Consider the following 288,358-nt stretch of genomic DNA (forward strand, 5'->3'; position numbering starts at 1 on the left):
GTGTCCTGCGCTTGTTCAAAACTGCCCTAACCTGTTTGTCTGTGCTAAGTGTGGTCGGGTCAAAACAATAGTCTCCTACTGCGTCTGCGGTTGCTTTTTGTTGGGTGGTGACTGGGTTCATTGATGCGGGTGCTATCTGATCTGTGGGGGGTTGGGGCGCTTTCCTTTTCTGCTGTGCTGCTAGCGCACATGCTCCCTGAACATAGCGCTGCGCTGTCTCACTTAACTCCTGCCAATCTGGGGCATTCTCTTCTTCTAATTGTGTTCCAAAGGTTTCTTGGAAGCCATTCTGCACAGAAAACAGAGATTGCAGCTCCGCAATCTGCTTCCTACATTTTGCATGGTCTACGGCAGGGGTGGGCAAACTACGGCCCGTGGGCCGCATGCGGGCCAAAGGTATTTCTGCGGCCCACCAAGTCATTAAAAAAAAAAAAAATTTTTTTTTTTAAAGGTTAATGGGGGTGGCTGTTGGGTTACTTACTGGTATAGGGTGGATACGTTGACTTGAGTAGGGTGATCATTGCTCGGCACAACATCGAGGGCCGAAGGGCCTGTTCTGTGCTGTACTGTTCTATGTTCTATATGAGGCGCCCAGAATCATAACCAGGTGAAGTAATTATTTTACTTAATATACTATGCGGCCCTTTGTGAATTGTGAATTTCTGAATGTGGCCCTTGCACGGAAAAGTTTGCCCACCCCTGGTCTACGGTGCTTTGCCTTTGCTCAGTGGTGGCAGCATGGAGTGCCCTTAAAGCTGCCTTCAGGTCGCTACACTGCTTCTTCAGTGTCTCTACCTGTTTTTCTGATTCTTCTCTTATCAAGACTGCACGCTGCACATCTTGATAGGCTTTTTCGTACTGTACCTGGGAGCTGCTCAGATGGGCTAGACAAGGCTGATGTGACCTCTTGGCATCATCCACCTCTCTGTCCTTATCTGCCAACCTTTCCCTTAATTCTGAATTCTCCTTCTCGATGTCCCTGACATCCATTTTGCTCATTCTGTTTTTCTCCTCTAAATCTGCTCAGAGCGTCCTGACGACCTCCTCTGTGCCTCGCAATTGTGCCAAGCAGGACACAATTGCCATCGGCTTACGTGCTTTACTTAAACTTTCTTATGAATTTCAGACAGGTTCTCCCACCAAGTTTGCCCTATACTCCCGGGACCTGTCTCCTCATTCAAACAAAACTCACTCCAAAGGGGCCATCCTTTCCCTTTGAGGTACTTCCTGAGTTCCAGCTCCCAAACGGGACACTGACCTACTCTGCTACTGCTGGTCGCTGCGACCATGAACTGCTCTGGGTTCATGAGGCGTTCCATTGCCTGCATGGCCATTTCTTCTATCTTATGCTCTCTTAAATTTGGAACGAGGGATAATAAGGCAATGCTATAAAATACGGGTACGGCTTTCGCTATTTTCCGAATTATAAATTCCCGCCAGTTTGTTGCAACAAAAATCTCTCGGTTTTACCTTATAACCCTGTTAGTTACGCATGCAAAAACACACACTTCCGAATTATGAGGATTGGGTTGAACTACTTGAACACTTGTGGTTTTTCGTTTTCCCAATTGGATTTCAGATTCAAATTTCTGGGTTCTCTTGGAGTGGGGGGGCCACTTCTAGTTGAATCCCGTCAGAGGTCGCCACTAAATGTTGCTCGTTCTGGGTGAGTGTGCTTTACACTCAATTTGGCTCTGTTTCGTTCCTTAGCTCTAGAGTCGCCAGGTATCGTTAAGATACCGCCACAAGTTTCAAGTTCAAGTTCAGACCAATAACTCCATACACCAGTTAGTAAGTTCAAACAAGACACGTTTATTATAATACAGTTATCTACTAATTATGCATATAAACTACAGGACTAGGCTAATCCTACCACTAACAGGCCAATACTTATCTGGAATAAGGGAACTGCCGGATCAGGGAACAGCGGCCTCTAGCTTTGTCCTGGATCCGCAGGCTTCCAGTCTAAAGGGGTCAGTAGTGTCTACTCTCGTAGCGTGCGTTGTGTGACACTTACTTGGTGGCGGCTGCTGGCCAGGCCTCTCCTCTCCGTGGTCAAGTTCGAGAGCTGCTACAAAGGTGTTCTTGTTGGGAGGGCCGGCAGAGAGAGAGAGCTGGGGTCGGGGTCTCTGTCTTATACCTCTCCCAGGGTCTCGCACCCACCTGGGCGGACCCTCTATACACTCGAAATCGATTGGGTCTCTTCCCAATCGATTGATTTGAATTTCTCCAATAACGGGGCAGTCCCTCGATCACTGGGCGGTTCTTGGGGCTTATTGTTTTGGGACGTCTCTTGGCGCCGAGAATTCTGGCCTTCTATTCACTGTAGCGATTTGAGTTAACTTGTTTCCATTGTACCTGGGAATCACCCGGTATCGCCTCATTTGTATGCTAACTTGTTTTCTTTCACAGTGCTGTCTGGTTTCTGCAGCAGTCAGAATACACAAGTGCTTTTGCAAGCTGCTTGCTTTTGCAACATGTCCATTTTCCCTACATTCTTTGTAATCTTCCATTTTGTGTTGGGCAGTGGCCACCCCAGGTGGCTACAACCCCCACAACCCAAAAGATGTGCAGGACAGGTGGATTGACCATGCTAAATTGCCCCTTATTAATAATTTTTTTTTAATGTCTGTTTGAGTTCTTTGAGGAGGTAACAAGGAAGTTAGACAAAGGAGCGGACGTGATTTATTTAGATTTCCAGAAGGCCTTTGACAAGGTGCTGCATAGGAGACTGTTAAATAAGTTAAGAGCCCAATAAGGGTAAGATCCTGACATGGATAGAGGATTGTCTAACTGGCAGAAGACAGAGAGTGAGGATTAAGGGGTCTTTTTCAGGATCGCAGCCGGTGACTAGTGGTGTGCCTCAGGGGTCTGTGCTGGTACCACAACTTTTCACAATATACCTTAATGATCTGGAAGAAGGAACTGAAGGCACTGTTGCTAAGTTTGTAGATGATACAAAGATCTGTAGAGGGACAGGTACTATTGAGGAAGCAAGGGCTTCAGAAGGATTTGGACAAGCTAGGAGAGTGGGCAATGAAGTGGCAAATTAAATACAATGTGGAAAAGTGTGAAGTTATGCCCTTTGGAAAGAGGAATTTAGGCATTGACTATTTTCTAAATGGGGAAATGCTTATGAAATCAGAAACACAAAGGGACTTGGGTGTTCCTGTTCACGATTCTCTTAAGGTTAACGTGCAGGTTCAGTTGGCAGTTAAGGCAATGCAATGTTAGCATTCAGGGCAAGAGGGCTAGAATACAAGACTAGGGATGTGCTTCTGAGGTTGTATAAGGCTCTGGTCAGACCCCATTTGGAGTATTGTGAGCAGTTTTGGGCCCCGTATCTAACAAAGGACGTGCTGGCCTTGGAAAGGATATAGAGGAGGTTCACAAGAATGATCCCTGGAATGAAGAGCTTGTCGTATGAGGATCGGTTTAGGACTCTGGGTCTGTACTCGTTGGAGTTCAGAAAGATGAGAGGGGATCTTATTGAAACTTATAAGATACTGCAAGGCCTGGATAGAGTGGATGTGGAGTGGATGCTTCCACTTGTAGGAAAAACTAGAACCAGAGGACACCATCTCAGACTAAAGGGATGATCCTTTAAAACAGGGATGAGGAGGAATTTCTTCAGCCAGAGGGTGATGAATCTGTGGACTCTTTGCCGCAGAAGGCTGTGGAGGCCAAATCACTGAGTGTCTTTAAGACAGAGATAGATAGATTCTTGATTAATAAGGGGATCAGGAGTTATGGGGAGAAGACAGGAGAATGGGGATGAGAAAATATCAGCCATGATTGAATGGCGGAGCAAACTCGATGGACTGAGTGGCCTAATTCTGCTCCTATGTCTTATGGTCTCATAGTCTTAATGGGTCACAAGGACCAAACAATTCCGCCTCAAGCAGGAGCCACCAAATGTGCGCCCACTCACTTCATGGCCGCCACCAGAAGTCCATAGGGAAGTCGTGTTGAAACTGTACAGGGCGTTGGTGTGACCGCATCTGGAGTACTGTGTACAGTTTTGGTCCCCTTCTTGAGAAAATGCATAAATGCAGTAGAGGCGGTTCAGGAACAATTCACTAGATTGACTAAAGGGAAGAAGGACTTGCCTCATGAAGAGCAACTGAGCAGTTTAGGTGCATACTCGCTCAAGTTTAGAAGAATGAGAGGAGATCTAATTGAGGTATATAAGGTGCTAAAGGGGATTGACAGGGTGGACAGAGTGGATGATTCCCCTTGTTGGACATTTTAGAACAAGAGGCCATAGTTTTAGGCTAAGCGGTGGCAGATTTAAAACGTTGAAAGGGTCATGAATCTGTGCAATTCTCTACCCCAGCGTGCAGTGGACACAGGGACACTAAACAAATTAGTGGAGGAGATAGATTGATTGTTAATTAGCAGCGGGATAAAGGGTTTTGGGGAGCAGCCAGGAAGGTGGAGATGAAGCCAAGAAGATCTTGACATTCTGAATTCTCCCTCAGCGTACCCGAACAGGTGCCGGAGTGTGGCGGCTAGGGGATATTTACAGTAACGGCATTGCAGTGTTAATGTAAGCCCACTTGTGACACTGATAACGATTATTATGAAATGAGATCAGCCATGATCGGGATAAATGGCGGAGCCGGCTCGAGGGTCTGAATTACCTACTCCTGCTCCTATTTCTTATTTTTTTATGATTGGGAGAGAGAGCGATAGACAGAGAGAGGAGGTTTGGGAGGGAGAGGTGGTGTGACAGAGGGAGATTGGGGAAGAAGAGAGAGTGAGAAAGGAAGATTGGGAGGGAGAGGTGGAGAGATAGAGGGGGAGAAAAGATGGAGGGAGAGTTGGGGTGCAAGAGAGAGAAACTGGGAATTGAGATGGAAGAAGTTGAGTTTGGAGATGGCAGATGAAGAGGTGAGATGGAAGTGAAGTGATGGAGGGAAAAGGGAAAGCTGAGAGAGAGATGGGAGGAAATGGCATGGATGTTGTGGGGAGATATGGGGAGGGGGGCAGGGATGTTATTGGGGGGTGGGGAGGGGGCAGGGATGTTGGTGGGGGTGGGGAGGGGGCAGGCATGTTGGTGGGGGGCAGGGATGTTGGTTTGAGGGGCTGGGATGGGGAGGGGGGGAGGGATCTTGGTGTGGGTGGGGAAGTGATATTGATGGGGGTGGGATGGGGAGGGGGGGAGGGATATTGATGGGGGTGGGATGGGGTCAGGAAGGTTGGTGGGACTGGGGAGGGGGCAGAGATGTTGGTGGGGGCAGAGATGGTAGGTGAATGGGGAGGGGAGGGGAGGAGGGAAGGAATGTCGGTGGGGGATGGGGAGGAAGCAGTGATGTTGGTGGGAGGATGAGGAGGGGGGAAGGGATGTTGGTGGGGAGGTGGCAGTGATGTTGGTGGGGGAATGGGAAGGGATTTTGGTGGGGGGATGGGGAAGGGATGTTGGTGTGGGGATGGGGAGGGGAAAGATGCGGGTAGGGGTAGGAACGTTGGCGGGAGTGTGGTGGGGAAGGGACAGAGATGTTGGTGGGAGTCAGAGGGGGAAGGGATGTTGGTGTGGGGATGGGGAGATGACAGTGATGTTTGTGGAGGATGGGCGGGGGGAAGGGATTTTGGGGGAGAGGGGAAGGGATGTTGGGGGAGGGGAGAAGGGGAGGAGGCAGTGATGTTAGTGGGAGGAGGCAGTGATGTTGGTGGGAGGTTTGGGGAGGGAGCAAGGATGTTGGTGGGGGTGGGGAGGGGGCAGGGATGTTGTAGGGAGGGGCTGGGATGGGGAGGGGGAAGGGATCTTAGCGTGGGTGGGGAAGTGATATTGGTGGGGGTGGGGTGGGGTGGGGGCAGGAAGGTTGGTGGGACTGAGGAGGGGGAAGAGATGTTGGTAGGAAGAGGCAGTGATGTTGGTGGGGGAATGGGAAGGGGAAGGGATGTTGGTATGGGGAGGGGGAAGGGATGTTGGTGTGGGGATGGGGAGGTGGAAGGGATGTTGGTGTGGGGGAAGTGATTTTGGTGGGGGGATGGGCAGGGGGAGGGATTTTGGGGGAGGGGGGACGGGATGTTGGGGGAGGGGAGAAGGGGAGGAGGCAGTGATGTTAGTGGGAGGAGGCAGTGATGTTGGTGGGGGAATGGGAAGGGGAAGAGATGTTGGTATGGGGATGGGGAGGGGGAAGGGATGTTGGTGTGGGGATGGGGAAGGAATGTTGGTGTGGGGTTGGGGAGGGGGAAGGGATTTTGGTGGGGGGATGGGGAGGGGGGAGGGATTTTGGTGGGGGGAGGGGGAAAAGATGTTGGTGGGGGTAGGAATGTTGGTGGGGGTGTGCTGGGGAGGGGGTAGAGATGTTGGTGGGGGTGGGAAGGGGTTTTGGTGGGGGGATGGGGAGGAGCAAGTGATGTTGGTGGGGATGGAGAGGGGGAAGGGATGTTGGGGGAGGGGGGGAAGGGGAGAAAGGATGTTGGTGAGGGGCAGGGAAGCTGGTGAAGGGGTAAGGAGGGGGCAGAGATGTTGCTGGGGGGAAGGGAAGGGGGCAGGGATGTGGGGGGGGAATTGATGGCCCTTTATATTTTGGAAGTCGTTCATCTGTAATGTGTTTTCATTTTCCAACCTTCACATAATGGGAACAATGAAGATGCAATTCTCTTCATAGCCACTAGGTGAGAGAGGAGCAGTCTGACTGTTGATATGAAGGTTCTTGCAAGCCTTCACATCGTTGCGATGGTGGTATAGTGGTGAGCATAGCTGCCTTCCAAGCAGTTGACCCGGGTTCGATTCCCGGCCATCGCAAGCATTTTCATAAAAACTGAAGCAGAATTGTGTGTATTTTTTGAGTGTCAGACTTGGTGTCCGGACTCGGTTTCTGAAGTTTCAATTAGTCTGTAAGTCTCAGGACTTTGTAAAAGTCAGTGGGATCTATTGCCGCCCGGTGGACATTGTCAGTAACGCAGCATTCACACCCGGGATCGGGCTCCTGGTCTCTTCCCTGCAGCAGGAATGCTGTAACCGGGATGACAATCTCTGGCATACCAAGAACCTCCCACCAAAATGTTAATTTTCCTTCCTTCTGTCCTGATTTGATTTATGTTCGAACTGTATCGACGCGGATGTACCTCTGAGTTTTTAGAATAGATAGAGCTATTTGACTACGGTGGGCATCACAGACTGCATCTACCCGATCTGTTAACCTGTTAATTAATTACCCAGTGCCCTGGTTGGACGGGTGGGGAAGGGATACTCAAATCCTAACATCTGTTTTTTCCTGTGGTTCCGGTTTTGCGAACATGGTAAAAATGGAATTGATGAGCGGCAGGTCAGAAGTATTTTCCGTCTTATTCGAAAAGGCCTTAAAAAGCTTGGCCCTGCAGGGAATGAGGCTGAAAATCATAAACTCCAGAAATATCGATATTTTATATGACATATTTATTGCCCATCGATGCTTGACCTGAAAAGGTGGCAGTCAGCCTTGTGAGAGCGACAGGGATTTTTCTGGTTGACCTGCTGGGGGGCTGCGAGGGAGTTTAAGAATGAACCGGACTGGAGTCACATGTAGACTGGGGAAGGATGACATTTTTCCTTTTTCATGGGACATCGCTTGGATTTTTATTAATGTCAATTCCGACAGCTTCATGGTAACTTTTTACTAATGACACTAAAGAGCCGCATTTTGCTGTTAACGCGGAAATTAATGGGGGTGATTGAAAAGTGGGGCTGATTGTTGACAATGGCATGGAGGAAACATGTTGGTACCAAAGTTCCCTTTGATGGTAAGGTCCTGCTTAACTTTACTGCCCTCCCAATATTACAATGAGGAGGACACTTCAAAAGTATCTCATCGCTTGTAAATTGCTTTGGGACATCCTAGCAGATGCTGCAGACCTGCTGAGATTTCCAGCATTTTCTCTGTGGTTTGGGACATCCTAAGGCTGTGAATGGTGCTATATAAATGCAAGCTTTTTAAAAAATCCATATGATTTTTAAGTGGAGACCGACATTTCAAGCCAGCACTGTTTAGCTTGGGGGTGACTGAACAGAAATTTCTATTTTCTCTCAGCCATGGCGAGCAAGGATTACATTTGGATGGTTTACACCATTGCAGAGTTATTATAGTCATAGAGTTTTACAGCACAGAAAGGGGCCCTTTGGCCCATCATGTCTATGCCAGCCATCAAGCACTTATCTATTCTAAATCCATTTTCCAGCAATTGGTCTGCAGCCTTGTATGCCATGGTGTTTCAAGTGTTCATCTAAATGCATCTTTAATATTGTGAGGGTTCCCTCCTCTACCACCCTGTCAGGCAGAGTTCCAGATGCCCACCACCCTCTGGTTGAAAACGTTTTTCCTCAAATCCCCGCTAAATCTCCTGCCCATTACCTTAAATCTTTTCCCCCTGGTTATTGATTCCTCAATTAAAGGGGAATTTTTTTTAATAGCGAACCTATCTATATTCGATCATGGCTGATCTCATCCTGGCCTCACCTCCACCATCCTGCCCGTTCTCCATAACCCTTCAAACCAATACCAATTAAATATCTGTCTAACTCCTCCTTAAATTTACTCACTGCCCCAGCATCCACCGCACTCTGGGGTAGCAAATTCCACAGATTAACAACCCTTTGGACAAAGTAGTTTCTCCTCAACTCCGTTTTAAATTTGCTACCTCTTTACCTATGACTATGATATCGGCTAATAAAGGCCCTCTTAACCATCTCTACCTGCTCTACTGTCTTCAGGGATCTTTGGACATGCATCCCAAGGTCTCTCTGGTCCTCTGTACTTCCCAGCGTCCGGCAGTTAGTTGTATATTCCCTTGCCTTGTTGGTCCTCCCAAAAAGGCATCTCCTCACACTTTTCAGGGTTAAATTCCTTTTTTGCACTACTCCACTGGCCTATCTGATCAGCCTGTCTACATCACACTGTCATCTAAATCTTTCCTCCTCGCTATTTACCACATCACCGATTTTCGTGTCATCTGCAAACTTACTGATCATGCCCCCCCACATTCCTGTCTGGACCATTAATGTACATTACAAGCAGCAAGGGACCCAGTACCAATCCCTGTGGTACATTACTGGATACAGGCTTCCAGTCACAAGAACAACCTTTACCATTATCCTCTCCTCCTGCCACTGAGCCAATTTTGGATCCAATTTGCCAAATTTCCCTGGATCCTATGGGCTCTTACCTTCTTGATCAGTCTCCTATGCAGGACCTTGCCAAAAGTCTTACTGAAGTCCATGCACCTACCTCCACTATCGGCCTAGTCACCTCCTTGAAAATTCAATCAAATCTGTCAGACATGGGGCGTGATCCAATGGCCACGCTGCACCTTTGGGCTGACTGGTGCCCTGGCACTTCTGGTGCTGCCTGGGCACCCTGGCAGTGCCAGTCTGGCACCTTGGCAGTGCCAGCAAGCCACCCTGGCAGTGCCACCTGGTGTCAGCCTGGCACTGTCAATGTGCCCAGGCATCATTGCCAGCTGGCATGGACAATGCCAGGTTGCCACTGCACACACTCGTAATGGGGTGCCCTCCATGGGTGTTGGGGTGGGAGGGCTGGGGGGGGGGGGGGGGAACCTGGGGACCCTCCCATAGTGCGTTCAGACTGGGGGGGGGTCAGGTGTTGCTTAAGGGGCCTTGGAGTTCCGGCGAGTGGAGCGCCTCAGTGCACAAAACGGGGCCATGTGTGGCCTCGGCTGCACGTTCCCCACTGAGACCCCTTATACAATGTGAGTCACTTTGTATAGCCGTTTGTTACTCACCGCGGTGAGTGCTGGGAATCACATGGCTAAATGTGCTCATTATGGGACTTTGCTCCCAATTAGTTGAATCGAGTCCATGATCTCCCCTTGCTTAACCTTGATGTGGAGATGCCGGCGTTGGACTGGGGTGAGCACAGTAAGAAGTCTTACAACACCAGGTTAAAGTCCAACAGGTTTGTTACAAACACGAGCTTTCAGAGCACTGCTCCTTCCTCAGGTGAATGAAGAGGTTGGTTCCAGAAACATATGTATAGACAAAGTCAAAGATGCCAGACAATGCTTAGAATGCGAGCATTTGCAGGTAATTAAATCTTTACAGATGCAGAGATAGGGGAACCCCAGGTTAAAGAGGTGTGAATTGTCTCAAGCCAGGACAGTTGGTAGGATTTCACAAGCCCAGGCCAGATGGTGGGGGGGGGGGGGGGGGGGGGGGTGAATGTAATGCGACATGAATCCAAGGTCCTGGTTGAGGCCGCATTCATGTGTGCGGAACTTGGCTGTAAGTTTCTGCTCAGCGATTCTGCGTTGTTGCACGTCCTGAAGGACACCTCGGAGAACGCTTACCCGGAGATCAGAGGCTGAATGCCCTTGACTGCTGAAGTGTTCCCCGACTGGAAGAGAACATTCCTGCCTGGTGATTGTCGCGTGATGTCCATTCATTCATTATCGCAGCGTCTGCATGGTCTCGCCAATGTACCACACTTCGGGACATCCTTTCCTGCAGCGTATAAGGTAGACAACATTGGCTGAGTCGCACGAGTATGTACTGCGTACCTAGTGGGTGGTGTTCTCACGTGTAATGGTGGTATCCATGGCGATGATCTGGCACGTCTTGCAGAGATCACCATGGCAGGGTTGTGTGGTGTCGTGGTCTGTTCTGAAGGCTGGGTAGTTTGCTGCAAACAATGGTTTGTTTGAGGTTGCGCGGTTGTTTGAAGGCACGTAGTGGGGGTGTGGTGATGATCTTGGCAAGATGTTCATCTTCATCGAAGATGTGTTTAAGGCTGCGAAGAAGATGTCATAGTTTCTCCGCTCCGGGAAAATACTGGACGACGAAGGGTACTCTGCCGATTGTGTCCCGTGTTTGTTTTCTGAGGAGGTCGGTGTGGTTTTTTGCTGTGGCGCGTTGGAACTGTTGATCGATGAGTCGAGTGCCTTATCCCGTTCGTACGAGAGCATCTTTCAGCGTCTGTAGATGTCTGTTACACTCCTCCTCGTCTGAGCAGATCCTGTTATACGGAGGGCTTGTTCATAGGGGTCCTGAAGGCTGCCTTGGAGAACGCTTTCCCGGAGATCAGAGGCTGAATGCCCTTGACTGCTGAAGTGTTCCCCGACTGGAAGGGGACAAGGCAGAATCGCTGAGCAGACGCGCGACAATGCAGAATCGCTGAGCAGACACGTTAGAACACCACCCACCAGGTACGTGGTACATACTTGTGCGATTCGGCCAATGTTGTCTACCTCACACACTGCAGGAAAGGATGTTCTGAAGCGTGGTACATTGGCGAGACCAACCAAACACTGCGACAACGAATGAATGGAAATCGCGCGACAATCACAATCAGGAATGCTCCCTTCCAGTCGGGGAACACTTCAGCAGTCAAGGGCATTCAGCCTCTGATCTCCGGGTAAGCTTTCTCCAAGGCGGCCTTCAGGACGTGCGACAACGCAGAATCGCCAAGCAGAAACTTATAGCCAAGTTCTGCACACATGAGTACGGCCTCAACCGGGACCTGGGATTCATGTTGCATTACATTCATCCCCCACCATCTGGCCTGGGCTTGTGAAATCCTACCACTGTCCTGGCCTGAGACAATTCACACATCTTTAACCTGGGGTTACCCCTATCTCTGCATCTGTAAAGATTTAATTACCTGCAAATGCTCGCATTCTAAGCATTGTCTGGCATCTTTGACTTTGTCTATCTATATGTTTCTGGAACATATCTCTTCATTCACCTGAGGAAGGAGCAGTGCTCTGAAAGTTAGTGTTTGAAAAAAACCTGTTGGACTTTAACCTGGTGTTGTAAACCTTATCCTTGTTTAACCCTTGCCTCTCCAATTGGAGATTCATTCTTTCCATTAGAATTTTTTCCATTGACTCTGTGATTGAGCTGTCCACATCTGCAAGAATCCCAGATTATTGTTGGGGGTGAGGGGTGGGGCAATGGTGATATCCGATTAAATACCAGCAGGGAAATGCCAAAGCTTTGATGGGTCAAATTAAGCATCATCAATGTGGAACATCACAGCCTATTTGTGCTGGGCATTATCCCAAAACCAACTTCAGAACCAGCCAGGCTTCCTCAGGTACTAGACCCAATTTGCCACCTTCCCTCGAGTCTCTTTTCGTCACCACTTCTCTGTACCGTTACTGCCAACATAATAACAGTGAGTACTTGACTAAGTAATTTATTAGTTGCGAAGCCCTTTGGGACACCCCAATATGAAATATGTTATATAAATGGACGGTTCATTCCTGCTTCAACTGATTAGAACGGAAGTCATGTTAAACATTAAAACAAGCAACATTTCTTCTCTTGCCCCAACCCTCCATCCCCAACCTTAACCTTGTATATGTTAGTGAATTGGTTTCACTATTGTTGTCTGCCACAGCTCTGTTGTGCATGACCTGTGTGGGTGCATGTACGCATGAGCCTGTGTGTGTATGTAATGTGTGCTTGTGACTATGAGTATTTCTGGGCGCTATCTAACGGAAATATTTTGTAAGTGTAATTTCGGGCCGGTTTGGCTGGGAGTTTCTCCCCGGCTCTGTCAGTGAGTTCTCCACCGCTATCTAACCACGCTTAGTCACTTTTCCGGGTCCTGGGGAGCTTCCCACCGGGCTAGCCCACACTTTGAATTATTTTCATCACTGGGGAGCTGAACTTGCCAGTGAAAACGGCTCCTCACAGACCGGGCCACCATTTTGAAATGGTGCCCCGATTTTCAAGCGAGTTTGAGAGTCCCCCACGCCCCTCACCCATGGGCAATGTCACCCCCCACACACATGGGCATTACCCCATACTGCCCCCAAATGAAGACACCCCGCTATGGGACTGCTGAGGGCCCCACTTTTCAGGTCTTCCCATGTCCCCTTTCGACCCCCCCTTCCAGGATCCCTACCCTTAACCCCCAACCTTCCGGAGGGCCCTGCACAGCTGCCCTTTACTCCCCATTCTTCATACACCCCCATCCCTCCTTTCATGAGTTTGGGCATTCTTGCAGGTGTCAAATGAAATATTTAAAAAAATTTTTTGGGTACCTTGAGTACCCAATTCATTTTTTCCAATTAAGGGACAATTTAGCGTGCTCAATCCACCTAACCTGCACATCTTTGGATTGTGGGGGCGAAACCGATGCAAACACGGGGAGAATGTGCAAACTCCACACGGACAGTGACCCAGAGCCGGGATTGAACCTGGAACCTCGGCGCCGTGAGGCAGCAATGCTAACCACTGTGCCACCGTGCTGCCCAAATTAAATATTAAATCACTTCAACTGTCAACCTTTGACCCTTGTAGGATATGAATCTCCATCCAGCATGCTGTGAATTTGCTCATTATTTGAGAGATACCTCCTGCTGCAAAGTGGAACAAAGGCTGTTAGTAATAGTTTTATAACAAAATGTAGATTGCCCAATTCATGTTTTCCAATTACGGGGCAATTTAGCGTGGCCAATCTACCTACCCTGCACATCTTTGAGCTGTGGGGAGGTTGTGTACATTATTTTATACAAGATTGCTTTTGCATATCATCACGTCCCCTTTCCTTTGGAAATATAGTTATTTACATTCATGACTTCATTTTTACAATGCAATATGATATGCATACATCTTTCTCATGTTTATCTATTTACAGTCCGTCACAAATTCAGTCTTTCAGGTTTACGTCTTTATCTTATAGATCTTCTGAGTGGCGGTTGAATTTATGAAGTTGCTTCATCTTCCTTTGTCGCTGTGGATGCTGCTTGTTCTTCTTCTTGTATTGGTGTGTCTTTATCTTGTTGCTGCTGAACTGTATCTTATTCAACTGTCTTAGGATTGCTCACAACTTCGTCTTGCGGTCGCATTACAAAAGGTTGCTGAACTTTCAGCAGAGCTCTTCTGTTATTTCTGTTTTCACTCTGCTCTTATTTCTGCTCTTCTGTTTCTTCTTAAGACTGTGCCATCATCCGTGAAGATTAGACACGAATTTGGACCTGCTTGTCGCAGTACCTTCGCATACTTTGACCATCCATTCCCTGTGGAATCTTCCAGTCTGACTGTGTCACCTCTCTGCAATGGTTGGAGTCTTCTCGTGGATTTATCATCAAATCTCCTTGTGGATTTGTCGTCAAATTTCCCAGGGATTTGTCATCACATCTCCTTTGCCTCCTTTTTTGAAAGATTGGTTTCCTCTCTAATCTTGGAGTAACTGACTCTTTCGGCAGTTTGAACTGAAGCTTCCTACACTGTGTGCAGTTTCTTACCATTGCTTCAATATCTCAGTTGATGCCCGGCCAATAGACTGTGTCTTCGGCTCTTTTCTTACACTTTTTTCTTCCCAGGGGCCCTTCATGGATTTTGCTTAATGATTGCGGAATTACAATTCTTTGATGTCGAAGCAAAAATCCATTTGCATCATTTAACTCTGCTCTTATATTATAACTTGAGCAGGAACCTTTAGGCCATCCCTTGTGGAGATGTGTTATCACCTTTTGCAAGACTGTGTCTTTGGTCCTTTCTTTATTTTGACACAAACCACAGAGTTTACCCAATCAAAAGGTTCTTCTATGTGTTTAATTATGCCTAAAGCTGTCATCCTTTTGAACTCAGCTTTCAATTTGTCTTTCAATGAAGTTGATACACATCTTGGTACGTGTATTACTGGCTTTGTGTTGTCCTTTAACTGGCTTTTAAAAAAAAAAAAATTTTTATTCAAATTTTTCAACCACAAATTTTCTCCCAACAATAAAGTAAACAAGGTGTAAAATTAAACAGAAAAAGAAATCCCCCCCCAGTACAAAGCAATAAATTAATAACTTAATAACAATACAAAAAAGAAGATAATAGCGAACACACCATCGCCAAACCAAACCCCCTTAACAAGCTTTAACTGGCTGTTATATGTGTACAGTAAAGTGCCAAGGCCTTGACATATCTCAGGAAGTTCTTGTAGTATCGAATCTACTGATGCATGTTGGCTGATTGCAGAGTTGTCTGCACTGTAAACCCACTTAAGTAGCTTAAGTTCTTCACACACTTCCACTCCTCGTAGCGATCCACGTTCCACGTCTACAATGGAAAATTTTACAGCGTAAATTTTGTTTTTCACATTTAAACCAAGCTCACATGCTCCTAGCATCGTAATTACATTTCCGTTGTAGTCTCTCAGTAGTACTGCTTTGTTTAACACTTACACTTTAATTCTCAGCTCTTTTAAATCTGACAAACATATAAGGTTGGCCCTTGCTCCTGTGTCGTGTTTGAAGTTTATTAATGTGTCATTAACCATTAACGGAACTGTACATTTATCTTTTGGAGTATTTGCTTTTAATTCACGATTGCTGCAAATCGTCATGAAAATGTTGTCATTTTGGATTTGGATTTGTTTATTGTCACGTGTACTGAGGTACAGTGAAAAGTATTTTCCGCAAGAAGTTCAAACAGATCATTTAGTACATGAGAAAGAAAATAAAATAAGAAGAAAATACATAATGGGGCAACACAAGATCCACAATGTAAATACATAGACATCGGCAACGGGTGAAGCACACAGGGCTGTCGTATTAATCAGGTCAGTCCATAAGAGGGTCATTTAGGAGTCTGGTAACAGCGGGGAAGAAGCTGTTTCTGAATTTGTTCTTGTGTGTTCTCAGACTTTTGAATCTCCTGCCCAATGGAAGAAGTTGGAAGAGTGAGTAAGCCGGGTGGGAGGGGTCTTTGATTATGCTGCCCACTTTCCCCAAGCAACGGGAGGTGTAGATAGAGTCAATGGATGGGAGGCAGGTTTGTGTGATGGACTGGGCTGTGTTCACGACTCTCTAAAGTTTCTTGCCATCTTGGGCCGAGCAGTTGCCATACTAGGCTGTGATACAACCAGATAGGATGTTTTCTATGGTGCATCTGTAAAAGTTATGATGTGGAGATGCCGGTGTTGGACTGGGGTGGGCACAGTAAGATGTTTTACAACACCAGGTTAAAGTCCAACCAGTTTGTTTTGAATCACTAGTTTTCAGAGCACAGCTCCTTCCTCAGGGCTCTCTAGTGATTCGAAACAAACCTGTTTGACTTTAACCTGGTGGTGTAAGACTTCTTACTGTAAAAGTTGGTACGAGTCAGTGTGGACAGGTCAAATTTCCTTAGTTTCCTGTGGAAGAATGGGCGTTGTTGTGCTTTCTTGGTGGTAGTGTCGACGTGGGTGGACCAGGACAGGTTTTTGGTGATGTGCACCCCTAGGAATTTGAAGCTGTCAACCATCTCCACCTCAGCTCCGTTGATGCCGATAGGGGTGTGTACAATACTTTGCTTCCTGAAGTCAATGACCAGCTGTTTAGTTTTGCTGGCATTGAGGGATAAATTGTTGTTGTTGCACCATTCCACTAGGTTCTCTATCTCCCTTTTGTATTTTGACTCGTCGTTATTCGAGATCCGGCCCACTATGGTCATGTTGTCAGCAAACTTTTAGATTGAGTTGGAACCAAATTTTGCCATGCAGTCGTGTGTGTACAGGGAATATAATAGGGGGCTAAGTACGTAGCCTCGCGGGGCCCCGGTATTGAGGACTATTGTGGAGGAGGTTTTGTTGTTTATTCTTACTGATTGTGGTCTGTGGGTCAGAAAGTCGAGGATCCAGTTGCAGAGTGAGGAGCCATGTCCTAGGTTTTGGAGCTTTGCTATGAGCTTGGCTGGGATTATGCTGTTGAAGGTGGTGCTGTAGTCAATAAATAGGAGTCTGATGTAGGAGTCCTTGTTGTCGAGATGCTCTAGGGATGAGTGTAGGGCCAGGGAGTTGGCTTCTGCTGAGGACCGGTTGCTGCGGTGTGCAAATTGCAGTGGAGCAAGGCATTCTGGGAGTATGGAGTTAATGCGCTTCATGACCAACCTCTCGAAGCACTTTTGCATGAATTGACTATCCTTGTCCTCACTAGAAATGATGTCGATGAAGAATGTGTCTTCGAGGCACACTTCATCAACTGTGTTAATTGATTTTGTTTGCTCCGCTTTTTTCCTGGAAAAGCATTGCGTAGTAAAATGATTTTTGCTATTATATTTGGAGCATACCTTTCCAAATGCTGGACATTGTCTGAGATTCAGAGTGCTAATCTGATGTGCTGCAAGCTCGCTAGCATGACATATTTTAATAGCATCATCAAGCTGAAGCTCATTTTCTCTTAGTAACTACTTAGTAACTTCTCACGTAACTTGTCGCTAGAAATATCGAACACGATCTGATCGCGGAACATCGACGACTGAAGGGTATTAAAATTACACGTCTGCGCCTTCAACCGCAAGTTGGTTAGAAAACTATCAAATGATTCACCTGCTTTAAGGGGGCACGTGCAAAATATGTAGCGCTTGAATGTCTCATATATTTTAGGAGAGCAATGCCTATCTAATTGCTTGAGAACTTTGTCGAAGTTCTTGCTATCTGCCTCGCTATCGAAGACAGACATGTAAAAAAATTTCAATTGCTTGGGGACCTGCAACAGTGAGCAGCAATACAATACACCTCTCATCAGGCTGCTCCTGTAGACTAAGGGCTGCAACATAGAGTTTGAACTGCTGTTTGAACACCCTCCAATTCTCGTCTACATTACTGGTGATCCAAAGCTGTTGAGGTGCCTTCAGACCTTTCATCCTGGGCTTCCAAGTCTTACAGTGCGTCGAGTATTAGTTGCCAGTAGCTAACAAGGTTAGTAGAAAAACATTTGTCTTCTTATTGTACCATCTTCTTCTTCTGAGTTATCTTTAATTGTCCGGATCTTCACAGAATTTTTGTGTGCTTAGTCGATCTGCAGACCTAGTACCTGGTCATGTTCTTGTGCACTAGCCAGTAGGAATGATGCACGACAGAACACCTAGTTCTAGACTAGTTAAAATAATTTATTATAAAACAAATGTGTGGTACAGATAACTGGAATAAATATATTACAAACTACTAACACTAACTAATTATTGTTGAGCTACTGCAAAATACTTCTGTCTACCAACACAACTTACCCCCAACTCCCCCAGGCACAGAGTCCCATGGCAGTGCCACCTGCTGGTTGGAGGTCATGTACATTATTACATACAAGATTGCTATGCATATCGTCACACCTCCTCCACCCATTAAAAAAAATGTTTTTATGAAGGGTTTGTCGTATTATATAAAGCAAAGATAACATAAACGCACATGGAAAAAATATATGTACATCAGTGGGTATTCGCTGTTCCTGAGACTAAGTGTTGACACCGGCGCAGGATTCGTGGAGTTCCAGGACAGCAAAACTGGTGCTGCACCTGGACCGATTCAGTGACTGTTGTGGGGCTAGCACAGGTGGCACGTGAAACACAATTGATTCTAATGAGAAACAATGTGGGATTTGCCGGATTCACGATCGACACTTAGGAGGTTGACAAGTTGTAGCCGCACATACACACTGCACTCCCCACACACACCATTCCAGCCAATAAGATGGCAGTGAGGAGAGCAGCCCCACAATTTACGGACGTCAAGCTGCTGACCCTGCTAGACATGGCGGAGAAGCGGCAGGCCACCCTGTATTCCGGCCCGGGAACAAGGCTGCCACCTGCCACCATTTGCCGTGCCTGGGCGCAGTGGCAGAGGCGGTCAGCACCGTGAGCAGTGCCGGAAGAAGCTGCACAAACTCCTCAGGGCGGCCAGGGTGAGTAGGCAACACTAAGCCCTGGCATTAACCCCCACCCCACACACCTGTAACCCTACCCCTGGAGCCCCACTGTGAGCCGACCAGCGATGAGGAGAGCAGCACGGACGGGAGCCATATTGCTGTGACCCAAGACACCCTGAGGCTCACGTCCGAGGATGATACTGATTTCCCGTCACAGCTGTCTCCAACATCTTCCACAATCCCAGAGACACTCACCTCAGTTGGGCACTTTAGTAAAGAGGCTCCTGGGACACTATGTGGTGCACACCACACAGCTGATCTGCTACAGCAGGTGGAGGTAGGACCACCCGAGGGGGCGGACGGTCAGAGGGCAGGCCGACCCCAGGAACTAGCTGCCGTCCAGATGGGTTTTGGGCTTCTAGAACGGATCGTCCCATCGATTGTGGAGATGCAGTTGCAGAGCCAGGGACTACATGAGGGGTTGTCGGCGAGCATCCAGCACCTGCAGGTGCAGTTGAAGGAGTCCAACCACTTGCAGGAGTAGGAGGTGGTGCTGACCATGCGTGCCACCCAGGCTAACATCACACGGCTTGTATCCGCGGTGGAGTCATTGGGGGCGAGGGTTTTGGCTGTGGATCAGCATGTCCGAGACTTGGGCATTCAGTGCAGACGCTGGCCGAGGCCCAGGACAGGGTTGTCACCTCACAGGGAGCCATGTGCCAGAGCTACCTGGACATTGGAGCTGCGTTTCTGAGCGTGGCCCAGTCGCAGCAGGCCATGGCTGGGAACGTCAGCAGCATTGCCCAGGAACTGGCCGACATGGCACAGACACAGAGGGAGATGGCGAGTCACTGGCTGATGTGACCCAGTCCCAGACGGCAATGTTCTATTCCCTGTGCTCCTTGGCTGCGAGCATGCAGAACCTGGTCGAGACCAGAGGGGGCCTCCAGGACTGGCAGCACCAGGTGGTGGGGGAGCCTCAGGGGATACACTTGTACCTCCATCCCGGGGTCCATTGAGCATCCTGAGGGAGGAGGAGGTGATGTGGCCTGTGCCGGTGACTCCTGCAGGGGTTTGTGCCAGAACACCGCAGCACCTTGGGCTCCCCCCTTCCTGTCCCTGGCAAATCTGGTGAGACGCAGGCAGAACAGGATGACACCACACCACCTGGAACACCCGAGCTGCAGCCGGGCCCATTCAGGCCTGGTTGCCCCAGAAGACGACTGCCAACAGGTCACAGGGTGGGCATCACAGCAGCCATCTGTACCATCTGGGGATCCACCTAGACATAGCGTTAGGGTCCATAAGGCCAGAAAGCTAGACACCAGTTAAGTCGGCACGGGTGACGGGCAGCAAGTGGCACTTTGTTTAGCACCACTGCCTACGCCGCTGAGGACCAGGGTTCGATCCTGGCCCTGGGTCACTCTGTGGAGTTTGCACATTCTTTCAATGTCTGCATGGGTTTCACCCACACAACCCAAAGATGTGCAGGTAAGGTGGTTTGGCCACGCTAGATTGCTCCTTAATTGGAAAATAAAGTAATTGGGACTCTAAATTTATTGAAAAAAAAGGTTGGCACAGTTGCAGGGCACAGTTTAGTTATTGGGGCTAGAATGGTGTTTTTCAAACTGTTTTCCTGGTGATCCAATGGCTGCCCCTCGCTAATTTACACCACTTTCACCTACTACTCATGTGAGCCTGTCCTGACTTTTATGCATTTGAAATTAATATAATTGGTCTTCCTCATGTATTATGGTAAATTGCATTCAGTTTTGAAATGAAAAAAAAAATGAAAATGAAAATCGCTTATTGTCACGAGTAGGCTTCAATGAAGTTACTGTGAAAAGCCCCTAGTCGCCACATTCCGGCGCCTGTCCGGGGAGGCTGGTACGGGAATTGAACCATGCTGCTGGCCTGCTTGGTCTGCTTTAAAAGCCAGCGATTTAGCTGAGTGAGCTAAACCAGCCCCTTTCAGACTTAAAGTGAAGATGTTGCATGGGATCAAAATGATTCCACCTTGTATTTTGCAAATTAAACTTATCAACAGTTTTACATCTCCGACACTGAAATCGCTGGTTTTGCCCAATTGGACATTTCCAACTCGAAGCTGAGATTTAACTCTGGGCACCAAAGTACCAAAAGGCTGCTTAATCAATCTGAGGATTTGACACGTCGTGTACCATCCCACCGACATGAACACATTCGCTGATCTCAGAGTGCTGTATCATCACCAATTCAGCTGGAAAGAAATACGATCAATCTTATTCCTCTTGTCAACATATAAATTGAAAATAAATGTCCAACGTCAGACAATACACTCATTTACAGTGCATCAGCCATGCATGTTTTTGAGATGTCATCTGATTTTGAAATTGATTCAACTGCAAAATATTTCAGTGTACACAGGGAGAAATAATGAGTTGGGGTGTGAGGTAATAACAATGCTCATCAAATTCTGAAGCCATAGTCTGCCTTCATGGCGGGAAATTCGAGACTCGGGCAGAGTCCACTGACCAGGAAAGAGGCTACACTGCTCCTACAGTCGCAATCTAAATGGGATTCACTGAACATGTAAAAATACACCTCCCTCCCAATTGTTACCTTTCCTTTCATAAAGTACACATAACTTGTAGGAGGCAGTACTAAGCTTTTCCTCCAGATCAAAATACCTTATATACTGGCTATGTCATTGAAAGGTTTTCAATATCCTGGCTGGGAGGTTTGCTAGAGTCACTTGAGAGGATTTAAGCTAGTATGGCAGGGGGATGGGAACCAGAGCGTTAGCTTAGAAGGTGTAATAACTGAAGGGAAAATAGAGAACAAAAATAATTGAACAACATCACCCTGTCTGCTCAAACGCAGTGGTTTGAAGTGTATTTGTTTAAACGCCAGAAATATAGCGGGTAAGGCAGATGAACTTAGAGCACTTGTTAGTACTTGGAATTATGATGTTGTGGCTATCACAGAAACATGGTTAAAGGAAGGGCAAGATTGGCAGCTGAACAATGAAGGACGTAGATGCTTCAGGAAAGATAGAGAGGGATGTAAAAGGTGTGGGGGAGTAGCATTACTGGTTATAGCCGTACTGCAGGAGGACACCTCGGAGGGTCCATACAATGAGGCAATCTGGATAGAGCTCAGGAACAGGAAGGGGGCAAACACAATGTTGGGGGGTTTATTACAGGCCCCCAAACTGCCAATGAGAGATAGAGGAGCAGATAGGTAGAGAGATTTTGGATAGGTGTAAAAGTAACAGGGCTGTTGTGGTAGGGGATTTTAACTTCCCCTATATTGACTGGGACTCATTTAGTGCTCGGGGCTTGGATGGGCCACAGTTTGTAAAGTATATTAAGGAAGGCTTCTTGATGCAATCTGTAGATAATTCAACTAGGGAAGGGGCAGTACTGGGCCTGGTATTGAGGAATGAGCCTGGACACGTGGTTGCGGTTTCAGTGGGGGAACATTTTGGGCATAGTGACCACAATTCTGTAATTTTTGGGTACTTTTGGATAGGGGTGAGGGTTAGGGTGCTAAACTGTGGAAAGGCAAATTACAATAACATTAGACAGGAATTGAAGAATTTGGATTGGGTGCGGCTGTTGGAGGGTAAATCAACGTCGGACATGTGGGAGTCTTTCAAGCGACAGTTGATTAGGATTCAGGAAAGTCACATTCCTGAGAGAATGAAGGATAAGTATGGGAAGTTCAGGGAACCTTGGATAACGAGGGATATTGTGAACCTCGTCAAAAAGAAAAAGGAGACTTTTGTATGGTCTAGAAGGGTGGGGAGAGTCGAAACCCTTCAGGAGTAAAAAGAAAGTAGGAAAGTATTGAAGCGGGAAATTAGGAGGGCTAGGAGGGGTCATGAAAAGTCCTTGGCAAGTAGCATTAAGGTGAATCCCAAAGCTTTTTATTCATATGTAAAAAGCAAGAGGTTGGCCAGGGAAAGGATTGGACCACTTAAGGACAGTGGGGGGAACCTATGTGTTGAGCCAGAGGAAATGGGTGAGGTACTAAATGAGTACTTTGCATCAGAGTTCACCAAAGAAAAGGACTTTGTGGAAGATGATTCTTGGGTAGGGTGTGTGGACAATCCCGGTCATGTTGACATCAAAAAGGAGGAGGTACTGGGTGTTTTAAAAGCATTAAGGTAGATAAGTCTCCTGGGCTTTACCACAGAATACTGAAGGAAGTAAGGGAGGAAATTGCTGGGGCCTTAACTGACATCTCTGTATCCTCATTGGTTACAGGTGAGATCTCAGAGGACTGTAGAATAGCTAATGTGGTACTGCTGTTTAAGAAAGGTAGCAGGGATAATCCAAGAAACTATAGGCTGGTGAGCCAATAGTAGGTAAACTATTGAAGAGAATTCTCAGGACAGGATTTTTACCCATTTGGAAACAAATGGACTCATTAGCAATAGACAGTATGGTTTTGTGAAGGGGAGGTTGTGCCTCACTAACTTGATCAAGTTTTTTGAGGAGGTGACAAAGATGATTTATGAAGGGAGGGTGGTGGATGTTGTTTACATGGACTTCAGTAAAGCCTTTGACAAGGTGCCTCATGGTACAAAAGGTGAAGTCACACGGGATCAGAGTTGAGGTGGCAATACAGAACTGACACAGTCACAGAAGGCAAAGGGTAACAGTAGGATGTTTTTCAGATGGGAAGGTTGGGACTAGTGGTGTTCCACAGGGATCTAAGATGGGGCCTCTGTTGTTTGTCGTAGACATAGACGATTTGGAGGAAAATGTAGTTAGTCTGATTAGTAAGTTCGCGGATGACACCAAGGTTGGTGGAGTGGCAGATAGTGTTGAGGATACAGCAGGACATAGATAGGTTGGAGACTTGGGCAGAGAAATGATAACTGGAATTTAATCCAGACAAATGTGAAGTAATGCATTTTGGTAGGTCTAACATTGAGGGGAAATATACCATAAATGGCAAAACTCTAAGGAATATAGAAAGTCAGAGAGATCTGGGCGTGCAGATCCACCGGTCTTTGAAAGTAGCAACACAAGTGGGCAAGGTAGTCAAGAAAGCATACGGAATGCTTGCCCTCATTGGTCGGGGCATCAAGGATAAAAACTGGCAAGTTATGCTACAGTTGTATAGAACCTTGGTGAGGCTGCACTTGGAATATTGTGCACAATTCTGGTCACCACACTACCAGAAGGATGTGGAAGCTTTGGAGAGGGTGTAGAGGAGGTTTACCAGGATGTTGCCTGGTCTGGAGGATGTTAGCTATGCAGAGAGGCTGAATAGACTAGGACTGTTTTCATTAGAAAGTCGGAGGTTGAGGGATGACCTGTGTTATAGGAGAGGCGTTTTCAGAACCCCAAAATGTATTATGGAGTTCAACCAACCTCCCCCTTTAATGTATTGTTGCTTTTGAAGCACACGGCTTGGCCTCCAGGTGAGGTATTACAATTATGGACACGTGGGTTTTTAAACACAAAACAATGTTTATTCCATGAATTCAGCTTAACCTTTTAAATAAACATTGGATCACTCAACACCCCTTACTTCAAAGATAACCTCAAAAATAATACAAAGGGTGGTATCATGACCGGTATAGGATTGGAAGGCCGGAGAGCCTGTTCCTGTGCTTTGTTCTTTGTTCATTGTAATACTGCCTTCTACAAAATGCATGTTATAAACAGAACAGAAGCATACATATATGTAACGCCACACCAGTGTCAATGCTACAGCCATCCCAAATAACAGGTTTCATAATGAAACATTGTATTTGTATATTGGATAGCTATTAAACTTAATCTTATGTATGCGTACTTTCTTTTCGAACAGGATCACATTATCTTTGATCTTTGAGGTCTATTTTTGGAGACCCGTTTTTCAACACCTGCGACCCACCTGCCGGTCGTGACCCCCACTTTCAAAAACACTGGACTGGGGCATGTATCTAAATATTTACGCACATTAAACACCTGTTCACACTGTTACAATCTGCCTCGGTGCTCTGTCAAATGGGTGTGGGGGGGAATGGCGGATGTCGCGGAGGGCTAGGCTCCCCGCCCTACCCCCCCGACCATCCCCACCACCGTCACCCCGGGGATCTGATGGGACCATGTGATAGAATGGCCAGCTCGCATGCAGGGATCACCCTGCATGGGAAGAGCTACCATGGGCAGGGGAGTTGCAAGCGAGGGGGAGGAGGGGGGTGTGGGGGTGCCGGGGGGGGGTTGGCATGTAGTTTTCGTCCCCCTAGTCAGTTTCCCCCCCCTCCCCCACCTGGTCGGTGAACCTGGAGGTGATCAGAGCGTCCCATGCACGTTGGCCCTGGCGCACACGTCGTGCGATCTCCCATGCCTGCCCGGCCCCCATCTTCTACCCACCCTCGCCCACCCCCACATCCTCTTCGTCAGACGAGACCTGGTGTTCATCCTCAACCTCCAGCATGTCGCCCTCTGCTGCGCATCTGCATGGGCATCGTTTTAGCGGGTCTCGGTGCTAGTCTTTGGCCTCTGGATAGGCATCATTAGCCACGAATGCAGTAGATAATCCCTGTCTCCCAGGAGCCAACCCTCCAGCCAGGAGGACTACTCGAACATGCCAGGAATTATTGAGTGTGCCAGGAAGTAGGCGTCATGCACACAACCCAGGTATTGGGTGCAGACGTTTACGATGCGCATCTGAAGGTCACATATGGGCAGCAGGGTAGCATGGTGGTTAGCATACATGCTTCACAGCTCCAGGGTCCCAGGTTCGATTCCCGGCTGGGTCACTGTCTGTGTGGAGTCTGCACGTCCTCCCCCTGTGTGCGTGGGTTTCCTCCGGGTGCTCCGGTTTCTTCCCACAGTCCAAAGATGTGCGGGTTAGGTGGATTGGCCATGCTAAATTGCCCGTAGTGTCCTAAAAAAAAAAAGTAAGGTTAAGGGGGGGGGTTGTTGGGTTACGGGTATAGGGTGGATGCGTGGGTTTGAGTAGGGTGATCACGGCTCGGCACAACATTGAGGGCCGAAGGGCCTGTTCTGTGCTGTACTGTTCTATGTTCTATATCAGCTGCATGTTTACTGAGTTGAACCCCTTTCGGTTTGTGAGGACTGGCCTGTCAACTCCAGGCGCTTGGAGGGGACACACATCCTGTCGATCATCCCCTGGACCCGGGGCATCCCTTTGATGGTGGCAAACCCTGCTGCACGTGCACTCTGGTGGGCTCGGTCCACATTGAAAAGGATGTATTGTGCTGACTGGGCATATAGGGCCTCCGTGATGGCACGGATGCACCTGTGCACTGAGGTCTGTGAGATCCCAGACAGGTTCCCACTTGGCGCCTGGAAGGACCTAGTGGCGTAAAGGTTCAAGGCAACGGTCACCTTGATGGCCACTGGGATCTGGGGTCCTCCACCATTCTCCCGCGGTGCAAGGTTTGCCATGATCTGGCTGATATGTCGCACTGTCTCCCTGCTCAGTCGAAGTCTTCAACAACATGCCCGTTCCGGCAGGTCCTCAAATGACAGGCACTGCCGGTACACACGAGGCCTCATTCGGCACCTCCTTTGCGGCTCCTCCTCCTTGGCTTGTTGGCATCTCCCTCCCTATCCTGGGCGGCTACCTCCTGTTCCTCTGTGGCAAGCTCCGCTGTGCACGCTCTGCTGTTGCAACTTCCTCCTCCTTGAGCAGCGCCTGCCTGTACCCCCAGGGCTGCAGTGACAACCACCATTCCAATATCCATTGTCGTGTCCCTGTGCCCAACCAGGTCTAACGGGCTACATGGTGGCCCTGGTTGGCACTGCGGGCTCTGCCCCCGTCTACTCCCCCCCCCCCATCTTCTCCCACCGCTGACCACATTGGTGCCTGGCACTGTGGGAGCCTCTGGCCCTGGCACCAGTCCCTGCTGCTAAGGGTACCGTCAGCTGGTGCCGCCCTTGCCAGCGATATGGTCCACAACCCTGTCCGGCGCCACCATAGGGGTTATAGTGAGCATTGTTTTGGGTGGGCTGCCTGATGCCCCGCCGGTTGATGGTGGGCGGTATGGTGGAGGGCAGGGTGCGTGGGTGGTGCGGTGGTGGAGGGCGACTGGGGTGTGGAGGTGGTATTGCAATTTGGCGCCAGATCGACACTGCCGCAATTTTGGCGTCGGCTGACGGAGAATCCCGCCCGTCGTGTTTTATTATGTACATTGGTTGCCTTTCATTATGGCAGATGGAATACAATGTTGACAAATGTGAGGTTATCCATTTTGGTAGGAATTACAGCAAACGGGATTATTATTTAAACTATAAAATATTAAAGCATGCTGCTGTGCAGAGAGACCTGGGTGTGCTAGTGCATGAGTCACAGAAAGTTGGTTTACAGGTACAACAGGTGATTAAGAAGGCAAATGGAATTTTGTCCTTCATTGCTAAAGGGATGGAGTTTAAGACTAGGGAGGTTATGCTGAAATTGTATAAGGTGTTAGTGAGGCCACACCTGGAGTATTGTGTTCAGTTTTGCTCTCCTTACTTGAGAAAGGACGTACTGGCACAGGAGGAGATTCACTAGGTTAATCCCAGAGCTGAAAGGGTTGGATTACGAGGAGAGGTTGAGTAGACTGGGACTGTACTCTTTGGAATTTAGAAGGATGAGGGGGGATCTTATAGAAACATACAAAATTATGAAGGGAATAGATAGGATAGATGCGGGCAGGTTGTTTCCACTGGCGGGTGAAAGCAGAACTAGGGGGCATAGCCTCAAAATAAGGGGAAGTAGATTTAGGACTGAGTTTAGGAGGAACTTCTTCACCCAAAGGGTTGTGAATCTATGGAATTCCTTGCCCAGTGAAGCAGTTGAGGCTCCTTCATTAAATGTTTTTAAGGTAAAGATAGATAGTTTTTTGAAGAATAAAGGGATTAAGGGTTATGGTGTTCGGGCCGGAAAGTGGAGCTGAGTCCACAAAAGATCAGCCATGATCTCATTGAATGGCGGAGCAGGCTCGAGGGGCCAGATGGCCTACTCCTGCTCCTAGTTCTTATGTTCTTTACAACGATTATAGTTTCTTGTTTTTCATTTTCCAGTGCGCATTTAGTTCTAGTTGGGTCCCCTGCTTCCCTCGCCCCCCTTTCTTCCTGACCCCCCCTCCCCTTCTAGTCGCCTGGTGTGCTCTCTTCCCTCGTCGGGTCCTTTATCCTGTTCGTGTTGCGGTGGCGTGAGGTCATGCATTTTGTTATGTGATGGGCATGGTAGGGCTCACTGCCTCTTTATTCCCTCCCCGTTCTCCTCCTCCCCTCCCCCCACCTTTTCATTTGTGTGGGTTACTTTACTGTGGCTTCCCCCTTCCTCCCTCTGGCTGATTGGATGTTGGCTACAAACCCAGTCTTGGAGCAACTGGGTGAATGGCTCCCACGTTTTGTGGAAGCCCTCTTCCGACCACCAGATAGTGAATTTAATTTTTTCCATCTGGAGAAATACCAATAGATCGGACAGCCAACCTGCAGCTTAAGGTGGTCGCCAGTCAAGCAGGATTCTCCGGTGGAGGGATGTGGAAGGGCAGGATCTGAGAGGCTGGGTGGCTGGCAGAGCAGGGAGGTGAGCAGGTGGTGAAGTTTAACGAGAAGTGGGAGGGGGAACGGGAAGGGAAAATAAACTGGGAAGTATAGAGTGAGCCGCTACAAAGGGTAAATGTGACCTCTTTGTGCACAAGGACGAGCCTGATACAGTTCAAGGTGGTACTCACAGTACATGTGACTCAGGCAAGAATGAGTGGATGGGTTTTTCCAGGGAGCGACAGACGAGTGTGAGAAATGTGGGCGAGGACCAGCGAATCACGCACATATGTTCTGGGGCGGCGAAAGTAGTGAAAATTTCGGTGGGAGTGTTTGCGGCAGCAACAAGGATAGTGGGAGAGGAGGTTGAGCCGATATTTGGGACATCGGAGATGCCAGAGCTGATGGAGGGGAGGAAGGCCGATGTTGTGGCCTTCCTCTCTCTGATTGCTCGGCGAAGAATTCTGCTGGAGTAGCTGTCAGTAACGCCATCGGGGGTAGCGGTTGGCAGTTGGAAAAGATTAAGTACGAATTAACGGGTTCAGCGGGGGGCTTCAAGGCAATGTGGGGCATGTTTGTGGCCATGTTCGAAGAGTTGCTCATTGCAAGAGAGGGAGGGGGTGAGGGGGGAGGGAGGAGGGGGGTGAAAAATAGGAACATTTGTACAAACTGTATAGTTGTGTGTTGGGGAGTTTGTTCCCCGAATTATTTATGTTTTGTAACCTTTCATATATGTTTGGAATAAAATACATTTCAACAAAAAAGGACTCTCCGGCGGGCGATTAGGGAGGCAAAGGCAAGGGCGTCCGCCCTCCTCCCCATGAAGAGACCTGGCTGTTCTGATACCCCTAAGACCGCCACCCTCGGCCATGGCTCCATCCTCACCCCCACCACCTTGGAACCACCTCGAAGAAACTATCCAGTATCTGACTAATCTGGGGCAAGACCAGAACGTGTGGATGTTGTTGGCCGGGCCTCCTTGGCACCATTCGCATTTGTCCTCCACCTCCAGGAAGAACCTGCCCATTTGGGTTCTGGTTAAGTGAGCTCTGTGTACCACTTTAGGCTTAGCCTTGTGCAAGTGGAGGTGAAGTTGACCCTGTACAGTGCTTTGTTCCAGAGTCCCCACCCTATTTCATACTCTAGGTCTTCCTTTCACTTATCCCTTGTCCAGTGGTGTGCGTGCCCTTCCCAGTAGTCGCCCATACAGGTTGCCGCAGTTCCCCCTCTCTAAGATGTCTGTAGGTCCTCGAACAGCGATTGTTGCGGTGGTCGTGGGTATATCCTTGTTTCCCTATGTAAGATGTATTTGACCTGCATGTATCTTAACTCATTTCCCCCTGTCAGCTGGAACTTCTCTGTTAGTTCCTCTAGTTTTGTCAATCTGTTGTCTGTGTAGAAGTCCTTAACTCAACGTTCCCCCCGTCCTGCCTCCACCTTTTGAAAGTAGTGTCCATTATGGCTGGCATGAACCTGTGGTTGTTGCAGATGGGGGCAATAATGGACATTTTGGTTAATTCGAAGACATTCCACGACCGGAGTGTGGGTATTACCACTGGGCTCCTTGAGTGTTTGATCGGTGGGGCTGGGTGCGCAGCTGTGGCCAGGGCCCGGAGGGAGGTCCCCATGCAGGAGCCCTCCTCCATTCTCACCCATTCGGCTTCTGGCTCTTTTCTCCACCCCTTTACCCTTTCTGCTGTTGCTGCCCAGTGGGGATATTGCAGGTTTGGGAGGGCTACTCCCTCGTGTTTCTTGTTCTTTGCAGGACCTTTTTGGGGATCTCATCCCCATTCTCATGTCTTCTACCCATAACCCCTGATCCCCTTATTAATCATGAATCTATCTATCTCTGTCTTAAAGACACTCAGTGATTTGGCCTCCACAGCCTTCTGCGTCAAAGAGTTCCACAGACTCACCACCCTCTGGCTGAGGAAATCCCTCCTCATCTCTGTTTTAAAGGATCGTCCCTCCTGTCTGAGGCTGAGCCCTCGGCCTCTAGTTTTTTCTACGAGTGGAAACATCCTCTCCACGTCCACTCCATCCAACTCTCGCAGTATGTTGTAAATTTATTTATTTTTAAAAATATTTTATTCAGGCATTTGTATAAACAAACAAAACAAATAAGAGCAGAAGTAAAATTGTCCAACACAATAAATAACCAACACCCACTCTCCCCTTGCCCTACCTCTCCTCCCTTATCCACCCCACCCCGCCTTTCCCCTTTACTGACACCTCAATCCTCCTTGAAGAAGTCAATGAACGGCTTCAATCTCCGAGCGAACCCATCAACCGACCCCTAAAGACGAACTTGATCCTCTCCAGCCTCAGGAATTCCGCCAGGTCACTCACCTACACCCCGCATTCGGCGGCTCTGAGTCCCTCCACCCAAGTAAAATCCGTCTCCGGGCTATCAGGGAGGCAAAGACTAAAACATCGGCCTTTCTTGCCCCCTGGACTACTGGGTCTTCCGACACCCCAAATATTGCTACCTCTGGACTTGGGGTCACCTTTTCCCCCAACACCTCGGACATTACGTCCGCAAGCCCCAGACAAAACCCCCTCAGTTTTGGACACGCCCAAAACATGTGGACATGGTTCACAGGCCTCCTTGCGTATCGCCTATACCTGTCCTCTACTCCCACAAAGAAACTACTCCTCCGCGCTACCGTCATGTGTGCCATGTGGACTACCTTAAACTGGATAAGACTGAGTCTTGCATATGACGAGAACGCATTTACCCTCTGCAGGGCCTCCTCCTAATTCCCCGCCTTCAACCCCCACCTTAGCTTCTCCTTCCACTTCCATTTAACATCTCCCTTCAGGGCTCCCGCCCACTCCATCAGCTCCTTGTAGACCTCGGACAGGCTCCTCTTCCCTACTCCCTCCCTTGAAAGCACCTTATACCAGGGGTGGCAACTGGGAAAGGAAGGTACCTCCCACCTCACAAAATTCCGGACCTGTAAGTGTCTAAAACTATTCCCACTGAGCAGCTCCCACAAAAACCATTCCCACTGAGGACCTGGAGGATGAGTATGAGCTGCCCAGGGGGGAAACATTTCAGATACTTGCCGATCCGGGGTTTTCGTGAGGAGAGAGGTGCCATCCTTTCCCGGGTTGCCACCCCCCTGGGGCTGCAGCATAAAGTGCTGTCAAGGGACGGGATAGGGGAAGGGATGGTGTCCGAGGTCTACAAGGAGCTGATGGATTGGAAGGGGGCCCTGGTGAAGGACAATAACAGAAGTGGGAGGAGGAGTTGGGGGGGGGGGCAAGTGGAGGCTGAGACGTGGGAGGAGCCTCTGCGGAGGGTGAATACGTCCTTGTCGTGTGCAAGAATCAGTCTTATTCAGTTTAAAGTAATCCACAGGGCGCATACGATGGTGGCAAGGTGAGTAGGGTCTCTGAGGGAGTAGAGGATAGGTGTGGGTGGTGCGCAGGGGGACCCCCAAATCATGTCCACATGATTTGGCCATGTTCAAAGCTGAGGGGGTTCTGGCAGGGGTTTGTGGTCATAATGTCCGAGGTGTTGTAGGTGAAGGTTGCCCCGAGCCCAGAGGTAGTGATGGTGATGTTTGAGGTGTCGGAAGACCCAGGAGTCCAGGTGGTGAGAGAAGCCTTTGCCTCCCTGATAGCCCGGTGACGGATTTTGCTAGGGTGGAGGGACTCGGAGCCGCCGATAGTGGGTGTGTGGGTGAGCGACCTATCGGAATTCCTGAAGTTGGAGAGGATCAAGTTGTGGGGGGCGTTAAGGGAGCTGAAATGGGGCAGGCAGGACGGGAGGAGGGGGTAGGCGGGGGGGGGGGGGGGGGGGGGGGGTTGTGTGTGGAGTGGGTGTTGGTTAGTTATTACGTTGTACTATTGTACTTCTGCTTTCATTTGTTTCGTTTGTTGTTTGTCTATGCAAATTCATGAATAAAATATTAAAATAAAATCTGCCCCGCAACTCTGGCCGGTCCGACACCCTGAATTATGTCCGCAAGCCCTTGCCAGAAGCCCCTCAGTTTTGGACATGGCCAAAACACGTTCCCCTTTCAGGGGACCCAGCTCCACATCCACATGCAGAACCTCCAAAATGGTGCTGAAAACCCCCCTCCAAAACCTTTCCCGCTTCGAGCAAGATCAAAACATACGTACATGGTTCGCAGGGCCCCTCCCACATCGCTCACTGACATCCTCCACCCCCTCAAACAGCCGGCTCAACCTTCACTTTGTCAAGTGTCCTCTGTACACTACCTTTAGCTGTATCGGCCCCAGACTCGCACATCGAGGCATTCACCCTCCGTCATACCTCGCACCACAATCCCTCCTCCAGTGCTGCCCCCAGCTCTTCCTCCCACTTCGCCGTAATCCCCTCCATAGATACCTCATCCACCAAAATCCTCCCATAAATCACTGATAAGGCCCCCCCTTCCCAACCCCTCCGCCGATAGCATCGCCTCCAGCAACGAGGAGGCAGGCGCTATTGGGAAGGTTGGGAAGACCTTCCTCACAAAGTCCCGCACCTGCATTTACAGGAAACTCTCCCCCCGCGCCGACCCAAACTTCTCACTCAGCTCCTCTAAACTCGCAAACCACTGTATCAGAAACAGATCCTTCATCTCCCTAATCCCCATGTCTTCCCATCCCCAGAACCTCGCATCCATCCTCCCTGGCTCAACCCCCTGATCAGCATCCCCTCCGACCCTGCTCCCAACCTAAAATGCTGCCGAAACTGCCTCCAAATCTTAGCGTGGCCACCACCACTGGACTCACCGAAAACTCTCCTGGGGCCATCGGGAGCGGTGTTGTTGACAGCGCCCGTAACCCCGACATGAACCTGATCCATCTTCATCCATAAAACCTCACTCCCAATTCCATCCCTGAACCTTCTCTGCATTCGTCGCCCAATAATAATACATCAAATTTGGGAGGCCTAACTCCCACCCCCCTGACTGCCGTCCCCTCTACGGCATCAGCCTCCTCATCCCAGCCACCTTCCCCGCCCAGACAAACAAATAAACCAGCCTAACCACCCCCTTAAAAAATACCTAAGGCAAAAAGACTGGCAGCACTGAAACGGAAACAAAAATCAAGGAAAAATATTCACCTTAGCTGCCTGTACCCTGCCCGCCAATGACAGAGGAAGATCTTCCCACCTCAACATATCAGCCTTCACCTTCCCCACCAAGCTAGTGAAATTGAACTTCCGAAGACCTGCCCAATTCTGGGCCCCCAGATACCTAAAGTGAGACGCTGCCAGATAAAATGGCAGCCCCATCCCAGCTCCCGCCCCTGGAGAGGAAACCACAAAGTACTAATTTTTCCCCAAAATTCATCTTATACCCAGAGAACGTCCCAAATCTTTGAAGCAAATTATTATGTCACCCACAAATTATGATTAAACACGTTACAAGGTATTAACTAATAAATTAGACTATACTATATCTAAGCTACAGAACTCTGTACTACTGATCTATCTTAGCTCACACCTACTCTAAGCTTCTCCTTACTCCTTCTTACACCTTCTTCCAGACGTTTGAGAGGCATTCCCTTTTATGGGTCTGCTCTCCAGCTCCATCTGGTGGTAGAATACAATATTACATTAACTCTTAATGTGACAGACACTACACATAATGTCACAGTGCCCCCCCCGGACAGTAACCCAGAATTGAGAGCTGGATGTCCAGTCTCCACGCACTATTACTGTCCAGAGCATGGCCAATCCACCGAACCTACATCTCCTTGGGGTATGGGAGGAAACTGGCGTACCCGGAGGAAACCCACACAGACATAGGGAGAATGTGCAAACTCCACACTGACAGCCACCCAAGGCCAGAATCGAACCCGGTCACTGGTGCTGTGAGGCAGCAGTTCTAACCACTGTGCACCGTGACACCCTATTTTGTTCGGAAAAACATGGAGAGACAAATTAAAATAAGGGATACAATTCTAAGGGAAGTGCATGAGGAAAGGGACCTGAGTGTATGAAGATGGCAGACAGATTGAGAGAGTGGTTAATAAAGCATACAGTATCCTGGGCTTTATTAATAGAAGCGTAGAGTACAAGAGCGAGGTGTTATGTTGAACTTGTATAAGACGCTAGTTTGGCCTCAGCTGGAGAACTGGGTCCAGTCCTGGGCGCTACACTTTCAGAGGGATATGAAGGCTTTTTAAGAGAGTGCAGAAAAAAATCATGAAATGGCTCCCGGGACAAGGAACCTCAGTTATAAAGGTAGATTGGAGAAGTTAGGTGAATTCTCCTTGGAGAAAAGAAGTTTGAGAGGCGATTTGATAAGGCCTTCAAAAGCACGAGGGGTCTGGACAGCTGGACAGAGTAGAGAGGGAGAAGCTGCTATCTCTCATGAAAGGATTTGAGAACAAGACGGCACAGAGTTAAGATAATTGACACAAGAAGTAAAAGTGACAAGAGGAAAAACTTTTTCATGAAGTGAGTGGTTAAGGTCAGGCTTGCACTGCCTGAGAATGTGGTGGAGGCAGGTTCAATTGAAGTGTGGTAGTATGACTAGGGAGATCATATTACCTTAGAACCAAGTTGCCATTGGTACAGCAGTCCCGCTGCCCATTGGCCCAGGCAAGTCATGTGCCTCTCTGCCAATTGGCTGTGGCTAGTCATGTGACTCCCTGTCGATTGGCCAAGAGGATGGTAGCTCCGCCTACAAGGCGGGGTATAAAAGCTCGTACCAGCTGGCAGTCGGCCTTTCCTTGTACGACCACTGCCGAGCTCACATCTAGCTTATTAAAGCCTGATATTTGGATCCTCTCTACAACTCGTGTCCGATTGATGGTACATCATGGAGCGTTCAAAAAGGAATTAGACAGTTACCTGAAGGATGAATGTACAGGAGAATGGCACTAAGTGAATTGTTCATTCGGAGACTCGGTGGCGAGTTTTTATGGTTGATTGAGACGATCTTTCAAGGTCCCTTTATAATATGACATAGTTTATTCTCTGCCTCCTTACTAGTCCCTTTAAGCAAACTTCACGGAGGAAGTAGTTTGGCCTGGGCTCAGGTGGAAGGCAACTTCTTGTTTGTCTTTTTCTCTTTTCGTGCTGCCCACGAGCCTCTCTCATTTCCTCTTCCTTGCTCCTGTTCTGTCTCCAGGGAGATGGATAGAAATGCTAGTGACCCTGTGGTGAAGGCTTTTTGACAGAAAGGACCCTGCCTGAAACTGAGGAAAGATCACCTTGGACCTGCAATTGCAAAACTGAGAAAGGATTTTCTAATCACTTAACTCAGCACTATTGCTAGCGATAAAGTTTGTGATTGTTGCTTGTGAGACCACATCCTGCATGGTTTAACAGTCACACATGTTAACCAACACTTTCCTTTCTACAGATTTAGATTCAGTAGTGCCAGTCTAAGTAGCAGAATTTCTTGGCCCTGATCATTTCTCTCTCATTTGAAAACTTGCACCACATTGGTGTCAGGCCCATTAGCTCCACTGGATTTTCATATGTATTTGAATACTCCTGTAACTCTGGTGAATCTGATTTAGGGCCCTAAATTCCATCCCCTGACATAATCCCTTCCCGTCTTCTAAAATTGAAGCCTCCCCTCTGTTGCCATCGCAACACTGGACCCCCAGTTTGGACTGCAGCCCAGTATTCCTCTGGGGAAAGTAACAGAAAATGCATTGTTTTTTTTTCTTTTTTTTATAAATTTAGAGTATCCAATTATTTTTTTCCAATTAAGGGGCAACAGAAAATGCATTGTTAAAATGGAGGACAGAGACTAGCAGATGCATGTGGAAGGTATTAATTTGCTAATGTCTAATTCACACTGATTGACTGAATTTGCTAAAATAAGTCACAAAACACTTTAACTGAACTTAAATTATACAAAAATACATGGAGGAACCCCTTTGCACTTTCTGACCCACCTGGCTAGTTTTAATCCGCATCCTGCAACTTATTAAAGATTTATTAATTATTATTGCTGCTGCTCACATCTCCCTATGAAGGCTGGCCACTCAAACAGAGACGACATGAGATAGCCGCCTGGTTGTTTGGTGGTTCCCAGACATGCCTCCGGCGCGTGAGCTTCAGAAAACAGAAAACAACTCTCAGGTTCACAGAACATAATCGGGTGCTGCACTCACATGCATTCTCAACAGACCATTTGTCCACATCAAGGGTGGTCGAAATGGTCAACGGCAGCACTGTCAAACCTTACACACCATCAACCAGAATTTAATTGGCCATTGGAGGTGAACGCCTCTTAATCATTGACTTTTGAACTCTACAGGGACAGAGCTCTTAAATCCTCACCTAGATGGCACAGTGGATAGCTTCACAGCACCAGAGTCCCGGGTTCGATTCCTCACCTTGGGTGACTGTCTGTGTGGAGTCTGCACGGTCCCCCTCTGTCTGCGTGGGCTTCCTCTGGGTGCTCCGGTTTCCTCCCACAGTCCAAAGATGTGGAGGTTAGGTGGATTGGCCATGCTTAAAAAAAAAATTGCCCTTTAGTGATTTGATTTGGTTTGATTTATTATTGTCACATATATTAGTATACAGTGTTGTTTTTTGCATGTTATACAGACAACGCATACCATACATAGGGAAGGAAGGGGAGACTACAGAATGTAATGTTACAGTAATAATTGGGATGTAGAGAAAAGATCAACTTAATACGAGGTATTTAAAAGTCTGATGGCAGTAGGGAAGAAGCTGTTCTTGAGTTGGTTGGTACGTGACCTCAAACTTTGGTATCTTTTTCCTGACGGAAGAAGGTAGAGGGGAATATGTCCAGGGTGTGTGGGGTCCTTAATTATGCTGGCTGCCTTTCCGAGGCAGTGGGAATTGTAGATAGAGTCAATGGATGGGAGGGTGGTTTGCATGATGGACTGGGCCGCATTCACTTTTAAAATAATAATGGGCGTGATTCTCCGCCCCCCACGCCGGGTGGGAGAATAGCAGGAGGGCCTCCCGACATTTTTAACGCCCTCCCGCTATTCTCCCCCCCCCCACGCCACGAATCGCCGCTCGTCATTTTTTATGGCGAGCGGCGATTCTCCGAGGCCGACGGGCCGAGCGGCCGGGTCTTCTCGCCCGTTTCAACACGGCAGCAAACATACCTGCTCGCTGCCATCGTGAAATGGGTGCCAGATGCCCGTTTGGGGCATCTGGGGGCCCGATTGGCACGGCAGTACCAAGGCCGTGCCAAGGGGGGCATAGGCCTGCGATCGGTGGCGACTGATCGGACGCACTGTTTTCCCTCCGCAGCCCCGCAAGATCAAGCCGCCACGTCTTGTGGAGCGACTGAGGGAAAAGACGGCAACTGCGCATGTGCGGGTTGGCGTTGTCCAACCTGTGCATGCGCGGCTGACATCATCGGCCGCTTCAGCCGGCGTGACGCTTGACGTGCGGCCTTGACGACCGTTGTCAAGGCCGCGCCACCGTGACGCACAGGGCCGCGCTCCTAGCCCGCCCGGGGGAGGGGGGGGGAGAATCAGCCCTGGAAGTGGCCGTGAAGGCTGCCGTGGGTCACGCCTGTCCCACGGCAGCCTTTACGATTCTCCGCATTTGCGGAGAATCTCGCCCAATATTTTATTGAGGTATTTGAAAATTTTTAATAACAGTAACATAAACAATGACATCAACATGGTAAAATAAACATCCCCCCCCAGCCCAATCTTCACGCACCTCAACCAAACAACAACAATCCGCCCCCTCCCCCCCCCCCCCCCTTGGAATACTGCATCTGCTGACATTTTAATTTTCCCTGAGAAAGTCGACGAACGGCTGCCACCTCCGGGTGAACCCTACCATTGACTCTCTTAAGGCGAACTTTATTTTCTCGAGACTGAGAAACCCAGCCATGTCACTAACCCAGGTCTCTACACTCGGGGGCTTCGAGTCCCTCCACATTAATCAGATCCGTCTCCAGGCTACCAGGGAGGCAAAGGCCAAGACGTTGGCCTCTTTCGCCCCCTGAACTCCCGGCTCTTCAGACGCTCCAAAGATCGCTACCTCCGGACTCGGCACCACCTGTGTTTTTAGCACCGTGGACATTGCTTCAGCAAAACCCTGCCAAAATCATCTGAGCTTCGGGCATGTCCAAAACACGTGGACATGATTTGCTGGGCTTCCCGCACACCTCGCACACCTACCCTCTACCCCGAAGAACTTACTCATCCTAGCCACTGTCATGTGTGCCTGGTGGACTACCTTAAATTGTGTCAGGCTGAGCCTGGCACATGATGAGGGGGTATTAACCCTGCTTAGGGCATCCGCCCATAGACCGGCCTCTATCTCTCCTAGCTCGTCCTCCCACTTGCCCTTAAGCCCCTCCACCGGGGTTTCCTCCGCCTCTGAAAGCTCCTGGCAAATATCCAATACCTTCCCCTCTCCCACCCAGGTACTGGAAACTACTCTATCCTGTATCCCCCATGGCGGCAGCAGCGGAAAAGCTGGCACCTGTTTTCTCAGCCTCACACCTGCAAATATCTAAAACCATTCCCTGCTGGCAAATTTAAATTTATCCTCCAAAGCTTTCAAGCTGGGAAAGCACCCGTCTATAAATAGATTCCCCCATCCTTCTTATTCCTGCCCTCTGCCAACTCCGGAAATCCGCCATCTAGCCTAGCCATACAAACCTATGGTTATTATAAATTGGGGTCCAAATCGATGCTCCCGCTACTCTCTTATATCTCCTCCATTGCCCCCAGATTCTCAGAGCCGCCACCACTGAAGTGTTGGCTAGTGTTGACTTGAGAGATGAACAGACACTTCCAACACTGATGAAGGTTCAACTCAATTTTATTAACTACTTCTAACTAACTAACACACGATGACTGTTGGTCTAAATGATGCTAACTTAAACTAGAGACCTAAGCCTTGTCCGAACCAGTTGATTCTCTCAGCACGTGGTGTGAGTCTGTGCTGGGCTGGATGAGTTCTTGTTACACTGAGAGGCAGCACCCAGAATGAACAGGAACCGTGGTGCCCTCTGCCTTTATAGTGTATGTATTCTAACTGGTGATTGACTGCGGTGTTTGTACATGTTGATTGGTCCCTGTGTGTGTCCATCAGTGTGTGTCTGCACCATGATATACTGGTGTATATTATGACATCCCCCCTTTTATAAAAAAATGTTGATATAGACCATGTGATAATAAATAGTGTGGGCGTATGGAGAATGTACCTAGCTACGTGTGAGGTGCAAAGACATATGTACAAAGCTATATACAGGGAACAAGACTATTTACAGAGGAAGGTGCCTGGTGCAGATGACGACCATGAACTGGAACAACCAACGAATCTATTTACAAATCACTGGATAACGAATGCAACAATAAAGGATATAGGAAAAAAAAACATTTCAGAGAGTCCACATGTGTACAGAGTTCATAAGTTCAGACTCTGAGGTGGGCGACGAACTCTGGTTGACCGCCTCAAGGGTGGGGCAATGGCTGGCGCCTCAGGAGCCGGGAGGGCTTCTGCACTGTCAGGGGCAGGCAGAGTGACGGGAAGCGCCACACAGTCCACGGCAGGATCAGTAGAAGAGCTGGTCGGAGGATCCCGTGACGACCCTGGAACCAGGCGAAGCGCACGCCTGTTGCGGCGCCGGTAAGCGGACCAGGAAGGAGCGGGGGGCCATCTGCATTAGAACGACAGCAGGCGCAGACCAGCCACCATCCGGGAGGTGGATACGAACCTTGTCGCGTGGATGGATGTCGGGAAGGTCAGCAGCCCGTGAGTCGGAGGAAGATTTCTGCTGCAGTTGAGACATGTGCATGCGGTGGAGCACGGGGACATAATCGAGGTTGGGAGTGAGAAACGATGGCACTGTCGTCCTGAGGGTGTGGTTCATTAGTAGCTGAGCAGGCGGCATTCCAGTGGAGAGCGGGGCGGAGCGATAGGCCAGCAGAGCAAGATAGAAGTCAGAGCCGGCATCGGCGGCCTTGCTGAGTAGCCGCTTAACTATGTGGACCCCCTTTTCCGCCTTCCCATTGGATTGGGGGTATAGGGGACTGGATGTAACGTGCTCGAAGTTGTAGTGTTGGGCGAAGCCGGCCCATTCCTGGCTCGCGAAACAGGGGCCATTGTCTGACATGACCGTCAGCGGAATGCCATGTCGGGCAAATGTCTCCTTACACGCCCTGATCACAGCCGAGGGTGTGAGATCGTGCAGCCTAATGACCTCCGGGTAACTGGAGAAGTAGTCGATGATGATGACGTAGTCCCTGCCCAATGCATGGAACATGTCGATGCCCACTTTGGTCCAAGGCGATGTGATGAGCTCATGGGGCATCAGGGTCTCTCGTAGTTGGGCGGGCTGAAAACGCTGGCAGGTAGAGCAGTTGAGCACCACATTGGCGATGTCATCATTGATGCCCGGCCAGTAGACGGTTTCTCTGGCCCTGCGGCGGCATTTCTCGATTCCTAAATGGCCTTCATGGATTTGCTCCAACACTAGCTGGCGCATGCTTTGTGGGACGACGATGCGATCTAATTTCAGGAGCACCCCGTTGACAACCGGCAGGTCATCGCGGACGTTGTAAAATTGTGGGCATTGGCCCTTGAGCCACCCATCTGACATTAGACACATCACCCGCTGCAGAAGTAGATCAGCCGCTGTCTCGCGGTGAATTTGCATCAGTCGTGCATCCGAAGCTGGCAAATCGGAGGCTGCAAGCTGAACTTGAGCATCTATTTGGCAAATGAAGCCGTCATGATCACACGGAGTTGTGATCAACCTTGAGAGGGCATCGGCAATGGCAAGGTCCTTGCCAGGGGTATAGGTCAGTTGAAAGTCGTACCTGCGCAGCATGAGTAGGATACGCTGGAGGCGAGGCATCATGTCATTCAAGTCCTTTTTGATAATATTTACAAGGGGGCGGTGGTCGGTTTCAACCGTGAACTGCGGAAGTCCATAGATGTAGTCGTGGAACTTCACGACTCCAGTGAGAAGGCCGAGATACTCTTTCTCAATTTGCGCATAGCGCTGCTCTGTGGGAGTCATCACCCGCGACGCATATGCAACGGGGGCCCATGACGAGGCTTCGTCTCGTTGCAGCAGCACGGCACCAATCTCCGACTGAAATTTTGGTCTCTTTGGTCGGGTCGAAAAAGGCCAACACTGGGGTTGTGGAAAGCTTGGCCTTCAGCTCCTGCCATTCACGCTCGTGAGCAGGGAGCCATCGGAAATCTGTGGTTTTGCGAATCAGGTCTCTGAGGGCCGTGGTGTGTGACGCGAGATTCGGGATGAACGTCCCGAGGAAATTCACCATACCCAGGAACCGCAGGACTATTTTCTTGTCCTCGGGCGTCTTCATAGACGTGATTGCTGCAATCTTGTCCTCGTCCGGACGCACCCCCTGGTGGGAGATGTGACCCCCAGAAACTTGATACTCGACTGGCCGAAGGAGCATTTGGCCCTATTGAGGTGGAGGCCGTGTTCGTGGATGCGCCTGAAAACACGCTGAAGGTGGGCAATGTGTTCCTGCGGGGTGGTTGACCAGATAATGATGTTGCGACATATATCCGGACGCCGTCGATCCCCTCCATCACCTGCTCCATGATCCGGTGGAAAACTTCGGACGCAGAAATGATGCCGAAGGGCATCCGGTTGTAGCAGAACCTGCCAAAGGGTGTGTTGAATGTACACAGCTTCCTGCTTGACTCATCTAGTTGGATCTGCCAGAAACCCTTCGAGGCATCCAGTTTTGAGAATAGTTTGGCGTGGGCCATCTCGGACGTGAGCTCCTCACGTTTCGGAATCGGGTAGTGCTCCCACATGATATTCTGATTCAGATCTTTAGGATCAATACAGATCCGCAGTTCGCCGGTCGGCTTCCAGACGCAGACCATGGAGCTTACCCAGTCTGTGGGTTCTGTGACCCTAGAGATGACTCCTTGGTCCTGGAGGTCCTGGAGCTGTTGCTTCAGGCGGTCCTTCAGGGGCGCTGGGACTCTGCCAGGTGCGTGAACGACAGGTGTGGTGTTGGGCTTGAGTAAGATTTTGTACGAGTACGGGAACGTGCCCATGCCTTCGAAGACCTAATGGTATTGCTGGATGATGGAGTCGAGTTGCGCCCTGATGTCTGTGTCAGAGGATGCAGACACATCGCTTGAAGAGAGAGAGTGTACTCTCTGCACTAAGTGGAGCAGCTTGCGTGCCTGCGCACCAAGTAAGGTGGCTTTTGAGGCGGCAACAATCTCAAACGGGAGAATGACTGGGTGAGCACGATGTGTCACCTCAAGGCGGCAGGAGCCGCTGGTGGCGACGGCATTGCCATTGTAGTCCAGCAATTTACACGCAGATGGCAGGACAGCAGGCTGTACGCAGAGCTTGCGAAAATCAAAAGCGCCAGTGTCCAGGCGGAACCTGACAGGGGACCGGTTGACCGTAAGGGTGGCACACCACTCATCATCCTGGCTGACGCTGTGGACGTGGAAGGGTTCAGTGCCATGCTTGGGGGACATCCTGTTCGTGGTGTGGTGAATGTGATTCACACTATATATAGTTGCCAATATCACTCCATGTATATATGTTCGTTATCTACCAGTTGTAAGATCAATGCTGTATATAGCTGCCAATATAACTCCGTGTATATATGTTCACTATTCACCATTGTAAGTGCAGTTGCACTATCCGACCACCAGGGGGAGTCGCTCTGGGAGTACGCGAGAGTTTGTACTGGGCTCCTCCCTTGGCTCCGCCCAGGACCCCTCCCCCTGGGACTGATGTATAAAGATCAGTGCCTTAGAGCCAGCCTGCCAGTTCATCTGAAGTTCAACGGTGAATAGGCTGGCTCTGTTGTAAGTGTATTAAAGCCTCTGTTCAGATCCAACTACACGTGTTTACTGAATTGATGGTTCCATCACATGGTAATGACGCCGATTTGGAACGGGACCTGTGGGTCATTGCAGGCACATTCGGAATCAAGGTCTGGAGTAGGTTCATTAATGGCAGGCTGGGTAGCCCTGACGTCTCTGTGGGGTTGGGTGGACCTCCTAAAAACAGCAGGCATGGGAGATCTGTACATTGTAGCATTTGCCACACTGCAGGCAGCGTCAGGTCTTCGCGGGACATTGCCGCTTTAAGTGGGCGGAGCCGCAGTTGCCGCACGCCGGAGCATCAGAACATTTGTCGCACCACCGCGCATGCGCGGGGCGATCCAGCGTGGCGTGCACCTGCGCAAAGGGGTCCGTGACGTCAGCACGCTCGATGCGTGTAAGCACGGGACTCCGCGAAAAGCACGCAAAATGGCCGCCATCGTTCAGATCCAGAGCCTGAAAAGATTTAATCATTTGGACCCATACTGCCTCGTAAGGGGCTTGCCGCGCCGTTTCAGCAGCCTGGATGCAGGAGTAGCGCGTGGAGGCATGTTCATGAAGTACAATGGCCATAGAGAGAGTGAGCTGCTTTACATTTAGTAGCTGCTGGCGCAGGGGCTCAGATTGAACACCAAAAACAATCTGGTCATGGAGCATGGAGTCAGAGGTGGACCCGTAGTTGCTAGACTGCGCAAGGACGCGGAAGTGGGTAATAAAGGACTGGAAAGGCTCCTCCTTACCCTGGATTCGCTGCTGAAACATGTATCTCTCGAAGCTCTCATTGACCTTGACCGCGCAGTGGCTGTCAAACTTTAGAATTACGGTCTTGAACTTCGATTTGTCCTCCCCCTCATCGAAGGTGAGCGAGTTGAAAATGTGCAGAGCGTGGTCCCCGGCTGTGACGAGGAAGAGAGCAACCTGGCTTTGAGGTACAGCTGGAAGTGCTGTTTGAAATGTTTCCAGTTCGAGCCCAGATTCCCTGCAATGCGGAGAGGCGGAGGTGAGCGAACGGAATCCATTCTGCAGGATGGCGCGAGACTGGTGGGAGGCAGATCACTGAAAGGTAGGTCTCAGAAGTGCGAGCATCCCTCAACTTCTGGTACCATGAAGTGTTGGCTAGTGTAGACTTGAGAGATGAACAGACACTTCCAACACTGATGAAGATTCAACTCAATTTTATTAACTACTTCTAACTAACTAACACACGATGACTGTGGGTCTAAATGATGCTAACTTAAACTAGAGACCTAAGCCTTGTCCAAACCAGTTGATTCTCTCAGCACGTGGTGTGAGTCTGTGCTGGGCTGGATGAGTTCTTGTTACACTGAGAGGCAGCACCCAGAATGAACAGGAACCGTGGTGCCCTCTGCCTTTATAGTGTGTGTATTCTAACTGGTGATTGGCTGCGGTGTTTGTACATGTTGATTGGTCCCTGTGTGTGTCCATCAGTGTGTGTCTGCACCATGATATACTGGTGTATATTATGACAACCACCACCGGACTTGTGCCGTATCAGGCTGGCGAGAACGGACGTGGTGCTGTTATCAGTGCTCCCAAACTGGTGTCTTTACATGACGCCGCCTCCATCCGCTCCCATGCCGACCCCTCCCCCACTACCCACTTCCTAATCATGGCTATATGAGCCGGCCAGTAGTAATTGCAGAAGTTTGGCAGCGCCAACCCACCCACCCACGACTGGGCTCCAGCAACATTTCCTTCACTCACGGGGTTTTACTCGAAGCCCGAAATAATCTTATTCACCCGCTTGTAAAAGGCCTTAGGGATGAAGATGGGGAGGCACTGAAAGACAAACAGAAATTTGGGGAGGGCCGGCATTTTCACGGTCTGTACCCTCCCCGCCAGTGACAGCGGGAGCATGTCCCATCTCTTAAAGTCCTCTTTCATTTGTTCTACCAACCAGGATAGGTTTAACTTGTGCAGTGCCTCCCATTCCCGGGCCACCTGGATTCCCAGATACTGAAAGCTCATCCCGACCATTCTAAGCGGCAGCTCTCCCAGTCTCTTCTCCTGTCCTGTTGCCTGGATTGCAAACATCTCGCTTTTCCCCATTTTCAATTTATACCCCGAAAACCTGCCATATTCCCCCAAGATTCACATTACTTCCCCCATCCCCTCCAGCGGGTCCAGAATTTACAAGAGCAGGTAATCTGCGTAGAGCGAGACCCGGTGCTCCCCCCCCCCCCCCTCGAACTAGCCCTTCCCAGTTCCTAGAGGCTCTTAACACTATGGCCAATGGCCCTATGGCCAGAGCAAACAGTAGTGGGGAGAGGGGGCACCCTTGCCTCGTCCCTCGGTGTAGTTTAAAATACCCCAACCTCAGTCGGTTCGTACGCACACGAGCTATTGGTGCCTGATAGAGCAACCACACTCAGTCAATAAAGCCCTCATGAAACCCAAACCTTCCCAGTGCCTCCGACAGGTATTTCTACTCCACCCGATCAAAAGCCTTCCCATCATCCATCGCTACCACCACCTCCACCTCCTCTCCTTCTGAGGGCATCATAATAACATTGAGAAGCCTTTGAACATTGGCCTTGTGTTGCCTGCCCTTAACAAATCCCGTCTGGTCTTCCCCTATCACCCCCTGGGACACAGTCCTCTATCCTTGTGGCCAGTATCTTAGCCAGCAGTTTGGCACCCACATTCAGTAGAAAAATCGGCCTCTAATCCAGCTAAAGGTGCTGCATAGGGCGCATATGACTGGGACCAGGCTGAGCTGGTTCTTTGGGGGTGAGGACAGATGTGGCAGATGTTCGAGGAGCCCAGCAAATCACACCCACATGTTCTGGGCGTGTCCGGCGTTGGAGGGTTTCTGGAAGGGGGTGGCGGGGACCTTGTCCAGGGTGGTTGGCTCCAGGGTGGAACCGGGCTGGGGGCTCGCTATTTTTGGGGTAGCATCGGAGCCGGGAGTGCAGGAGGCGAGAGAGGCCGGTATTCTAGCCTTTGCGTCTCTAGTAGCCCGGCGAAGGATCCTTTTGCAGTGGAGGGACACGAAGCCCCCGAGCCCGGAATCCTGGGTCAGCGACATGGGCGGATTCATTAAACTGGAGAGGATCAAGTTTGCCCTGAGGGGGTCGGTGCAAGGGGCAAGGGTTCTTCCAGCGGTGGCAGCCTTTTCTAGATTTCCTGGCGGAGCATTAGAGGGTGGTCAATTTCAGCAGCAACCCCGGGGGGGAACTATAGGTTAGTTATGAGAGTTTGTTCTTATGGTTCTATTTGTTATTACTCTTTCTTGTTGTTAATTTATTGTTTTTGTACTGGGGGGAGGGGTTATTGTTTTTCTCTTTTCGTTGTTGGGATAAAATTTGTTGTTGGAAAATTTGAATAAAAATTATTTTAAAAAGAAAGTAGAGAAATCGGCCTGTATGACCCGCATTTCTCCGGATCCTTCTCCCATTTCAGGATCAATGAAATCAAGGCATGCGACATTGTTGGAGGAGGACTCCCTTCTCTCTTGCTTCATTAAATGTCCTCACCAGCAGTGGGCTCAATATCTCTGAAAACTTCCAATAGAATTCCACCGGGTAGCCGTCAGGTCCCGGGGCCTTGCCCAACTGCATGCCCTCCAACCCCTTGATTATTTCCTCAATCTCAGTTGTAGCTCCCTTCCACCAGGTCCTCCTCCACCCTCGGGAACCTCAACTGATCCAAAAACTGCCTCATCCCCTCCACCCCAGCCGGGGGTTCCGACTCATATAATTTACTATTGAAGTCCTTAAACACCTCGTTCACCCCCGCTGGGTCCAGGACAGTATTACCGCCTCTACTCTTTACTTTACCTATCTCCCTGGCCGCCTCCCTTTTCCTGAGCTGGTGCGCCAACATTCTGCTTGCCTTTTCCCCATACTCATAATTCGCCCCCCTTGCCTTCCTCAACTGGTCCACCACTTTCCCTGTGGTCAACAGCCCAAACTCTGCCTGTAACATCCCCCGCTCCCTCAGTAGCACCGCCTCCAGGGCTTCCGAGTATCTCCTGTTCACCTGGAGTATCTCCTCAACGAACCTATCCCTCTTAGCCCGTTCTGCCTTTTCTCTGCGGGCCTGTATTGAGATTAATTCCCCTCTGACCGCTGCCTTCAAAGCTTCGCAGATCGTCGCTGCAGAGACGCCCCTCCCCCCCCATATCATTTGTTTCCAAGTAATTTTTTTAAAAAATAATTTTTATTGAGATTTTCACAAAATATCAAAAACAGAAAATATCAACAAGAAAACAGTATTAACAACAAAAAAGAAAAAAACACATAAACCCCCAAAATCAAACCCCCCCCCCCCCCCTCCCCCCCCCCCCCCCCCCCGGGTTGCTGCTGCTGCCGGCCTATTTTCCTACCGTTCTGCCAGGAAGGTAAGGAAAGGCTGCCACCGCCTAAAAAAACCCTGTACTGATCCCCTCAGGGCAAATTTCACCCTCTCCAATTTGACCCGCCATATCATTGATCCAGGCCTCCACGCTTGGGAGCCTCGCATCCTTGCACTGAAGCCAAATCCTCCGCCGGGCTACTAGGGACACAAAGGCCAGAACACTGGCCTCTTTCGCCTCCTGCACTCCCGGCTCCACTGCAACCCCAAATATCGCGAGCCCCCAGCCTGGCTCGACCCTGGATCCTACCACCCTCGACACCGTCCTTGCTACCCCCTTCCAAAATACCCCCAGCGCTGGGCATGCCCAGAATATATGGGCATGGTTCGCTGGGCTCCCCGAGCACCTAGCACACCTGTCTTCGCCCCCGAAGAATCTTCTCATCCTCGTCCCGGTCATATGAGCCCTATGTAGCACCTTGAACTGTACGAGGCTAAACCTCGCACAAGAGGAGGAATTCACCCTTTCCAGGGCATCTGCCCACGTCCCCTCCTCAATCTTCTCACTCAGCTCCTCTTCCCATTTACCCTTCAGCTCCTCCACCGAGGCCTCATCTACCTCCTGCATTAAGTGGTACACGTCCAAAATCCTCCCTCCTCCAACCCACACCCCCTAGAGCAACCTGTCCCGTACCCCACGTGGGGGCAACAGAGGGAACCCCTCCACTTGCCGCCTGGCTAACGCCCTAACCTGCATGTACCTAAACATGTTCCCTGGGGGGAGCCCAAACTTCCCCTCTAACTCACCCAAGGTCGCAAACCTCCCATCTACAAACAGGTCCCCCATGTTTCCAAATTGTTCTGGATGGACTTGTTAACCCGTCCACAGATTGCTTCTTCCGCTAGCAACCCCACATCCAGTCTCCACAGCGGGCCTTGCCCTCTCTCCACACTAACCCGTAGATCCACCCAGTGCGGGGCATGATCCGACACTGCGATTGCCGAGTACTCAGTATCCACCACCTTCGGTATTTGCGCCCTGCTCAGAACAAAAAAGTTGATTCGAGAGTTATCTTGTGGCCATGAGAAAAAAAGGAAAACTCCTTCGTCCTCGGCCATGCAAACCTCCATTGGTCTACGCCCCCTCACCTGTTCCATAAATCCCTCCAATTCCTTTGCTGCAGCTGGCGTCCTCCCTGTCCTGGAGTTTGACCGGTCCAATTCCGGATCAATGACTGTGTTCAAGTCTCCTCCCATGATCAGGTTATGTGATTCTAAGTCTGGGACCTTACCTAACACCCGCCTCATAAATTCCACGTCTTCCCAATTCGGAGCATATATGTTCACAAGTACCACACGGCACCCCCTGCAGCTTCCCACTCACCATTATGTACCTACCCCCCTTGTCTGACATGATTCTCACTGCCTCGAATGCCTCTCGTTTGCTGATCAAGATCGCTACACCCCCCTGGTCTTTGAGTCCAGTCCTGAGTGGAACACTTGACTGACCCACCCCTTCCTCAATCTCATCTGGTCTGTAACCTTTAGGTGTGTCTCTTGTAGCATTGCCACGTTCGCCTTCAGCCCCCTCAAATGCGCAAACACGCGAGCCCTCTTGACCGGCCCATTCAGTCCTCTCATGTTCCATGTGATCAGCCTGGTCGGGGGGCTTCCAATGCTGACCAGCCATCACCCTTTTTAGGACAGCCTCGAGCTCGCGCCCTCCGCTCCTCGAGTCCCCACTCGGGCATTCGCCATTCCCGATCCCCCATTTGTCCCCTAGTAACAGTTCCTCCCCTGTCAGCAAAGCAGCTCCCCCCTCCCCCCCAGCAACAACACTAGAAACCCAATCCCCCAAGTCAAGCTCCAGCTTAACACCTGCTCACCCCCCTCTACGCTTCCGAGAGTCAGCTGACCCATGCTGACTTGATAGCTCTCGCCCCTGGCACCAAGCAGTCGGTCTCCCTATTGTTCTCTCCCCTCTCCCCCCACAGGAATAAACATTTTAAAAGCATCACATTCCCCAGTAGACAAACATCAGAAAAAACAGTGAAGAAACAGTCACTTTAGAAAAATAGTCACCCAAAAAGCAGATCCAAATTCAAAGCCCATTGCCCCCCTAACCAGCTCTCTGCAAGACAAAGCAAACTTTAAACCATCCACACAGCCCATTATTTCACATAGAGCTACTTAAATTTATACAATTCTGCACAACAAATCGCCGCCACAGTACTTCTCCAAGGCTTCAGTGTCTTTTAATTCGCCTCCAGCTTCATTTCTTTAATAAAGGTCCAAACTTCGTCTGGTGTTTCAAAGTAGAAGTCCCGTTTCTCATGTGTGACCTACAGACGGGCTGGGTACAGCATCCCAAACTTCACCCTCTTCTTAAAGAGGGTCTTTTTTGCCCGATTGAACCCAGCTCCCCTCTTGGCCAAATCCACTCCCAGGTCCTGATAGATGCTCAACTCACAGTTCTCCCACTTGCTGCTCCGTTCTTTCTTGGCCCACCTCAAAACGTGTTCCTTGTCCATGAAACGGTGAAAACGTACCACCATGGCCCTTGGCTACTCATTTGCTCGGAGTTTCTTCGCGAGGGCTCTGTGCGCTCTGTCCAATTCCAGGGGCCGAGGGAACTTCCCAGCCCCCATCAACTTCTCCAACATGTCCATCTCATAAGCCCTCGCATCCGATCCCTCACTGCCTTCAGGGAGGCCAACAATTCTGAGATTCTGCCTCCTGGACCTGTTCTCCAGATCCTCCAGCTTCTCCTGCATTCTTTTCTGGCGGTCGTTCATGATCCCCGTCTTGTTATCCAGCACGGTTATATACTCCTCGTGCTCGGACAACTTTTGTTCCACCTCCTGAATCGCTCTCCCGTGGGTTTCCTGATTCTCAACCACTTGATCAATCGAAGCCTTAATTGGGTCCAGCGTGTCCTTCTTCAGCTTGGCGAAGCAATCCTCGAAAAACGTCACCAGCTGCTCCTTCGACCATTGTGCCGTCTCCCCACAGCCCTGCTGCCCCGCCATGCTGTCCTGTGTTACCAGCTCTACTTGCATCTCCCTTATAGGACTTTGTCGTCTCACACGGCCACTTCTGGTCCAATTCCCCATACACCGGAGCGGAATTTCTTCTTACTGTCTCGCTGTTCACCGATTTATCCCATAAAATCCGGACAAAAAGGGGGAAATGGGTCCAAAAGTCTGTTACAGTCGGGAGCTATCAAATGTGTGACCTACTGCTCCATGGCCGCCACCGGAAGTGACTGGGCTGCATTCACAACCTTTTTCTATTTTCCTGCGGTCTTGGGCAGGGCAGGAACCATTCCAAGCTGTGATATAGCCAGAAAGAATGCTTTCAATGGTGCATCTGTAAAAGTTATTGAAAGTCGTAGCTGACATGCCAAATTTCCTTAGTCTTCTGAGAAAGTAGAGTCGTTGATGGGCTTTCTTAACTATAGTGTCAGCATGGGGGGACCAGAACAGGCTGTTGGTAATCTGGACACCTAAAAACTTGAAGCTCTCGACCCTTTCTACTTCGTTCCCATTGATGTAGGCAGGGGCATGTTCTCCACTACGCTTCCTGAAGTCGATGACAATCTCCTTCGTTTTGTTGACATTGAGGGAGAGATTATTGTCGTCGCACCAGTCCACCAGATTGTCTATCTCATTTCTATACTCTGTCTCGTCATTGTTTGAAATCCGACCCACTACAGTGGTGTCATCAGCAAATTTGAGAATCGAGTTAGAGGGGAATTTAGCCACACAGTCATAGGTGTATAAGGAGTATAGTAGGGGGCTGAGGAGACAGTGTTGTGTGGCACCGGTGTTAAGGATGATCGTGGAGGAAGTGTTGTTGCCTATCCTTACTCATTGTGGTCTGTGGGTTAGGAAATTCAGGATCCAGTCATAGAGGGAGGAGCCGAGGCCCAGGCCACGGTGTTTGGAGATGAGTTTCGTCGGAATAATAGTGTTGAAGGCTGAGCTGTAGTCAATAAATAGGAGTCTGACATAGGTGTCTTTGTTATCTAGGTGTTCCAGTGTTGAGTGCAGGGCCAGGGAGATGGCGTCTGCTGTGGATCTATTGCAGCGGTGGGCGAAATATGGTGGATCAAGGCAACCCGGGACGCAGGAGTTGATTTGTGCCATGACTGACCTTTCGAAGCCCTTCATAATGATGGATGTCAGATCCACTGGACGATAGTCATTAAGGCACGCTTCTTGGCTTTTCTTTGGTACAGGGATGACGGCCGTCTTCTTGAAGCAGTTAGGGACCTCAGATTGTTGTAAAGAGAGGTTGAAGATGTCTGCGAATACCCCCGCCAGCTGATCCGCGCAAGACCTGAGTGCTTGTCCGGGTACCCCACCCGGGCCAGTGGCTTTCAGGGGATTGACCAGCAATGGTGACCTTGGATACAAGTTCATCTGAGGCTTCCAGGGTGGAGGGCGTGCTCTCACTGACCTCTTGCTCAAAGCGGGCGTAGAATGCGTTGAGCTCATGAGGGAGGGGTGCGTTGGAGCCGGTGATTTTACATGCCTTCATCTTGCAGCCCATTATGTCTTGCAGGCCTTGCCATAGTCGGTACAGATCCGCGTGGCTAGCCTGGGACTCGAGCTTGGTCCGGTATTGTCTTTTGGCATCTTTTTTTGAAATAAAGTTAGAGTATTCAATTCATTTTTTCCAATTAAGGGGCAATTTTGCATGGCCAATCCACCTATCCTGCATATCTTTGGGTTGTGGGGGCGAAGCCCATTCAATCACGGGGAGAATATGCAAACTCCACACGGACAGTGACCCAGAGCCAGGATCGAACCTGGTACCTCAGTGCCGTGAGGCAGCAATGCTAACCACTGTGCCACCGTGCTGCCCTCTTTTTACATCTTTGATGGATTTCCTTAGATCATATCTGGCTTTCTTGTATAGGTCAGGGTCGCCTGACTTGAATGCCTCAGACCTAGACTTCAGCAAGCAGTGGATATCCCTGTTCATCCAGGGTTTTCGGTTGGGAAACACGCGGATTTGCTTCTTTGGCACACAGTCTTCTACACACTTACTAATGAAGTCAGCTACTGTCGTGGCATACTCGTTCAGGCTGGTCGGAAAGTTTATAAATACTGACCAGTCCACTGACTCTAAGCAGTCCCATAGGAGATCATCCGATTCCTCACACCAACATTGCCCGATTTTCGAAGACTTAGTGTTCACAGATGTTACAGGTTAGGCGGGGTTTCAGGGATCGGGTGGGGGTGTGGGCCTGGACAGTGTGCTCTTTCAGAGGGTCGGTGCAGACTTGATGGACTGAATGGCCTCCTTCTGCACTGCAGGGATTCTTGAGCATTCTATGAGATGCCTTTAGTGATAGTGCCAAATGGCCTTGCAGAAAAATACAAACCATATCCCCATTTAATTGAACCCATTAACAAAACCATGCAGTGCTGCACCTGCTTTGGATGTTGCTGAGGACAGTTCTCTAAGACGGCTGGGAATTAAACAATGCGTCCACTTACACCAAATGAACAGTCATTAATATATTTGAATTTACAGTATTAACAATGTAGGTGTATTTCAGTCCAACCTTCTCCTGGTTGCTCCTGAATGGCCTGGACTCTGCTGCGTGGATTGGCAGGTGGAACATTTATGCCTCTCTGAGATTGACATTAAGTTTTTATTTTTTCATTCAAGGGATGTGGACACTGTTGGCCAGGCCTGCATTTATTGTCCATCCCTAATTGCTTTTGAGAAGGTGGTGGTGAGCTGCCTTCTTGAACCGCTGCAGTCCATGGGGTGTAGGTACACCCACAGTGCTGTTAGGGGGAGAGTTCCAGGATTTTGACCCAGTGACAGTGAAGGAACAGCAATATATTTCCAAGTGAGGATAGTGAGGGGCTTGGTGAGGAATTTGCAGGTGGTGGTGTTCCCATGTATCTGCTGCCCTTGTCCTTCTAGATAGTAGTGGTCGTGGGTTTGGAAGATGCTATATTGAAGATCCTTGTTGAGTTCTTGCAGTACACCTTGTAGCTGGTACACACTGATGCTTCTCTGCCTTCGTGGTGGAGGGATTGAATGTTGAAGATGGTGGATGGGGTGCCAATCAAGCAGGTGGCTTTGTCCTGGATGGTGTTTACCTCCTTGAGTGTTGTTAGAGCTGCACTCATCCAGGCAAGTGGAGAGTATTCCATCACACTCCTGACTTGTGCCTTGTAGATAGTGGACAGGCTTTAAGAAGAGTCGGGAAGTGAGTTACACACCGCAAGATTCCTGACCTCTGACCTGCTTTGGTAACCACAGTATTTATATGGCTAGGCCAGTTCAGGTTCTGACCAATGGTAACCCCCAGGATGTTGATAGTGGGAGATTCTGCAATGATAATGCCATTGGATGTCAATGGGCGATGGCCAGATTCTCTCTTGCTGGAGATGGTCATTGCCTGGCACTTGTGTGACATTTATGTTACTTGCCATTAGCCACTCAAGTCTGGATATTGCCCAGTTCATGCGGCATTTGCTTCAATGTCTGAGGAGTTGCAATGGTGCTGAACATTGCACAGTCGCCAGCGAACATCCCCACTTCTGACCTTATGACAGAAGCCGTTCATTGATGAAGCAGCTGAAAATGCTTGGACTGAGGACGGTACCCTGATGAACCAGGACTCAGATGATTGGCCTCCAACAACAGAATCATCATCCTTTTTGCCAGTTAAAGATTTTGCCTCCTGATTCTCATTGACTCTAGTTTTCTTTTTAAATTTAGATTACCCAACAATTTTTCCAACTAAGGGGCAATTTAGCGTGGCCAATCCACCTATCCTACACATCTTTTGGGTTGTGGGGGCAAAACCCACACAAACACGGGGAGAATGTGCAAACTCCACACAGATAGTGAACCAGAGCTGGGATCGAACCTGGGACCTCGGCGCCGTGAGGCAGCAGCATTAACCACTGCGCCACCGTGCTGCCCCATTGACTCTAGTTTTGCCAAGGATCTTTGATGCCATACTCAGACAAATGCTGCCTTGATGTCAAGGGCAGTCACTCTCACCTCACAAGTGTTGACAAACTTTTCAAACCATGGTCTTATCACTGCTAAACCTGAACCGATTCGCGTGACATCTCAGATGTTCACTTCCATCAGTAGATGGGTTGGGAACCGTTGTCAATTTTCTCCGTTAAATGTTCTTGGGTACCGCCCTGTTGTTGGCGAGGGTAGAGGAGGGGAGTGCTCAGGAATTTACGGGAGGATCCTGGTGGTGGGCGGTGTGTCATTGGGGGGGATTACGGTCAAATGGTGGCGGCATGGTGGCACAGTGGTTAGCACTGATCGATCCTGACCCCGGGTCACTGTCCGTGTGGAGTTTGCAGATTCTCCCCATGTCTGTGTGGGTCGCACCCCCACAACCCAAAGATGTGCAGGGTAGGTGGATTGGCCACGGGTTGGAAATAAAAAGAATTGGGTACTCTAAATTTAAAAAAATTAAAAAGGAAGAGTTGGGAGGGGAGGTGGAGGAGGGGATGGGTGTGAAGTCCTATGGAGGGTGACTGCCACGTCTTCTTCAGAACGTCTTCCTCCATGTTTTTTTTAAATAAATTTTTTTATTGAGTTTTCATATTTTATATCCAACAAATTACAAATTATTAGAGAGAAAAAAAACACGCAAAAATTAACATGTATATTTACAGGTAAGCATCTTCATAATAACAACTGTGGCTGTCCCCTTTAGCCGGCATACATATTTTACATTCCCCAATATGGCCGAGGCACATGTTATAGGCATTTATTTACAGTTTGGTTTTGGGCCTTAGCTAGCCATCAAACCCCCCCCCCCCCCCCCCCCCCCCCCCGGCTACCTTCCCCCGATTCCCGTCCATTTTCCCCTGATTCTTGGCCACCCGACTATTCTTCCTCTTGTACGTTGGCCACAAACAGGTCCCGGAACAATTGCACGAATGGCTCCCACGTTCTGTGGAAGCCGTCGTCCGACCCTCGGATGGCGAATTTGATTTTCTCCATTTGGAGAGATTCCGAGAGGTCGGACAGCCAGTCTGCAGCTCTGGGCGGTGCTGCTGACCGCCAGCCAAACAGGATTCTACGGCGGGCGATCAGGGAGGCAAAGGCAAGGGCGTCCGCCCTCCTCCCCAGGAATAGATCTGGCTGGTCTGAAACCCCGAAGACCGCCACTATCGGGCATGGCTCCACCCTCACCCCTACCACTTTGGACATAGCCTCAAAGAAGGCTGTCCAGTACTCCACAAGTCTGGGGCAAGGCCAGAACATGTGGGCGTGGTTGGCCGGGCCTCTTTGGCACCGCTCGCATCTGTCCTCCACCTCCGGGAAGAACCTACTCATACGGTTTCTCGTTAAGTGGGCTCTATGTACCACTTTTAGTTGCGTCAGGCTGAGCCTTGCGCACGTGGAGGTGGAGTTGACCCTATGCAGTGCTTCACTCCAGAGTCCCCACCCTATCTCCATCCCCAGGTCGTCCTCCCATTTCCTTCTTGTTGCGTCCAGTACGGTGTCGTCCCTATCTACCAGTCGGCCATACATGTCACTACAGTTCCCTTTCTCTAGGATACTTGCGTCCAGTAGGTCTTCCAGTAGTGTCTGTTGTGGCGGTTGTGGGTACGTCCTTGTCTCCTTTCGTAGGAAATTTTTGAGCTGCAGGCACCGTAGCTCGTTCCCCCCAGCTAGCCAAAATTTCTCTGTCAGTTCGTCCAGTGTTGCGATCCTGTCGTCCGTGTATAGGTCCCTGACTGCCAGTGTCCCCCCGTCCTGCCTCCACCTTTTGAAGGTGGCGTCAGTCAGTGCTGGTGTGAACCTATGGTTGTTGCAGATGGGAGCCTTGTCCGACATTTTGGTCAGGCCAAATTGCTGCCGCAGTTGGTTCCAGGTTTGGAGGGTGGCTGTCACCACTGGGCTGCATCTTCCTCCATGTTGACAGTCATTTTGGACTCAAAGGGCAGGATCCCCCCCCCCCCCCCCCCCCCCCCGTGTTTTACAGGGAAGGAGGCCACCCACCATTGGTCAGTGGCAGGACCTTTTGATCCTGCCACTCTCAATGGGCTTTCCTGTTGTTCGCACCCTCTGCTACTGGAGGACCCTTGGCAGACGGAGGGGCATCATCGTCTGCAGGACCGGAAGATCCCATTGGTGGGGATGGACGGAAACCCCTGCCCATTAACCCTGTTTTCTTCACAGACGCTGCCCGACAGTTGAACCTTTCAGTTCTTTTATTTCAAGTCTGCTGTATCTGCAGTATTTCATTTTTAGTCAGCTGACGTACTTCTGCTTTTAAATAAATGGCCCTCTGGATTTGACTGAGCTTGATAGAATTATTTTGCAATTAAAGTAAAAATGTGTCTGATGATGCATCACATGATAGTTAACTTATTTTCACTTCTGTGACACATCGGTTTAGGGGCATGAAATCAGCAGTTAGTGAGACCACAAACCAATGTGTGGAGGAATACCTAGTTGTGATCTGAGTGTCGTAACGAGCAATGGCAAAGATTGAAGTGGGGGTGTGATGTTTGTGGGAGTTGTACTAACCTGGAGATGCTCTCCTTGTCAGCAAAAAAACTTATGACCTAACAGAGAATGTGTTTGAAACTGCTGTAGAAGAAATCATGCAAGGCTCAAGTGATAGGGGAGCAACTGCAAAGTATTACTTTGTGGTCAGTGGCCTCTCTGAGTGGACTAACTCAAATGCCTTAGACCCCACTGATTTAATGGGATCTGTGAGTTGTTTCATTTACAAGGCTTCACAATTACACAAAGTCCAAACGATGGGGCCCAACGACGGAGTGAATCCCGCAGACTGTGTTTAGATTAGTAAGATTATGTAGTTAATGGGAGTATCCAGGATTGATGCAGTCAGGTTTGAGTTTTCAGTTTGAAATTCAATTTAGATCTCTTTGAGCAATCGAGCAGTTTTGAGAGAAACAGTAACTTTGATCTGTCTGTGAACAGACTAGCTTCTTCTCTCACAGAAGTTTAGTTTAAAAGATTTTACTTCTGAACAGAACACCAGTTTCAGAAAAGACTGGCAGATTAAACAATAGTTTGACAGAGGCAAGAAAGTGCAAGCTATTTCCTCGAGGATCTCTCTCTCAAGAGTGGTTTATCACAGACATCTCTTTACAGCAAGTATTCCTGGGTTGGATAACTGTATTTAAATGTGGATTTTGACCTGAGAAGGGGTTTGCTTGAGTGGAGCTAAAAGATAGCAATCAGGAATTAATGTTTCATTGTCATTGGTAAGCATTGTTTAACAGGTAATTGTAAGCTATTGTTTTTATGATATTAAAGTTAATAATACTGTGTGAATAATTGGAAAAAAAAAATCCAATTAAGGGGAAATTTAGCATGGCCAATACGCCTACACTGCACACCCTTGGGTTGAGACCCATGCGGTCAAGGGGAGAAAATGCAAACTCCACACGGACAGTGACCTGGATTCAGGATCGAACCTGGATCCTCGGCACTCAGCATTGCACCACTGTGACGCCCACACTGTGTTAATAATAAGATCTGTTTTAAAGTATACCATATTCCTATTTGTGCATGGAATCAGTCCTGGAGCGAAGTATCCTTTCCTCATAGTCTTACAAATTAAATAAAATTTTGGGGTTTCTGTCAGGTATCCTAGCAACGTTTGGAGTCCAGTCCGGGATTGTAATCGTGGGGAAGAGGTGTATTGGTGATCATCATGCAGAACATTGCCAGGAACCAGTGACACTTTGAAGGTGGATTGGGCTTGGAGCAGATGTACCCTCCCGTATTTCAGATCGCTGTTGTCTATTCACAGGAAGAGAAATGTCACGATGCCAAAAGCTATCAAATAATTTAAGTGGTATTGGTCTTAGAACATAGAACATTACAGCACAGTACAGGCCCTTCGGCCCTTGATGTTGCGCCGACCTGTGAAATCACTCTAAAGCCCATCAACACTATTCCCTTATCATCCATATGTCTATCCAATGACCATTTGAATGCCCTTAGTGGTGGCGAGTCCACGACTGTTGCAGGCAGGGCATTCCACGCCCTTACTACTCTCTGAGTAAAGAACCTACCTCTGACATCTGTCCTGTATCTATCTCCCCTCAATTTAAAGCTATGGCCCCTCATGCCAGACATCACCATCCGAGGAAAAAGGCTCTCACTGTTCACCCTATCTAATCCTCTGATCATCTTGTATGCCTCAATTAAGTCACCTCTTAACCTTCTTCTCTCTAACGAAAACAGCCTCAAGTCACTCAGCCTTCCCTCCATACCAGGCAACATTCTGGTAAATCTCCCCAGCACCCTTTCCAATGCTTCCACATTTTTCCTATAATGCGGCGCCCAGAATTGCACGCAATACTCCAAATGCGGCCGCACCACAGTTTTGTACAGCTGCAACATGACCTCATGGCTCCGAAACTCAATCCCTATGCCAATAAAAGCTAACACACCGTACGCCTTCTTAACAACCCTCTCAACCTGAGAGGTTTTAATTTTAATTTAATTTTAATTTTAATTTTTTAATTTAGTTTTAATTTTACCTTTACAGGAAACATGTAAGTTAAATAACAGCTTTCTAGACAAAGGAGAAAACCCACTCACTTTGGATTTATTCTTTCGTTTGATGAGGCAGCGCTTCAGTAAGAAGATGGAATCTATAGGATGAGGTAGTCAAATCTTGCAATCGATTTAAAATGAAGACAGAAAAATGCTGGAAAAAGCTCAGCAGGTCTGGCAGCAGCTGTATCGAGAGAAACAGAGTTAACATTTTGGATTAGTGTGACTTTTTCAAAACTACACCGTTGGCTCTGAAGAAGTCATACGGATCTGAAACGTTAACTCTGTTTCTCTCTCCATAGATCCTGTCAGACTCACTTCGTTTTTCCAGAATTTTTCTGTCTCTATTTCAGCTTTCCAGCATCCGTAGTATTTGCCATTAGTCTTGGGATGTATTTGCTAAGCGTGTTCCAGCTCTGACAAAGGGTCATTTGGACTCGAAACGTGAGCTCTTTTCTCTCCCTACAGATGCTGCCAGACCTGTTGAGATGTTCCAGCATTTTCTCTTTGGTTCCAGCTCCGAGATCCATGTCCATGAGAGATTCGAAAAGGGGGAGTGAGGCAAGATTGTCTACTGTCAATCATCCCATTCAGTATCTCTATCTACCATCTGTTGAATGATAAACAGGAGCCATTGGGCTTGAATTAGAGATCTTGAAAATGCGTATGGTTTCTCAAGCATGTCAGACACCAAGCTGAACAAAAATAACAATTTATTTCCAAACTACTGTTCTCATTTCATTTTTTAAAATAAAGTAAGAGTACCCAATTATTTTTCTCCAATTAAGGGGAAATTTAGTGTGGCCAATCCACCTAACGTGCATATCTTTGGGTTGTGGGTGCAAGACCCACGCAGACATGGGGAGAATGTGAAAACTCCACACGGACAGTGATCCAGGGCTGGGATCGAACCCGGGTCCGCAGTGCTGTAGGCAGCAGTGCTAACCACTGAGCCGCTCTGTTTGTTCTAATTTCTCAGGGTTAATATCATCCCCACAGAGCAGAAGGAACCCATTCGGCCCATTGAGTCTGCACCGAACCACCAAAACAGTACATTACCCAGGTCCCACTCCCCTGTTCTATCCCCGCAACCTCATCTAACTCTCTGGACACTGAGGGACGATTTATCATGGCCAATCCACCTAACCTGCACCTCTTTAGGCTGTGGGAGGAAACCGGAGCACCCGGAGGAAGCCCACACATACAGGGGGAGAATGTGCAAACTTCACAGTCACCCAAGCCGGAATTGAGCCCAGGTCCCTGGCACCGTGAGGCAGCAGTGCTAACCACAAATGGCTTCACCTCACCCTTTCACATTTTAAACGGAACTGTGAATGCACCTCAGAAAACAAAATCTTAACTTAAATCTTAAATCGAAGATCAAACAGTGCTTGGCTCCAGAAGCAAGGTTGTGCAATGAGATCTCACCAGGGCGCAAACAGGAAAACCATCTCAATAGGGAAGTGGAAGTTTGGCAGTCAAAAACCCTTCACTTCAGTGGACCAAACATTTCACAAGAAAAACCTACCACAGTCACATGAAACTTGTGTCAAGATCTGGGAGGAGTTTGAGAGCGTAAACTGATAAACTGTTCAAGCGTTAAGCAGTCTGGAAGCAGGTTGGAGTTGAGAGGAGGGGAGGATCATTGGCAGGTAAGAAGCTCAGAGGAGGAAATGCCCCTCGAAATAGATTTCTGGTGGGAATTGGAAGATTTGATTGAGATCTGAGAGCAAGGCGAGTGAAACTGACAGGGATTTGTTGGATTTTACTCAATGGGACTTTTCTACAATGGGCGTTGGGGAAGATCGTGGTCGCTCTTCTCTCTCCCAGAGTTTTAATCCTCACTAAACGTGTAAACCTGGAGAATCCCGAGAGCTCTTCAAAGAGAATGCGAATTAAAAATTAAGAGGGAGGTAAGCCTCCGGTCGGGGACTGTAGGATTTCAGAAACTTTTAGTTTCATTTTGATGTGGGTCCATGTGTCATTTGCCAATCCACATCGTGTCCCCGGCGTTTTATTTTATTTTTTATGCGGAGTGTTTTGTTTTCTAACTTTAGTGCGACGCAATGGGAATAAACAGACACAGGAAGAGTCAAAGAAATCTCTTCCTCTTCCCACTTATACTTTCAGGGAAGGGGCAGCAATACTTCACTGGGGGCATCTGGGGCCATGACTGGCACCCTGGGGCATCTGGAACCTGGACTGGTACCCTGAGGGCATCTGGAACCTGGACGGGTACCCTGGGGGCATCTGAAACCTGGACTGGTACCCTGGGGCATCTGAAACCTGGACTGGTACCCTGGGGCATCTTGTGTCTGGGCTGGTACACGGGGGTATTTGGATCCTGGATTGCTCTACACTGGCAGTGTCTGAAACCAGGATTGCTCTCCCAGCCTGGGCTGGTAGACAGGGATGTTAAGGGAGTGATCATCAATGGAACATAAGGACTGAATGTTCCCATTAGGGAAGGATCGATTCCCTGAGGGCGCAGATTTAAGGTAACTGGCAAAAGAAGCAATGACATAATGGGAAAAACATGAGGTATGGTTAGGATCTGGAATGTGCTGCCTGAGAGTGTGGTAAAGGCAGGCTCAACGCACACACAGGGAGGATGTGCAGACTCCGCACAGACAGTGACCCAAGCCGGAATCGAACCTGGGACCCTGGAGCTGTGAAGCATTTGTGCTATCCACAATGCTACCGTGCTGCCCCAATATGTGCTGTAACCATTCTTTGTTTCCACAAATGGTCTTACTTCTTTTCCAATCCAATCAGGGATTGAACACAGAGCCTCCCTCAGGCTGTTGTGGTACCATTTATCACTGACCTATCAGGATATAAAATCACATTGTGTCAAAAACAACAACAACATGCATTGATGTAGAACCTTCAATGCAGCAAAATATCCCAGGATGCTTATCAAACAAAATTTGAGCCCCAACCAGAAGACATATATTCAGGTCAATGACCAAGCGCTTGGCCAATGAGATAAATTTTAAAGAAGGAAGAGGGACCGAGAGTTGAAGGGGAGCAGATTCTAGAGCTTGGGGCCCTGATAACTGAAAGGACAATCACCAGTAATGGAGCAATTAAAATAGGTGAGATTGAGACAGTATAAATCTTTACTCTATCAGTCACTGCAGCAGTCTCTGACAGAAGCTCGACATGACCATCCCTACCAACTGCACCAGCTTGCTAGGTCCATCATACAATATAATAATAATCTTTATTGTCATAAGTAGGCTTATATTCACGCTGCAATGAAGTTACTGTAAAAAGGCCCAAGTTGCCACATTCTGGCGCCTGCTTGGGTACACGGAGGGAGAATTCAGAATGTCCAATATACCTAACAGCACGTCTTTCGGGACTTGTGGGAGGAAACCGGACACCTGGAGGAAACCGACGCAGACACAGGGAGAACGTGCAGACTCCGCACAGACAGTGACCCAGCGGGGATCGAACCTGGGACCCTGGCACTGTGCAGTAACTAGACTAATCACAAATGAAAAAATGAAATGAAAATCGCTTATTGCCACAAGTAGGCTTCAAATGAAGTTACTGTGAAAAGCCCCTAGTCGCCACATTCCGGCGCCTGTTCGGGGAGGCTGTTACGGGAATCAAACCGTGCTGCTGGCCTGCTTTCAAAGCCAGCGAATTAGCCCTGTGCTAAACAGCCACTGTGCTACTGTACCACCTTTGTAATAGATATAAATTTTTTAGGAACAGAAGTTAGGCTATTTCGCCCCTTGCACTTTTTACCATGAGATTATGGCTGATCTGTGATCCAACTGAATGTGTTCGCCTATTGCTCATATCCCTTAATCGCTTTTGTTAACAATAATTTCAGATTTGAAATTTACAATTAACCCAGCATCGTTTTCTGTTTGCAGAATTCCAACCTTCTATAATCCTTTGTGCATGGAACTATTTCCTAACTTCACCCCCGAAAAGCCTTGCTACAATATTTACATTATGACCCTGGTCCGAGGTTTGCCAATCAGCAAAAATAGTTTTTCTCTATCCAGTCAATCAGTTCCTCTTCACATCTTGAAAGCTACCCCTTAACCGTCTAAATTATTGGGAATTTAACCTTGGTTTGTGTAGTCTGTCCTTGTAAATTAACCCTTGGGGCCCAAGTATAAAGGGACCAGGTAGGGGGGGCATAGTGGTTAGCACTGCAGCACTCATGAGGAGCTGCTGATTGCATATTAGTGCCGATCATGATCTCCATAAACTTGAGATTATCCAAACCTCTGATGCCTTTATACGAATGAGTACAAAGTCCCATTTCACCTAACATCCCGTGCTTTCTGAACTACACTGGGTCTCAGTCCACTGGTGCCTCGATTAAAAAAATTCTCATCCTTGTGTTCATATCCTTCCATGGTCTTTCCCCTCCCTGTCTCTAACCTCCTTCAGCCCTACAATTCTCTGAGAACCCTGCATTTTTACAACTCTCACATCCCAATTTCACTCTTTCCACCATTGGCAGCTGCGCCTTCGCCCATCTCGGCCTAAGCTCTGAAATTCCCTTTCCAGACCTCTTTGTCTCTTCAACACTCTGCCCCTTTAAGACACTAAGAATCAACCTCTTTGACTCACTGAATCGGTCAACTCCTACTTTGCTTTGTCTTTTTTGTTCGTCTAATATACCCTGTGAGAGGACCAGTTAGCTGGGTTGGTGAGACAGCTAGTGTGTGGTCCAGAATAATGCCAGCAGTGTGGGGTTTGATCTCTGTTCTGGCTGAGGTAGGATTGGGGCTTGCTTCATCACTCCAGCTCGTAATAAAATCATGGCATAAGCTATCATTCGATAATCCCCGAATAATCAAGGATGATTCCTGGAGAAAAGATACTCTTGCGAGGTCCCTGAGGATGGTGTTCTATGTTAAAGGGGCTACATAAACATTGTTGTAAATATATCAATTGTTGTTGTTGCAAGAGATACATTTTATTTAAAAATTAGCAAGAATTCAACTCCGGAGAATAGTATTAAAGTCTACATTGCAACACCCAAAGGAATAAATAGTATCTGAATTATGCATATCATTTTCAAGTTTTTACTTGTCAAGCAGACAACACCTGACCTTTTCCACCAGAGTCTGATCTATCAGCTGTAAAATGTTGGCACAGTTTGCTGTTCTTGGTTTCCTGTTGTAACAATGTCCAATCTAGTTTCTATACACTGCTACATCACACATATAACTTACAATCAGTGCGGTCTGGGGTTTTCTACTCGATAAGGGGCTGGTTTAGCCCAGTGGGCTAATGCAGAACAAGGCCAGCAGCGCGATTTCAATTCCCGTACCGGCCTCCCCAAACAGGTGCCGGAATGTGGCGACTAGGGGCATTTCACAGTAACTTCATTGAAGCCTACTTGTGACAATAAGCGATTATTATTAACAATGACCAGCCATGGTGATTCACTTTCCCCCGCCGGCAGCGCAATCCTGCCTGCGGGTTCCCCGGCGGGGTGGCCTCAATGGGGAATCCCATTGACAAGCGGCGGAAAGACAGAATCCCGCCGCCTGCAAACCAGCGCACCGCCGAGGAACACGTGGCTGGGGAATCGTAGAATCCAGCCCAATATGTGAGCAACGTCTGAGATTGCTTTCGCTTTGTTCCAAACCTTTATGGAGAAAATGAATATGTTGTTTGTTTTCTTGATCGCAATCTGGTGTGAAATCACCACCAGTCTATCCACTCTCTTGTAATGTTGCTGACAGTCGTACACTTAATAAAATTCACCAGCAGCGGGTAACCAGAACTCCATTTATGACCACAATGGTTAAATTGAAGATATTCAACTTGATTTTAAAGGCAGCTTAATTTTGGTCTTATTAACACCAGTTTTGAAGGTGCTAAATAGTCTTTAACAGTCTCAAATATTGTATTTTATAACTGTCAACAAATATATGCACCAAGAATTTTACTGAAAAGAGACTTTCTACTCACTGCTAAACAATTAGATTTACGATCAATTCCACTTATTTTTCCAAAGATAAAATGGATTTTCTGAAATGCTTTGTTTATTTCACAATTGCTTAGGAAAGAAAAAAATGTTCTCATGCAGCCCAGAAAGAGGCCATTTGACCCATTTTGTCAATGCTGGCCACTTGAAAGAAATATCGAATTAGACTCACTGCCATTAGCACTGCCAAGTGCAACTAGAAATTATAATCCTGCTTTGCACATCAAATTCTCTTTACAGCCAGTTAAATACTTTCTGACACATAGGTGGTGTTGTGTGGGCAAATGTGGTAACCAGTGTGCAAACAACAATGTTAAACAAACAGCAAATGTTTAACCTGCTGACCTGTGTGTGAATTGGATTCTGTACAGGGTGTTGTTGATACGGAGGCATTGAGCCAGCTATGAGTCTCCCTGCAGAGTTAAATCTGGGTGTGGCTTCTCAACAGGAAACATCTTTTGAAATCCCCTATGTTGTAATGTTGTAAAGTTCCTTTTCCGCTTATCTTCCACCAAAGTGCCAGTGGATGATTGGGCGAATCCTTGTGATTCACCGCTAATATGTATTTACGTCCTCGTTAGCATTCATGATTTTTATGATTTTGTTGCCTGACAGGGAACCATTATAGAGTTCCAGTGCTGTCTGCCACTGTACAAAATTCGGAGGGACATAGATTTTTTTTCTTTGTCTTTTATTTTCTTTTATTTACTTTTCTTTTCACGTACTTAATGATCTGTTGAGCTGCTCGCAGAAAAATACTTTTCACTGTACCTTGGTACATGTGACAAGAACCAGATCCAAATAAGGTAGGTAGCAAGAAACTTTTCCCCTTAATAGAAGTCAGAATCCCTACAGTGCAGAAGGAAGACATTAGGCCCATCAAGTCTGCACCTTTCCTCTGAAAGACCACCCTACCTAGGCCCCATCCCTGCCCTATCCCCGTAACCCCACCTCACCGTTGGACACCAAGATGCAATCCAGCGTGGCCAATCCACCTAATTTCACATCTTTGAACAGTGAGAGGAAACTGGAGCACTTGGAGGAAACCCAGGCAGACAAGGGGACAAAGTCCAAACTCCACACATGAGAGTCACACAAGGTTGTAATCGAATCCAGGACCCTGGCACTGTGACACAGCAGTGCTAACCACTGTGCCACCATACATATGATGTGGAGATGCTGCCGTTGGACTGGGGTGGGCACAGTAAGAAGTCTTACAACACCAGGTTAAAGTCCAACATGTTTGTTTGGATTCACTAGCTTTCGGAGCGCAGCTCCTTCATCAGATGACTCACCTGATGAAGGAGCCGCACTACGAAAGCTAGTGATTCCAAACAAACCAATTTTAAATTTTTTTATTTTTTTATATATCAATTTTGAGTACCCAATTCATTTTTCCAATTAAGGGGCAATTTAGCATGATCAATCCACCCACCCTGCACATCTTTGGGTTGTGGAGGCGAAACCCACGCAAACACGGGGAGAATGTGCAAACTCCACATGGACAGTGACCCAGAGCCAGGATCGAACCTGAGATCTTGGCGCCGTGAGGCAGCAGTGCTAACCACTGGGCCACCGTGCTGCCCATATTCCAAACAAACCTGTTGGACTTTAACCGGATGTTGTAAGACTTCTTCCTGTGCCCACCGTACATAGAGATTGGAGAGGTTTCGGGAGAAAATTCTAGAGCTTAGGGCCTTGCTAACTGAAGGCACGGCTGCTAATGGTGGAGTTATTGAAATGAGTGATGTGCAATCAATGGACATGGAAACGAAGGAGTAGTCCATTTCAAAGGCTTTAATCTACAAGAAGTGTGCCCAGCAGCAGGAGTACAGAAATGACCTGGCTGCTGGGGACACGGGTTCTTATACCCTGCCTCGTGGGCGGAGCTACCTTCCCCTCGACCAATGGGAATGCAGAGAACACAATACTTGGGCCAATGGGCAGCGAGCCTTCTGCACCAATGGCAGCTCACACTCCCACGTACCGTAATACCCCTAGTCATACTACCACATTGAGGGATATCCAATACCTGAATTGGAGAATTGTAGAGGGTCGGGGGGGGGGGGCTGCTGGAGCAGATTCCTGAAATGGGACAGGTCCTGAAAACATGGTTGAGAATTTTAAAATCGAGGTGTTGCTTCACCGAGAGCCAGTGTAGGTCAGAAATCACAGAAGGGTTGTTTGAGTGGAATATGGTATAAGGTAGGGCACAGCTGCAGGGTTTTACATGACTGCAGGCTCATGGTGGATAGATGGCACTAATTGGCCAGGATTACATTGGAACATACAAGCCTGGGATGAAAAAGGCATGGGCAAGGGCTTCAGCAGCAGATGAACTGATACAGGGATGGATAAGGCGATGTTACCGAGATGTAAATAGCCTTAATGCCTCAACATTATCTGCTCCAACCACTCCATGCAAAAGGGCACCCTGCAATCGGAACACTCCCAGTGTAAAAACGTTTCTCCTAAATTCTTTAGTTGATGATTCCTGGGCATCCTATATTTATGTTTGCTCATTTCTGAACTTGCCCTCAGCTGAAATAGTTTCTCCATGTACACCGTCGTGTTAAAGCTGCTGATGCTCTGAATTTAAATTGCAAAGTGAAAATCTGAGCACTGGGCAGTGACGATGCAGAATTCACCCTGCAGATGATTGAACTGATGCTGCAATTGAACATGTGATGCAAGAAAACACTTTTTCACACAGCGAGTGGATGGGGTCTGGAATGCACTGCCTGGAAGTGGTGCAGGCAGGTTCAATCAAGGCATTCAAGAGGGCATTAGATGATTTTTTGAATAGAAACAATATACAGGAATACAGGGAAAAGGGAGGGGAATGGCACTAAGTCGTGATGCCCGTTTGGAGAGCCGGTGCAGATAGGATGGGCCAAATGGCCTCCTTCTGCACCGAAATAATTCTCTATTTGTGAAAATGCCACCTTAAAACAAAAGGGACCATGTTTGATTTGATTTCACTTCCCAGTGTCACTTACAGCTTCAAACTCGTCAGCATATATTTACCCAACATTAGTGTCGGACACACAGAGGTGGGAATAGCAGATCCCTGCCACCCGTGGTCAGAACTCCAAGTGATATGCATCCTCCAACATCGATGGCAGCATCTATCCAGGGTTACCTGACCACCCCTGCCTTGGGTGGCACAAGAAGTTACCTGCAGTGTGCCACCTCGTTGATATTACACTGGAACCAGGTGCTTAGTCCAAATGGACCATAAAACGGCTGCAGTTTCTTCACCTTGGAGATTAGAGAGGCTCGGGGTGAAACAGTTCGATGTTGGACATAAGCTGCAAACTATCACAAGCATGTCATTGTCTATGAATAGTTATCAATTGTCTGTCACTGACCCTGGTGTATTCATTCTATTAGGCTGTCCAAAATGAAGGCCTCCTTCCTTTCCATTTGCTTGGTGGTATCCATTCTGGCTGTTGCCCTCGCGCACACACACGATCCTTCATTGGACGATGCTTGGTTGAACTGGAAGTCATTTCACAACAAAGACTATACTGAGGTAAGTGGCGGAAACATGAACATTTCAGCCAAACACCAATATCTGAATGTCCATAATGATGCCCATAACCAGAAACTGTATCCAAGTTCCATGGTTTAATCTTGAATAGCTTGTGATTGTATAATTAGGGAATTTATTTTCAGCCAAAAGAAAAGGCCGCAACGCGGCATACAGCACACATGTCCCATTGGGACTACGGATCATACCGGTCCCAATCCAAGCCGGCTTTTATGAGGTGATTTCCATGAGCCCCAGTTGATGGGCCTCCTCCCATTAACAGGGAGCTGGTATTCCATGAGCCCCATGGGGGGACCAATTGGGTTGCCCCCTTAGATCTCATGAGGGTTATTACATTCCCATTATCTGAGAATCTTCTAAAAAATACATTTAGAGTAACCAATTATTTTTTTCCAATTTAGGAGCAGTTTAGTGTGGCCAGTCCACCTACTCTGCGCATCTTTGGGTTGTGGGGGTGAGACCCACGCAGACACAGGGGGAATGTGCAAACTCCATACGGACAGTGACCTGGGGCTGGGATTGAACCTGGGACCTCGCTGTCGTTCCCACAGCACAGAATCTGAGAATCTGGGCTCCTGGATTATCACATACTTCCCCAATGCATTATCCTAATTTCTTTTGATTTTGTGAGGTTCTGTATACCACACGCTGGCCAGCTGCCAAGTCAAAGCCAGAAGGGGAGAAGAAATACCTCCTTTTAAAACTTCTCAGGTTCAGAAGAGCTCTCTTCACTTAGTTTGTGTAGAATGGGAAATCTTCTCTCCGATTGTTGTTGTCCCTCATGGACAGGAAGGGAAGGAAATGAGGTGAACCATTAAATCCCAGGCAGCATCAGAGAGTGAGTGAGGGGGGTGCTAAAGGACTGAGGGGAGGGGAAGGGCATCAACAGCAAGGGCAGGGGGTTGGCTCTCAACTTTGCCCTCCACTGGTGCAGCTCTCCTCATGTCGGCCACAGTTCTCTATGGTGGGAGGGGTCAAGGAGAACATTGATTTTCCACTGCTCTGTTCCTTATCAAAATATTCCTAAATCTTTAAGCCAGGCTTGTACAACCTCTTTGCTTGATGATGGGGGAGGGGTAGGGGGGGCAGTTAAGAAGAGAAACGATTGTTGAGCAAAAGTAAAGCAATGTCTTAGCATTTGTTTGACAAGTTAAGAAAGAGTAGTTGATAAAATTGACCAGGTGAGAGGGTCAGTGTGTGCGTATCTGACTCACTCCCTGTCTCAGGGTTTTCACTGACTCACTCTCACCCATTGTGTGAGTGGGCGCCTGGGAATGTGTTGGTGTGAGGCGGTGAAGTGGAGGGAAGTGGAGCGAAACCTGAGACTGGGAGCAAGGCACACTCACTCTCTCTCCACAACCCCAACCCCCACCTCCTGTGTTGACCTGTCCCTCTGAGCTCCGCACGCAGAAACCGAAAATTCTAATCTACCTGGCAACTGACTGCGTGCCCTCACCCAATCATAAGCTGCTTTCAACCTGTGTTGACTGTTGATAGGCTCACGTGAGCCTATCAGTTGCCAATGCCTAGAGAAAGGAGCCTGGGATTGGACGAGTAAGCATTTATCAAAATTCTGTCCCTGAGGTCTTCAACGGTTGAGTCCAATGATGCGGTGGGCCGGATCAAAAGGCCTTAATGGCCAGCGGGCCGGAGGTTGGGCAAGCCTGCTTTTAGAAATGTTCTTCTTTCTTCATCTAACAAAGCACAAATTCTGTTCCAAAAAGCCTTTGCAATAATAGCATGACTTTGATCAGCCACGACTGACCATTCTTTATCTTGCCTCAGAAAAAGCAGTAAAATGTGGGAAATTACTGTGTTATGTCCTTTGTTGTAGCTGCAGAGAAAGAATCAAAGGTGGCATACGTCGAGTTCGTACAACATAGTGAAAGGGATTTATTTACACGTTGCTGCTCAAACAGGATACAATGGTGAACTCCACAAAAGCCCACAAAACGCTCTGATGACATCATTGCGTAACATTGGACATTGCACCAGCCAATGGTGTTATTCTGATACATAACAGATTGGTACTGGTCTAAGCAGGTCTATTTGGATCCCTTCAAATAGGGTGGCACGGTTGCACAGTGGTTAGCACTGCTGCCTCACAGTGCTCAAGTCCCAGGATCAATTCCAGCCTTGGGCACTGTCTGTGTGGAGTTTGCACATTCTCCCTGTATCTGCATGCTCCGGTTGCTCCGGTTTCCTCCCACAATCCAAAGATGTGCAGTTAGATGAATTGGCCATGCTAAATTGCCCCTTAGTGTCCAAAAAAATGTTAGGTTGGGTTACAGGGATAGGATGGGGGCGTGGGCCTACGAAAGGTGCCCTTTCAGAGGGTCAGTGCAGATTCGATGGGCCAAATGGCCTCCTTCTGCAGTATAGGGGTTCTATTATTCTATGAAGTGGAACTTCAGTTCGGAAAAGCAGCAGTAATTTTGAAGTTCTACTGGTTTTCTTTCTGGGTATGTAGTAATTAGACATGTTTCAGAAGATCCTTTTTTCTGTGACAAGCTGCCAGTTTTTATTTGCATTTGGCTGAACACAAAATGGCTTCCGGACAGTTTCACTTCCCTATTTCCGTTTATTCATCGAACTTGATATACGGGATTTTCAGCCTCTGCTAGGGGATTTCTCTGTTTCAATAAACAAAAGCATCTCTGTGTGTTTCAAATACAGGGAAGTGTTTTGATATATATATTATTTGAATATTTTAAAAATCTCCTTTGTTGGTGAAGACTCTGACTGGCTCACGCCCACCAAGCTACAAGTGCACTTGAATACCTCAAACCACCTGATGAGCCATCAATTGCACGAGAGACAAGTTGCATTACAAAGGTTAGGCTTTAATAAGCTAGAACTTAGCCCTGCGGTTGTCTACACTAAAATGGACGACCGCAGAGCGTTTCGACTATATATACCTCGCAAAGGAGGCGTGGTTAACTCAGCCTCTCGACTAATCGGAGAGCTGTCACATGACTGGTCTCAACCAACTGGTCGAGAGGCACATGACCGACCAGGACCAATGGTAAGCCGGTGTTCTGCCCCAATGGCAGACAGCTATGCAAATCATATCACCACATTCACCCATTGCGGAGACAGAAGCCGGGAGGGGGGGGGGTATCAACGAGAGCCGGGGCGGGGGGGAGGGGGGGGGAGAGAGAGAGAACTGGTAATATGAGTAGCAGCCGGGAGGGCAAAAATTTTCTCTCCTTTCTGTTATTAAATTTGGGGGCTTCCCACTGGCTCAGACAATAAGCAATATTATACAAAGTCCCAACAAAGTCCATGGAGCTGTTGGAATTTAGATCGATTCAATCAGTCTTTTCGTGGCCCGTGACGTTCTGGCAGACCGCCGCAGTGGAGGAGGTGACGTCAGGTCAGCCGATGGTGGTGGTTCCGCTGACGTCCTGGAGTCCGGGAGCGATGGTCCTTGAATCGTCTCCGTCACCCGAGCTGGCTGTGGAGACGCCATGGATGGGGAAGGGGTGACCTGAGTGGGGTGCTGGGGGGAAAAAAACAGGGGGGGGATCTGTGGTGGAGGGGGGGGGAAGGCCGCATGCCGGCGGGTGCCAGGTCCCGGAGGGAGACCGTGTCCTGCCGACCGTCGGGGTACTCCACATACGCATACTGCGGGTTAGCGTGGAGTAACTGGACTTGTTCCACCAACGGGTCGGATTTGTGCACCCGCACATGCTTCCGGAGCAAGATGGGTCCGGGGGTGACCAGCCACGTTGGGAGAGGGGATCCGGAGGACAACTTCCTGGGGAAGACAAGAAGACGTTCATGAGGTGTCTGATTTGTTGCGGTACAGAGGAGTGAGCGGATAGAATGTAGGGCATCGGGGATAACCTCTTGCCATCGGGAAATAGGGAGATCTCTGGACCGGAGGGCCAGTAGTATGGTCTTCCAGATGGTACCATTCTCCCGCTCGACCTGTCCGTTACCCCGGGGGTTATAGCTGGTCGTGCTGCTAGAGGCGATGCCGCTGTTGAGCAGGAATTGACGCAGCTTGTCGCTCATAAAGGAGGACCCCCGATCGCTGTGTATGTATGTGGGGTAGCCGAACAGGGAGAAGATGGAGAGGAGGGCGTTAATGACGGTCGATGTGGTCATGTCGGGGCAGGGAATGGCGAAGGGGAAGTGGGAGAATTCGTCAATAACCGCCAGGAAGTAGATGTTGCGGTTGTTAGAGGGAAGGGGCCCCTTGAAGTCAATGCTGAGACGTTTGAAGGGGCGGGATGCTTTGATCAGGTGTGCGCGCTTGGGGCGGTAGAAGTAAGGTTTGCACTCGGCGCAGATGTGGCAGTCACGGGTTACTGTCCTGACTTCCGCGATGGAGAAAGGCAGGTTGGGGGCCTTAATGAAATGGTAGAGGCGGGTCACCCCTGGATGGCAGAGGTCCGCGTGGAGGGAGCGGAGGCGGTGTATCTGCGTGCTGGTGCAGGTACCGCAGGACAGGGCATCAGGAGGCTCATTGAGCTTCCCAGGACGATACAAGATCTCATAGTTGTATGTGGACAACTCGATCCGCCACCGTAAGATCTTGTCGTTCTTGATCTTGCCCCTTTGTGCATTATCAAACATGAAGGCTACTGACTGTTGGTCTGTGAGGAGGGTAAACCTCCTGCCGGCCAAATAGTGCCTCCAATGTCGCACCGCTTCGACTATGGCCTGGGCTTCCTTTTCCACAGAGGGGTGGCGGAGTTCGGAAGCCTGGAGAGTTCTGGAGAAGAAGGCCACGGGTCTGCCCGCTTGGTTCAGGGTGGCCGCCAGAGCAACTTCTGATGCGTCGCTCTCGACCTGGAAGGGGAGGGACTCGTCGATGGCGCACATCGTGGCCTTTCCGATGTCCGCTTTGATGTGGCTAAAGGCCTGGCAGGCCTCTGTCGACAGCGGGAAGGTCGTGGTTTGAATGAAGGGACGGGCCTTGTCGGCGTAATTGGGAACCCATTGGGCGTAGTAAGCTAAGAAACCCAGGCAGCGTTTGAGGGATTTGAGGGTATTGGGAGAGGGAGTTCCATTAAGGGGCACATGCATTCGGGGTCGGGGCCTATCACTCCGTTACGCACTACGTAGCCGAGGATGGCTAGACGGTCGGTGCTAAACACGCACTTATCCTTATTGTATGTGAGGTTAAGGAGTTTTGTGGTTTGGAGGAATTGCTGGAGGTTGGCGTCATGGTCCTGCTGGTCGTGGCCGCAGATGGTGAAATTATTAAGATACGGGAAGGTAGCCCGTAATCCGTACTTGTTGACCATTCGGTCCGCCTCCCGTTGGAAGACCGAGACCTCATTTGTGACACCAAATGGAACCCTAAGGAAGTGGTAGAGGCGCCCATCAGCCTCAAATGCGGTGTATTTGCGGTCACTCGCGCGGAGGGGAAGCTGGTGGTAAGCGGACTTAAGGTCCACAGTGGAGAAGACCTTGTATTTCGCGATATCGTTAACCATGGCGGAAATACAGGGGAGAGGATACACGTCCAGTTGCGTAAACCGGTTGATGGTCTGGCTGTAGTCGATGACCATCCGGTTTTTCTCCCCAGTCCGGACCACCAGCACTTGGCCTCGCCAGGGACTGTTGCTGCCCTCGATGACCCCTTCCGTCAGCAGCCTCTGGACCTCGGACCTGATGAAGGACTGGCCCTGGGCGCTGTACCGTCTGCTCCGTGTCGCGACGGGTTTGCAATCGGGGGTGAGATTAGCAAACAAGGAGGGGGTCCACTTTGAGGGACGCGAGTCTGCAGACAGTGAGGGGGGTATAGGGCCGCCGAATTGGAAGGTCAAGCTCTGCAGGTTGCATTGGAAGTCCAGTCCTAGGAGTGCTGGTGCGCAAAGGTCAGGGAGGACAAGGAGTTTATAATTTTTTAAAACCTTCCCTTGGACCGTGAGGTCCGCGATGCAGCACCCGGTGATGTGGACGGAGTGCGAACCTGAGGCTAACCCCATTTTGTGTTTTACAGGATGGACAGGGAGCGCGCAGCGTCTTACCGTGGCAGGGTGAACGAAGCTTTCCGTGCTCCCGGAGTCCAGCAGGCAGCCCGTCTCGTGGCTGTTGAGGTAGATGAACGTCGTGGACGTGACTGGTCGAGCAGAATGGCCGCGAGCCGTGGAGAAAATCCGTATTCGTTGTCGTCGTCCGAGTAGATGTTGGAAGGACCTTGCGTGCCAGTTCCGGAAGGCGGTGGCCAGGACCCGCACGTGGAGTCGGGGCCCCAAGATGGCGTCGCCCAGGACCCGCACGTGGGGTCGGCGCCTCAAGATGGTGGCGCCCAGGACCCGCACGTGGGGTCGGCGCCCCAAGATGGCGGCGCCCAGGACCCGCACGTGGGGTCGGTGCCCCAAGATGGCGGTGCCCGTGGGGCCCTCGTGGTTGCTGGAGGCGGGGCTAGCGGTGCCGGCATGCCGTTTGGAGCGGCTGCGAGCAGGGGCAGCGAGGCGCGCAGGCCAGGCGCGGGGGCCCGGGGGCGGCGAGCTGGGAGGAGCGCGGTGCGCTGGAGGGGCCCTGGAGGAGAGAGAGAGGCGCGCAGGTCAGGCCCGGGGGCCGGGGGGGTGGAGAGTTGCGCGGCTTCTAGGAGGGGACCGGGAGGGCCCGGAGGAGCGAGAGAGGCGCGCTGGTCGGGCGCCGGGGCCCGGGGGGAGAGAGAGGCGCGGCAACCAGGAGGGGACCGGGAGGAGAGAGAGAGGCGCGCAGGTGAGGCGCGGGGGCCCGGGGGAGAGTGTTGCGCGGCGGCTAGGAGGGGACTGGGAGGCCCCAGAGGAGAGAGAGAGGCACGCAGGCCAGGCGCGGGGGCCCGGGGGGAGGGGGGGGGGGGGGGGGGAGAGTGTTGCGCGGCGGCTAGGAGGGGACCGGTAGGGCCCGGAGGAGCGAGGGAGGCGCGCAGGCTGGGCGCAGGGGCCCGGGGGCGGGGGAGAGAGTTGTGTGGCGCTCAGGAGGGGACCGAGAGGGCCCGGAGGAGAGAGAGAGGCGCACAGGGCGGGCGCAGGGGCCGGGGGGGGGGGGGGGGGGGGGTGGGGAAAGAGTGTTGCGTGGCATCTAGAGGAATCGCAGCGACCGTTTTGGCCTGGCAGACAGTGGAGAAGTGGCCCTTCTTCCCGCAGCTCTTACAGAGGGCGGAGCGGGCTGGGCAGCGCGGGCGAGGGTGTTTCGCGAACCTGCAAAAGTAGCAGCGGGGCCCGTGGACTTGTCGGGGCGTCCCGCGGCACAGGCCGGAGGGAGGTCGGGAGCGGCGGATGGTGGTGGGGAAGCGTGCCAGGAGACCCAGGATGGTGCCGCAAGGCTGGGGACATAGGCACGGGCGTTTTGATCGGTGACCTCCAGGGAGGTGGAGAGAGTCCGTGCCTCAGTTAAGCTGAGGTTGTCTCTCTCCAGCATCCGCTGGCGGATAGCGGGGGACTGCATCCCAGCTACGTAAGCGTCTCTGATCAGTAGTTCCATGTGCTCCGTAGCTGCGACTGCGAGGCAAGAGCAATTCCTCCCCAGGATAGCGAGGACCTGGTAATATTGGTTTAGTGACTCACCAGGGAGCTGTTGTCTGGTGGCCAGCAGATGTCGGGCGAATACCCTGTTGACTGGTTTAATGAATTGTCCATTCAGCTTTAGTCTGGCTGCCTCGTAATCTTTTTCCTCCTTGATTATCGCGTAGGCGTCGATACCCACGCTGGAGTGGAGGATGTGCAGCTTCTGTGCCATGGTGGGGGGGCTGGTTGCAGATTCCAGGTATCCTTCGAGGCATGTCAGCCAATGTTGAAAAAGTTCTGCAGAGTTCGGTGTTTGCGGGCTGATGCGGAGGCATTCGAGCTTGATCCGGAACTCCATCTTCAAAAATCTAGCTTATTAAATTGATGAGCCATCAATTGCACGAGAGACGAGTTGCTTTACAAAAGTTAGGCTTTAATAAGCTAGAACTTAGCCCTGCGGTTGTCTACACTAAAATGGACGACCGCAGAGAGTTTCGACTATTTATACCTCGGCAAGGAGGCGTGGTTAACTCAGCCTCTCGACCAATCGGAGAGCTGTCACATGACTGGTCTCAACCAACTGGTCGAGAGGCACATGAACGACCAGGGCCAATGGTAAGCCGGTGTTCTGCCGCAATGGCAGACAGCTATGCAAATCATATCACCACACCACCATTTTCTTAAACGTATGCCAATGGGTTAATTCACTCTGGGCGCATCCCAGTCAAAACCCACTCTGTCCTCACCCATGGCCCATGTTTCTCCAGCAGAGCTTGCAGTACAGCAGAAATCGGGGCCAGGTCCCGAGCCGAGAATTTGGCCCATACCAAGGACCAGTCTACCTGCCCATATCTGGGCAGGGGGCAGATGCATGTCAAACCCACAAAGTCACAGGGAGAAAGTGCAAACTCCACACAGACAGTCACCCGAGGCCAGAATCGAACCCGGGTCCCAGTCGGCTGGTCGGAAGACAGTCACGGCCGTGAAAAGGGTGTTTACACTGTGGCCTGTCAGACTCTTAATCAGCCTTTGTATCCTGACACTATTTGTGTCTCTGAGAAACGTGTACAAGTTTATAACAGGAACTTCATTTTAGGAACTGTTTAAGGTATTTTTGAAATATAAAGGTGCCGTATAATTTGTCACATGATTCATTTCTTTTCCTCTTTCTCTTTCAGGATGAAGGGTATTACAGAAGGATGGTGTGGGAGAAAAATTTGAAATTAATCCAGCTTCATAATCTGGAGCACTCGATGGGGAAGCACTTATTCCAGTTGGGAATGAACCACTTTGGAGACTTGGTGAGTATGAATACAACTGTTATGTTGCAGTACATAATTTGGCTCCTATGATACAGATCAGAACATGTAAGATTGAGCCACGTTAACCAACAATGCCCGAGGCTCAATCCCGAATCTATATTGTGTTGACCAGAGTCAGGTTGGTAATAGGGGCAATATAATGGATATCAGTGCCCCAGAAGCCCAATCACTACCCAGTGGTCGCTATCAGGTGTCATATTGGGTGAATGGTCACCTTCATCTCACACCAGTTGGGTGGTTGCTGGGGAGATTGCTCTGGCAAGGTGCTCGATTTTAATGAAAGGGCCTCATTTAAATACAAGAACCAGCTTCATACTGTTGATGGTAAACTCGGCATTTGAGAGGGCAGGAAATCCATCCCCAGTCTGCTGCGGCCCTTTAAGAGCAGAAGCACCGGGGGTGAGGGAACACCGGAGTGAGGGACAGCAAGTTGCAGCAGCAGAGAAACTTTAGCAGTAAAATCTTGGGAATCCCCTCCCCAACAGCACTGTGGGTGTACCTACACCACATGGACAGCAGCGGTTAAAGATGGCAGCTCATCACCACCTTCTCAAGAGCAATTAGGGATGGGCAACTAATGCTGGCCTAACTTGTGAAACCCTCATCCCATAAAAAACAAGGAGGTTAACATATGGGAACCTTTAATTCTCAAAATACATGAGAGACTGAAGAAAGACAGAGCATCACACTTTATAAATAAATAAATAATCTTTATTGTCACAAGTAGGCTTACATTAACACTGTAAGAAGTCTTACAACACTAGGTTAAAGTCTAACAGGTTTGTTTCAAACACGAGCTTTCGGAGCACTGCTCCTTCCTCATTCACCTGAGGAAGGAGCAGTGCTCCGAAGGCTCATGTTTGAAACAAACCTGTTGGACTTTAACCTGGTGTTGTAAGACTTCTTACTGTGCTCACCCCAGTCCAACGCCGGCATCTCCACATCATGGCTACATTAACACTGCAATGAAGTTACTGTGAAAAGCCCGAGTCGCCACATTCCGGCGCCTGTTCACGGAGGGAGAATTCAGAATATCCAAATTACCTAACAGCACGTCTTACAGGATTTGTGGGAGGAAACCAGAGCATCCATAGAGCATTCACTTGTTTCTAGTATTCATTGGCTGCAGCTAAAGGTCGTTTTAAAGATGTCAAAGTTGCCGTGGAATCATAGAATCTCTACAGCGCAGAAGGAGGCCATTTGGCCCATCAGGTCTGCACCGACCCTCCAAAAGTACAGCCTGCCTAGCCCACGCCCCCACCCTAACCTCGTAGCCTCACCTAACCTTTTGAACACTTTAAGGGGCAATTTAGTAAGGCCAATCCACCTAACTTGCACATCTTTGGACTGTGGGAGGAAATTGGAGCACCCGGAGGAAACTGACCCAGACACGGGGAGAACGTGTAAACTCCACACAGACAGTCAACCAAGGCCCAAATTGAACCTGGGTCCCTGGCGCTGTAAGACAGCAGTGCTAACCCCTGTGCAACCGTGTCTAAGGAATTCCTGCTTTCTGATCCGTTAAGTAGGTAGCAGTCACATTGGGAACACTGACACCTCCTGTTGAGCCTGATCTGCTTCTCCCAAATGGAAGCATGGCCTCCTCCTAAATTACAATAGGCCCAAAATTCAGAACAGCTGGACCACCAGCAGTAAGTTAGCAGAACGATTTTCCAGACTTCCCTCCCAATACTGTCTCATTTATGCCTAAAAGCAGGCAAAAAGGGTTCTCCTATGTGTATGGATCAAGCTTGGTCTCAGCGTTTGAACAGACTGCTGATATTTAATGCTGAGGTTTGTGAAAGGACACACACACCAGCCACTGACCCTCCTCCAAACTCTCTTTCCTCTCAAAGTCCCATGAATATTTCATCACTTTTCAACCCCATGTCTGTCAAGGTGTGGCGATCTGAGGTGTTGGCAGATTTAACAAATATTATGATCCCGGACCAGACCCCAACATTTTCTAGGATACAGGACAGAAATCCAAAAGCTGTGAGGAAAGGAGATGTCACTCCGGGACTGACTCCATGCACAATAAGGAGATGGTATATTGAAACAAACTTTATTACTAACACAGTATTAATCTACCTTTAGCAGCACAGAAATATAGCTTATCAGTTAAATAATATTTAACAATAACATGAAACACTTTAACTCCTAACTGATCCCTTCTTTATCCAATCAAGCAAAACCCATCACAGGTCAAAGCCCACTTTTTAATAAAGTTAGCAAACACATGATTACTTGCCAGCCTCTTTATAAAGAATTCCTTCAAAAAACTGTATGGAGGGAGAGAGCGGAAAAAGCCTGCAGATTCCTGTCTGCGTCAGGCTATTGCTCAACCCGACAGCCTATTGCAGAAGCTGCTGGTTTGTTCACAGCCAAATCTAAACTGACTGCTAGAGATCTGGTACAGACCTGGCTCTTCTCATTACTACACCATCTTTATCCCACTCAAATCACCTAATTACTTAACTTTAAACTTAATTACTTAAGTTTAGAGGTCTAATGGAAATAAAACGGAGCCCCGTGTCGAGTGCGTTTAGCCGGGTGTTTCCCGTTGCTCGTAGCGCTGAGAAAGACCCTGCTATCTAACGAGACGCGTTTTATTTCAGGGCTACAGGGGGCTACAAGGGGTAACGCCTCCCCAAGGCTGTACTTAGTCTCACTGGTGAGCGGAATTCCTCAGTGCAGGAAGAGAAATGGTGCCCTGATCTCAATACCCCCTAACATGACCCCTGGACCCCCAACTCAGCTATAAGGAGGGGTAATTGGGTCCCCACACCCCACCTAACAAGGACAGGGTAAGCCAAGACCCCATCCCCGGTGCGGGAAAAATGCCACGCGGGTACCTTGGCACTGCCAACTTGGCACCCTGGTGGTGTCCCTGACAGGCTGGCAGTGCCACCTGGGCACCCTAGCAGTGACAGGGTGGCACTCAGGCAGCACTGCAGGGTGCCCAGATGTCACTGCCAGGATGCCAGGTTGGCAGTGTCAGGGTGCCCAGGTGGCATCAGTGGCACAGGTACCATCCTGCCCAGAGTCCAGCAGCCCAGAGGCCCCTGATCCTAATGGGAGGCCCTCCCAAGTGCCGGTGCATCTGGAACCTGTTTGTGGAGACCAATACTAACCAGCGCCTGTCGGGTTCTCCAAGGAGAGGGTGTTAGATCCTGTGGTGTGGGTAACTCTGGCGAGAGCATATTAAAGTATGCCTTAATACAACACTTTAATATGCAGATCAGCCAGATCTGGGTCCTACCTATTGTGTGCTGGATTGTGACATCTCGCGAGATCCCATGGTGAGTCAGATAGATCCCGGAAGAGGTCTCTCCCAGGATCTACCTGCCGAACCGCATCCTGATTCCGGTGACATGTGGCCAGTAAATCATGCCCAATGTCTCTAATTATCTGCTTCCCAGGAATCATAATAAAATCCATTAGCCTCTCCTTTTAAATGTAAGCATTGTTTCATATAACAATGTACTCACTTTTACAACATCTTAATTGCACCCTTTTGCAGTCACAGTGTCTGTCACTCTTTTTGACCAGAATTTTAAAAAAATTACTGCAACAGACCGTAACCCAGGCATTTAAAACCATTACTGCACCAGATACATATAATACAATATAAACACCAATTTATTATATTCATCACACAGGCCTCGACAGGGGGATTTCCAGAGAGAGTTCTTACTCCAGATCCCCATTGAACAATTCCCAGCCAACATTAAGTAAGAACAGGGCTGGCCTGAACGGTGATGCTAACATGGTAAAATAACCTGCTGACATAAGGCTTATACTTTAAGGAATAGCTACTTGGAATGTTAAAAATGGCAATACAAATAGAGTCCAATATAAGTCATGATCTTTAGAAGTGAAGAAGAATGGGGAAAGCCCAGGGCCAGGAGGAATTTCAATCGCATTACTCAATCCAACCTGCTTTAATTATATACATAGGAAAGAATTAACATAATTGATAGGGGCATTACAGGTTAACTGGCCCCAGGCTTTATTCAGTCTGAAGTTCATGTTTAATTCTGGGCTAGCCATCATTTCCAGCTGCAGATTGGACCAGTCGCAAGCTTCTAATGGCTGTAAAATCACAGAGAGAGTAATTGGGCGGCCTCGTAGCACAGTGGGTAGCACCGCTACTTCACAGTTCCAGGGTCCCAGGTTTGATTCCCGGCTTGGGTCACTGTCTGTGTGGAGTTTGTACTTTCTCCCTGTGTTTGCGCAGGTTTCCTCCGGCCGCTCCAGTTTCCTCCCACAAGTCCTGAAAAACCTGCTGTTAGGTAATTTGGACATTCTGAATTCTCTCTCCGTGTACCCAAACAGGCACCGGAATGTGGCGACTCGGGGCTTTTCACAGTAACTTCATTGCGGTGTTAATGTAAGCCTACCTGTGACAATAAAGATTACTTTACTTTAGGGTGAGATTTTCCAGCCCTTCCCATCCGTAATGGGTTACAGGCGGTGGGACAGGTGTGCCACGCAAAACGCCTTTGTCATCAGTGGGACTGGAAGATCCCACTGCTGGCCTATGGCGTGCGTCCTCCTCCACCAGAAAGCAAGCCACCGGAGTGTTGCAGAAAATCCTGCCCGTAGTGTCTGATCTGCCTCTTTGGTTTATGGGTTTGAGGAGATTTTGGTTCTGATCCTAACTGCAATGATCTACCTGTTTTACAGACAGCTGAGGAGTTCCAACATTTTATGAATCAGCTGCACCTGCTTGAAATTAAAAATTCAACCAGGAAAGAGCCTGCGTCAACTAGGCCCAAACCATTCCGACTTCCTCAGAGTATTGACTGGAGGGACAAAGGTTACGTTACTGCAGTGAAAAACCAGGTAAAATGACAAGGATGGTGGCTAAGCTATCTGAAGAGAATATTGTCATGTTACAACATAGAACAGAGTCATAGTATTCTCCGGCAGTGCAGAACAAGGTCAGATTTCCACAAATCCTCCAACTTGATACTTGGAATTCACCTAGGAATGAAAGACCAGGGGCGGGATTCTCCGACCCCTTCCCCGCTGGGTTGGAGAATTGGTGCCCCCCCCCCCCCCCCCCCCCGGCTATTCTCCAGCCCGCGATGGGCCGAGGTCCCGCTGGTTCTATGCCAGTCCCGCCGACGTAAATTCAACTAGGTCCCTTCCAGGCGGGACCTGGCAGCGCAGGTGGGCTCCAGGGTCCTGGGGGGGGGGCATTTGGCCCCGGGGGGTGCCCCGTCGGTGGCCTGGCCCGCGATCCGGGCTCACCGATCCGCAGGCGGGCCTGTGCCATCGTGGGCACTCTTTTCCTACGCGCCGGCCGTGTAAGCCTCCGCCATGGCCGACGCGTAGGTGAAACCCCCCCCCCGCGCATACGCGGGATGATGTCAGCAGCCACCGATGCTCCCGCGCATGCGTGGATCCGCGCCGGCCAGTGGAGTCCCTTCGGCCCCAGCTGGCTTGGCGCCAAAGGCCTTCCACGCCAGCCGGTGGGGCGCCAACCACTCCGGGGCGAGTCTAGCCCCTAAAGGTGCGGAGGATTCCGTCCCGCCGTGAACCCCCGCCCCGCCGGGTATGGGAGAATCCTGCCCCAGATTTTAATCCCAGTGTGAGTAAGTCTGGATAGGGGCTGAGCGTCAGGCCCTGGGATTTTACCAGTGTGCGTAATCTGTAATGGTCCCCATCAGTCCCTTGCCAATCCAATTGGAAGCGCTAACCTGAATGAACAGGCCAGGGAATTCAGGTAAGTGGTTAGACGGGGGATTGGGAATGCAGTGCAATCAAGGAGAGGGGCACAATGAGGCCGAGGTTTTCTTCTGAAGTCCTGTGGCAGGTTTCAAATCATGGCTTCAATCCTCAGAAATCTATAATTGTGCACTGATTCTCATCTGGTTCAGCTCACTTGGCTAAATCGCTGGCTTTTAAAGCAGACCAAGCAGGCCAGCAGCACAGTTCGATTCCTGTACCAGCCTCCCCGGACAGGCGCCGGAATGTGGTGACTAGGGGCTTTTCACAGTAACTTCATTGAAGCCTACTCGTGACAATAAGCGATTTTCATTTCATCTTTCTGTTGACTGATCACTTTATCTGTGATAATGTCTTGAACAGGGAGATTTACCTCATGCCTGACATCAATCCCAGTTTGACAGGTCGACAGAGAAGCCCCAACCCTCTGACTGAGACATTCATGAGCTAACAGTCACACAGCAAGGTCTCAGATGACTCTCCATCCTTCCGTCTAGAGATAGTGGGCTGGATTCTCCCAAAATAGGACTATGTCCCCACGCCTGCATAAATACGCTGGCGTTTCACTTTGAAGATTCCCGTGAAAAAGTGGAGCAGATTCATTGACCTGCAGGGGGCTATCAGGGACCCAGAGTAGTTCACGCAGCTTTAGCTGCAGATATAGGCCACCGCACTTCCGGTTTCGAGTCCGCACACGCGCACAGCGGCGGCCTCCAGCGGCCGGGCGAGCGCCGTGGTGGAGTCGGACCACGGAGGTAGATGAAGAATGTAGACCTCCCTGATCAGCCGCATGCCCGAAGATCCGACCGTGCTGATCTGTCCCCCGGCCGCATATGAAGGCCCCCTCCTGATGTCCGATCTCCCTCCCCCCACCAGGACTGAGTCCGCAGCCGCCATGCGTGCATCCCGACCAGCGATAGGTGGTTAGAACCACGTCATCGGGAACTCAGCTGGTCGGGAGCGGAGGATCGCTGGACGGGCCGCGCGGAGTACTCCGTGAACAAGGCGATTCTCTGGGACTGGCGCTGGGCCCGATTTCAGCGTGAAATTGGATTCTCCGCCCCAGTGCCGAACACGATTTCAGCGCGGGGCTGCGGAGAATCCAGCCCAGTATCTGTCTGAGCACCATTCAGATATTCAGAACATACCATGTGGAAAACCAGGGGCATAGTATTAGACACATTTTATATTTCTTTCCAAGTTGAGTCTGGCAAAAACCTTCATTAACCCAGGCCTTGAAGGATGACATGCAATAAGGCCTCCATCAGTGCTTCATTGAGACTAACTCCTTGGTGGAAGCACCAAGATAGCACTGTCTCTGACCTTTCCTCGATCCCTGACTTCAAAAAGATGTTTTTCCAAACAAGTTTTTTGTTTTAATTTAGAGCACCCAATTAATTTTTTCTAATAAAGGAGCAATTTAGCGTGGCCAATTCACCTACCCAGCACATCTTTTTGGGTTGTAGGGATGTGACCCATGCTTCTCTGAACATGTTTAATCGAGATTGGAAGATCATGGGCGATATTCTCCGTTTGGAAGACTATTATGGGCTGGACTCACCGTTTTGGAGGCAAAGTGCCGATGCCGGCGAGGGGACTGTGGCGTTTTACGATGGAAAAATCGGAGGCATGCGACGCATTTATGCCATTTTTGGGGTGCTGGAGGATCCTGATTTGGCATCAAACCAGCGCCTACCGCGATTTTGGTGTCAAAGGCTGTTCTCTGCCAATCGCGTTTCGCGATTTCGGCATTGGCCAATGGTGAATCCTGCCCTATGTTCTTCCACCGGAGCTGAATTGCACCGGATTTGCACTCTCGCCGGAAGCGCGAATCAGGAAGCGATTGCCAATCCTTCCTCATGCAAATATTGCACGGTGAGGATTGCAAGGGATTCCCTAGGGAATCGTGCTATCAGGCAGCCATTTTGGGTGATAGCGAGGCCCTGTGAGGTCCCCGCAGTGCAATTGAGCCCCCAACCCCTGGATTTTCTGGATCACCACCCTCCCCCCAGTACAGGGGTGCCCTGACCTCCCCCTGACACAGAGATCCCCTAAATAAATAGATCCCGCCACAGACACCTTAAATAAGGAACACCGCAAGAGACCCCCTAAAAAGACCCCCCCACAGAGACCCCCTAAATAAGGAACACCTCCCAGAGACTTAACAAAATAAACAGACCCCCCCTCCACAGAGACCTGCACAGACCCCCAAGAAGTATTATTCCTGACGGGAACCCCCCCAGAAGAGAGACCCCTGCCTGGAAGCTAGAGAGCAGTTCTGACATAGGATGTAAAAAGGATACTGCTTTAACAGTCACCTGGGCAATACAGCGGTTGGCTCAGGCACAGGAGCCTGTTATTCCTGGAAAGAGAAAACCAGTCACCTGTATTTAAACACCCTCAGATTTTTTATCTGCAAGCCATTCATTAATTTCTCTTTGATATTCATTCTTCTAGGCTATGATTGACAACTTCCACAGTCCTCAGCTGTCAGCATTGTTCAATTGATTGCCCTTCACAATTGAATAACCCTGAAGTGCTCTAACTGCAATGTTTATAAACATCAAGCTTTGATCGACAGCTCCTGGACCACTTCAAACAGAGTTTTTTAAAAAATAAATATTTTTATTCACCTTTTTCACAATTTTTCTCCCGCATTTACACCCAACAACAATCAATAACCAACAAGAAATATCTCAAACCCCATAACAGTAACAACGATCCCATCCTCCCACCATGCCCAGACATCAGCCCGCATGTTAACATAAACAAATGACAAAGAAAAAAAAGGAATCAGGGATTACCCATAGCTATCTTCAACATACACAGCCCCCCTCCCCCGCACCCCACCCACCCTTCCCCCCCCAACTAATGTTCGATGTTATCCAGTTCTTGAAAGTGCATAATAAATAGTACCCATGACATGTAGAACCCCTCCGAGCTTCCCCTCAGTTCGAACTTAACCTTCTCAAGGGTCAAGTATTCCAACAGGTCCCCTCGCCACACCAGGGCACAGGGTGGAGAGGCCGCTCTCCATCCCAGCAGGATCTGCCTTCAGGCGATCAACGAGGCGAAGGCTATGATATCTGCCACCGCACCCGTTTCCAACCCTGGCTGGTCCGACACCCCGAATATGGCCTCACGGGGACCCGGGTCCAGCTTCACATGCACCACCTTGGAAATTACCCTAAACACCTCCTTCCAGTACTCCCCAAGCTTTGGACAGGACCAAAACATATGAACATGATTAGCGGCAGCCCCCCCACAACGTTCACACACATCTTCTACCTCTTCAAAGAATCGGCTCATCCTTGCCCTCGTGAGGTGTGCCTGGTACACCACCTTCAGCTGTATCAGCCCCAACCTCGCACACGAGGTGGAGGCATTCACTCTCCGGAGCACCTCACACCAGACCCCCTCCTCTATAACCTCTCCCGATTCTTCCTCCCACTTTGCTTTGATCCCCTCCAGTGGTGCCTTATCCTTTTCCAACATAGCTCCGTATACCGCTGACACTGTCCCCTACTCCAGTCCACTTGCCGGCAGCACCTCCTCCAACAACGTGGAGGCCGGTTCCTCCGGGAAGCTCTGTCTCTCCTTCCTGGCAAAGTCCCGAACCTGCATATACCTAAACACTTCTCCCTGCTCCAGCCCATATTTCGCTTCCAGCTCCCTCAATCCTGCAAATCGACCCCGAGGAAACAAATCTTTTATAGTCTTAATCCCCTTCTCTTCCCATTTCCGAAAGCTTCCGTCCCACCTCCCTGGCTCAAATCTGTGGTTCTCCTGGATCAGCATTTCCCTCGACCCTGCCCCAACCTGAAGTGTTGGCGAAACTGCCTCCAGATTTTCAATGAAGCTATTACTACCGGACTCCCTGAGAATTTCCCTGGAGCTATCGGGAGCAGCGCTGTTGCTAGTGCCTTCAGCCCCGACCCCCTGCACGAACGCTCCTCCATTCTGACCCACTGGGAATCAACCCCTCTGACCCAGCTCCGCACCTTCTCCACATTCGCCGCCCAGTACTAGTACATCAGGTTCGGGAGACCCAAACCCCCTACCTGCCTTCCCCTCTGTAGCAGCAACGTTCTCACTCTGGCCCCCTTCCCTCCCCATATAAACGAGGTAATCCCCCCCTCAATCTCCCTGAAAAAAGACTTTGGCAGGAAAATCGGTAGGCATTGAAAAATAAACAGAAATCGCAGCAACACATTCACTTTAACCGCCTGCATCCGACCCGCCAGTAACAGAGGGAGACCATCCCACCTCGCCAGGTCGGCTTTCACTCTCCCCACCAAATTGATGATGTTGTATCTGCGAAGCCTCCCCCACTCCCGGGCAACCTGCACCCCCAAATACCTAAAGTGAGTCCCTGCCCTACGGAATGGCAGCCCCACCACCCCTGCCCCCACCTCCGGTTGAGACACCACGAAATACTCACTCTTGTCCAAGTTCAGCTTGTACCCAGAGAAAGACCCAAATACCTGCAGCAACTCCAATATTCCTCCTATTGGCGCACTCGGCTCCGGCACATACAGCAGCAAGTCGTCGGCATACAAGGACACTCTATGCTCTATCTCCCCCCTCACTATTCCTTTCCATGCTCCCGAACTTCTTAATGCGATGGCCAACGGCTCAATCGCAAGCGCAAACAGCAGGGGGGACATAGGACATCCCTGCCTCGTCCCACGGTGGAGTACTTCAAACAGAGTTAAGTGCTATCAATTTCTAGCTGACCATTTCAAAATCACTCAACCGTGAAGGGAGGTGATTGGAAACCACTTAATTCTGTTTCAAATGGTCCAGTAGCTCTAAATCAAAGCTTGATGTTTATAAACATTGTTCTTTGCTTCCAGATAGGGATCTCTCTCCTCGGGGGTTTGCTGATAGGGATCTCTCTTCTGCAGGGCTTCTTGCCAGGGGTCAATTTTCGAGGGGGGCCTGTGGGGGCTCTCTTTATTCAGGGGGTCTCTGATGATTTCCGATGGTGGACATGAGCTGAGCGGTCGCATGTAAGGTGGTTCTTGTATGAAAATCTCGAATTCGATCTTTTAACTCCATCAAATAAATTAATGAACCCCACCCAACCGGGCCTAATCCCCGCAAACCACATCGAGAAATAGAAAAATAGAATTGGAAAGAGCCAACCTCCCAGCCGGAAAAACCAACAAGGATGAGGAAGGAAAACCTCAGCCTTGGAGCGGGCACCCACACGAGTTGGCACAGAACCAGGAAGGACTGATTCCACAGAGTTTTCAGTGCAGGCCCAAGCGCTGATGGACAAACGTATGGCCTTCATCACCTCCCAGCTCCAAGGACACAGAGAGCAGCTGAAGAGAGACCTCCTGGCAGCTGTCGAGACAGCCGTGGAGCCAGCAAAGGCCCCCAAAAGGAGTGGCCAAAATGGAGTGGCGGCTTGAGGCCCAAGAATCGACGGTGAGACACCTTAAGAAGGCCTCCACGGACCAAGGGGACCAGATTGTGGCGCTTGAAGCCAATCAAGACCCAGAAGGACTTAAAAGCAAAAATAGATGGCCTAGAGAACAGGTCTCGATGACAAAAACCTATGAATCTAGGGGCTGCTGGAAGGTTGGAGGGGAGGAACCCCACAGAATACGTATCGGCGACGCTAGGGGAATTGGTCGGCGAGCAGGACTTCATCAAGCCCCAGAGGTGGACCGTGCCCACAGGTCGCTTTGGCAGCTGCCCAGAGCCAGGCGATAATTATAAAGTTCCACAAGTATCAGAACAAAGAGCGGATCCTGAGGTGCAAAGGGCATGAGAGGGTGCAAATGGGAAGGGCATTCCACCTGCTTGTATCAAGACATTGGGGCAGACCTGGTCAAGCGCTGTGCCGAATTTAACAGCGCCAAATCTACCCTATACAAAAGCAAGCTACGATTTAGCATCTTTTACCTTGCCAAGTTATCGGTCACATACCAGGGGAAAGAGTATTATTTTGATGCCCGGAGGAGGCCAAGAAAACCATCCTAAAGAATGGGGAGAGGTGGCAGCCCCCTATCAGGATAGTTACATGGAACGTGAGGGGCCTCAATTGCCCAATGAAGAGATCCAGAGCCATCAAAGGTCTGAGGGTGGACGTAGCCTTCCTACAGGAAACACACCTGAGAGAGAGGGACCAACAGCAAGTAAGGATGGGCTGGGTTTCACTCATGTTTCGACAATACTACAAGGGTGGGGTGGCCATATTAATTAACAGGACAGTCTCATATACAGCGACGGGGCAGTGAAGGACCCAGGGGGATGTACATAATCGTCAGCGGGACCCTAGAAGGGGCTCCGGTAGTTTTGGTAAACATATACACCCCAAACTGGGACGATGCAGAGTTCATTTCGAAATGATGGCTGAAATCCCGGACTTGGACACCCACTGACTAATCATGGGGGACAACATTAACTGTGTACAGGTCCAACACCAGGACAGGTAACGTGTCAGGCATGGCACAATAATTGAACACCTTTATGGAGCAGATGGAGGGGATGCAGACCCATGGAGGTTCCACCACCTAAGAGAAAAATAATTCTCCTTCTTCTTCCACGTGCACAAGGCCTACTCATGGATAGACTTTTTTGTGGTAGGGAAGAGGATGCTTCCAGGAGTAACAAAGGTGGAATACTCGGTGATTGTAATCTCCGACCATGCGTCGCACTACATTGACCTGTGGTTGGAGAAGGGATGTGCCGAACGCCCCCCATGGAGTCTGGATGCATCTCTCCTCGCTGATAAGGAATTCTGTACATAGGTGTCCCAAGCCATTAACAATGATCTATCCTGCAACCAGATTAGAGAGGCCTCACCTTTCATGTTCTGGGAGGCACTAAAGGCGGTCATCAGGGGTGAAATTACAGGTTATAGGGCCCTAGTGCCAGGAAATAAAGGGAAGTCAGGCAGCGGCAGATCGACTCCATACTGGAGGTGGATCGGCAGTACTCCATATCCCCACCGTGGAACTGCTGGCGGAAAGGAAAAAGCTGCAGATTTGACCTGCTCTCCAAACGGAAGGTAGTCCACCAGCTGTGCCAGGCAAACATGGAGTCAAAGCCAGCCGCAGGCTGGCACACCACTTGAGAAAACAGGAAGCCACGAAAGAGATAGATCAAGTTAGGGACAGTAATGGTAGTATGGTAGGGGACCTAGACAAGGTCAATAAATCCTTTACGCACTTTTATCGAGAGCTATACACCTCCAAGCCCCCGGAAAGGGTCTTGGGGATGGAACAGTTCCTCGACAGACAGGATATGCTGGTGCTGGGGGAGGACAGGAAACTGGTGCTGGAAGCACCGCTGGGGCTGGACAGAATTGTGGAGTGCATCAATTCCATTTAATCAGAGAGAGACCCTGGAGCGCACGGATTCCCAGTAGACTTGTACAAAATATTGTCAGCAGCGTTGGCCCCGCACTTGTGGGAAATGTTCAACGGCTCACTGTCAAAGGGGACCATGCCGCCCACACTGGCACAAGCCTCAATCTCTTTGATTTCCAAGAAGGACAAAGACCCGACAGAGTGTGAATCATATAGACCTATCTCTCTCTTAAATACTGACGTGAAAATCTTTTTAAAAATAGATTTAGAGTACCCAATTATTTTTTTTCCAATGAAGGGACAATTTAGCTTGGCCAATCCACCTAACCTGCTCATCTTTGGGTTGTGGGGGAAACACACGCAGACACGGGGAGAATGTGCAAACTCCACACGGACAGTGACCCAGGGCCGGGATTCGAACCCGGGTCCTCAGCGCCGTGGGCAGCAATGCTAACCACTGTGCCACCGTGCTGGCCCCTGATGTTAAAATTTTAGCGAACGCACTGGCAAGGCGACTGGAGCTGCCGTCCAGAAGTGACTGCGGAAGATCAGACCGGGTTTGTTCAGGGGAGACAGCGTACGGCAAACATCAGATGCCAGCTGAACGTAATAATGACCCCATCCGGGGAGAAGACACCAGAGCTGACCGTCTCCCTGGACACTGAGAAATCCTTTGATTGAGTAGAATGGAGGTATCTTGTGGAGGTGCTTGAACATTTTGGGTTTGGATCAGGGTTGACGGCGTGGGTGAAGCTCCTGTACAACGCTCCTATGGCGAGCGTACGGACGAACTCCACCAGCTCCGTATATGTCCAGCTGCACGGGGGAACGAGGTAGGGGTGCCCGTTATGCCCGCTCCTGTTCACACTGGCAATCGATTCACTGGCCATCACCCTTCGATCGGCGGATTGGTGGATGGGCATCTGGGGAGGAGACAGAGAGCATAGAGTCTCGCTTTATGCGGTTGACCTGATCCTCTATGCATCAAAACTCCTAGCCAGTATGGGAAAGATAACAGGACTCCTTATGGAGTTCAGCACCTTCTCAGGTTACAAACGCAACCTGGGAAAGAGCAAAATCTTCCTGGTGAAACCCCGAGAAGGAGCGGAGCTGGAAGAACTACCGTTTAAAGTGACCCAAACTACCTGGGGAAAGAAGCAAATTACTGCGGAATCTGGAATGGGAAATCAAAAGAGAAAATGCTTGAAAATCACAGCTGGTCTGGCAGCATCTGTAAGGAGAGAAAAGAGCTGACGTTTCGAGTCCAGATGAGCTTTTAACAAAGGGTGCAGCTAATTAGGGAAGGGGGGCAGAAAAGGAGGGATAGGGAAAGCTATTCAGAGGGAGGGGAGCTCGGGAGGAACAGGGTGTTGCTCTGTTTACTTGCTATAAATATGGCGCCTCCCTTAATCCTAATTATGTTTGCTTTAGAGTCGCCAGGTATCTCTCGAAACCGCCACAAGGCTCAAAACCGAATACTGATCAAAGAGCCAATAAACCAGTTAGCTAGTTCAAAGTCAATACTATTTATTTACACACACAGTAATATCTACTCATGCACAAAGTACTACAAACTGAACTATCTCTAACGCTAACGCCTATACTTAGCTTCAGGTACCCACTCAGTCAGAGGAACAATGGCCGTTGTTCGGATCTGAGGTTGTTGGGTTCGAAGAGGTAACAGGAGAACAGCTAAGGTCATCTGTCTGGTAGTGAGCGTTGACCTTGGACTTACGTGTTTCTGGTGTAGCTGGTGGATGGGTCTCTCCGCTTTGAGAGCCAAATCCAACAGAGCGATTCTCTCATGGGGGTTCCTTCTTATACCCGGAGGGGCTTCGCGTGCTTTTAGGCGGGCCTTAAACTTGGCCCCAATTAATTGGGTCGCTTCTCGATCACTGGTATTGATCTTGACCAATAAAGGGATGGGTGTCCTGATGGCTGGGCGTGTCCTAGGTGGCCGTTGGCCTGGCTTTGTTTACACTTTTGGTTTGGGGAACTGGCGCCGGGGTGTCTGGAGCTAGATCGGTTGCTTGAGCGTCTTTCCTTTGTTCCCGGAGATGGGGCATCAATATGCTAATTGACCTATAGTTTCAACTCCGTTTGGCAGCTATTCCCCCAATATGCATGCAGGCTCTGTGCCTGCTTGCTTTCCTAAGATTGTCCACAGTTCCCTACATTCTTTGCGAGTGTCCATTTTGTATTCTGGAAGTGGCCATCCCAGAAGGCTAAAAGGGAAAGAATGGAGAGGAGGGCCACTCACTGGAAGGATCACAAGCCTCCACCACACGGGGAGAAACTGAGGTAACGAGCAGACCCACCCTCCCTCGAAAACCCAAGCTCACAGGGGGAGGGTGGCCTCCCCCCACCCCCTTCCCAGCTGAACGGAGTTTACTGATGAACAAGGGGAAGGACCCCAACTGCACCTGTGGGGGTAGAGCTAAGGGCCACCCCTACCGTCAAATGGCAGGAGCTCTGGCTGAACCTCAACAGCCACTGTAAATACCGAACACTAATGTGTAGATGTAAATATTAAATAGCGTTGGAGGCCCAGTCACGGTTACAGTGGCAGCAGGGGGCTCAAATCCTCTTCTTCCTGTTGTTGGTTATTATTACCGTTATTGCATTGCCTATTACACGCGAAGCTCAGTTTCCTCTTTCATTTGGACCTATGACATACCCCCACCTCAATTCTCTTGCTATTGCTTAAACCATGTTTACTGTGGGCCATTCTTAAGCCATAATGTGTCTAAAAATTTCATTTGAGATGTTGTAGCTATTACTGTATTCATATCAGTTACTGTTATCTTACCAGGGAAGATGTGGCTCATGCTGGGCTTTCAGTGCTGTTGGTGCCCTTGAGGGACAGACATACAAGAAGACGGGAAAGCTCATCTCCTTGAGTGAACAGAACCTCGTTGATTGTTCCAATTCAGAGGGCAACCATGGCTGCAATGGTGGGCTGATGGAATATGCCTTCAACTACGTTCAGTCTAATGGTGGGATTGACACAGAGGATTATTATCCTTACACCGCAAAGGTAAGTTTCTCCAAATTTTCTCCCATTGCTTTCCAACTTTCCTGAATGTTACTGCTTCATGCTGGAGTGCAGTTCCACAATTCTAAGGTCGTCGGTAGTACGTCACCTAAATAGCTTTCCTTCATCTCTGTGCCTTGATACTGGGCCCATTCAGCCACGGTATCATGGCAGCCAAGCTTGATCCTGGCTTCACTCAATCTGTACATGTCTACTTTTGATCAGATAGGGATTAGGAACGAGGGGACGAGCAGCACGCCGTTCGCTGACGGCAAGATTCTCTGAACTCGCTGCTGTCAATGGGACTTCCATTGAAGCCACCTCATGCTGTTGGGAAACCCTGCGGGCGGGGATGCGCTGCCGGCAGCAACAGAGAAACCCGCCGCCTGTGAATGGTTGGAGAATTGCGGCCGAGATGTCTGGTTGCTTTACCTCCTGTAGCTGAGGACAGCTGTAGAACTCCCATCCCTTTGCCAGCTGGGATCCATCAATCTGCTAAACACCTTACAGCCAGTTGGTGAAGGAGGCCATCAGATGACAATTTCCCCTTGCTTTTAGATTTATTCATTAAGTGAGACACTGCAACGTTTAGCTCCTGACTCTGCAAACCAACACAAGTTTCAATAAGAGTTTATATACATATCAAATAATCAAATTAACAAATTAACAGAATAACTGCTCTGTAAAGGGGCAATCTGACAAAAAAAAAGAAAACTTTACAGAAATGTATCAAATTATGTGTGTGCATATATAATAATTATTAATTGGCCTGAATTTTAAAGCCGACTCCTCGCTATCCAGCAAAAACACATCCCCACTGACTCGAACAAGACCACTGCCGTTTAATGCTCCACAAGGCGGGACTTCAATTCTCACTTGGGCAGAAGTCCCGCTTGGGAGAGCAGCTGGCCAATCAGGTTGGCTGGCAGCTCCACAGCCCCTCCAGGCACAGCGCTGCAGTGGCCATAAGAGGCACTTCAATAATGTGCCTGGAATGAACTGCAGGGAGCTGAAGGTAAATGTCATTGAGAAAGAGGGGGTAGGGGACAACTGGGGCGGTCGTGAGGGAGCATTTGGGGTCCTGGGGTATAGGTCGGTGTGGGAGGGTCTGGAAGTCTTTGGGCCTTGAGGGGAGGATGATCCCAGTCAGGAGGGGGCTTCTGATGGAGGCATTTGCCACAACATCAGGACATCCAAAAACATTTTACAGCGAGTTATGTATTTTTTTTGGAGATCTGCACCTTTAGCTTCAAATGCTGCCTTGTGCTTTTTTTCACCTCCCCAGTGCCCCAGTATGTTGAAATGTGAAGTTAATCCATGAACTTCTACATGCCGTAATTCATCAGAATTGATTTCCCGGTTTCTTCAGCACAGCACATTGAGGACAATAGGGGGGGGCCCTCCTTCTCAACCTTGCCCCTTGCCTGAGATGTGGTGATCCTCACGCTAACCCACCACCAGTCAGCTCTCACCCTCAAAGGGGAAAGCAGCCGAGGTCATCTGGGACTATGGCGACTTTACTTTTACATTGAGGATAATTAGGTGGAGAGGATCCTGTGCACGATAGGTTCTTCTCATTTTCTCTCTGTTTATTCAATTGGGAGGAAGATTGGATATTCTGCTGCACTGTTTGATTATATGCAACTACATTGTGCTGAACCCAGGCAATCTTTTTGGTTCAAGTGTAATCTTTGGCCTCTTTAGCTCCCTTCCACGTGAATGATGTCCTTCATTCTCACTTTGGCCTTTCACCAAGTTTTATTAATTTAAAAATGCTAACAGTTGCTAGAAATTATCCTCGATGTTCAGAACTGAACCCAAAACTTGATTGGTATCCATTGCTGGCAGTTTTTAAAAAAGTAGTTAAATCATGGATAATACATTTTGCATCTCTTTTAAATCTGAGTGAAGGTTTTATCAATTTGATTCTTTTTAAAAATTCATTCATCTGGACCATTTCAGTGGGCAGTTAAGAGTCAACCACATTGCTGTGGATCTAGAGTCACAAGTAGGCCAGGTAAGGTTGGCAGATTGACAGACCTTCAAGGCTAAGCCTGAAGGGTTAAATAATCATGACCAACAGCTGAACCGTCAGTTTTACACCGAGGATTAGTTTTCGTATCTAGTTAAATGTTTTTCTTCTGATTTCCTCTCTTACAGGAAAGCACCTGTAAGTATAATTCTAAATACAGTGCAACCACATGCCATGGTTCCAGCTTCGTAGCCAGGGGTAATGAAGTGGCGCTGGCTGAAGCAGTGGCCACTGTTGGACCAATATCAGTCGCCATTGATGCCAAACAATCATCATTCCAGTTCTACAGATCAGGTAAATAATGGAAGTCTGATCAGTTACATTTGCCCAATTCACATATTGTAACTGTTTTGTTATGCTCTTGACGTAGCATAAGCTGCTTCCTTGTTGTGCACTCTGACAAAGGAAGGTTCAGACTTGAAGATACCTTGAACATATTTATTAAACTGTTAACGATTCTCCTACTTGGATTCGACTCTCCTGTTAAACCTGCTATAGCTACTCAGACTGATGAACCAGTCTGCTACAATCCAGGTGGTGAACAAAAGAACAAAGAACAAAGAAAATTACAGCACAGGAACAGGCCCTTCGGCCCTATCAGCCTGTGCCGATCCAGATCCTTCATCTAAACCTGTTGCCTATTTTCCAAGGTCTACTTCTCTCTGTTCCCCACCCGTTCATAGATCTGTCCAGATGCATCTTAAATGATGTTATCGTGCCCGCCTCTACCACCTTCTCTGGCAAAGCATTCCAGGCACCCATCACCCTCTGTGTAAAAAACTTTCCACGCACATCTCCCTTAAACTTTCCCCCTCTCACATTGAAATCGTGACGCCTTGTAATTGACACCCCCACTCTTGGATAAAGCATGTTGCTATCCACCCTGTCCATACCTCTCATAATTTTGTAGACCTCAATCAGATCCCCCCTCAACCTCTGTCTTTCCAATGAAAACAATCCTAATCTACTCAACCTTTCTTCATAGCTAGCACCCTCCATACCAGGCAACATCCTGGTGAACCTCCTCTGCACCCTCTCCAAAGCATCCACATCCTTCTGGTAATGCGGCGACCAGAACTGCACGCAGTATTCCAAATGTGGCCTAACCAAAGTCCTATACAACTGTAACATGACCTGCCGACTCTTGTACTCAATACCCCGTCCGATGAAGGCAAGCATGCTGTATGCCTTCTTGACCACTCTATCGACCTGCATTGCCACCTTCAGGGTAGAATGGACCTGAACTCCCAGATCTCTCTGTACATCAATTTTCCCCAAGACCCTTCCATTGACCATATAATCCGCTCTTGAGTTAGATCTTCCAAAATGCATCACCTCGCTTTTGCCTGGATTGAACTCCATCTGCCATTTCTCTGCCCAACTCTCCAATCTATCTATATTCTGCTGTATTCTCTGACAGTCCTCCTCGCTATCTGCAACTCCACCAATCTTAGTATCATCTGCAAACTTGCTCATCAGACCACTTATACCTTTGTCCAGATCGTTTATGTATATCACAAACAACAGTGGTCCGAGCACGGATCCCTGTGGAACACCACTAGTCACCTTTCTCCATTTTGAGACACTCCCTTCCACCATTACTCTCTGTCTCCTGTTGCCCAGCCAATTCTTTATCCATCTAGCTAGTACACCCTGAACTCCATACGACTTCACTTTTTCCATCAACCTGCCATGGGAAACTTTATCAAATACTTTACTGAAGTCCATGTATATGACATCTACAGCCCTTCCCTCATCAATGAACTTTGTCACTTCCTCAAAGAATTCTATTAGGTTTGTAAGACATGACCTTCCCTGCACAAAACCATGCTGCTTATCACTGATAAGTCTATTTTCTTCCAAATGTTAATAGATCCTATCCCTCAGTATCTTCTCCAACAGTTTGCCTACCACTGACGTCAAGCTCACAGGTCTATAATTCCCTGGATTATTCCTGCTACCCTTCTTAAACAAAGGGACAACATTAGCAATTCTCCAGTCCTCCGGGACCTCACCCGTGCTCAAGGATGCTGCAAAGATATCTGTTAAGGCCCTAGCTATTTCGTCCTTCGCTTCACTCAGTAACCTGGGATAGGTCCTGGGGACTTGTCCACCTTAATGCCTTTTAGAATACCCAAAACCTCCCCCTTCCTTATGCCAACATGACCTAGAGTATTTAAACATCCATTCCTAGCCTCAACATCCGTCATGTCCCTCTCCTTGGTGAATACCGATGCAAAGTACTCATTAAGAATCTCACTCATTTCCTCTGACTCCATGCAAAATTTCCCTCTTTTGTCATTGAGTGGGCCAATCCTTTCTCTAGTTATCCACTTGCTCCTTATATACGAATAAAAGGCTTTGGGATTTTCCTTAACCCTGTTAGCCAAAGATATTTCATGACCCCTTTTGCTCTTTATTGCGCTTTTGAGATTTGTCCTACTTTCCCGATATTCCTCCAAAGCTTCATCAGTTTTGAGTCGCCGATCTTATGTAAGCTTCCTTTTTCATCTTAGCTAGTCTCACAATTCCACCCGTCATCCATGGTTCCCTAATCTTGATGGGTGTGATGCGTTTAAAATCAACCCTGTCTACTCACTAAGTGTATCCACGGGAAAGAGGAAGATCATGTATGCTGTGTGCTTTTATATGGGTTGGTGTAATGCCCTCCTGTGGCTGTGTCACCTTTGTGTGTGTCGTGAATGCCTATTGGTTGTGTCCTATCTTACTGGCCTATTGGTTGAATGTCTGTGTGTCATGTCTCTGGTGCTCCTTCTAGTGTCTAGCTAGTCTACGTGTATTTACATTAACACCTTATGTATTTACAGTGATGCATATCACCACATCCCCCGCTTTTTCATGTTACATATTTTCTGTACAGTGTTAAAGAAAATTGAACAAAAACAGGTAGATAAGTGATGCTATGTACAAGTTATGATAACAGTGATCATTAAACAATAAGTCCAAATCATATGCACGAGTCCAAAATTCATTAATTATTATGATCGAGTGTCTTTCTTGTTGGGTTGGTGAGTTAGTGATTTTGATGGTGGCATGTCCTTGTGAACGCCATCGGTGTCCCTGTGCCTAAGGAACCAAGAAGTGGTAAAATCACTTCATTGTCTGATGTGGACTCTTTCTTTCTTTCGATGCTTGTGGTAGCGATGTATGCAATCTGTGTCGTCCTGCCATGGTGTGTCACTATACTGAGCTCAGCAGTAACAGTGTCCCTCATGGGCAGAGTTTTACCACGTCGTATCAGTCGTAGTTCCAGTGGCATTGTGTTTGTCATGCATGTTGTCGACGTTGTTGCCTTTGGTACGCTTCTGGATGTTGTCTTTGATGTTGTTGTGTTGGTTGGTTTTGTTGTCGTGTTGGCTGTGCTTAAGGACCACACTCTGTGGATAATACGAGTCCTTCACACAGTTACTCGTGTCAGCGTGCTTTGTGGCATCTTCTGTTTCCTTGAGCGTGCCGTCACTGAGTTTGCGGCGCTCCCCGTCTGGAGTCATGTCTGGCTTACTTGAATCAGCTTTGGCTTGTCGATTCTTCCCATCTGGAGTCTGGTCTGTTTCACCTGAGTCAGTTTTGGCTTGTCGATGCTCCCCGTCTGGAACTCTTTCTGGTTTACCTGTGTCAGCTGAGGTTTCTTGATGCTCCACATCCGGAGTCAAAACGTTCAGGAATGCATTTGCTTGCGGAGAGGCTCGAGCGAATGAGGTTTGAAGTAACGTGGTGTCACCGGAGTCACCAGTAGTCTCACTGTGATTGTCAAGTGCCTCTGTACACACTAGCTGAGGTCTGTCACATTGCACATCTTGTATGGGAAGTGGGATGCCGTTGTCACTTGTCGCACATACAGTGGGTAGAGCCTCAGTGTCTTCTTGTTGTTCACTTGAGCTGGGTAGACTGTCAAAGTCTTCTTGTTCGCTGGAGCGTGATAGACTGTCATAGTCTTCTTGCTGTGCACTTGAGCATGGCAGACTGTCATAGTCTTTCTGTTGTTTACTTGAGCGTGGCAGACTTGCATCGTCTGCTGCTGGTTGCTCAGAGGAGGTTGCTAGACCCTCATGGTCTTGTTCATGCAAGGACTGCTCGCTGGAGTCTTGCGTTCCTTCAATCGTGGAGTCTGTCCAAGAGCTCGCTGTGGAGCCTTGTGTCACTGGAGTCACTTTCTGTGTGGAGACGTGCAGTTGTCTCACTATGGAGTCTTTCATCGCTTTCAGTGTGGAGGCTGGGACCCTTAGTGGTGTGTGGACCACTTTCTGTGTGGCAGCAGGCCGCTCTCTGTGGGCTTGTACCGCTCTCTGTCTCTTGGCATCAGGCCGCAGCATAATCCTGTACTCATGAGTCGGGATGTCATATATACTGGGCTGAAGATCCTCAAATCCGAAGAACACATCCGCGTCTGTGTCGTCTAGAACACATCTCGTTACGGTTCGGATTTGGTACTGGGGTCGCCATCTCCAATGATGAAATCATCGTCTGAGTTGTAGTCTTCAAGGACTGTATCATCTCTTTGGGTGGTTCTAACTGCTTGTTGGAGGGTTCTGTGGAGGTTACTTTCAGCTACTGGTCGAATTTCAAGCATTGTGCTGTCATTCCAGGTGAAAGAATCTTGTTTTGAGGCTTAATTTTTTTTTTCTTGTTTTGGGACATTTCCCCTTTAAGTGGGCATGGCCCGGGGCCTCTGATGTCACGATGCTTGTGACGTAGAGCGTAGGCAGCGATTGCGCAGATCGCTGTTCCTTTACTTTGCTCATTTCTCTCAACTGCACATGTGCGGCACCTTTTCCAAGATGGCCACCATCAAAATTGTTGTTTGCTGCTCGCCCACCCCGGCCTCTTGGTTAGTATTGGCGCCTCTTTTACTGATTTCTGTTGGTTTCTTTGTCTTTTCTGCGCAGTATCGTTCGAATTTGTCCAGGACTGTCTGGAATTCACTCTTGTCTTGCCCTTTAAAAAACTTGAATGTTTTGAAGGTTTCTTCTGCTCTTGCACCCACGATGGTGAGCAGAAGTTCTGTCTTTTCAGCATCGGCCATGTCTTGTAGGTCGGCTGCTACCAGTAAGATCTCAAACCTTTGCCTGAATGCACGGCAGTTTTCACTGAGATTGCCGTGGCACCTGAGCCGCTATGGAATCGGAATCTCGAACATCCTGCCTGGGGGCTTTTGCTGGTTGTCACTGTTTTGTTGAGTTGAACTATAGGGATTCAACAGGTTACTCCTAGGTACCATGTTTTGTTATGCTCTTGACGTAGCATAAGCTGCTTCCTTGATGTGCACTCTGACAAAGGGAGGTTCAGACTTGGAGATAGCTTTAACACATTTATTAAACTGTTAACGATTCTCCTACTTGGATTCGACTCTCCCGCTAATCCTTCTATAGCTACTCAGACTGATAAACCAGTCTGCTACAATCCAGGTGGAGGGTGTGATGTGTTTAAAATCAACCCTGTCTACTCACTGAGTGTCTCCACTGGAAAGAGGAAGATCATGTGTGCTGTGTCCTTTTATATAGGTTGGTGTAATGCCCTCCTGTGGTTGTGTCACCTCTGTGTGTGTTGTGCATGCCCATTGGTCGTGTCCTACTTACTGGCCTATTGGTTGAATGTCTGTGTGTCATGTCTCTGGTGCTCCCTCTAGTGCCTATCTAGTCTACGTGTATTTACATTAACCCCTTGTGTATTTACAGTGATGCATATCACCACAGTAACGGTGGGTGGGAGTCTGGTGACATACACAGGTCAACTGGTTCAGGAGCCTAGATCATCTCTGGAATCTTGAGTGGTTTTTAACCATTATTTGAACTCTGATGAATTATTAGAATATTCAGAAATCCAATCCTTTATCCCTCCTGTTACCAGTTAGTATCACTGTGATCAGGTAAGGAGGGAATGAATGGCTCCCCTGTTTTCCCTCTCTTTGTTTGACTGTTTTGAAAAAGATGTACTCGCCAATTCAGTGAGTGTTTAACTGTTTAGGAACTGTGATCATAAAATAGCGAATTAAATAAGTTTTCTTGAGTTTATCAAGGAAACGGGGCAGCAGGGTAGCATGGTGGTTAGCATAAATGCTTCACAGCTCCAGGGTCCCAGGTTCGATTCCCGGCTGGGTCACTGTCTGTGTGGAGTCTGCACGTCCTCCCCCTGTGTGCGTGGGTTTCCTCCGGGTGCTCCGGTTTCCTCCCACAGTCCAAAGATGTGCGGGTTAGGTGGATTGGCCATGCTAAATTGCCTGTAGTGCAAGTAAGGTTAAGGGGGGGGTTGTTGGGTTATGGGTATAGGGTGGATACGTGGGTTTGAGTAGGGTGATCATGGCTCGGCACAACATTGAGGGCCGAAGGGCCTGTTCTGTGCTGTACTGTTCTATGTTCTATGTTCTATGAAAGATGTTAGCTTTATTGTACTTAAACTGAGTAGGTTACAGAGTGGGGAAAGATAGATTTGTCAACTTCGAGTCCATCGAAATAAAAGGGGCACACAGTCTGTAGTTTGGTGATTCAATTGGCTTCAGGCTGAATTTGGTGGTCTTGTGACTTTTCTTTGGTGGTCAAAGGCAGGTATATGGAGTTAGTTACCATAAGGTAATGAAGAAAAAGTTACCATAGTCCCAGATGACCATCGGCTGCTTTCCCCTTTGAGGGGGAGAGCTGATTGGTGGTGGTTTAACCTGAGATCACCACACCTCAGGCGAGGGGCAAGATTGAGAAGGCGGGGCCTTCACGAATAACCTCTAGTGGTTACAAATCTAACCGTCCGAAACTTTCCTCAGAAGACAACCCACCCATTCCTGGATTAGTCTGGTAAACCTTCTCTGAACTTTTTCTAACCCATTCACATCTTTCCTTAAATAAGGAGCCCAATACTGTACACAATACTTGAGATGTGGTCTCACCAATGGCCTGTTGAACTGAAGCATAAACTCCCTACTTTTGCATTCAATTTCCTTCACAATAAATGATGACATTCTTTCTAATTACTTGCTGCACCTGTACATTAGTCTTTTATGATTTATGCACTAAGACAATCCCTTGAATCTCACACTATTTAGATGATAGATAGATATTGTGTGGGATTCTCTGTCCTGCCGCAACCATTTCCGGGATCCACGGGATCCTACATCCCAGCAGCCGGCTAATGTGGAAATTTGCAGGCGTGAGAGGAGGAGGAACTGCCGATGGAGAATCCAGCTCATTATTTCCTGGCCCTTTGGCTAAGAATAAGCGTCAGATCAAACCCAAGATGAGGTGCGATGCCTTCTCTTGTGAACTTGGATTTTGTGTGTCTCTCTTGTGGAGACCATGAATTGGCTTGAATTTGAATTCAATTTGTTGGAGCAAGCAATAAAATGGATTAAGGGTTTGCCCTGACCACTCTGCGCATTGGCTTTGTAACTTTAAGATTGGGATTAAAAATTAAAATAAATAAAAATTAAGATTTGAAAAAAGATAATAGATAGACCTGTGCCTTTGGTGTTCATAGAATCCCTACAGTTCAGAAAGAGGCCATTTGGCCCATCACACCTGCAGTGGCACTTGGAAAGAGCACCCTGTTAAGCCCACGCCTCCACCCTATCCCCGCAACCCAGTAACCCCACCTAACCTTTTGGCCACTAAGGGGCAATTTAGCATGGCCAATCCACCTAACCTGCTCATCTTTGGACAGTGGGAGGAAACCCAAGCACCCGGAGGAAACCCACACAGACATGGGGAGAAAGTGCAAACTCCACACAGACCGTCACCCGAGGCTGGAATTGAACCCGGGCCCTTGGAGCTGTGAGGCAGCAATGCTAACCACTGTGTCACTGTGCCGTGTTGTTCTGCACCACACCCATAGCCAAATGGCTAACTGGACTAACTGGAGCGTTCCTTCAAAGAGCTGATGCTGGCACAATGGACTGGATAGCCTCCTGTGTTGTATCATTCTGCCTGCCATTGTGAGATGTATGAGAATGACTGGTTGGAGATTCTGAATAAATGTCTTAAATTTAAGAACAGCCTACGTACAGTTACAGAGAAAGTTGGTTCCTTGAGGAGGTGAATTTGGCCATTGACCCACATATTAGGCCAGATCTTCCAGCAGGTCACGGCAAAGGGATCGTCTGGTCCTGTAGATAGCGCACCCCTGCCGGGGGTTTCCCGGCCTGGGGTGGGGGTGGGGGGTGGATTTAATGAGAAATCCCATGCTAATTTGATTTGATTTGATTTATTGTCACATGTATTAGTATACAGTGAAAAGTATTGTTTCTTGCATGCTGTACAAACAATGCATACCTTACATAGGGAAGGAAGGAGAGACTGCAGAATGTAATGTTACAGTCATAACTAGGGTGTAGAGGAAAGATCAACTTAATACGAGGTAGCCATTCAAAAGTCTGATGGCAGCAGGGAAGAAGCTGTTCTTGAGTTGGCTGGTACATGACCTCAAACTTTGGTATCTTTTTCCTGACAGAAGATGATGGAAGAGAGTATGTCTGGGATGTGTGGGGGCCTTAATTATGCTGGCTGCCTTTCTGAGGCAGCGGGAATTGTAGACAGAGTGAACGGATGGGAGGCTGGAGGTTGATGGATTGGGTGACATTCACAATCTTTTGTAGTTTCCTGCAGTCCTGGGAAGAGCAGGAGCCATACCAAACTGTGATACAACCAGAAAGAATGCTTTCTATGGTGCATCTGTAAAAGTTGGTGACAGTCGTAGCTGACATGCCAAATTTCCTTAGTGTTCTGAGAAAGTAGAGTCGTTGGTGGGCTTTCTTAACTATAGTGTCGGCATGGGGGAGGCCAGAGAACCTCACCCATTTTCTTACCTTAAATCTGGGTACAAACTGAGAGCTGACTGTGTGTCTCCAATCATTCTAGGTGTTTACTATGAGCCAAACTGCAATAACATTGTGTTCAACCATGGAGTACTAATAGTGGGTTATGGAAGTGAAAATGGACAGAACTATTGGATCGTTAAAAACAGGTACTCCCAACCAAGTATTCATTTATATATATTTATATTTATAAACTATATATATATATATATATATACAGTCAGTTTTTATTATTATGATTTATTTGTCTTGTTTTATTACCCGTAAAATACTTTATCTGTTTTGTTTCTCTTGCCATTGAAACACTTCATTTGTTTAATGTGTTTTTGTTGCCCACCAAAACACATTGGGCGCAATTCTCCGCCCCCCACGACGGGTCGGAGAATAGCGGGAGGGCCTCTCCGACATTTTTCCCGACCTCCCGCTATTCTCCCCCCCCCCCCCCCCACGACCGCCCCACGACACGAATCGCTGCTCGCCGTTTTTTTACGGCGAGCAGCGATTCTCCCCTAGCCGATGGGCCGATTTCCCAGGCCTTTACGGCCGTTTTCACGAACTCCAACACACCTGTTCTCACCGTTCGTGAAAACGGCCGCAAAGTGCCGTTCTCGAGAACCATGGCTCTGATTGGCACGACCGCACCGATCGCGGGCAGCGGGTCTGAACCCCGCGCACTCTTTGTTCCTCCGCCGCCCCACTGGATCAGTCCGCGGGGCGGCTGAGGGGCATAACGGCCCGCGCATGCGCGGGTTTCACGCATATGCGTGATGACGTCACCCCGCATGCGCGCGTTGGAGCCGTCCAATCCACGCATGCGCGACTGACGTCATCGTGCGCGTCAGCCGCCGTTACCCTTGGCGCGCGGGCTTAGCGAAGTTCGCTAAGCCTGCGATGCCGAGGTTCACGGGGCCCCGCTGCTAGCCCTGACCGGGAAGCAGAATGGGGTCCCGGGAGGGGGCGCGGAGGCTGCCGTGAAACACGGCCAGTTTCACGGCAGCCTTCACGACTCTCCGCATTTGCGGAGAATCGCGCCCATTATGTTATCAGAGTTACTGTCGGCCCGATCTCTGACTGATTTTCAGGCCGACAACGGATGTCGAGAAGCCTGTCAAAATTGCCATTAAAAGCCCTTGTGGACTTCTGAGAGTTCATTGAGAAGGCCTTTGATTTGAAATCGGGACTGTGTCTCAAAGTTGCACTTTCCTGGGTATTTTCAAAGTGCAACTGCTGCCACAAAAAGTTCTGAATATCCCCAACCAAGTATTCATACCTAAACCTGAAGTCCACACAATCATCCATATATGTACATGTATGCAACATATTGACAGGAATAAACATGAAATTTACTCTTATATACTAATGTTTAACACTAGTGAGAAATTGTTTAATAAACAAGATTTATATCTCTGACCTAATACATCAGAGTACAAAACAAAATTGCAAAACCTTGGTGATACAATTAGAAAATGACGGGGGTAATCTTCAGTGGGAAAATGGCAGCATTGAATCAGCTGCCGTTTATACATTCCAACCAATATTATTGACTTTAAGGGGGAGGCACAGTGGCTACTGGTTAGCATTGCTGTCTCACGGCGCCAAGGCCCCAAGTTCGAACCCGGCCCCAGGTCACTGTCTGTGTGGAGTTTGCATTCTCCCTGTGTCTGTCCAGATGTGCAGGGTAGGTGAATTGGCCATGCTAAATTGCCCCTTTATTGAAGAGAAATGAATTGGGTATTCTAAATTTATGAAAAACAACATTATTTTTAAAAAATTTTTTTTTTATAAATTTAGAATACCCAATTCATTTTTCCAATTAGGGGCAATTTAGTGCAGCCAATCCACCTACTCTGCACATCTTTGGGCTGTGGGGGCGAAACCCACGCAAACACGGGGAGAATGTGCAAACTCCACACAGACAGTGACCCAGAACCGGGATTCGAACCTGGGACCTCGGCGCCATGAGGCAACAGGGCTAACCCACTGCGCCACCGTGCTGCCCTGAAAAACAACATTATTGACTTTAATGAAAAGATTGGGAGATTGTGCCAGGCAACTGCATCATCTAGCATTGGTTTTTCATTCCCGTTGAAGTTAAAAATTACTCTTTATGCATTTTCTCTCTGGTATTCCACTCACTCCAGGTGACCTCCAATGAGGTTTCTGCTAAAACTATTCTTGTACTGCTTGCTCTGAGAACCAAGGGGTTTTACTGTCCTGAGATTTACCCTCCAAAATCGGCATGTACCTGTATCTATACAACATCTCCTCCAACACAAATACTTTCTCCATGTTTCATAGTCAAGATTGAGAACTCAATCTCAATTAGGACTGTGAAGTGTAATGTCTATTCTAAGTCACAACCTGTCAGAATACCAACATAGACTATAACCTAATAGATGCTGGATACCTACATAAAGTGGAGGCAAAGCCTGTGAGTGTATGATTGCCCAGAAAACATTCTTCTCAACTGCCTTGTCAGGCTACATGTGTCGTTACCGAGCAATGGAAGTCAACTTCCTGGACTGGGTAGGAATTGATTCAATGGATCTGAATTGCCTCCCTTCTCTATTAATTATGATCCAGCTCAGCATATTTTGGGAAGTCTCGTGTTTGTAATTTTTTGTGGTAAACAGATGTAATTTGACTAGAGTTTAATCAAACATTAATATTTTCCCCTCAGCTTTGGACTGTGGTGGGGTGACAAAGGCTATATCAAGATGTCCAAGGACAGGAACAACAACTGTGGAATTGCTAACTATGCAGTCTACCCTCTTGTCTAGAAGTCTGTGGACGATATTGCTATTATAAAGCAAAACTTACTGCACTTTTTTGTAAAGTTAAATATTTTTACTCACTGTTTTCTGATTGTTCACTAATACTAGGCTCTCAATTATGAGGAACTTCTGGCTTCCCTGAAAATATCTCCTGTTTATGCAATGTCATAGGGCTAAATCGCTGGCTTTGAAAGCAGACCAAGGCAGGCCAGCAGTATGGTTCAATTCCCGTACCAGCCTCCCCAAACAGGCGCCGGAATGTGGCGACTAGGGGCTTTTCACAGTAACTTCATTTGAAGCCTACTTGTGACAATAAGCGATTTTCATTATGGCTGAGTTACTCATTTGAATTATGGACTCATTAGTGTTGAGTCTGTCATTGATTTTTACATTAATTGCAGCCAATCCCAAGAGTTGAAGTTACAATTGAAAGCAGATTTCTCGGAAGAATGTTCCCTTGTGATCGAGCAACACTAAATTTAAGTAGTGTGGGATACCAAGCCCATTTGGTGCTATTGTCAATATTCCTGACCATCATTCATGCCAGTATGCAGCATTCAAACTGTTTGCTACTTGGAAGCCAGCAATCCTCACAACTTAGAGGCTTTGATAGAGATTCAGGAATATATATACAAAACAAAACTGATTACTTTTTGCCAAATACAATATATCTGAAGAGCTTGGCAGGGTGTCAGCTACTGCATTAACATTGACAATCAGCAGTGTGTGTGTATGTGTGCACACACGGGGGAATTCCCTGAAATCCCTGACCAGAGTAATTTATTTTTAATCTTCCAGTCAGATAACTAGGCTTTACTCTTTTCAATGGAAAACGTTAGAGGAGACTGGTAGTAATTTTGCAGAACTCCCCAAAAGAGTACTTTAAAACCTATTTAAAAGCCAGTTCTGGTGGCTTAATTGTTTAAAGGATAGGCTGGTGTTGCAATGAAATAGACAGACATGGCAGTTGATTCCTTGAGTTGACCCAATGATGGGCAACCTACGGCCTGGGGTCCATCATGGATCTGAGTGCGGCCCACGAGACATTCTGTGGTCCTTTACCCATGCGCAGGGCTGGCAGATTAAAGCCAGCATAGTTTTATTTCCTACCAGTATGACTAAAGTGACACACATACAAAACAAGGACACGTGAAACAAGGTGCCAGCTGAATGCACACGACATTGACTGTGATAGCCGTGTGCTCCAATCAAAATGTAAATTGCCACACACTGACCATTTATGCACACAGTTTAAGAATGGCCCCTTGGTTGTGGGACTTGAGGAAGGCTCAAGTGTCTGGTAGGGTTGACAGCAGAAATTGATCTCTCGGTTCAGTTTCATTCAGAACCGACTTGCCTTTGGGCTGTAATAAGACACTCTTGCATGTTGTCATGAGCCAGTTTTGGCTGAGGCCATTAAAGCAAAAGCAAGTGGTCACTTCTTGGGTTGAGCAAAGAATCAAAGGGCAGTATGGAGTAGGGAGGCACATTCAAAATGATTAACTAGGGAGTGAAAGAGATAGAGGAGCAAGCTGAATAATGCCCTCTATTAATTTCTACATTTTTACAAGAATATGGGTGGGATTCTCATGTCACCCAGCCACGTGTTTCTTGACCGTTCGCTGCCAGGGGATTCTCTCTTCACGCTGTTTGGCAATGGGATTTCCCATTGAAGACATTCCATGCTGCTGGGAAACCCACGGGCAGGGGGTGCGCTGCCAGCAGGCAAAGAGAATCCCGATGACCGGAGAATCCCAGCCAGAAAGAGTGGGACCTGAAAGGGTTAAACATTGAAATGCTCAAGTAAGACAAAATTGATGTAGCAGAAGCAATGGTTATTTCAGGGATAATCACATGTCCCAATCTCTGGCTGTTTTCAGGGGGCTGTTCCATTTCCCCCCCACTATTTCTGTGGGTTATTATAGATTTCGAATAATATTATTAACTAGGATGGTAAATTCATAGTAATTGGGGAAAACAAAGGAAAGAAAGGTCATAATTTTGGATTTAGGTGTAGCGCTGAGTTCTTTAAATTTACAGTGGCTTTATCGTTTTCACAAAAGCAATTAAGAACTACATCGATGAGCTAGATCAATGTTTTATTCAACATTCCTCTTCAGAAATTATATACATTGTAAAATATTTTCTGTGGATCAGTTTTCAGGAAATAAAAAATATTCAGAATAAAAAACTTATTGTTCTCTCTTTACATGGTTAAAATGTCCTCAATTGAAGGGCTTCAGAATATAAAATGCACCAACTTTGTCCTGTCTTCTCCTGAAGGCGGTTCAGCTTTTGCCGATTTACACTTGAATTGCTTTCTGCTGCCTCACCCTTGCAGCCATTTGAATGTGTGGGAAGACGAATGGTGTCAGGTTCCCCATCCTGTTCTGGCTCTGCTCCCCAGTGTTCCTGAGAGGTGCCTTTAGATCGTGGTTAGCAATTTGGACCCTACTTGATTTTCTCTACCTCCCTTCCCTCAGACCCAGTGTCAGCTCAATGGCACTGCCTCAACCACTGCCCTGTTTTTAAAAACATTTTTAAAAATTACTTTATCAGAGTTACAAATCCAGAGCTCAGAGTGTGGACAGGGGCAAACGCCTAATCCAACTCCTTGCCGAAAAAACAATTCAAATTGAATCCAATTCATGGTCCCCACAAGACAGACATACCAGATCCAGGCATTACACCTAACCTCACGCTCATCTTAGCCAAAAGGCCGAGAAGCGATACCACTGCCCTGTTGAGGTTGATTGGTCTCAGGTCAAAGATCTGACCTTGGACCTGCCTGCTCACATATCGCTCAATACGTTGCTGTGTGCTAAATCAATTTATTGATTTTCACACCTCTACTAAACTGCAGTCAAATATTAGGACATTTTAGAAACATTAAGATTTCGTTTTCAGTTTCCTGTAACTGGAATTTGGATAACTGTAACAAGGGTCTTCAACTTCTTGTCGTTCGGGCTCACTGCTGTGATATACGATCCTTGTTCAGTTCATTGAATCCTGGTACTTCATCAACTTGATTTACAAACAACTCACACATTTCCAAATTATCCAATACATATTGAAGGAAGAATATAACATGAGAGGAAGAGGATAGACTTCCATCTTCACTGCCTGAGTGGCAAATGGGAAGAATGGATTGGCCGTCTGTTGTATAGCCTCATCTCTTTGCATTTCCCGAATAGACTGCGAGGTCAGATATTCTGTCAGATTAATGCCCAAGAGATGAAGATACCCCACCACGTCTTGAGATTGATAAATTTACTTTGCATTTTGATGCATTGAGTGACACCTAGGTCAGATAGAGTTTCTGCAGTTTTTTTACTATTGTGTGAAATCAGAGCTAAGAAAATGAAAGGATATCATTGAAGGCAAAGGGAGTGCATTGAAATGTGAAAAGAATGGGGTCAATGAGCTTTTCAATCAGGGCTATGAGGAAGTAGCGGAGTGGGACAATTGGAACATTCTTTCTTAGGCAGGTATAATGAGCCAAATAGCCTCTGTTTGTGGTCTACAAGAAACAGCACATTGTTCAGTAAATGCTTGCAGAAAAAAATGCATCCAATTGTCTGTTTATCACCCCTGTTACAATTAATGTGATCTGGTTCAATTGGCTAATTGAAGTAATAAATTTGGTTTAAGATGATTAATTTTAAACATGCAAACTAGATCTGATTGAAAGTCAGAGCAGGCTTGAAGGGCTGAATTGCTTATTTCTGCTCCTAATTTCTATGTTTCTATGTAGATCGGTGCATCTGTTTGGAAGCACTTCCAATAATGAAATGCATTTTGCCTTGATTGTTTTCCACTATAGTATTAACCCTGCTGAGCTGCCCTAGTTGAACAATGAAAATTAGTTGGGTTTGCAAGGTTCAATTTTTAAAAAAAAATTTAGAGTACCCAATTATTTTTTCCAATTAAGGGGCAATTTAGTATGGCCAATTCACCTAACCGGCACATCTTTTGGGTTGTGGGGGCGAAACCCACGCAGACACGGGGAGAATGTGCAAACTTCACATGGACAGTGACCCAGGGCCGGGATTCGAACCCGGGTCCTCAGCGCCGTAGGCAGCAATGCTAGCCACTGCGCCACCGTGCTGCCCTCAAGGTTCAATTTTAACTGTTTGTGGAGAAAGCTTTCTACTCCTCTCCTGAAGATGGCTAGTGTTCCCCACAAACAGCTCAATGCATCATTCCAACATCAGGCCTGGGTGGCGGGTGTTGGCAGGATGCTTGTTGTGAAGGCAGGGAACCCAAGTCTGCCCTCAATCACTGATCCTCCCCATGTGCTATTCCAGCACTAGCACTGATCAAGAGCAGGGGTCCCAGTGCAAATGTACAGGGTCGCCAGTGAACCCACTGAAAGGACACATACACAATGGGTGTGGTTGATCGCTGATCAACCTGCCATAGAACATAGAACATAGAACATAGAACAGTACAGCACAGAACAGGCCCTTCGGCCCTCAATGTTGTGCCGAGCAATTATCACCCTACTTAAACCCACATACCCGTAACCCAACAATCCCCCCATTAACCTTACACTACGGGCAATTTAGAATGGCCAATCCACCTAACCCACCTTACTTCAATTAAACCGGAGCACCCGGAGGAAACCCACGCACACACGGGGAGGATGTGCAGACTCCACACAGACAGTGACCCAGCCGGGAACCGAACTTATTACCTACTGCAAACACACTTTATAACAATCATACTTGTGCAGATTAGATGCTAGATAAAATTTGAAATATTTAGAATAATTTTTCTAATGAAATGCAGGAACCTCAAATTGAACCTTTATACATACCCCTGACAGGGTTGAAGGGCACAGCCAAGGCAAGGCCTTAGGAATCAGCAATGTGAGCTAGAGATTTTCAGGCTGGGCTTGGGAGGACTGTACCTTGAAGTCTTACAGAAGGGCTTGGAAAAATAAATGGAGCCAATTGATGTTGACCCCGACTCTACGCCTAAATATTTTAGAGAAAGACTGTCCCATATTCCCTGGTGGAGAAGTAGATTTTGAGTTTGGGCACCTGGAAAGTCTAGGTATAATAAGACCCATGCAATTCACAGAGTGGCCAGTGCCTGTCGTTCTTGTCCTCAAACCAGACAAATTAGTCCGCCTCTGGTCAATCGGGTTTCCAAAATGGATAGGTACTCCATGCCTCGAATAGTAGACCCATTTGCCAAACTAGCAGCTGGCCAGGTGTCATTTCCCCAATTACTAAGTTAGATATGGACCATGCCCATCTTTAACTCGAATTAGACGAACCTTCCTGCAAATGTTATGATCACACGCACAAGGGCCGCTATGAGTACACTTGCTTGCCCTTTCGGGGCTCATCAACATGCGGCATACTCCAACGGGTCATGGAGAACATAGTCCAAGAGTAATCTAAAGTAGCAGTGCACTTGGATGCCATTCTGATCACAGGGACTTCAGAACGACAGTACTTGGCAACCTGGAGGAAGTCTTGCAGCGATTTCCGAACGCTGGGATGCATCTAAAATTTAGAGCAGCCAATTATTTTTCTTCTCCAATTAAGGGGCACTTTAGCATGGCCAATCCACCTAACCAGCACATCTTTCGGTTGTGAGGATGGAACCCACGCAGACATGGGGAGAATGTGCAAACTACACAAGGACAGTGACCCAGGGCTGGGATTCGAACCCGGGTCCTCAGTGCCGCAGCCACAGTGCTAACCATTGTGCCACATGCCGCCCCTGGAACATGAATAACTAAGTCACCTCCCACTCCCCACAAGTCCTGCTCTCATGCCAGCATTGGAAGAGGTCAGGATGATCGTGACATTACCAGTGTCTGCAAAGCAAATAAGACTTGGGTGCAAAAGGGTCCAACACTGTCAAAATTGAAGCACATGACCCTGAATGGTGGAGTCCCAGGACAATCCACAGATGACATGAAACCTTATTTGACCAAGAAAGAGGAACTCAGTGTTGGGGACAGTATCATTCTTTGGGGGTCCCGGATAGTTGTCTCCCCACCCAGGGTGGCGCCCGATTCTACTGGAACTACATAATGGCCACACCTGGGATCTCTAAAATGAAAGTTCTGGCCAGGAGCTAGGTCTGGTGGCTCAGTTTTGACTCAGACTTCATGGACTTGGTGATGCAATGTGATTCATGCCAGGAGAATCAGAAACCCCCTCCTTTAGCCTCTCTACACCCATGGGTGTCACGCCATGGGTGCAAGTGTACTTGCACCTTGGGCCTTTTCTGGCTTCTATGGTTTTGATCCTGGTAGACGCACACTCAAAATTTTATTTTATTTTTAAAAATAAATTTAGAGTAGCCAATTATTTTTTACAATTAAGGGGCAATTTAGCGTGGCCAATCCAACTATCCTGCACATCTTTTGGGTTGTGGGGGCGAAACCCACGCAAACACGGGGAGAATGTGCAAACTCCACACAGACAGTGACCCAGAGCCGGGATCGAACCTGGGACCTCGGCACCGTGAGGCAGCAGAACTAATCGCTGCGCCACTGTGCTGTCCTCCGACGCAATGATAGGAGATACACCGCCTGGGCTCCACATCTTCCCACATTATTATCGACAAACTACGACAGAGGTTTTGCATACAAGGCATACCAGAAGTCTTGGTTTCTGACAATGGCACTGCCTTCACCAGCGGGCAGTTCCAGGCCTTCATGCAATCCAATGGCATGAGACATATGGGAACAGCACCTTATCGCCCATCATCAAATGGGCTGGCAGAGTGGGCAGTGCAGTCCTTTTCACAGTAACTTCATTGCAGTGTTAATGTAAGCCTACTTGTGACGATAAAGATAAAGATTATTATTAAAATAAAATTGGCTTGAAAAAGCAACTGGCAGCAGCCATGGAGACCAAATTGGCGCCGTTTCCATTCGGCGAGAGGACCACACCTCATACTGCAAAAAGAATTGTCCCAGTGGAACTGTTAATGGGGACGACAGCTATGCAGAGATTAAGCCTACTATTCCCAAACCTGGCGGGAGGATGGAGTCCCAACAAGAGAAGCAGAAAATAAATGACTCTGTGAGATCTGAAAGAATATTTAAGACAGGCGACCTAATAAATGTGAGGAACTTCGGCGATGGCTCCAGTTTGGTCCCTGGAGTCGGATCGGAGAAAATGGACCAGCATCTTCGTAGCTCCCTGGGCTTGGACGCATGTGTTGTAAGCTGTGACAGCAGCCCTTTTCGTGAATGTAATAAAGGGGTTTGTTATTGGAAGACTGACCTTGATAGTTATTACACTAGAGAACATAAACATAACATAAGAACATATGAACTAGGAGCAGGAGTAGGCCATCTGGCCCCTCGGGCCTGCTCTGCCATTCAATGAGATTGTGCCTGATCTTTTGTGGACTCAGCTCCACTTTCCGGCCCGAACACCATAACCCTTAATCCCTTTATTCTTCAATATCTCTATCTTAAAAACATTTAATGAAGGAGCCTCAACTGTTGCACTGGGCAAGGAATTCCATAGATTCACAACCCTGTGGGTGAAGAAGTTCCTCCTAAACTCAGTCCTAAATCTACTTCCCCTTATTTTGAGGCTATGCCCCTTAGTTCTGCTTTCATCCGCCAGTGGAAACAACCTGCCCGCATCTATCCTATCTATTCCCTTCATAATTTATATGTTTCTATAAAATCCCCCCTCATCCATCTAAATTCCAATGAGTACAGTCCCAGTCTACTCAACCTCTCCTCGCAATCCAACCCCTTCAGCTCTGGGATTAACCTAGTGAATCACCTCTGCACACCCTCCAGCGCCAGTATGTCCTTTCTCAGGTAAGGAGAGCAAAACTGAACACAATACTCCAGGTGCGGCCTCACTAACACCTTATACAATTGCAGCATAACCTTCCTAGTCTTAAATTCCATCCCTCTAGAAATGAAGGACAAAACTCCATTTGCCTTCTTAATCACCTGTTGCACCTGTAAACCAAGTTTTTGCGACTCATGCACAAGCACACCCAGGTCTCTCTGCAGAGCACCATGCTTTCATATTTTATCATTTAAATAATAATCCCTTTTGCTGTTATTCCTACCAAAATGGATAACCTCACATTTGCCAACATTGTATTCCATCTGCCAGACCCTAGCCCATTCACTTAACCTATCCAAATCCCCCTGCAGACTTCCGGTATCCACTGCACTTTTTGCTTTACCACTCATCTTAGTGTCGTCTGCAAACTTGGACACATTGCCCTTGGTCCCCAACTCCAAATCATCTATGTAAATTGTGAACAATTGTGGGCCCAACACTGATCCCTGAGGGACACCACTAGCTACTGATTGCCAACCAGAGAAACACCCAGAGAAATAACGGGCGCACTATTACTCATTCAATAATTCTGAGAAAAAAAATAGAGCATGGGGTGGCACGGTGGCACAGTGGTTAGCATTGCTGCCCCACAGCACCGAGGACCCTATTTCGGTCCCAGCCCCGGGTCACTGCCGTGTGGCATTTGCACATTCTCACCGTGACTGTGTAGGTCTCATCCCCATAACTCAACGATGTGCAGGGGAGGTGAATTGGTCACGCTAAACTTGTCCCTTAATTTGAAATTTATTTTTAAAAAACAGAAAAATGTAGAGCCAGAGGACTGTTCGATAACTAATGTTAACTTACATTTATGAGGGTAAATAGACTAGAACCAAGAAATTAGAGACTCGTCAGTATGACAATGGCAGTCGAAAAAATAATGAAATCCCGACAAATGAGAAAATAGAAATGCATCTAGAAATATATCAATGAAATATATTAATGAACTGGTTAACACAGTTGCTTCACAGCTCCAGGTTCGATTCCCGGCTTGGGTCACTGTCTGTGCAGAGTCTGCATGCTCTCCCCGTGTGTGCGTGGGTTTCCTCCGGGAGCTCCGGTTTCCTCCCACAGTCCAAAGATGTGCAGGTTAGGTGGATTGGCCATGTTAAATTGCCCTCAGTGTCCAGGTTAGGCGGGTTTACTGGGTTACAGGGATGGGTTGGAGGCGTGGGCTTAGGTGGGGTGCCCTTTCCTAGGGCCGGTGCAGACTCGATGGGCCGAATGACCTCCTTCTGCACTGTAAATTCTATGATATCTATGAATAGTCAGCATGGATTTCAAAAGGAAAGTCTTGCTTAACAAACCTCACTGACTTCTTTGAAGAGATTACAGAGTAGACAAAAGGTGGCATGGCGGCACACCATTGTTGTCTCATAGCGCCAGGGACCCGGGTTCAATTATGGCCTTGGGTGACTGTAGGAGTTTGCACGTTCTCCCTGCATCTGCATGGGTTTCCTCCAACAGTCTAAAGATGTGCAGGTTAGGTGGATTGACTGTGCTAAATGTCCCCTTAGTATCCAACGGTTAAGTGGGGGTTACAGGAATAAGGCGGTTGGGTGGGCCGAGCTAGAGTGCTCTTTCAGATGGTCAGCGCAGACTCAATGGGCTGAATGGCCTCCTTCAGTACTGTTGGGATTTGTCGATAAATTCTACGAATGGAGTAGATCCTGGAGTGGGACTGGAATCTGCAGTTTCTGGCTCAGGGGCACATTATCCCTGCGAGCCACAAAGCCTTCTTCAGCATGATATAGTCAGCGAGACATCAAACGGGAAACCTCTTTACCGAACTGGCTGCCAGGGAGAGTGGTTGAACCAAGTCACATCAGTGTATTTAAGGGGTGACTAGGTGATGGAGAAGGCTACAGTGGGGCGAGTTGGATGAGCAAAGATGAGAAGTGAGAGTGCAGTGCAAAAACCAGCATGGACTGGCTGGGCCGAATGGCCAGTTTCTGTACCCTCTATCCTCGTGTGTTCTATGAAGATGTCATCTGACTCCATCACACATTTTGCATATCAGTGAGAGCTTAGCTTGCTGGAAAATGATCAGGAAGCCGCTTCCAGTGATAGATAGGCATTTGATTCCAGTTTGCCCACACCAGCAGCAGACCAGCTGTGAGCAGAATAACCAGCAGCAGCCCAGCTGTGAGCAGTATAACCAGCAGCAGTCCAGCTGTGAGCAGTATAACCAGCAGCAGGCCAGCTGTGAGCAGTATAACCAGCAGCAGCCCAGTTGTGAGCAGTATAACCAGCAGCAGCCCAGCTGAGAGCAGAATAACCAGCAGCAGACCAGCTGTGAGCAGTATAACCAGCAGCAGGCCAGCTGAGAGCAGAATAACCAGCAGCAGCCCAGCTGTGAGCAGTATAACCAGCAGCAGGGCAGCTGAGAGCAGAATAACCAGCAGCAGCCCAGCTGTGAGCAGTATAACCAGCAGCAGCCCAGCTGTGAGCAGTATAACCAGCAGCAGACCAGCTGTGAACAGTATAACCAGCAGCAGTCCAGCTGTGAGCAGTATAATGAGCAGCAGCCCAGCTGTGAGCAGTATAACCAGCAGCAGGCCAGCTAAAAGCAGTATAACCAGCAGCAGCCCAGCTGTGAGCAGTATAACCAGCAGCAGTCCAGCTGTGAGCAGTATAATGAGCAGCAGCCCAGCTGTGAGCAGTATAACCAGCAGCAGACCAGCTGAAAGCAGTATAACCAGCAGCAGACCAGCTGAGAGCAGAATAACCAGCAGCAGACCAGCTGAGAGCAGAATAACCAGCAGCAGACCAGCTAAAAGCAGTATAACCAGCAGCAGGCCAGCTGTGAGCAGTATAACAGCAGCAGGCCAGCTCTGAGCAGTATAACAGCAGCAGACCAGCTAAAAGCAGTATAACCAGCAGCAGCCCAGCTGTGAGCAGTATAACCAGCAGCAGGCCAGCTGTGAGCAGTATAACCAGCAGCAGGCCAGCTGTGAGCAGTATAACCAGCAGCAGGCCAGCTGTGAGCAGTATAACAGCAGCAGGCCAGCTGTGAGCAGTATAACAGCAGCAGGCCAGCTGTGAGCAGTATAACCAGCAGTAGGCAGCTGTGAGCAGTATAACCAGCAGCAGGCCAGCTGTGAGCAGTATAACCAGCAGCAGGCCAGCTGTGAGCAGTATAACAGCAGCAGACCAGCTAAAAGCAGTATAACCAGCAGCAGGCCAGCTGTGAGCAGTATAACCAGCAGCAGGCCAGCTGTGAGCAGTATAACCAGCAGCAGCCCAGCTGTGAGCAGTATAACCAGCAGCAGGGCAGCTGTGAGCAGTATAACCAGCAGCAGCCCAGCTGTGAGCAGTATAACCAGCAGCAGGCCAGCTGTGAGCAGTATAACCAGCAGCAGCCCAGCTGTGAGCAGTATAACCAGCAGCAGGCCAGCTGTGAGCAGTATAACCAGCAGCAGGCCAGCTAAAAGCAGTATAACCAGCAGCAGGCCAGCTAAAAGCAGTATAACCAGCAGCAGGCCAGCTGTGAGCAGTATAACCAGCAGCAGGGCAGCTAAAAGCAGTATAACCAGCAGCAGACCAGCTGTGAGCAGTATAACCAGCAGCAGGCCAGCTAAAAGCAGTATAACCAGCAGCAAACCAGCTGTGAGCAGTATAACTAGCAGCAGGCGAGCTGTGAGCAGTATAACCAGCAGCCGACCAGCTGTGAGCAGTATAACCAGCAGCAGACCAGCTGTGAGCAGTATAACCAGCAGCAGACCAGCTGTGAGCAGTATAACCAGCAGCAGCCCAGCTGTGAGCAGTATAACCAGCAGCAGACCAGCTGTGAGCAGTATAACCAGCAGCATACCAGCTGTGAGCAGTATAACCAGCAGCAGCCCAGCTGTGAGCAGTATAACCAGCAGCAGGCCAGCTAAAAGCAGTATAACCAGCAGCAGCCCAGCTGTGAGCAGTATAACCAGCAGCAGACCAGCTGTGAGCAGTATAACCAGCAGCAGACCAGCTGTGAGCAGTATAACCAGCAGCAGGCCAGCTGTGAGCAGTATAACCAGCAGCAGCCCAGCTGTGAGCAGTATAACCAGCAGCAGGCTAGCTGTGAGCAGTATAACCAGCAGTAGGCAGCTGTGAGCAGAATAACCAGCAGCAGCCCAGCTGTGAGCAGTATAACCAGCAGCAGTCCAGCTGTGAGCAGTATAACCAGCAGCAGGCCAGCTGTGAGCAGTATAACCAGCAGCAGGCCAACTGTGAGCAGTATAACCAGCAGCAGCCCAGCTGTGAGCAGTATAACCAGCAGCAGGCCAGCTGTGAGAAGTATAACAGCAGCAGACCAGCTAAAAGCAGTATAACCAGCAGCAGGGCAGCTGTGAGCAGTATAACCAGCAGCAGGCCAGCTGTGAGCAGTATAACCAGCAGCAGCCCAGCTGTGAGCAGTATAACCAGCAGCAGGGCAGCTGTGAGCAGTATAACCAGCAGCAGGCCAGCTGTGAGCAGTATAACCAGCAGCAGGCCAGCTGTGAGCAGTATAACCAGCAGCAGGCCAGCTAAAAGCAGTATAACCAGCAGCAGGCCAGCTGTGAGCAGTATAACCAGCAGCAGGCCAGCTGTGAGCAGTATAACCAGCAGTAGGCAGCTGTGAGCAGTATAACCAGCAGCAGGCCAGCTGTGAGCAGTATAACCAGCAGCAGGCCAGCTGTGAGCAGTATAACCAGCAGCAGGCCAGCTGTGAGCAGTATAACCAGCAGCAGCCCAGCTGTGAGCAGTATAACCAGCAGCAGGCCAGCTAAAAGCAGTATAACCAGCAGCAGCCCAGCTGTGAGCAGTATAACCAGCAGCAGGCCAGCTAAAAGCAGTATAACCAGCAGCAGGCCAGCTAAAAGCAGTATAACCAGCAGCAGGCCAGCTGTGAGCAGTATAACCAGCAGCAGGGCAGCTAAAAGCAGTATAACCAGCAGCAGACCAGCTGTGAGCAGTATAACCAGCAGCAGGCCAGCTGTGAGCAGTATAACCAACAGCAGGCCAGCTGTGAGCAGTATAACCAGCAGCAGGCCAGCTAAAAGCAGTATAACCAGCAGCATCCCAGCTGTGAGCAGTATAACCAGCAGTAGGCAGCTGTGAGCAGTATAACCAGCAGCAGGCTAGCTGTGAGCAGTATAACCAGCAGTAGGCAGATGTGAGCAGTATAACCAGCAGTAGGCAGCTGTGAGCAGTATAACCAGCAGCAGGCCAGCTAAAAGCAGTATAACCAGCAGCAGGCCAGCTGTGAGCAGTATAACCAGCAGCAGGCCAGCTAAAAGCAGTATAACCAGCAGCAGGCCAGCTGTGAGCAGTATAACCAGCAGCAGGCCAGCTAAAAGCAGTATAACCAGCAGCAGGCCAGCTGTGAGCAGTATAACCAGCAGCATACCAGCTGTGAGCAGTATAACCAGCAGCAGGCCAGCTGTGAGCAGTATAACCAGCAGCAGGCCAGCTGTGAGCAGTATAACCAGCAGCATACCAGCTGTGAGCAGTATAACCAGCAGCAGGCCAGCTGTGAGCAGTATAACCAGCAGCAGGCCAGCTGTGAGCAGTATAACCAGCAGCAGGCCAGCTGTGAGCAGTATAACCAGCAGCATACCAGCTGTGAGCAGTATAACCAGCAGCAGGCCAGCTGTGAGCAGTATAACCAGCAGCAGGCCAGCTGTGAGCAGTATAACCAGCAGCAGGCCAGCTGTGAGCAGTATAACCAGCAGCAGGCCAGCTGTGAGCAGTATAACCAGCAGCAGGCCAGCTGTGAGCAGTATAACCAGCAGCAGCCCAGCTGTGAGCAGTATAACCAGCAGCAGGCTAGCTGTGAGCAGTATAACCAGCAGTAGGCAGCTGTGAGCAGAATAACCAGCAGCAGCCCAGCTGTGAGCAGTATAACCAGCAGCAGTCCAGCTGTGAGCAGAATAACCAGCAGCAGGCCAACTGTGAGCAGTATAACCAGCAGCAGCCCAGCTGTGAGCAGTATAACCAGCAGCAGGCCAGCTGTGAGCAGTATAACCAGCAGCAGGCCAGCTGTGAGCAGTATAACCAGCAGCAGGGCAGCTAAAAGCAGTATAACCAGCAGCAGGCCAGCTGTGAGCAGTATAACAGCAGCAGGCCAGCTAAAAGCAGTATAACCAGCAGCAGGCCAGCTGTGAGCAGTATAACCAGCAGCAGGCCAGCTGTGAGCAGTATAACCAGCAGCAGGCCAGCTGTGAGCAGTATAACCAGCAGCAGGCCAGCTGTGAGCAGTATAACCAGCAGTAGGCAGCTGTGAGCAGTATAACCAGCAGCAGGCCAGCTGTGAGCAGTATAACCAGCAGCAGGCCAGCTGTGAGCAGTATAACCAGCAGCAGCTCAGCTGTGAGCAGTATAACCAGCAGCAGGCCAGCTGTGAGCAGTATAACCAGCAGTAGGCCAGCTCTGAGCAGTATAACAGCAGCAGACCAGCTAAAAGCAGTATAACCAGCAGCAGGCCAGCTGTGAGCAGTATAACCAGCAGCAGGCCAGCTGTGAGCAGTATAACCAGCAGCAGGCCAGCTCTGAGCAGTATAACAGCAGCAGACCAGCTAAAAGCAGTATAACCAGCAGCAGGCCAGCTGTGAGCAGTATAACCAGCAGCAGGCCAGCTGTGAGCAGTATAACCAGCAGCAGGCCAGCTAAAAGCAGTATAACCAGCAGCAGCCCAGCTGTGAGCAGTATAACCAGCAGTAGGCAGCTAAAAGCAGTATAACCAGCAGCAGCCCAGCTGTGAGCAGTATAACCAGCAGCAGGCCAGCTGTGAGCAGTATAACCAGCAGCAGGCCAGCTGTGAGCAGTATAACCAGCAGCAGCCCAGCTGTGAGCAGTATAACCAGCAGCAGGGCAGCTGTGAGCAGTATAACCAGCAGCAGGGCAGCTGTGAGCAGTATAACCAGCAGCAGCCCAGCTGTGAGCAGTATAACCAGCAGCAGGGCAGCTGTGAGCAGTATAACCAGCAGCAGCCCAGCTGTGAGCAGTATAACCAGCAGCAGGCCAGCTGTGAGCAGTATAACCAGCAGCAGGCCAGCTAAAAGCAGTATAACCAGCAGCAGCCCAGCTGTGAGCAGTATAACCAGCAGCAGGCCAGCTAAAAGCAGTATAACCAGCAGCAGGCCAGCTAAAAGCAGTATAACCAGCAGCAGGCCAGCTGTGAGCAGTATAACCAGCAGCAGGGCAGCTAAAAGCAGTATAACCAGCAGCAGACCAGCTGTGAGCAGTATAACCAGCAGCAGGCCAGCTGTGAGCAGTATAACCAACAGCAGGCCAGCTGTGAGCAGTATAACCAGCAGCAGGCCAGCTGTGAGCAGTATAACCAACAGCAGGCCAGCTGTGAGCAGTATAACCAGCAGCAGGCCAGCTAAAAGCAGTATAACCAGCAGCATCCCAGCTGTGAGCAGTATAACCAGCAGCAGGCTAGCTGTGAGCAGTATAACCAGCAGTAGGCAGCTGTGAGCAGTATAACCAGCAGTAGGCAGCTGTGAGCAGTATAACCAGCAGCAGGCAGCTGTGAGCAGTATAACCAGCAGCAGGCCAGCTGTGAGCAGTATAACCAGCAGCAGCTCAGCTGTGAGCAGTATAACCAGCAGCAGGCCAGCTAAAAGCAGTATAACCAGCAGCAGGCCAGCTGTGAGCAGTATAACCAGCAGCAGGCCAGCTAAAAGCAGTATAACCAGCAGCAGGCCAGCTGTGAGCAGTATAACCAGCAGCAGGCCAGCTAAAAGCAGTATAACCAGCAGCAGACCAGCTGTGAGCAGTATAACCAGCAGCAGGCCAGCTGTGAGCAGTATAACCAGCAGCAGGCCAGCTGTGAGCAGTATAACCAGCAGCAGGCCAGCTGTGAGCAGTATAACCAGCAGCAGGCCAGCTAAAAGCAGTATAACCAGCAGCAGGCCAGCTGTGAGCAGTATAACCAGCAGCAGGCCAGCTGTGAGCAGTATAACCAACAGCAGGCCAGCTGTGAGCAGTATAACCAGCAGCAGGCCAGCTAAAAGCAGTATAACCAGCAGCATCCCAGCTGTGAGCAGTATAACCAGCAGCAGGCTAGCTGTGAGCAGTATAACCAGCAGTAGGCAGCTGTGAGCAGTATAACCAGCAGTAGGCAGCTGTGAGCAGTATAACCAGCAGCAGGCAGCTGTGAGCAGTATAACCAGCAGCAGGCCAGCTGTGAGCAGTATAACCAGCAGCAGCTCAGCTGTGAGCAGTATAACCAGCAGCAGGCCAGCTAAAAGCAGTATAACCAGCAGCAGGCCAGCTGTGAGCAGTATAACCAGCAGCAGGCCAGCTAAAAGCAGTATAACCAGCAGCAGGCCAGCTGTGAGCAGTATAACCAGCAGCAGGCCAGCTAAAAGCAGTATAACCAGCAGCAGACCAGCTGTGAGCAGTATAACCAGCAGCAGGCCAGCTGTGAGCAGTATAACCAGCAGCAGGCCAGCTGTGAGCAGTATAACCAGCAGCAGGCCAGCTGTGAGCAGTATAACCAGCAGCAGGCCAGCTAAAAGCAGTATAACCAGCAGCAGGCCAGCTGTGAGCAGTATAACCAGCAGTAGGCAGCTGTGAGCAGTATAACCAGCAGCAGGCCAGCTCTGAGCAGTATAACAGCAGCAGACCAGCTAAAAGCAGTATAACCAGCAGCAGGCCAGCTGTGAGCAGTATAACCAGCAGCAGGCCAGCTGTGAGCAGTATAACCAGCAGCAGCCCAGCTGTGAGCAGTATAACCAGCAGCAGGGCAGCTGTGAGCAGTATAACCAGCAGCAGGGCAGCTGTGAGCAGTATAACCAGCAGCAGCCCAGCTGTGAGCAGTATAACCAGCAGCAGGGCAGCTGTGAGCAGTATAACCAGCAGCAGCCCAGCTGTGAGCAGTATAACCAGCAGCAGGCCAGCTGTGAGCAGTATAACCAGCAGCAGGCCAGCTGAAAGCAGTATAACCAGCAGCAGCCCAGCTGTGAGCAGTATAACCAGCAGCAGGCCAGCTAAAAGCAGTATAACCAGCAGCAGGCCAGCTAAAAGCAGTATAACCAGCAGCAGGCCAGCTGTGAGCAGTATAACCAGCAGCAGGGCAGCTAAAAGCAGTATAACCAGCAGCAGACCAGCTGTGAGCAGTATAACCAGCAGCAGGCCAGCTGTGAGCAGTATAACCAGCAGCAGACCAGCTGTGAGCAGTATAACCAGCAGCAGGCCAGCTGTGAGCAGTATAACCAACAGCAGGCCAGCTGTGAGCAGTATAACCAGCAGCAGGCCAGCTAAAAGCAGTATAACCAGCAGCATCCCAGCTGTGAGCAGTATAACCAGCAGCAGGCTAGCTGTGAGCAGTATAACCAGCAGTAGGCAGCTGTGAGCAGTATAACCAGCAGTAGGCAGCTGTGAGCAGTATAACCAGCAGCAGGCAGCTGTGAGCAGTATAACCAGCAGCAGGCCAGCTGTGAGCAGTATAACCAGCAGCAGCTCAGCTGTGAGCAGTATAACCAGCAGCAGGCCAGCTAAAAGCAGTATAACCAGCAGCAGGCCAGCTGTGAGCAGTATAACCAGCAGCAGGCCAGCTAAAAGCAGTATAACCAGCAGCAGGCCAGCTGTGAGCAGTATAACCAGCAGCAGGCCAGCTGTGAGCAGTATAACCAGCAGCAGGCCAGCTGTGAGCAGTATAACCAGCAGCAGGCCAGCTAAAAGCAGTATAACCAGCAGCAGGCCAGCTGTGAGCAGTATAACCAGCAGTAGGCAGCTGTGAGCAGTATAACCAGCAGCAGGCCAGCTCTGAGCAGTATAACAGCAGCAGACCAGCTAAAAGCAGTATAACCAGCAGCAGGCCAGCTGTGAGCAGTATAACCAGCAGCAGGCCAGCTGTGAGCAGTATAACCAGCAGCAGCCCAGCTGTGAGCAGTATAACCAGCAGCAGGGCAGCTGTGAGCAGTATAACCAGCAGCAGGGCAGCTGTGAGCAGTATAACCAGCAGCAGCCCAGCTGTGAGCAGTATAACCAGCAGCAGGGCAGCTGTGAGCAGTATAACCAGCAGCAGCCCAGCTGTGAGCAGTATAACCAGCAGCAGGCCAGCTGTGAGCAGTATAACCAGCAGCAGGCCAGCTAAAAGCAGTATAACCAGCAGCAGCCCAGCTGTGAGCAGTATAACCAGCAGCAGGCCAGCTAAAAGCAGTATAACCAGCAGCAGGCCAGCTAAAAGCAGTATAACCAGCAGCAGGCCAGCTGTGAGCAGTATAACCAGCAGCAGGGCAGCTAAAAGCAGTATAACCAGCAGCAGACCAGCTGTGAGCAGTATAACCAGCAGCAGGCCAGCTGTGAGCAGTATAACCAGCAGCAGACCAGCTGTGAGCAGTATAACCAGCAGCAGGCCAGCTGTGAGCAGTATAACCAACAGCAGGCCAGCTGTGAGCAGTATAACCAGCAGCAGGCCAGCTAAAAGCAGTATAACCAGCAGCATCCCAGCTGTGAGCAGTATAACCAGCAGCAGGCTAGCTGTGAGCAGTATAACCAGCAGTAGGCAGCTGTGAGCAGTATAACCAGCAGTAGGCAGCTGTGAGCAGTATAACCAGCAGCAGGCAGCTGTGAGCAGTATAACCAGCAGCAGGCCAGCTGTGAGCAGTATAACCAGCAGCAGCTCAGCTGTGAGCAGTATAACCAGCAGCAGGCCAGCTAAAAGCAGTATAACCAGCAGCAGGCCAGCTGTGAGCAGTATAACCAGCAGCAGGCCAGCTAAAAGCAGTATAACCAGCAGCAGGCCAGCTGTGAGCAGTATAACCAGCAGCAGGCCAGCTAAAAGCAGTATAACCAGCAGCAGGCCAGCTGTGAGCAGTATAACCAGCAGCATACCAGCTGTGAGCAGTATAACCAGCAGCAGGCCAGCTGTGAGCAGTATAACCAGCAGTAGGCAGCTGTGAGCCAGCTAAAAGCAGTATAAATGTTGATTCCCTAGCGGTTTCTGGGGTTGCTGTTGCCGGAATCTTGCATTCCTTTGTGCCGTATACAGTAAGTACAGGAAACTGCCTTTGGAGACACATTTGACCAATTTGTCTATTCCCGCGGCAGAGTTTTGGAATTTCCCAGTCACATGAGATCGGCCAGAGGAAGTTGTTTTTTTGTTCTGTCCCGGCACTGGTATAGTTTGGAGTCTGAAGTGTTAACTCCACACTGGGGTTCAGCGGGACCACAGGAGGCGGCTACAAGGTAGGTCTGACTATCCTCCGGATTGGCATTAATGTGAGACCTTAGACCCCGAGTGTAGACAGGGGGTGTGACGAAGGATATTCCAACTTCCTGGAGAAAGCTCAACAAGCTCGGGAGTTTGCTCTTTGCCTGCAAGTCTGATCCCAAAATCTGTCCGCTCATTTAGAAACTAAAACACTTTTTTGCTGATTGTGCAGTCTATGAATCTAAAAGAGATGGAGAATTATTGTTGGGGAAATCAAACCACCGGCTGGAAGTTCTCCTCCAAGTCACTCACTGTCCTGATTTGGTAATGATTGCAGAGTAATTCGTGCCCCCGAATGAGGCCATTCGGCCCATCGTCCCTCTTTCAGTAGGGAGATTATGCTTCAGTTGTACATTAAATTGCTGAGACCTCGGGAGTATTGTGGACAATATTGGTCTACTTATTTAAGGAAAGATGTAAATACATTGTAAGAATTCCGAGGAGGTTTACTTCCGGCGCCAGGGACCCGAGTTCAATTCCGGCCCTGAGTGACTGTGTGTGGAGTTTGCACTTTCTCCCCGTGTCTGAATGGGTTTCCTCCGGGTGCTCCGGTTTCCTCCCACACTCCAAAGATGGACAGGGTGGATTGGCTGTGCTAAATTGCTGCTTAGTGTCCAAAATGTTAGGTGGGGTTAATGGGATCAGGCAGAAGCGTGGGCCTAGGTAGGGTGATCTTTTAGAGGGTCGTGATGTGTCAGGCAGGTTGGGTCGATGTGGACTGCACTTGATGCAGTGTAGCGAGAGACAGACCTCTAACGCTGGAGAAGATCCAACACGATTTTATTGAATGTATCAACTAATATACATGTTCAGCTGTGGGTTGACACTATACTGAACTGACTGGAGACCTAGTACTAGCCTGACCAGACTTACTAGCTACCGCATGGTGTTTGCACTGGATAGCTCACGAACTCTGACTGTCTCAGTGGCTGGGTCCAGAGAGAGCAGGAAACCTGGCGCCCTCTGACTTTGTAGTGGTAGTGTCCTGTCTGGTGATTGGCTGCTCTGTGCTGTGTGCTTACTGGTCATCCTGTGTGTCAATCACTGCCTGTCTGTGCTCCATTATATACATCGGTGTACATTATGACATCTCCCCCCTTTTGTTTTAGATAATAAATATTAAGGTGCGTGTGCATATGTATATGTGCCTGATGTTATGGGAGCGGCATTTTCAGAACCCCAAAATGTATCAAGGAGTTCTACCAAACTCTCCCTTTAATGTATTGTTGCTTTTGAAGCACATGGCTTGTTCCCTCAGTGTGGTGTTACAATAATGGACACGTGGTTTTTAAAACAAGACAATGTTTATTCCATGAACTCAGCTTAACCTTTTAAAATAAACATTGGATCTCTTAACACCCCTTACTTAAAAGATAACCCCAAAAATCATACAACACTAAATAATCCCTCAAAATGTTCCATCAAACTGCCAAAAGACTTAACACCTTTAAACAGAAACACATCAGGTTAAAGACATTACCATTATGAGTTTAAATCACCCAAATGATTCAGAGATAGTCTTTTCTGGCAGAGATCACCGCAGATCCAGCTCACAGCAAACACAGACACACCCAAGCTCTTTTCCTCAAAACCGAAAACTAAACACTGCAAAATGGCTGAGCTAAAAACCCAGCTCCACCCACACTCTGACATCACTTCAGTAACATCGGTTTCTTAAAGGTACTCTCACATGACACTGACTATATACAAAATGTGTCAAAATGAACTTATATACATAGGAAGGTGTCGATAGTGCAGATATAAGACAGATGAAATATTTACAGAGGTCAAAACGGTGAGTCACAAAATGTACAAAAGTTCAGTCTGTAGATTTAGTCTTTGTGGTGGATCAGGGGCCGCCTGCACTTGGATAGGTGGGATCGCGGTGGTCGCGGGGTCCGGCAGGATTGCTGGTAGATCGGTGGCCTCGTGGTAGGGTACTTCTGGAGGAAGCATCGTGGGGGGCCGGGGCATTTCGGTCAGGTGCCCATCTGTTGCGCCGTAGCAGGGAGCCATCGGCCATGCAGACAAGGAACGATCTTGGGGCCACTTGCTTGATCACGACAGCTGTAGCTGACCAGCCGCCGTCAGGCAACTGTACCCGAACACGATCAGTTGGGACCAGCTCGGGTAGATCCGTGGCATGAGCATCATATGCGGATTTCTGTTGGGCCCGAGACTGTTGCATTTTGTGTACGACTGTGTGGTGGTCAAGGTCTGGAACATGGATGGCTGGAACTGTGGTCCTCAGAGTGTGATTCATGAGCATATGCGCTGGAGACAACCCAGTGGACAGTGGGGTTGCCCTGTATGCCAGCAGTGCCAGCTTGAAGTCGAAGCCTGAGTCTGCAACCTTGCACAACAACCGCTTAACAATATGGACCCCTTTCTCGGCCTTCCCGTTTGACTGTGGGTAGTGGGGGCTGGAGGTTACGTGACGGAAGTTGTAGGACCGTGCAAAATCAGACCATTCCTGGCTGTAAAAGCAAGGACCGTTGTCGCTCATTACCGTGAGCGGTATCCCATCCCTGGCGAACGTTTCTTTGCAGGCTTTGATCACCGCCTTTGACATGAGGTCGAACAGTTTCACCACTCCTTGGTAACTGGAGAAGTAGTCGACCAGGAATACGTAGTCACGCCCCTTGGCGTGGAAAAGGATGACACCGACTTTGGACCATGGAGAGGTCACTATCTCATGTTGCTGCAACATTTCTTTGGGTTGAGCTGGCTGAAATTTCTGACATGTAGGGCAGTTGAGGACTGTGTTGGCAATGTCCTGGCTGATGCCCGGCCAATAGACTGCCTCCAGAGCTCTGCGTCGGCATTTCTCGACCTCAAGGTGACCCTCATGGAGTTGGCCGAGCACCATAGCTCACATGCTCTGCGGAATCACGATCCCGTCGAGCTTCAGGAGGATGCCTTCCACCACCATCAGGTCGTCCTTTACGTTGAAGAACTGGGGACATTGTCCCTTCTGCCAGCCATTTGTAAGGTGCTGCATCACATGCTGTACCACAGGATCCTTTGCTGTTTCCTCACGAATTTGGATCACCCGCTTGTCAGAGGCCAGAAGTTTGGTGGCACACAATTGCACTTGCGCTTCTATGCGGCAGATTAAGTCAATTTGTTCACACGGTGTGGTAATGGACCTGGATAGGGCATCTGCAACAATTAGTTCTTTGCCTGGCGTGTAGACAAGTTGAAAGTCATAGCGGCATAGTTTAAGAAGAATTCGCTATAACCTAGGCGTCATGTCATTTAAATCCTTCTGGATTATGTGGACTAGTGCCCTGTGGTCCGTCTCTACCGTGAATTTTGGCAGGCCATAGACATAGTCATGAAACTTGACTATTCCCGTTAGGAGGCCCAGACATTCCTTCTCAATCTGAGTGTACCGTTGCTCAGTGGGCGTCATGGCTCTGGAGGCAAACGCCACTGGAGCCCAGGTCGAGGAGTCATCTCGTTGGAGGAGCACCTCCCCAATGCCGTCCTGGCTTGCATTAGTGGATATCTTTGTTTCCTTCGTTGGGTCGAAGAACGCAGAACCGGGGCAGTGGTGAGCTTCGCTTTCAGCTCACGCCATTCCTCTTCATATGTGGGCAGCCACTGGAATTCCGTCGACTTCTTGACGAGATGGCGGAGGTCCGTGGTGTGGGATGCCACATATTGGGAATGAATTTCCCGACGAAGTTGACCATCCCGAGAAAGCGGAGGACCGCCTTCTTGTCCTCTGGGGTCTTCATGGCATTGATCGCCGAAACCTTGTCAGCATCTGGCCGCATGACTTGCTGAGAGATGTGGTCACCAAGGAATTTGATGTCCGATTGACCGAATGAGCACTTGGCCCTGTTGAGCTGGAGACCATGCTCATGGATTCTCTGGAATACTTTCTTGAGGCGAGCGATGTGTTCCTGGGGCGTTGTGGACCAGATGATGACATCGTCAACATACACTCGTACCCCCTCAATACCCTCCATCATCTGTTCCATGATGCGGTGAAATACCTCTGAAGCAGAGATGATGCCAAAAGGCATCCGGTTGTAGCAGTAGCGCCCGAACGGGGTATTGAATGTGCACAGCTTGCGACTGGACGCGTCCAGCTGTATTTGCCAGAATCCCGAGGAGGCGTCCAGCTTCGTAAAGAATTTGGCATGAGCCATCTCACTGGTCAGCTCTTAATGTTTTGGTATTGGGTAATGCTCCCCGCATGATGTTGCAGTTTTCGATCCTTGGGGTCAATGCAGACCCGAAGCTCCCCTGACGGCTTCTTGATGCAGACCATGGAGCTGACCCAGTCCGTGGGCTCTGTGACCTTCGATAAGATGCCCTGGTCTTGGTCTTGGTCTTGTAATTGCTGCTTGAGGCGATCCTTGAGGGGTGCCGGCACCCGGTGTGGTGCATGAATTACAGGGGTGGCGTTCGGCTTGAGCAGGATTTTGTATCGGTATGGGAGCGTGCCCATTCCGTCGAATACGCTGTGGTCCTGCGTGATGATGTCATCAATATCAGCTTGGAAGTTTTCATCAGGTGAGGCCGTCGCCTGTGACGATGACATGGTTTGGACTTGCTGAACCAGGTTCAGGAGCTTGCAGGCCCGAGCACCGAGCAAGGATGCTCTGTTAGGTCCAGCGATCTCAAACCGCAGCGTTGCTTTGATCACCTTGTTGGACACCCCTAGTTGGCACGAGCCACTGGCAGCTATGGCATTGCCATTGTAGTCAAGGAGCTGGCAGGCCAGTGGAAGAATACTTGGTCTTGACGCAGATGATGTCGAGATCGGATTTCGAGATGAGGTTCACCGATGCACCTCCCCTTTTTTTCTTCTTTTTTTGGAAGAAGAAAAGAAACAACCAGTCACAGAAACAGGCGCCCTTCTTTAACAATATCCAAAAGTTTCTGTGAACTAGCCCCTCTTTTTGTAAAACAGTCTGACAATTGATAGCTACTGTCAACACATTTAATTTTAACTATCTCTCTTCTGTTCAACATCTGCTTCAAACTTGCGATGTCTATCCTTAACCTTTTTTCATTGACACTTTTTGTAGAGTGCACATTTTCTCATAGTGATTTATTGTCAATGTGACATTCAATAGGTATATTTCCCTAATCCCAACATTTCTGTCAATATCTGAGATATATAAAAGGCCATATCAACCGTTCTACAAGGCTTAACTTCTCAGTAGCCGAAGTGCTTTTGACCACTTATTTTCTTTGTTACCCACACAAGGGGGCAACATTTACCATTGTTCCCCAAAAGGAAAATTATAAAACCTCCTGCGTTTGAAACCCCATCATATAAATTTGCATAGGACGCATCGCTATAAACTATGAGTTTCAAGTGCCTAAGGTCACCTAAAACCGGGAACTTCAAAACACACTCCTGCATTTTTAGTTTGACAAACGCTTTATTTGCTGTTATTATGTCTTCCACTTTGGGATCATTCATTTTTGTACTCAACTCTGAGTCACCAAAACTCACATCCTGTCTAGTATCTCTACCAGTTCAGTTGCCCAATTAACCTTCGCAGTTGCTCTTTTTCCATCTTTGAAACCATTGTGTCTTTTTGTGAAACCCGATCATGACTAATTGCTATTGGGCTGATGCTTTCCAAATAAGATTGCTGACATAAAGTTGCCCCTAACTTAGTCTGTCCGATTTCTAGTCCAATATATTTAAATGCACCGGAAGCCTGACTTCCAACCCTGAATTCTTTCCTCAAACCAGAGATTACAATAGATTCAAAATCACTAGTCTCACCCCATCATAAAGATGCCAGAAAGATTTCTTTATAGTGCCAGTAAAACATTGCCGGATCTGCTTTCAACTGGCAACAGCCTAACAGCCAACTGACCTTACCGAAAAGTACCAGACTCTAGATGCATCATTCAATCCATATACACAATTGTTCAACTTCCAGAGTACCCCTCCTGTGTTAGCTGCCTCTTTCGGAGGATGGAGAAAAATGTCTCTTTGGAGCTGCTGGCCCTGCAAAAAGGCAGCTTTTATATCTATTGATTTGCCTTTGTGGCTAATAGAGCCAAGAAGATCTTTAAAATAATCTTTCCTGCCGTAGGTGAATCTACCCTTAAATCCTGATCTTCAAGGTTTTCTTCAAATCCCCTTGCCACAAGCCTGGCCTTTGCCTTATAAATTCCATCTGGAAGAACCTTTTCCATACAAATCCATCTGTGGGATAGAGCTTTTTGTCCCCTATCAGGTACTTCCGTGTATACCCCAAATTCACTCCAACTATGCAATTCTTGCTGTTTGGCATCTTTGATAACTTTTTCATCTAATTTATTGGAAGCCACCAAAATCTCACGTGCATGTGGGCTTCTACTCCTATTAGTATTCGAGTCTTACGTTCCGAGATCTTGATAAACTACGTCCCCTCTCCCGCCTGGTATCTCGTTCTGTACTGCCACTGCTTGATCATTCCCTTCTGCTGTTGGATGTCCTTTCAATAGTTCTCGACCTTTTCCTGCAGACCTGTTCACTATCTGATGTACTATCTGAACTGGCACTGCGTTTCTGCACCCTCCATTTTTGAACTACGTTTTCCAAATCCATTGTCTTGACTCCCTCCCCTGAATGCTGTACATTCAGCCAATGTTTATACTTTCTAGTGGCCTTCCCTGCTCTACTAATAACAGTTGCATCCTTCCATTGACTAGACCCTTCAGGCAAGTTTGTCACTTTTGTACCAACCTTTGGCATTCGCCCTTTCAGAAAAATGGCCTGTTCTAATTCATCAGAAGTGTTGGGTTCCTCTACAGAAACCCTGCCTATATCAGTTAACTGGTTTTCATAGTTCTGTAACATGTGCGTACCAGATGACTCTGGTTCCTCGTCATGTCTGTCTGCTCTGTCTAAATTTGAAAATTTGTAATCTGTACTCTTATCTTTGATGAATGCACCCTAATAGTTTGATTACCATGTTGCAAAATAATTGTTTTGCCATCTATGCCTATGATCTTCCCTGGGCCTTCCATTCATTAGAATTGTCTCTCTTATGGTATACCATGTCTCCTTGCTGAAAAACGGCATATGATGGCCGTACATTATGTCTTAAAGCTCTGCGAATTCTTTCAGAGACTTCTGCTTCCAAAAAGGCTTTTCTACTGCTGTGTAATGCATTTAAATGCTCAGCAAAAGCAGAGCTAATTGTCGTCCCTTCCCAAGCTGGAGGCTGGTCGTCTAAGATGGACAGAATTTTAGGGTTTCTACCAAACACTAATTGATAGGGACTATAGCCCCCAACCATCTGCAATGAATTCTTTGCATGTACTGCCCATGCTAAAGCTGAATTTAACTTGCAGTTCGTCTATCCGCCAAAACTTTCCGGAGCATGTCATCTATTACCGCGTGGTTTCTTTCACACACCATTACTAAATGGGCTTTCCGCAGCCGTATTCATAACTGCGATATTCACATTTTCACAAATATCCCTAAACTCATCATTAGCAAATTCTCCCCCATTATCCGTAAGGAATTTTGCCGGTGGGCTTATTCCTGTCCCTATTCATTTTTCCACGATTTGATCCAGAATTACGCTCTTTTCTTTACTTCGTACAATCGTTGATTGACTAAATCTGGTTGCTAAATCTACAAAATGCAAAATAAATATATTATTGGCTTTATCCCAGATCTTAAGGCCCATGGCCACAATGTCGTTAAAATCCTTGGCCAAAGGTAAGGTTACTATCGGTCATGCTGGTGTCCTTCTGTACTTCCTACAAACTTCACAGCGATCACTAACCTGTTCTATCAGTTTAGTATAGTCTTCATCCCTTACCCCTGCATCCTTTAATACATTTTTCAGCCTCCAAGGAGACGGATGCGCAAATTGCCTATGCGGTTTTAATACAACAAGCTTTTTAATCAGCTAAGTCCCATTTTGAAATGAAAATGAAATGAAAATCGCTTATTGTCACGAGTAGGCTTCAAATGAAGTTACTGTGAAAAGCCCCTAGTCGCCACATTCCGGCGCCTGTTCGGGGAGGCTGTTACGGGAATCGAACCGTGCTGCTGGCCTGCTTTCAAAGCCAGCGATTTAGCCCAGTGTGCTAACTGCCCTGCTCAACTGCCACAAACACATCCTTAACAACTGTACTTGAAATATTATTTGTCAGCAATGGAATACAATAGTGTCTCGACTGTGTAAATTGTAAGTCCACCGTCTTTCCAAAAACTGTTGCCTTATCCTGTTCCATATCCAGTTTCATGTGTGCTTTCTTCATCGACGGTCTGCTCAGAAGCAAAGGTATCTCACTTGATACAACATCCGTGCTAATGAAATGATTCACTCCGACAATATTGCAAGTGATCGCCACTCTTTTCAGCGACTTCAGAGTATTATCATCCCCAAACCTGAAACTTGTGGAACTTTCAAATTCCTTCACCTTGTTACGATTTTCAGCATTCAAGGAGTCCAGGTACCATTTTAACCAGCCAATTCCACTGTCCAATACAGCACAATTGAACGATTCTGCAACCAACACCCTCATTACCGGTGTAAAACTGCTTGTTAATAGGACAATGCCTTCTTTCTGGTCACTATCTTTTTCCTCTTCTGACTCTTCTGTGTCATGTGTCGCTCCAAACACTTTATTATAACATATTGGGCAGTTGAAAGCATAATGGTATTGCGAGTTGCATCGAAAACATCGATTTATCATACCCTGTGCATTTCAGGGGTTCATATTCCTATTGTAGGTTCTAACTGAGTTTCTGTCTTCATACTTTCCGGGTCCCGATCTCCCTCTACAGTCTTGGAACCTGTTTGTGGACGTGCGATTTCGCCATCCTGTTAGTAGTGTGTCTTCCATATTCTGCTTTATTGCAGGCTGACCTATTTGGGTCATCAGAGACATTGGAATTGAATGTTTCCCCAGAAACTTTTAAAAACCTTCTGTCATCTGATCGAAATAAGGTATCCTTATCCGCAAACTGAACTCCTGTCAAAACCAGGAGCCTATCCATTGATCGTACGATCCCCTTTCAGAAAATAAGGGGGGTAGTCATATCCAGCCATCTTTATCCTTGGTTCAGCCATATATTTTTCACTCAGTCCTTGGTTTGGTCTGGATAAATTGTATCTTTCAACCCTTCACACTTGCACAGCAAGCATTCTCTGCTACCATTTGTTAGACGTTTAGCTGCTGTAGTATAAAGAGTCAAAGGTTCTGCAGATTTTCCACAAAACACCTTTAATTTCCTTCAACAGACTTTGCACAAAACTCTAACATCACATCACCTGACACAAGGGCCACCTGAAGCCCCTTTACATATCAGTGTCAATTATTGGATGCTTAACATAAATGAGATAACTAATTTGAATGTCTCTTAACCCATTACTTAACAAATGGGCGCTGGAGGATTAGTGAGTGACTAAAGACAGAAGCAGCGTAGGTTAAAAAATGTACAGCACAGCATGGAGGAGATGGAATTGATTAGAATTGAAGGGAGTGGGGGAGGTTTAAGTTAGATTGGCAGGGTGATGGGAACCTGGGGGCAACTTCTGAGCAGGGAATGGGCGATGGAGGATTCGTGAGTGACTAAAGACAGAAGCAGCATAGGTTTAAAAAGTGTACAGCACAGCAGTCTGGCAGTGCTGATGGGCATATATGTAAATCCAAGGAGCATAATAAATAAAGCCAATGAGCTGAGAACCCAGATAGACACCGGGCGGCTTGATATCATCACTATAATGGAAAGTTGGCTGAAGGAGGGACAAAGATGGCAACCCAACATCCCTGGATATAGAGTTTTCCAGCAGGGTAGGGAGGGGGATTAAAAAAAGGTAGGAATGTAGCATTATTGGTTAAAACATCAATTGCAGCTATGAGGAGAGATTGGATAGGCTAGGTGTATTTTCCTTATAGGAGAGGAGGCTGCTGGGCAGCACAGTAGTTAGCATTGCTGCCTCACGGCACCGAGGACCCGGGTTCGATCCCGGCCCCGGGTCACTGTCCGTGCGGCGTTTGCAAACTCTCCCCGTGTCTGTGTGGATCCCACCCCCACAACCCAAAAGGTGTGCAGGGTAGGTGGATTGGCCATGCTAAATTTCCCCTAAATTGGAAAAAAATAATTGGGTACTCTAAATTTATAAAAAAGAACAGAGGAGGCTACAAGGTGACTTAATTCAGGTGTACAAAATTATGAGATTATGAGGGGCCTAGGGGTCTATTATGATGGATAGGAAAGGCTTGTTCCCCCTAGCTGAATAGGTCAATTACCAGGGGGCAGAGATTTAAAGTGATTCATAGAAGAAATAGAGGGGACACGAGGGAAGAAAATCTTTCACCAAAGGGCGGTGGACGTCTGGAATTCACGGCCTAAATTGGTGGCTGAGGCAGACACCTTCAACTCATTTAAAAGGTACCTGGATCTGCACCCGACATTCTATAACCTGCAAGGTACAGACCAGGTGCTGGGAATTGGGATTATATTAAACGGCTAGTTTGTTTTATTTTTTCTCTTTGTTGTCCGACGCACACGATGGGCTGAATGGCCTCTTTCTGCATCAGAACATTTCTATGGTTCTAACATCAAGGAGAGAAATAGGGGGGGGGGAGATTTTCAGCCCGTTCGCGCCAGCAGGATCATCTCGTCCCGCCGATGTTGAACCCCCGTCGTGGGTTCACAATGCAAAATCTCTTTGACAATGGTTGCGATCAGCTGGTGAACAGTCAGGAGGGGGTCATCAATCTGGGATTGGAGGCAGGAAATGGCTGAGGAATCAGGGTGGTGTCAGGGAATAGAGGCTTGGGGAAAGAAATGCAGAGTGGGGAATGGCTGCTCAGGAGGATGAGGGAATTGGGGGACAGGAGGTTGCGCGGGTGATGGGAATGGAGGGGAGGGCTCAAGCAGAGCAAGGTGAGGAGCAACAATGGGGTGAGATGAAGGCAGTGACATTTTCCACATGAAAGTGAATGGGAACAACACTTCTATTTGTTCCTGGGTGTTGCTGGCTAGGCTAACATTTATTGCCCCATCCTTAATTGCCCCTCAGAAAATGATGTTGAGTCGCTGCCTTGAACTGCTGCAGTTTATATGGTGTCAATACGCTGTAGTAATTTTGTTTCCTGCAATGATTTGATTCAACAAAATAACTTGGTTGGCCATTTTAGAGGGCAGGTGCTTTGGGTCTGGAGTTTCACGCCGACCAGGCCGAGTGAGGATGGCAGATTTCCTTTTGGTCAAACCTGGGGATCTGAGATCAGTGAATGATCTGGAAATGTTGATGTTAAGCAGAGTTTAGCATGATGGGCCTTTTGAGAAGGTCCCCAAACAGTGAGCCTGCTGTCTTCCCCTCTCCCCAGTTTCAACGCAGATTAGGCAAATGTAGAAACACAAATTGGGAAGAAGAAACCCACTTCCTACTCCATCAGCCCAATCCCCAACCAAATCTCCCATCCTGTTAGCTGACATTGTTGGTGGTAATTCTCTCTCCTAAGTGTTGTCCCTCTCTCTTTCAAAACTGTTGTCGTCACCCCTGTCTTCAAAAAAAAACCCCTAGACTCACCATCCTTGCAAACTATCATCCCATTTCCAACCTCCAACCTCCCTGAATATGCTGTTGCCTCCCAAATCCATGCCCTGGGACTCTTTATTTGAATCCCTCCAATCGGGTTTCCACTCGTGCCACAGAATAGAAGTGACGCCTATCCATGTCACAAATGACATTCAATAGGACCGTGACAAAAGTCAACTTTCATTTTTTGTCCTTCTGAACCTGATGCAGCAGAGGATCGGCATTATTAATATTGGTTGGAAATGGGGGATGGAGTGAGGTGCGGGAAGAGTTATTTTCATTGTTGTTAACATTTAATTTATCATGCATAAAATGGTCTGCAGTTAGAAACTCTTTTTTGTTTTGATAAATTTCACATGGAACTTATAATGGAAATAGTTTAGTTTCTGGACCCCAGTTTCAGAACCCTAAGACACTCAACTAAAGCAAATTGAATAACTTTTGGACAATTGCCATGTGATCCAATACCATGTGATTAAGCATCATGAGTGGTGTCACATGATCAAAATGCCGTGATCAACTCCACATGATCAACCATCCAGGAAGATCTAAAACCAGAAGTAGCAAACCTACCCAGCAACCCCTCGGTTAAGGGCAGTTATGGGTTTGGCAATCAATGCCCTCAAGTCAAAATATAATTTAAAAATTAGTTTAAAGTCCAGTGCTGACTAAAGGAATGTTCAACTTCTTAATGTTTGACCTTTGAATTCTTGAATCAAATCCAAAAAAGGTGCAAAGCATATTGATTGTTAAAAATAATTAACTTTAAATCCTCATTTATTTCATAAAATGAAGACTCTGAACAGGAAACTTGATGCTTGTAAAGGGGATCAAATTAGTAGCTATGTTATTTGTGAACGAAAATGAGTTTAGAAAAACGATTAAATGATTTTCACAAAAAATAATTATGACGATTAAATAGAATAAGACCAAAATTCAAGATGAGGGCTGTAATTTTCTGGCTGTTCACTCTAGCGGGATCTTCCGGTCTGCCAACGGCACACCCCCATCGCCAATTTCCCGGCGGCAAGGGTGCATCCAACAGGAAGCCCCGTTGACAATGATGGGTCCAGAAGTTCACACTGCCGGCCAGTGGTGGGTCATCGCCTGGCAGGTTGTTTGGAATATCCCGCCCGAGATTAAACATAATGGATGGAATTTTCCCAAAATTTGGATCAGTACGTTTCGACTTGAAAACCGGTGTGAATCCTACCACTCCTTGGGTGCGGTCCGGATTGGGTCTGGGCTGCAATTTTTAGGCACTTGTGAATGGCGCGAACGATCTGATTCGCTCGTCCCAGAGGCTTTCTGAGCAGTTCAATCAAGGGGGCACTACATTTAAATGGTTCCACAGCACTCGCGCACAGTCAAACTAGGAGGATGGCAGCCAAGAAGCCAGCTCCATGATTCACCGAGTGGGGCCCCCTCATAGAAACGTTGGATGCCGTAGAGAGGAGCAGGGTAACTATCTGCCCTCAGGCTGGCAGGAGATCCTCCAGTAAGGCCATGAATCCCACCTGGGAGGCAGTGGCCACACTGGGGAGCGCCAACATCCTTCACAAGAGGTGCAATGCCGGAAAAATATAAAAGACCTAATCCGGTCTTTCAGGTAAGTTCTTGTGTCTCATCTCATCACTCCCCATTTCAGCCACCCCTCCTCATGCTCCTTGGACCCCACATGCTGCCACCTAGCAGGGCCCTGCCACCTGACCTCCCACAATCTTCCTCAAACCCCCTGGTACTCCCTCACAACTCAATCCTGCTCACATGCAGTGACCACACATGCCAGTTTTCATCGCCATCTGACCTTAGAGGTGGCCAGCTCACATTGCCCCATTTGTCTCCCTGCTGGATAGGCTCGCTCACGACTGCCGCGAGCGAAGACGGGTGGTGGAATGGCAGAGCTAAGCATTCTGACTCCATTTGAGGAGAGTGCCTTGAGCTTGCAGAGGAGGAGCAGGAGTGGGCCTGTGTGGAGAACGGGGTGGGCCTGCGAGAGAAAAGTAAGTAGCCTGTGTACTTTTATCCAACCACCCAAACTCCCGTGAGTTCTGTGTGTCCTAGACCTTTGCCCTTGCAATGTGCCATTGTCCCATTCCTTGCAACCGAGCAGCCTGGCCCGGCAACCAACAGGGTTCCACTGTCAACCCTCGACGCGATCTCTGAGGAGGTGTCAGGGTAGGACACAGAAGATGCGTCATGGCTATCACCTACATCATCCACCAGAGCAGAGATCAGTTTAAGGCCCGCTGGAATCCAGGACTCAGCTGTTCACCTGCCAGGTGCCGCATCTCTGGATTTTTTTGCCCTTCAGTTGCTTGAGATAGAAAGGCAGAGCTGGGAATATCAGGAAGGGTTGTCAGTGACGCTCCTGGGATTGCAAGACTGATAGGAGGAGTTCCAAAACCTTCTGTCAAAAGAGATCGTGCCAGAATGCAAGGCACTAGGCCAACACTGCAAGTGTGGGAGCCGCAGTGGAAAGCCTGGGGCTCGAAGTCAGATCCCCGTGGGGATGTGCAAGGCCATGGCTCAGTCTCTGAATATTGGCCGAGGACTTTAACTGCATGATGCAGATACTGTTGGCCATCCAGAAGTGCCAGAAGACAGAGGGGCTTCTGGATCTCACTCCACAGAGTGACACAGGGGCCCACAAGCACCCAGAGGGAGGAGGATCCGCTGATGCAAAGCCTTTCACTGAGGAGACCCTGTGATTACCCAGTCAATCTGACTCCCCTTTTCCAGAGACTGGTGCACCTCAGGCAGAGCAGACAGAACAGGGTGGCACCACAACACCAGTGCCACCCGAAAGTAGGTCAGGTCTCGGTCCTCCAGAGAACGCCTGCCAAGGACATCTCCTGCATCAGGGTATGGAAGACAGCAGGCCACCTCCATCTCAGATGTGCATCTTTGGGACACACGTAAAGGTAGTGAGAGGGTGTGAAAGGTTAAGGAATTGTGGGTTCACAGAGTGGGCATGGCTGACATTAGGCTCTAGTAGCTCAGGGACACTGTCAACTGAAATTTTGAAATGTCATCACTTTCACATAGAAACATAGAAAATAGGAGCAGGAGGAGGCCATTGGGCCCTTTGAGCCTGCTCCACCACTCATTATGATGGCTGCTCATCCAACTCAATAGCCTAATCCTGCTTTCTCCCATATCCTTTGATCTCCGTCACCGCAAGTGCTATAGAAACATAGAAAATGTTGACGCCTCAGAAGCTAATGTTTCTTCCTAATGGCACGTCGCATCAAACCATCGGTGTTCTCACTGGGCATCCATGCTCTCCAAATGATGAGGGTTTCTCATTGTGACTGTTTCATTCACAGTGACATGACTCAGGAATAATGCAGGATACCCTAAGCCAGGGGTGGGCAAACTTTTCCGTGCAAGGGCCACATTCAGAAATTCACAATTTTAAAGGGCCGCATAGTATATTAAGTAAAATAATTAATATTTAAAATAGCCAAAATAAAAGGTTTTTAAAGAAAAAAAAAGCAATTAATTTTTATTAATTAATATTTTAAAGTAGAAACTTCACATGAAACACATGTTGTGCCGAGCAATGATCACCCTACTCAAGTCAACGTATCCACCCTATACCAGTAACCCAACAGCCCCCCCCCCCCCATTAACCTTAAAATAATTTTAAAAAAAAATTTTTTTTAAAAATGTTTAAAAAAAAATTTTTTTTATGACTTGATCTTGGTGGGCCGCATAAAAACCTTTGGCGGGCCGCATGCGGCCCACGGGCCGTAGTTTGCCCACCCCTGCCCTAAGCCCTCACCTCAATCCCCCAGTAGAGCATAAGGCCAAAGGAATGTAACACTTGACATGAGCCAGGTCGGGGGTGGGGGGGGGGGGGGAAGAGGGGAGGGAAGGGGGGGGGGGGAGAGGGGAGGGAAGGGGGGGGGGGGGGAGAGGGGAGGGAAGGGGGGGGGGAGAGGGGAGGGAAGGGGGGTGAAGACTCATAGACTCGAAGAGCTAAATGATCTCCTTCTGCACCGTAGTAGTTCTGTGGACTTTAACGGCCTCAGGGAGCGGGTGACCTCCACTGCTCTGTGGAGCCAAGACCGCAGAACATGGCAAAGGTCTCTTACGTCAGCCGAAGTCTCTGTTGTCGTGTGTATCAGAGGGCACCTTGAAGTATATCCGAGTCCGGTATACCCTGGTCTTTGGTGCCATTGTGGTCCCTGCAAAGTTGGCGTGGCCTCCGGTCCCTTATTCTGACCTGTGGCCCTCTGGTCTTAGTCTGGAGGGTTTCTCCTGAGTGCCCCCACATGTTGCAGCTGGAGTCTGTTGCCCCCTAGCACTGTAATGAATCCGACTGCCAACTTCACTGACAACATTCCAATTTTCATCGGTCTCCTGCGAGGAATGAGAGCGGGACAGGTTGGTGTTGCGGTTATTGATCATTAACATCCTCTGACCCATTGCCCATCATGACCTGCGAGCAGCCAGTCCCAGAGCATCGCCGGCAGACTCTGATGCCCTCCCATCTTCAGATCAGGGCTGCCCCTTGCAATTTCCCTCACCTACTGAGATTCGTATCTGGCCTTCAGCTGGATGTCCCCTTCCATCAACTTGAGATCACTGGGGGTTCTTTCAGGATGGACATGTGTTCCATTATTGTGACTGACCGTGGACATCTAGACAGTAAATAAGGTCCACCTTTAAATGGGGGTGTGTGTAGGGGACCGAAGGTGCCTCACGTGCCAGCCTTGGGGAGCCCGGAAGATGCCACCCTCTTGCCGCTTATTCCTGAGCCACCAAGCTAACAGCCCTGACACCTGAAGCTGAATCCAATCCCTGTCTCTGAAACTGTGGGGAGCTGATGGTGCGAAGGGCTAACAACTGAGGCTCGATTACTCTCACCGGTATGAAGCTTGGGTTCCTAACTGGGTACAATTGGTTTTTCTCCTTTAGGGAGAAGCAGTGCCAATGGGCATCCTGCTCAGTCAGGCCTTGCCAGCAAAGGTTGGAGATTTCAGAGAGCTCATGGGTGTCACCTCTCCATACTTGGGCCTACTGGATTACTAATGCTCAGGTGGGTCAAACCCCCCCCCTTGAGTGGGCACCGAGTTGGATTGTCTTTTGGGGTCTCACCCACTATGCCCATATGGTCCAGCTGCATGGCAATCATCACATCCCACCCCCACCCAGAGGCCTCAGTTCCCTTGGACTCCCAGGTGTTCACTGGAGACGGTGGGTGCTCACCTCCTCCCTCCCTCTTGGAGGTTGTTTGTTTCCCAATTTTATAGAGCAGTAGGTGGGTGGAAGAAGCGACATTAAGCTTGCTAAGTATATGATAATGCATTCCAATGCATGTAAATGTAGTTTGCGCCCACCCTTGCCCATGGATCTGATCGCATCATCAGAGGGGGTCTGGGAAAATTGCAATCTGAAATCTCGCTGCCGCAATCCGTTTTTGGCCCTCACGGGATGTAGCAGCCATAACAGGATTTGTGCCCATGGCAAGTGGGGCGGCTAAATCCCACCCAGCCTTGTACTTGTCTTTGTTCTTTGTTCATAATTAACTTTGTTCTTTGTTCATAATTAACTTTGGACCTGAAAGAACTGATCCAAACATTTGGACCCAAAGTTGGAAATTAAAGTCTTTAAGTTGCTTCATATTTATAGTGTCAGCTTCTGGGGAGCAGCCCTCCAGCATTCTGGAAACTGCTGTTCCATTTAAACATTTACTTGCCCTTTTACCCACATGGCACAGAGTTGGCAAATGCAGTGCAACCCTTAAAACTTATGAGAAAAGGGGCCTCTGTCGGGGTCTGGATGAGGTGAGTGTGGGACTCGATGCGGTAAGTGGTGGAGAGACAATGTTGAATTTACCAGCATTTGGGCCAGGATTAGTGTTTCCCGTAAACTGATGAGGTGTTTGAGAATTAAACTGGAATTGTGACATATTTTTGAAACATAAACTCGTGACAAAAATAACTCCTGTCACGCATAGTCTAAAGAGAATGTAAAAATGACTACATTTTGAAACCTATGTTTTTAAAACTGTGACTAAAATATTTGGGAACAAGCAACGAGACAAAGCAGTACTAACTTCCCTAGAAGTTATTTCAGATCTCGTGACTGAAATAACTTGCGGTGCTGACAGAAAAGAAACTCCAGTTACTTCCTTTCCAATGTGCTTCCAATCAAAGTTACTTCAACTTAACTGAGTCAACTGTTTCTGCGAAATATGTTTCATCCTTTAAAGGGGCATAATTTTTGGGAGAGATTTTTCATTGCACACATTTTCATGAAGAGTTTGCTCCTTTAACTATGGAGGGATATGAGACATCGACTCTTGAGATAGCTTAGTCACAATTTAATCAAATACATTATGCAAGGCATTTCGCTTTTAGCGGAAGAGGAATTTAAACAATCGCATAGAATCATGGAACGATACAGCTCCCAATGAGGCTGTTTCGCCCATTGTTTCCCTGCTGACTCTGTAATAGAGTCATCCATTTAGTCCCACTCTGCTCTTTATTCACAGCCCAGCATTTCTTCTTCATGTATTTATCCAATTCACTTTTGAAAGTTATTATTGAATCTACCTACACCACCTTCTCAGGCAATGCATCTCAGACTATGCCAACTCATTGCATCAAAAATGTTTCTGCAAGGGGCGGCACTTTGGTGCAGTGGTTAGCACTGCTGCCTCACGGCACCGAAGACCTGGGTTTATCCTGGTCCCGGGTCACTGTCTGCCTAGAGTTTGCACATTCTTCTGTGTCTGTGTGGGTCTCACACCCACAAACCAAAAACATGTATTGGGTAGGTGAATTGACCATGCTAAATTGCCCCTTAATTAGAAAATGAAATTGTGTACTCTAAATTAAAAAAAATGTTTCTGCATGTCGCTTCTCGTTCTTATGCCAATCACCTTGACTCTGTGCCCTCTTGTTACCACTGATAACAGTTTCTTCTTATTTGCTCTAATAAAAATTCTTCATTAATCTCCCCTTAACCTTCTCTAGTCCAAGGAGATTTGGGCGGGATATTCCGTCCAGCGATACCGAAATCGTGAAGCGCGATTGGGCGAAGAATCGCGTGTCAGACGAAAATCAAGGCCGGCATCGGCAATGCAACAGAATGCCAAGTTCTGGTGCCTCGATGTTGACGCCGGCATGGACACGCAAATTGTACAGTAAACTCTGTTGGCATATCATTAACAGGCCCGACGTGGCAATCCCCCCTCCCCCCATCGTGGTGCTCTGCCTCCACCAGGAGGAATTACCAACGGCAGGGTTCACTTGTATTAAAAATTGAGAAACGGGTGCTGTGGTTGTTGAGGGAGAGAGGTGGGGGATGAAAAGTGCTCAACGTTGCTACAGTGGCTGACAGTTGTGCTGCTGGCTGGGAGGTCTTCTGCTAGTGGGGGCGGGGAGAAGCTGACTACAAGGTACTGTTGCTGACTGCAAGGCAACCATGCGGCATAGTACTCCGCTGATTGACAACTGTGAACTTAACGCCACTGGTCGTATGGGTGCCTCCCCAGGCCACACCCCTTGGTACCCTCAGGTCCCAGCCAACTTATCAATAGGATGAATGTGCTCCAGCTCAACCAGTGCCATCTTCTTGGCTGGGCTGAGGATGTGTGGGGAATGAGTACCTATTTGCAGGTGCTGCTTGTCAGGCTCTCGAGTGCCAATCCTGACCTCGGTAAATCACACAACAGCGTTCGTTGGAATTGCAGTAATTCCACATGGTGCCGGTGCTAAGGACGTCTTAATCGCTCCGGGACTGGCACCGCTTGGGATATATCAGTATTTGGCTGGGCCTTGCTAGGCCGGGATCTCTCGTGATCGATTTATTCGCCAACTAACAGAGACAGCTTTTGCCATAACTCCAAGACGCCACAGTTCCCAAATGGGACAAACCAGCAAATAGGACTGAGCTTTGCTTGATTTAATCCCGCAGTGCCCGGTTCTGTGGTGACTCTCTCATGCCCAATGTTACCCCATGAGCCCAGGTGAAAAACAGAGGCAATATAGATATTTGACTGTTCCCTGATTGGGTGTCGCTAGCATACTTGTGTGCAATAGTAGATAGTAAATAGGAACATGAGTAGCTATCGAGCCTGCTCCACCATTCAGAGAGATCATGGCTAATCGTCTACCTGTGTGCCATTTTCCCCACATCTCCATTTCTCTTGATGTCATTGGTGTCCAGAAATTAATCAATTTCTGTTTTGAATGCGCTCAACGATTGAGCTTTCCCAACCCTCTGGCGTACAGAATTTCAAAGATTCACCACCTTCGGAGAGAAAAAATTCCTCCTCGTCGCAGCTTTAAATGGCCTGCCCCTTATTCTGAGACTGGGTCTCCTGGCCCCAGACACACTAGCCAGGGGAAACATCCTTCCACATTTATCCTGTCACACACCTGTAAGAATTTTGTAAGTTTCAATGAGATTACCTCTCATCCTTTGAAACTCTAGAGAATATAGATCCGGTTTCCTCATTCTCTTACCCCTCGAGCTGTTGGGGTGGGGGAGAGCGCCGGGGGCAGGGGGGAGCGTCAGGGGGAGGGGGGAGGAAGCGTCGGGGAAGTCAATCCAGTTTCAAAAACAATTAACAGGTCACAGAGTAAAGAAACAGTCATGAATCCTACTTCAGGGGCAGCACGGTGGCACAGTGGTTAGCATTGCTGCCTACGGCGCTGAGGACCCGGGTTCGAATCCCGGCCCTGGGTCACTGTCTGTGTGGAGTTTGCACATTCTCCCCGTGTTTGCGTGGGTTTCACCCCCACAACCCAAAAGATGTGCAGGATAGGTGGATTGGCCATGCTAAATTGCCCCTTAATTGGAAAAAATTGGGCACTCTAAATTTATAAAAAAAAAAAAAAAAATGAATCCTACTTCAGGTGCGGCAGGTAATGGCAAAACTGTAAGAAGTTTATTGATTAAACCAGAAGAGAGAAATAATAAACGGGTGAATAAAAATGCACGGTGTAAGGAATAAATTAAATGACCTGCAGGCACAAATTGATATTGGAGATTATGATATAGTAACCATTGCTGAGACATGGCTGTGGGATGGTCAGGACTGGTAACTTAATATACCACATTGAGGGGTGTATAGGATAGATAATGACAATTACAAGTTGGGGTGGGGAGAGGGGAGTAGCCTTACTCATTAGAAACAGAATCTGGTGAGGGAGGATATAACCAAGGAAAAGCATCCAGTGGAGACCTTGTGAGTGGAACTGAGGAACAGTAACAGATCTAAAACTGGAATGGGTGTTGTGTATAGACCCCTTGGTAGAAGCACGGAAGTGCTAGATCATATAAATTCAGAAATTAGGCAAGTGTAACGCAAAGGCAAAGTAGTATTACTGGATGATTTTAATGTTGACATAGACTGGGAGAGGTAGTCAAGCACCTGTCAGAAAGGTGGTGAATTTTTGCCGTGTGTCAGGTATCATTTCCTACAGTAATGTGTCCCGGATGTAACAAGGGGACAAGCAATACTGGGTTTAGTAACGAGTAATGAGCCGGATTTAATTAGTAACCTAATTGTGTGAACATTTATCAAATAGTGATCACAACATGATCGAGTTCAATGTAATGCTTGAAAGTGAAATCAGCTATTGGAATTTTAGATTTAGGTAATTCCGACTTTAATGAGATGAGACAGAGACTGTCGACAGTAAACTTGATAAATCTGCTAATGAGTAAAACAACTGAAGAACAGTGGAAGTTGTTTAAAGAAATGTTTAATGCAGTACAGAACCAGTTTGTACCGCTGAGAGGGAAAAGCTCCCCTTCACAGAAAAAAACAGCCATGGACAACTAAAGAGATGAGGGACAGCATAAAACTAAAAGAAGGGGTTTACAAAAATGCAAAATGCAGCATAGATCCAAAGAGCAGCAAAGCTCTTATAAGAGCTCTTAAAATGGATTGTGAAAGGAAGCATAAAAGGGGCATCAAAATCAATAAGAAGTTTTATAGTTACATAAGGGCAAGTGGGTGGTCAGGAGCAATGATGACTCGCTAAAGACTGCAAGTGGGGATATTGTCTGTGACTGCAGGGAAATGGCAGACATGTTAAATAATTATTTTGCCTCAGTATTTACAGTAGAAAAGGAGGATGGGTTGCCTGAAAACCCGAGGACATTAATAGTGGATCAGGGACAGGGACTGAATAAAATTACTTAAGCAAAACATTGATAATGAGGAAACTAATAGAACTAAAGAGTGACTAATCCCCGGGTCCTGATGGTTTCATTCCAAGGATGTTAAAAAAAGTAGGGGAGGACATTGTAGATGCCCAAACTATAATCTTCCAAAGTTCCTTCGATTCTGGAGCCATTCTTCTGGATTGAAAAATTGCTCATGTTAAGAAGGGCAAAAAGAGGAAAACTAGCAAATTGCAGAGCAGTTAGCCTAACATCTGTGGTGGGGAAATTGTTGGAATTTAGAATCAAGGATAGGGTAACTGAACACCTCAAAACATTTTGCCAGCAGGATTTATAACAGATAGGTCATGCCTGACAAACCTCTTGAATTTTTTGGAGAGGTGACTAAGGTAATGGACAGGGGACTGTCTATGGATGTTGTTTTTATGAAATTCCAGAAGGCATTTTATAAAGTCCCACATAAAAGATTGTTAACTAAGATAGAAGTTCATGGAATTGAGGGCAAATTACTGCCATGCCTGGGAAATTGTCTGAGTGGCAGGTGACAGAAAGTAGGGGTATTGGGTAGATACTCAATTTGGCAGGATGTGGCTAGTGGTGTCCCACAGGGATCTGTTTTAGGGCATCAATGGTTCACATTATTCATTCATCACTTGGATAATGGCATTAAAAACTATATATCCAAATTTGCTGATGACACAAAGTTGGGTGGCATTGTAGATTGTTTAGGGGGCAGCACAGTAGCACAAGTGGCTAGCACCATGGCTTCACAGCATCCCAGGCTCGATTCCCCGCTGGGTCACTGTCTGTGCAGAGTCTACGGGTTTTCCCCGTGTCCGCGTGGGTTTCCTCCGGGTGCTCCGGTTTCCTCCCACGCAAGTTGTGCAGGTTAGGTGGATTGGCCATGCGAAATTGCCCTTAGTTTCCAAAAAGGTTAGGAGGGGTTATTGAGTTATGGGGATAGGGTGGAAGTGAGGGCATAAGTGTCGGTACAGACTCGATGGGCCGAATGGCCTCCTCCTGCACTGTACGTTCTATGTTCTAGATAACAGCATAAAATTACAAATTAGACTTGGTAAATGGGCAAAACTGTGGCAGATGGATTTCTGTGTAAGAAAATGTGAGATTATCCATTTCCGACCAAAAAAGGATGGATCAGGGTACTTTCCAGATGGTATGAAGCGAAATGCAGTGGATGGCCAGAGAGTCCTGGGGGTTCAGGTGCATAGATCTTTACAATGCCACAAACAAATGCAGAAAATAATCACGACTAATGGAATGCTGACCTTTTGATCTAGAGGACTGAAGTATAAGGACACAGATGTTATGCTACAGCTTAACAAAAACCCTGGTTAGACCCCCTTTGGAGTACTGTGAGCATATCAGGGAACCACACCTGAGGAAGGCCTTTTGGCCTTGGAGGGAGTGCAACCTAGGTTTACAAGAATTAGACCTAGACTTCAGGGGTTAAGTTATGAAGAAAGATTATACAAATTAGGCCTAGATTTAGATGGTCAAGGGTGAGTGATCGAAGTCTTCAAGATATTAACTCGAAAAGGCAGGGGGTGGGATTCTCCGTTTTGCTGGCGCCCAGGGGTTTCCTGACGGCATGGGGCTGCCCCACAATGGGAAACCCCATTGACCGGCCGGCGTAACGGAGAATCCCGCCGGCCAGTCGGGGCAGAAAAGTGGCGTGGCGGGGCCATAGTCGAAAAATTAGGGCCAGAGAATTCAGGATAGACCATTCAGGATAGATGATAGGAAGCACTTCTACACACAGAATGGTAGAGGTTTGGAGCTCACTTCCACAAATGGCAATTGATGCTGTTCATATTAAATCTGAGATATGTAAATCTTTGTCAAGTAAAGGTATTAAGGAATATGGGCCAAAGGCAGGTATATGGAGTTAGGCTATCGATCAGCCATGATCCTATAGAATGGCGGGGCGGGCTCAAGGGTCTGAATGGCCTACTCATGTTACTATGTTAATGGCAGAATAAAGGACAATGGAAGGTGCTGATAGTGACATAAAGGGAAGGTTGCAGAACGTGTTACTGGGTGAGCAAAAGTCACTGCTCAGTTCACCGATTACCACGTAACGCCTATTGCCCCACTCCCTCCCTCCTATTTTGCACACCACTTGGAGGAAGCACTGAGGGTGGCAAGGGCACAGAACATAAGAACTAGGAGCAAGAGTAGACCATCTGGCCCCTCGAGCCTGCTCCGCCATTCAATGAGATCATAGGACATACAGTGCAGAACCTTTTAAGTCACAAAGGGAAATTTTATCATGGCCAATCCACCTAACCTGCACATCTTTGGACTGTGGGAGGAAACCGGAGCACCCGGAGGAAACCCACGCAGACACGGGGAGAACGTGCAAACTCCGCACAGACAGTGACCCAGCGGGGAATCGAACCTGGAACCCCGGTGCTGTGAAGCCACAGTGCTATCCACTTGTGCTACCGTGCTGTCCGTAAAAGATCATGGCTGATCTTTTTTGGACTCAGCTCCACTTTCCGGCCCGAACACCATATCCCTTTATTCTTCAAAAAACTATCTCTCTTTATCTTAAAAATATTTCATGAAGGAGCCTCAGCTGCTTCACTGAGCAAGGAATTCCATAGATTCACAACCCTTTGGGCGAAGAAGTTCCTCAAAAACTCAGTCCTAAATCTGCTTCCCCTTATTTTGAGGCTATGCCCGCTAGTTCTGCTTTCACCCGCCAGTGGAAACAACCTGCCTGTATCTATCCTATCTATTCCCTTCATAATTTTATAAGTTTCTATAAGATCCCCCCGCATCCTTCTAAATTCCAACGAGTACAGTCCCAGTCTACTCAATCTCTCCTCGTAATCCAACCCCTTCAGCTCTGGGATTAACCTAGTGAATCTCCTCTGCACACCCTCCAGCGACAGTACTTTCTCAGGTAAGGAGACCAAAACTGAACACAGTACTCCAGGTGTGGCCTCACTAACACTTTATACAATTGCAGCAGAACGTACTCTGGGTGATGGACTTCAATGTTGCGAAGGTGGTGAAGAAACCAACGGGCAAAAAAATACTTGAGCTCTTCCTTGCCAACCTGCCTGCCGCATATGCACCTATGCAGGACGGTATTGGTAGGAGTGACCACCGTACAGTCCTTGTGGCGGCAAAGTCTCGTCTTCACATTTTAAAAATTATAGTTTTCATTTTTAATTTAAGAAATGACCAAAATTTTGCTTAATTAATTCTTGAATTCACTCAACGACGGGGCATGGTTTAGCTCACTGGGCTAAATCGCTGGCTTTTAAAGCAAACCAAGCAGGCCAGCAGCACGGTTCGATTCCCGCACCAGCCTCCCCGGACAGGAGCCGGAATGTGGCGACTAGGGGCTTTTCACAGTAACTTCATTGAAGCCTACTCGTGACAATAAGCGATTTTCATTTCATTTTCATTTCATCTACAACCCTCTGTGGTTCCAACGATTCACAATCTTCTGACTGAAGAAATTTCTCCTCAACCTGTTGCTAAATGATTGGCTCTTTATCCTGAGATTTTGCTCGTGTTCTAAATTTCCCAGCGAAGAGAAACAATCTCTCAAGTTTCAACCACTTCAGGTCTGTGCAAAATATTGTATATTTCAGTGAGATGGATCTCTTTCTTTTGAGCTCAGGAGAGTATTAGCCCAATATACTCAATCTGTTATCATAGGACAGACAATTCTCTCATTCAGGAACCACAAAATTGAATATTTACTGTACTATCTCCAAAGCAAGACCAAAACAGTGCATGGTACTATGGGTTGCATGGTGGCACAGTGGGTAGCACTGCTGCCTCACAGTGCCAGGGATCAGCTTCAATTCCAGCCTTGGGTGACTGTGTGGAATTTGCATGCCCTCCCCGTGTCTGCATATGTTTCCTCCTGGTGCTCTGGTTTCCTCTCACAGTCCAAAGATGTGAAGGTTGGGTCGATTGGCCATGATCAGTGTTTGCGGGGATGGGGTGGGGAGTGGGCCTAGGTAGAGTGTTCTTTCGGAGGGTCAGTGCGGATCCGATGGGCCAAAATGGCCTCCTTCTGCACTGTAGGGTTTCTATAGATTCTATTTTATTCTACTCCAGATATGGTCTCTTCAAAGCCCTGTACAACTACTGCAAAACGTCTTTGTTCTTCTACTCCATTAGTTACCCTTGCAATAAAGACCTTCCTCATTGATTACTAACAGCAGGATAATGGCTTGTGAGCGAACAGCTACTCAGTTGGTGTGCTGTTCATGCTGGAATGAGGAAACTTGTAACAGCAGAAGAAGTCATTTCTGATGTCTTTTTGTTTTTCAGGTAAGCCGTCATGAAGGTCCTCCTATTTCTCGGGAGTTTCCAGATCATGGTTCTGACCGTCACTACCTCATCATTGTTTGATCCACTGCTGACTGAAGGCTGGGAGAACTGGAAGGTGCTTCACCAGAAGCAGTACACAGAGGTGAGGGAACAAAACAGCAAACTGCCTGAGGATGGATGAGGACGCAACAGTTCTGTAGATTATTAGTTAATTTAAAAGTGTTAAAAAGAGCTTGAATTTATATAGCACTTTTCTCAATCTCGGGATCTCTCAAAATGCTTTTTTAAAAGTATAAATTTAGAGTACCCAATTCATTTGTTTTCCAATTAAGGGGTAATTTAACATGGCCAATCCACCTGCCCTGTGCATCTTTGGGTTGTGGGGGGCGAGACACATGCAGACATGGGGGGAATGTGCAAACTCCACATGGACAGTGACCCAGGGTCGGGATCGAACCCGGGTCCTTGACGCCGTAAGGCAGTAGTGCTAACCACCGGTGGGGTGGTAAATAGTGAGGAAGATAGCCTTGGATTACAGGAAGATATAGATGGGCTGATCAGAGACAAATGGAATTCAAGCCGGCTTGGTGTCAGGTGTTGCAATTGGGCAGGACAAACAAGGCTAGGGAATACATGATAAATGGCAGGACTCTGGGAAGCACCAAGGATCAGAGGGACCTTGGTGTGCATGTACACCAAACTCTTAAGATAGCAGAGCAGGTGGATACAGTGGTTAAGAAGACATATGCAGCGGGATTCTCTACTGGCAGGATTCTCCGTTGCACTGGCAGCGCACCCACTCCCGGCAGCGTGGGGTGGCCACAATGGGAAATCCTACTGGCTGGTGGCGGGAATGCAAAATCCCGCTGCCGGCGAGGATACGCCACCCAGGAAAGCGCAGCAGGCAAACATGGTATACTTGCCTTTATTAGCTGAGACATAGAGTTTAAAAGCACAGAGGTTATGCTGGAGTTGTTTAAAATGTTGGTTAGGACACAGCTAGAGTATTGTGTGCAGTTCTGGAATCCACATTATAGGAGGGATGTGATAGCACTGGAAAGGGTGCAGAGGAGATTTACCGGGATATTGCCTGGGCTGGAGAGCTTTAATTATGAAGAGAGATTGGATAGACTTGGATTGTTTGCCTTGGAGGAGAGGAGTTTGAGGTGGGGGGGGGGGGGGGGGGGGGGGGGGGGTGGCATGATAGTGGCATAGTAAGAATAGACAGGAAGAAACTTTTCCCCTTGGTGGAGGGACCATTGACCAGGGGGCATAGATTTAAGGTAAGGGGTAGAAAGTTTAGAGAGCATGTGAGGAAAAACGTTTTACCCAGAGGTGGCGGGAGTTTGGAACTTGCTGCCTGAAAAGTTGTTGGAGGCAGAGACCCATATAACATTTTTGATTTATTTATTATAAATGTAGAGTATCCAATTCATTTTTTTTCCAGTTAAGGGGTCTTTTAGCGTGGCCAATCCATCCACCCTGCACATCTTTGGGTTGTGGGGGTGAGACGCATGCAGACATGGGGAGAGCGTGCAAACTCCACATGGACAGTGACCTGGGGCCGGGATTGAACCCGGGTCCTTGGTGCCGTGAGGTAGCAGTGTTTATCACTGCGCCCCCGACCCTCATAACATTTAAGAACTATTTAGATGAGCACTTGTGATCCCAAGGCATACAAGGCTATGGGCCAAGTGCTGAAAAATGGGATTAGAATAGCTAGGTGGTTGTTTTTGACTGGCACAGATGTGATGGGCCAAAGGGCCTTTTCTGTGCCGTATGACTCTTATGACTGCAGTGGTTCAAGAAGGCAGCTCAACACCACTTTCTCAAGGACAATTAGGGATGGGCAGTAAATGCTGGCTTAGCCAGCGACACCCAAGACCCTGAATATTGTTTTTGAAAAAGAAAAAAGCTAAGGGAATGTTCTCATGGCTGTAAATATGTTACAATAAAGTGAGCATTTGCAACTGGCAATCTTTGGAACTATAGAACCTGCGGCAATCCAATTGTTTCCAGGATGTTGCCTGGTATGGAGGGAAAATCTTATGAGGAAAGGCTGATGGACTTGAGGTTGTTTTCGTTAGAGAGAAGAAGGTTAAGAGGTGACTTAATAGAGGCATACAAAATGATCAGAGGGTTAGATAAGGTGGACAGCGAGAGCCTTCTCCCGCGGATGGAGGTGGCTAGCACGAGGGGACATAGCCTTAAATTGAGGGGTAATAGATATAGGACAGAGGTCAGAGGTGGGTTTTTTACGCAAAGAGTGGTGAGGCCGTGGAATGCCCTACCTGCAACAGTAGTGAACTCGCCAACATTGAGGGCATTTAAAAATTTATTGGATAAGCATATGGATGATAAGGGCATAGTGTAGGTTAGATGGCCTTTAGATTTTTTTCCATGTCGGTGCAACATCGAGGGCCGAAGGGCCTGTACTGCGCTGTATCGTTCTATGTTCTATGTTCTATGTTTACAAACCCATCTGATTCACTGATATCATTTTAGGGAAAGAAACTCTGCCTACATTTGACTTTTAAAAATTCCACTGCTGAATGTGGGCATCACTAGCTGGCCAGCATTTATTGTTCAACTGCCCTCTTGAACCGCTTTCAGTCCCTGAGGTGCAGGTACACCCAGAGTGCTGATAGGGAGAGTTCCTGGATTTTGACCCAGCGACAGTGAAGGACCGACGATATATTTCCAAGCCGGGATGGTAAGTGGCTTAGAGGGGGCCTTCCAGGTGATGATGTTCCCATGTGTTTGCTGCCTCTATCCTTCTAAATGTAGGGGTGGTGGGTTTGGAAGGTGCTGCCTCTGGAGACTTGGAGTGTTCTTGCAGTGCATCTTGTAGACGGCTGCCACTGTTCAGATCTACTGTAATGTCATTGACACTTGACTTCCCTTTGTAATGGCCTCGCAAGTCACTCAGTTCAAGTGCAATTAGAGATGGTTAACAAATGTTGACCCTCTCAGTGACACCCACATTCCTTGGAAGAATTAAAAAAGAATATTTGGAGATTTTGTACAAACTCCGCGAGCAGCCTGACTGTTAGCAGCACAAAGAGCAGTAACTGAATTTGAACAGGAAACTATTGACCACCTTGGAGCTGCAGAGGAAGAAAGAATGTTTGCATTTTCAGTTCTTCAAAATGCTGCAAACTGTTTCTTCCTGTGTACCATAACTAAATAATTAATGATTTCCGTTCTAATATTGATTTTCCCCTCAACGTTCGGACCCACTCTTTCCCCTCTCTCCCTCAGCACTTCCTGATAAATGACCCAGCTAGACAGCACCCACTTATCTGCTAACACCTGTCTGGGACCAGGAATCTTCTGCCCCGGCTTAATCCCACAACCCAGAACCACAGGCAGATTGCATTTCTGATATTCTAGGTTGGTGCTGAAAAATGGGAAATAAAATATTGGGCAGGAACAGTCTGACTTGATAATTCATCACTTTCTGCTGATTGCAAAAGGTTAGGGTACTTGAGGAATAATCATGAGTTTAAACCCACCGTAACAAGTTGGGAAATTGAATCTGCCCAGTCCAGCAGCTATGTCGTTTAAAATTGGACCAGCTGGGTCAGTAGTGGTTCTACCGAGTCACTCTTGGTGATGGACGTTGAGGTTCCTTACCCAGTGTACATTCTGCACCCTTGCCACCCTCATTGCTTCCTCCAGATGATGTTCAACGTGGGAGGATTACTGATTTATCAACTGAGGGGAGAATGGTACGTGGTAATCAACAGGGAGTTTTCTTGTCCATGTTTGACCTGGTACCATGAGACTTCATGGGATCCGGAGTTGACGTTGAGGATTCCCAGAGCAACTCCCTCCTGACTGTCTACACCTATACCGGTGGGACAGGACATACTCAGGGATGCTGATAGTGGGCAGCTCTCCCAATCTTGGCAAAAGCCCCTCGATGTTAGGGTTGTCCAGGCTGGGTTTGCCATTATTGTTTCTGTTGCCGTTTCCGAGGTCTATGCCAGGTGGTCTGTCCGGCTTCATCTTGCTGTTGAATACAGCTGAGTGTTTGTTAGGCCATTCAAGAGTCAACCACATTTCTGTGGGTTGGCGTCATATGAAGGTCAGACCAGGAAAGGTTTGCTTCCCTAAAGGACATTCGGGACTAAAGGGCATTTGCAACAATCGACAATAGTTTCATGATCATCATAGATTTTTAATTCTAGATTTTTATTGAATTCAAATTTCAGCATCTGCTTTGGTGGGACTCGCTCCTGGGTCCCCAGATTATTACCCATGGTATGTGGATTACCAGCCCAGTGGCAAGACCACGACACCATCACCTCCCCTGATGCAGGGCAATGAAGGATGAACAATAGAGGGAGATAGTGGTGATGTTGCTGCACTAGTGATCCAGGTTAATACTCTGGGCACCAGGGTTCAAATCCCACTATGGCAGGTGGTGAAATGTGAATTCTATTAATAAATCGGGAATATAAAGTTAGTCTCGGTAATGGTGACCATGAAACTATCATCGATCATTGTAAACCTGGCTCACTAATGTACTTTAAGAAGGGGAATCTGCGTTACCCAGTCTCCCCCACATGTGAGTCCAGACCCACAGCATTGTGGTTGACTCTGAAATGACCTAGCAAGGTCAGTTCAAGGGCAATTAGGGATGGGCAACAATGATGCTTGCTGCCCATGAAAAAGTGAAGATAAGTGTCATTTACATTCCTGAAGCAAATATAACGAAACCCAGCAATGGACATATATTATAGAGAAGATTTCCCCCCCCTGTTGGTGAGACGGACTCAGGCTCAGATTACACGGCTGCCCTCTGGTAGATTGGCAAGTGAACACCCTCCATCTGAGAACTGGTATTGGGTTCATATGAGATGGGACAAAATGGTTGTTTTGGACTAGCACAGTGTCATCTGCAAACTTTGAAATAATGCCCTATACAGCCACATTTATGTTATTAATATATGTCAAAAAGATATCCTCACACCGATTCCTAGGGGTCACCAATGTATATTTCCTTACAGTCTGAAATGTGACATGGGAATGAGGCGAGACAATATAAATTAAATACGTTAAAGGGAGTGAAGTATCACAAAGACCTGGGAAGTGTACATCAGGCTTTTTAGAAGGTGCCACGGCCACACCCCACTCTGTCTTCCTCTAGTCTTCCAGCAGGAAATTGATGGTCATAGCTATAATGTCATACAGCACAGAAAAGGCCCTTTGGCCCATCGAGTTTGCGCCAGTTAAAAACAACCACCTAACTATTCTAATCCCATTCACCAGCAGTGATCGATCACGAGCCTTTATTGGGATATTGCAATCCCTCTCCCTCTATTGCCTCTACCTGGATTCCACGTCAGGCACCGTTACTTGCAGCTTATGAATATCTCATATAGAAAGTTTGTTCATATTAAAAGGGATAATTAGGTGACCATGAGCTAAAGCTCATTGGACACTGTTCGCCACCACAGCATCTTCCAATATCAAACATTAACACAAGCAAAACAAAGTAAGACTCAAAATTAAGTTTACATTTTGAACCATTGGATGTGACTGTTGTAAGGCTGTTTGGTGTCACAGCAAGAGGTCTGGAGGCTTGCACGGTTGATCATAGACCGTTTATTGATATCCCATACCTCTGTAGATATCCCAGGTATTGCCGTGCATGGGTGCTGCCTTCATGCTGGCTCATTTTAGACTACATCGAAACATACATATAAAATAGAAGCAGGAATTCAGCCCTTCGAGCCTGCTCTGCTATTCATTATGACCGTGGCTGATCATCAAATTCAATACCTTGATCCCACTTACCACCGCCCCCCCCCACCCTGCATTTCCCTTAATCCTTTTAGCCCGAAGAGCTAGAACTAATTCCTTCTTGAAATCACACGTTTTGACCTCAACTACTTTCTGTGGTAGTGAATTCCACAGATTCACCACTCTCTAGGTGAAGAAATTTCTTCTCATCTCAGTCGTAAAAGGTTTATCCATTATTCTCAAACTATAACTCCGAGCTCTGGACTCCCCCACCACTGGGAACATTCTTTCTGAATCTACCCTGTCTAAACCTATTGGACTTTAATTAATTTTAATGAGATCTCCGTCCACTCCTCTTTCATATATTGTTTACCCCAATTAAGGGGCAGTTTAGTGTGGTCAATCCACTTACCCTGCATATCATCTGGGTTGTGAAGGTGAGACGCATGCAGACATGGAGAGAATGTGCAAACTCTACACAGATAGTGACCCGGGGCCAGATCGAACCCGGATTTTTAGCGCAGTGAGGCAGCAGTACTGTGAAAGTCCCTTTCCGCCATCCCAGGAATCCGCCTGGTAAACCTTTGCGGCAGTTCCTCCAAAGCAAGAACATCCCCCCTCGGATAAGGACACCAAAACTGAACACAGTACGCCAGGTGTAGCCTCACCAATACCCTATACAATTGCAGTAAAACATCTCTATTCCTACATTAAAATCCTCTCTATATGAAGGCCAACATCCCATTGCTTTCTTTTCTGCCTGCTGTACCTGCGCGCTTACTTTCAGCGACTGATGCACGAGGACACCAAGTACCCGCTGAGGATACACCTCTCTCAATTTACAACCATTCAATTAATAATCTGCTATCCTAATTTGCTACCGAAGCGGATAACCTCACATTTATCCATATTATACTGCATCTGCCATATGCCCACTCGCTCAGCCTGTTCAAATCCCGCTGAAGCATCTCTGCATCTTCCTCAGCTCCATACAGTACCATACAGTCTACTATCATGTAACTCTGTACATCATACTGTGGATGATATTGTTCTTCAGTACTACATTTACCCTTGCTCTGTAGAGCACTTTTACACTATACTTCCCCCTCGTCCTTGCCCAGATATATTTACAATACAATCTTTAATTTACATGCTACCCCTTCTCTCCTCTCTGACTTTATAAATTTGGATGGCCTGGAGGCTTGACAATATTTCCAGATCTCAATCTGTCATGTTTGAAGGAATGGAAGTCTCAGTTTTATTTGGTTGAGTTTGTTGGTTTGGTGTTGAACGTATAATACTCTGTTTGCCCGGTACTTTGTTGTCTTAATTTGATTAGTTTTTTGTGCTTCTTCATGTTACGTTTCTCTTTATTGACAACCCGCCTGCTGTATTCGGATAGTTTCCCATTCCTTCCGAAGGGAATGTTTACGCTGTTCATCCCCAGAGTGGACTCAGATTTTCTTTTTCCATGTGGTGCACTAAGATCTTCCTGGAAGTTGATGTTTCAAAAATGGAACCTTCATTTCACAATTTTACACAAATATTCATTTACTTTAAAAAAAAAATTCCAATTCTTTTTCAAGCTTATGAACCTTTTCATTTAGCTCAGCAAGTACTCCGATGAGTTCAGTATCTTTGTTTCAGAGTTACCTGCGGAACCCTTATATAAGCATAAAAACATTACTTGGGCATTCTTTCAGAGTCTTTCTTCCATGGTCACTGACTTATCCTTTGAGTTTTCAAATTCACTCAATCTGTTTCTTTGAACCTTCCTTTTATACTTTGAAGATCTGGATTTGGTCTTTCACACTGTTCAGCTCATCTTTCATGTTCTTCAGATTGGATCAAAGTTCAAGGATTTCATTGCTCTTTTCATAACTCGTCTTCCGTAGGAAGTTGGCTTTCCCTAGCAGTGTGCAATTCCTGTGTGCTATCCGTCAAGCTCATGTTCTGTAATTTTACTTCTGCTAGTTGTTTCTGAGACTCTTCATGCTCCTTTATGGGAAATACTACTTTTTCTTGCAACTGATCAACATTTGCTTGACATGTTCAGTTCTTGATTTTCATTTTCGCCATGTAATTTTTCAGGAACTCAGTGGTTCTCAGTGGGTTTGAGGCATCCAGCACTTTGTTTTCTTGAGCTTCAATATCGGATTCACATTTTCTGATCTTATTTCTATTGTTTTTCCCCTCTGCAGCAGAGCTTCTCCGTGTCGTTCATTTTGATTTCAATGTTGGCCAGGTCTGTCTCTGGTGAAGTCCTAAATTGTAATGTAATTGTGCTACTCCTGGCTTCATTATCCACTTGCAGCTTGGAAGGTTCTATAATTATTCTTTTCAGTGTCTCCACTTTTCTAGTCAGCTCTTCAGTCTCTTGGCTTCCTCCTAAAATATTGAACATTGCTGAGCCTTCTCTGCCAACTGATTATTCAGTTTGTACAGAGTGACATTGAATTCATTTTGCTTCCCTCTATAATTTTCCCCAGGAATAACCTTTGATCTGAGGGATCCTTGTAGTGTGTGAAGATCCTTCATCAGGTTTTCCTGTTCTTTGCAAAGCTCAGTTGTTTCACCTTGATTTTTCTTGTAGTTCAACAGAGTCTTCTTGAGTTTCTTTTACTGTTCTTCCATTCTGCTGCCTGTATTCTTCATGTTGCTGAATTCTTCACCTCTTGCCAACTTACGCAGTGCTTCAGTGCACTGTTTTGTCGCTACTGCTAGGTCCTATGCAGCTTTTGCTGAAGTAGTATTCAACATCTTTTGTAACTCTTCATGTTTTTCCATGGATACGTATTGATTCTGCAGAGTCTTTCAGGGCAGTAATCTCACAGCCACCTGCTCACTTCACACTGCCACCTGCAGTTGCACTTTGGGTAATGTGTCAGCATTTTCAAAAAGCTCTGTTTCTAAGCATTTTGGCAACTTCTTAGCCTCTCTCATCTGTGCAAAACTCTTCAGTTCGTGCACTTCATTGTGTTGATATGGTCTGCAACCGTTTAGTGATTTGCGCAGGTATTTTTGTCCTTGCTCTGGGGGTGCCCGTCCCCCTCACTCGGCCTGCCTGGAACCCCCCCCCCCCCCCCCCCCCCACACACACACACACACACACCCTGTGGCCCTGCAGTTGCATCACAACCGTGCCCTGGATCTGCTGATTGTGATGGTGCCTATTTTAAAAGGTAATTTCAGCTTTTCTTTGCTGTATTTTTCTCACCCATCTTGTGATTTAGCCAGGTCTCTTGACCCTGCCTTCCCTCAGCTTCTCCTTTTCACCTGCATTATTCTGCCTTTCGACCTTTATGAATTTTTTTGGGAATTTTGGTCAGCCTTTTTTCTGATCTGCTGGGTTCCTTCACTCTGCATTCGATCAGGCTGGCAGCGGATCTCCACCTGTCCTGGCAGAGTCCTTCAGTCCCCATATCTGCAATGAACTTCTTTTTAGGTGATCTGCAACTCTGTTACCAATTTAGGTGCTCTTCTCTCAGATCAGGCTTCTGTTTCTTTACTTCTTCATGCTTTGTGAATCTGAGTTCCTTCTCGAGCTTCTCTGGGACTTTGGGGTCCATCTTTCACTGGCACCATGAAGCCTAAAGGCTTGTGTGGCTGAACATAAGCTGTTTATTGGTAACCCATAACTATCTACAGATCTAAGGTAACTCCTACTCATGGTTGCTGTCTCCATACTGGCTCCTTCCAAACTCTACTATACACACTGTGTACCATCATGGTGTGCCACAGCAATATAGTTGACTCTTAACTACCGCCTCATGGGCAATTATGGATGGGCAATAAATGCTGGTACAGCGTGCGATGTCCACGTCCCATGAATGAATTTAGGAAGGTAATGGGGGAGGCAGTGGGGTAGTGGTATTGTCATTGGGCTAGTAAGTCAGAGACCCAGAATCATGCTCTGGGGACCCGGGTTCTAATCCTGCCATGGCAAATGATGACATTTGAATTGAGTATAAAGAAATCTGAAATCAAACGTCTGATGATGGCAATGAAACCATCGTATGCTTCACTCCATATCAATGTATTTACATTGTGTATTTATCGTATGTCCTATGTTTTGGGCAGGATGATGGCGTGGTGGTAATGTCACTCCACCAATGAGTTAGAGACCCAGGATGATACTATGGGGACCTGGGTTCAAATCCCACCATGGCTGTTGGTGTAATTTCAATTGAACTTCCAATAATTGTTTGAGGCTGCAGGTAAAGTCTGTTTATATAAGTGGCACGGTAGCACAGTGGTTAGCACTGTTGCTTCACAGCTCCAGGGACCCAGATTCGACTCCCGGCTTGGGTCACTGACTGTGTGAAGTCTGCACGTTCTCCCCGTATCTGTGTGGATTTCCTCCGGGTGCTCCGGTTTCCTCCCACAGTGCAAAGATGTGCAGGTTAGGTGGATTGACCATGATAAATTGCTTTTCATGTCCAATAAAGGTTGGGTGGGGTTACTGGGTTGCGGTGGTGGAGTGGAGGTGTCGGCTTAGGTAGGGTACTCTTGCCAGGGGCCAGTGCAGACTCGATGGGCCGAGTTGCCTCCTTCTGCACTGTAAATTCTATGATTCTATGTACTCTATATCATACTGTGAGCGGTACTGTCCTCCAGTCCCATATTAACCCTTGCTCTGCTGAACCCTTACACTACAGTGACCAGAAGACTAAGGAAATTGAGGATTATTGTAGCTATTGCAGACCTAACCCTACCCTGCGTAGATTGGCCATTGAACACAGCAACTCCTAGCTTTGTAGCTCCAATTTTACAGTGGTCAGTATCTTCAATAATGTAAGCTTCACCTGAACTCTTGGAAAGCTTTTTTTCCCCTCTTTGATAAAGTATTTCAAGCTGTGGAACTGAGTGTCACACAAGTTGCACAACGTTTAACTTCACCTTGCTCTAGGAATGGGAATACTAAACAAAAGAAGCTTCCAATGATGAGGGCGTAATGGTTTTCACTGAGAAGATCTGCAGAAGGGAATGAATCCCCCCCCCTTCATCTCCACGATTATTAATTTGGGTTGAGTAAGGGCGGCATGTGGCGCAGTGGTTAGCACTGGGAGTGCAGCACTGAGGACCCGGGTTTGAATCCCGGCCCTGGGTCACTGTCCGTGTGGAGTTTGCACATTGTCCCCATGTCTGCGTGGGCTTCACCCCCACAAAGATGTGCAGGTTAGGTGGATTGGCCACGCTAAATTACCCCTTAATTGGAAAAAAATTTAATTTTGTACTCTAAATTTATAAAACAAAAATTGTGTTGAGTGGAAAACCTGCTTCATTTTCAAACTGTTCAATTCTCTAACTTTTCAGAATGGTGAACGTGTTCGGAGAATGGTGTGGGAGAAAAACCTCCGGTTCGTAGAATATCACAATCTGGAGTACTTGATGGGCAAACACACTTATACTCTTAAGATGAACCAGTTTGGAGACATGGTACGTATTAATATTGGAAAAGACTTTGATCAGAGATATTAAGGGAAAGAACTGGTGAGAAAAAGCCTGCAGCAGGCAATGAGAGCAATCAGTGAATGTCATGCATTGACTTTATTACATAATATTAAAGCATTTTAGCTTAAGTTAACTGTTTCATCAGAATATTGGGACCAACCAAGCCTAATGTTTGGATTGGGTAAGTTGTGAAAATTTAAGCAATGTTAAACTTGATCCCAACCTGCCTCACGGTAGGATGAGGTAGGGGTGAGCAACCAACTCAGTCCCAGGAGGTGGATTGGTTATATAAATCTTAGAATGAGGTTGAGGTTGCATGCCTCAGATTTAATTTATCTCCCAAATTTAACCTTGGCTGGAGAATTCCCAGGCCTTGGGAAACCCGGCAGTTAAAGAGAGGCGAAGTGCATTTTATGTAAAATGTAGTCTCCTTCACAGCATTGCTTGTGGGCCAAGAGGAGCAGGAGTGCTTCTTTCCTGCTCACTGTTGGATCCCCACTTTAAAAAAAAATATATTTGTTATTCTCCTCCTTTTTCACATTTTCTCCCAAATTTACACCCACCAACAATAACCAACAATCAGTAACAAATATGTCAATCCCCATATCAATAATAATGATCCCATCCTCCCACCAAACCCCAAACATTAGCCCGCATGTTCACACAAACAAATGACAAAACGGAATCAGTAATCAACCATAGTCCCCCCCCCCCCGTTCACACACATCTTCCACTCCTTCAAAGACTCGGCTCATCCTTGCCCTCGTGAGGTGTGCTCTGTATACCACCTTCAGCTGTATCAGCCCCAACCTCACGCACAAGGTGGAGGCGTTCACCCTCCGGAGCACCTCACACCAGAACCCCTCCTCCATATCCTCTCCCAACTGTTCCTCCCATTTTGCTTTGATCCCTTCCAGTGGTGCCTTCTCCTCTTCCAAAATAGCCCCGTAAACCGCTGACACTACCCCCTTCTCCAGTCCCCCTGTCGTCAGCACCTCCTCCAGCAATGTAGAGGCTGGCTCCACCGGGAAGCCCTGTATCTCCTTTGTGGCAAAATCCCGAACCTTCATATATCTAAACATTTCCCCCTGCTCCAGCCTATACTTCGCTCCCAGCTCCTTCAGTCCTGCAAACCGACCCCTGAGAAACAAATCTTTTAGCGTCTTAATCCCCTTCTCCTCCCATTTCTGGAAATTTCCATCCCACCTCCCTGGCTCAAATCTGTGGTTGCATTGTGGCTTACTTGTGTGCATTTCTTAGCCGTAAACTCTCATTTGGTGTGAAGAGAGTCAACCTGGTTACTTTTGCAAGCTGTTAAAATATATTGTACTATGAGTTTACCCAAAGAACTTTTAAACTAATATATAGAATCCCGACAATGCTGGAGGAGACCATTGAACCTATCGAGTTTACACCGGCATCTTACCTAGGCCCCTGTATTCCTGTATTAATTCCACGATATTTAGCCTTTATTCCTTTACACTCTTACTCTGATTCGTTCCGTTGTTCACTCCTCACTGAAACTCTTGCCACCTTTCAGACATTGGAGGAGTTCAACGAGCAGATGAATGGATTCCGCCTCTTAAAGCCCAGGAACCCATCTGAGCAACTTGCGAGGATTCCAGAATCGGGTGAAATTCCAAAGCATGTTGATTGGCGCACTAAGGGATATGTCACACCAGTGAAGAACCAGGTAAAAAGAACTTTTTCTGAGGAATAGGTTGAAGAATAGATTCCTTGTCAAAGCAGCATCAGTTAGGCAGAAGAGGGGTTCGAAAGCGTTAATCTGGATCGAGTCACTGAAGATGAAATTAGCCTTGGTCGATGGCACAAAACAAGCCACAATGAATTAACAGCTCCTTTTAGATACATATTTAAGGGGGAGCTGAACAAGCATATGAGAGAGAATGGAATAGAGGATAACTATGTAGATTTAGCTGAGAAAATATGAGACGCGACTCGAGTGAGCATAAACCCCAACATGGACTGTTTGGTTCGCATGGCCTGTTCCTTTACTCTATATCCGACTGTGGTAAATATAAGAATGGTCATATTTTATAGTTTGTATTTTTGCAGTAATGTTCTTAAAAATCTGGGTTGAAATGCTTACAGACAATGGGCGTGATTCTTCCGTACCCGGCGGGGCGGGAGGTCCCGGCGGGACGGAGTGGCGTGAACCACTCCGGCGTCGGGTGCCCCAAAGGTGCGGAATCCTCCGCACCTTTAGGGGCTAGGCCCGCCCCGGAGTGGTTGGCGCACCGCCGGCTGGTGTGGAAGGCTTTGGGGCCACGCCAGCCGGGGCCGAAGGGACTCCTCCGGCCGGTGCGAGTCCGAGCATGTGCGGAAGCGTCAGCGGCTGCTGACGTCAGCCCCGCGCATGCGCGGGGGGTGGGGTGGGGGTGTTTCACCTACGCGTCGGCCATGGCGGAGGCTGATGGTCGGCGCGTAGAAAACGAGTGCCCCCACGGCACAGGCCCGCCCGCGGATCGGGATGGGGTAGAGGGGGGGGGGGGGGAGAGGGGGGAGAGAGGAGGGGAGGGAGGGGGGGATTCACGCCGCCCTCTCCGGCGATTCCGGCGGGGGGTCGGAGAATCCCGGCCCATATGTCTTCTAGAGCTGTGATTTAAAAGTAAGATAATCAGTAATTTTTGCAGGGGAGGTGTTTTGCTTACAGATATTAAAAGCCATTTTACCTGTTTGCAGACTGAAAACTAATGTAATGTTGTAACAGTTTGAACCTGACTAAACAAATCAAGGCACATCTTTTGACAAGAGGCAAAAGAGAGCTGTGTGCTTTGAGTACAGCTGGTGTAGCTAATGGGAGGGGCCAAAAAAGGAGTTGCTTCCAGGGCTCTAAACTGAGCAGATGTTAAGCTTTATCTTAAAAAGGTTTTTCTCGACAAGAACTCTGCACCAAGATATGCAAGTAAAACCTGGTTGTCAACTTTACACATAAGTGATATTTATATATGGGTTGTTTAATTGGAATTTAGAGGTTTCAGGAAGCAAGTTAAGATGTTGTACATGTTGACTGTAAAGCTATTTCTTTGTTGCTAATGCGCTTAATTCTGTGTTCAAATTGAAGTTTGTTTTAATATGTAAACTGTCGACTTGTCAGTATTATCCCTCCTGTGAGGCAGTAACATTTCCTCACAGTTTTTCCAAATGTAATAGTTGCGTTCTGATATGGGATTGTAACCAAAATTGGGGTTTTGGTCCAGACGCATAACACCACACAAAACTTCAACACAGTTTCCTGCTGAGAACAGTATAAAATGCAAGACCCCAACCGTTAACTTTTGCATGCTGACATTCTATTGAATATCAAATCTAATATAATAGGAAATTGACACAATGGATAAAAGGAAGGACCTATGTAGATTGAGAAAGATTTAATCAACAGCATTTTACGATTAAATTCCAAACGTGAACATGTTGGCGGAATTCTCCGTCCCACTGCACTAGTTTTCTGGTGTGGCGCACCCTCGCCGGCAGAGGGATCCTCCATCCTGGCAGCCGGCCAATGGGGTTTCCCATTGTGAGCACACCACGTCTTTGGGAAATCCACGGGCGTGAGTGCTCTGCCGGTGAAGTGGAGGATCCCGCAGACAGAGAATTTGGGGCTGGATTCTTGTGAAGAAGCTGGGATGGAGCATTAAGGAGGCCCATGCCCACCAAATTCTCCTTCTGGGCGGGCAGGAGTGGGATGCAGTTGGGCTCACTGCCTCAGGGGGCAGGCTCGAGGCAGCATCAGAGGTTGACAAATGGTGAGGCTGTAACGTCCACCTCTGTTTGATGGGACATTGGCCCTGTCATAATGATGACTGGCAGGCCCTCCAGCCCCCACCCATCCCCAATACAACCCATGCCCTTTGCATTCTCACCTTTCATGTCCCAAATATTCCCACGCCCCCTCATAACCCCCATGTACTACTCCATGGCCCCCTATGTATCCTCTAAGCCAAACCAGTATCCACAGTGGACAGACCTCCGGAGCAGAGCATGGGAAGTCCTTGAAATGTACATACTTCATACCCCATAACTATTGAAAACAACTATAAGCCCTCAAGTGATTATTTATTTGTTAAAAACAATAATCTATTCAGTATCTGCAGGTGTGATTCAGCGACCCCATTGCGCAGAGCGTGAATCAGGGCGCTATGAGTGAATCGTGTAGGAGCCCAAAATAGGTCTCCACGCTGGACGTCGAACTGATTGCAAGTCACTCTGCCTGGTGTAATTTGAACCTCAACCTCTGGCGGGATCTAGATCTGCATTTAGGGTTCATTTAAATACCCAGACAGCGGATTCACCTGGGACTCAACGGCTACGCTTGGGAAACCTGGCCAGGGCAGTATCGGGTCACACAAAGGTGGACCAGTTGTGATGGCACCGGGGGTGGAAGGTCCACCTGGCCATTGGAGACCTCCGTGCAGTCCGACGCAGGGCAGAGTGTTCCTTCTGGCATCTGGGCACCTTGGCACTGCCAGCCTGTCACCCTGGTAGCGACATCCTGGCAGTGTGGCAGTGCCATCTGGTATGCCTGGATGTCTAGGTGGCACTGTCAGGGTGCCTCATGCACTTCCAGGGTTCCAGGATGGTAGTGCCAGGGTTCCCAGTGCCAGGTTGGCACTGCAGGGGGTCGGGCCTGGGGGGATTGGAGCCTTGCCAGGTCGAGGGGTAATGAGGGGAGGGACAGTTCTTGAGGTCCTCTCCAAGGCTGGGGGAGGGAGGGGTCACAAAAATGGGGTGGGGCTTGAAAGGGGGGAGGTAGCCTTCCAGAATAGCACCCCGATCTGCGAGAAACTCGCCAGCAGGAAATCCCTCTAAGTACAGCCTCGGCGGATGGCATGGTGGCGCAGTGGTTAGCACTGCTGCCTCACTGCATTGAGGACCCGGGTTCGATTCTGGCCCCCTGTCACTGTGTGGAGTTTGCACATTCTCCCTGTGTCTGCGTGGGTTTCATCCCCACAACCCAAAGATGTGCAGGGTAGGTGGATTCGCCATGCTAAATTGCCCCTTACTTGGAAAAAGAAAGAATTGGGTACTCTACATTAAAAATACGGCCACGACAGAGAGAATCTCTCCAAGGCCAAAAGAACGGCAAAGTGCCGTTGACTAGCAGGTTCTTTACACCCCACTAAATGCACCGTTCAGCAGATTTTAACTCGAGTCTGCTGAATCGCGCCCTACATCTACTAGAGATAATATTTTATTGACCTCCTCAAAGTGTCAATCAACTTTGGCCACAAACGTCTGCTGAGAAAGGGGGTTCCGAGCTTCTGAAACTCCGTCGAACATTCAGCTGTCAAAATGCTGTTGTCTTTATCAGCAACTTCTGCTCTCCAACCAGTAACTGTAATATGAGTTCCAGACAGGCAGTGTCCCAGTTACACTGCTGGGTTGGAATTGGGTTCTTCTGTCAGCACGTGTGTAGAAGAAGCTGAGCTTTGTTGTTGCTATTCCCAGTGTCAGTCTCTTGAGTGTTGAACTGCTACCTGAAGGTTCAGCAGCATAGCCATGGGAGGCCAGAGTTTATTCCTTCTGAGCACCTCTGCATCAGGAACAAACCATTCCCCTGGGTTGATGGGATGCACTTTCTCTTCCACAATCCCCATACTAATCCTCTGTGTACCCACCGGCTTGGAAGCTGTAGAGGAACACTGAAAGTTTGGAGCAGAGAACTCTGAACTCTGAGTTTATGGACCATTCCTTCAAGTCTAAGAGTTATGTAAATGTGCGCATTATTTTAAAAAAAGAGAGGAATTATGAAAAAAATATAGGGCGGAATTCTCCCAAAGGCCTGACGCCGTCGTGAACCTCTCCGGGTTTCACGGCGGCGTCGGATGCCTCTCCTGACCCCCTATTCTCCCCTCGCTGGGGGGCTAGGAGGGCCATGCCGGGAAACTCGGCCGCGGGGCCTTGTCGCTGGCGTCAAGGCCCGGCGCGCCGAGAATGACGCAGCCGATGCGCCTAATGACGTCAGCCGCACATGCGCAAGGTGGCCGGCTCCAACCCACGTATGCGCGGTTGCCGTCTTCCCCTCGGCCGCCCCGCAAGACGTGGCGGCTTGATCTTGCGGGGCGGCGGAGGGGAAAGAGTGCGTCCCATTGAGACGCCGGACCGACAATTGTTGGGCACCGATTGCGGGCCTGTCCCCTCCCGAGCACGGTCGTGGTGCTCAGTCCCCTCTAGGCCCCCAAAAGCCCCAAACGGTCATCTCACGCCGTGTTCACGACAGCAGAGACCAGGTGTGGTTGCCACCGTCGTGAAACGGTCGCGAACGGCAGGCCGCTCGGCCCATCGGGTCGGAGAATCACGGGCCACCGTGAAAAACGGCGGCCCGCGATTCTCCGAACGGTGTGTCGCAAAACGCGACACACCATTTTGGGGGTGGTGGGAGAATCGCAGGAGGTGCGAGAGCGGACTTCCTGCGATTCTCCCACCCGGCGTGAGGAGCGGAGAATTCCGCCCATAGTTTCAGACAACGGAGTCCACTAAAACTGAAAGAACAGAACTTGTTTTCAAATTTCAAACCAAGTGGCCTGTCAGTCAATGAATTCCAGGAGCAAGTGGCTGTTTTCTTTTGGTTGCCCATCTGGGACCAGGGTTCTTCCATGTTCCATGATTCCTCTGCGTGTTGTAAGCCCCACTTCCTAATGGAATAGTTCCGACTCCATCAAAATTGTGGAGGGGTTTGAACTGCCCACCCTTGTAATGGGGCCTGCAGGGCTGGGAGTGCTGCATATGGGCTAGTGACCATGCCAGCAGACAGTGTCGGAAACAGAAATTGGTATGGGAGTCCCAGATTTGGGTCTTGCCCAAGCATTTTATAAACCACCCTTCTGGGCCCGACTTGCTGAATATCTGGACTATAGTCTTTGAAAGGGTTGAATAAGCTTTGGCAATGACCAGTGCCAATGTCTTTTGTATAATGGGAGAGTTTGAGGAACAAAGGAGGAACCCACAGGTTATGTCGTCCAAGATGTTATCCTCCTCCAGAATGGCCCCCAGCGAGAGAAGCCATTTTATTCCTTGAAACCTCCCAACATGGAAGCTGAACCTCCGAGTAGGGTTTCAGCAGCATCCATCAAGTGATATTTAAACTCTGCAGGTTTTATAATAAAACTGAAACTTTCAATGTGTTCAGCTCCTTTTGGGACTGTGATTGTGTGTTTTCAGGGTTCCTGTGGCTCATGTTGGGCCTTCAGTTCAACCGGAGCATTGGAGGGCCAGACCTTTAAAAGGACGGGGAAACTCATCCTACTGAGTGAACAGAATTTGGTGGATTGCTCGGGACCACAGGGGAATCAAGGCTGCGGTGGGGGATGGATGGAAAATGCCTTCCTGTATGTACATGACAACAATGGGATTGATTCCGAGGCTGGATATCCCTACACTGGCATGGTCAGTAACTTATTTCTATTTGTCTTGGCTAGATTAATCACAGCATTCTTCCAATGATTTTTCCATATTGTACATGGTCAACATTTCCAGTAAAATCTGAAAGAGTCAAACAGGTCTGGGTGTCGCAACGGTCAGATATTGCCCTTTAACCCCTGTCTCCATTGGTCAAACCCAGTCCAGCTTAATGTAGTGGTAGTGCCCAGCCTCTGATAAGCGACAAGATGCCTTCAAGCTACTTGCCTTCAAACAACCGCGCAACCTCAAACAAACCATTGTTTGCAGCAAACTACCCAGCCTTCAGAACAGCGACCATGACACCACACAACCCTGCCATGGCAATCTCTGCAAGATGTCACAGATAATCGACATGGGTACCACCATTACACATGAGAACACCATCCACCAGGTACGTGGTACATACTCGTGCGAGTCGGCCTACGTTGTCTACCTCATGCGCTCAGGAAAGGATGTCCCGAAGTGTGGTACATTGGCGAGACCATGCAGATGCTGTGACAATGGATGAACGGACATCGCGCGACAATCGCCAGGTAGGAATGTGTGCCTCCAGTCGGAAGGCTTCAACAGTCAACGGCATTCAGCCTCTGATCTTCGGGTAAGCGTTCTCCAAGGCGGCCTTCAGGCGATAACGCAGAATTGCCGAGCAGAAATGTATAGCTAAGTTCCGCACACATGAGTACGGCCTCAACCGGGACCTTGGATTCATGTCGCATTACATTCATCCCCCACCATCTGGCCTGCAAAATCCTACCAACTGTCCTGGCTTGAGACAATTCATACCTCTTTAACCCGTGATTATCCCTCTCGCCAGTTGCTCCGCCGGGACCTGTAGACTTAATTACCTGCAAAGACTCATATTCAAAGTATGATATTGACTTTGTCTATATATATGTTTCTGGAACCTACCTCTTCATTCACCTGAGGAAGGAGCTGCGCTCCAAAAGCTAGTGATTCGAAACAAACCTGTTGGTCTTTAACCTGGTGTTGCAAGACTTCTTCCTGCTCAGCCCAGTCCAACGCCGGCATCTCCACATCAAGGGACAAGATACCCCCCCCCCCGAAGAACAATTCCTCAAATAGCATCATGAAAACCCCCACTGCAACTCAAAGCCCTCCACTGACCCCCTCAATTCTAACTTGATTTTCTCCAAACGGAGAAAGTCATACAGGTCCCCCAGCCAGGCCAATTTAACAGGATCCTTCCCCGGGCAATTAGAGAGGCGAAGGCCACAACATTGGCCCCCTTCTGCTCTAGAAGCTCTGGCACGTCCGGTACCCCAAAGATCATCAGCATTGGGTCTGGCTTGACCTCCACCCCCACTATCTTAGATAGTGACCAAACATCGCCCCCCAGTATCTCTCCAGCTTCTCACGACCCCAGAACATATGCTCATGGGATACAGGGTAACTTCATAAGATGGATTCAAAATTGGCTTAGCTGTAGGAGACAGGGGATGATGACACGTGGGTGCTTTAGTGACTGGAAACCAGTTTCCAGTGGAGTACCACAGGGGTCGGTGTTATTATTTGTCATTTATATAAATGACATAGATGACTATGTAGAGGGTAGGATCAGTAAGTTTGCGGAACTCACCAAGACTGGCCGGATGGTTAACAGCGAGGTTGAGTGTCTTGGGTTACAGGAAGATATAGACAGGATGGGCAGAAAAGTGGCTGATGGAATTTAACCCTGAAAAGTGTGAGGTGATACACTTTGGAAGGAGTAATGTGACAAGAAAGTATTCAATAAATGGCATGACCCGGGGAAGTTCCAAGGAACAAAGACACCTTAGCGTGTTTGTCTGTAGATCTCTGAGGCAGAAGGGCAGGTTAATAGGGTAGTGAAAAAGGCATATGAGACACTTGCCTTTATCAATCGAGGCATAGATTACAAAAGCGGGGAGGTCATGTTGGAGATGTATAGAACTTCGGTGAGGCCACAGCTGGAGTACTGTGTGCAATTCTGGTCGCCACATTATAGGAAGGATGTGATTGCACTGGAGGGGGTGCAGAGGCGATTCACCAGGATGTTGCCTGGGATGGAACATTTAAATTATGAAGAGAAGTTGGATGGGCTTGGGTTGTTCCAGCTGGAGCAGAAAGACTGAGGGGTGACCTGATTGAGGTGTACAAGATTAAGAGGGCATGGACAGGGTGGATAGGGAGCAGCTGTTTAGTTGAAGGGTCAGTTACAAGGGGACACAAGATCAAGGTGAGGGGCAGGAGGTTTCGGGGGATTTGAGATAAGCTTTTTTACCAGAGGATGATGACGGTCTGGAATGCACTCCTAGGAGGGTAGTAGAAGCGGGTTGCCTCACATCCTTTAAAAAGTTGCTGGATGAGCACTTGGCATGTCATAACATTCAAGGCTACGAGCCATGTGCTGGCAAATGGGATTAGGTAGGCAGGTCAGGTGTTTTTCATGCGTCGGTACAGACTCGATGGGCCGAAAGGCCTCTTCCGCACTATATTTTGTGATTCTGTGATTCACAGGATTGAACATAGAACATACGGTGCAGAAGGAGGCCATTCAGCCCATCGAGCCTGCACCGACCCACTTAAGGCCTCACTTCCACCCTATCCCCGTAACCCAATAACCCCTCCTAACATTTTTGGTCACTAAGGGCAAATTATCATGGCCAATCCACCTAACCTGCACGTCTTTGGACTGTGGGAGGAAACTGGAGCACCCGGAGGAAACCTACGTAGTCATGGTGAGAACGTGCAGACTCCGCACAGACAGTGACCCAGCGGGAAATTGAACCTGGGACCCTGGCGCTGTGAAGCCACAGTGCTAGCCACTTGTGCTACCATGCCGCCCTAAATTGAGATTTTCCTTTTGATTGATTCTGATCATAGAATCACACAGTCCCTAAAGTGCAGAAGGAGACTATTCGCCCCATCGGGTCTGCACCGACCTCCCAAAGAGCACCGTACCTAAAGTCAGGCCCCCACCCTATCCTCGTAACCCGTAACCCCACCTAACCTTTTGGACACTAAGGGGCAATTTAGCGGGGCCAGTCCACCTAACCTGCACATCTTTGGATTGTGGGATGAAACCGAAGCGCCTGGAGGAAATACACGCAGACACGGGGAGAACGTGCAGACTCCACACAGTCATCCGAGGCCGGAACTGAACCCGGGACCCTGGCGCTGTGAGGCAGCAGTGCTAACCACTGTGCCACCGTGCTGCCCTAATCACCATCAGTTAACACCACCAGTCAACTCTCCCCCTCAAAGGGCAAAGCAGACTGTGGTCATCTGGGACTACAACGACTTTATTTTTACTTTAGTGGCGAGTGTGAGACTGCACTGAAGAGAGGTATGATCCAGGGGGAGAATTCAACTGCAACTGTTCACACTGGACGGGATTCTCTGGTCGCCAACAGCAAAATCGCGTTCAGCGATCGGCCAGAGAATCCCCGTTTGCGCTGAAATCAAGGGCGGTGCTGCTTTTGCGCAGCTCCGCCCCTCAAAACCGGTGTACTTGCAGAGTACACCACATGTTGTTGGGACGGCCCCAAGACGTCACCTGAGGCCCTCCCATGATGCTCCGCCCCCGATGGCCCGGGTTCCCGGCAGCGTGGAACATTATCCTTTTTCTTTTTGCGAACTCAGCATGGATTGGATTGGATTGGATTGGATTTGTTTATTGTCACGTGTACCGAGGTACAGTGAAAAGTATTTTTCTGCGAGCAGCTCAACAGATCATTCAGTACATGGGAAGAAAAGGGAATTAAACAGAATTCAAGAAAATACAAGAAAATACATAATAGGGCAACACAAGATATACAATGTAACTACATAAGCATTGGCATCGGATGAAGCAGACATGGGTGTAGTGTTAATGAGGTCAGTCAATTAGAGGGTCATTTAGGACCGTGTCCGTGCGTGTTCTCAGACTTCTGTATCTCCTGCCCGATGGAAGAAGTTGGAAAAGTGAGTAAGCCGGGTGGGAGGGATCCTTGATTATGCTGCCCGCTTTCCCCCGGCAGCGGGAGGTGTAGATGGAGTCCATGGATTGGAGGCAGGTTCGTGTGATGGACTGGGCGGTATTCACAACTCTCTGAAGTTCCTTACGGTCCTGGGCTGAGCAGTTGCCATACCAGGCTGTGATGCAGCCCGATAGGATGGTTTCTATGGTGCATCTGTAAAAGTTGGTAAGGGTTAATGTGGACATGCCGAATTTCCTTAGTTTCCTGAGGAAGTATAAGTGCTGTTGTGCTTTCTTGGTGATAACGTCGACGTGAGTGGACCAGGACAGATTTTTGGAGATGTGTACCCCTAGGAATTTGAAACTGCTAACCATCTCCACCTCGGCTCCGTTGATGCTGACAGGGGTGTGTACAGTACTTTGCTTCCTGAAGGTGGCTGCGGACTGAGTCCAGCGGCGCCACGACCGGCGGGGGAGCCATTCTGCAGGCAGAGGGGCTGGGGGCACTGGTGGAGGGTGGTCTGGGGTGGTGAGGGGGTAACTGGGGGACAGTATGTGACAGGCCAGGTCCGAGCGCGACCATGTTGCACAGCGCGGCTGCTGCAGGCTGCCACCGTGCGCATAGGCAGCCACGGACCCGACAATTCTCCCTCCATCTCCGCAGGTAAAGCCGGGGGCTTTACACTGTGTGACTGCTAGGCCCCCCCGGGAGGATCGGTGCAGCTCCCCCCCCCCCCCCCCCCCCCCCCCGCAACCAGACGGAGGATCGGTGCAGCTTTTCCACTGTTTTCTCTGGCGTAAAATGCCATTCTTCCCACACCGGGGTCATCACTTAGTCTTCAAATCGGAGAATCCAGCCCACTATCTTTTGAATTTAGCTGTACTGAATTTCTGTTGTGAATTACTGAATTTGCAGAACAAGTTAATTGCCATTTCTTTGATGGGATATTGATGACATTATGCTTCATGTTTTGTTTTTTTAAACAGGATGATTCCTGTAATTATACAGCCAAGTACAAAGCCACCAATTGCACCAATTACTTTTTCGTTCCTAAAGGCAATGAAAATGCTTTAGCTCGAGCGGCTGCCAGGATTGGTCCCATATCTGTTGCTATCGATGCCAGTCATCAATCCTTTCAGTTCTACCATTCAGGTAATTGGCAACTGGCAGTTTCTATATTTGTGGAGGGAGGTCCCCCCCCCCCCCCCCCCTCCCTCCCCCCCCTTTGCCCAGGAGGGTGGTGGAAGCATAGACGGTTAATTATTTCAATAGGAAATTGGATAGTTACTTGAGGAAAGTAAGCTTGCAGGACCACGGGGATAGAGCAGGGGAATAGTGAGTTGCTCTACAAGGGCTGGCATGGAGTTGATGAGCTTAATGGCTTCCTGCTGTGCTACGATGGCTCTCTGACTTCCTTAAGATATTTAAATTGTGCATTTGGGAGCCTTATTTAAAATCACTGTTTCTGTGTGGGTTGATTTGGGGTTTGGGAAACTGAGCAGTGAAAGGAAGATGGGAGCTGATGTCTGCACTAGATAAGTGCCTTTTCCAGTTCGCCTTGTGGGTCACGAGAGAGCCTTTGGTCTCCCCTTTCCCAATTGCTGACCCCTCTCTTCCAGTCATAATATTCTCTCTCAATCTCCATTGCAGTTTCCTATCTCTCCCCTGTATAGTTTCCCATCTATGCACCTCGCTGTGATTTCCAATCCTCTCTCATTGACGCCTCCCAAATCTTTCGGCATCTTTCCTGGAACTCCATGGCCAGGATTCTCCAATCCTGCGGCTACGTTCTGACGCCGGCGTGAAAAGTGGCACGAGCCACTCTGGCGTCAATGGGCCTCAAGTGGCAGGTATCCACCCCTTCCACGCAGACACGGGGAGAATGTGCAAACTCCACACAGACAGTGACCCAGGGCTGGGATTGAACCCGGGCCCTCAGCACCATAGGCAGCAGTGCTAACCACTGCGTCACTGTGCTGCCCAGGACACCAGTTTTGACTCACTGACTAATCTTAAAATATTTTCACCTGATAGCGCCAACTGTTCTTTGGTTTTACAACTAGAAATATATGATGTAGGGGCAGGAGTAGGCCATTCAGCCCTTCGAATCTGTTCCAAAATTCAGAACGATCATGGCTGCACTGGTTGTGGTCTCAACTGCACTTGACCCCCTTGTCTAACCAAATTCTTCCTGTGCTGCCATGAAACAATGGCCCAGCCTCCACTACTCTCTGGGGAAGAGAATTCCACATACTCAAGACCCTTTGGGAGAAAAACGTTTTCCTCAACTCCTTTTTATTCTGAAACCGTGTCCCCTTGTTCCCATCACTTGCACCAGTGTGATCTACCCTGTTAAATTCCATGGATCTTATATGTCTCAATGAGATCCCTTCTCATCCTTCTAACCTCCAAGCCAAGGCTTAATAGCCAAGGCCCAACTTGTTTAATTTTTCTTCATAAGACAAGCTCTTCATTCCAGCAATGAGTTGAGTGAACCGTCTCTGAACTGCTTCAAACGCAATTATATCCTTTTTCAAATAAGGAGGTGCAAACTGTACACGCTTTTCCAGATGTGGGGCGGAATTCTCCGCTCCCCACGTGGCCTGGGAGAATCGCGGGAGGGCCTCCCGACATTTTTTACGCCCCCCTAGCGACCCCAGCGATTCTCTTCCCCCCCCCCCCCCCCCCAGGCTCGGAAAAATCGCCGCTCGCCGTTTGTCATGGCGAACGCCGATTCTCCGAGCCCGATGGGCCGAGCGGCCGGCCCTTCACGCCCGTTTCACCACGGCAGCAACCACACCTGGGCCCGATTTGGACGGGACCACCGATCGTCGGGCCAGCGTCCAAAACGGACGCACTCTTTCCCCTCCGCCTCCCGGCAAGATCAAGCCGCCATGTCTTGCCGAGCGGCGGTGGAGAAAGACGGCACCGCGCATGCGCGGGTTCGTGCCGTCCGCGCGGTGATGTTATCCGCGCATGCGCGGGTTTGAACCGGCAACCCGCGCATGCGCGGATGACATCATGAAAAGTGCCGTTCGCGCGTCATTTCTGGTGGCCGAGGTCGTGGCCGGGAACGACGGGGGCCCGCTCCTACCCCCCCGGGTGGGGGTGAATTGGATGCGGGGAGCGGGCCCCGAGGCCGTCGTGAACCTCCGCGATTTTTGGCCTTAGCGGAGAATACCGCCTGTGGTCTCTGGGACCCGACGCAGCTGCAGTAAAATGTCTCTACTTTTATATTCCATTCATCTTGAAAGATACGCCAATGTTCCTTTGCCTTCCTAAACATTTGCTGTACCTGAATACTGCCATTTTGTGATTCGCATACCATGACACCCAGATCCCTCTCCCACCGAGTTCTGCAATCTTTCTCCATTTGAACATTACACATTTTCTATTCTTCCTGCCAAAGTGGACAAATCTACTTGATACCCCAACATTCAAAAGAATCCGGAACCCCTGACAATGCAGCACACCCATTGTACTGTGCTGAAGTGCCACTCTGGATTACATGCTCAAGACTGGAATTCTCCGGCCGTTGGGATTCTCTTTCCCTGCCGACAGCGCACCCCCACCCGTGGGTTTCCTGGCGGTGTGAGGTGGCTACAATGGGAAATCCCATTGACAAGCGGCGGGAGTAGAGAGTCCCGCTGCTTGTGAGCTGCACCCCATCGAGAAACTTGCGCCTGTGGAATCTGACAATCCAGCCCCAAGTCTCTGGAATGGGATGTGAAACACAGACTGAGAGGCGAGAGTGCTACCAGCTAAGCCATTTGTGAACATGTGATGCGTTGAGACAAATGTTTTAAATGTATCCATTGCAAAGAAAACTTTTAAAAAAACATTTTGATACTCTAGGGTTCTGATCTCTAATTGACATCTCATTGAGGATTACATTGTTTTGCTCTGCAGGTATTTACTATGAACCAAATTGCCTACCTTACATTATGAGTCATGCGGTTTTGGTGGTTGGATATGGAACTAAATCTGGTTCGAACTACTGGATTGTTAAAAACAGGTAAGTCTCCCACATCACAAACTTATGTACGAATGCTTTAAAACCTTGTGTCAGAATAAAACGCTGGATCATTACTGTTGCCTCTAAGTAGTAACGGAAACATCGCCTGTCTGGCTTAGAGGGAAGAAGCTGGCATGGGATATGGGTATTTTCAGGGATGTTCTAGAATCTCGACAATGCAGAAGGAGGCCATTCGGCCCCATCAAGACTGCACCGATCCTTCTGGCCAAAGGAGTCCCACTTCCCCCACCTTATTCCCATAACCCTACCTAACCTGCACATCTTTGGACTGTGGGGGCGAAGCCAGAGCACCGGAAAGAATCCCACGCAGGCACGGGGAGAACATGCAAACTCCACACAGACAGTCACCCAAGGCTGCAATCACACCAGAGTTCCTGGCGCTGCAAGGCTACAGCGCTAACCACCGTGCTGCCCTCTGAATGATTTACAGCATATTGTTCAAGGGGGGACGTGTGGATGGAGTTTCACTCTGTATCTGACGCGTGCTATGTTTAACCAGGAATGCTTGATATGGCATGATGGCAAGGTTCCATTCTGGAGGCAGATACCTTTCAGCTTGATGAGGTTATACATTTACACTAGAAATAGAAATGGAATAAGAACGCACTATTTACCAGTAAATCATTGAAAATGTGGAAGTGAAAAAGAATAAGATTAAAATTGTCGGGCTCTGATTGGCACAATGTCTGTTCACCTCTGGAACTTTGAATTCAGCCCAGAAGGCTGAGCTAAAAAGCTCCTCTGACGACGTGGGCTTGTGCAGGAAATTGAATTTTTGAAATCGACATCAATAACATACGTTTGTTTCACATCCTTATTTTAAAATTTAGAGTACCCAATTATTGTTTTTCCAATTAAGGGGCAATTTAGCATGGCTAATCCACCAATCTTTGGGTTTTGGGGGTGAGACCCACGAGGTCATGGGAGAATGTGAAAACTTCACACAGACCCAGGTTCGAACCCGGGTCCTCGGCACCGTGAGGCAGCAGTGCTAACCACTGTGCCACCGTGCCGCTCATTTGTTTCACATCCTTAATGTAGTGAAGGACTCAGAAGTGAAAGTGAAGGAAATTTATAAGGGGGAGCGAGGGGAATGATCAGCTTTAAGGGTATGGGAAGAGAGAGTTGGGACGCTGGAAGTGGTTTGAGGGACTGTTCCAGAGTTTGAGGCTAAAATGTTTAAGCTGAAGGTGGAGCAGAGAAGGCAGGGCTGTAAAGGGGACTGACTCAAACATGGTGGGTATGTGACAGAGAATGTGGGGAGGACGCAGAGAGTGTGGGGAGGACGCAGAGAGTGTGGGGAGGACGCAGAGAGTGTGGGGAGGACGCAGAGAGTGTGGGGAGGACGCAGAGAGTGTGGGGAGGACGCAGAGAGTGTGGGGAGGACGCAGAGAGTGTGGGGAGGACGCAGAGAGTGTGGGAAGGACGCAGAGAGTGTGGGGAGGACACAGAGAGTGGGGATGGAGAGGATACAGAGAGTGTGGGGAGGACGCAGAGAGTGTGGGGAGGACGCAGAGAGTGTGGGAAGGACGCAGAGAGTGTGGGGAGGACGCAGAGAGTGTGGGAAGGACGCAGAGAGTGTGGGGAGGACACAGAGAGTGGGGATGGAGAGGATACAGAGAGTGTGGGGAGGGGGAGGACACAGTGTGGGGAGGGCACAGAGAGTGCGGGGAGGGGGAGGACACAGAGACTGATGCACGATCAATTGCACAAAGACTTGAGTTGGGTGCAACTGAGGCTTTATTGCTCTAAGATGTGTGGCCTCCCACAGCAGCTGGCGAAATGACTGCAGCATGGTGGACACACATATTTATACTCTGCCTACTGGGCGGAGCCAGCAGGCAACGACTACCAACGTACCTGTAGTACAGGCCCTACCATACATCACCTAAGAGGTGCACCAGTGGTATACCACAGAGACTGTGGGGGTGGGCAGGTCACAGAGAGTGTGGGGGTTGGCAGGACACTCAGAATGTGGAGGTGGGCAGGACATCCAGAGTGTGGGGATGGGCAGGACACCCAGAGTGTGGGGATGGGCAGGACACCCAGAGTGTGGGGGTTGGCAGGACACCCAGAGTGTGGGGATGGGCAGGACACCCAGAGTGTGGGGATGGGCAGGACACCCAGAGTGTGGGGATGGGCAGGACACCCAGAATGTGGGATGGGCAGGACACCCAGAATGTGGGATGGGCAGGACACCCAGAGTGTGGGGATGGGCAGGACACCCAGAGTGTGGGGATGGGCAGGACACCCAGAGTGTGGGGATGGGCAGGACACCCAGAATGTGGGATGGGCAGGACACCAAGAATGTGGGATGGGCAGGACACCCAGAGTGTGGGGATGGGCAGGACACCCAGAGTGTGGGGATGGGCAGGACACCCAGAGTGTGGGGATGGGCAGGACACCCAGAGTGTGGGGATGGGCAGGACACCCAGAGTGTGGGGGTTGGCAGGACACCCAGAGTGTGGGGATGGGCAGGACACCCAGAGTGTGGGGATGGGCAGGACACCCAGAATGTGGGATGGGCAGGACACCCAGAGTGTGGGGATGGGCAGGACACCCAGAGTGTGGGGATGGGCAGGACACCCAGAGTGTGGGGATGGGCAGGACACCCAGAGTGTGGGGGTTGGCAGGACACCCAGAGTGCGGGGATGGGCAGGACACCCAGAGTGTGGGGATGGGCAGGACACCCAGAGTGTGGGGATGGGCAGGACACCCAGAGTGTGGGGATGGGCAGGACACCCAGAATGTGGGGATGGGCAGGACACCCAGAGTGCGGGGATGGGCAGGACACCCAGAGTGTGGGGATGGGCAGGACACCCAGAGTGTGGGGATGGGCAGGACACAGAGGGAGAACGGAGGCCTCTGAAGGATTGTTCACAAAGAACAGGCCATGAAATTCAGTGTTTTGGGATGGAATAGCAATGGAGGATACTGAGTATCAGTGTAACAGAGAAACAGGAGGTGAATTCTCCGCCTTGTCAGCTGCGTGTTCCTTGGCGGCGCACTGTTGCCAGCAGCGGGATTCTCCGTTCTCGCCACCGGCCAATGGGTTTCCCATTGTGGCCACCCCACGCCACCCAGAAACTTGTGGGCAGGAAGTGAACTCCCAGCGGAACGGAGTATCCCACTGGCAAGAATTCAGCCCAGGATGTAGCAATAGGATTTAGGCAAATGAGTTTTACATCTGTCTCGGATACAATGTCCGACATCTTGGGTGCAGGGGTGGCTCCGAGTCCAGAGGTGATGTGATTCGGAGTGTCGGAAGACCCGGGAGTTGAGATGGGGAGAGATGCTGATGTCTTGGCCTTTGCCTCCTTGAAAGCCTGGAGATGGATTTTCTTGAGTTGATGGGGCTCGGAGCCACCGACTTGGGGGATGGGGAGTTTGTCTTGTTACATGTTTCTGAGAATTAGCTTGTATATTTTTGTATATATGACAAATGCCTTCACTAAAAGTATTTCTATGAGTGTTAGGTTGGAGAAAGTGCCTACTTACTTCAGCCGAGATAATCAATTTGACAACAAAATGGTCGCGATAGAGCACAGCATCATCAGCAATCTGATGGAAGCTAGGCCCATCACTAAGGAATAGCATGTAGATGAGAAAATAGATTAACCAAGTAAAAGGGCATTTCAGAACTAGCAGCTTTGGGCAGCACGGTGGCGCAGTGGTTAGCAGTGCTGTCTCACAGCACTGAGGACCCGGGTTCGATCCCGGCCCCGAGTAACTGTCCGTGTGGAGTTTGCGCATTCTCGTGGGTTTCACTGCTGCAAGCCAACTCTTTGCAGGATAGGTGGATTAGCCGCGCTAAAATGTCCCCTAATTAGAAAAAAAAGAATTGGGTACTCTAAATGTACAGAAAGAAAAGAAGGGCAGATTTACAGAGGACACACGGCACTGAAACAGGCCAATATATAGGGCAGTGCGGGTGTATAGGGCAGTGCGGGTGTATAGGGCAGTGGGGGTGTATTGGGCAGTTCGGGTGTATAGGGCAGTGCGGGTGTATAGGGCAGTGCGGGTGTATAGGGCAGTGCGGGTGTATAGGGCAGTGGGGGTGTAAAGGGCAGTTCGGGTGTATAGGACAGTGTGGGTGTATAGGACAGTGTGGGTGTATAGTGCAGTGCTGGTGTATAGGGCAGTGCGGGTGTATAGGGCAGTGCGGGTGTATAGGGCAGTGCGGGTGTATAGGGCAGTGCGGGTGTATAGGGCAGTGTGGGTGTATAGTGCAGTGCAGATGTATAGTGCAGTGCGGGTGTATAGGACAGTGCGGGTGTATAGTGCAGTGCGGGTGGATAGGGCAGTGCGGGTGTATAGGGCAGTGTGGGTGTATAGGGCAGTGTGGGTATATTGGGCAGTGCGGGTGTATAGTGCAGTGCGGGTGTAGAGGGCAGTGCGGGTGTATAGGACAGTGCGGGTGTATAGTGCAGTGCGGGTGTATAGGACAGTGTGGGTGTATAGGGCAGTGAGGGTGTATAGGGCAGTGCGGGTGTATAGGACAGTGTGGGTGTATAGGGCAGTGCGGATGTATAGGACAGTGCGGGTGTATAGTGCAGTGCGGGTGTATAGGACAGTGTGGGTGTATAGGACAGTGTGGGTGTATAGGGCAGTGCGGATGTATAGTGCAGTGCGGGTGTATAGGACAGTGTGGGTGTATAGGACAGTGTGGGTGTATAGGGCAGTGCGGATGTATAGTGCAGTGTGTGTTTATAGGGCTGTGGGGGTGTATAGGGCAGTGTGGGTGTATAGGGCAGTGCGGGTGTATAGGACAGTGTGGGTGTATAGGGCAGTGCGGGTGTATAGTGCAGTGCAGATGTATAGTGCAGTGCGGGTGTATAGGACAGTGCGGGTGTATAGTGCAGTGCGGGTGTATAGGACAGTGTGGGTGTATAGGACAGTGTGGGTGTATAGGGCAGTGCGGATGTATAGTGCAGTGTGTGTTTATAGGGCTGTGGGGGTGTATAGGGCAGTGTGGGTGTATAGGGCAGTGCGGGTTTATAGGGCTGTGGGGGTGTATAGTGCAGCGCGGGTGTTTAGGGCAGCGCGGGTGTATAGGGCAGTGCGGGTGTATAGGGCAGTGGGGGTGTAAAGGGCAGTTCGGGTGTATAGGGCAGTGCGGGTGTATAGGGCAGTGCGGGTGTATAGGGCAGTGCGGGTGTATAGGGCAGTGCGGGTGTATAGGGCAGTGCGGGTGTATAGGGCAGTGCGGGTGTATAGGACAGTGAGGGTGTATAGGGCAGTGCGGGTGTATAGGGCAGTGCGGGTGTATAGGGCAGTGCGGGTGTATAGGGCAGTGCGGGTGTATAGGGCAGTGCGGGTGTATAGTGCAGTGTGTGTTTATAGGGCTGTGGGGGTGTACAGGGAAGTGTGGGTGTATAGGGCAGTGCGGGTTTATAGGGCTGTGGGGGTGTATAGTGCAGTGCGGGTGTATAGGGCAGTGCGGGTGTATAGTGCAGTGTGTGTTTATAGGGCTGTGGGGGTGTACAGGGAAGTGTGGGTGTATAGGGCAGTGCGGGTTTATAGGGCTGTGGGGGTGTATAGTGCAGTGCGGGTGTATAGGGCAGCGTGGGTGTATAGGGACGTGCGGGTGTATAAGCCAGTGCGGGTGTATAGGGCAGTGCGGGTGTATAGGAACGTTCGGGTGTATAAGCCAGTGCGGGTGTATAGGGCAGTGCGGGTGCATAGTGCAGTGCGCGTGTATAGGGCAGTGAGGGTGTATTGGGCAGTGCGGGTGTATAGGGCAGTGCGGGTGTATAGGGCAGTGGGGGTGTATAGGGCAGTGCGGGTGTATAGGGCAGTGCGGGTGCATAGTGCAGTGCGCGTGTATAGGGCAGTGAGGGTGTATTGGGCAGTGCGGGTGTATAGGGCAGTGCGGGTGTATAGGGCAGTGGGGGTGTATAGGGCAGTGCGGGTGTATAGGGCAGTGCGGGTGTATAGGGCAGTGCGGGTGTATAGGGCAGTGCGGGTGTATAGGGCAGTGCGGGTGTATAGGGCAGTGCGGGTGTATAGGGCAGTGCGGGTGCATAGGGCAGTGCGGGTGCATAGTGCAGTGCGGGTGTATAGGGCAGTGCGGGTGTGTCGGGCAGTGCGGGTGTGTCGGGCAGTGCGGGTGTATAGGGCAGTGCGCGTGTATAGGGCAGTGCGCGTGTATAGGGCAGTGAGGGTGTATAGGGCAGTGAGGGTGTATAGGGCAGTGCGGGTTTATAGGGCAGTGCGGGTTTATGGGGCAGTGCGGGTGTGTGGGGCAGTGCGGGTGTGTGGGGCAGTGCGGGTGTGTGGGGCAGTGCGGGTGTGTGGGGCAGTGCGGGTGTGTGGGGCTGTGCGGGTGTGTGGGGCTGTGCGGGTGTATGGGGCAGTGCGGGTGTATGGGGCAGTGCGGGTGTATGGGGCAGTGCGGGTGTATGGGGCAGTGCGGGTGTATGGGGCAGTGCGGGTGTATGGGGCAGTGCGGGTGTATGGGGCAGTGCGGGTGTATGGGGCAGTGCGGGTGTATGGGGCAGTGCGGGTGTATGGGGCAGTGCGGGTGTATGGGGCAGTGCGGGTGTATGGGGCAGTGCGGGTGTATGGGGCAGTGCGGGTGTATGGGGCAGTGCGGGTGTATGGGGCAGTGCGGGTGTATGGGGCAGTGCGGGTGTAGGGGGCAGTGGGGGTGTAGGGGGCAGTGGGGGTGTAGGGGCAGTGGGGGTGTAGGGGGCAGTGGGGGTGTAGGGGCAGTGGGGGTGTACGGGGCAGTGGGGGTGTACGGGGCAGTGGGGGTGTACGGGGCAGTGCGGGTGTAGAGGGCAGTGCGGGTGTAGAGGGCAGTGCGGGTGTAGAGGGCAGTGCGGGTGTAGAGGGCAGTGCGGGTGTAGAGGGCAGTGCGGGTGTAGAGGGCAGTGCGGGTGTAGAGGGCAGTGCGGGTGTAGAGGGCAGTGCGGGTGTAGAGGGCAGTGCGGGTGTAGAGGGCAGTGCGGGTGTAGAGGGCAGTGCGGGTGGAGAGGGCAGTGCGGGTGGAGAGGGCAGTGCGGGTGGAGAGGGCAGTGCGGGTGGAGAGGGCAGTGCGGGTGGAGAGGGCAGTGCGGGTGGAGAGGGCAGTGCGGGTGGAGAGGGCAGTGCGGGTGGAGAGGGCAGTGCGGGTGGAGAGGGCAGTGCGGGTGGAGAGGGCAGTGCGGGTGGAGAGGGCAGTGCGGGTGCAGAGGGCAGTGCGGGTGCAGAGGGCAGTGCGGGTGCAGAGGGCAGTGCGGGTGCAGAGGGCAGTGCGGGTGCAGAGGGCAGTGCGGGTGCAGAGGGCAGTGCGGGTGCAGAGGGCAGTGCGGGTGCAGAGGGCAGTGCGGGTGCAGAGGGCATTGCGGGTGCAGGGGGCAGTGGGGGTGCAGGGGGCAGTGGGGGTGCAGGGGGCAGTGGGGGTGTAGGGGGCAGTGGGGGTGTAGGGGGCAGTGGGGGTGTAGAGGGCAGTGCGGGTGTAGAGGGCAGTGCGGGTGTAGAGGGCAGTGCGGGTGTAGAAGGCAGTGCGGGTGTAGAGGGCAGGGCGGGTGTAGAGGGCAGGGCGGGTGTAGAGGGCAGGGCGGGTGTAGAGGGCAGGGCGGGTGTAGGGGGCAGGGCGGGTGTAGGGGGCAGGGCGGGTGTAGGGGGCAGGGCGGGTGTAGGGGGCAGGGCGGGTGTAGGGGGCAGGGCGGGTGTAGGGGGCAGGGCGGGTGTATGGGGCAGTGCGGGTGTAGGGGGCAGGGCGGGTGTAGGGGGCAGGGCGGGTGTAGGGGGCAGGGCGGGTGTAGGGGGCAGGGCGGGTGTAGGGGGCAGGGCGGGTGTAGGGGGCAGGGCGGGTGTAGGGGGCAGGGCGGGTGTAGGGGGCAGGGCGGGTGTAGAGGGCAGGGCGGGTGTAGAGGGCAGGGCGGGTGTAGAGGGCAGGGCGGGTGTAGAGGGCAGGGCGGGTGTAGAGGGCAGGGCGGGTGTAGAGGGCAGGGCGGGTGTAGAGGGCAGGGCGGGTGTAGAGGGCAGGGCGGGTGTAGAGGGCAGGGCGGGTGTAGAGGGCAGGGCGGGTGTAGAGGGCAGCGCGGGTGTACAGGGCAGCGCGGGTGCACAGGGCAGCGCGGGTGCACAGGGCAGCGCGGGTGCACAGGGCCGTGCGGGTGGACAGGGCCGCGCGGGTGGATAGGGCAGCGCGGGTGGATAGGGCAGCGCGGGTGGATAGGGCAGCGCGGGTGGATAGGGCAGCGCGGGTGTATAGGGCAGCGCGGGTGTATAGGGCAGCGGGGGTGTATAGGGCAGCGGGGGTGTATAGGGCAGCGGGGGTGTATTGGGCAGCGGGGGTGTATAGGGCAGCGGGGGTGTATAGGGCAGCGCGGGTGTATAGGGCAGCGGGGGTGTATAGGGCAGCGGGGGTGTATAGGGCAGCGGGGGTGTATAGGGCAGCGGGGGTGTATAGGGCAGCGCGGGTGTATAGGGCAGCGCGGGTGTATAGGGCAGCGCGGGTGTATAGGGCAGCGCGGGTGTATAGTGCAGCGCGGGTGTATAGGGCAGCGCCGGTGTATAGGCAGCGCGGGTGTATAGGGCAGTGCGGGTGAATAGGGCAGTGCGGGTGTATAGGGCAGTGCGGGTGAATAGGGCAGTGCGGGTGTATAGGGCAGTGAGGGTGTATAGGGCAGTGAGGGTGTATAGGGCAGTGAGGGTGTATAGGGCAGTGTGGGTGTATAGGGCAGTGAGGGTGTATAGGGCAGTGCGGGTGTATAGGGCAGTGCGGGTGTATAGGGCAGAGCGGGTGTATAGGGCAGCGGGGGTGTATAGGGCAGCGGGGGTGTATTGGGCAGCGCGGGTGTATTGGGCAGCGCGGGTTTATAGGGCAGTGCGGGTGTATTGGGCAGTGCGGGGGGGGTGTCGGGCAGTGCGGGGGGTGTGTCGGGCGGTGTGGGGGTGTAGGGTGGTGCGTAGGGTCTGTCGGGTGGTGCGGGGGGTGTATCGGGCAGTACACCCACAGTATACCCACACATGTACCCACCTCCAAGGAGGAGTAGGATAAGCTGCTATCTCCGTGAGTCTTTGTTTTACCTGAGCAGTAATGAATAGGGGAGATTCGCCACGTAAAAGTCTCTGAAAACACTCGCTTCGGGAGAATAAGGCAGAAATGTTCAATGGTTCACTGACTTTAGCAGCATTTACTGCAATAATTTCAATCACATTAATATGATTTCACAATTAATAGTTTATTTTTGAATTTGTTCCAGCTATGGTGTTGAATGGGGAAATGAAGGCTACATTTTAATGTCCAGAGACCGGCAAAACAATTGTGGAATTGCAACACATGCTGTTTATCCAGAGGTTTAAAGATTTTTTGAACAGAATCCGAGAATGCATATGAGGCCGTGCCCCTCCTTTTGTGTGTGGGGGATGTTTTATGTTATTTTAATTATTGTTGCTTCATTTTATAGCATTTACAAGACATCTCTATCCATTATTTCCCGCGTTGGTGTCAATATAAATAGCCTTGTCCTGGGAATGCACTTAATCGATGAATAGTGTTAATGAGATTCAGCATACTGATTGACATTGATTTCTGAATGGGGCTTGTTGATCATAGACTTTGGTCAACCGTTTAAAAATCGGAACACTATCCTGCTGGCCAAGGCAGTACTTAATTCCCTTCCTTTGTTTGAATTGTTGATGGAGCCATTGTTCTGTGTCTGTCTGTGATATCCAACACTATAGATGGGCACGGCCAGGTTAAATTGCTGGTGTTGGCACTTAGTTCCAATGCCCAGGACGTCAAACAAATGTTCTCCATGTAAGTCAACCAATAAATGCCAAATTCTTAACATGGTGCGATAAAAGGGAAGAACTATGAAGAAGCCTTCAGACATTGGGGGAGTGTTTTATACTTTATATTTGCAAATAATAATAATAAATGTATCCTTTCCACAAATTTTGAATGATTTATTTTCTTCCATTAATTTTGTAGTTAGCTGGGGCCCAGTTGGTAAGACTTCCGTCTCTGAATCAGAAGGTTGTGGGTTCAGATCTACTTCAGAGACTTGAGCACAGAATTCAGGTTGACACTCTCGTGCGGCATTGAGGTAGTACTGCACTGTTGAAGATGCTGGGCAAGACTTAATGGTAAAGTTTCTCAGTGTCATCTCGGATGAGTTTGGCTGGGTGTTTCGCAACTTGGACCTGAGGGCATTTTTCCGGGGACCAGCACGCACTTTGAAATTCTTTTAGCGATGAAATTCTTACAGCAATTTGGAAGTGCCACCTGGACACCATGGCAGTGCCAAGGTGCTCGGGTGCCAGAGGGAGAACCATAGTGCCACCCTGGCTTGTCCCTAACCGCCTAAGGGGTCTTCACTGGTTTGGGTGATCCCCCTCCCCAGGTGCCATTGCGCCTGCTCCCGTGTGACCTCTCACTGTGGTGCTGGTTAGATCCCGGAGGCTGTTAGATAGGGTGTCTGTCTCGTTAATGAGTTGGAGATTGCCCTTAATTGATGATAATTGGCATCTCGCCACATCCAGGCGGGATCTGGAACCTGTCCACGGGAGCTGGCCGTTGCCTGGCATGGATCCTGATTTTAGCCTCTCCCGCGATTGGCACGCGCGAATCCGTGCGGCCATTGCATTGCCCCCCCTGTTTTTCAGAGGAAATGTTAAACCAAGGTTACACCTGTTGGATAAGGCACTTTTGAGGAAGAACTGAGGGGTTAATCCTGACGTCCTGGCTAAACAATATTCCTGAAAGAATGCTTACAATAGTTTCCAGTCATTATCACGTTGTTGCTTGTGACAACTTCCTGAATGTAAATGAGCTACATGACCACTTCAGAAAATGCTTTGTGAGATCTCGAGGTTATGGTTATGGTGTATAAAATGCAAGCCTTTTTTCCCCAGTAAAATTGCATGACTGCCATGGGTCTGCGTACGTTTCAATGAAGTTACTGTTAAAAGCCCCGAGTCTGGGCAGCATGGCGGCGCAGTGGTTAGCACTGCTGCCTCACGGCGCTGAGGTCCCAGGTTCGATCCCGGCTCTGGGGTCACAGTCTGTGTAGAGTTTGCACATTCTCCCCGTGTCTGCGTGGGTTTCGCCCCCACAACCCAAAAATGTGCAGAGTAGGTAGATTGGCCACACTAAATTGCCCCTTAATTGGAAAAGATAATTGGGTAATCTAAATTTAAAAAAAAAAAGGCCCCTAGTCGCCACATTCCGGCGCCTGTTCGGGGAGGCTGGTACGGGAATTGAACCGTGCTGCTGGCCTGCCTTGGTCTGCTTTAAAAGCCAGCGATTTAGCCCAGTGTTGTTATAACCCCAATGGAGGTCCCGGGATCAGGACTATACAATTTCCCGTGACCTCCTTTAAGACAGGCAGACCTTCCCCTTTAAGGTGGCAGGTTCCCTTTTACAAAGAAAGCCCCAGTTGTATGAAAAGCCTGGCCTAGCTGTCAATCTAGGAAAGTAGGAAAGTTCCCACCCACCCCACCTGGCAGCGTGAAATCACATTGATGGGGTTTGGAACAGGTTTTTAAAAATGGTGAACTGGTGAACAACTCGCCGGGGGCACAACAATAAGTACAGCCCCAAGGGGGAGAGGTGCATGCATGAGCACCAGCCTGGCACTGTCATGCCATTGCTAGCTGGTGGACAGTGCTGTGAGGAGCTGTTGGGAGTTTTGTTGGGAGTGGGGTGTGAGTGATGCCCATGGTGGGAGTTATTCCATGGTGGAGTGGGGTGTGTGGTTGGAGTACGGGGGTTCTGTGGTTGGGGGCAATTCTGTGGTTTGGGAGGTGTTCTGTACCTTTTTGACGCTGCTTTTTCCGTCCAAGTTGGCACAGTCGGAAAATTCCACTCCATGGGTTTTATCGAGGAAACTAGGATTAGGAGTCCTCCGGTCACAGGACCTAGCAGTGACGTGAAGACAAGCCTGGAGTAAGTGGGCCTTAATATGTACAGGTATTCTTAGGCCTCGAAGCCTTTGGCTCCAGACCCTGCCGTTCCAGTCTACTTTATCTCAGTGCTAGGCTCAGTCATGGGTGTGCTGAGACTACCGCTTGGCCCCAGAGTTAAGCAGCATTTTGGTTGCACTGGTACCCTATGTAACACAGGGTAAGAGGGTAGCCAGATAAATCAAGCTTTCTGCCTGGATTCATAATACTGGGTTATGGAAGAGGCCCTAGAAATAATGGATGGTGGTCATCTACCAAGATTCTATGGACTCTGAAACAGTTCCCACAGATTGGAGGGTAGCTAATGCAATCCCACTGTTTAAAAAGGGAGGTAGAGAGAAAACAGGGAATTGGAGACCAGTCAGACTGACGTGAGTAGTGGGGAAAATTCTATAATCCATTATCAAAGATATTGTAGCACTCAGACCACTTGGAAAACAATGGCAGGATTGGACAGAATCAGCATGGTTAACGAAAGGGAAATCATGGGCGGGATTCTCTAATCCCACGGCAGAGTGTTCATGCCGACGTAAATGGCGTCGCATTTTATGATGGCGTGAATGGGCCGCTGCCAGGACTAATTCTACAGGGGGCCAGCACGGCGCTGGAATGGTTCGCGCTGCTCCAGCTGCTGATCTTGGTGCAAACTGTGAGCCACGGGATCTGCGCATGCGCAGTGGCGCCGGCGCCAAGGAGGACATGCGCAGTGGCGCCGGCGCCAAGGAGGACATGCGCAGTGGCGCTGGCGCCAAGGAGGACATGCGCAGTGGATTCCTTCAACGCGTCAGACCCGACGCAACATGGCACAGGATTACAGGGGCCGGCGCGTAGGAAAGGAGGCCTCCAGCCAGAGAGGCCAGCCCGCCGATCAGTGGGTCTTGATCGCGGGCTAGGCCACATCGGAGCCCCCCCCCCCCCTCCGGTCGGACCCCTCCTCCCCCCCCCCCACAGGCCACCACCTGACCCTTCAACGCCGAGGTCCCGCCGGCTCAGAGCAGGTTAGAACGGCGGCGGCAGGACTCGGTGTTTTTCTTACAGCCGCTCGGCCCATCTGGGCCAGAGAATCGGCGGGCCGGCCGCGTAGAGCAGTTGGTGACTGGCGCCGTGCCAACCATGCCGGCACCAATGGCGCCGATTCTCTGCTCTGCGGAGAATCACATGTCGGGGCGGCATGGCCCGGTCGTGGGGATTCTCCGGCCTGGCCCAGAGCTGGGAGAATCCCACTCCATACTTGGCAAATCTATTGGAATATTTTGAGAATGTAACCAGTAGAGTTGATAAGAGGGAGCTAGTGGATTTGGTTTATTTGGACTTTCAGAAAGCATTCGACAATGCCCCATAAAGATTAGCGTGTAAAATTAAAGCGCATGGGATTATGAGGTAGTGTATTGAGATGGATAGAAAACTGGCTGGCAGACAGGAAACAAAGAACAGGAATAAACGGGTCTTTTTCCAAATGGTGGGCAGTGACTAGTGGGGTACTGCAAGGATCGGTGCTCGGACCCCAGCTATTCACAATATATATTAATGATTTAGATGAGGGAACTAAATGTAATATCTTCAAATTTGTAGATGACACAAAACTGGATCGGAAAATGAGCTGTGAGGAGGATGCAGAGATCCTTCAGTGTGATTTGGACAAGTTGAGTGAGTGGGTAGATGCGGTGTAATTTGGATAAATGCGAGATTATCCACTTTGGTAGCAAAAATGGGAAGGCAGATTATTATCTGAATGGCTATAAAATGAGAGAGCGGAATGTGCAACGAGACCTGGGTTTCCTCGTACACCAGTCACTGAAGGTAAGCAGGAAAGTGCAGCAGGCGTTAAATAAGCAAATGGTATGTTGGCCTTCATAGCGAGAGGATTTGAGTACAGGAGCTGGAATATCTTGTTGCATTTATACAGGGCCTTGGTGAGGCCATACCTGAAATATTGTGTGCAGTTTTGGTCTCCTTATCTGAGGAAGGATGTTCTTGCTGTGGAGAGGGTGCAGCAAACGTTTACCAGACTGATTCCTGGGATGAAGCAGTTTAATTGGGTAGATACAGAGAGGGCATATTCAGGAGGAGAGATTGAGTTGACTATTTACTGGAGTTTAGAAGAATGAAGGGGGTCTCACAGAAATCTATAAAATTCTAACAGGACCAGACAGGGTAGATGCAGGAAGGGTGTTTCTGAGGGTGGCGGTCTCCAGAACCAGGGCTCACAGTCTGAGGATACAGGGTAGAGCATTTAGGACAGAGATAAGGAGACATTGTTTCACACAGAGAGTGGTCAGCCTGTGGAATTCACTACTACAGAAAGTAGTTAGCCCAAAACATTGTCAAGAAGGAGTTACAGATAACACTTGGGGTTAAAAGGATCAGCGGACATGTGGGGAGAAACAGGTTACTGAGCTGGATGATCAGCTATGATCATAATGAATAATGGAGCTGATTCAAAGGTGGCCGCCGTCTGCTCCTATTTTCTATGTTTCTGAACATGTGTAGGAAGCTGTTGCCTATGGAACCTAAAATAGTGTTGTCACCTTTGGGAGGGGAGAAAATAGAAGTAGAAAAGGGAAAAGAGTCGATATAACATATTTCTGAGAAAAAAGTGACTGAAGACCTATATCTTCCCATCAGTGAGCGGCACGGTGGCACAGTGGTTAGCACTGCTGCTTCACGACACCGAGGTCCCAGGTTCAATCCCGGCCCTGGGCCACTGTCCGTGTGGAGTTTGTACATTCTCCCCGTGTCTGTGTGGGTCTCACCCCCACAACTCAAAGATGTGCAGGACAGGTGGACAGGTCACGCTAAATTGCCATTAATTAGGAAAAAAAACCTCCCATCAGTAATATCTGTGTTCCTGAAACGCCTTCCTTCATTCTGTGGTTAAAGAGACGTGTTTCTCTGTGAAAGATGTTCCAGGAATTAACTGGAGTGGGGAATTCCAGATTTACAATCCTGACAAAGCCCAGAGAGAGGTCAGTGACAGGAGAAAGCCGCACCCACAAATTATCACGGGCCCTGAACTGCTTCTGAACATGATGTCTGTCGTTATAAACCTTTGTGAAGTTGAGTGACTGGGGAAAGAACAGTGCACCTTCCAGCAGCCAGTTAACTGGAAACGTCAGGGTCCCGTTTGGGAGAGAGGTTTGGCAATTTGTGGGGGTTGTTCGTGCCCTGCCCTCGCCTTCTGCCGTGAATAATATGAAAAAACTGGCACCAAACCCATATGTTGAAAAAATTATGGATTGATTTGGCAACCACAACCTTTGAGGAGAGTTAATTCAAGATTCTGGGCAGCACGGTAGCATGGTGGTTAGCATAAATGCTTCACAGCTCCAGGGTCCCAGGTTCGGTTCCCGGCTGGGTCACTGTCTGTGCGGAGTCTGCACGTCCTCCCCGTGTGTGCGTGGGTTTCCTCCGGGTGCTCCGGTTTCCTCCCACAGTCTAAAGATGTGCCGGTTAGGTGGATTGGCCATGCTAAATTGCCCGTAGTGTCCTACAAAGTAAGGCTAGGGGGGGGGGAGGTTGTTGGGTTACGGGTATAGGGTGGATACGTGGGTTTGAGTAGGGTTATCATTGCTCGGCACAACATTGAGGGCCGAAGGGTCTGTTCTGTGCTGCACTGTTCTATGTTCTATGTTCTATTCCTGCTCACCTTAGTGTGAAAAATGTTTCCAGACCTCACTCCTGAATATGCCCTCTCTGTATCTACCCAATTAAACTGCTTCATCATTTTAAACACCTCAAATAGAGGCCACCCCAAACTGTCTAATGGAATGCAAGTTTCCACAACCTGCTCTCATAATTTAACCCTTTTAGTCCCAGTATCAGTCTGGTGAATCTCTTTGTTTTTAAATGTATTTTATTACAAACATGGATCAAAACAGGTTACAACACATAAACACCCCGGGAAACATACTTCCCAGCAATCAACCATACAGTCTGCACTAAATATTCTCCTTTTTCAGGAGGCGAAGGCCATGACATCGGTCTTCCTCCTCTCCGAGAACTCCGGCTTCTCGGAAACCCCAAATATCGCCACCAAAGGTCCACCTCCTCCTCCACTATCCTCTGGCTAAGACCGCGAACACTCCCGGCCAGAATTTTCTCAATTTTTCCCAATCCCAATACATGTGCGTGTGATTCGCTGGCCCCCCGCCCACACCTCTCACACTCATCTGCTACACCCTGGAAGAACCCATTCATTCTCACCCGAGTCATATGCACCCTGTGTACCATCTTAAACTCTATCAGGCTCATCTTTGCACAAGAGGAGGTCCCGTTTACCCTACGCAATGGTCTGGTGAATATCTGCTGCAACATCTCCACGGTCAACATATCGGTGCAGTGCCCAGAATGGAACCCAATTACTCCAGATTCGATCTAACCATCTTTAAACATCCGAAGCATCATTCTGCAGTGAATTTTGTATCTTCTTTAAAAATTCATTAATGGGACCTGACGCTGCTGGCGAGGGCAGCATTTTTATTGTCCACTCCTAATGGTGGTGGGAGGTCTTGAAATGAAAATCGCTTATTGTCACGAGTAAGCTTCAATGAAGTTACTGTGAAAAGCCCCTAGTCGCCACATTCCGGCGCCTGTCCAGGGAGGCTGGTACGGGAATTGAACCCGCACTGCTGGCCTGCCTTGGTCTGCTTTAAAAGCCAGCGATTTAGCCCGGTGTGCTAAACCAGCCACTGATAAAGATAAACCATGTCTTGGGCCGCAGTGCATCGGGCCCATGCCTGGGTCAGAGGTCCTGGGTTTGACCTCCACATCAGGGCTTGGTGGCCATGGAAGGTGTGCTACATAATGTGGCCAAAGAGAACATAGAACATAGAACAGTACAGCACAGAACAGGCCCTTCGGCCCTCGATGTTGTGCCGAACAATGATCACCCCACTTAAACCCACGTAACCCGTAACCCAACAATCCCCCCATTAACCTTACACTACGGGCAATTTAGCATGGCCAATCCACCTAACCCGCACATCTTTGGACTGTGGGAGGAAACCGGAGCACCCGGAGGAAACCCACGCACACACGGGGAGGACGTGCAGACTCCACACAGACAGTGACCCAGCCGGGAATCGAACCTGGGACCCTGGAGCTGTGAAGCATTGATGCTAACCACCATGCTACCGTGAGGCCCTTTAGAGGATGGTTATCAATCTGTAAATAATAATAATCTTTTATTGCCACAAGTATGAAGTTACTGTGAAAAGCCCCTAGTCGCCACATTCCGGCACCTCTTCGGGTAAGCCGGTATGGGAATTGAACCCGCACTGTTGGCCTTGTTCTGCATTACAAACCAGCTGTCTAGCCCACTGAGCTAAACGGGCCCTGTCATTCCAACATGGAAGGAGTAAGAGTGGGAGAGCCTGGTCAGCCACGCTTGATGTGGAGTGGCACCCCTCAGGTTAGTGATCTATGGAGTAAAATCTGAGAGGTTAATTTAAACTGCCAATATTTCTTCTCTCGCACCCGTCCACTTTATAAGTCGTGGTGTATTTTCCAACACCTCAGTTTTGATATGATCCAATTTTCTAATAATAACCCCACAGCAAACTCAGGATAGGATGAACTCAAAGGGTTAGTTTATTTTCACACACTCAAAACACGGGAGGGGGTCGCAATGTTGATTCGAGTACACTCACACAGAAAAAGGCATAGAGAAAGAAAGATTTACAGGGCACAGACCACGGAGAAAATAAATATTGTTTCGAGTGAGCCCGGACTCTAGAATCAAACTCCGAGATATTCCTTCACTGAGGTCGATAGGTTGAAAAATAATGCTTTTGTGATGAATGGTATCAGTAACTGCTGTAACTGTACCTTGCCTTTAATACATTGGCCCTTTAAGACCGGGCTTGGAACCCTGGGGGACTCCGCCTCTGGCTCCTCCCCCAGGTAACGGTATATAAGATGAGGCTCACTCGGCAGCATGTGGTGAGCACACTTCTCGGCAGCTGTTCAGTTCTCTGATGATTAAAGCCTTTGAATTACCAATCTTCTCTCCTGTGTCGTAATTGAGGGTATCTCAATTTAATCATCAGACACATCAAGATGGACAGCGCTCTAAAGCCGGAGTAACTCAACCTGGACGCTCGGTCTCCGGAAGCCCCGGAAAATTTTAAATATTGGCTCCAGTGCTTTGAGGACTATCTTGACTCCTCAGAGACTGAAGTCGACGGCGCTCGCAAGCTGAGCTTACTACATGCCCGGGTGGGCCACCGACTCTCCTCCGTGATCGAGAACGCTACGACATACGAAACTGCGGTCGATATACTAAAGAAACGCTTCGTAAAGCCGATTAACGAGGTACACGCCAGACATTTGCTCTCGACCTGCAGCCAGCACTCCGGGGAAACTCTGGATGAATACGTGGAGAGACTCACTGCGCTCGCGAGGAACTGCAACCATAAATCAGTGACGGCAGAAACCCACATGAACTTGCATATTCGCGATGCCTTTGTGTCCGGTATCAGGTCCTCGTACATCCGGCAGCGGCTCCTAGAAGACGGGGTAAAGGATCTCCAAGGCACGGTAACGCTCGCCTCTTCTCTCTAAACGGCCCACCGTAACCTCCGTACGTACTCCGCGGACCTTGCGAACCTCTCTCGATCCCCTCCAGACGTGGCCACGCTACAGGCCAGCGCCACGCGGCGATCCGTTCACTCCGGGGGTTCCCCATGCTATTTCTGTGGGCAAGGCCAGCACCCACGTCAATGTTGCCCGGCCCGCTCCACGATCTGCAACGACTGCGGGAAGAAGGGGCACTTCGCCAAAATCTGCCTGGCTGGGCCCAAAGGCCGCAAACAAAAGCCTCACCAGGTCCAGAAATCAAGCTCCCGGCCTCACAGGCCCCGCAACGCGGCCGCGCTGCGGCGGGACAAGCCTACTTCCGACGCGTCATCGACCTTGTGGGAGCCATGGGAGCGGCCATCTTGGCTGTGGCCATCTTCGAACCCCAACATGTGCGACCGACGGCAGTGCCCATTTTGTGACTCCAGGCGGCCATTTTGTGAGTCCGACTTAACCGAGGACTCTGACTACCCGCAACTAGGAGCGATCACGCTCGATCAATCGCAGCCAAAGCACCTGCGGAACTCAATGATGCGGGTACAAATCAATGGCCACGACACTCCCTGCCTATTCGACTCCGGGAGCAGGAAGAGCTTTATCCATCCAGACACGGTAAGGCGCTGCTCTCTGCGTATCCACCCCGCCTCCCAAGCTATCGCCCTCGCCTCTGGGTCCCATTCGGTACAAATCACGGGGTATTGTGTCGCTGAGCTCGCAATTCAAGCCGCTGAATACACCCGTTTTAAACTCTACATCCTCCCTCGCCATGCGCCCCCTGCTGCTCGGTCTGGACTTTCAGTGCAGCCACCGGAGCCTGACACTGAAGTTCGACGGACCCCTGCCCCCACTCATGGTATGCAGCCTGGCGACACTCAAAGTTGCGCCACCCCGCCTCTTCGCGAACATCACTCCCGACTGTAAGCCCGTCGCCACCAGGAGTCGCCGGTACAGTACCCAAGACATGACTTTTATCAAGTCAGAGGTTCAGCGGCTACTAAAAGAGGGGGTCATAGAGGCCAGTAACAGCCCTTGGAGGGCTCAAGTATTGGTAGTCCGCTCCGGGGAAAAGCAACGAATGGTAGTGGATTATAGCCAGACCATAAACCGCTTTACACAACTCGATGTTTACCCACTTCCCCGCATAGCAAAAATGGTGACTCAAATCGCCCAGTATCGGGTAGTCTCCACGGTCGACCTAAAATCGGCCTATCATCAACTCCCTATCCGCCCAGAGGACCGGCCCTACACGGCTTTCAAAGCAGCCGGTCGGCTGTTTCACTTCCCCAGGGTCCCTTTTGGTGTCACAAACGGAGTCTCCGTTTTCCAGAGGGTGATGGATCAAATGGTGGACCAGTACGGCTGACGGGCTACCTTCCCGTACTTGGACAACGTCACAAATGCGGCCATGACCAGCAGGACCACGACGCAAACCTGAGGAAGTTCCTCCAGACTGCCCGGGCCCTCAACCTCACGTATAGTGTAGGTCAGATAGGCTTCAGATGGTTTCACAGGTCGGCGCAACATCGAGGGCCGAAGGGCCCGTACTGCACTGTAATGTTCTATGTTCTATAACACAGAGAAATGCGTGTTCCACACAACCTGGCTAGCCATCCTCGGCTACGTCGTGGAAAACGGGGTCCTAGGCCCAGATCCCGACCACATGCGTCCCCTTAAGGAGCTCACCCTCCCCCGTAGCCGCAAGGCACTCAAACGGTGCTTGGGGCTTTCCTCTATTACGCCCAGTGGGTCCCCAGATATGCGGACAAAGCCCGGCCACTTATTAAGACCACGTTTTTCCCCTGACGGCTGAGGCCCAGTCGGATTTCAGCTGTATCAAGGCCGACATCATCAAGGCCGCCATGCACACGGTGGACGAAGCCATTCCCTTCCAGGTAGAAAGCGACGCATCAGACGTCGCCTTGGCTGCTACCCTCAACCAGGCGGGCAGACCAGTAGCGTTCTTCTCCCGAACCCTCAACGCCTCGGAAATCCGGCACTCTGCAGTCGAGAAGGAGGCACAAGCCATTGTGGAGGCCGTGCGACACTGGAGGCACTACCTGGCCGGTAGGAGGTTCACCTCGTCACCGACCAACGGTCGGTTGCCTTTAAGTTCGATAACAAACAACGGGGCAAAATAAAGAACGACAAAATTCTGAGGTGGAGGATAGAGCTCTCCACCTATACGTACGATATCAAATATCGCCTGGGGAAGCTCAACGAGTCCCCAGATGCCCTGTCCCGCGGCACGTGCGCCAACGCGCAATTGGACCGCCTGAGATCCATCCACGATGACCTCTGCCACCCGGGTGTCACCCGGCTTGCCCATTTCATCAAGTCCCGTAACCTACCTTACTCCACAGAGGAGGTCAAGGCCATGACTAAGGCATGCCAGATCTGTGCGGAATGCAAACCGAAATTCTATCGACCAGACAAGGCCCGCCTGATAAAGGCCTCTGGGCCCTTTGAGCGACTAAGTGTGGACTTCAAAGGGCCCCTCCCGTCCACCAACCGCAACATCTATTTCCTCACCGTTATCGATGAGTTCTCCTGCTTCTCCTGCCCCGATATGACCTCGGCCTCCGTGATCAAGGCACTGTGCAGCATCTTCACACTGTTTGGTTTCCCCGCTTATATTCACAGCGACCGGGGTACATCGTTCATGAGCGATGAGCTGCGTCGGTACCTGCTCAGCAAGGGCATCGCCTCGCGCAGAACGACGAGCTATAACCCGCGGGGAAACGGGCAGATGGAGAGGGAGAACAGTTTGGAAGGCTGTCCTTCTAGCCCTACGGTCAAGGAGTCTCCCAATCGCCCGCTGGCAGGAGGTCCTACCCGATGCCCTACATTCCATTAGGTCACTCCTCTGTACGGCCACGAACGAGACACCTCACAATCGTTTGTTTGTCTTCCCGAGGAAGTCCACCTCTGGGGTCTCGCTTCCACTCTGGCTGACGACTCCGGGACCAGTCCTACTCCAGAGGCACGTGAGGAGCCATAAAACAGATCCGATAGTCAAGAGGGTCCAATTGCTACACGGAAACCCTCAATACGCCTACGTCGAGCACCCCGACGGCAGGCAGGATACTGTCTCCCTGCGAGACCTGGCACCCGCTGGCTCTCCCACCGACCCCGCCGGCTCTCCCACTGACACCGCCGGCTTCCCCACCAACGCCCCCCTCTCCTACCGATGCTCCCCTCCCCGCACCGACTGCCGACCCCGACAGCGCCCCCCCCATAGCGCCCCCTTCCCCCCAGCCGGCGCCGGCACCGATCACCCTAGTCACTCCGGATACCCAAGGCGGGCAAAGGCTCAGTCAACCGTGCTCCTGGATATACCATCATCGAAACCGACGGTATCCACGGCACCACCACCGGAGCGGAGAAGGTCAGCACGGATGGTCAGACCACCCAAAAGACTGAACTTATAACTCCACTTCACCCCCGATGGACTATGTGTTTTTTTTAAACAGGGGGTGAATGTGATGAATGGTATCAGTAACTGCTGTAACTGTACCTTGCCTTTAATACATTGGCCCTTTAAGACCAGGCTTGGAACCCTGGGGCACTCCGCCTCTGGCTCCGCCCCCAGGTAACGGTATATAAGATGAGGCTCACTCGGCAGCATGTGGTGAGCACACTTCTCGGCAGCTGTTCAGTTCTCTGATGATTAAAGCCTTTGAATTACCAACCTTCTCTCCTGTGTAGTAATTGAGGGTATCTCAGCTGTATAGTTCAATTTTCCAGCGAAGTTGACGTCACATGTGGAGACAGTCACATCCTGATGGATCAGTCTTGTAGGCGATCATGCATATGTTCCAGTAGAAACAGTGTAGATGGGGTCAGGTATTCAATCTGGGCAGAGCCCCTCTCCTTTGAGGCTTCTTGCAGATGGGAAAACGGCAGACTGAGCTTTGCAGATACACAATACACTACTATTTCCATAAGCTAATTCCACGTCATATGACACCCACCTCTCCAAACTGGCTTTGACAAAGGGGGAGAGAGTATCCCTCTGTCTGAGATCATTAAATCTTCATTAAGGCTTGAAAGGAAGGTAGCGGCGTTCTTTGCCTAGCAGACGGTTAGGCTCCAGTTGGCCAGTTTAGTTTATGAAAGGTTCATGGCCTTCAAATAGTTCTCTTTGAATTTGGTCTCTGCAACCCAATGGGGGTCATTTGTGTCTCTTCAGAGATTATGAGGTGCAAGTTTCTGTGATACTGTAGCCCCTTTTGTTTGTGTGTCACAGACATACATAGATGCAACAATTTTAAAAGGACTTTGTTCAATTTTTAAAATTTTAGAAGTAACCATGATATCTATATTTATATATTTTATTAAAATATTCAGTGTGAGGAATCACCCTTGATAAGGTGGTGGTGAGCTGCCTTCTTGAATCGCTGCAGTCCATATGATGTAGATACTGCCTTGTTATGAAGGGAGCTCTCGGATTTTGATCCTGACAATGAAGGAGCGGCAATATAATTCCAAGTTAGGATGGTATGTGGCATGAAGGAGAACATGCAGATGGTGATGTTACCATGCATCTGACTCCGGTTAGTACAGTTGCTTCATAGCTCCAGGGTCCCAGGTTCGATTCCCGGCTTGGGTCACTGTCTGTGTGGAGTCTGCATGCTCTCCCTCCGTGTGTGCGTGCATTTCCTCCGAGTACTCCGGTTTCCTCCCACAAAGATAAGCAGGTTAGGTGGATTGGTCATTCTAAATTGCCCTTAGTGTCCAAAAAGGTTAGGTGGGGTTACTGGATTAGGGGGTTAGGGTGGAGGCATGAGGCTTAAGTAGGGTGCTCTTTCCAAGGGCCAGTGCAGACTGGATGGGCTGAATAGCCTCCTTCTACACTGTAAGTTATATGGTCTATGATCTGCTACCCTCGTCATTCTAGGTGGTAGAGGACACGGATTTGGCTGATGCTGTCTGTCATAATATACACACAAGTATATGATGGTGCACAGATAGACATTGATTGACACACAGGATGACCAATGAACACACAGAACACAGCAGCCAATCACCAGACAGGACACGGCCACTATAAAGCCAGAGGGCACTAGTTTTCCCGCTCTCTTGGGATGCAGCCTCTGAGACACTCAGAGCCCGTGAGCAGCAAATAGGACATCCACCATGTGGTAGTAAGATAGTCTGGTCAGGTTAGCCTCAGGTCTCCAGTCAAGTCAGCATAGTGTCAACCCACAGTTAAAGTATGTTTAACAGTTGATAGTTCAATAAAATAAAGTTGCATTTCTTCAAGTGTTGGAAGCCTGTCTCTCTCACTGCTATGGTAAACGCAGTCCTCGCAGACCCAGCATACCCAACACATCACAGGTATCAAAGCAGGTTTAGTGAGTTGCTGTAGTGCATCTTGTCGATGGTACACACGGCTGCTACTGTACATCTGTGGTGGTAGGAGTGAATTTTGAAGTTGGTGGATGGGGTGCTATGTCCTAGACGGTGTCGAGCTTCTTCAGTGTTGTTGGAGCTGCACTCATCCAGGCACTCATAGCTCCAGGGTCCCAGGTTTGATTCCCGGCTTGTTGGAGCTGCACTCATCCAGGCACTCATAGCTCCAGGGTCCCAGGTTCGATTCCCGGCTTGTTGGAGCTGCACTCATCCAGGCACTCATAGCTCCAGGGTCCCAGGTTCCCATTTATCCTCGCACTCCTGACTTGTGCGTTGTAGATTGTGGACCGGCTTAGTTACTCTTCACACAATTCCCAGCCTCTGGCATGTTCAGCCGAACAGTTGATGTGGTTGATCCAGTTCAGTCTCTGGTAAATGCTGTTGAGTGTCAGAGGGAGATGGTTAGCTATTTCAATTAGCTTTCTCAATCACAGGTTATGTTCAAATGAATAATGTTACCATGGTTACAGAAATGTTTGGCATTTTGCGTCGGAATCACAGTGTATGATTTATCTCCTCCCTCCTGCGAATGTTGAATCCTGTCGGGCTACACTCTAACGGAGCTCAGTGACTAGCCTTCATTGTTGGTAAATGTTGGTTCACTGTTCAACCGGATAATGGTGCAGGTTTGACAGTCCAGCAGATGTCACTGAAAAGTGCTCAGGTTTGGGGAATTATACACAGGGCAGGAGTTGAACATCAGGTTTATTCCCTTCAGTAGAAGCCCAAATGAACTACTTTGAAACCCAAGGTTTCATTGCTTTTCGAGTCTCAATTGTCAAGTTAGTTGGGTTCAGTTTGTTGGGGTGACTTTTAACTGGCGACCTGTGGATCAGCGTTCCATCCAATGTACTGTACCCCATAGCCAATGGATGTCACAGTATAAATGGCAAGCGCGTCACATTATCACAGCTTGCAATTGGCAAACAAATGAAATCAAGATTGGTAAAATACTTTAGCATAAGGACAGAGCCCCTTTAAATTCATGTTGGGACCCAATGGTTTCAGTTTCTCACTACACTATGTTCCTCGCGCTAAATTATCAACAAGGAAAAGAAGAAGCTCATCATGAGATCTCTTTACTGCCAGTTAATGATAGTGTACCAGTGAGTGAGGGACGTCACTGATAGCCGTGTTACTGTGGTTAATATGGGTGTGGAACTTCAGGTTCACATTCTTTTACCCACCCACAGTATTGAGCAAAGCTGTACACATTGAATGAAAAAGAAAGACTTGTACTTATATAACTTTTTACAAAACCACCAGACTCTCAAAACATTTTACAACCAAGGAAGTACATTTTGATGCGTAGTCACTGTTGTAATGTAGGAAACAAGCAAAGCAAACTGCCACAAATAGCAATGTGATAATTGTTGTGTTTGGTCTTCTACACCTTGCAAAGGAATCCACCAAACACCTTGACTCGTCCAAACCAGGATCTTTATTGAGCTTCGTGTGGGAAGATGGCAATCTGTTACAGAGCACGTTATCATGGAATCTCCTCATTATTCTTCTGGAACTACACCTAGCATCGACCATTCACCTGTATGTCTCACTACCATCTGCTAATGGCCGGATGCGAATCCCCTTATATGGGAGCAGCTGGTCACATGACCACAGTCTTGAGCCCGCATGGTGAGTCTGCAGCGCCACCTGCTGGTTTGAGATCGGATACCATCCATATTGCCCACAGCATATCACCACAATAATGATTAGACCAACTCATTTATGTTGGCTGTCCAGTACACCAGGGGAGAAGCCACCTGGCGTGTCTAAGTGGTGCCATGGGATCTTCTGCATTTACCTGAGAAAGTGGAGCCTTGGGTTAACTTCTCATCCGAAAGACAGGGGGCTGGATTCTCCGCAGCCCTTCGCCGAAATTGCGGCCAGCACGGGGTCGGAGAATCCACTTTCACACCGTAATCGTGCCCCGTGCCAGTCCGGCGAATCTCCGGGCCCCGAAAATTGGCGTGACTGCGGAGTACGCCGCGACGCAGGGGGGCCATTGCCAGAGGCCCGCCTATCAATCCTCCGCTCCCGACCAGCTAAGTTCCTGACGGCGCGGAACTAACCACCTATTGCCGTTCGTAATGCTGGCGTGGCGGCTGCAGACTCAATCCGCGGCCTCCCTGACCGGGGGCAGGGGGGATCGGAGGCCGGGGGGGCAGCACGGTAGCATTGTGGATAGCACAATTGCTTCGCAGCTCCAGGGTCCCAGGTTCGATTCCTGGCTTGGGTCACTGACTGTGCGGAGTCTGCACATCCTCCCCGTGTGTGCGTGGGTTTCCTCCGGGTGCTCCGGTTTCCTCCCACAGTCCAAAGATGTGCGGGTTAGGTGGATGGCCATGATAAATTGCCCTTAGTGTCCAAAATTGCCCTTAGTGTTGGGTGGGGTTACTGGGTTATGGGGATAGGGTGGAGGTGTTGACCTCGGGTAGGGTGCTCTTTCCAAGAGCCAGTGCAGACTCGATGGGCCGAATGGCCTCCCTCTGCACTGTAAATTCTATGATTATAGGCGGCCAGGGATTAAATTTGCGTGGTTTCAGGCTTGGATGCGCGGCCGATTGGGGGGGTCTCTTTTCTCTGTGTGACTCCGTGGTCCGAGTCCGCCATGGAGTCTGGCGCGGCCGCTGGAGGCCACCGCCGCGTGCAAGCACGGACTCCGAACCGGAGGTGCGGGGTCCGTATCCACAGCTAAAGCTGTGAGATATAATCCGGGTCCCTGCTAGCCCCCTGCAGGGCTTTGAATTAGTTCAACTTTTTAATAGAATTTTGGGAGTAAAACTCCACCATTTTTACACCAGCGTGGGGACAGAGTCTCACTTTGGGAGAATCCAGCCCAGTGCCTCTGACCTTGTGGCACTCCCTCTCTACGGCGCTGGAGTATCAGCCTCAACACTGGACAAATCCCAGTGTTTGGATTTTCAGTTGCGGGTCAGCCACATAAAATCACCACACGTTCCGGCTCCCAAACCATGAACAGGGTGTAATGTGGGGGTTTTGTGTCACTGGGATGGAGTGGAATGGTTGGCTGAGGCTGTCATAGTCCGAGGAATGAGTAATGTCGCGGTGAGACCTACAGGGATGGTGGGCGGGAACAGACAAAACAAAACAGGTGAACTTTCTCTATTCAAACATAACCAACGCTTCCAGTTAGAATGAGAGGCTGCATTTATATAGTGCCTTTCAGAACCCCTGGACTTCCTAAAGCGCGTTGCGGCCAATGAAGTACTTTGAAGTGTGGTTGCTGCTGTATCTTTGGGAAACAGGGCCATTAATTTGCACATAGCAAGGTTCTCACAAACAGCAATATGATAAGGACCCAAATGATCTGGTTTTGGGTGATGTTGGTTTACAGATTTGGTTTGGGTTAGGACATCAGCAACGGCTCACTGCTCTTCTTCAAAATAGTCTCATCGGATCTCCCGCCTGAGAGGACAGTCTAACATCTCACCCAAAAGACAGTGATTCCTACAGCACTTACCCAGTACAGAATTGGAGAACCAGCCGAGATATCTGTGCTCGATTCAATGGGCAGAATTCTGCTCCCGAAGCCGGCAAGAGCAGAAACGGACGCAAAATCCCACCAGAGTCGGGAAACAAGATTCTCGCCGGCTTGATCTCATTTCCCGATTTTCCACATCCCTCACCGGTGACGAATGAGGTTTCCACCCACAAAGGACGGGCCCTTCATTTAAATACATTCAAATATTATTAAAGGGGGGGGCAGCACGGCGGCACAGTGGCTAGCATTGCTGCCTACGGCACTGAGGACCTGGGTTTGAATCCCGGCCCTGGGTCACTGTCCGTGTGGAGTTTGCACGTTCTCCCCGTGTCTGCGTGTGTTTCCCCCCCACAACCCAAAGATGTGCAGGCTAGGCAGATTGGCCACGCTAAATTGCCCCTTAATTGGAAAAAAATAATTGGGCACTCTAAATTTTAAAAAATATATATATTATTAAAGGCCCCCCTCTCCCCCGCACCGCCACTGATCCCCCTGACGGAATATTCAAACCTCACCAGCGTCACTGTATATTGGCGAGGTTTGCAACAGCTACATAAGAATGGGATTCAGTTGAGGGGATCCCGCTAGAAGTGCCAAGGTAAATATAGCCTCGGGGGTGGAGAGGGACATGCCAAGGCACAGGTTGGCACTGCACCCTGGCATGGCAGTGCCAATCTGTGCCATGGGGCAGTGCTGGGGCGTGCGCAGCCAAAGAGTTGGTCCGAACCTGTGGGGTGTTCCTGCAGTCGCACAAAGCTGCATGGCAAAGAATTTACCAGTAGATGGCAACCTTCCCTATAAATGATTTTATTCACACAGTGCAGAGGTCACCAGCAGAGGGCAGTGCTGCGCTATTGAAAATCTGAAGACAAAATACGTTTTTCTGCTCACTCTCAATCACATCCAAATACATTGGGCAGGATTCTCCGTCGTCAAACGCTGAAATTGGGAATGATGATTGGGCTGAGCATCAGTTCCACCGCTGAAATCGTGCGGGCACCGATTTGACGCCAAATCGCAATTCTCTGTCGCCTTGACAGCAGCGTCAATGTGTTCCGGAATACCCGTACTGTAAAGGCCATTTGAATATCATTAGTGGGCCCAATGGTCCCCAGGCTGCTCCATGGGACAGGGGTGCGAGCGGAGCTATCTCCTAAGGCTCCCCTGCCACCTGGCACTGCCAGTCCTGGAGACTCGCTCCAGGGTTTGCATACTCACGGCCATGGAGCAGAGGGAGTGCACCATCTGGCCGTCTGGGACTGTGCCACATCACCCATTGGCTGCGCCACCACCTTCTGGGTTTGTGTCACATCAGCCAGTGACTGCGCCATCTCCCTCTGGGACTGGGCCACCTCCCTCTGTGTCTGTGCCACATCGACCAGCGCCTGCGCAATACACCGACGTTTTAACCCTGGCCTGCTGTGACTGGGCCACAATCAGGAGTGCAGCTGCAATGTCCAGGTGGCTCTGGCACATGGTTGGCTGTGAGAGGGCAGCCCTGTCCTGAGCCTCAGCCAGCACCTGCACAGAATGCTCCAGGGCTTGGAAATGCGGATCCATAGTCAAAACCCTCGCCTCTAATGCCTCCGCCGCGGATGCCTTCTATGTGGTGTTGACCTGGGTGGCATGCAAGGCTGCCACCACCTCCTGCTCCTGCACGTGGTTGGACTCCTCCAACTGCACCTGCAGGTACTGGATGGTCACCAACAACTCCTCATGTAGTCCCTGGCTCTGTGATTGCATCTCCACAATTGTTGGACTGTCCATTCTAGAAGCCCAAAACCCATCTGGGTAACAGCTAGTTCCTGGGGTCGGCCCGTCCTCTGACCGTCCGCCCCCTCGGGAGTTCCTACCTCCACCTGTACCGGATCAGCTGTGTGGTGTGGACCAGAGAGTGTCCCAGGAGCCTCTTCACTAAAGTGCCCGACCGAGGTGAGTGTCTCTGGGATGGTGGAAGCTGTTGGAGATAGCTGTGGTGGGAAATCACTGCCATCCTCAGACTCGAGATCTGGGGTGTCCTGGGTCTTGGGCGGAGGGCTGGTGTACGAGCTGCCCCCATCACTGCTCGGCTCACGGGGGACTCCAGCTGTGGCACTGGCTGGGGACGGGGCGCCAGATGGACCCGCCCCATCACCAGCAGGTCCCCCAAGACACAATGTCCCCCTCCAGGTGTGGGGTGGTGGTAACGGTGTGTGGGACGGGAGTTGGTGCCAGGAGCACAGTGCTGCCTACTTGCCTTGTCCACCCTGAGGAGGTTGTGCAGATTTCTTCCTGCATTGCAGTTGGTCCAGATGGTGTTGCCCATGGCACAGATGTCCTCTGTCACCTGTGCCCTGTCACAAAGCAGGTGGCAGAGGTCGGTGTATAGGGTCGCCTGCCTCTACTCCACAGTATAGGACTGTTTTCAGAGACTGAATATTGAGCTGGCTTTTATGTGGGGATCCCCCCCTCTTAGTTACGGCTCAGCGGAGACAGCAACTCTGGTTAAGACAGCTTTATTTTCCAAGCTTGGTCAACGTACGAGGGAGAGTGATTTGGATAAATGCCAAAACCACTCTGCTTTACATTGGCTTTAGGTTCAACAGTTATACAATTTCCAAGAATCAGTAGTCCATCCCAGTTGGACCCCATCCAATCCTTGCAGCTATAGATTTTATCTTGACCAATTAATTTTACTTTAGGCAGCAGGGTGACTACGTGATCAAGTCATGATTTAGCCCCATGCTGTTCCCTGACCATCTGTTGTTTTCTCATATCTGCTATCTCCTGCCATCCCCTACTCCCATTTCCTCTATCTCAGTTGATTGTTGCCTGTACCATGGTCTGTCTGAGTGCAGGATAGTGAAGCTACTGATAAGAACTGCTTATTGAGCTGGCTGTATTATGCTGACCACATTATTTCTGTCTGATTCTGTCTGACTTAGGAATGTGGCCAAGTTAGCAAGCTTAAATCCCATCATACATTGTGACCACTACTATTAGCAAGAGCTTAAATACTTGTTGCTGCTTTGTTCTAAGAATACATGTTTAATGGTTAATAATGATTGCTGAGTACACTTTCTATGCTAAGTTTGAATCCTCAATAAACTAACTTATGTAGATCGATTCTAGTGTTATCTTAGCTATCCGGTTTTAATAATAATAACCTTTTATTGTCACACGTTTGAAGTTACTGTGAAAAGCCCTGAGTCGCTACATTCCGGGACCTGTTTGGGTAAGTTGGTACGGGAATTGAACCGTGCTGCTGGCTTTGTTCCGCATCACAAACCAGCTGTCTAGCCCCTTAGCTAAACCAGCCCTCATCTCAGAACTCCCCCTTTCACGTGGCCGTATTTTAAATTTAGTGTACCCAATTCCTTTCTTTCCCAATTAAGGGGCAATTTAGAGTAGCCAATCCGCTTAACCTGCACATCTTTGCGTTGTGGGGGTGAAATCCACGCAGACAGGGGGGAGAATGTGCAAACTCCACATGGACAGTGACAGTTGGGGTCGAACCCAGGTCCTCAGCGGCATGAGGCAGCAGTGCTAACCACTGTGCCTCCCCGGTTCGAACTGGAATCGATTGTAATTCCTCCTCATCTCTGTTTTAAATCTGATACCCCTTCTCTTAAAACTATGACCTCTTGTTCTAGATTGCCCCACAAGAGGAAGCATCTGCTCTTTGTCTACTTTGTCAATATCTTTTATCATCTTATATACCTCAATTTTATTTACCCTCATTCTTCGAAGCTCCAGAGAGCATCGGCCTAAACTGCTCAATCTCTCTTCATAAGACAAAACGCTCATCCCTGGAATCAATCTAGTGAACCTCCTCTGAACTGCCTCCAATGCCACTACATCCCTCCTCAAATAAGTGGACCAAAACTGCACAATTCTCCAGATGTGATCTCACATCCTTGTACAGATGCAGTAGTACTTCCCTACTGTTATACTCGATTCCTTTAGCTCTAAAGGCCAAAATTCCATTTACCTTCCTTATTACCTGGTCTGAGTTGCACAGATATCTCCCCTTTGGGCAGCACAGTAGCACAAGTGGCTATCACTGTGGCTTCACAGCAACAAGGTCCCAGGTTCCATTCCCCGCTGGGTTACTGTCTGTGCGGAGTCTGCACGTTCTCTCCGTGTCTGCGTGGGTTTCCTCCGGGTGCTCCGGTTTCTTCCCACAGTCCAAAGACATGCAGGTTAGGTGGATTGATCATGCTAAATTGCCCTTAGTGTCCAGGTTAGGAGGGGTTATTGGGTTATGGGGATATGGTGGAAGTGAGGGCTTAAATGGGTTGGTGCAGAGTCAATGGGCCGAATGGCCTCTTTCTGCACTGTATGTTCAATGTTCTATGTTCTTCTCTCCTTAATATCAGGAAAATACATACATTTTATATATTATTGAAATATATGTATTCTCTACTTCAGGAAGCAAAGTACTGTACACACCCCTGTCAGCATCAACGGGGCCGAGGTGGAGATGGTTAGCAGTTTCAAATTCCTAGGGGTACATATCTCCAAAAATCTGTCCTGGTCCACCCACGTCGACGCTACCACCACAAAAGCACAACAGCGCCTATACTTCTTCAGGAAACTAAGGAAATTCAGCATGTCCACATCTGTATTTTACAGATACACCATTGAAAGCATCCTATCGGGCTGCATCACAGCCTGGTATGGCAACTGCTTGGGCCAGGACAGCAAGAAACTTCAGAGAGTCATGAACACAGCCCAGTCCATCACACAAACCTGCCTCCCATCCATTGACTCCATCTACACCTCCCGCTGCCTGGGGAAAGTGGGCACAATAATCAAAGACCCCTCCCACCCGGCTTACTCACTCTTCCAACTTCTTCCATCGGGCAGGAGTTACAAAAGTCTGAGATCATTCACTAACAGACTCAAAAACAGCTTCTTCCCTGCTGTTACCAGACTCCTAAATGACCCTCTTATGGACTGACCTGATTAACACTACACCCCTGTATGCTTCACCCGATGCCGGTGTTATGTAGTTACATTGTGTACCTTGTGTTGCCCAATTATGTATTTTCTTTTATTTCCTTTTCGCAGAAAAATACTTTTCACTGTACTTCAGTACACGTGACAATAAACAAAATCCAAAAATCCAATACTTAACTCGTAAACATAAAAGGATTGAGAATAAAGAATTTGTCAAAGGGGTTATCATTGTCTCATTATTATAGAGAGGCCTGTTAAAAATGAAAGGAGCTTTTTAAAGTAGATGTCGGAAGATAAAAAAAAAGAGGCTGGAGTTTGATGGGTGGAAAAAACAATTACCGAATGTTGATGGTCATTTCACTGTAAAAAAAAGGTGGGACTTAATTCTTGAGAGAATCACCCAGGCCCAACCTCAGGTATTCAGCACTTTTACTGAGGTGCAGGAGTGATGACCAAGAGTGTTCCAGAGAGTCGATGTCCCAGCTGAAGGAAATCGATGCACAAAGTCCAATGATGTTTGTCTCTGGCGTGTCTCGGCTGAGGACAATATTTCATTCCAGACAAAGAGGGGGATCTCAGAAAGAATGTCAACATTGGAAAACCCATTTGAGAAAGGGAATGGGGCATGGAAAAAGCAAATTCGATGTTCATTCAACAAAAGCTATTGGTGAAAAATATAATCGAGAGTGGCTGGATCTCCTCTCCAACTATCGGTTGTGTTTACTGTTTTGTCCGTAACCTCTTCTCAACATCATGCTAACTAATAATCTGTAAGTATTTCATAATTGTAAACAGGCTTTACTGAAAGATATGTTTTAGTTTGATTATTAGCTTGCCGTTGTACCTCGCTTATGTATATATGTAAATATAAAGCTTTAATATTTCTATTTTTGTTGTCTTATCTGTTAGAATAATAGTTTTTTGGTGCAGCTTAGAGCCTCAACATGTCATAACCTGGCCTTGACTTTGTGCCTTCCACCCTGTCTTTCACCCCTCTGACCTGTGCACTTGTTTGAAACCTGTCACGTCTCTAACTTGTCCCCAGTTCAAAAGTCGGAGCAGCCGGAGGACGAGTTGGAGGTCAAGGAGTTTTTGGAGCAACTGGAGTGGCCGGATGTGGGAGAGGAGGAGAGGGCTGGATTAGAGGAAACATTAGGGTCGGAGGAAGTGAGGGTGGCAGGAAGGAAGATGCAGTCAGGTAAAGCACCGGGGCCGGAGTGGAGTTTTATAAACAATTTAAGGACAAGTTGGCGTCACTGATGGTGGAAATGTTTGAGAACGTGATGGCAAAGGAGGGGTTACCTGAGATGATGAGTCAGTCATCTCTTTCATTGTTACTGAAAAAGGAGAAGGACCCAGTAGAGTATGGATTGTATAGGCCCATTTCTCTACTGAATGTTGATGCCAAGATATTGGCGAAGGTGAGGCTGGAGGACTCTCTCCCGAAGATGGTGGGGGAGGATCAGACGGGGTTCGTCAAACAGGCAGCAGCCGTCGAATGTACAGTGGCTGCTGAATGTGGTGCTTTCTCTGGCAGAGGGACTGGAGTTAGAGATGGTGGTGGCGTTGGATGCGGAGAAGGCATTTGACAGAGTGGAGTGGGAGTTTGCAGTATTGCAGAAATTTGGGATTGGGCCTAAGTTTGTGGCTTGTGTAAAGTTGCTGTACAAGGGTCCAACAGCTTGTGTACGGATGAATGAGACGCATTCGGAGTACTTCCCACTATTCCGGGGAACGAAGCAGGGCCCATGTCTTCCTTCTTGCTCGTGTTGGTGATTGTGTTGAGGGGTATGGGCCTATGGAGGGGGATATTGAGGGGAGAGGTGAAGCATAGAGTGTCTCTGTACGCAGACGACTTACTGCTGTTCATTATGGGTTCATCGGTGAGGAAGATAATGGGGTTGCTAAGGACATTTGGGCGTTATCGGGGATAAATTTAATTTTGGGAAGAGTGAGTGTTTTGTCGTGTCTCCTTCGGATGGAGGTGCGGGAGTGGAGGGGTTGTCATTTAGCATGTCAACAATTCACTTTAGGTATCTGGAGATGCACGGGACTGGGCACCATTCTGTAAACTAAATTTCACCAGCCTGGTAGGGAAGATGAAGGAGGATTTGGGAAGGTGGGATCGTCTCCCTTTGTTGTTGGCTGGCCGTGTGCAGGCAGTAAAAAGGAATGTTTTGCCATGGTTTCTGTTCTGGGTACAGTGCCTACCGATCTTTTTGCCAAAGGCATTTTTTCAAGGGGTGAATAGGCTGGTCTCGGCGTTTGTGTAAGCAGGGAAAGTTGTAAGGAGAAGGAAGGCTGTGCTCCAAAGGGGGCGGCAGTCGGAGGGGGCTTGGCACTTCAGAATCTGTTGCACTATTACTGGGCGGTGAATGCGGAGAAAGTGCGGAACTGGACGGGGGTGACGGAAGCTTTGTGGGTGTGGATGGAGGCGGGGCCCTGTAAGGGATCGGGGCTGAGGGCACTGGCAACAATGCCGCTAGCCCCAGGGAAGTATTCCGGGAATCCGGTAGTGGTAGCCATGTTGAGGATCTGGGGGCAATTTCAACAGCACTTAAGGTTGAGGACAGGGTTGAGGGTGATGCCGATAAGAGGGAATCATGGGTTAGAGCCGGGGAGGATGGATGCGAGGTTCCGGAGATTGGAGCAGAAAGGGGTGAAAGAGATGAAGGATCTGTTTCTGGAGGGGAGATTCGCAAGTTTGGAGGAGTTGGGGGTGAATTATGGGATGCAGAGTGAGGGGCGGCACGGTAGCACAGTGATTAGTACTGTTGCTTCACAGCTCCAGGGTCCCAGGTTTGATTCCCAGCTTGGGTCACTGTCTGTGCAGAGTCTACATGTTCTCCCCGTGTCTGTGTGGGTTTCCTCCGGGTGCTCCAGTTTCCTCTCACAAGTACCGCAAGACGTGCTTGTTCGGGGCTTTTCACAGTAACTTAATTGTAGTGCTAATGTAAGCCTACTTGTGACAATAATGATTATTATTATAATATATTATAATAGGAAGGCTTCAGGTAGATGCGGGTGCACAATTTTGCAAAAAGGCTTTCCCAAGTTTCCTGATGGCACCATCCTCCTCCTTGCTGGAGGAGGTGCTGTTGTTGGGGGGAGGTGGGGGGGAGGTTGGAGAGTGGGGTGGTCTCAACAATTTATGGTAGGATTATAGAAGAGGAAAATAAGTCTATGGAAGGGATCAAGGCCAAGTGGTCCTATGGCCTTATATTAATAAGGGATCAGGGTTATGGGGAGAAGGCAGGAGAATATGGATGAGAAAAATATCAGCCATGATTAAATGGTGGAGCAGACTCGATGGGCCGAGTGGCCTAATTCTGCTCCTATGTCTTATGGTTTTATGGTCTTCGTGGGAGGAGGAGCTGGGGCTTGGGCTGGAGGAAGGATTATGCTACGAAGGATCAATGCTTCGATCTCGTGTGCGAGGCTGGGGTACATTCAACTATCGGGTGAACTTAACAAAGGTGAGGGTGAGGGGGATGGATGGGGGGCGGGGGGGAAGGGGGGGGGGGGGGGGGGCGGGGGGTGGATGGTCGGTTACTGTTGGTGTAAAAATGTCAAAATTTTGAAAATGTTGAATAAAAATACTTCCTTAGTTTCCTAAGGAAGTATAAGCGCTGTTGTGCTTTCTTGGTCATAGCGTCGAATTGGATGGACCAGGACAGAGCGTTGGTGATGTGTACATCTAGGAATTTGAAGCTGTCAACCATCTCCACTTTGGCACCATACTTACAGGCTGGGGTGTGTACGATACTTTGCTTCTGGAGGTCAATGACCAGCTCCTTAGTTTTACTGACATTGAGGGAGAGACTGTTTTCGTTACACCACGCCACTAAGTTCTCTATGTCCCTCCTGTATTCTGACGTATCATTGTTCAAGATCCGACCCTACAGTCGTGACATCAGCAAACTTGTAGATAGAGTTGGAGCCAAAATTTTGCCACACAGTCATGTGTGTACAGGGAGTGTAGTAAGGGGCTATGTACGCAGCCTTGTGGGGCCCCGGTATTGAGGACTATTGTGGAGGAGGTGTTGTTGTTTATTCTTACTGATAGTGGTCTGTGGGCCAGAAAGTCGAGGATCCAGTTTCAGAATGAGGAGCCAAGTCCTAGGTTTTGGAGTTTTGATATGAGCTTGGTTGGGATTATGGCGTTGAAGATGGAGGTGTAGTCAATAAATAGGAGTCTGAAATAGGAGTCCTTGTTGTCGAGATGCTCCAGGGATGAGTGCAGGGCCAGGGAGATAGCATCTGCTGTCGATCAGTTGTGGCAGTATGCGCATTGCAGTGGATCAAGGCATTCTGGGGAATATGGAGTTGATGTGTCTCATGACCAACCTCTCAAAGCACTTCATAATGATAGATGTCAAGGCCACCGGATGGTAGTCATTGAGGCACATTATCTGGTGTTACTTTGGCAACAGTATGATGGTGGTCCTTTTGAAGCAGGAGGGAACCTTGGAATGGAGTACGGAGTGGTTGAAGATGTATGTAAACACTCCCACCAGTTAGTCCGTGCAGGATCTGAGTGCATGACCAGGGACCCTGTCAGGACCCATCGCTTTCCGTGAGTTCACTTTCAATAAAGCTGATCTGACTTTGGAGGTTGTGACGGTGGGCATGGGCGTGTCCAAGGCGCTGGAGTAGTTGAAAATGGTTTTCTGCTTGAACCGAGCATAGAGTGCATTGAGTTCATCTGGGAGGTGTATTGGTCAGGTTCACCTGTCTTGAGTGCCTCAGAACTGGCCTTCAGTAGGGAGTGAATCTCCCGGTTAAACCATGGTTTTCGGCTGGGGAATGCACAAACTACCTTCTTTAGCGAGCAATCTTCTACACACTTGCTGATGAAGTCTGTGACGGCGGGGTGGCATATCCGTTTAGGTTGGTCGCTGAGTTCTTGAATGTGGACCAGTCCACTGACTCCAAGCAGTCACGTAGAAGCTCTTCAGTTTCCTTGGACCAGCATTGCATGACCTTCTTAACTGGATTCTCCCGCTTAAGTTTCTGCTTGTATGCCGGGAGAAGGAGCACCGTCTTATGGTCCGATTTTCCGAAGTGTGGTTGGATGTTTGTGTAGCAGTGGTCAAGGATGTTGGCGCCCCTGGTGGGACAGGAGATGTGTAGGTGGAGTTTTTGCAGTGCACACTTGAGGTTGGTCTGGTTGACGTCCCTGGCCATGATCAACAAGGCCTACGGGTATTCTGTTTCACTGCTATTTATAGAGGTGTACAATTCATCCAGCGCCTTCTTCACTTCTGCCTGGGGTGGGATGTCGACCGCCGTGATGATGGCAGAAGTGAACTACCTTGGAAGGTACATTCCAGGTCTGGGGAGCAGTAGTTCACCAGGGTCGCCATGTCCGGGCACCAGGAGGAGTTGATGAGGAGGCAAACCCTTCCACCCATCGCTTTGCCTGATGACGCCATGCGGTCCATCCGGTGTATTGAGAAGCCCTCAGGTTGTATTGCACAGTCTGGTGAGGCAGGGGTGAGAAACGTGTCCATGAAACAGAGCACACAGCAGTCTCTTACTTCACTCTGAGATGTACGTCTAGTGTTAAGCTCATCCAGCTTGTTTTCGATCGCTTGGACGTTTGCCAGGAGTATGCTGGAGAGAAGAGACTTGAAATTGCGTTGTTTTAGTCTCACTTGCAGACCGCCGCATTTCCCTTACTTGGTTCCTGCCCTTTACGCTGTCACTGACCTTCCCTTTGACCTTTCCCAAACCCTTTTCCCTGCCTCTGCACTGAAAATCCACTCACCTCTCACAGCTTCCAGTTCTGGTGAACGGTCCTCAACTTTGACAATCCGTAACTTGCTACCATAAGGAGAAGTTGATGTGATTAATGTAGATACATTTAAGGGGAAACTACCTGAGTACATGATGGAGAAACGGATATAAGGTTATGTTCCTAGGTAATAATCAAGAAGGTTTGAGGAGAAAAAGTATATTTCGGTTTGAGATGTTTGATCGCACTGCCCTCTCCTGGCGAATTCTGCACCATGCAGAGAAAGTCATTTATAGAGAATTGTTGCCATCTAGTGGTGAATGCTGTTCTGTGCAGCTGATATCTTTCGAGAGCAACTATTGATCTGGGTCAGAATATTTTGTACCTCCACCAGGACTTGAACACTTTGGTGTTGCGCTGAGGAAATTCTGCACTGTCTGTTAGATGAGCTATAAACTCCACACCTGCTCGCTTTTCCTGGTGGAATGTACAAACTACCTTCATGTGGGTTGGTTGCCTGATGTGCTGGCCAACATTCATCCCAGAATCAGTACCAAAATAAACAACTTAAATGGTCATTAGTTTCATCGCAGTTTGCAAGATGTAATGTGATTGCAAATTGCCTGCAGCATTCTCTAAATAATATAACTGGGCGGGACCAGAAGTAGTCAAGTTTCCCAGTTCCACTCGGATCACTGCAAGAACATGGTATTGCACTGACTGGTCACAAGTGGCAGCTGTCATAATATACATCCATGTATATAATGGAGTGCAGACAGGCAGTGATTGACACACAGAATGACCAGTAAGCACACAGAACACAGCAGCCAATCACCAGACAGGACACGGCCACTATAAAGCCAGAGGGCACCAGTTTTCCCACTCTCTCGGGATCCAGCCTCTGAGACAGTCAGAGCTTGTGAGCAGCAGCCCATGCAAACACCATGTGGTAGTCAGTTAGTCTGGTCAGGCTAGCCTCAGGTCTCCAGTCAAGTCAGCATAGTGTCAACCCACAGTTGAACATGTAAAATAGTTAGATGTTAAATAAAATTGTGTTGCATCTCATCAAGTGTTGGAAGTCTGTCTCTCGCTACACTGCATCAAACGCAGTCCACATAGACCCAGCCTGCCCAACACATCAGCAGCCAACGTGAAACTTGTCCAGATAGGGTCTGCAAGGTGGGGTGGGCGAGAGGCAGGTGCAGGGTCCAATGGTGGCACAGCAGGGCATTTATAGGTGACCGCCGGAGACCACTGAAGACATTGGAGGAGGCAGAGGGAAGTCTTCATCCTGCCGACAACAGCACCCGAAGACACTACTCCAGGTGGGAGGGAACTTCAGGTGGACAGCAACACCCCCCTGATTTCTGGATGACTGTCTACACCTCATCTGGAGGTGATAACAGCCAAGAGCGACATCCTGATGTTGAGGGATAGCATGAGAAGGCCTGGGCAGAGGTGGTAGCTGAGGTCAGCAGGCATGACCTGTTCCAGCGCTCGTGGATCCAGTGCCGAAAAGGTTCAATAAGTTTTGAGTTGTGTCAGAATCCTTCCTTTTGATTGCCCTTTGCTCCCCTTCCTTTTTATTTTATCTTTATTGTTTTATTTGGTCTCTGGATTGTTAATTGAGATGTACCTTTAAGTCGAGCGGAGGAAGTACAGAATCCAAAGTTTCAAATAGTTTGACAACTGGAACACTATGTCCTCAAGTTTTGTATTTGAGAAAAGAAATCCCAGACTTTCTGACACCCAGCAGGTTGGAGGGATTTCATTCGATTGGTTGGCTGATGGCCAATGGGTTGCCAGGGACAGTATCTGCCTGGCACCAGACAGGCCCCCCCCCCCCCCCCCCCCCCCCCACCAGCCTCCTTTCGGCTGCTGGCTGGCTGCCTGCTGTCAATGTGAGTCTACATAAAGACCATTGCAATCTGAAGGAAAAGATAACATCCGACTGAACACCTGAACTGGAGTAAGGACTAACTGGAAGACATCCAACTGAAGTCAAAAATCCCTATCTTGTTATTTTTTAATCATTATTTTCTTCCCTCTCCACCACCCTTTCCCTCCATATTATGCGTGCCTGCGTGTGTCTGTGTTTGTGTGTGTACGAGTGTGTCTGTGTTTGTGTGTGTGTCTGTGTGTGTGTGCTGTGTGTGTGTTTGTGTGTGTGACTGTGTGTGTGTGTTTGTGTGCTGTGTGTATGTGTGTGTGTGTGCGAGTGTCTGTGTCTGTTTTTGTATGTCTGTGTTTGTGTGTGCTGTGTGTGTCTGTGTTTGTGTGTGTGTCTGTGTGTGTGCTGTGTGTGTGTGCTGTGTGTGTGTGTGTTTGTGTCTGTGTGTTTGTGTGTGTGACTGTGTCTGTGTGTGTGTGCTGTGTGTGTGTGTGTTTGTGTCTGTGTGTGTGTGTGTGTTTGTGTGTGTGTTTGTGTGTGCTGTGTGTGTTTGTGTGTGTGACTGTGTTTGTGTGTGTCTGTGTGTGTGTGTATGTGTATAGAGTGGGGCGAGTTAGAAAGTGGGAGGCGTGTTGGGAATTAGATAGTAGTTAACCAGTTGTATTGTTGCCCATTTAATACTAACTACTGTTAAATAATAAAAGGTATTTGTGTTAAAATATACAAACCTGGTGGCTGTACTTAATCGGGATCAGACCAAAGACATCTGATATTTAAGTAAGTTTAATTTCACCTGTGTTTGAGACCCCCAGTCAGGTGGGGCAGGAATTGACCTCGTGCTGGTTGCCAATGATGGTTGTCATTGTGCAGTGTGAGGGGACTGAGGAAGGGTCCCCACCCATAGTAGTGCCATGAGTGTAGAAATCGGGGAGTTTCAGAACCAACCTTATCGTTTATGTTAAGGCTGGAGAGAAGAATGTAAAGCCCTGGATCCATCAAAGTGTCGGGTGTACAAAGGTGTTGGTTTGTGGGGTTTAAGAGGGGACACTATGGTGCTGGAGGGTTGAGTCCTCAGTTGAGCTTTGGACTGACAAGAGAAACGCAGACACAACAATGGCGAGAGACCTGTCATGGTGGTGGTGTGGCGAACCTGGCAATCCTCACCAAACATGAGCTGGGAATCTTGGAGCTTGAGTGCGAGGGGGGAGGGAGGCCTTCAGGTTGCAGAGAGGCTGCTGTTCCTGAGGAACGTTAGAGTCATTAGGCTGAAGTGAAGCAGGCTGAATTTGTGAGTATCTAATCCCTCATAAAGGACTTCAACGATCCACCAATCACTGAGCCACTGTGATGCCACTGATACCAATTGCATTGGGGCAGCACAGCACGGACATTGACTACATGTGATGTGACTAATAGTTCCCACCGATTGTTTTCATCCACCAGACCCAGCCAGGAGACCCGACAACCCTCCATTGATATGGAGCAGTGCCCATGGTTAATGCACCCACAGCACACACTCTTTCAACACCAAGCACCAACACATCGGTGAGCAACAGCACATTGAATCGGTTGGTACTGCACAGTCGTGAGAACACATCACGCTCATTTGACCAAATGGAGGAGGCAGAAAGTGCCCAGTGTGCCAGTAATGGAGGAGTTTGGGAGACCAGGACCATGCTGTGCCCCTGGCAGATGGTGAGCCTCTGGAGCCATCAATCAGATGGAAAATACGCAGTGTGTAACAGGATGTGCGGGTTGATCTGGCGGAGATGCCATGGTCTCTGTCATAGAGGAGTCTTTGTGGAGAATGAGTGCTGGGGTGACTCCGAGCTATAAGCGTAGGCCTCATCCATTGAGAGATTAGAAACACTCATGGAGAGGCACCCAGTCTCTCAGGTGGGTGCCTATCCTTCAATGGTGAGCCGGGAGGTCCAGACACACCTCACAATGACGGATAAGCCACTCCATTGCTGTGGGCTTATCCCACAGCACCCCGAGTGAGGGCAATAGCTCCTCTGCCAGTCACCATGCCAACCTCGGTGGGCAGTGACTGAAGAGAGCCTTGCCATGTAGCTGAGCGCACTCTCTCATACAGAGTCTTCTCAGGCCCTGCTAACCTGAGGACGATAGCCAAGGTAATCTACGCCAACAGGGCGCCATAGTCAGGAACATGCCTCTCACAGTGAGCGGGGGTGGGGTGGGGTGGGGGGGAACTCCTCCATGTAGAATCCACAAATGTAACCATGGTGAGTTTGTACAGGAGGCTTATTTTTTTTCCCACTATCACAAGTATTTAAATCTGTTCTGATTGGATGTCTTTTGTTTGTTTCACTTAAATGTCATAAAGAAAAAATAGTTCTTTACACACAAACCCAGAGTGTCCGGTGTATTCAGTGGCTGTTTGCTTCATCGGTGCCTGGCGGGAGACATTTAGGGAATCACATTTTATTACTAAGGCGTTGAAGTGACATTGGGCTCACAATATGGTCACGTGTGAGATGTCTGGGGTGGAGGTGGTGCCCGTGGACTCAGACAGCGGGAAGGCCTTGACCGTCTTGCTGAAGGAACGCTGAATCAAGGCCTCCCTGGTTTCCCTGTGTCCCTGAAGGATCTTATTTTCTTCATCCTTGCCATTTGCCTACCCGGGCTCTGCATCTGAATCTTCATTGGATACCTCCTCTGAGGCAATGTGCGTGCGTCAATGTCCTCCCTGACCAGATCTCTCTGCGCCTACATCAATATCCTCCCCGACCAGGTCTCCCTGAGCCTGCATCAATGTCCTCCCCGACCAGATCTCCCTGAGCCTGCATCAATGTCCTCCCCGACCAGATCTCCCTGTGCCTGCATCAATGTCCTTGCCGACCAGATCTCCCTGCGCCTGCATCAATGTCCTCCCTGACCAGATCTCCCTGAGCCTGCATCAATGTCCTCCCCGACCAGGTCTACCTGCGCCTGCGTCAATGTCCTCCCTGACCAGATCTCCCTGCGCCTGCATCAATGTCCTCCCCGACCAGATCTCCCTGAGCCTGCATCAATGTCCTCCCTGACCAGATCTCCCTGAGCCTGCATCAATGTCCTCCCCGACCAGGTCTACCTGCGCCTGCATCAATGTCCTCCCCGACCAGATCTCCCTGAGCCTCCATCAATGTCCTCCCTGACCAGATCTCCCTGAGCCTGCATCAATGTCCTCCCTGACCAGATCTCCCTGTGTCTGCATCAATGTCCTCCCCGACCAGATCTCCCTGAGCCTGCATCAATGTCCTCCCCGACCAGATCTCCCTGTGTCTGCATCAATGTCCTCCCCGACCAGATCTTCCTGCACCTGCATCAATGATCTCCCCCACCAGATCTCCCTGCGCCTGCATCAATGTCCTCCCCCACCAGGTCTACCTGCGCCTGCATCAATGTCCTCGCCGACCAGATCTCCCTGAGCCTGCATCAATGTCCTCGCCGACCAGGTCTACCTGAGCCTGCATCAATGTCCTCCCCCACCAGGTCTACCTGTGCCTGCATCAATGTCCTCCCCCACCAGGTCTACCTGAGCCTGTATCAATGTCCTCCCCCACCAGATCTCCCTGTGCCTGCATCAATGTCCTCCCCCACCAGGTCTACCTGTGCCTGTATCAATGTCCTCCCCCACCAGATCTCCCTGTGCCTGCATCAATGTCCTCCCCCACCAGATCTCCCTGTGCCTACATCAATGTCCTCGCCGACCAGGTCTACCCGCGCCTGCGTCAATGTCCCCCCTGACCAGATCTCCCTGCGCCTGCATCAATGTCCTCCCTGACCAGATCTCTCTGCGCCTGCCTCAATGTCCTCGCCGACCAGATCTCCCTGTGCCTGCATCAATGTCCTCCCTGACCAGATGTCCCTACGCCTGCATCAATGTCCTCCCCGACCAGGTCTACCTGCGCCTGCGTCAATGTCCTCCCCGACCAGGTCTCCCTGAGCCTGCATCAATGTCCTCGCCGACCAGATCTCCCTGTGCCTGCATCAATGTCCTCCCCCACCAGGTCTCCCTGAGCCTGCATCAATGTCCTCCCCGACCAGATCTCCCTGTGTCTGCATCAATGTCCTCCCCGACCAGATCTCCCTGTGCCTGCATCAATGTCCTCCCCCACCAGGTCTACCTGTGTCTGCATCAATGTCCTCCCTGACCAGATCTCCCTGTGTCTGCATCAATGTCCTCCCCCACCAGGTCTCCCTGAGCCTGCATCAATGTCCTCCCCGACCAGATCTTCCTGCGCCTGCATCAATGTCCTCCCCGACCAGGTCTACCTGCGCCTGCATCAATGTCCTCCCCGACCAGATCTCCCTGTGTCTGCATCAATGTCCTCCCCGACCAGATCTCCCTGTGTCTGCATCAATGTCCTCCCCCACCAGGTCTCCCTGAGCCTGCATCAATGTCCTCCCCGACCAGATCTCCCTGTGTCTGCATCAATGTCCTCCCCGACCAGATCTCCCTGTGTCTGCATCAATGTCCTCCCCGACCAGATCTTCCTGCACCTGCATCAATGTTCTCCCCCACCAGGTCTACCTGCGCCTGCATCAATGTCCTCGCCGACCAGATCTCCCTGCGCCTGCGTCAATGTCCTCCCCCACCAGGTCTACCTGCGCCTGCATCAATGTCCTCGCCGACCAGATCTCCCTGAGCCTGCATCAATGTCCTCCCCGACCAGGTCTACCTGCGCCTGCATCAATGTCCTCCCCCACCAGGTCTACCTGCGCCTGCATCAATGTCCTCGCCGACCAGGTCTACCCGCGCCTGCGTCAATGTCCCCCCTGACCAGATCTCCCTGCGCCTGCATCAATGTCCTCCCTGACCAGATCTCTCTGCGCCTGCATCAATGTCCTCGCCGACCAGGTCTACCCGCGCCTGCGTCAATGTCCCCCCTGACCAGATCTCCCTGCGTCTGCATCAATGTCCTCCCCGACCAGATCTCCCTGCGCCTGCATCAATGTCCTCCCTGACCAGATGTCCCTACGCCTGCATCAATGTCCTCCCCGACCAGGTCTACCTGCGCCTGCGTCAATGTCCTCCCCGACCAGGTCTCCCTGAGCCTGCATCAATGTCCTCGCCGACCAGATCTCCCTGTGCCTGCATCAATGTCCTCCCCCACCAGGTCTCCCTGAGCCTGCATCAATGTCCTCCCCGACCAGATCTCCCTGTGTCTGCATCAATGTCCTCCCCGACCAGATCTCCCTGTGCCTGCATCAATGTCCTCCCCCACCAGGTCTACCTGTGTCTGCATCAATGTCCTCCCTGACCAGATCTCCCTGTGTCTGCATCAATGTCCTCCCCCACCAGGTCTCCCTGAGCCTGCATCAATGTCCTCCCCGACCAGATCTCCCTGTGTCTGCATCAATGTCCTCCCCCACCAGGTCTACCTGTGTCTGCATCAATGTCCTCCCTGACCAGATCTCCCTGTGTCTGCATCAATGTCCTCCCCCACCAGGTCTCCCTGAGCCTGCATCAATGTCCTCCCCGACCAGATCTTCCTGCGCCTGCATCAATGTCCTCCCCGACCAGGTCTACCTGCGCCTGCATCAATGTCCTCCCCGACCAGATCTCCCTGTGTCTGTATCAATGTCCTCCCCGACCAGATCTCCCTGTGTCTGCATCAATGTCCTCCCCCACCAGGTCTCCCTGAGCCTGCATCAATGTCCTCCCCGACCAGATCTCCCTGTGTCTGCATCAATGTCCTCCCCGACCAGATCTCCCTGTGTCTGCATCAATGTCCTCCCCGACCAGATCTTCCTGCACCTGCATCAATGTTCTCCCCCACCAGGTCTACCTGCGCCTGCATCAATGTCCTCGCCGACCAGATCTCCCTGCGCCTGCGTCAATGTCCTCCCCCACCAGGTCTACCTGCGCCTGCATCAATGTCCTCGCCGACCAGATCTCCCTGAGCCTGCATCAATGTCCTCCCCGACCAGGTCTACCTGCGCCTGCATCAATGTCCTCCCCCACCAGGTCTACCTGCGCCTGCATCAATGTCCTCGCCGACCAGGTCTACCCGCGCCTGCGTCAATGTCCCCCCTGACCAGATCTCCCTGCGCCTGCATCAATGTCCTCCCCGACCAGATCTCCCTGCGCCTGCATCAATGTCCTCGCCGACCAGGTCTACCCGCGCCTGCGTCAATGTCCCCCCTGACCAGATCTCCCTGCGTCTGCATCAATGTCCTCCCCGACCAGATCTCCCTGCGCCTGCATCAATGTCCTCCCTGACCAGATGTCCCTACGCCTGCATCAATGTCCTCCCCGACCAGGTCTACCTGCGCCTGCGTCAATGTCCTCCCCGACCAGGTCTCCCTGAGCCTGCATCAATGTCCTCGCCGACCAGATCTCCCTGTGCCTGCATCAATGTCCTCCCCCACCAGGTCTCCCTGAGCCTGCATCAATGTCCTCCCCGACCAGATCTCCCTGTGTCTGCATCAATGTCCTCCCCGACCAGATCTCCCTGTGCCTGCATCAATGTCCTCCCCCACCAGGTCTACCTGTGTCTGCATCAATGTCCTCCCTGACCAGATCTCCCTGTGTCTGCATCAATGTCCTCCCCCACCAGGTCTCCCTGAGCCTGCATCAATGTCCTCCCCGACCAGGTCTACCTGCGCCTGCATCAATGTCCTCCCCGACCAGATCTCCCTGTGTCTGCATCAATGTCCTCCCCGACCAGATCTCCCTGTGTCTGCATCAATGTCCTCCCCCACCAGGTCTCCCTGAGCCTGCATCAATGTCCTCCCCGACCAGATCTCCCTGTGTCTGCATCAATGTCCTCCCCGACCAGATCTCCCTGTGTCTGCATCAATGTCCTCCCCGACCAGATCTTCCTGCACCTGCATCAATGTTCTCCCCCACCAGGTCTACCTGCGCCTGCATCAATGTCCTCGCCGACCAGATCTCCCTGCGCCTGCGTCAATGTCCTCCCCGACCAGGTCTACCTGCGCCTGCATCAATGTCCTCCCCCACCAGGTCTACCTGCGCCTGCATCAATGTCCTCGCCGACCAGGTCTACCCGCGCCTGCGTCAATGTCCCCCCTGACCAGATCTCCCTGCGCCTGCATCAATGTCCTCCCCGACCAGATCTCTCTGTGTCTGCATCAATGTCCTCCCCAACCAGATCTACCTGCGCCTGCATCAATGTCCTCCCCGACCAGATGTCCCTACGCCTGCATCAATGTCCTCCCTGACCAGATCTTCCTGCGCCTGCATCAATGTCCTCCCTGACCAGATCTTCCTGTGCCTGCATCAATGTCCTCCCCCACCAGGTCTCCCTGAGCCTGCATCAATGTCCTCCCCGACCAGATCTCCCTGTGTCTGCATCAATGTCCTCCCCGACCAGATCTCCCTGTGCCTGCATCAATGTCCTCCCCGACCAGATCTCCCTGTGCCTGCATCAATGTCCTCCCCCACCAGGTCTACCTGCTCCTGCATCAATGTCCTCCCTGACCAGATCTCCCTGTGTCTGCATCAATGTCCTCCCCGACCAGATCTCCCTGAGCCTGCATCAATGTCCTCCCCCACCAGATCTCCCTGTGTCTGCATCAATGTCCTCCCCGACCAGATCTTCCTGCACGTGCATCAATGTTCTCCCCCACCAGATCTCCCTGCGCCTGCATCAATGTCCTCCCCCACCAGGTCTAAATGCGCCTGCATCAATGTCCTCGCCGACCAGATCTCCCTGAGCCTGCATCAATGTCCTCCCCCACCAGGTCTACCTGCGCCTGCATCAATGTCCCCCCTGACCAGATCTCCCTGCGCCTGCATCAATGTCCTCCCTGACCAGATCTCCCTGCGCCTGCATCAATGTCCTCGCCGACCAGGTCTACCTACGCCTGCATCAATGTCCTCCCTGACCAGATCTTCCTGCGCCTGCATCAATGTCCTCCCTGACCAGATGTCCCTACGCCTGCATCAATGTCCTTGCCGACCAGGTCTACCTGCGCCTGCATCAATGTCCTCCCTGACCAGATCTCCCTGCGCCTGCATCAATGTCCTCGCCGACCAGGTCTCCCTGAGCCTGCGTCAATGTCCTCCCCCACCAGGTCTCCCTGAGCCTGCATCAATGTCCACCCCGACCAGATCTCCCTGTGTCTGCATCAATGTCCTCCCCAACCAAATCTCCCTGTGCCTGCATCAATGTCCTCCCCCACCAGGTCTACCTGCTCCTGCATCAATTTCCTCCCTGACCAGATCTCCCTGTGTCTGCATCAATGTCCTCCCCCACCAGGTCTCCCTGAGCCTGCATCAATGTCCTCCCCGACCAGATCTCCCTGTGTCTGCATCAATGTCCTCCCCGACCAGATCTCCCTGTGCCTGCATCAATGTCCTCCCCCACCAGGTCTACCTGCTCCTGCATCAATGTCCTCCCCGACCAGATCTCCCTGCTCCTGCATCAATGTCCTCCCTGACCAGATCTCCCTGCGCCTGTATCAATGTCCTCCTCGACCAGATCTCTCTGTGTCTGCATCAATGTCATCGCCGACCAGATCTCCCTGTGCCTGCATCAATGTCCTCACCGACCAGGTCTACCTGCGCCTGCGTCAATGTCCTCCCCCACCAGGTCTGTTCTGATTGGATGTCCTTTGTTTGTTTCACTTAAATGTCATAAAGAAAAAATAGTTCTTTACTCACAAACCCAGAGTGTCCGGTGTATTCAGTGGCTGTTTGCTTCATCGGTGCCTGGCGGGAGACATTTAGGGAATCACATTTTATTACTAAGGCATTGAAGTGACATTGGGCTCACAATATGGTCACGCGTGAGATGTCTGGGGTGGAGGTGGTGTCCGTGGACTCAGACAGAAGGAAGGCCTTGACCGTCTTGCTGAAGGAACGCTGAATCAAGGCCTCCCTGGTTTCCCTGTGTCCCTGAAGGATCTTATTTTCTTCATCCTTGCCATTTGCCTACCCGGGCTCTGCGTCTGAATCTTCATTGGATACCTCCTCTGAGGCAATGTGCGTGTGTCAATGTCCTCCCTGACCAGATCTCTCTGCGCCTACATCAATATCCTCCCCGACCAGGTCTCCCTGAGCCTGCATCAATGTCCTCCCCGACCAGATCTCCCTGTGTCTGCATCAATGTCCTCCCCCACCAGATCTCCCTGCGCCTGCATCAATGTCCTCCCCGACCAGATCTCCCTGCGCCTGCATCAATGTCCTCCCCCACCAGATCTCCCTGCGCCTGCATCAATGTCCTCCCCCACCAGGTCTACCTGCGCCTGCATCAATGTCCTCCCCCACCAGGTCTCCCTGCGCCTGCATCAATGTCCTCGCCAACCAGATCTCCCTGAGCCTGCATCAATGTCCTCGCCGACCAGGTCTACCTGCGCATTCAGTTAGGAAAGTGGATGAGATCCCAATTTTTCAATTTGTAAACAGCTTTTCTTTTTAAAAAAAAATAATTTTATATGGAATTTTTTACAGAAAATATAAAATATAACGACAAACAATGAAATGCATATAAACAACCCATAATAACTGTAACACCCCCCAGACCGTATCAACGCATGTATCACATCCCCCCCACCCCCCAACCCCAATGAACAACAAGAGAACTTAAAAATAAATTAAAATTAAATAAACAAACAGAGTCATCGTCCCCCCCCCCCCCCTTTTCCCTCCCCCTCCCCCCCCCGGGTTGCTGCTGCTACTGTCCCCGTACCCTATCGTTGAGCCAGAAAGTCGAGGCAAGGTTGCACCGCCTAAAGAACCCTTGTACCGATCCTCTCAGGGCGAATTTGACCTTCTCTAGCTTAATAAAACCCGCCATGTCATTGATCCAGGTCTCCACGCTTGGGGGCCTCGCATCCTTCCATTGTAGCAAGATCCTTCGCCGGGCTACTAGGAACGCAAAGGCCAGCACACCGGCCTCTTTCGGCTCCTGCACTCCCGGCTCCACCCCAACCCCAAAAATCGCGAGTCCCCATCCTGGCTTGACCCTGGATCCCACCACCCTCGACACCGTCCTCGCCACCCCCTTCCAGAACTCCTCCAGTGCTGGGCATGCCCAGAACATATAGGCATGATTCGCTGGACTCCCCGAGCACCTGACACACCTGTCTTCACCCCCAAAGAACCTACGCATCCTTGTCCCAGTCATGTGGGCCCAGTGCATCACCTTGAATTGAATGAGGCTAAGCCGCGCACACGAGGAGGAAGAAGTAACCCTCTCCAGGGCATCAGCCCATGTCCCGTCTTCGATCTGTTCCCCCAGTTCCCCCTCCCACTTAGCTTTCAGCTCCTCTACTGCCGCCTCCTCCGCCTCCTGCATAACCTTGTAGATATCAGATATCTTCCCTTCTCCGACCCAGACCCCCGAAAGCAACCTGTCCCTCACCCCCCTCGCGGGAAGCGAAGGGAATCCCTCCACCTGCCATCTAGCAAATGCCTTTACCTGCAGATACCTGAACATGTTTCCCGGGGGGCGCCCAAATTGCTCCTCCAACTCCCCCAGGCTCGCAAACCTCCCGTCGATAAACAGGTCCCTCAGCTGTCTGATGCCCGCTCTGTACCAACCCTGAAATCCCCATCAATTTCCCCGGGACGAACCTATGGTTCCCCCTCAACGGAGCCTCCATCGAGCCCCCCACTTCTCCCCTATGTCGCCTCCACTGCCCCCAAATCTTGAGGGTAGCCGCCACCACCGGACTCATGGTATACCTCGTAGGAGGGAGCGGCCACGGCGCCGTTACCAGGGCCCCCAGGCTTGTATCTCCACAGGACGCCCTCTCCATCCGTTTCCATGCTGCCCCCTCCCCCTCCATCACCCACTTGCTCTCCATCGACACATTGGCCGCCCAATAATACCCCGAGAGATTGGGTAGCGCCAGCCCCCCCCATCTCTACCCCACTCCAAGAAGACCCTCTTCACCCTCGGGGTGCCATGCGCCCAAACAAAGCTCATGATGCTGCTGGTCACCCTTCTAAAAAAGGCCCTAGGGATAAAGATGGGCAAACACTGAAAAAGGAACAAGAACCTCGGGAGAACCGTCATTTTGACGGACTGCACTCTACCCGCCAACGATAGCGGCACCATGTCCCACCTTTTAAAGTAAACAGCTTTTCAATTAGCAGTTAAACAGGTTTAAAGAAAATAAAGAAAGGCCTGAGTTACTTTCTCATCTATATCTAAAATTTCAATTAAGCAAAATTCACACACTCAGGTCAAATGCCACTTATTAATACAGTTAACACTCCGTAGCTTACAGATTTATTCACAAAGTCCTGGGGAAAGATGTTTTCAGAAGTCAGTCGGAGAAACACACCTCCTTTCCTCAGAAACAAGAAGAGAACTTTAAAAATGGATCTAAACACAACAGACACAGGACAGGGCTGGAAACAAAACTAAAACAGACCCAGCCCCTCCCACATGTGACATCACAACCTACCTAGCTGTAGACCCTTTAATTACAGCTTTAGCAGACATGGAGGGCTGAATTCCCTGTTTTGCGACACCGGAAACGCTATTCGCGATCGGGCGGTGAAACGGGCAGAATGAAAAAAATGGGGTTTTGCACCCGGCACCGATTCTGGCCCCGTTCCCCGCTCCCGCCATGGCACCGAAATCAAAGTTTGCACCACACCTGCTGGAGGGTCCACGCAAAACCGTCGTTTGCCTGGGTTTAGATCTGCTTAGCGGGTTGGACACTGTACGCTCTGCCCTTCCACAATGCCAGTCCTCTCAGGTGGAAGTATTTACAAATGGGGCTTGGGCACCATGGATGCTGAGGCGGAATATGAAACTAGGAGGCATGGTGGGTGACAAGGTGATTTTGGGGTGTCCCTCTGGGGATCGGGGGGGCCTGGCTCAGACTGCCCATACTACAGTATGTGTTTTTAACACACTTCCTCGGTTCTACTTACAGGCCCCTGGCTGTTCACACTGCTGACTGCTCACAGTGTCCTGTAAATGTTCACAGAGCATCTGGTCATCTGGGAACCCACCAGCCCGTTCCCTTGGAAACACTCAGATCCCAGCTGACCCATCAACGGGATGGGCGGCGGCCAAGCTCAATCAGTGACCCACCAGGTGCTGCCACTCCTCCGTTCACTCATCAGAAGCTCAACCCCACTGCAGGGGAAGCAGGAGAATAGCAGAGCTCACCCCAAACAAACGACACATGCACTGTGGCCTTTGGCACCCTCCCTGGCACACTGCCCCTCTCAGGGCAGAGGCCTCACCAATGACACTATCAGCTAGCACACCGCTCAGGACCACCACCTGTCTCCAAGCCCTGCCTGCCCACCGTGCTCCTGCCGCCATCCATCCTGCACTCAGACAGGTTGTCACCACATTGTGTGTCACATCCAGGACCCACATCACTGAGGACCCGGGATCAATCCCAGCCCCGGGTCACTGCCTGTGTGGAGTTTGCACATCTCTCCGTGTCTGCATGGGTCTCACCCCCTACAACCTAACGATGCGCAGGGTAGGTGGATTGGTGACACTAAATTGCCTATTTATTGGAAAAACGAAAAGAAAAAAACACCCACATCACACCGCAGCTAAGCTCCCAGCAGACGCATGATTCCTTTGCTCACCCCCATCTGTAGGACATGCCCACACAGAAGCCACAAGCCGCAATGTCCCAGATGCAGGTGGACGTTGTGGAAACAATGCAGAGTGTAGCAACATCACTGAGGAGCATCGCAGAGGATGATGACACCATAATGCACACAGGGGGGAGCTCCAGGACTGGCAAAGCCAGATGACTGAGAGGCCTCTGGAGCTCACTCCTGCTGTCCCTACATCCCAATACGCCGCGTCCCAAATCGACAACCTCAGGACATTGCCTGAGATCCGCTCCCCGATGCTCTGCCCCTGACCGGCCATGTTCCTGATGGCGTGGGTCGTGTGTGGTCTCACCAGTCGGGAACTCGGCGTGGTGGCTGCGGACTCAGTCTAGCTGATCCGCAGGCAGGGGGGCATTTTCCGGGGCTGGGGGCACTATGGGGGGGGGGGGGGGGCGGGGGGCGGTCTGGAGTGATTGAGCAGGCCGAAGGTGGGGACTATTTTGCGGGCTGGGTTCACGAGCGGTCACCGCCATGTTGCACGGCCCGTTTTGTAGAGTGGGGAGCCCCACTCGCCGGAACTCTCCAGTGTAGCAAGGGAAAATGGTGTCCAGATCTCCAAGGCCCGCAAAGTGATCCACAATCTCCAACTCCCCAGCCCGAATGCACAATGAGATGGTCCCCGCCTCCCCCCCCCGGCAACACCTATACAGGGCACCCAGCCTGATCATGCACGTGCAGGTGCCCAAGTGGCACAAGCAGGTGGCACTGCCAGGGTGCCCAGGTGGCACAAGCAGTACCAGGGCACCCTACCCTGCCCAGCATGCAGCTGGGGACCTCTGAAACCCTGCGAGACCTCGAGGAGTGCTGTTCCATCTGGTCCCTGTTTGTGGGGACCAATGCTGAACAGTGCTCGCCCGAGGTCTCTACAATGTAGGGGAGAATCCCATAGCCTCAGGTACCTCGGCAATCTGCACATTAGGGTGAGGCTTACTGCCTGCCTCTAATGTGCTGATTTGCCAAAAAGCAATCCCACCCACTATATACAGGACCTACATCGCAACGTCTCGCGAGATCACGTGTCTTAACTTGCAGCAAGTTCTGTTCCCCGATCACCTCTGTGATCGCTGGTCAACACTAGCTCTGGTGCCTTGGGCAGCACGGCCCATAACAGGACAGGAGGGGACATCCCTGAGCTACATGTGCCGACCCCCATGGAGCAGGGGACAATGGAGGTAATGGGCAAGGTTGAGGAAAGGGCGGTGGCTGGAACAGAGGTCAGCATGTGGCAACAAATTGAGCCAATGCAAAGCTGATGTCCCTACAGCAAGCGAGTCGCCCCTCTCCTGCGGGCCAGTCCTTCTCAAGACCCCACCACGTCTCTTGTCTTTTGTCTTGCAGGATCTCCAACAGACGAGGCTGGACTGTCCGGGATCGCTGTCCCCCAGCCGGACCCCCAACACACCCCGGAGCACAAGTTTGGGGAAGGCACCAACTTCACATCACTGTTGCCACCTGTACCCTCCATCATTGCAGACACTATCACCTCAGTGGTACATTTTAATGAAGAGACTCCTGGGTCACCCTCAGGTGCGTATTACACAAACACTGCAGCAGGTGGAGGACAGTTCCCCCAAGGAAGTTGGCGGTCGGACCGCTGCTCGATCCCAAGAAACAGCTTTAGTCTGGACAAGTGTTGTGCTTCTGGAAAGTATGATCCCATCACTGGCTCTCTGTGTGTACAGATGCACACACGGAGCCAGGATTAACAGGAGGGAGAGTCAGCTATTTTCCAACACCTTCCAGGTGCAGCTGGAGGAACTGTCTTCATGCATAGGAGATGGGACCGACAATGTGTGCTACCCAGGCCAACACTGAATGGGTGACATTCGCAGTGGAAGGTCTGGGGCAAGAGGTCAGAGCCATGGGTCAAGACATTCAAGGTTTGGGGTACATTGTAGGGTCAATGGCAGAGTTTCAGGACAGGTGAGCCCAGTTACAGACGGACATGTACCAGGCCCACATAGACATTGCTGCGGTGTTCCAGAGCTTGGCCCAGTCACAAAGGGCCATGGCTGAAGGTATCAAGAGCATTGGCTGGGCGCTGACTGACCTGAGCCAGTCACAGAGAAAGCGACATTGGATAGTGTCAGATGGACATGACCGAGGCAGTGAAGGATGTGACAGAGGCAGTGAGGGGCATGTCTCACTTGCTGTCTCAGTGTTCCATGGTTGAGGGCATAGAGACCATGGCTCAGACGAGGGCGGGCCTCCAGGACTGGCAGCACCAGGTTACGGTGGAGCCTCCGGAGCTCACTCTGGTCTCACCTCCATCCCATGGAGTAGCCTGGGGGCCATCAAGCACCCAGAGGGAGGAGGAAGTGAAGGGGGCCTTGCCGGTGCCTCCTGCAGGGGAGGTGCTGGAACACCTCAGTTTAATGCTGGCCGGCCCTGTCCGGGTCCAGGCTCTCCAGAGGACGGCCGCCAAAGACATCAAAGGGCACAGGGAGCACAACGCAGCAGGCTGACTCCATGCCTAATGTGCTGTCTGGGGTCACACCTACGATGAGCTGTAAGCAACATAAAATAAGAAAGATAGAGAACACTTAAGCTGGCAAGGGTGTAGAACAGAAGTGATAGTCTGATGGGTGTCAGCAATGGGGAGGCCTGGGTGTTAGAGGGTGGCTGGGCTGGGGTGTGCGGGGAGTGGGGTGTATGTGGGGATTGGGGGGTACTGGAGGATGGGATGGGGAATATCCCATGTGGAGTTGATGCACAATGAATGGACACGAAACGTAGATAAATTCCGAACGATAGGCTTTAATACACAAGAAGTGGACCCGGCAGCAGACGTACAGAAGAATGGCAGACTGTCGGGAACACGGGTTCTTATACCCCGCCTCGTAGGCGGAGCTACCTACTGCTCAGCCAATCGGCTGAGAGGCACATGACATACCTGGGCCAATGGGCAGCGAGTCCTCTGCACCAATGGCAGCTCACACTTCCAGGTACCGTAATACCCCTAGTCATACTACCACATTTACCCCCTGTTGAGAAAGGAACCGGAAGGGGGGGTATGGGGAACGCGGACATGGAGGGGGGAGGGTGTATGAGTTTGTGAGAGACTGGTAGTATGACTCGAGATGTTAGGTTGTACCATTGCATTGATGGCTGCCCACTGACCCGCAACTATGCACAAAATACAGAACAGAAACTATGTACAGTTTGGGAAAATGGGGGGGAAAAAAATGGAGAACAGGCAAAAAACAAGAGTCCATCAGCAAGCTACATGGATTTGATCAGCCGATCGGGGGCCTTGGATGTCCTGTGCGACCTGCGTAGCTGTGCCGGCGATGTTGGAGCGATGGTCGTCCGTGACTCCAGGAGCGATGATCCTGTCCTTCCGTCTGTACCCCTAGTCGGAGCTAGCGGGGGCCAGGCCGGGGAGGGTCATCCTGTCCACTGGGCAGCGTGTATGTAGGTGTCGGTGGGGCTGGGGAGCAGCCGGGGGCAGTTGGGGTTGGGGGAGGGTTGGGGGAGGGTTGGGGGGTGTTGGCGCCGGGGGTGGGGGGTGGGGGGGGGGTGGGTTGGCCGGTATCCGGCGGGTGCCAGGTCCCGAAGGGAGACCGTGTCCTGTCGGCCGTCGGGATACTCCACATACGCGTATTGCGGGTTTGCCTGGAGTAGCTGGACTCTTTCGACCAACTGGTCCGACTTGTGCACCCGCACGTGCTTTCGGGCAGGATGGGCCCGGGGGTAGCCAGCCAGGTCGGGAGCGGGGTCCCTGAGGAAGACTTCCTGGGAAAAACAAGAAGGCGTTCATGAGGCGTTTGGTTAGTGGAGGTTCAGAGAAGTGACCGGATAGAATGGAGGGCGACTGGGAGGACCTCTTGCCAGTGGGAGACTGGGAGATTTCTGGACCGTAGGGCCAGCAGGACGGACTTCCAGACCATTCCGTTCTCCCTCTCGACCTGTCCGTTAACCCGGGGGTTGTAACTGGTCGTCCTGCTGGAGGTGATGCCCCTGCTGAGCAGGAATTGACGCAGCTCATCACTCATAAAGGAGGACCCCCGATCGCTATGAATGTAAGCGGGGAATCCGAACAGGGAGAAAATGGTGTGTTGGGCTTTAATAATGGTGGGTGTGGTCATGTCGGGGCAGGGGATAGCGAACAGGAAGCGGGAGTACTCGTCAATCACGTTGAGGAAGTACGTGTTGCGGTTGTTGGAGGGGAGGGGACCTATAAAGTCCATGCTGAGACGTTCAAAGGGGCGGGAAGCCTTTATGAGATTGTTCGGGGCGGTAGAGGTGCGGCTTGCACTCCGCGCAGATGTGGCAGTTTCTGGTCACTGTCCTGACCTCCTCGATGGAGTAGGGCAGGTTGCGGGTCTTTATAAAGTGGAAAAAGCGGGTGACCCCCAGGGTGGCAGAGGTCCACGTGGAGGGTTCAGAGGCGGTCCACTTGTGCGTTGGCACAGGTGCCGCGGGACAGGGCATCGGGAGGCTCGTTTAGCTTACCAGGACGATACAAGATATCGTAGTTGTAGGTGGACAGTTCTATCCTCCACCGCAAAATCTTGTTGTTCTTTATCTTGCGTTGTCGAACATGAAGGCCACTGAACGTTGGTCTGTGAGGAGGGTGAACCTCCTGCCGGCCAGATAGTGCCTCCAGTATTGCACAGCTTCAACTATGGCCTGTGCTTCCTTCTCGACCGAAGAGTGGCGGAGAAGAAGGCCACGGGTCTGCCCGCTTGATTGAGGGTGGCTGCCAGAGCTACATCGGATGCGTCGCTCTCGACTTGGAAGGGGAGGGACTCGTCGATAGCTCACATCTTGGCCTTTGCAATGTCTGCTTTGATGCGGCTAAAGGCCTGGAGGGCCTCCATCGACAGGGGAAAAGTGGCTGATTGGATGAGGGGACGGGCTTTGTCGGCGTAATTGGGGACCCACTGGGCGTAATATGAAAAGAAGCCCAAACTGCGCTTGAGGGCTTTGAGGGAGTGGGGGAGGGGAAGCTCCATCAGGGGGGCGCATGCGTTCAGGGTCGGGGCCTATCACTCCGTTACGCACTACGTAGCCGCGGATGGCTAGACGGTCGGTGCTAAACACACATTTGTCCTTGTTATAGGTCAGATTAGGAGTTTTTTCGGAGGTTGGTGTCATGGTCCTGCTGGTCGTGGCCGCAGATGGTGACATTATCGAGATACGGGAAGGTTGCCCGTAAACCGTATTGGTCGACCATTCAGTCCTACTCCCGTTGGAAGACCGAGACCCCGTTTGTGACACCGAAGGAACCCTTAAAAAGTGGTAGAGTCGCCCATCCGCTTCGAACGCAGTGTACTTTCGGTCACTCGCGCGGATGGGGAGCTGATGGTAGGTGGACTTGAGGTCCACCGTGGAGAAGACCTTGTACTGCGCGATCCTGTTGACCAGATCGGAGATACGTGGGAGAGGATACGCGTCCAGCTGCGTAAACCTGTTGATGGTCTGACTGTAGTCTATGACCATCCTATTTTTCTCCCCGGTCTTTACCATCAGAACTTGTGCTCGCCAGGGTCTGTTGCTAGCCTCGATGACCCCTTCCTTCAGAAGCTGTTGGACTTCGGACCTGATGAAGGTCCGATCCTGGGCACTGTACCGTCTGCTCCTGGTGGCGATGGATTTGCCATCTGGGGTGAGGTTTGCAAACAAGGATGGGGGATCGACCTTGAGCGATGCGAGGCTGCAGACAGTAAGGGGGGGCATAGGGCCGCCCAATTTGAATGTTAAGCTCTGGAGGTTGCACTGGAAATCTAAACCCCAGGAGTGTTGCCGCGCAGAGGTGAGGAAGGACGAAGAGCTTGTAATTTTTAAACTCCCTCCCCTGGACCGTGAGGTCCGCTATGCAGCACCTTGTGATCTGGACCGAGTGCGAACCAGAGGCCAGAGTGATTTTTTGTTTGACTGGGTAAACAGGAAGAGCGCAGCGTCTTACCGTGGCGGGGTGGGCAAAGTTCTCTGTGCTCCCGGAGTCCAGCAGGCAGCTTGTCTCGTGGCCGTTGAGGAGGGTCTTCGTAGTTGCTGTGGATAGGGTGCGAGGCCGCGACTGGTCCAATGTGACTGAGGCGAGTCGTGGCAGAAACTCCGAATCGTCATCAGGCAGAGAGTAGTCACCTGTGGGGTCCTTGGCGCCGATCCAAGATGGCGGCGCTCGTCGGCCGCACATGGTGGGGGGTGGACAAAATGGCAGCGCCAGTGGATCGCACGTGGAGTCGGGGGCCCAAAATGCTGGCGTCCGGGGATCGCACGTGGCGTCAGGGGCCCAAAATCGCGGAGCCCTGGGATCGCACGTGGCAGTGGGGGTGGGGGCAGCGAGGTCCGCGGGCCGCACGGGGCCCCTGAGGAAAGCGGGGAGGAGGACCCGCGGTCGCTGCTCGGGACCGCAGCGACCGCTTTAGATTGGCAGATGGCCACAAAGTGGCCCTTCTTGCTGCAGCCCTTGCAGGTTGCAGATTGGGCCGGGCAGCGCTGGCGGGGGTGCTTTGCCTGGCCGCAAAAATAGCAGCGGGGCCCCGTGGGTTTATCAGGGCGCCCTGCGACGCAGGCCTGGGGGGAGTCCGAGTCCGTGGGGGTGAGAGAGGTCGTGTTCCACGCTGCTCAGGGGGCCGCCGCGCAGTCGGGGGCTTACGCGCGGGCGTTACGATTCGCAACATCGAGGGAGGAGGCGAGGGCCCGTGCCTCCGTGAGGCTTAAAGTCTCTCTCTCTAAAAGTCTTTTGCGGATCTGTGAAGACTGCATACCGGCAACAAAAGCGTCTCTGATCAAAAGTTTGGTCTGCTCGGCAGCAGAAACCTATGAGCAGCCGCAGTTCCTCCCCAGCACGAGGAGGGCACGGTAAAATTCATCCAGAGACTCACCAGGTAGTTGCCGCCTCGTGGCCAGTAAGTACCGAGCGTAGACTTGGTTCACCGGCCGTATGAAATGTCCTTTAAGTAAATCCATGGACGCGTCATTGTCTGTTGTGTCCTCTATGAGCGTGTACACGGCGGTGCCGACGCACGAGTGGAGGATGTGCAATTTCTGTTTCCTCGTCGGGATGTTTTCGGCTGTACTCAGGTAGCGATTGGAGCAAGCCAGCCAGTGCTTAAATGCTGCAGTTGCATTTGCTGCATGCGGGCTGAGTCGAAGACACTCTGGCTTGATGCGAAGCTCCATCCTTTAAAATCTTGTGTATTAAATTGATGCTCAATGAATGGACACGAAACGTAGATAAAGTCCGAACGATAGGCTTTAATACACAAGAAATGGACCTGGTAGCAGACGTACAGAAGAATGGCAGACTGCCGGGGACCACGGGTTCTTATACCCCTCCTCGTAGCCGGAGCTACCTACCTCCCAGCCAATCGGCTGAGAGGCACATGACATACCTGGGCCAATGGGCAGCGAGTCCTCTGCACCAATGGCAGCTCACACTTCCAGGTACCGTAATACCCCTAGTCAGACTACCACAGGAGTCACCCTCAGGGAGAAGTGGCAGGGCAGAGAAGTGAAAGGTGGGACAAGGCGGCTGAGCTGCTAGTGGCGGGGCCTCTGCGTTGGCAAAGCGGGAGGTGATGGGGTTGTGCTGTGAGCAGTGGCCCTAGAACACATGTTAGAGGGCCTGCCATGTCAGCCCAGTTCTTCCTGGACACCCTCCTTGTCATCCTCGCCAGATGAGGCCTGGCGTTCTTCCTCCTTCTCCAGCATGTCCTCCCTCTGCTGCATGATGTTGTCCAGGATGCAGCAGCCAACATGACGTTAGAAACCCCCTTGGGGCTATACTGAAGCACCTTGCCAAAGCGGTCCAGGCATTGGAAGTGTATCTTAATGGTGCTGACGCACCATTCAATGACACTCCTGGGGCGGGATTCTCCGACCCCCCGTCGGGTCAGAGAATCGCCGGGGGTCGGCGTGAATCCCGCCCCCGCTGTCCTCCAAATTCTCCCGCCCCCCCAAAAATCGGCCTGGCGTGAATTGCGCCGCCCGCCTCAGAGAATGGCGGGGACCGGCGCGACTCAATGGGCCCCGGGGCTGCCCGAATTCCCCAGCCCGCGATGGGCTGAAGTCCCGCCCGTTTTTTGCCAGTTCCGCTGGCGTAAATTGGAGTAGGTCCTTACCAGCGGGACATGGCGGTGCAGGCGGCTCCGGGGCTCTTGGGGAGGCGCGGGGGAATCTGGCCCCGGGAGGTGCCCCCAGGTGGCCTGGCCCGCGATCGGGGCCCACCGATCCACTGGCAGGCCTGTGCCGTGGGGGCACTCTATTCTTCTGCACCGGAGGCTGTACCAGTCCGCCATTGTTGGTGCGGAAACGAAGCTCTCTGCGCTCCCGCGCATGCGCCAACTCACGCCGGCTGGCGGTGGCTCTTCGGCGTCGGTTGGCGTAGCGCCAAGCCCCTTTCCCGCCAGCTGGTGGGGCGCAAACCACTCCGGGGCGGGCCTAGCCCCTGAAGGTGCGGAGGATTCCGCACGTTTGGGGCGGCCCGACGCCGTAGTGGTTCACGCCACTCCTCTGCTCCGGGACCCCCTGCCCCCCCCCCCCCCCCCCCGGGTAGGGGAGAATCCCGACCCTGGTTGTTGCATGGGCATCATTATGCCGTGTCTCTGCTTGGTTTGGGGTCTTCAGACAGGCATCATTAGCCATGATCTCAGTGGGTAACCCTTATTGCCCAAGAGCCAACCCCTCACCCAAGGGGGTGCCTTGAATGTGTTAGGAAGCTTCGAGTGCCCCAGCAGGTATGGGTTGAGCCCGGACCTGGAGTATCGGATGCAGACGTGGAAGGTGTGCAGCTGGTGGTCACACACCAATGGGACATTCAGGGAATGGAAGCCCTTCCTGTTGATGAAGGGCACCCTTGATGAACTGGTGCTTGTAGGAAGGTATGCGTGCCATCGATCATCATAGGACCTGGGGGGTGCCAGCGATGACGGTGAATCCTGCTGCCGGCCATCCTGGTGGGCCTGGTCCAGACTAAAGATTATATAGTCTGCTGCCCGGGCACATAGAGCACCTATGTGTGGAGGTTTGCGAGATCCCACACATGTCCCTGCTCGAGCCCTGGAAAGACCACCGGGAGAGGGTGTCCTCCTCTAAACCCGTGCGGTTTCATGTGCCCCACCACCTGGCATAGGAGACACATGGTCTCAGTGGTTAGCCAAAATCTTCGATGGCACAGGCGTTCCAGCAGCTCTTCGAAGGACAGGCAGCAAGGTATACACATGTCCTCATGCGGCGCCTCCTTTGCACTTCCTCCTTGGTTTGTACTTGGGCCTCGCCAACTGGACCTGCTCTTCTGGAGCAGGCTCCTCTTGTGCAGGGCTCTCCCCAAGCAGGCCCTCTGGCTCCCACCTCTGTGCATCCACAATGGCAGCTGCGGCCAGGTAGATAGGATAGCTGGCTGTACTCCGACATTCATTCTTTGCGGGGGTGGAGGAGGAAGAGACAGAGAATGTTACCAAGATGAGGATTCCCTTGATCATCTAAAGCCACCAGGTTGCATAATCACCCTGATTTGTACTGCTCCACCACCCTCCAACACGTTCCCCTCCTACCTACCCCAACCTCACCCCCATTACTCATCCGGCCCCCTCGATATGTTGTCATCTGCACTGCACCCCTGCCCCCATCAAATGAGTGGTATCAGGGCTGTGCTGTGGGGAGCCTCCATCCTCAACACCCGTCCTGTCAACAGGGGTACCGGTGGCTGCTGCAACCCTTGTCAGTAATAGGCTGTGCGGCCTCTGTCCTGTTTTTCTCAGTGACGTCTGATGTGGATTTCCTCACTGGGTGGACCGTGTATTATGCTCACAACAGGTGGGCAACTGGTTGTGCGGTTGAGAGGGTCACAGTGTGCCACCAATCGCCTCGATCCTTGGAGGCTTTTGCGTGGGCATGTCCTACAGATGGGGTTGAGCATGGGAGGTATGTGTCTGCTGTGAGCTTAGCTGCAGAGTGATGTGGGGTCTGGGTGAGACATAAAGCTGTGGCAACCTTTCCGGGGCAGGATGATAGGAGCAAGGGCACGGTGGACAGGCAGGGCTTGGAGACAGCTTGTGGTCCTGAGGGGTGTAACTGGTGAGGCCTGTGCCCTGAGAGGGGCTGTGTGCCAGGGTGGGCGCCAAAGGCCATTGTCCTGGCCAGGGAACAATTAACATCATAACAATGAGGCATCAACTAAACTTTGTTAACTCCTGGATTAAATTAAAGATTCTCTTTTGTCCTCCTGGAAGAGGACACCTGGCCTGGTTTCAAATCTATATTTCTGTCTGGCCATTTTGAAACAGTCTTCAAATTCAGTCCAAGGGAAAATATAACGTTTAAAACAGGTTTTCTGGAAATCCGTATTACCACAACTGTGCACCGTAACACCGATATTACCATAACTATGCATCATAACACCGATGTTACCATAACTGTGCACCATGACACCTGTATTAGCATAGCTGTGTACCGTAACACCTGTATTACCTTGATAGTGCATCATTACACAGGTATTAGCATCACTCTGCATGGTAACAGCTCTATTGCCATCGCTGCACACCACAACACCGGTACCACCATAACTGTGCACATTCACACCTATATTACCATATCTGTGCACTGTAACACCACTATTACCATATCTGTGCACTGTTACACCTGCATTACCAGAACTGCAAACAGTAGCACCTGTATTACCGTATCTGTGCTCTGTAACACCTGTATTAGCATAACTGTGCACCGTAATACTAGTATTACAATAACTGCACACTGTAACACCTGTATTACCATAACTGCGCATCATAACACCTGTGTTACCATAACTGTGCACTATGACCGCTGTATTACCATAACTGTGCACTATGACAGCTGTGTTACCCTAACTGTGCACTATGACCGTTCTGTTACCATAACTGTGCACTATGACAGCTGTGTTACCATAACTGTGCACTATGACAGCTGTGTTACCATAACTGTGCACTATGACAGCTGTATTACCACAACTGTGCACTGTAACACCTTTAATACCATACCTGTGCACCGCAATACTGATATTACAATAACTGCACAGTACCACCTATATTACCATAACTATGCACCGTCTCACCAATATTACCAAGACTATGCATAATAACACTTGTATTGCCATAACTGAATTACCATAATGTTAGGAAGTTGGAATTAATTGAAAAATAAAGTCTTGGCTAAAAAAGAAACCGGTAGGCATTTAGCAGCACTGAGGCTTTGTGAGATGCAAAGTAGACTAGTAGCAGGGTGAAACTGATCCTTTCTAAGCAAAGTGGAGACTAGCAATCTAGGGATTTAGATCATAGCCACGTCCAGTTGTGGAGCAGAGCTCTCTCAGAAAAATCAAACTGTCGAAAGCAGCAGAAGTCTTTTTGTGTCAGACTCCATAAATTCTACTCTAAACTAGAGGAATGTTTCCCAAAAGAAAGGTGCAGGCCATGTGTGGTAATTATTTGCTGGCATTGGCTCATAGTGTTAAAGTCTATAGGATATTGTTTTTGGGAAGGTATATTTTTGGTGTTTAGGAAAGTAGATAGATTTGGATTGGAGGTAATTTCAGTATAATGTCTGGGTGACCATTATTGCCGTAATTGTAAGTGTGTGCATCCTAACACCTGTATTACCATAATTGTGCATCTTTACACCTGAATTACAACAACTGCACACGGTGACATCTTCATTAACATAAATGAACTGTAACACCTGTATTACCATAGCTGTGTGTCTTAACACCTATATTACCATAACTGCATACCCTAACAGCTGCTTTACGAGTTTGGCTGTCTTGAGAAATGAAGAATAGCCTCATATGAAGCTTGATGTCCAGGATCTGGTGACATTTGTAGGAAGTAATTTTCTGGTGGTTTACTTGGCACCAAGCAAAGTTAGGTGCATTGAACATTCTGAATTCTCCCTCAGTGTACCTGAACAGGTGCCGGAGTGTGGCGAATAGGGTATTTTCATAGTAACTTCATTGCAGTGTTAATGTAAACCTACTTGTGACAATAATAAATATTCTTATTGTCATTAATTCCAGAATAAATCATTATAAAAATATATTAGAGTCCTGTGTGCTGCAGAGTGAACATCTCCCATCTTAACAACTTTAATTATACTTTGATGAGTCATTCAGCAAAGCTAAAGATATGTGGTGCTTTGCCTTTCCACAGTATTATATCAAGATGGAACAACACCATTCTGCATTGTGGGACAATGCCAGAGAGTTCTTACCAAGGCATTACGAACACGATATGGCCAAGTTTCACGAGGTTGTCACCCGCAGCTTTGAGAACTGGGTTTGTTCCTCACAGATAGGAGTCATGGCTGTGGTGGTCACAGTTAATGATAAACTCCAACAGGAGCTGACAGCTGACAAACATCACACTGGTTCCACAATGCTGCAGAAGTGACCTCATCCTTTTATGCTAAGTAAGAGCATTGATTGGCCTTGTGAAAGCAGCACAGACGTTGCTTATATTTGCCGAACAAACAGCACTCAGGATATCATTACATCATTGTAAATGAATACTTTGGGTTTTGTAATAGGTTTTTGCAATCTGGGTGATGCTAGCAAGCCTTCATTCAATGTCCATACCAAAATTGAACACTTCCATAGATGAGTTATTAACTAGAAAAGCCAGTATTCCCTGGAGTTCAGAAGAATGAGAGGTGATCTAATTGAATCATATAAAATCCTGAAGGGCTTTGACAGGGTTAACAGTGAGAAAATGCTTTTCTTGGTTGGAGAATCTAGAACATGGGGTCATAGGGGGAAGTGATATTGTCACTGGACTAGCAATCCAGAGGCCCAGGGTAATACTCCGGGGATTCAAGTTGAATCCAGATGATGGAATTTAAATGCAATCAAAATCTGGAACTAAAAGTCTAACGATGACCACAAAACCATTGTTGATGGCCGTAAAAACCCATCTCGTTCATTAATGTCCTTTAGGGATGGAAACCTGCTGTCCTCCCTAGTCTTCCTACATGTGGCTCTGAAATGGCCCAGCAAGCCACTCAGTTCAAGAGCAATTAGGGATTGGCCCAGCCAGCGACACCCACATAATTAATAAAAACAAAGTAAGGGGTAGACCATTTCGGACTCAGAGGAGGAGAAATTTCTTCACTCAGAGGGTGATGGATCTTTTTGAATTCTCTATCCCAGAGAGCTGCAGATGTGTGGTCGAGAGGCCTGACAGATTTTTAATTCGTATAGAGTTAAGGGGTATGGGAATCAAGCTCGAAGGGCCTGATAGCCTACTCCAGCTCCTAGTTTAATTACTTCAGATGACTTTAAGAGTGAAACACATATTACTGTATAAGATTGAAGTCACTGAAGCTAAATGGTTCAGGTCTGTCCCCTGCCCTGAAGGACATTAATGAACCAGTTGGGTTTTTATAACAAACTGGAGTGTTTCTTTGACCCCATCTCAAAAATGTTCAAATATATTAAATTTAACTTGATATGGCGGATTTTAACCCCCAACCTCTGGTCATCTTGTTCATCTAGCCAAACTTGAACAATGTTATTTAGCTTGAGAGTCTGTCCTCAAGTGAATCAGTGGGTAGATGCAACTTGCCAGTAAGGTATATATTGATACAGACAGAAATATCTTGGGTAAGATCCCTGATCAATGCTGAATTAGATAATCACTGCTGGGGCACAGTGTGTGCACTGAAATTAATTTTGGTGTCTGCTTGGTTTGGAGAGGGAGAAACCTGTCAGGTTCCTGCAGTGGTCCTTGTTGGCAGATTGCGGGCGCGATTCTCCGCTCCCCACGCCGGGTGGGAGAATCGCGGGAGGACCCCCCGACTAATTTCACGACCGCCTGGCGCTCCCCGCGATTCTTCCACCTCCCGCTCGGAAGAATCGGCGCTCGCCGTTTTTCACGGTGACCGGCGATTCTCCGACCCGGATGGGCCGAGCGGCCTGCCGTTCGCGACCGTTTCACAACGGCGGCAACTGCACCTGGTCGCTGCAGTTGTGAAATCGCCATGAGATGCCCGTTTTGGGGCTTGTAGGGGGCCTGGTGGGGAATGAGCACCACGACTGTGCTCGGGAGGGGACAGGCCCGCGATCGGTGCCCATTGATCGTCGGGCCGGCGTCTCAATCGGACGCACTATTTCCCCTCCGCCGCCCCGTAAGATCAATCCGTCTTGCGGGGCGGCTGAGGGGAAGACGGCCACCGCGCATGCGGGTTCGAGCTGTCAGCCGTCGTGACGTCAGCCGCGTATGCGCGAGTTGGAGCCGGCCAACCTGCACATGCGCGGCTGACGTCACATAGGCGCCGCCGTCGCGTCATTCGAGGCGCTTGCGTCAAGGCCCGGCGGCCGAGAATAACGGAGCGCCGCTCCTAGCCCCCCGGGTGGGGGTGAATTCGGTGAGAGGAGCGGGCTCCGAGGCCGTCATGAAACTCGGCCGAGTTCACGACGGCCTTCACGATTTTTCCCGGGAGCGGAGAATCGCGCCCTGTAACTTTGTGCTATAAAGTTCACACGGGTGACAGTCAATCCGCAGTCTGATTTACACCTCTCCTGATTCTTATTCCAATTGATTTAAAATACGCTGCGATTCACGGACACCATTTATACACAAAATGACTCCTGCCCAATAAAGAACAAAGAACAAAGAAAAGCACAGCACAGGAACAGGCCCTTCGGCCCTCCAAGCCTGTGCCGACCATGCTGCCCGTCTAAACTAAAATCTTCTACGCTTCCGGGGTCCTCTATTCCCATCCTATACATGTATTTGTCAAGATGCTCCTTAAACATCACTATCGTCCCTGCTTCCACCACCTCCTCTGGCAGCGAGTTCCAGGCACCCACTACCCTCTGTGTAAAAAACTTGCCTCGTGTGTGTGGGGGTTCAATAGGGACAGATTCAAGCTTCATCGAGCTGCCGTCCTTCAGTGGGCAGGATCACACATAAAGAGTGGCCACAAACAAGATGACCGAGTATGTTTGGTGTTGCCCAGAAGGAACCAGTAGCTTCAGGAATGGAGGGTCCAGCCATTGTCCACTAGGGGCCATAGGCATCTCTCTTTGTTCACTGACATTCCTCCCTCCACCCTGTTTCCGACGTTCCCACCAATCCAGTCCATTACAAAGGAAGGTAGAAAATTGGAAAAGAAGAAGTTACTCGATTAGAGTAAGCAACTAATGTGTTAATGGTCCTCAGCAATGAAGATTGATGAAGAGAGCCTTGCACTGACATCTCAGAGAGGTCTTTGAGTGCTTCACATGAATTACTTTGTGAAGTGCGTTTGATTGTCCATTGTGCTGGAAGATCCAGCTTATTCAGCAACACCTGCAGAATATTCTCTTTCACAACATGTGGCATTTGATATGTCAGTTTAGTGACTCCTTCACTTGCCAATCAATTGTGTCTTGCAACATCTTGGCATTGGAAGGCAATAAGGAACGATATATATACATACATATATAATGACAGTGTATCCTTCCCCAGTAGGCTCATTGCCTGGAGAGATCAAGCCTTTGAGAACTGGAAGGTAAGCAGGTTGATCATTTTGATTCTTTTTGATGATGCAGTGTGTGTATTTATCCGACAGGAATCCTTGTGGAGAACACAAAACGGCAACATTTCCATGCACAAGTGCTGAGGTCTTGACATACTTGCTGAGGAACATGTCTTTTTATTTGTTTTGGAGGTTAACATTGGTAGACTGAGCATCACAAACAAGATAGACCAAGGGCTATCAGCAATATACACTGTGAGTGTGTGGAGTGGTGGGTGGTTAGGGAAGTCCAAGAGGGATAGCATTCTTCTGGGTAGCTCCTTCCAAGAAGCTTGGCTTTTCAGTTTCTTTTCCTGTCAATTACTCTTAGCTATGGAGGTCAGATCTGCCATGGTGTTAGCACTGCTGCCTCACAGCGGGTTGAATTCCGGTTTTGGGTGACTGTCTGTGTGACACTTGCACTTTCTCCCCATGTCTAAATGGGTTTCCTCCGGGTGTTCTGGTTTACCTTCACAATCCAAAGATGTGCAGGTTAGATGGATTGGCCATGCTAAATTGCCCCTTAGTGCCTAAAGGTGAGCAGATTAGGTGGGTTACAACGATAGAGCGGGGGAGTGGGCCGAGGTAGGGTGCTCTTTCAGAGGGTTGGTGCAGACCCGATGGGCCAAATGGCCTCCTTCTGCACAGTAGAGATTCTATGATTCTATGTATATTGGCCCTCTTTTGGGGGGATTCCCCGAGCACCCATCCAAACTCTTGGGCGGCTCATAAAATAGCCTGTCTTCTGAAAGAAAACATTTCTCTCACATTGAATTTTCACTATCTTTGCATCACAATATTTGTGCTCCATTCTCTGTCAGCCCTGTCTCCAGTTAGGAAAACTGTCCCCACTGAGCCGGAAGGTTGTGGGTTCTATTACCACTCCAGGAATTGAGGACCAAAAATTAAGGCTGACCCTCCAGTGTAGTACTGGGGGAATGCAGTGCATGTTGGAGGTGCAGCCTTTCAGGGAAGACGTTGAACTGAGGACCTGCCTGCCCTCTCAGGTGAATGTAAAAACATCCCATTTCGAAGAGGACCTGGGGAATTATCCTAGGAGTCCTGGCCTTTATTAATCTCTCCACCAACCCCAGAAAAACAGATTATCTGATCACTGTCATATTGTGAGAGCTTGCTGTGCATAAATTGGTTGCCTTGTTTCCTACATTACAACAGTGACTACACTTCAAAAGCATTTAATTAGCTGTAAAGTGCTTTGAGAAGTCTTGTGCTTATGAAAGGTGCTATATAAATGCAAGTATTTCTTTCTAAAAGTTGTTAGTTCTCTGATCATTTATCGACTGAAATTTCCTCTGCTGTGCTCCAGTCTGTTGTTCTTCACACTCTCTGTCCTCATAAATCATTCAATTCTCATAGCAGTCCTAATCTAACTTATTGGCCAACGTTTTGCGGTTGTTCCCGCCGGAGGGATCTTCCGGACCCGCCAATGGCTACCCTTCCCTGTGTTGCGTTCCCTGGTGGCAGAGGGTGCAGGGCATGCAATGCCCCTAGGCATTGTTGGGACCAGAGGATCCTGGCCACTGGCCAAAGGGGGGGGGGGGGGGGGGGGGGTGGAAAGTCCTGCCCAACCTGAACTATGGGATTCTTTTGCTCCTTTAACCCTTCTGCAGTTCTCACTTCTTCCTCTTGTAAATGACAGATTCTGGAACAGAATCACTTTCCTTTGAACAGGTCCCACTCTATTTTACAGCAATCGAAAGAGGGCCAGCAGAATTGATCTTTTCGTTTATGCTTTCATGTGTTGTTTGCTTCATCGGCAAGGCCCAACCCTAATTGCCCCTGGACTGACTGGCTTGATCGGAATTTAAAAGTCAACCACTTTGCCAAGGGGTCTGGAGTCGCATGTAGGCCAGACCCAGTAAGGATGGTAGATTCCATTCCAGAAAGGAGATTTGTGAACCAGACAGGTCATGATTCCTAAGACTAGATTTCAATTTCAAAAATTATTTTAATTTTAAAATTAATAAATGAAGGGGAAATTTAGCGTGGCCAATCCATCTACTCTGCACATCTTTGGGTTGTGGGGGTGAGACCCATGTAGACATGGGGAGAATTTGTAAACTCCACACAGACAGCGACCTGGAGCCGGGATTGAACCTGGGTCCTCGGTGCCGTGAGCCAGCAGTGCTAACCACTGCGCCTCTGTGCTTCCCCAAATTCCAACATTTATTGACTGAATTTACAATTCACCAGCTGTTGTCGGGGGATTTGAACCCGTGTCCTCAGAACCTGTTATAAGCCCCATGAGACCCACGGGGGCGACCTGATTAATCTCTCCATGAGCCTTGTGGAGTATGAGTTCCCCCGCTGAAGGGCAGAGACCATCAGCGAGATTGTTAACTCAGGACACTAAAAGTAGGTCGGAGCTGAGCTGCCGAGTCGTCCCGACTGGGGCTGGGACTTGTAAATACTTTACTTTGGTAATAAACCACTCATTTTAACTCTTCTTTCCGGACTCCTTTGTGACTACAAAAATTACATTGCTTTCTCCTGAGTGCAGCCGTCCATCACATAGTTTTTAAAAATACATTTAGAGTTCCCAATTCTTTTTTTACAATTAAGAGGCAACTTAGCGAGGCCAATTGACATACCCTGCACATCGTTTTGGGTTGTGGGGGTGAGACCCACGCAGATACGAGGCGAATGTGCAAACTCCACATGGACAGTGACCCAAGGCCGGGATTGAACCCGCGTCCTCGGCGCTATGAGGCAGCAGTGCTAACCACTGCACCACCGTGCTGCCTTTGTCCATTATATAGATGATGGTAAAAGACCGTTGGCCAATCCTTTCCTTTCATAGATCATATAATCAGTTCAGAAGGAGACCATTCGGCCCATCGAGTCTGCACCGGCTCTTGGAAAGAGCACCCTACCCAAGTTCAACACCTCCACCTTATCCCCATAACCCAGTAACCCCACCCAACACTAAGGGCAATTTTGGACACTAAGGGCAATTTTTCATGGCCAATCCACCTAACCTGCACATCTTTGGACTGTGGGAGGAAACCGGAGCACCCGGAGGAAACCCACGCACACACGGGGAGGATGTGCAGACTCCGCACAGACAGTGACCCAAGCCGGAATCGAACCTGGGACCCTGGAGCTGTGAAGCCATTGTGCTATCCAACTATTTCAACAACATAGTGAACAACCAAACCTTTGGTGGTGTTAGCAGAAGTACAAGAGGCAATGAAAGTAAGTGAGGATAGCCTACAGTTCACATAGAATTTATGTGGAGTATAGGCGTTCGGTGATCAGCCGGAGAATCAAAGTTCCCGATCATCGCTTTTGCGATGCTCCCCCCCCCCCCCCCCCCCCCCCCCCCCCCCCCCAAAGCAGCGTACTCTGCGACATTGTTTGAGGCCCAGCCCCTGATGCTCCGCCCCCGACTGGCTGAGGTCCTGACGGCGTCAGTCACATGTGGTCTCATCCAAGAGGAACTCGGCTTGGCAGCTGCAAACTCAGTCCAGCGCCGTCACAGTCAGGGGAGCGCCGGTCCGTGGGTAGGGGGGGGGACTTTATCAGGGGCTGGGGGCACTGTGGGGGGAGGTGGTGAGGGGGCGTGCGAGCCGGCCGAAGGGGGGCTATTTTGCGGGCCGGATCTGCAAGCGGCTGCACAGCGCGGCTGCTGCAGGCTGTCGCCATGTACATGCGCAGCCATGGACCTGGCAATTCTCCGGGTTGTATCGGCAGCTAGAGGCAGGTGCTCTACGCTGCTGGCCTGTTACCCCCAGCCAAACGGAGGATCAGTAGCCGTTTTGCACCATTATTTCTGTCGTAAATAGCCACCATTCCTATGCTGGCATGTGGACATAGCCTCAGAATTGGAGAATCCAGTCGTAGGCCTTTGAATTTTGGAATGATATTTTTTGCCAGGTTTTCCACTTCATGGCGCCGGAAGCGAGAAGAGAGATCGGGTAGAGAATCACGCAAAATGGAAAAAATTGGTTTTGTGCCCGCTGCTGATTCTGAAGCCATACTCCAGTCCCTTGCTGCCGGCGATACCGTAGTTAGTGCCCTGTGGCGGTGGATCCATGCAAAACCGTCATTTGCATGGATTTTAATATCATTAACAGCTTGGACACTTCATGTTCTACACCTTCGCAATGCTCCTCCCCTCTTAGGCAGAACTCTCAAGGGCATGAATTAGTGCAAGTATTTACAAGCGGGGACTGGGCGCCAAAGCTGCAGAGGAGGAGCGAGAGGCTATAAAAACTCAAAGATTGGCAGGCTTGTTGGGGGGTGGTTGCCTGGGCTGGGTGCAGTAGTGGGTAACAACTTGGTGCCAAGTCCGTAGACTTGGGGTGTCCCCCTCGTGATGGGGGTGATCTGGTTCAGGCCCCGTTGCTGCAGTAAACACACCCCTTTGATGCCATTTCCAGGCTCCTGGCTTCTCACAGCCTGACTTCTCACCTGGCTTCTCACAGCCTGACTTCTCACCTGGCTTCTCACAGCCTGACTTCTCACCTGGCTTCTCATAGTGCTGAGAGCTCCTTCTGTCCTTTGAATACTCAGAGAGCCTCTGGTCACCTGGAGCCCACCCAGACCGCCCCTCTGGACATCCTCAGATCCCAGCTGTTTCATCAAGGGGATGGGTGTGGTCAAACTCAATCTGGGGCCCACTAGGTTTGGCACTCCTCTGAAGCGCTGCCCCACTGCAGAGTAAGCAAGGGATCAGCAGAGCTCACCCCAACCAAAAGACACCTGCACCATGACCTTTGGAACCCTCCCTGGTTCTCTCCCCCTCTCAGGGCAGAGGCCTCATCGGTCACCTCCACCACTTAGGATCACAAGCTGCCTCCCCCTAGTTAGGCTGAAAGGCTGAATGCCTCTGCCCCCACCTCCCAGGCGCTGTTTAGGAGGGCAGGCTTGAGTCTGCAGTCCACCCCTTCTCACTGGCATGGGCTGCGTGTCTATTTCGGACTCCCGGACTAAGGGGCAGGTCTTTCCGAACTATCATCATGGCTGCAGTTAGTGTGTGGTAAGTGGGGGATCTAACAGCTCCAGCTGTCAGGCTCTTATGCGTTAATTCCGTCCCCAGCTGTTACACCACCCACTGGGCCAGGAATTGCTCTCAATTTGCGCCAGCAGAGTGCTGTCTCATTGCCAAATAGTGCCCCCAATGGGAATGCAAATCAAACGCTATTCAGTCCCAGGAACTCAGGGTGGGTTTCTCTGTTGCCCGACAGCAAAACTGTAATTGGCGATCGGGCAGAGAATTGATTCCGACTCTGGAATCAGGGTTGGTGACGGTTTCACACCGGTTTGCGATTCTCTGCCCTCTCCAAAACAGCGTCATCGTGATGCATGCTGTGTGCAGTCGCAATGCCGTTGGTGCCTCATCGGCAGGCCCACTCATGATGCTCCGCCGCCGATGGGCCGATTTCCCGACGGTGCGGGACACGTGTGCTCACATTGGTGGGGTATACAACAGGTCTGGATCAACAGGAACCTTGACAAATGCGCCCCGATCTCTGGAAGGTCGATGTCCTGCCCTGCCAGTGTGATGGATGGGATATGCCACCAACAGTTTTTTCAACTAAGTTGTGAAATATATGGGGAACAGCTGTGAATGGAGCCGATAGACTACTCACCATTTTTCTCGCCGAAAATGACTCTTAAGTATAAATACGGTAAATTCCGCCATTGGGTTTAAAAACATATAATCTTCAAAGAAAACAGGGAATACAATTTTATCCAAAATGTAACAAATGTATGGAATAAGTAAGCAAACACTTTGGGTGGTATTCTCCCCCCCACTCCAGGTGAGCGAATCGCCGGTGCGCCGCGCGAATCATGGCACGCCGCCCCGACCCCGGCACGCGATTCTCCCACCACCCCCGAAACCAGCGCCGCATGAATCGCGCCGGGCCGCTTGGAGAATTGCTGCAAACGCCGAGCGGCGATTCTCCGGCCCGCATGGGTCAAGCAGCCGCTCCGACACGACAGGGTCCCGCCGGCGCCGTCCACCCCTGGTCGCTGCTGGCAGGAACTCTGCGGGAACGCTCGGGGGGGGGGGCGGCCTGTGGGTGGGGAGGGGGGGGCTCCTTCATCGGGGAGGGGGGGCCTCCGAAGGGGTCTGGCCTGCGATCGGGGTCCACCAATCGGCGGATTTGCCTCTCCCCGCCGGGCCTACATTCCACTGCGGCTGGCCCCTGAACACCCATGCCATATTGCGTCAGGGCCGGCGCGTGTAAGAAGTTCCCCTGCATGCGCAGGCTGGCACGGCCCAACTGTGCATGCGCAGGATTGAGCTGCCCCAACTGCGCATGCGCGGGTTGGCGCGGTGCCCATTTGGTGCCGCGTAAGGACGCTGGAGTGGCGTGAACAATGCCAGCGCCGTGCTGTCCCCCTGTGGGGGCCAGAATAGGTCATGCCCGGGCCTTATTCGCGTCGTCATGAAACACGACGGCGTTCACCATGGCGCGGGCATTTGGTCTGGGGAGTGGAGAATCGCCCCCTATAAATGGATTCAACGGTGAAGGGATGCGGTGAGAAGGTGGGAAACTGACACTGACCTCAATTAGAAATGGGTGGGCAAATGGACTTCTCTTTTTTACATAATTTCCCATTTTCTTCAACATTCACTGAAAGGAGAAAGTTACAGATACATCCGACACAAAAGAATGGTGAAGAAATTGATCAGGAAGAATAATAAAATATCAAAAACATAGGCAATAAATAATTATTACAGAACGTGTGCATGGGTTAGAAGAGACAAAAACATGGGAGACAGAGCAGGAAGATTTTCTTTGTTGCATTACTTCAGCAAGACTGTAAAACACGCAGTGACCATATCGAATCACAGAATTGTTGTGGTGCAGGAGGAAGCCATTTGACTCACTCTGAACCGGCCCTCCGAATGAACAACTGACCAAGTGCCATTCTCCTGCCTCCTCCCTGTAACATAAAAATAAGAACATAAGAACTAAGAGCAGGAGTAGGCCATCTGGCCCCTCGAGCCTGCTCCGCCATTCAATGAGATCATGGCTGATCTTTTGTGGACTTAGCTCCACTTTCCGGCCCGAACACCATAACCCTCAATCCCTTTTTTCTTAAAAAACTATCTATCTTTACCTTAAAAACATTTAATGAAGGAGCCTCAACTGCTTCACTGGGCAAGGAATTCCATAGATTCACAACCCTTTGGGTGAAGAAGTTCCTCCTAAACTCAGTCCTAAATCTACTTCCCCTTATTTTGAGGCTATGCCCCCTAGTTCTGCTTTCACCCGCCAGTGGAAACAACCTGCCCGCATAATTGTCTGATTCCCATTTAAATGCTCCGATTGAACCTGCCTCCAAAACACTCTCACACCGTGCGCTCCAAACTCTAATCAATCACTGTGTAAAAAAGTTTCTCCCCACATCACTTCTGCTTCTTTTACCAATTAATTTAAATCTGAGCCCCCTCATTCTCGATCGTTTCATGAGTGGGAACCGTTTCTCCCTATTTACTCTGCCCAGACACCTCATGATTTTGAATACCTCTATCAAACCTCCTCTTAACCTTCTTTTCTCTTGAGGAAAACATTCCCAACTTCGCCAATTTATCTTCAGAACCGAAGTTCCTCTTCCTCAGAACCATTCCTATGAATCTGTCCTGCACTGTTTCCAGTGTCTTCATATCTTTCCTCAAGCGTGTTGCCCAGAACTGGAAACAGTTCTCCAGCTGAGGTCTACCTCGTGACTTATACAAGTTCAACATAACCTCCTCGCTCTTGTACCCTATGCCCCTCTTAATAAAGCCCAGTATATTTATTGACTGTTCTTTCAACTTGTCCTGTCACCTACAATGACTCGCATATATACCCTAGGTTCCTCTGCTCGCCATCCCCTTTAGAATTGTAGCCTTTATTTTTATTGTCTCTCCATGTTCTTCCTACCAAAATGAACCGCTTCACATTTCTCTGCATTGAGCTTCATCAGGCACCCGAATGCCCATTCCATCAACTTGTCTATGTGCTTTCCAAGGGCTACATGGTCCTCTTCAAAGTTTACAATGCTTCCGAGTTTTGTATCATCTGCAAACTTTGAAATTGTGCTCTTCATGCCAAAGTCTCCGTCAGTAATTTGGATGATGATATGTGCCAGCATGCATTATAAAGTAAAGGTGCTTACCAGAGCAAGGGTTAACATGGGAGTGGAGAGTGGCACTGCCCACAGTGTGATGTATGTAGTCACATGGTCAGAGAACAGTCTAGAAAGTACTCTGTAAGCAGCTAGTCTGCATGATGGTAGCAACACCATGGAAGACAATACTTGGAGCTGTAACTGTAAAGTCTACCAATATTACGTTTAAACATGCAAGCCTCATCAATGAGCCATCACCATTGCGGCACAAAGGACCCACATGAAGTACATAATATGACAATATATATCAGGGAAATCAAAGGTCCCACCATTGACCCCTGGGGAACTCAGTTATAAACCTTCCTCCAGCCTTGAAAGCGTCCATTCACCATTACTGTCTGTTTCCTGTCGCTCAACCAATTCCATTTCCATGTTGCTACTGTCTTCGTTCGCCACTAGTGAATAAAATATATATTTTTTATAAATTTAGAGTACCCAATTATTTTTTCCAATTAAGGGGCAATTTAGCATGGCCAATCCACCTAACTTGCACAACTTTGAGTTGTGGGGGTAAAACCCAAGCAGATACGGGGAGAATGTGCAAACTCCATACAGTGACCCAGGGCTGGGATCGATCCAGGGTCCTCAGCACTGCAGGCAGCAGTGCTAACCACTGCACCATCGTGCCATCCACGTAAATAAAATATTTTAGTGAATTAAGATAATTCTACACTCTGTGTTTTAAAATGCTTTTCCAGTGTAATTTGTGAACTCCACTTTCTGTTGAAATCGGATAATTGTCTTTGTTCCAACAGGAATGTCCATCATGACGCTCTCTTTGTTTGTTGGTTGTGCGCTGGTCGCAATCGTCTCAAGCACCATGTCTGACCCAACTCTGGATGAAGCCTGGTTCAGCTGGAAGTCATTTCATAGGAAGCAATATAACAAGGTAGGAAGCAGCAAATGCTGAACTTTCACTTACGAAGCAATGATCATGATTTGCTGCTGCCTGCTCATTAAGATGATTTGATTGTTTTCGCTGAGAAACCTGGGGTGAAATGTAAGTGTTCAAGAAGTGCAGGGGGTGAACTTTGATTTTTTTCCTCAGTGGAGAAATCGAGTAGTAGCGGATTAACTGCTCGTTTTGCACAACTCTCGATTTTCACTGGCAGTGTCAGTTGTGAGAAAGGATGTGAGGAGCAGAAATGAAGCCGAGCAGGATGCGAAGAGATCTGAAGAGGAGGCTAAGAATTTAAAGTTACTGGTTTGGGGGTTGGGGAATGAGCAGATCAGCAATGGTGGGGCAGAGGCAGGGGTAACTGGTGAGTGGGACTTTGAATGGGAAATGGGTAATGGTTTTTGGTTAAGTTGGTGGTTATGGATTCTAAAGGATCAGAAGCCAAAATAATTGATTGCAAAGGCGGCAAAAGTCCGGGTGAGGGTTTCTGTAGCAGAGGGGCTGAGGTAGGGTGGAGTTACCTGGGAGAGTCAACCACTGGAATTGCCAACCTACTCAATGGAGGCGGGCAGGCGATCAATGTAACTAAGGCCTTGATCAAGGGCCATTTTCATAAAATCGATGACTCCCCTACTCGGTCTGGAGCCTGGCAACGCTTTGGAGGTGGCCTTCTGACTGGAGGCTGAATGCAATGCTGGTAACAGGGGACCACGAAGCTCAAAGAGGTCCAGTTGTGGCCACGAAGAGGTTTCCCCTCTACTCTGAGAACCCACTGAAGAGTCAGCCTGGTTTATATGATCAAATCTTTGCAGTGGCACTTGAATCCAAAGCCTGAGAGAGAAGAGACCTATCAGTGACTGAAAGAAAACGAAAGCTTGCATTAACGCATCCAAAAGGCAGATGTCACAATTGTCTAAACTGAGATAAATTGGTTAGGAGATAGCAAGTCATCACCTGATTTAATTCCTACACATGTGTGCTCTTGGATAACATTTCAGCGAACGCTACTTTTCCACTCGTGGTTCCAACTCTAGAAATCAAACTGTTGTTTCAAGGAATTTAACCAGTGAGCCTGTAGCATGAAACAGGCCAATCGGCCCAAATAGTCTATGCTAGCATTCACACTCCACACAAATCTTTTTCCCGCTGCTCTACATTGATACCCTCAGCACACACTTCTATACCATTCTCCGCATATGCTCACCTAGATTCCCCTTAAATGCACTTGTACTGCTTACCCTACTATTTGTTGTCATTCTAAACACATTCTTAGTATTCTTTAGGTGAGGAAATTGCTCTTGAATTTTCTATTGGATTTATTAATGACTTAGCCGAATAGCTTTTGACTTCTCCACAGGAGGGAATATCTTTCTCCCCACCCTATTGAACCCCTTATAATTTTAAAGACCTCTGTCAAGTCACCCCTCAGCTTTCTCGTTTCTAAGGAAAAGTACACCAATTCATTGTCTTTCCCGATAGTTATAACCACACAGTTCACGACAAGAATTTTTCTTTGACTTAATATGTGTTGGTTTTGCTGCGATATCCTGGTTAAAGGAATTTTTTTTTTTCAATGGTATGGTTGATGAACCAGCTGGGATCTATCCTTAAAATATTTCCAATATTTACAATGATGAAATGCATTTGAATTTGATTTTGTTGGATTCTTTTTCAGAATGCTGCAAGTTACAGAAGAATGGTGTGGGAGGAAAATATGAAATACATTGCAAAGCATAACCTGGAACACTCAATGGGAAAGCACACATTTACAGTCGGAATGAATCAGTTTGGAGATCTGGTATGTACATTTCATGGAATTAAACAGAATTGACAGCATCAAAACAGGTCGTTCAGCCCAACTGGCCTGTCAGTGTTTCTGCTCCACATGAACCTCCTCCTATCCTTTTTCATTTAACTTATCTTTTCAACTATTTCTTGCTCATGTGTTTATTCAGCATCTCTTTAAAAGGGCCTCTGTCATTTGCCTCAACAACTCCATGTGGTACCAAGTTCTACATTCTAAGCAGTCTCTGGATAAAGAAGATTCTTTCCAATTCTTTGGCGGGTTCATTAGTGAACGTTTTCTATTTATAATCCTTCATTTTGGGTTCCCATAAGGCAAAGTATCCACACCATGTCATAATTTTACAGAACTCTGTTAGGTCCCCACTCAATCGTCTCTTTTCTAGGGCAAGCCTATTCAGTCTTTCTGAATGGGTATAACCCCTCAGTTTGGGTATAAAGCGGTGGCTCTTGAATGCTTTTTCGATGAATCAGGTGTAATGATGCATCATGGCATCGGTCTGGTGCACTTAAAGAACATTTAGCTTGTGAAGGTTATGAGTGTCTCTCTGTGAATGTCAACCATTTCCGCTCTTTTGAAACGCTCCTGATTGCTCCAACCGGTCGCCCTGCATCATGTGTTCGGAAAATATGTTTTGTCCAATCAGCCGGGTGAGATTGCAACATGCTCCCTGATTGATTGTCATCCACCGGAACCTCACTGGAACAAATCCCTCAATCTCACGACACTGACAAACTTACTTTGGAAGCTCCCTCCAGGCACACGGTCCAGTGCGTTCAACAATTATGGGTGCAACATTTTTTAAATATTGGAACCCTGATACCTTTATCTCTGTCTTTTCCAGCAGAGCCAAGATTTGAGTTGGCCCTCTCACTAGCTCTTCCCTTGGTCTCCCTCGCCACCTCAATCTGTTTCTGTTCACTTGTGCTTGGTAATCCCCGATGTTTCCGCTTCAGGCTCCCTGCCTAATGTGTGCCAGTTGCTGATTTCCGTGCTGAAGCCTGACATGGTAAGAAAGAGCAATGTTGCATCAAGCCTTTTGTCTTCACTCTGGCCTAGAAAAAGAATAGAGGGACAAGGATTAGGGTGGTTTATTGATGGCAAGAACTTACCAGGTCACTACACCAAGCCACGACACACTAGACTGCTCTGTTCAGAAGTTGACTGACTATGTTACAGATTGGTTACAGCACAGAAGGAGAACAATCACCCATTGCATCTGCACCAGCTTCCTGAATAAGCAATTTGCCTGGTACCACTCCCCCTGGTACTCCTCGTAAACCTGCACATTCTTCCTTTTCAGATAATAATCCAGTTCCTGCTTGAATATCTTGATTGAACCTGCCTCCGCCACAATCTCAAGCAGTGAATTCCAGACCCTATTCACTCAGGGTGAAAAGTTTCACCTCGTGTCTCCATTGCTTCTTTTTTCGATTTATTTTAAATCTTTCCTTTTTTTGTTCTCAATCCTTCACTAATGGGAACAACGTTCCCTGATCTATTCATCCATAAATTCCAGGGTTTTGAATATATCCATCAAATCACCTCTCGGCCTTCTCTTCCCAAGGGAAAAGTCCCATCGTCTGCAATCTGTCCATGTAACTATAGTTCCTCATCCCTGGAGCCATTCTCATGAACTTTTTTTGCATTCTCTGCAATGCCTTCACAAACTTCCTGAAGTGCAGTGCCCTTAACTGGACCTAATACTTTAATTGAGGCTGAATCAGCATAAAATACAAGTTTAATAAGATATTCTTGCTCTGATACTCTATGCCCCTATTAATAAAGCCAAGGACACCGTATGGTTTATTACCCATGTTCCCAACCTGTCCTACCACCATCAATGACTTATATACACATAATCATAATAAATAATAATCACTTATTTCAGATATGCCTCTGCTGTAATGGATATCACACTGTCCGCAGAATTCGAATTAGAATAGACACTTATAAGAAGCAGAATTTTTTTTTTAATAAACAATTTTATTGAAGTACTTTTGGCATATAAAACAATGACACTGTATAGTACTGCACAAAAAGAAAAGCAAATAACGCATAGTACAAACCACAACTCCGTTCTCGCAAGGACCTTCCTAAACCACCCCCTACTCTACAGTACCCCCCCCGCGAAGAAGTCAATGAATGGCTGCCACCTCCGGCTGAACCCCGATAGTGAACCTCTCAAGGCAAACTTAACTTTCTCTAGACCGAGAAAGCTCTCCATGTCCAATAGCCATATTTCAGTCTTCGGGGGCTTTGAGTCCCTCCGTGCCAACAGTATTCGTCGCTGGGCTGCAAGGGAAGCAAAGGCCTCCTTCCCCTCCTGGACTCCCGGGTCTCCGACACCCCAAAGATTGCCACCTCAGGACTCATTACCACCCCAGTTTTCAAAACCCGGGACATGATGTCCACAAATCCCTGCCAGTACCCCCTGAATTTAGGGCACGACCAGAACATGTGCACGTGCTTAGCCGGCCCACTGGTGCATCTGGCACATTTGTCCTCCAGCCCGAAGAGTTTACTCATCTGGGCCACCGTCATGTGGGCCCGGTGCATGACCTTAAACTGGGTCAGACTGAGCCTGGCCCATGCTGCGGTCGTGTTTACTCTGCCCAGAGCTTCTGCCCAAATACCGTCCTCTATCTCCCCCCCGAGCTCCTCTTCCCACTTAAGCTTCAGGTCCTCAGTCTGTGTATCCTCTGCTCCCAATAAGTCTTTGTAAATATCTGAAACTCTACTCTCACCTACCTCTCTCCTCAATACCACTCTGTCCTACCTCCCCTTTGGCGGGAGGCGTGGGAAGGACGGCGCAATCCTTTGCACGAAATCCCGCACCTGTAAGTATCTCAGCTCATTCCCTCCCGCCAGCCCAAACTTCTCCTCCTACGCCCTCATGCTCGGGAAGCTCCCTTCCAAGAACAGGTCACCCACCCTCGCAATCCCCGCCCTCCGTCACAGTCAGTACCCACCGTCCATGTTCCCCGGGGCAAATCGGTGATTGCAGCAGATTGGGGTCCACACCGATGCTCTCACTTCCCCTATATGCCTCCTCCACTGGCCCCAGATCCGAAGTGCCGCGACCTCAATAGGGCTGGTGGGGTACAGCGCCGGCGGGAGAGGCAGAGGCGCCATAACCAGGGCCGCCAAACTGGTGCCCCTGCACGAAACAGCCTCCATCTGCTCCCAAACCGACCCCGTACCCACCACCTATTTCCTTATCATCGCTATGTTGGCTACCCAGTAGTAGTTGCTGAAGTTTGGCAATGCCAGCCCCCCTTCCCCTCTGGTCCTTTCGAGCATCACCTTCCTCACCCACGGGGACTTCCCCACCCAGACAAATCTCAGGATAATTTTATCGAGCCTCTTAAAGAAGGACCTCGGGATGAAAATGGGGAGACACTGAAATATGAACAAGAATCTCGGGAGAATCGTCATCTTAACAGTCTGCACCCTCCCCACTAGTGATAGCGGGAGCGCATCCCAACTCCGAACCTCCTCCCTCACTCGTTCCACCAGTCGGGACAGGTTGAGCTTATGCAACTTGCCCCAGTCCCGTGCCACCTGTATCCCCAAGTATCTGAAGCTTTCTCCTACCAGCCTGAACGGCAACCCCTTCAGCCTACTCTCCTGCCCCCTCGCCTGAATTACGAACAACTTGCTCTTAGCCATGTTCAATTTATATCCTGAAAACCGGCCAAATTCCATCAGGGTTTCCATGATACCGTCCATCCCCGTCATTGGGTCTGATATGTATAACAGCAGGTCATCCGCGTATAGCGAGACTTTATGTTCCACTCCCCCCCGAACCAGCCCTTTCCAGTCCCTTGAAGCTCTCAGAGCATTTGCCAGCGGCTCTATGGCCAGCGCAAACAGCAGTGGGGAGAGAGGGCAGCCCTGTCTTGTCCCGCGGTGCAGTCTGAAGTAATCTGATGTTGTCCTGTTCGTCTTTACACTAGCCTCTGGGGCCTGATATAACAGCCTAACCCAGTCAATGAACCCCTCCCCGAACCCAAACCGTCCCAGCACCTCCCAAAGATAGTCCCACTCGACCCAGTCAAAAGCCTTTTCCGCATCCATAGCTACCTCTATCTCTGCCTCCCTGCTCTCCGGGGGGCATCATGATCACATTAAGCAGCCTTCTTAGATTGGCCACCAGTTGCCTACCCTTTATGAACCTGGTTTAGTCCTCCGCAATTACATCCGGTACACAGTCCTCAATTCTAGTCGCCAAGATCTTGGCCAGTAACAAAGGTATCGGTCTGTAAGACCCACAAGCCTCCAGGTCTTTATCCCGTTTCAGAATAAGCGAAATAGTGGCCTGCGACACCGTCGGGGGTAGAACCCCTCTGTCTCTTGCCTCGTTAAAAACCCTGACCAGCACCGACCCCACTATCTCGCCAAACCTTAATAAAACTCCACCGGATACCCATCCGTCCCTGGGGCTTTACCCAACTGCATGACCTTCAGGCCCCCCAATATCTCTTTGATCCTGACCAGGGCCCCTAGTCCATCTACCAACCCTCTACCCATTCTTGGGAAGGTCAGTCCGTCCAAGAATCGTCTCAACGCCTCCGGTCCCCTGGGGGGTTCCGATGTGTTCAGCTTACTATAGAAGTTCCGAAGCACCTTGTTCAGCCTTGCCGGGTCCCCCACCAGATTTCCCTCCCCATCCGCTATCCTTCCTATCTCCCTAGCGGCTTCTCTCCTCCTTAGTTGTTGCGCGAACATTCTGCTGGCCTTTTCTCCATGCTCATATATCGCACCTTTTACCTTTCTAAGCTGTTCGATGGCCTTGCCTGTAGTCAGCACCCCGAACTCAGCCTCTGTCGTTTCTTGAGTAACTCTGGCCTCGAGGACCCTGCATAGGTCCTGTCCGTCCGTAAAATTTCCTTAACCAGTTGGTCTGTTTCTGCCCTATCTGTCCTGTCCCTATGAGCCCGAATTGAGATCAGCTCCCCTCTCACCACTGCCTTCATTGCCTCCCAGAGCACTGCTGCTGAGACTTCTTCGGTATCGTTCACCTGCAAGTAATTCTGCATGCACCTCCTGAGTCTCTCAAGGAGGTAATCCAACTTCCAGCCTCCATTGTGGGAGCTGAAAGCTATCCTTACAAATCTGTAGGTCTACCCAGTGTGGAGCATGGTCCGATATGGCAATTGCCGAATATTCTGCCCCCACCATCCCGTCCAGCAAATCCCTACTCAAGACAAAGAAATCAATTTGGAAATACACCTTGTGTACGTGGGAGTTGTACGAAAACTCCCTAAATCTCCACGGATCAGCCCCCCCCATTTGCTCCATGAACCCTCTCAGTTCCTTTGCCATCGCTGGCAACCTTCCTGTTTTTGAACACGACCGATCCAGGCTCGGGTCCAGGACTGGTAAAATTTGCCCTGAGCGGGGCAGAAGAAGGGTTCAACCAGAGATGGGGGCTGTTTATTTTGCATTTTTGATTGCTGCCAAGGAGTGGGGGGTGGGGGTAGGGGGGGGGGGGGGGGCATCGGGAACTGTTTGTGTAAAAATGTTGAATAAAAATATTTTTCAAGAATACTAGCTTGATTATGCTCCAACAGTGATCTTCTTGCAGGGTTCCCTTCATTGTTCACGTAACCCAATAGTCGGACCATTTAGACATCTACCTACTGAAAGCTGTTTTCTGATTCGCTCCACTGGTCCAACTAACTGGCTCACCTGCCTTCCAGCTAACCCTAAACCATCATTTGTATGTTGAAGATTTATTGAAATGATGTTGATTTATTGTGCAATATATTGAACCCCGTTAATATTATGATTAGTGGAGCTCAAAATTTCTTGATTTTCTAGACCACGAAGGAGTTTGGACAGTTTCTGAATAAGTTCAACAAAAAGGAAGCTGGCAACTTGACGTACAAAGTGTTTACAGCACAGAAGAATATTGAACTGCCTTTGGCTGTTGACTGGCGTCCCAAGGGTTACGTTACCTCAGTGAAGGACCAGGTAAAGATGAGAATGGTGCTCCTAATGATTAATGAAGTGTGAAAATTTGAGGAATGTGGGTGACCGCCAAAATTGGAAACATAACCTTTCCCAACCTCTCAGTGTTTTGCTACTTTAGTTCTTAGGGACATGTCAATCAACTGGATAGTAAGAAGTCTTACAACACCAGGTTAAAATCCAACAGGTTTGTTTCGAATCACTAGCTTTCAGAGCACTGCTCCTTCCTCAGGTGAATGAAGAGGTAGGTTCCAGAAACATATATACAGTATAGACAAAGTCAGAGATACAAGACGATGCTTTGAATGCGACTTCAGTGTCTATATGCGTGATCTTCTTGGAGATCCTCTCCACTTCGAGCCGGCTGTTTGCGGTGTCAATCAACAGGATGTTCATGTTTGGAATACAACAAATGAAACTTGAATTTATATAGTGCCTTTAACATAGATAAAGATCCAAGGAACTTCAACTGGAGCAATATCAAACAAATTTGGGCATAGAGGTTGATATTAGGGCAGTTGACCAAAACATGGTCAACGAAGCAGGTTTTAAGAATGGTCTTAAAGGCAGAGAGAAAGGCAAAGAGGTGGAGAGATTTGGAAAGGGAATTCCAGAGCTTTGTGCCTTGGCAAGAACGATTAAAATTGAATAATATGTGGAAGCACAGATTTGGGGGAGCACAGATAGGAGGATTGTGGGCTGGTGGAAATTATGGAGATAGGAAATAGATGGAACAAGGAAGGACGTGAGAAAAAAATGGTGAGAATTTTAAATTCGAGGGTCTGGATTCTCCGGTTGCTGACACCTAAATCGCATTCGGCGACTGGCCGGAGAATCCAAATTTCCGCCGAAATCGGGGGGGGGGGCGCCGCTTCCGCGGTGTGCTGCCCCCTCCAAAGCGGCGTACTCAGTACGCTGGCCATGCATCGACGGCCTCAGGATATTGCCTGAGGCCCACCCCCCGATGCTCCACCCCAACTGGCCGAATTCCCGACAGCGTGGGTCTCTCATGGTCTCACCTGTTGGGAACTCGGCGTGGTGGCTGCGGACTCAGTCTAGCGCTGCCACAGTCAGGGGAGGGCCAAACTGCGGACAGGGGGGAAATTATTAGGAGCTGGGGGCACTGTGGGGGGGGGGGGGGGGTGGTCTGGGGAGTGTGAAGCAGCCAAAGGGGGGAACTATTTTCTGGCTGGGTCCAAGAGTGGCTGCTGCAATGTTGCACAGTGCGGCCGCTGCAGGCTGCCACAGTGTGCATGCGCGGCCATGGACCCCGCAATTCCCCGGGGCGTATCGGCAGCTCGAGCCTGGTGCTCTACACTGCCGTCCTCCTAGCCCCCAGCAAAACAGAGAATCGGTGGGTGTTTTGCGCCAGTTTTTCTATCGTAAAATGCCACCGTTCCCATGCCAGTGTGGGGACATAGCCCCAGAATCGGAGAATCCAGCCCAAGATGTTTCCAGGCCAGGGGCCTATGTAAGTCAGTGAATACAGTGGTGATTAAGACACAATTTGCTATCCAACATTGAAGTTTGTATTATTGAAAGATTAGTCACCTCAAGCTCATATTACCAAAATATGAGAAAGAAAGTCATTGTAAATGTATAAGATGTATAAGAGTTGGATGATCTGATATGATACTAGCCTTTTGTCTGAAATCAAAATATTTTGAAATTTGATGATATCCTGCGCTGTACAGTTGACTTTTACCTATAAGTTTCGCAGTGAAATTAAATATTAAAAATGTTAACAAATGTTTCCCACTGTAACTCTTTTTATATTAGGGGCAATGTGGCTCATGCTGGGCTTTCAGTACGACTGGCGTACTTGAAGGACAAGTGTTTAATAAAACAGGAAAGCTGATTTCCCTGAGTGAGCAGTACCTGATGGATTGTACCCAAGTTGTAGGAAACAGAGGCTGTAACGGTGGATATAAAGTGCAAGCCCTTCTATTTATCAAAGAAAATGGTATTAATTCAGAACAATCTTACCCCTACACTGCAAAGGTAATTTTCCTGTCTCCTCAATGTTCTTGGAATGTTTGTGTTACCTACGATGAGGAATGCTATTCTTTACATTTCAGGTCCAATATTTGTTTGTTTGAATTGTTCTTTGGGGATTTGGTCATCCTCTGGTGGGGATACATGGGAGACTCCGAGATCCCTTGCAGAGACTGAGGTCTCCATCACACACTGCCTGAGAAAAACGCTCTCCTCCCATAGACTGACTACTTCTGAAAACAACAGTCTGTGGCCGCAAAACTCAAAACAAAATATCAACTGTTAGGTGTATTCCACAATTGGGCAGCACTTTCTAAACAATCACGAGTGCGCTAACACTAACATTAGTGTTATCCAATTTAAGATACAGGCAGTCCTTGACTTTTATGACGTTCGCGTTACGATGAATGGTACTTACGTCATTTATAAATTAACGCCCTGTTGCAAATTTACAATGGCGTTTCTGATTTTGTGACTCCACACAATTGATGTGAGTTTTGCCTGTGTTAAATTTTACAGAATATTTGATATATTTTACTGTTCCAATGGTTGGATCGTTGCTTTCCTCAGATACCACAGGACAGGTTAGGTGGATTGGTCATGATAAATTGTCCTTGGTGACTAAAAAGGTTAGGAGGGGTTATTGGGTTACGATGGAAGTGAGGGCTTAAGTGGGTCGGTGCAGACTCGATAGGCCGAATGGCCTCCTTCTGCACTCTATGTTCTATGTTCTAAGCCTTTCTACAAGAGTTTCCTGTAACATTGTCAGAATGTACTAGTATATGACAATTAGGGATCAACAGATTAAATGTATTTTTTTCCAATATGCCTCAGGCAGAGCTGGAGAAATAAGAGTCAAATAATCCACCATACAGTAGTACAGTATTGGATTGTAGATTGCAAACAAGCCTGGATAGAAATGTTGCCTTGACTCACTGTAGGAACAAATCCCCCATTTTTGACATTGTTCTTATGGGGAAATCGGTTCTGACATACAGGGCGCGATTCTCCGCTCCCCAGGCTGGGTGGGAGAATCGCGGGAGGGCAGCTCTGGCAACCCCCGCGATTCTCCACACGCCGCTCGGAGAATCGCGGGCCACAGTTTTTCACGGCGACCGCCGATTCTCCGGCCCGGATGGGCCGAGCGGCCTGCCGTTCCCGACCTGTTCACGCTGGTGGCAACCACACCTGGTCGCTGCCGGCATGAACATAGCGCAAAAGGTAAGTTTGGGGCCTGTGGGGGGCGGAGAGGGAATCGAGCACCACGGCCATGCTCGGGAGGGGACTGGCCCGCGATCGGTGCCAACCGATCGTCGGGCTGGCGTCTCTAATAGACGCACTCTTTCCCTTCCGCTGGCCTGCAAGATCAAGCCGCCACGTCTTGCGGGGCAGCGGAGGGGAAGACGGCAACCGCCCATGCGCCGGTTGGCTCCGGCCAACCTGCGCATGCGCGGCTGATGTCACTAAGGCGCCGCCGGCCGAGTTTCAGGAAATGCCGCTCCTAACCCCCCGGGTGGAGGGGGGGTGGAGATTAGCGGGTGAAGAGTGGCCTCCGACGCCGTCATGAAATACTCCGGTTTTCACGACGGCGCCGGCTGTTGCGGAGAATTCCGCCCACAATGTTTTGACTGATGACAACATTTCCAGGAACCAATTGTCTTGGACTGCCTGTAATCAGTCAAGATCGTACTGTTAAGCAAAAACAGAAAATACTGGACAATCACAGCAGGCCTGACAGCATTTGTGGAGAGAGAAGGGAGCTAACGTTTCGAGTCTGGGTGACTCTTTGTCAAAGCTTTGACTCATCTGGATGAGCACTTAAGTCACCAAGGCATTGTAGGCTATGAACCAAGTGCTAGTAAATGGGATAAGTATAGATTGGTAATTTAAAAAAAAAATTTAGATTACCCAATTATTTTTTCCAATTAAGGGGCAATTTAGCGTGGCCAATCCACCTACTCTGCACATTTTTGAGTTGTGGGGGTGAAACCCACGCAGACACGGGGAGAATGTGCAAACTCCACACGGACAGTGACCCAGAGCCGGGATCGAACCTGGGACCTCAGTGCCGTGAGGTGGTGTGCTAACCACTAGGCCACCGTGCTGCCCAGTATAGATTGGTAATTGATGGTTGGAAAGAAATGGTGGACCAATGGGCCTGTTTCTGTGCTGTATGACTCTGACTCTATGACATGTTTACTTTAAACAAAAGGAATACCGTGCATCTTTTTTTATTTACCCGTGAGCCTCGGGAGCCAATAGTTCCTCAATTAGAGTTGCCTTGCTAACTAATCAGTACCCCTTTCTCCTGTGATCTGATTGTTTGAAATTTGGCATTCTTGTTTTTGTCCTGATGAGTGCAAGTTGAAAAACTTCAGCAACATGTCTTTCTTTTCAGCAATATTGAGCTTCAGTTAGTGTTCAGTGAGGTGCCTTGAATGATCTACATATAGTCTTCAACCTAGTCTTGATTCACAAGGCTTATTGGGCTAGATTTTCACCTTGAAGGTTGGAATCGAGAGTCAGCCATTTTATGGCATTGCAATCCCACCTCCTTCCTGTTAGTGCCCGCCTGTTATTTTGGTACTCTGGTGGAATGGATGGGTTGGAGTCCAGGTTGCTGCCTCTGGTGGAGGCCCAAGATGGAGACAGAGGCAGGCAGATACCTAGGCAACCCAGTTAAAAGGTCCACTCCAATTAGCTGGGGCATTGGGCCAATTCTGGATTTGAGTGTGTGGCCCCCAAACCTTCACCCTTATCTCCCTCACCCCTTCACACCGCCATACATTCTCCATATCCCATCACCTTTCATACCCACCCCACGTCCTCTCACTTCTATACCCCCCCCATCACCACCATGTGGTGTGTCCACCCAGTTCACAACTCACGAGCCCTATAATAACATTGGGAAGTCTTTGAGATGCTCATGTATCTGTTAGGATTTAAAAAGTGCCTCAGAATCTACATGAAAAAGAATAATGATGTTAAGATCTCATAAAACTGTAAAAATAACCAATCTTATAGTCCCTTGTCAGTGGTGTTAACAATTCCAGTTGTGCTGAAGAATCCACTAGTGGGTTTAGAACTCAGCGAAGCATCATGAGATACTATTGCACAACTGTGTCTGCAAATCCTCCAAACCGTGACATATTAAAGACTTAATCAGTCAGAAGCTCAACCATCCATCCAAGCTTTGAAACAGTGAAACAGATGGCTGAGCCAAACATCAAACAGTTCAGCCATCTGCCCATGCTTTGAAACAGCCAAACAGATTCTGAGCTGAAATTCAAGGAAAACACGAAAGCGTAATGGATAAATCGACAGTCAAATCTGAATTTCAATATTGCGCAATGCAGAAAAGTACATTATCCAGTTGATAATGTAATCTAATGCATCTGAAAACTTTTCCACTTTCACTGTTCTGTATTAAAAGTATACATAAATTATTATACATAGCATTTCATTATGATATGCAAAGTTAGCAAAACCTTTGAATGCATCTTTCATTTGGTTCCCAATTCCAAACCAGCATTCTCCCATAGCTCACAACCATGGACGATATGGTAGCACAGTGGTTAGCACTGTTGCGTCACATAACCAGGGATCCTGGTTCATTTTCCGGCTTGGGTCACTGCCTGTACGGAGTCTGCACGTTCTCCCTGTATCTGCGTGTGTTTCCTCCGGGTGCTCCGGTTTCCTCCCACAAGTTCCGAAAGACGCGCTAGTTAGGTGAATTGGACATTCTGAATTCTCCCTCAGTGTACCTGGACAGGCGCCGGAGCATAGTGACGAGGGGATTTTCACAGTAACTTCATTGCAGTTTTAATGTAAGCCTACTTGTGACACTAATAAAGATGATTGTTATTATTACATTTCTGAGCTGGTGAAACACGTCACCTTCAAAAGCTGGCTTAACACTATGAAAATTGCACTGGGTCTGAAGTGGCCATCTCTGCAATGGAGCCGGCAATGTTGGAAAAGCTAAATGTGGGCTTGCGACCTTATCCTGCACCGATCAAAATTGGCGGAGACGTAAACCCCAGAATCAGGTTCCTGCCTGTAGTTTCTAACGCTGGCTAGACACTGGTTGCCCCACTGGTGACGATAGGACAATCCAGCCCAACATTTCTATGACATAGTAGCTAACTGTGATTCCATGGTTCTCAGATTGTATTCTACAACAGGGGTCCAGGTTCATATTGGCCAAGAGTGTGTCGTCAGCAGTGAAGCAAGGGCACTCGGTGACGATCATAAAATAATCCTCGCTGAGAGAGCTAGTGATCACTCTGATGGGAATTTCACCTCTATCACTGTGCAAATGTATTGTAACTGATTACAGCTTTCTTCACTGGGCATTTTCCAGCGTGGAGCTGGAGTCGTGTCATCAGCATTTCCAAACTTGAAAGGATTTTCATGGATGCACAGGGAAGAAGGAAAAAGCAGGAAAATAAAGCCCAGGAACATTTTACATCAAAAATTTTAAAGATTGAACCATACGCATAGGGTGAAGGTAGAAATTGAACTTATTTGGAAAAAAACATAGAAAACTAATTTAAATTTTTTTTTTAAAGATTAAGGATTTACTAATTAATCATATATCACAGAATTTACAGTGCGGAAGGAGGCCTTTTGGTCCATCGAGTCTACACCAGACCTTGGAAAGAGCACCCTACTTAAGGCCACGCCTTCATCTATCCCCATAACCCGGACACTAAGGGACAATTTAGCATGGCCAATCCACCTAACCTGCACATCACTGGACTGTGGGAGGAAACTGGAGCACCCGGAGGAAACTCACGCAGACACTGCGAGAAAGTACAAACTCCACACAGACAGTCACTCGAGGTCGGAATCGAACCAGGGACCCATTGAGCTATGAGGCAGCAGTGCTAACCCAAAAGTGTTTAATAGCACTCCATAAAATGAACATAATTTTGTCAGGAGCAGTTCTGTTAGTCGCAAAGTTTATTAATCACATGCCTGTTAAAAATCTGGTTACATCCGGTTAACTTTTATTATGATTTTCTAACAGCAATGGGAGAGAGGATGAATGTTCTCACTGATTTCAATGAATGTAGTTCTGGGAAGATTTGAGACTGTAAAGACCACCACTCGTTCTCACTAGTAAAACCTGTGCCATTGTGTTAACATCTTACATCTCAGTGCATAGCTTGACTCAGCTTGCTGATTTTCATCAGGTTCATATGGAGTCCTGGTGTATTGGTGGGTTAGGAATTTACTACAGAAAATCAACAGATTAAGCAAAGGGTAACACAAACTCTACTGGGTAGGTGAGCAGGGTTTATTTGAACTTTTTAATTCAAAGGGATTTGGTGGTCGAGAAAGTTAAGAATTTAGGATCTTTCCTTTGAGGAAAAGAGACACTAAAGTAACATAATTGAAGCTTGCGTCTTTGAAGGAAAATGATCCAAACAAATTTCACTCTGGCAAACATTGACATGGGAGGAGCAAAATCTGAAAATAATAGGAAATTAAATTGAATTAAGGGCGCAGGATAGTATCGTGGTTAGCACTGCCACCTCACAGCACCTTGGGTGACTGCCTGTGTGGAATTTGCACCTTCTCACTGTGTCTCCATGTGTTTCCTCCGGGTGCTCCGGTTTCCTCCCAAATTCTAAAGATGTTCAGTTTAGGTAGTTTGGCCATGCTTAATTGCTCCTCAGTGTCTAAAGGTGTGTGTGTTAGGTGGGGTTACAGAGACAGAGTGGTGAATGAGCCTATGTAGGATGCTCTTTCAAAGGGTCTGTGCAGGCTCGAAGGGCCGAATGGCCTCCTTCTGCGCGGTATTAATTATATGATTATATTTACATGCAAAGACTGAAAGCCTTGGGAAATCAGTTGTAAAGGTAACCTATTCAAATATGTTCACAAAGCACTAGAAGTATTATGGACAATAAAGGAACTGAACCATTGCAATTCACCAATAAGGGACAATGGTGTTCAGTTTTGTGGTCTTATGTTATTTGGGTAAATCTTTGCCTCAGCTTTGCTTTTCATTTTAGAATGGAGATTGTAAATCCAACAAAAACGATATTGTTGCCACTTGCAAGGGCGTCAGGATGATTCCAAAAAATTCTGAAAGAGATTTAGCTGCAGCCGTGGCAACTGTTGGACCAATATCTGTTTCCATAGATGCAGAGCACAGATCTTTCATGTTGTACAAATCAGGTAAGAGCCATATTTCATGTTTATTACCACAATGAACCAATTAATGGTTGAAACAAGTTTTGAGTTGAAATAATGAAATTTCAAGGAGATGAAGTTGACAATTAACTATAATGAAGTTGTTACAAGTTTAGTATTTTAGTATTCAATAACCATTGTATTATACTGCATTCACATCATGAAAAAGAACATGAGTGGTATGCGTTGGCCATTTATTAAATGGGAAATAATAGAATTGAAGAGGTTGAGAGTGGCTTGCAAATCTGGTGCACAGTAGGCAATGCAATTGCAATCCTCCGCAAACTGTAGATCATGTGTGCCTCTGGTGGTCAGTTTTGTTTTGGTGCGGAGGCGACTGAGGTTAAAGAGTTTTTAATCTAAATGGAATTTGATAATCACAGCAGAGGGCTGTCTATCTTCGAGGTGACTCACCACTATTGGGTAGACTGTAAGTAGTATGGTAGTTAGCATATAGCCTTGCTTGACTCAGGGCCATATCTTGACGGCATCTGTTTCAGATCTCCCTTTCAAGTCTTTACAGTCATATCTTCATGAAGCTTTTGCAGGATTGTGTTGACATTTCTTGAACTACACATCTTTGAGACACAATCCATAAATCTTCTCACTTGACTTAGTCAGATTCTTTGGTCAAGTTGATGAATGTAATGCAGGAGTTCCTGGTGTTGTTCTTGACATTGTCTGGCAACAAAGACCAGTCAGACGTTCTTCTGGAAAAGCCCTAGTGTAGGGTGCAGCTGTCATCACCACACTCGTGTACTACAGTGAGATCTGAACTGTGTAACAGCAATACATTAAGAGTGATAGAGAAATTCCATCATTAATGCCTCCACTGCACACTCTGGATTCAATGGAAGGCCTTCGAACGAATGTTCGTGTCCTTCTTCAAGCCAGTTTCACGAGCATTAAGATAATATTCCTGCAAAACTTGCTACAATGGACAGGGCACTGTGATGGCTGAAAAGTGTCTCCCCCCCACCAGGCCCTGTTTTATCAACTCTGAAATGGCCAAAGTCTCAGGGAGGCCAAATTAAATGCTTCAAATTCACTCTGGAGCACTCCTTGAAGTGTGTCAACATTAACATTAATGACTAGAAAGAGCTTGCTACCAATAGTTCAACTTGTCTTTTAGTCTGCATTGAGTCACAAAGCAATAGAATCTCTACAGTGCAAGAGGCCATTCCACCCATTGAGTCTGCACCAACCCTTCAAAGAGCACTCCAACCATGTACACTCCCCCGACCACTCTGCTGTAGCCCCAAAACCCCATAACCTAGCCGACACATCTCTGGACACTAAGAGGCAATTTAGCATGGTCAATCCACCTAACCCGCATATAGAAGACCGGAAATGAATCTGGGTTCTGTCATAATATACATCCATGTATATAATGGAGTGCAGACAGGCAGTGATTGACACACAGGATGACCAGTAAGCACACAGAACACAGCAGCCAATCACCAGACAGGACACAAACACTATAAAGCCAGAGGGCACCAGTTTTCCCGCTCTCTCAGGATCCACCCTCTGAGACAGTCAGAGCTCATGAGCACAGCCAGTACAAACACCATGTGGTAGTCAGTAAGTCTGGTCAGGCTAACATCAGGTCTCCAGTCAAGTCAGCATAGTGTCAACCCACAGTTGGACATGTAAAATAGATGTTAAATAAAATCGTGTTGCATCTCATCAAGTGTTGGAAGTCTGTCTCTTGCTACACTGCATCAAACGCAGTCCACATAGACCCAGCCTGCCCAACACATCAAGTTCCTGGCGCTGTGAGGCAGCAGTGCTAACTACTGTGCCACCCCCTTCTTAATGATGAGAACAGAGAATGTTGGAAAAAGCCAGCAAATGCCGCCAAGACTGCTGGGTTTTCCCAGCATTCTCTGTTTTTGTTTCAGATTCCAGCATCCACAGTATTTTGCCTATCTTAATGGTGAGGTTGAGCGACTGCAAAGAAGGAAAGAATTTGAAGCAAATCCACCACTACTTCTCGGGATATCCTGAACTTTGCCCCCAAAGGTCTGTGAGTCGGAAATCGAGCTGTTCAATCGCATGAAGCCCCATGTCAGAAACTCAGAATCCTGATGTCATCCTCGAATCAAGGGGCAGCTGACTTTGCGACAGCAGAGAATAGTAAATTATTAGGGACATGTTAAAAATAGTGTCTTGTCACCTGAATTATTAACCAAAGGCAGGTGCAAATCAATTTCTTTGGATTTGTGGCTGGTAAAAATTGTTTATAATTGCCATGGAATTTATATAGTTCTCCCACATGTTGCCTTATTTTCCCTACAAAACGAGATTTCAATTCTGTGATAACAGGTACAAATGTTTCTTTCCCTCTAGGTATTTTTTATGAGCCACACTGCAGTTCAGTCAACCTTGATCATGAAGTGTTGGCAGTTGGGTATGGGACTGAAAATCAGAAGCCATATTGGATTGTTAAAAACAGGTGCGGTACTCATGGGGACCGGGCTAGCTAATCCAATACTTATTCAAGCTAAGAGTTTTAAAAATCTACTTAACTGTAATCTTTTCAATCATATCCTGCTAAAGCTAAAGAAATGCATTTAATGAACCAATGGACATTACTTTAAACAAGTCTTCTTATCGATTTGACCAAAATTGTTTGGGGTCTTTACTCTCTTTTTGATTCTGCCCGAAAGACCGAAGAGATGTAGAAATGCTGGGGGCGGTAATTTTGTTGCAGGTGACCTGAGGTGGACCTTGCCCGGCACTGAAAACTCTGCTTGCCCACTTGCCCTCACTCGTGCGCAGCTTCCCTTTCCCCTGCAGAACCAGCACCATTCACATATTTTGGAGCACCAGCATCATTAACAGTACCAACTGGGTGGGAGGAGGGAAATCTCTGTTTGGTTTGTCACAATGTGAACGGTCCCACAGTTCTGACTCAACATGTTTCCCAAATGTGATCGCATGGTCTGTAAATTGGGACATTTAGAACGTAAGTTTTTAACAAGGACACAGGGAATCCACACGGAGTAAAAATAAGAACAAAGTTTTATTTACAAACGATATATATATACACTTCCCGGTAGACCTCTATGGGCCTCTGCTTGGTCGGTGCCTTATTAGCCGATCATATAAACACTGGGCAATTGAGATATCCTGCCCCTAGCGGGGGATCTAGTACTCCGCAAGGAGCACGGGGAAGACAAGCATTCGCACCCCGTAGGTCCCGTGCGGGATATTACATAAATCCCCATCCTCAGGCTAATGGTGGGCATTAGGCCTAGACACACAGGCTCTTGTAATCGGTGCTGTTATGGTGCATCGAATAGGAAAATGCCATATGAGGCCTCATCACAGTTTCCTCTAATCATAATATTGATTGAGGTTAAAGTATTCAGCACTCAATGTTATTTCAAATGAAAAATATAGAAAATGCCATTGTGGGATGGATTTGGCTGTGTGATGGTTGCTGGATTCCCAGTGTAACCTGATGGGAAATTTTGTCCTCAGCAGTAGGCTTCAGTTTTATCTGAACAAGCGAGTTCTATTCTTAAAGCGGACAATCTCTCCACAGTCCAATTCACACCACTCTCCGTGCCAGTACTCAAAAGCAAAACCTTTTATTTTAAAGAATGTATTTAAAGATTTGCTTCACCAGGACTGTAACTCAAGCTTTTCTTTAATTTCAGCTGGGGAGTAAGTTGGGGCAAGGAAGGATATGTCCACATGGCTAAGGACATGGATAATAACTGTGGAATTGCTACAAATGGGGTCTATCCTGAGGTGTGAAAGTATCAGCTAGAAATGGATAAAATGACAAGAATCAAAATGACATCTGGCTGGAGCTGCTGAATTTAGGGATTATTGTTAATGTTGCTCATCTTTGTTTACCTTTGTTGCGATTTGTGGGAGATTAATTACAAATATTAAGATAAAATTTAGACATAAATTTATCTGTTATTGATAGGACTGGAAAGTGTTTCCTACAATCAATGTAATAGAACATAGAACATAGAACAGTACAGCACAGAACAGGCCCTTCGGCCCTCGATGTTGTGCCGAGCAATGATCACCCTACTCAAGCCTAACGTATCCACCCTATACCCGTAACCCAACAACCCCCCCCTTAACCTTACTTTTTAGGACACTACGGGCAATTTAGCATAGCCAATCTACCTAACCCGCACATCTTTGGACTGTGGGAGGAAACCGGAGCACCTGGAGGAAACCCACGCGCACACGGGGAGGACGTGCAGACTCCGCACAGACTAGTGACCCAGCCGGGAATCGAACCTGGGACCCTGGAGCTGTGAAGCATTTATGCTAACCACCATGCTACCGTGCTGCCCCAAATGTGTAATGTGTAAACTTAACATGCTGCAATAGCTGGCTTTGAGCATTTTCTATAAATAGCAGCAATGCTATGTTCTATTTTATTGGGCTTTTTCTATGCTATATAAATATAAGTTGCTGTTACCTGACATTGCATTAAACATCATTATTTGTCAATCTATGAGTCTTGTTCATTGAACTAAAGATAAAACCTCGGGTGGAGGAAGTAGGGTTGCCAATTCTGGTTAAATGTAATCCTGGAGATTTTCAGCAAATGACTTGCCTTTGCACTCCCCCCTTCTCGGTCAAATAACCTTTTCTTCCCCAATCCAATATTTTTTACAACCAACCATTTAAAAAAATGATTTGTCTCCTAGGTTGCTCATGGCAGTGTCCACAAGATTAATCTTAAATTCCTGGAGGATCCTGGATAAGCTAAAATTAACATGCATTAAATTGAATGCAACAGAGCATTTTGAATGGCTGAATTCATGCCACAAAATAGAGATCAATGGGTTTGATTTAGTGACATTACTCAGATGTGGCTGCAGGGTGACAGGGTTTGGAACTAAAATATTCCAAGGCACTTTAAGAAACGATAGGCAAAAATGGAAAAAGAAATGCGGAATCCTTGATAATTGTTTAAAAATGTTTTACAGGATGTGGGCATTACTGGGAAGGCCAGCATTTATTGCCCATCTGCCCATCCCTAATTGCCCTTGAACTGAGTGGCTTGCTCGGCCATTTCAGAAGACATTTAAGAATTACCCACATTGCCGTGGGCCTGGAGTCATGTCGGCCCCAAAGTTAAGACAGCAGATTTCCTTCCCTAAAGGAACTAGTGAACCAGATGGGTTTTTAAGACAATGATTTCATGGTCACTATTAATAAGACTAACTTTTAATTCCACATGGTGGGATTTATACCCCAGAGCATTGCTCGAGGTCTCTGGATTGTTAATCCAGTGACAATACCACTACACCACTGCCTCCCCTACAAAAGATAGTGGAGAGTAATCCCAGAAAATCAGAATGTTAAATCAGTATAGGTGGATCTAAGAGAGATTAAAGAGGATAGAAAATAGATCGGGTTGGTTGGCTGATAGGCTTCCGAACAATAATCGTTTAAAAAAATGCTTTTCCCCAATTAAGGGGCAATTTAGCGTGGCCAATCCACCTACCCTGCACATCTTTGGGTTGTGGGGGTGAGACCCACGCAAACATGGGGAGAATGTGCAAACTCCACACGGACAGTGACCTGGGGCAGGGATCGAAACCGGGTCCTCAGCGCTGTAAGGCAGCAGTGCTAACCACTACACCACCATGTTGCCCTCCTAACAATAATCCTAGGGCAGCATGGTAGCACAAGTGGATAGCACAAGGAAGGTGCTAACATCAACATTAGTTGCCTGCTGAACGTGACAATTACCGGGGAGAGAGCACCAGAAGTGATCATCTCCCTGGACGCAGAAAAGGCCTTTGACAGAGTTGAATGTAAGTACCTCATAGAGGTACTGGAATGATTTGGGTTCGGACCAGGGTTCACCTCCTGGTGAAACTACGGTACAGTGCTCCCATGGCGAGCGTACGGACAAATACCACCACCTCTAAATACTTTTAACTGTACAGGGGCACGAGGCAGTGATGCCCACTATCTCCGCTGCTGTTTACCCTGGCATTCCAGCCATTGCCAATCGTCCTCAGAACGATGAAGAAGTAGGGAGGTATCCAAGGGGGGGTGGGGGGGGGGGGGGGTGGGGGGGGGGGGGGGGGGGGGGTGGACACAGAGAGCACAGAGTTTCACTCTACGTGAATGACCTGCTTCCTCTTATCATGAATCCCCAGACCAGCATGGAAGGGATAATAAAACTCTGAAAGGAGTTCGGAGTCTTCTTGGGTTATAAACTTAATCTGAGCACGAGTGAGTTCTTCCCAGTGAGCCCACAGGGGGGAGGAACAGATCTGGGGGTTCTGTCGTTAAAGGAAGCCAAGACCAGATCCTGTTACCTGGGGATCCAAATAGCCCACGACTGGACACGGATCCACAAATGGAGCCTGACAAGTCTGGTGCAGGAAGTCAAAAGGGACCTGCAGAGGTGGGAACCATTCCTACTCGCATGGAGAATACAGACGATCAAAATGAACGTATTGCCCAGGTTCCTTTTCCTGTTTAGATCCCGTGGGCAGCATGGTAGTACAGTGGTTAGCACTGTTCCTTCACAGCGCCAGGGTCCCAGGTTCGATTCCCGGCTTGGGTCACTGTCTGTGCGGAGTCTGCACATTCTCCCCGTGTCTGCGTGGGTTTCCTCCGGACGCTCCGGTTTCCTCCCACAGTCCAAAGCTGTGCAGGTGGGGTGGGGTTACTGGGATAGGGTGAAGGTGTGGGCTTAGGTGGGGTGCTCTTTCCAAGGCTGGTCCAAGGCAAAGCTCGATGGGCTGAATGACCTCCTTCTCCTACTCTAAATTTTATGATTCTGTGATCCCTCCTGATCTGCATTCCCAAGGCCTTTTTCAACGCAGTTGGCAAACTATTCATGGTGTTAGTGTGAGGGATGGGGAAGAACCCGAGGATTCAAAAGAAGCTCCTATAAAGGAAAAGGGAAGTGGGAAGCCTGGCCCTACAGTTCTACCACCGGTGGCGGAAAGAGTACGGGGATGGGTGAAGGAACCGGAATAGAATGGGTGAAGATGGAGGAGAATTCCTGCATAGGGACGTCTCTCCGAGCCTCAGCCACAGCTGCTCTCCCATCCATCCCGGCCAAATACTCAAGGAGACCAGTGGTAGTAGCCACGTCTGGCAACACTTTGGCCTAACCAAAAATATCTACCACTGCCCCCTCTGCAACAACCACATGTTCACTCCCGCAATAATGGATGCCACCTTCAAAAAGTGGAGACAGGGCGAGAGGACTCTGACGGTGAGGGTTATGTACACAGACGATAGAATAGCAAACCTGGGGGGAACTCATGGAGAGATTTAGGTTACTAAGTGGGAACAACCTGAGATACATTCAGGTCAAAAACTTACCCCGCAAGAAAACAATGACGTACTCCCAGATACCAGGACACTCATTAGTAGAAGAACTGCTGGACGTGGGCGACCTAGGGAAGGGGAAACTGTGCGGACCTTTACGGGCGACTGTTGGAGGGAGTACGCTCCTTCCTGGACAAGCCGAGGAAAATAATGGAAGGAGGATCTAGGCATCGGGATAGGGGCAGTTCTTCGGATTTGTCGGCTACTGGAAAACCTTTCTTGAGCAATGTCCAAGGTTGTGATAGTGAGGATGGACTTATGAATTGTGAAAATCCAATAAAGACCTTAAAAAAAATCTTTAATCTCATTAATGAGATGAAAATGAATGCAAATGAGCTGTGACCAGGTTCTCGCCTTTTCTGGGTGAGATCCTGATCATGCCAGCCGGAGCGGGCTGGGAGAATGGAAAACTGACTGGTGCCTAACGCACACATGTTTCTGGGCCCTCTAGCAAGGCTCCCGACATAGCGGAATATGCAGCGGGATACGCTCTGGGCGCAACACGGCCAGAGAACCGCTGCTAAAATTATTAACTCACACCGGGCGCGTTTCAACGGAAACATTTCTAAGTGTCACTGACGGCGCATTTAGTAGGGTGTTCCTAAACAGACAAGTTAGCGTGATCGCGGCCCGTACCTAATGGCACTCAGTGCCAAAAATGGGCCCCACACGATTCTCGCCATTACTGGCTGTCTCGCCGTCTGATTCGCTGGACTTGTGCCTCAGCTTCTTGCCGCTAACAAGACGGAGCTGTTTCTAAGCGCTTCCTCACCACTCGCTCCCAGTCAAAACACAAGTATAGCAGCGCGCAAACCTGCTCCTCGCTTTGGGAATGCCGACCTGGCCAGCCTTCTCGCCGAGAGGTGGGGCACCCTGTTCCCCCGAGGACCTGCAGCAGGGTGAGCAATGCCGCCTGAGAGGCAGTGGCAAAGGCTGTCAGTGCGGGCAGCATGACCAAGATGACCGTCGCTCAATAACGGAAGACCAATGACCGAGCTGCAAGGGTAAGTTACCACCTCTCAACTGTCATCAGTTCAGCCTGCCACCCCGCAAATTCCCAAACCCCCCCCCAAATGACAGGCTGATACCTCAGGCCCTCCCCACAACCAATCTTCATGTTTGTTCCTCCGAATCTCCTGACACCCACGAGGACAACCCCTTCATGAACAGGTGCGGTGCGCACACATGCACACCTGCTATAGACGCCCCGAATCATCAAGCGTGCGGCTCACAATGTCCTCTCTTTGACTTCACAGAAGATAGCCCATAATAAGTAGGAAAGAGCCAAGATAGGGGGGGAGGGGCAGATTCCTAGAGATCTGAGTCTTCACCCCCTATGAGGAACGGATCTTGGAGATCGTGGCGTTGATCGAGGAGGGAGTAGGCACTGACAGGAAGGTTGGCATATACCACAGAAGTGAGGATCAAGTGTTCCTTCACCCAAATGACTTGACTCAAGTGAGTAGTTCATGACCGAAAAAATGATTCTTCCCTCTCACATGTCCATTGTCTCGCAGGGTCACCATCTGATGAGGCTGGGCCATCCGGAGTGTTCCCTGCCCCCGCCACCCAAGAGGCTACCCTGGAAGAGAGCTCTGAGGAGATCACCATCAATGCATCACAGCTATGACCCCCATATTTCATGAGTGCAGAGGCACATTTCGGTGGGCGACATTAGTGGACAGACTTTTGGGGCACATTCTGGTGAGCACCACACCAGTTGCTGATGCACATTAGGTGAAGGCAGAAACATCCAAGGGAGACGGCAGCCAGAGTTCTGCTGGATCCCAGGACTCAGCTGGCTCTCAGTCAGACGCCAAACCTCTGGACAAGTTTCTCCCAGAACTGATGCAGAATATAGGACATGGCTGCGACATTCAGGAAGTGGTGTCAGGTAGATTCCAGTGAGTGCATTGTCGATTGGATGAGTCCCAAAGGCTTTGAATGCAGGAGCTGGTGCCGACAATGCATGGCACCGAAGCCAACACTGCTACAATGGCGACCACAATGGAAAGCCGGGAGCATGGCGTCTGCATCTTGTGTGATGGTGTCCAAGGAATGGCTCAATCTGTGACGATCATGGCTGAGGACCTCAACATTATGTCCCAGTTCCTGAGGGACGCGACGCAGATGCAGGTGGAAATTGCTGAGACGCTGCAGAGCATGGCCCAGTCACTGAGGGTCATCGCTGAGGGCATGGACACCATGGTACAGACAAGGGGGAGCCACTAGGACAGGCAGAGCCAGATGACTCAGAGGCTATGGAGTTCACTCTAGCTGCCCCCTGTCCCAAGAGTCCTCCAGGGCTCTACGGGCATTGTCAGGGAAGAGAAAGCACTGGAGGCCAACCCGGGAGCTTCCATCAAGGAGACAACAGCAGTTTCTAGTTCTTCCGAATTGCCCGCTATGGACACTGGCGCATCTCAAGGGCAGGAGGCAGAACAGGGTGGCACAGCAACACCTGTGGCACCAGTTTGTCGACTGGGGCCTTCAGGCTCCAGGCCCTCTAGAGATCGTCCGGCAAGGACATCAAAGGCCACAGGGTGCAGAAATCAGCAGGCTGCCTCCACCTCTGTTGTGCATCCTGGGACACACCTGGAGCTAGCAGTAGCTGATGAAAGATCAGGAGGATTGAGGAGCACTGAGTGAGCACTGTGGGGTGGGGGTAGGGTGGTGGCACTATCTGTAGCTAGGGCGAATGGAAATGTCTACTGTTCACAATTAAAACATGTTACATCTGATACATGTGAATCCTCTGTCACGCTAATCTTCATGGCGGGCCTGTTGCACTCTGCTCCCCCCATGGCCTGCCCCTTGGGCTCAGTGGTCCAAGATCGAACACCCCCAATGCAGACCCGTTCCGAGAATGGTGTTAGCACGCTGTCAGCAGAAACACAGGAAACAGACTTTTGCAGAAACTGAGGAGCACCAGAGCTTTCCTCATAGTGAGTTATCATCACCATGCTGCCTTGTATTTTGACCCACTGACAGTGCTGACCGCCTTCACCCTGGAGTGATGCCACACAGAACCTTGTAAGGTGGAACAGAGTGGTCGTGGAGGGGGGGGCTGCGATGGAGGGAGGGAAGTTTGGGACGGTTTCAAGTGATGGACATAGCCTCATCTTATGAGAATTTGGTGAGTATAAGGACCTTCTTATACTCACCTTATCACCGCCTGTCCTCTCTCTCTCTCTCTCCCCCCCCCCCCCCCCCACCCCCCCACCCCAGGTTCCTCCTCCGGCTCCTGCCGGGCTTGTCCTCCAGCCCTCCTGGTCTGCCTTGTCCGCATGCCCCTCCTCCTCCAGCATGTCACCCTGATGCTGTGAAAAGTTGTGGAGTGCACAGCAGACTACCACAAAGTGGGAGGTCCTCTGGGGGGTTTACTGCAGTGCACCACCAGAGTGGTCCAGGCATCAGATCTGCATTTTCAGCAGTCCGATGCAACATTCAATGACAGCACGATGGCAGCAATATAACAGGTTTCCGCCTCGGTCTCAGACCTCTGTACTGGTGCCATCAGCCTGGTCCTCAGCAGGTATCCCTTGTCCCCCGAGAGCCAACCTGTCAGATTGGGGTGGTCCTCAAAGATGCCGCGGATCTCGAAGTGTCTCAGGATGTAGCTGTCATGCATGTTCCCTGGTAGGCGAGTACTCATGTGCATGTTACGGAGGTGGTGGTTGGACATGAGTTGAACATTCAGGGAGTGGAACTTCTTCCTGTTAATAAAGGGAATTCCCTGATACCCCGGTGTGTGCAGGGCAACATGCATGCCACCGATCGCCCCCTGGACTTGGGTCACCCTGGTGATGGAGAATTCTGCAGCCTGGGCATCTTGGTGGGCCTGGTTCAGGTTGAAGGTAATAAAGTCTGATGCCCAGGCATGCAAGGCATGCGTTACCTCCCAGACGCACCTGTGAGCTGTAGCTGTAGCTGCACAGGTCTCCAATCAAGTCCTGGCATGTGCCAGTTGCATAGACGTTCAGAGTCGAGACTCCAGACCTCTGCCAGGAACATTAGGCAGACTGTGCTCAAGTGCCCTCCCCTGGTCCACACACTTACCCTTTGGCCAAGAGAGGATCCCCAGTGCTGAAGCTCAGCTCTTTAGTGCTTGATTGTTGTCAGCTGCATCTATGTTGCTGACGCTCCTGGAGTTCAGTCACAATGTTGAAGCATCAAAGTTTCCTTGAGATGCAATGCACTAATCATCCTCTGATAAATGGCACATGTACCCTGGGGGAGGTACTTAAGAGTTGAGAATATTTTGTTTACTAAACGGTCAACAGTAACAAAGATTTGAAAATCAACTACGTAATATTCCACATATCACACTAACCAGGAAAGACCACTGTTCCATATTGGCAGAATACAAAGCTATATCAGTCCATTTTCACAAAAAAAACACGGTATGTGTTATCATGTCCAGAGTTTTGTCGTAGAAATGATCATACCATCATTGTGTTACTTGTTCCACATGTCAGTGCCATTCTCCATCCAGGAGCCGCAGCTGTGTAGGCCCTCTCACATGGCCCAATCTCACCAGAACCAAATTCTGGCATCTACATATTCCACTTGTGCTCAAGGTGCAGTTGAACATCCTTGACTTCCAGCGTGTTTAACCTGCAGTGATGTGCCGGTTATATGCAGCATTCACCGCACCAGCAGAAAAAATTGTCCTTCTTTCTGGCTGCAGAATAGGAAGGAAACAGCAAAAGCAGCCTCCAGGCATTTGCCACCACCAGCAGGAGCAAGCAGCAAACACAAGCTGCAAATATTTTAGTTTATTGACAGTATCAAGAATACAGAAGACAATACAATGAGGACACCAATCACTCAGCACCCACAACACCTCCCCCCACCCCCAACACAAAACAGGCAGGAATATAACAAGGACCTAGCTGAACACCAAAGAAAAGATCGAGAAAAAAACAAAAGTATGCAGTATCACCAGCTACTGAGTCAGCGCACCCCCCGCTGCTCCACCAGCAGACCCACATCGGAAAGGTGATAAAGAAGCGACGCTAACCGCCGGAAATGAACACTGACTCCAGGCACAGCCGAAGGAGAGAGAACAGCCCAAGCCCCTTCTTCAGCACTGGTAATTTGCCAGGGTCCAGGCCGTAGAAGTGAGAGGGGTCACAGCAGACAAGCACACAGCTGCCAGGAAAAAGAGCAATCCACTGCCAACGGTGGAAAAATGACTCACCGGGCACCCGCAGCCCCTAGACTGGACCTGCATCGGTGGAGGGCTGCTTGGTAAGATACCACCGGAAGGTCGCAGTGACCTGGGCTGGAGGAGTGGAGACCGAGCAAAAATTAGTTCCCTCTTTCCAGCACTGGCAGAGTCTTCCAGTAACTCCCAGGCTACAGAATTGAAATGAAAATCTCTTATTGTCACAAGTAGGCTTCAATGAAGTTACTGTGAAAAACCCCTAGTCACTACATTCCGGCGCCTGTTCAGGGAGGATGGTATGGGAATTGAACCATGCTGCTGGCCTGCCTTGGTCTGCTTTCAAAGCCAGCGATTTAGCCCAGTGTGCTAAACTAGCCCCTGTGAGAAGCAGGAGGGGCTGCAACTGACAAAAAGATAAAGATAATACGCAGTCACGTGGTATCCAGCATACAATTCCCCCAACCCCCCCCGATAAACATATACCAGACGCAGTACAAAGGGAAAACAAGGAATACCAACAATCTGCATGGCTCCCATAACAGGTACAGCAGAAAGCTACTGAACATAAAAAGTTACCGGTAGTCCACGAAAGTGTCCCGAAGCAAACTTCGGGCTGTGCGGTCGAGCCGGGCCACCGTCCCTCCTTTCCTGCAGTATCGGAATCTGATGGTCCATCACCACCTTGTCCAAGGACCAGGCCACAGGAATGCAGGGAGCATTAAAAGGTGACCCACAGGTCCAAAATAGAATACGCAGCCAACAGACAAAACAGGCCTTTAAAAACATACACAGACTGCTCGAGCAAGCCCTCCTGCACCCTTTTGTAAAAAATAAATTTAGAGTAGCCAATTATTTTTCTTTTCCAATTAAGGGCAGTTTAGTGTGGCCAATCCAACTAACCAACACATCTTTGGGTTGTGGGAGTGAAACTCACGCAGACATGGGGAGAATGTGCAAACTCCACACGCACAGTGACCCAAGGTCCAGATTTGAACCCGGGTCCTCAGCGCCACAATCCCAGTGCTAACCACTGTGCCACATGCCGCCTAGCCCTCCTGCATCCTTATCCTGGTAGTATCCTCCCTTCGTGCACTCCAGGTAAAAGAGACCGAAAGGCGACTACCTTCTTTCTTCCTTCCCTTCATCTGGAACGCAGGAAGTAAGTCCAAAGGGAAGAGGCAGCAGAAAAGGCAGCAACAAACTCTCAGCTATAGCAACCTCCAGGCATTTTCAGTCACCAGCAGGACAAGCAGCAAACACAACGTGCAGCTGTGAAGTGCTCCCGCAACGAGCAAGGCTATTACGTCATTTGCAATAGCCTTTAGCTGTGAAGCTAGAGGCTGGTCACAGTCAAAGGGAGTGAAGTTGAATTTCAGGATAGAACCACGAGCAGGGCTCTGCCCTGTGTGAGTTTGGTGGGCCAGAAGGCTGCAGTTGTGGTTGCCCCCCGTTATGGGTCTCCACAATATTTAAAGATGGCTGAAGGCCTCACGGACACAAACCCCTCCTACCCAGCCTAGGGATGAACCCCGACCTGGAACACTTCAGCTCCCCGACCAAGCCCAATCCTCCAGGGGGCCCCAACCCCCTCCGAGCACTGAGCCAGCTGCTACGGTGCCCTTGAGCTGCATGTTGAAAAATGAAAATGCTACTCCCCTCCTCATTTCCCCTCAGTAGCCATGACATTTTTGACAAAGGAGTAGTAAACGATGCCCATGTGACTTTTCACTGGGAGTCGGGGAATTCCCGGTGACTGCTGCATTCAACTTCAATCTTGTCAATGAGATTCAGATGTATGCAAATGAGGGTTAATGATATATTCAGCATTTTTGGGCGAGATCCGTAGCTCACCATCGTGAGCAGGCCGGGTGAATTGCAAACTGGTTCGCGTCTGGCACGAATCTTGATATTAGACTTTCCAGCTTTTTACCTGATGCGCCTGATCCTCGTGAGATGCAATGCGCTGGTTAAATCGTGCCCTCCTTTTCAAAAAATATATCTAATCGTGGTCTGCTCAAAGGGAGAAGTTACCCCACACCTCTCTTCAGTGTAACAAGTTTCAAATGAAATCCAGAAATGCAACAACGTAAAATATCCGGGACAACCATATGCATATTTGGTCCAACAGCAAATCCTTCATTTTCCTTTTTCCAATGGTCCCACCAGGTGCAATTCCTGTGGCTTGAGCAGAGACAGAGGTGGCCTGATAGAATCGCAGCTCTGACTGTCTGCGGCCAGCTTCACAAGGGCAAGAAATTCTGGCCTTGCCAACGATGCCCACATCACATGAAAGAATAAAAAAGGTACTCTGGGTTTTGGAGCCCTTGAGGATCCTGCCGAAGACTGCGCCCCTGACAGGGAGCAGCCTTGGTCATTGGGACAGGAGATAGCATGTGGGTACTGAATGGAGGAGGGCAACAGATAAGAAGTGGAAATGTTTGAGTGGATTTGTCACTTCCACATTTCTTTTTAATCATCCCTCTCGTGGGCCAACCAGACTCCCCTGCTACCACTCTGCTGGAGAGCATTTTTCTGCAAAGCAATGGGGTGCTGAAAGGTTAAGGTTAGAGTATCTGTCATCCTATTTAAGGTGGCTTCAGGAAACTTTTATTCAAGGCCTGCGTGGACTTGTGCGATTGTTACCTTTAATGTTCCATGTAGCAAGCTGATCCGCCAATATAAGAAAACATTGTTGCCGTGTCTTTTGTCATTACCCACTCATGTTTGAGACAGGCTGCTCCATTTTCTCAGCAGTTGTGTTCAGTGCACTTGGAAGCAGTCTTGGCTGTTGCTCACTTCTTATCTGTTCCATTGATGGCTCTGGAATGGAGCCTCTGTGGCCAGCTGAGCAGAGGTTGGAGAGTGCTGCATGCTCAGACGCAGACTCTGCACTTACTGTCTCTGCCACCATTGTTTGCTCTTGCTCTCTTGGAAAATGTGAGTCAGCAGGTAAAAACCCAACACTTGCTGATTTCACCCAAGCACTAGGCAATGATGCTGTGAACACAAGATGGCTTATAAGATGGTTACGTTTTAAACTATCTCTTTCAATTCAAGGTAAAATGGGATGTCGTGTAATGGGGAATGGAGTAAGGTTGTCCTGAAATCTGCCCGGCAACGGGCCCATGAGACTGAGTTGCTGAGGAGGGGGGGGGGGGGGGGGGGGGTTGGTCAGAAGACCCAGGTCAAATACTTTTTGATATTCGGGTGTGAGCTTTAACACTAGGGTGGAAAGTTGAAGGCAGCTATGCTTGCTGCTTGCAGACTTACAGATTCAGAGACAGCCAGAGTGTGAGTTGGGGAAAAGACCCACAACAGATGCTGTTAAGCCAGGCAAAGAAAAGGACTGTTTTGGGGTTATTCACCAAGTGGAGAGCTTGTGAGGATGGAACCCTTGTTTGAGAAAACAAGGATTGGGAAGGGTGAACGATCATGCAATCATCAGAGGAGAGCTTGCATTTGATTATACTCAAAGGGTTGCGAGAAGGTGACTTTTTGAAAGTCTACCATCGGGATTCACCTTGATGCAGCTGGGAGAAAGGATCGTGTTCGAGCCGGGGGAGTTGGATTTTAAACTCAAGACTACATATCCACGGAGAGTGTGGGAGAACATGTAAACATGGTGTAGAGTCCTTGGTTGTACCAAGAAGTGACTAGGGAAATATATTTCTATACTTTAGTGTACCGACTAAGTAATGTTTAATCTTGCTGATTTTAGTTTGTTTGTTACAGTAAAAGTCTTGAAATGTGAAATCTTATCATTGAATCCTTTGAGTTGGTCACTGTGAAATTCCTATCTCATTTAAGTTATCAGTCGCTTGGATTGTAACAATGACTGTCACTATTGAATAAAATCTTAGGGAGGTGGCAAAGTCCTGACCTCTGTAGAATTGTGCTTTATTCTCAGTCTGCACCTTTAGGAGAAAAGGAATGCAAAATAAAGTTAACTTAACTTTAGACCCTAGAAAACTCAATAACAAGTGGGATGTAAAGGGTGTTTTGTTAAAGGTGACTATAGCTTGGAAGGAAAAGCTTATTGAATGATACCTGACAAATATACTCTTACCCAACAGATGATATTTTCCATTACTGTCAGAGTAGTGGCTGCTTCACTTGTCAATCAGGAGAATATCACCTTGTGATGGGAAGGACGCTGAAAGATTATAAAATAAACCTTCCCACATACACTCGCTCCATGGTGATGTCATCTAGAGACAGGCAGAACACTGGAAGGTAGGCTTTGCTAATGTAAATTATCCTTTTAATTATTATAATGTGTCTATCTTGAGGCAAGTATTTTGTGCTTAAATTAATGTTGTGATGGTGCTAAATATCAAGAATTCTATGTGTGTATTGATGTCTTTAAGGCTGTTATGATATTCCAAGGAAAGAATGTTTTATCTTCTAATAGTCCATGCATTTTAATCTGGGCAGGCCCAATAAAGT

At 49.3% G+C, this 288,358-nt stretch overlaps 4 protein-coding genes and 1 non-coding gene across 7 annotated transcripts in view; all 5 read left to right on the plus strand.

Moving 5' to 3' along the window:
• The first annotated feature begins 6,685 nt into the window (after positions 1–6,685).
• trnag-ucc lies at positions 6,686–6,757 on the plus strand. The gene has a single exon. It is a non-coding gene; the product is annotated as a tRNA-Gly (tRNA).
• Positions 6,758–60,192: 53,435 nt separating this feature from the next.
• Positions 60,193–108,911, plus strand: LOC119953143 (procathepsin L-like). The gene is made up of 8 exons (XM_038777038.1): positions 60,193–60,350; positions 68,063–68,204; positions 76,858–76,980; positions 81,691–81,849; positions 92,875–93,099; positions 95,257–95,422; positions 103,990–104,095; positions 106,627–108,911. The coding sequence occupies exons 2-8, from the start codon at positions 68,073–68,075 to the stop codon at positions 106,724–106,726; spliced, it is 1,011 nt and encodes a 336-aa protein (XP_038632966.1). The 5' UTR covers positions 60,193–60,350; positions 68,063–68,072; the 3' UTR covers positions 106,727–108,911.
• A 16,493-nt stretch (positions 108,912–125,404) lies between these two features.
• Positions 125,405–188,254, plus strand: LOC119953603 (procathepsin L-like). Of its 3 annotated transcripts, none has more exons than XM_038778024.1 (8): positions 125,405–125,529; positions 151,762–151,903; positions 162,829–162,951; positions 164,507–164,659; positions 170,149–170,373; positions 175,313–175,478; positions 178,236–178,341; positions 187,560–188,254. In XM_038778024.1, exons 2-8 carry the CDS (start codon positions 151,772–151,774, stop codon positions 187,657–187,659), a joined length of 1,005 nt encoding a protein of 334 aa, XP_038633952.1. In that variant the 5' UTR covers positions 125,405–125,529; positions 151,762–151,771; the 3' UTR covers positions 187,660–188,254. The 3 variants fall into 3 exon arrangements, with proteins under 3 accessions (XP_038633952.1, XP_038633951.1, XP_038633953.1); XM_038778023.1 differs by having other exon boundaries at positions 125,524–125,727; XM_038778025.1 differs by having other exon boundaries at positions 125,524–125,727; positions 178,236–178,337; positions 187,557–188,254.
• Positions 188,255–255,262: 67,008 nt separating this feature from the next.
• Positions 255,263–275,309, plus strand: LOC119953604 (procathepsin L-like). The gene is made up of 7 exons (XM_038778026.1): positions 255,263–255,413; positions 257,098–257,220; positions 263,053–263,205; positions 264,982–265,203; positions 271,221–271,386; positions 273,751–273,856; positions 275,067–275,309. The coding sequence occupies exons 1-7, from the start codon at positions 255,282–255,284 to the stop codon at positions 275,164–275,166; spliced, it is 1,002 nt and encodes a 333-aa protein (XP_038633954.1). The 5' UTR covers positions 255,263–255,281; the 3' UTR covers positions 275,167–275,309.
• Positions 275,310–288,060: 12,751 nt separating this feature from the next.
• Positions 288,061–288,358, plus strand: part of LOC119953602 (procathepsin L-like) — a 16,452-nt gene continuing 16,154 nt past the window's right edge. The window contains exon 1 of the mRNA XM_038778022.1: positions 288,061–288,145. Within this exon, the coding sequence (XP_038633950.1) occupies positions 288,108–288,145 (38 nt within the window). The 5' untranslated portion in view covers positions 288,061–288,107. The remainder of the gene's footprint in view (positions 288,146–288,358) is intronic.

This window comes from Scyliorhinus canicula, chromosome 18 (assembly GCF_902713615.1).
Source record: "Scyliorhinus canicula chromosome 18, sScyCan1.1, whole genome shotgun sequence".
Lineage (NCBI taxonomy): Eukaryota > Metazoa > Chordata > Chondrichthyes > Carcharhiniformes > Scyliorhinidae > Scyliorhinus > Scyliorhinus canicula.

Coding starts and splice junctions, on each gene's coding strand:
- LOC119953143 (XM_038777038.1), top strand. CDS start 68,073: ATGAAGGCCTCCTTCCTTTCCATTTGCTTGGTGGTATCCATTCTGGCT. Junction 95,423..103,989: donor ATTCCAGTTCTACAGATCAG/GTAAATAATGGA, acceptor CAATCATTCTAG/GTGTTTACTATGAGCCAAAC. Junction 104,096..106,626: donor TATTGGATCGTTAAAAACAG/GTACTCCCAACC, acceptor TTTTCCCCTCAG/CTTTGGACTGTGGTGGGGTG.
- LOC119953603 (XM_038778024.1), top strand. CDS start 151,772: ATGAAGGTCCTCCTATTTCTCGGGAGTTTCCAGATCATGGTTCTGACC. Junction 162,952..164,506: donor TGAACCAGTTTGGAGACATG/GTACGTATTAAT, acceptor GCCACCTTTCAG/ACATTGGAGGAGTTCAACGA. Junction 175,479..178,235: donor CTTTCAGTTCTACCATTCAG/GTAATTGGCAAC, acceptor TTTGCTCTGCAG/GTATTTACTATGAACCAAAT.
- LOC119953604 (XM_038778026.1), top strand. CDS start 255,282: ATGTCCATCATGACGCTCTCTTTGTTTGTTGGTTGTGCGCTGGTCGCA. Junction 257,221..263,052: donor TGAATCAGTTTGGAGATCTG/GTATGTACATTT, acceptor TTGATTTTCTAG/ACCACGAAGGAGTTTGGACA. Junction 271,387..273,750: donor TTTCATGTTGTACAAATCAG/GTAAGAGCCATA, acceptor CTTTCCCTCTAG/GTATTTTTTATGAGCCACAC.